This window comes from Phaenicophaeus curvirostris, chromosome 11, assembly GCF_032191515.1.
Source record: "Phaenicophaeus curvirostris isolate KB17595 chromosome 11, BPBGC_Pcur_1.0, whole genome shotgun sequence".
In the NCBI taxonomy this organism is placed as follows: Eukaryota; Metazoa; Chordata; class Aves; order Cuculiformes; family Cuculidae; genus Phaenicophaeus; species Phaenicophaeus curvirostris.
In genome coordinates, this window is record NC_091402.1 from 11,395,973 (window position 1) to 11,684,330 (window position 288,358).

The window sequence follows — 288,358 nt, forward strand, 5'->3', positions numbered from 1 at the left end:
AAAATATTTAAAACAGTAGCAGGCTTGGCCTATGAGGCAAGTTGTTATAGAGAAAAACAGCCAAGCAATCTTTTAATAGAAGTTACTAGTATTTTTGATAGAGATCTCCTAGGCTGGCTTGCTCTTATAAAGCTACGTGTGATAGCTTCACATAAGTTCACCAAAGCAGGAGAGTAAAGTCAGAAACTGAGAGAATAATGCAGGTCAAGTGTTCATGCCTTCGACTGAAAAACAGTACTTTAATGAGAGAGAACTTTACCAAAGCTCTAGTTTTCTCTATCTGACACTGAAAACAACAGCAGCCTGGCAGTCTGAAAAGGCTTTGAGAGCCAAAGGGAAAAAGCTTAAGGGTCATTTCAAGTTTTCTCTGCGGGGAGTGTCAAGGGAATGATTGAATCTCATAACTGGCTGAGCTGCAATGAAAGATAGTCCTTTTGATGAAGAGTGCTTTCTGTTGGTTCCCCTATGGGTGGCTTGCCCTGCAAAAATAAGTTGTGTATCCCCCATTCTCCCCTGCAAGTCACTGATACAAAAATTCTACTTTATGTCACTGATATTCACAACCAAATCTTTTTTCACAAGTTGGTGAAAATGTTAAGGGATATTGCAATATAAAGAGCCACTTGTGTTTCTGGGTTTTTTTGTTTGTTTGCTTTCTCCAAAAGGCTAATAAATGTGGAGCACAAATAAGCTGTATGAATGATCCATTTCTTCTAGTTTGAAGCAATCTACAAGTGAGCTAATCTAAAAGTCTCCTTATGGCAAGAATCTGTTTGCAAAATGGAAATCCTTGTATTCAGCTTGACCTGTTTACCATGTCTTGGAGTCTGCACTGTCCTACGTTTCAAGCAGCCTAATTAAAAAAGGGGTGTAGAGGTAAAGCAGCAACTTTCCCCTACAGCAGTGGATGTACAGTGAGTCTAATGTAAAATAGTTTAAATCACTGTCAAAGAGAGATGGCCTGGAATTGACCAAATCCAAAGATTTTAGAAATACATAGCCACAACGGCTACAGACAAACCCTAAATCCTTGTCAAGACAAACCAGAGTATTCTGAGAAAGCAATGACAATAAGAATATGGTCTTTACTCCATGAATTTGAAGAGATTGCATATTGGTTATGAGTCACCAAAAACCTTAGACTAGATATAGCACTACCCAGGTAGTATGGAATAAGCCTCAAGTATTTACTAACGTACATTTTCTGCATTGAGGATAACAGTGTTAAAAAAGAGATAGCTTGGCAAATGTAATACTGAAATCAAGAACCAAAATAACAGAACAAGGCACATAATTCAAGCTTCCTACATAGCACGAACAAACTAAAATATAATGCTAGCAGGCTGATGACTTCAAATTTAGTATCTGAAATCTAAGCGTTTAAAAACCAGTTCTAGCCACTTAGCCCTCTTTTGCACTTATCCAATAAAGATTTCTTCTAAAAGTTAATGTTTCTGCTCAAACTTACCTTTCAATATGTGAAGTAACTGAAATGCTCCAGTGATAGACTCCAGGCACAAGACAGTAAAGAGAAAAGAATAGCTGAGGCATAGGAAGAAAAATAGAGCAAATATCTGGGTTTGCACACCGTCTTTTTTCACCTTCCTTGTTTCCTAAACACCTGAGAGTTCACATTACACACACAAAGGCTAGACATAGTGTTATTAAAAGGATAACACAAATAAGGCTTCAATTCAACAACCACAGAAGATAGAAAAGACAGATTTGGGGCTGTCAGTTCAGCTATGCAGCACACAAGCCAGTACCATCTCTAACAGAATTCTCTTACCTTTCTTTTCCTCCAAGTCTTCAAAGCACATACAGAAAGAAACTACAGAAAACATCTCAAGTCGCCCAGTGAAGTCCTAGAGCACTTCACTGATTTTTCAATGAAGTTAGCAGAAACAGAGGATGAGGCAGAGGATTTTGGAAGGAAGACTGCTTTTGTGAGGAAGGCAACTGTAGGAACGCAGAGTAACAAACTGTGTGGTGACAAGTAAACCACTGAAACTAAGTTTTGAAAGATGGACTCTGATTACATATTCTATAACATATGGGTTCCCAGCTTGATCTCTGAGGTCTTGTTTGAGAATAACTGAGCAACTGAAGCAGACTAAAATTACTCCAATAGCCCTGAGAAATGCTAAGTACTCTGAAAAATTCACACTGTAGACCTTCTATACTGGCAACCTGAATTATAGTACACTTTTGCCATTGACATCAAAATACTGTGCCTCGGTTTCTGAACATCAAAAGGGAATAATACGGCACCCCCTCCACCCACCACATCAGCTATGTGAGGATTTGTAATACCCCAAATCATAGCAAAGCAGTCAGAAACATGGAGAAAACCAACTAATTTTGCAGCTGGAGTTAGATTACAACAAACACAAGGCCTGCAGCCACAGATTAGAGTGAGTAGCTGTTAATTTTATAGGCTCTGTCCCTTGTGTTCACAGAGTGAAACAGAAGCCCAGCATGAAATGGGCTATGAAATACAGCATATGCACGAGGTACCATGTATGTGCTGCTGACAGTAATGCTGACAGTAAAAAGTTCCGAAACTGCAGGTTCCAAGTGCTTCTCTGAAACCTTAAATTATTTTAATACAAGTAATATATAATATACCACAAGAAATTTATCATGGCAGAATGCTGGTGACTTCAAACGCTTGTTTCACCGAGGAAGTTAGTTTAAGTCAATGTAACTAGTCATGTTGGTTTTAGTTTTTTTTTTTATGTAAGAGCCCATTGTTAAACCTTGCTTAATATGGAGTGACTAAACTGATGTGAGGGAAGAACTATAACTCAGGAAGCAGATATGTTTTATTTTGATTCATCAAAATAAAGGTGCAGGTCTATCATAAGTTGGGTATTTGTAGACTGGAATAGCTCAGGGGTTCAGCACTGGTGAGACCGCTCCTCGAATCCTGTGTTCAGTTCTGGGCCCCTCACCACAAGAAGGATGTTGAGGCTCTGGAGAGAGTCCAGAGAAGAGCAACCAAGCTGGTGAAGGGGCTGGGGCACAGGTTTTACGAGGAACGGCTGAGAGAGCTGGGGGTGTTTAGCCTGGAGAAGAGGAGGCTGAGGGGAGACCTCATTGCTCTCTACAACTACCTGAAAGGAGGTTGTGGAGAGGAGGGTGCTGGCCTCTTCTCCCAAGTGACAGGGGACAGGACAAGAGGGAATGGCCTCAAGCTCCACCAGGGGAGGTTCAGGCTGGACATTAGGAAACAATTTTTCACAGAAAGGGTCATTGGGCACTGGCAGAGGCTGCCCAGGGAGGTGGTTGAGTCACCTTCCCTGGAGGTGTTTAAGGCACGGGTGGACGAGGTGCTGAGGGACATGGTTTAGTGTTTGATAGGAATGGTTGGACTCGATGATCCGGTGGGTCTCTTCCAACCTGGTTATTCTATGATTCTATGAAATTAACCTCGTGATTGACCCTATTTTTCTGAGCTCAGAATAAAAAAATAAAAAAGGAAGACTACGCTTCTGGGAAGCTATGTTCTTCACCTGACTTATTTCCCAGCTCGCTGCAAGTTTTAGCATTTTCTAGGTTAGTTTTTCAGGCCTCGATCTCTGTGGGCGCCGGGCAGCCCCCCCCGATGGCGGCGCTGAGGCAGCGTGACCGCCAGAGGGCGCCGCCGCTCCGGGAAGCGGCCGAGGCCTCGCGAGGCCGGGGCTCAGAAAAAAGAAGAAAAATAAATAGTTCTTTTTAGATCCACAGCCTTCAGGCCCTCCTGTGATTAATCTTACGTTTCCTGTGGCCCTCTGCCGAGGCTACATAATATACTACACTTTCCCCTTTCCTACCAGAAAGCACCGAAAGCTGGTGTTGATAATCCTATTAGCAGCCGCCGTGTTTATTACCTGTAATTAAATGTTGCCGCTTGCACTATAAAGAGCCAGTAAAAGAGCTAGAAACCGGTTAAATCCTGTCTTAAACCTACAGCATTTGACAAGAAGGAAAACATTTGTTTTTTTTCCTCATCCTCATACATTTCAGACTCATGAACATAAGACTCTTAAATGGATTTAACAAAGCATAACATAAAAATATTCAGAAAAGTGCTTGCGCTCCTGGCCAGACAGCTATTGAAGATTATTTTGTTTCTTACTTCCTTTGACTTCACAAGGGATATCAAGATGGATCCAAACAACACAGGCAGACGCCACATCTATCAGAAAGTTCTCAATATTCATGAGCATTTGCTTACACGGTTCCAGTTTGCAGATTGCTTATTAGCTTTGCTGACATAAACACAGTGGTGGTGGGTTTTGTTGTCGTTGTTTTTTTAAGTGAATAGCCTGGGTGGAAAAACAACGATATAATTAAAACAAAACAGGACATGTATGTGTTGTAAACAAAAGGACTGGTGATCTTCTTCATACAAATCTTCACTGAGCTGCCATCTGTTCATTATAACAAGCTTATATTTCTTGAGTATTCACCGTCATTTTAATTTCTGCGTAACGCTGAATAAAGTGAAGGGAAATTAATTTATGAGCGTTCATGAAATTGTTTCCTCATCAGAAAAATACTCCTCTAAGCCTATTCTGCCTATCTCAGCCCCTTAGGAGGATGGAATCTAAGACTCCAGGCCAGAGCTGTTCCCACCCCTTCTAAACTCACTATAGTACTGCCCAGCATCAGCACTGGGCAAAATTCTAAGCTTCATCATCTTCTGTGCCAAATATCAAGACATCTTGCCCCTATCACATCTCCAGCCCAGTTGCAGAGAAGCTTTCACTGATATGCAATTCCAAACCACCCTGAATCTTCAATCCTAAACAGAGCAGAAAGAAGTTGCCTTCTGGCTCTGGAGCACTAGTCTCCAGCTTTTAGTCTAGCCACAGTAATCATCTGCTTGCAGATGAGTTGTGACCTGCCTGATGACAACCTCATTATAAACCTGAGAGTATTTTTTTTTTCTTAATTGCTGCTAAGACCCCATCTCTCTAAGTCCAAACCATATGAAAGAATCAGGTTAAATCAAGCCTGCAGGCAAAATTCAGTCTTGGCTGAGTAGCCAAACTAGTTCCAGTGGTATTTTGATTCTACATCTAGATGCCATCCTAATCCTGTCTTGCAGTCCCCATCACTAGCTATGGCTCTGTCCAACTATAGGACTGTAGCCAAAGACCATCTTGATCATGCTTCCAATCCAGGACCACTGTCTGCTTCCAAACAAATACAGAGTCTCAGTCCAGTTTCAGACATCATCTTCCTTAACTCTGTCCAAATGTAATCACCTAGAAACCTCATCCAGCCCAAATCTTGATTCTCATCTGCATTACCAATTTCACCTTCTAACTTCAGCCAAATCAACCATCCATGCAAATGAAACCTTTTTAATCATCCCATTTACTTGTGTATTACCAAAGCTTTTGCGTCATAGCCAAACGCTATAATTTTATGCTTTAATTTAATACTTTAATTCCAGCATTACTCTGGTAAAATATTATGTAATCTCTGTATTTCTCTGACCTCAGCTACTTTCAAGCATATAAAATGTGATAGGATTTTTTTTTGGCTGATGATTTCTGGCTAGAGCAGGTGGGAGGTCACGGTCTGGATCTTTTTTTCATATGGTTTACTATTGATACCACTGGATGCTTTTTGAATCAGAATAAGCTGTTAATAGACATAGACACAGCATTATATTTGTAGTACTGTGCCTATATGCCTGTATTCTCTCTAGGTAACAAAAAGGCAAGTATTGGAGAGCTGTTCTATAGCCATGAGATCTCTCTTCTATATAAAAATGGGATGCAGGCTGAATTGGATCCTTTTATCTTTTAAGACAAGGTTGAGATATAATTTAAACAATATATAATCAAACTTTTATCAGTACAAGCAGTGCACAACAGGCTTGGCTGCAAATTGAAAATTTAGTAATAAAAGCATAATGAAAATCAAAATTCCTTGAAGATCAGGTTAAAGCTAACTTTGGCAGTAAATGCTCCTAATTAAACTGAAGAAGTCTACTGTATTTTACAATGATATAAGGAAAAATAATAATAATAAAATACATCATACAGGAACCTGTGTTAGGCTGAGTACAACTTCAGAGAAAAAGAGGGCTCCTGGTTTAGGTATGGGTCATTTTTTCTACTACTATAGAAACAAGAACAATTACATAGAGAGATCCTCCTGGGCAGTATGTCACGACTGCAGGCCTGTCTTTGCTCTCAGCTACCCAGAAGAAAGATTTGTTTGATGTTTCGAAGCCAAGGATTGAGAAAAACCTGTTGCCCAAGGTCTTCTTTCTTCCACAGGCATGGAATAACCTTTTGGATATCTTCAACTGAATGAATCTTCCTTGAAGAAACAATTAAATTATGCAGTTGCTGTCCCTTTGGAGGCTTATTTTATATCTGTGTCCCTTGTGCAGATATGCAGTGAATATCTTACCATGGATGTTTTTACCTGGCTGATAAGAAGAGTTTAGAGGGAACCAACCTCCTGTGACCCAGCCTCAGAGGCCTCATGTTTTCACAATGTTTTCAAAGTGCTTTGGAGTAGAGCATCTCATGGAAACCTTTAGCTTCCCATTCGACTTCCAGTTCCTCCCTGAGGATCTCAGTGGAAGGCTGGAAATTCTCCTCTGCAAGTCAGAATAAATGAAAACTAAAAGACAGGAGGAATAATAAGTTGCTTTCCGTGAACTAAAACTTCTTTGAAAGTTTTGGGAAGTGAAGGTAAACCTGGCTCAGACAGCTTTTCTCTTTGGAGAACAAGAAGTTCAGCAGTTTGCCAAAGTGAAAACTTGGGCTTCTGACATCTGGTTGAAGAGGCCCGAGGAGAATCGACCCCAAAGTGAACCTGGTGTTCTCCTGGCTGCTTTGTTTCTACAAAATGAGCTCACAATTCAATTCCTAAGGCTCACACTTTAAATAACAGACATTACACCCTGTTGCTACTGCAGATTTCAGGGGGAGGGATACCTGTCTGACCAGGACATTGCTCCTGACTCGCCCTCCCCATCAGCACAGCTCTCTGGCAGGATTCCAGCCATGCCCACAAAACAGGTATGCACACTAACAGTTTCTTCAGCAGCATGAATCTCACTCTAAAAAATTATCTTTGCATGCACAATTACAGTATTGGGAGACATTCTTGTTTAAGTTTTTTAAATGAGACAGACTTCTTCACAAAAAAAGTGACCGTGGGAAAAATAAAAGAGCTGACACATGGCAAAATGAAAACGGTGACCGACTTTTCCAGAAACAAGGTGCACCACCTCTGATAACGTGCCCTGTCAGAGAAATGGGTTACATATTGAACACATCACGCAGCTGGTACAGATGTGGTAAAGGGCACAATCTACACTGCCAGTTAAACATATGTTTACAGTTCTATCGGCAAACCCTTGGTTACCATGGATCAGGCCTTAATTGGCACAGATACCTATACCAAGTGATATAGTATTTTCCTGCCCAGTAATATTATTCTAAAAGTTTCACACATCAGTGAGAAAGTGGGGAAGAAAATGCTAAGTGTTTGAACCTCTGCTTCGGTTAAGGGCATGTCCTTATTTCCCTGAAAGCCCCAATTTCAAACAATCTGTAGAGCTGCACCCGCTAATTTCTTGGCATAAAATGGAGGTATTATTTGTGCTTCTGGGGGTAACTCCTGCTTCAAATTAGCCAAAAGAGTACCAGCATGGTATCCACAAATCAAAACCACGTGCAAGTTACATAATAAACATATCAACAGCAAAAATCATTCTGCAAATGCTGTTTGTCACTTCACGCTGAATTTAATTACAGTTATGGATTTAATTAGAATTTTTCTCTTATTCTACTATTCCCACTTTTTGGGGTGTTGGGGTTTTTTTTGGTTTGTTTTTTTTTTTTTTTTTACTTGACTGATCGTTTTGTTGTTTCACTGATGTTCTCTTTATACTCTGGACTTCAAACAGCTTCGTGCCCTAGGGATGATAAATACTTTCAGGCTTGATTACATGTAATGATGAATGCCTGTGTTGCAGGTAAAGGGGGTGGAGGGAGTGATCTCTTCCTGTCCCTGTTCGCCTCCTCTGCCAAGCAGAATTCTTAGAGGCAGCTGCCTGACTGGCACTCTCACCTACCTGATCCTTAAGCAGTGAAATGTTATTAATTAATGACTTGCTTTCTGATAGTGACTTATACCATATATTTTGCACACCACAAAGATCTGGCACGAGTAGAATAACTATCATTTCTGAAGAGACCTGAGTGCCATCTGTTTTTCTTGGCACCAGCATTTCTTGGGAGGTTAGAAAGGTTGAGTACCAAATATTTTCTCGTCCACTTTTCTCTAAATCATTGTGAAAGAAAAAATGGCAAGTTTTGAAACACTCTGCTGCCTTTTTTCTCAGAGTACACACACACAGAGGTTACATGTACTTCTCCAAAACATGATCTTATATTTTTTTTCTGTTGCCTGACAAAATCCATATGTTTCAAGCTCAGACCATCTGTCACTCTTGATTCTTTTGCACAAAAGTTTTTGATGCATTTCTCTCCTGATTGATTTCTTTCTATAATTTCAAAGAGGGGCATTTGACAGAAGGAATTTTCATACCTCACCACCCCAAGGTAATCTACATACACAGGTCTCCTCAGCAACAGAAGACTGGATGAATAAAGAGCTTTCAGTTGCTAAGCAAAGCAGGGTTCAGGTTGGTTTGGTTTGTTTTTTTTTCCCCCTCAACAGCAAAGTACCCATGGAAAACACTACAGTAGTAAGAGTTGTTTGCTACAATTCAGGATTAGTAGTTCCTTGCAAAAGTCAAATCCCAGAGAACTAAGCAACTTTAGTTATAACTATAATGTTCATCTTTACAGGGCTTTTAAAGGATGAGATTCAAGTGGACTAGCTCACAAATACTGTAAATGTTAAAAGATCTTTAACAACAGAGCTGTGGGATGCACGTTGTCATAAGCCTTAAGTACCCAAGCAGTAGCTCTGTTGTTTGTTCTTACTACTGGAACATGGATTTATAAATTACTTTCTCCTTTTTGGCCATCCAGCAGTAGAAATGAAGATCAGAGTGCATTTCAAAATGGGAAGTAAATCATACAGTTTTATTTTGGTTTGTAGTCATTATTACGGTAGTTTTCAAATAACAATTTCATATTCCATGGGTTGGTAAAAGCATAAATGGGTTCCAGCACTGCAAAAAAGTTGCCTGTGTTAAAATCAATGATTTTCTGGTTGCTACTCTTTCTCCCAGCCACTTAGAATGTCCAGTCTTTCACCAAAGTAATCTTCTGCAACAGAAGACTCTAAGGTCAAAAGTAAGGTTACACAGTTTGTATTACCTCCTACCCCCATGTAGGACATGACAATGAGAAAAATAAAATCCAAGATGACATTTTCGAGTGAAAAATGTTATTGGGCAAAAAAATATAAACAAAGTGTCCCACAAAGAAAGGCACTGAAGAAGGATATTAAGTCCAAATGATTCTCTATAGAGCCTTTTTTGCTAGACTGTTTCTCCTATGCACCATCATACAGAGAAGAGAGTATGGGATTCAAGTCTTATGGGTGAAGTGAATCACAGGAGGTGCAGCCGTATGCTACACTGGAAATGGAGGCATAGGAAAGCATGACCAGGATTTCCAAAGGAGACGGCAGCTTCATATCCAAACTATTTTTTTCAGCTCTGTCTTGAAATACTCAGTCATAGAGGGAAAAGAGCAACTTATCTTCTTTTTCAAATACTATTTTTACCATCACCACAATTCGTCTGAAGTCTGATTTGGAAGAAAGACATTTTAAAAGCCCTTGCTCTGGGTTTTATCATAAAAACCACACAGGTATAAACACTCAACGGCATCCATCCTCTTCTGCAGGCTACCAGTAAAGGTAAAACCCTGCCCCAAATGCTGTAAAAATATATGCTGAGACCATTTTTTTGAATGGTTCTAAGTATTAGGACGAAACAGAAGAATGCTGCTGCTAGAAAAAATCTTGACCAATCCCATCAGAGCCTAACCCATAAAATGAAAGCCCTTTTCCATTCTAAGTATTTTCAAAAGAGGAAATTAAAATCATATCATGATCCAAATCCAAACTTTCCCCAAGTCAGAAGTTAATGTTTACCTTTATGTCCATTACAGAGCACTAGTGTGTGAAGCAAAGATCTGGAAATCAGTCTGAAACTCACTGAAATAGAAGCCATAAATATGGACAAAGTGGATCTGATGTTTCCATGCAAGCCTACCTCTAGTCTCCATAGGTACCAATTTTGCAAACCTATGTAATGGAGAGCTTGAGTGTACCTCTCCAGAGCAATTGTTCCTAAAAGTAATTGACTGAAACACACCATCTCCACATTGTCATATTTTGCTCTGATTTTCTGAGGCTGCTCTCTACAAGGGTGTTTTAGTGTCAGGCACCTCTGAGAAGACTGGGCTTTGTGCTGTGCTTGTGAATTCTGTCTGACAGCTCCTGTTCACAGGACTTCAAATAAACAATGCTCCGTATCTGTAATTCTTGACAGGCTACTCTACTGTCTTGTACAAAAAGTCTTTTTTTCTGTTGACTGTAAAAATAAAAAATATAGCATAAACAAATAATTCCCCTACATATTCTGCTTCACATTATTCAACGTTGCTAGTCACATTAACAGATAAAATGTTTTAAGGTAATCCAATTCTGTAGCATAGTATTTGTTTTCTTGCAGTGTAACTTTCTCAGCACGTCTAACTAAAAGGAATTTCGGAGTATCTCTGGGAAGCTTCAGCATCAGCATTGCTGAATACATAGTTTAGATAAGGTAAGAGTAATATTTTTTTTCCATATCCTTTTTAGGATGTTTAAATAGTGGGGGGGTGGGAGGTGGTGGTGTCCTCTTTTGGACATTCATTCCATTACAATCATAATTCCACTATAAACAGATATTTGGAGGAACTTGTTACCTGGTATCAGGTCAAGCAGCACGGAAGAGATTGATTTATACAAGTCTGAAAATCATAATGACTTTGTGCTTTCCTATCACCAAGGCTTGTTTTCTTGCCTAATCCATTTTCAGTTGCTTGCAGCATTTAGCATGCACAACTTGTAGAGTTTGTCAAGCACAACAAGAACACCAGGTCATAACTAGCGTCCTGGGTGGCTGCAATTACTGTTTCATCATTAATTCAGCAAATCTTTTTCTTTCCAACTTTACTATTAATAAATGTGCTCAGCTTTTTTTTCAAGGTCAATTATGATCAAATATTTGGCTTCAGTGTGGGCTTACCCTTGACTTTTGCTGTGCTAGCTTAGGTGGCTTGGTGTGATGTACACTCAGGACTCCTGATGGTGCAACAGAAAGGCACGACAAAGTATACCTCATCGACACCTGGAAGACCATTGACAAGAGGAAGTCTATGGGAAACAACTATGAGGACAATCTTAGGAAACAAAGAATGTAAGAAGCTTCTCGTCTTTTCTTCTTCTTTCAATTATGATACTCTTAAAAAAGTACTATTCCAACCACCATGCTTGCTTTCAGACCCATTTCCATAGGTTCTGAAAGTTGCATTTTTCAACTTAAAAAAGCTAAACAAAACCAAAATGTCCATAACTTATCATGATGGTTCTGAACCGTTGAAGAAATATCCCAGATCTTATAGATGTTGTTTTATAAGGAGACAGGAAAGCTTTTCTTAGATTTAGTTACTGATAATGCTAGAGACAATCTGTTTCTTTGGTCAAAGCACTTTAGAAGAAATTTCATGAGTTATTATGCATGTTAAGATGCTCATGAGTACTTAACAGGATCCCTGAATGAATCCAAGTGAGGCAAAAATATATCCTGCCATGATGTAATTTATTTTACTTTTTTCAATGTAGGGGGGAAAAAAATAAAAACATAAGGGTAGACGTTGTATTCCTACCACACTTAATACTGGTAACTGAGAATTGCTGCTTCAGTGCATCGCTTGCATTGATCTTAACCTAGCCTTATACATCAGCTGCACCTGGTTTTTTTAAGTAAATCTGCATGAGTCTTTCCATGCAACAACAATAATCAAATTATAGCTTTTTAAAAAAATAAGTTAAATTATAATGCCTTTGTTCCTTAGTCATGTTAGCTTCAGTCTCTGTAGAATTAAAATAAATTTTTGACTTTGAAAGATGTTCTCCAGAAAATAATTAATTCTGTCCTTAAATCTTTCAATTTGACCTTCTACCTCTAATTTCTGGCAATAAAGAATGTGTAATATGAACACAGCATAAGCTTTTCCAGACAAAAAAGAAATAACACATGACTAATTAAGAAACACTAAAAATGGTGTTAGAAACCCTTCAAAATTACAGTCCATTAATTTCAGTTATACTGTAGAACTACATATTTCCACATTAATAATAAATGAAATCCTCATAATTAACATTATTTCAGTACAAAAGAACTTATAATACATCATGCATGATTTATGTCTGATTAGTTCTGTGTGACATTAACAGTCCAGTGGATAATTTATAATTTTCCCTATCAAAAGCAAAGCAGAACTAGTATATGCTGTGAATTGTTGAAAGTAAACTCACAACTTGAATTTGAAACAATCTAAATTATTTATTGTGAATAATGAAAGCAGGAATGAAGATTTTGACTGTTTCTATACTAGCAGTTGAATTTCCTCTGGTTCGCCTCCACGCTCTTAAACTAAAGCTGTCTGGATCTCTCTCTGAACGTATTTATTACTCCTAAATTCCTCCAATTCCATGCCAGTGATACTGTGTTCATTTTATAAAAATAATGCAGGAAAATGGCAAATCCTTTCTCTTCCTCTCTTTTTTTTTGTTTTAGGAATGTTTCTGTACTGCTATCACCCACAAGATATCCAAGTTCTTCAGTAGTCCCAGAACTATTAAAATAAAATTTTAAAGGGTACTTCACCCAGATAAGACACATGCTGCCCCCTCTTGCCTCAATTACTCAGTACTTTCAACTCTCTCCTCTGACTGTCTAACTAATTTTCTCATGTGGACATATCCTTTCTAAGTTGCTAGCACTGGTTCATTTTCTTTTATGTTCATCTGCATTAAAATTAAGAAAAAAGATGTTAAAATATCATCTCCACTTTAGATTTGGGCTTTAGCCTTGCAGGTCTTATTAGAGTTAATAGGATTTTAGCCTCACTGTCATGGAGGGTCAAATAGCAGCATTTACCCGGCATTTAAACACATTAATTAACAAAAAGAGAGTTATTTCTTTTGGAAAGGTCTTGTGAACCTGCACTGTTTACCCTCCTAAAATAGGCAACCTGTACGTTTCAAAGGGTAACACAAGCATTTGTCTCAGAAGTTTATAAACTGCATCTGCCAAAAAAGTCTGTGAAAAGCACTGCATAATTTTCTCCCACATCGTTTTAAAAACAGGACCTGAGAGATGATATTGATTTTGTTGCAGACCAAATAAAATGTTTTCACATTTTAGTAAACAGCATATTCTCCTGTTCTGTTTCATTCTGCCATGTGACTCATCAGCCAGACCACAACAGAAAAAAAAACCCAAAACCTAAACCAAAAAAAAGATAAGAGTTAGTACTTCCATCTAATGTTTGTCCAAAAGACTGGATGGATATCTTATGGTTCAATGAGAACTAGCTGAAGAAAAAGCCAGTTTGTGTTTAAAGTCCCACACACCATTCTTCTGCTCTCTAGAGACAAGTTCACTGTCTTAAGGAACAGACCCAAGTTCAAGTTTAATTGGAAGTATTTACTTCAAGTTTAGTTAACTAAATTTAGGTGCTACCAACTTTGTGACACACTATAGTCATTGCTGCAGCTCCAGAAGTTGAATTTATGGGGTAGGTGTGGGCTACAGAGTCACATAAATACAGTCTAGAGAGACTTAAGGTGCTACAGTGAATTATTAGAGCCAAGATACTATGTATTGTAATATTTAAACCAGCTTTTATTAAATTCCTAAAGGAGGGTGAAATACTTTCTCCTACCGGCATTTGTTGAAGTCTTTTTGACATGAATTCTTGCCACGGCTTAAGCATTTGTTGTATTTCTAGCAGCCTGTAAGCAACAAAATAATGAGTCAGGAGCACCTTTAAATCCCTCCTACACCCAAAAAAAGACCTAATAGCAAAATTGGTTTAAAAGTTGCAACAAAAAAGGAGATGACTTCATCTTTTAAGACTGAATAACAAAAAATACAACACAGTGAAACACACCTGGAGCCTGCTCATGAGTATCTAGAGAGGGACCACACAGTCATGGAAAAAAAAAAGATGGTCCCTTATCTGATCCCCAGAGCTTTCTCTCCAAGTATAGAGATAGAAACACCAGGTGAGGAGAGCACAAGACAGCAGTTTATAATAAAGATTATAACACTAAGCAGGGTGCAGTGCACACTGGCTGTCGAACCATTCGCATGCACTTCCTGGATCACAGCTGCTGATCAGCTCATTCTTATTTAACTTCTCCATTTCCCTTTCAATAAAAAAAAAAAAATAAAAACTTCCATCTCAGTTCTTCTTTAAAACCATTCTCCTTTGTTCATCTACATTTTTTACAAGCTTTTTTATGTTTGGAAATAATAATTGTTGCTAACTATTCATTTAAAGAAATCCTGAAAACCCAGACAGATGTCATCATCACAATGTGGAATGAGTGACTTCTGAACCTTCAGCAAAATTGTTTTCTATGAAATCAAATTCTGCTGTCAATCCCTTTGGACTAACTTTTTAGTGTGTTCACCACATGTGGAGTCATACTCAAGCCACAGAAGCAAGCTACATCAGAGGAAATACTTGAAACTGCCCAAAGACAACGTTTGATTTTCCTATTACATATACATACGTAGTTATTATTAGCATTTCACACATTCCTTCTGTACATTGCTGGCAGAAGAGGTATAAAAACCTTTAAGGGGGTTTTGTAATGTTCCTTGAGTCTAATTGTGACATACTTCAGATTTCTATGTAACTAGTACTATGCAAATAAAAGGAACTGCACTTTAGTATTAAATCTTTGAATATGACTAGGATGCTGTTAATGTGTTAAAAACTTCCTTCCTTACAGGTGCAGGCATTTCTATTCAGATTTCTCTCTGCAGCTTTAAAGTTTCAGACCAAAGTCTAACCAGACTATCCAGTGTATATTAAATGGAATCATTCAGCTTTACAGCTTATACCTAATTAGACTGTGGATACTCAGGGAACATTCACATCGTGTTCTCTCTCTCTCACAAACAGAACTCTAGAGAAGCTTAAGACCTAACAAGTCCAAAGTTTCATTCAGATAATATAAAAACTGCATGGTGAAACAATACACTTTAGTTGTATGTTGTCCTTAAGCCCAAGGTCACACCTGAAGAAAATGTATCGGAAATCGTTGTTAAGGTTACCTTGAAATGTTGTTCTCCCAGAGGAAGGAGAAAGTAACACGAGCAGAATTTTGCCATAAGATGACATCTCAGGAACGTGGAGAACAAAGGAATACAGTAAAAACTTAAAAATCAGTATACATGCAGAAAGTCTGTGCTTCAAGTAACATTCAAGCAATAACCATTACATAATGGTTCTAGCAGACCAGCAAAGCATCTACAAGGTTCAAAACTGCAAACTCATGAGAAAGATTTTAACCTAAAAGTGTACACATTTCTTCATTTTCAAGTCAGCAGGAAGAACAAGAACTAATTTATGTTTACAATCACTCAGTTTGATTAAAAAGTCATACTTCAACAACTCTAAAGATGCATTTTCTGAACATCCTCCTTTCCATTCAATTAATTCCAAATGATATTTGCCCAGAAAATGTAGAGCATGTTTAACGGCAATAGAGATAATGCTAAAGCAAGCAATCCCTGGTTAAAACTTGGACTCACTTCTGTCAGCATTCTTGCAAGAACATTACACCTTGGTTTCCTCATTAATATAGTTTTACATTAGGCTAATGTAGAACAAAGTAATGCATCAAGCAGCAGAAACAAGTATGCAAACATAAAGCATTTTACATATGGTGGATTTCAAATGACCTCCATTTTACTTACCATGAAATCATTGATTTTCAAGGCTGCAACTAAGATGTTGCTATGCTCTTAAATGGTGAGCATCACTTGGAAAAAACGACTGCTACTAGAGTTACGATGCATTAGGGATAGGGACTAGGACTGAAATTTAGGACACTGGATCTATTTTGACTTTTAACAGTGATTTAGTTCATGGGTAAGTTACATAAAGTTGGACTCAACTGACATAATTTGAAATATTGCTGCTAATGCTAAGAGAACAGGTATGTATTTAGTGTTTGATGGGAACGGTTGGACTCGATGATCCGGTGGGTCTCTTCCAACCTGGTTGTTCTGTGATTCTGTGATTCTATGATTCTGTATCTCTCTCCTGTTTCAGTTTCTTAAGCGGCCAAAATAGAGAAAGTGATACTCACACTTCATCTTCAAAAAATTATGAAATTCTAGATGAAGTTATTGAAACCTGGCCATTTGCAGCAAATACAAGCCAGCATGTGCTTGCATCAGACAGTCTTACACTTGAAAAGTGTATTCTGTGCCTGCGCCTCTTTGACACAGAGACAAATGAGGCTAGAAGGGACCTGAAGGGGTGATTTTGATCTATTTTTCCATGTTTTTCTCCAGGATACTCTACTGATCATGAGACAATCTTTGGCCTGCACTGATCTCTTGAGAACTGCTAGCAGAGAGGTACATAGATCTAGGGAGCAACTTCCATGAGAACTTCCCAGGTCAGCATTCATGACTAGGGAGCTCTCAGGGTAAGGGCAGCCGCTGGCAAGGGAGAATCTGTGACAGCACTTCAGAAAAAAAATGCAGAGAAGAGGGTGTCTGTAGCTGTTGAGAGTAGCTCTACCGTCTCTCAATAAGGCAAGAGATAAGCAGATAGCTTAGGCTATGGAGTGGCTCTTAACATCTATTATTTCCAGTGCTTCACCATTCTTCCCCTCAGAAAGGATTTCTTGACGTCCTGCAGACTATCAATCACCTTTCCAGGATTTCCAGAGCTTAGCTGAAAATAGAGCACTATAAAAAAATACCCATTATTTTAATTTAAAATGTTTGCACCTTGGTGCCTTTTTTCCTGGGTAAGGTCTTGGCAGGGTTTTTACTGCCCACATGTGCCATTTCCAAGTCTCCTACAGGGATCCTAAAAATCATGTGAATAATTAACCACTGCAATTGAGCATTTAACACCACACTTGCAAAGTTTGTTAGCCATGAAAAGTTATAGTTTAATAATGTAATATGGGTTCAGTTTAATGTGCAAAATACAGCACTGCAATGGAAACAACTGTAAATTTTCACGGCTAACAAACTTTGCAGGTGTGGTGTTTCATGCTCAGTCACCCCAGCTAATTACTTCTATGTTTGTTCAGATTCCAATGGAAGATCATGAAACAGCCCATCTTTGAAAATTGAATTATTTTACTTAAAATCATGGCTGTGTAATCTTAAGTTGTCCTCTTAGAGCTATAACTGCATTTTAGATGTATGACAGAGAAATCCCATTAGAAACAAAATAAATTGCATTCAGATTTTGGTGTGAACAGAAAATAAGAATTCATGTTTGGAAGAAAGATTATGAAAGAGGGACAAGGATACTCAAATTTCACATTCAGCCCAACTTATACGATACCAAACTGAAAAGGTTGATTGAATCAAAGGCCATAAAAGTCTTTCCATTGGTTTGATTCATTTTCAGGTCAGGCTTTACTAATTTCAAAAGCAGAAGCTTGTTTCTTGCACAGTGAAAACATTTATCAGAGAGCAATTTTTCATCTCTGTGTTCAAGTGGTGACTCGCCTAGAGTCTGAACTTTGATACCTGCTCCGACAGAAGAGCAAGCTGTGCCAACACCTTTGGTTTACAAATCACTGTCAAGCTGTCAAACCAATCAGGAATTCAAAGCACCTAAGACCTTTTAAATGGTGCCAGTGTTCTGTCATGAAATATATTTGAATATTATAAGCTTTCAGATTCAATGTCATTTCTCATAGCAAAGTTTTACAAGGTTTTCTAATCAGTGTATTCTTTTGTATTTCATTTACTGAAACTACAAAACCCACCTTGTTTTTAGTCAATTTCTGTATTGTTCAGATAGACAAGAAACACTTTTACCATGGTAAGCATGACAGTTTGCAGACCTTTAGATAACACTTGATACCGAGGTTGTCCCTCTATAGACTAAAAGGCTACCTACTATTCTCAAATGGGTCTTTAAGTAGAATACAAGAATATTAGTACATTAGAAAAAATTCTCCGATGGTATATATAAGGATAAAGAGAGTTGAGAGGAAATCCATACAGCTCAGGATCAAGGATGCTGGTAAAGCAACTTTTGGACTGATCCAACCAGAGACTACATAAAGCTGCTGAATCCCTAAAGCTCTTGGAAGAATTCACAAAAGAGCAGCAGTGACTAAAACCACCTAATGATAGGCGAATCTCCTCTTCTTCCCTGTACATTTCCTCTTTTACTTGCCAGAAGATCACTGGCTGCTACTAGAGTTACTCTATCTCAATGTCCACTACTGAAGCATCTCCTTAAGCAGAAACTTTCCCAACCCACCCAGTTCATCTCATCACAACAGAGGATATAGGCACAGCTATTCAAGCAAATTTCTCATGCCTTATAGAATCATGAAATAATTTAGGTTGGAAAAGACCTTTAAGATCAGTAAGTCCAGCTATAAATGCCTTGCTTGAACCTACAGCTTCAGAACAGATACCAAAGGCTTCACACATTCTTCAAAGCTCATAGAAACAAAAACACTAAAAAAAGATTTCTAACAAAGGAGGAGGTTTCTATGCACTGAAACATTGTCATTATTGAATCTTCATAAAGCAGCTGAAGAAGAGAACTATATGTCGATGTTGTGACCCCACTCTCCCATGGGTGTGAAGGACACATGCTGAACCCAGGATGGCAAGATGCTGCAAGGGCACTCAAGCATGCACAAGAGAGAAATTTAGGAAAAGGGAGTTCAGATGATGTGATACTGGTAACATCAGTCTGCAGAGGAATGACATGGAGGGATATGTCTGTTAAATGACATGTAAAATCTACTGTTTCCAACACACTGATTTTTTAGAAAAATAGAATTAATACTGAATTCTGCTACAAGTAGATATGGTCAGCTACTAGAACATATTGTTCTATTTGTACAGTGAGCACTTGGATAATCTAAGCAAATTTGATTTTTAACACAGTATCTCATGGAAAAAAAAATGAAGTCCTAACTTGAATTTTACTTCTAGCTAGTGTGCTCCCATCAGCTGCAACATTTGAACAGATATTTGTCGAGTAACAACTAAGCAAAATCTAGCTGGACCTAAGGAAACAGAAAATAAAACAAATTGCCACAGAAAAAGTGAATGTTTCCTACTTCCAGCTGTCCACTCTAGTCCCCACATCTAAAATACTGTATAGTGGTAGCCATTATATTTGCTGCCACATTCAGTTCCAATGGTAATTGCATTTCAGGTTTTGGTGATATAGTGTGATACCATGATGAACAGCATTATAAATGAAACACCTTGTAGCAAAGCACTTTGGTAAGTGCCTAACTTTTAAACATAGAAGTTGTTTCATCAGGATACTGGGCTGGAGTTTGCAGCTGTATATAACACTTGGACATGCAATTAGATATAGCTCTTCAGAAAGCTTGCAAAAACCTGGAGATAAATAACAAGTCTAATACTTCAGGGATGAAATATTAGTACCGTTGAAGTCACTAGGAATCCTGCAATTGGTTATACTTGGACCAAGATTCCACCCTAACTCTTCTGCAGCTTTTGAAGTTACCATAAATAAGAGTATTATTGGGTATCATGAAAAGAGATTACGAGAGTCGCAAAATAATCATCCATGTCAATGAAATCTTTTCCCCTAGAAATTTTTCTACCAATTCCACAACAATAAATCTTGTATTCATAGGAAAGTGCCACTTCCTCCAGCAGAACTGTTCTAGTGTATCACTGCAAGTTTGAAGAAACAAAAGACATGTAAAATACCTGCCCAGTGATCCATGCTGATGTCATTTTTCTAGGTTATGTCATAGGTCAGCACTTCACAGGCACAGTTAACTTTCACTAAAGACATTTCTGAGGATTTAACTTTTTTAAAAAAGAAAATAGGAAAAGCTATTTCTCGGTTCTTCCCTTTCCTTCTCACCCTGAACTTTTGAAGTTTTAGTAGTTATAAATTGCGTGTAGATACTATCAAGTTAATACGTGTTGATTTCTAAAAAGTTATAACAAGTTGACAACAGGAAAGCACATATCTAGTGGTTCACAACGGAATTAAATTGAGCACCCATTCTGCTGTGATTGGATCAGGTATCAAGCCTGCTAGTGTTTTTACTATTCTAGCCTGAGAAAGATAAGCAAGTCTCATTATCACAGCTATTTTATTTAAGGCCAGGGCTGTGAAGAACTGTTTTTCTTTCTGGTTTGTTTAAGACTTCTCTTGCTATCCCAAAGAACATTTCCAGGGAGCCAAGCTAGAGTAAAGGAATTGCTCTGTTCACTCTTATTCAGGGATTAGAGTAAAGATAGATGTTTAGGGTTTTTTTAAGCCCATCAAAACATTCAGTTCTCCAAAAGTGCAAGAGATAAAATAAGTCATCCTATTCAATTTTATTTCTTGAATCACAAGCTGAAAGTTTTCATTTTCTTAAAACGTCCATTATCTCCTCCTGGCTGGACCTCCCACTGTCTGTGTTGCTCCATACTGACTATGGATTTTCTCCAGAATAAAAATAATAGCATTATTTACAAAAATGCAAACTTTTTTTTGAAAATATAATATTATTAAAGGAGATTTTTGTCTCTGCAACCAAAGTAGCAGCAGAGAGAGCTCACCTGAGCTATTCATAATAGTATTTCTACTTGACAGAAACATTGTTTGAAAACATTTTTTCATGAGCATTCGTGGGGGCAGTTTCATTTAAAAACAAACAAACAAACAAAAAAAAACCCACGAAGGAGCAGTTCCTGCTTTTTGGAAATATGTCTCTTTCCCAGTTTGCACTTCTCAGGTGTATCACAGTGAAATAGTATGACAATTTGAAGTGGAAAAGAAAAGAAAAGGTAGGCATTCAATTCAGTAGTTAGAGAAGCAAGTGTTCCAAATATCTTTGCATTAGCTCATTGCCTCTTCTCTGTGGCTGAGCTTTAGCTGATCCCCCTAATGCAGACACATGCTGCACATCTTACTTCAAGACACATCTTCCAAAATGACAAGCTGCTTCATGGTAATAAATAACAAAGCCCATCAGAGCTTTTCCAGTATCATTTGGTATATGACAAATAAAGGTAGGATACCTTTACGATGAACATGGTTGCCAAGACCTAAACTGGATCTTGTAATCATTAAGTTATTCACTTAGCTCCAACAAAGATCTAGTTCTGAACATAATTTCAGGATCGCCAAAATATTTCTGAAGACAAGCTTCCACTACTGCACCATGATGTTTTTTCCTCCTTTAATAAACTACTGTTTTCCATGAAAAATATCAAAATAGAGTATATTTCAGAAAAAAGTCAGTGACTGATTTTATCAGCTGTGCCTAAAGTAGTGAAATTTACTCAGTGATTTTATTAGTGGAGATACGGGGGAAATCATTTTTTATATGACGTGATCATGTCTACAACCTTTCTGCATTATTTTAGTATCAAACATATCCTGAGAAACAAGGCCCTGGAGAGTCTAATTATAAACGAATTCACTTTCTACAAGAGATTCTCTATGCCCTGTATAGATAAATAGGGAGCTGCCTTTCTGCAGTGGCAGAGTTCACAACCTGAGGATGACACTTTCTGCTAATGAAAGTGAATATGCTGGCTGTAAGCCTTCCCCCCATTATGCCAAAGAACAAAGGCATAATAAGGCACAAGGAAAGCCTGCACTCATTTGCAATATGCCACAGGCATTTCTAGCTAGGCTAAGGAGTGTATTGTAAATAAAAATGCCCGGTGGGACCACCTAGTTCCAATTTTGTGTGGATGGCACTTGTGTGTATCCTTCATGCCTCTTCTTATGGTTTGCAAACAAAATTGCCAACTAAGCTGAGGATACTGGAGAGCTGACCTTAATTTGGCTAGAGATTAAAGGTTAAATTTTACTCCCCTTCTCATACTTGTAACTGTATTTCAGAGCAGCTGAGTTAGAAGAAAATGTAAGTATGAGGTAATTGTAATTATTTCTGGTAATTATAAAGAGAGCACAAATGAAACTACATAGCATCCTTTATTTAATATCTTTGAAGACAAAGATTGTACTTTTGGCCTCTTTCTAGTACTGTGGCATCTGTGCTTCTGAGATGAGGATCTCATCTGATGCTTTTTTTTTTTTTAAATTCAAAGTGGTGAAGGGAACAATTTTACTGTATGCTTTCAGCAAAACTATGTATTTCAAATATACCTCCCATTCCATTACATACATCCCTCTCTGCCATCATAAAACTGGTTTGCAGTAACAGCAAGGCCGATTTCTGGGGTTCAGCTCACTTAGCCATCCCCTCTAGAACAGGTCTATCAGGCCGCTGGAATCAGTCCTTCCTCGGTTACCTTTCTAAATAGAGAGATGAAACATTGATTAAAATACTGCAACATTCTCTCATATTATGAGAGGATTAGACAGATGTCTGTAGTTCTGAACATATTAAAATTTTTATCATCTATATTAATTCCAATGAAAGAACATAACAAATTGCAGATGCAAAAGCTATAAATTAAAAATGGGTGTGATGGATTGTCCCAAACCTTTGAATTTCTTCCTTGGTTTTGGCAAACACTGTTTAGCAACAGTCACATTAAAGCTAGGAAGAAGGTGCAGATTTCCTTTTACCTAGACTAAAAAGGGAGGTTATTTATTTTAGATTAATAGGATGAGTCATTGTCCTTAGTTACTCAGGTTTGACTCACTACACAGAGTAGAGGTCACCTGAGGCAACCATGGAGAAATAAACAATCCTTCCCAACCTCCCTTGTTTATGTAATAATTAATCTGAAAAGTGACAGAGCAGGATAACAGGCTTACAAAATGATGACGTTTTAATTTGCTAAAATATTTTTAAGTGGGATTTATTCACCAAGCATCTAAAGAGACATCTAAAAATAAATCAGGCAAGCGAGTACTGCTGGCAGTTGCACTCCACAGATGGGATTTTGCACAGCTCTGTATTCGGCAAATTTGTGGACATGTGCCATCAAAGGAGCCGTGCAGCAGGTTTTGGGACTTTCAGTGAGGACAGGAATGCTCTTCCCTTCTTCTTACAGAACAGACCTTCTGCACAAGTGAGAAACCTACCACACCTGACACTTGCACAGCCATTCACCCTGGAACTTAATGACAGCCATTTAGATGTTTGCATTGCCTTAATTCTTTCCTAGATGATGCATTAAAGGACTTATTTTGTTGTCTCACCAGTAATTGGCATGTGCCAAAGACAGTAAGGTACCTGGGTACAAGCAGCAGTTGCTTACGCAAAGATAACAGGGATCAACTTGTCCTTTAGCACAGAAGTGCTATTAGTACCAACATTGTCCAAAAAGTTGGATTGGTCAGCCAGCATGCAAATAGTTCATCTCACACACGAAGTCGAAACATTGATTTTATTTCAAAGTTCTGCAAGCCTTAGTGCTTGGTGGCTTTCCACAAATCAAGCACACCTGACCAGAGCCTCCGCGCCCAATTATTAAAACAGTTACAAAGTGAATACATGCCAATTACTTCCCTCTATAAAGGACTGATGAATGATTTCCATACCATTGTATTAAAGTTACATGTGATTGCATTGTACAAGTTTTCTACTGCACGTATCCAGTGAGTAGGGTTCTGCTCCTGGAGACAGGAGACTTTCTCCTTGGAGGTATGTATTTGTATGTGTATGACTGTAGAACAAGATAGTTCATCTAAGGACACTTACCCCCTACGTTTCTCAGCTGAATTGCCAATCCTGATGACAAGGCCAAATTTAATATGTTCTCCTTTGCTCCAGATGTCCAAGTGTTCCTTAAATCAGATTATGAGTCTTTTGATCTTTTACTTGGTACAAATTCTACTATTCTATGTAATATAAACAAATGTTAGTCCTTTAGTGATTACAATTAAGGTGTCAGAGCAGTGCACACTCTTTTGCAACAGCAACAAATTTTCTCTAATAAAAACTTTTAGAGCATCCATTTCTGCAAAGAAGCCGTGCACCCAACACCTAAGGTGCAATTCATCAGTGTTGCAAAACTTATCAAAAGAATGCAGTGTAAGTAATTAAAAAAAGAAAAAATAGAAAGACACGTGTCACATGGTGCTACTTATTCTCATCTTTTCTAATTAAACACCTCAATTGTCAAAACTATTGAACTCGCCTCTGCAGAATGCACTCCGGGAGACCCAGATTTATGATGCCTTTCACACAGCATTTAACTTTGTTGTAATGCCGAGTACAGGTGGCTTTGGCTGTAAACCACCTTCCATCCTGAAAGATTCGCACTTAATCAGCTCCTTAAGTATCACCGCATCTCAGATGAAATGAAGTCTGTGCTCAACAAGCATAAAGCAACACAACAATTTACAGTTGTAGAACTCATTTATACATAAATAAAATAAATGGGATCTGCAGAAGTGTAACCCAAGCTTCTCAAGATGATTTGGAAGCCTCACAATGTCTTTAAGTACATTTTAATATATTTTGGTTTTTTGGTGAAACAAAACACATTGTTTTTAACCTCTGTGTAGCTAAACAGGAGAGATGGAGGTCAGATACATTACTGGTTGAACCGCATATATGAAAGTGAAAGTTGCACACATCTCACTCCATTAGGATTTTACATTGCAATAGCTATTTCGAGTTAGCTATCTTGGTAGGAAAACACATATTGCATAGTTTTCAGCCAAATAAAGGTCACTTCCATTGAACCTGGCAAAGAAATTATAGCCCTCAGAATACCAAAAGTTTCTTAGAGATGTTTCACTTAAGATAAAAACTCCAGCCTAATCAGCTTCAGGAACAAAAGCAGCAGAGAGAAGCGGGTGCAGGAACCCCCAGCTGGGGCAGCCCCTGAGCTGGGCTGTGGGGGAGGAGGGCAGGGAAGAGCAGCAGCCAGCTCGAAAATTTCCTTTAAACTAAATTAAAAGTTCGGACCTCAGAGGGATCAGACGACTTTTTTTTTTTTTTTTTCCTTTTCTTCCCGTGTTACCTTTTTCACGCCCCATTGCTCCTAAAGTCCCAGGATGCTCTTTCTTGTGTAGTTTTTCTTTAAACAAAGTTCTCCAGCATCCCCCGCCTGACTCAGGCGCTGCGGCTTTTCCGAGGAAGGAGAAAAAAAAATAAAAAACAAAGAAAGAAAAGATAATAAAATCAAGAAACATTTAAGCAAAGACATTACCCAGCTGTAGAAGAGCGGGGGCAGCAGCTCCAGTGAAAAAAAACACCCTTCTTAAAATGCCCCCACGGGCTGAAGGTCTTTGTGGGTTGATGGGATGCGCAGCTCTGTGGAAGCTGCCCCCACTGTGCGCAGAACAGCCTGGGGGCTCCCTGCTTCCAAACTGCAGGAAAGAACCAAGAATCATGGGGAAAATAAGTAAAAACGTGTGTTTTGTTACACCTCCGCCCCAATATATATATATATAATATTTCAAAATATATTAATTATTAACACATATGTTTTAATATTTATAGTAAAAATCAAAAAAAAGTGCAAGAAATGAGGTGCTGGGGGACAGAAGCAGCTCTGGGCCAGTCCTTGCACTTAATTGTGGGAGTATCAACAAGAGAGTATTTACAATACCTAATGGTCTTAATTAATGTTTGCAACAGTTTTATCGATATCTGAAACAAAAGCGATAATGAAGGCAAAAGTCTTATTTACCAGGATTTTATTATTACTGAACATTAAAGATGGGGTTGCATTAGAGAACAAATTGGTTGTTAGCGGTTGATAGGGCCTGTGTGAGGACATCCAGCGCTCGTATAATCGAGTCTTAAATTGGTAACATTTTTTTTCCCACCGGGATGTAAGCAATTAAGTAGAAGAATTAGAGCTCTCTTTGCGATTGCTAAGAAAATTGCCTTCAGACTGATGGAATTCCATCTCCTGCCGCCACTGTGAGAACCAGGAGAACTTGCAAAGTGAAGGGTTGATTCCTCATCAAACTTGTTAACGACTGTTTACAGTAGCTGTTCATTAAACACCTCGGAAGAACCTGACCTTCAGAGAGGAATCAGAGAGCAATCTGTACAGATACAACCAGCTGAGGCTCTAATCCTGCAAGACCTGTGGCTTATGACGTAAAAACTATCTCCATGAGCTATAGCTACTCTGCTATAGCAGAGTACTGTTTTATTCACAAGCTCTGTATAACTTGTTGCCCATGGTAAATACTGACCTGTTTACACTGTGTACTATGCCTATTTTCTTGGAACAGATGAGAAAAATAGATATTCCCTGTTGTCACTGTGTGCTTCTTAATACTGATGCACCTGACAGAAATTGTTCGGTCACCAAGCCTCTGTTCTGACCCTTTCTGAAACACACACTTTATTTATGTTTTTTACTTTATTGTTTAATTTTTATTATTGTGCTTGTTATTTGAAATATAAAGTATTTTAGTTGTTTACTTATTTCATTTAGTTATAATAGGTGTAAAGTTACACTGTTCCTACACAGCAGCCTTTTGCTTTTCCTACATGAGACAAACTCCCATTAGAGCCCATGGCAGGGGCAAGTGATAACTTGCTACAGAGACTGTGAGGGTCAGGCTAGTGGATACAACTTCACAGAATCACAGAATGACCTGAGTTGGAAGGGACCCATGAGGATCATCGAGTCCAACTCCTGTCCCTGCACAGGACAACCCCAAAATTTACACCATGTGTCAGAGTGCATTGTCCAAACGCTTCTTGGATATTTTTAGGCTTGGGCCATGAGTACTACCCTGGGGAGCTGTTCCAGTGCTCCACCACCCTCAGAGTGAAGAACCCTTTCCTAATGTCTAACCTAAACCTCTCCTGGCACATCTTCCTGCCATTCCTTCAGGTCCTATTACTGGTCATCAGAGAGAAGAGATCAGCTCCTCATCCTTCCCTTCCGAGGAAGCAGTAACTGCTGTGAGGTCCCCCGTCTCCTCCAGGCAGAGAACTTACATCGTAATTAAAAAAAAAAGACAAACAAACCTTCAACTTATTTCATGTGTCAAGTACAGCAAAGCAAGCCAACAACTTCCAGTGGTCCCTATTACTCAGATGATGATGACGAGATTGCTGCCATCCTCTCGGACAGGCTCTTATGCAGACTCCCCAGCTAATGGCAAACGGAAGTCAGGGTGTCCTTCCATCTGCAAACAGAGTGTGATCTCAGCCTTGAACAAGATGATGACAAACAATGCAAAATCATAGCTGTTTGTCCTTGCCTACACCTCCAGGGGCTGGATTACCATCTAGTAAATCCCTGTGGCTTCGCTGATGCCAGCTCTACTTCTTCATGGCCAGCCAGAAGACCTGCAGGAACATGCCTCACCTGGAAGGTGCCAGTCCTTCCTGAGTGTGGAATTTATCTCTCCAAAACAGGTGCTTCTTTTTATCTCTGTTTGCGCAGCATTCAGCACAACAGGGACCCATTCCTGATCAGGACCTTGAAATACAACACTGATATTCCAGATATAGGATGGAGTGGAAAGAAGGAGAATACACACAACCAGTGGTAGTTTTGGAGATTTAAGCCAAGGGATATGCATAAAGATTATTTGATGTCAAGGAAAAGTGTAATTGTGGGGCATATAAATCCTTTCGATAAATAAATATCAGGAATTTTGATAGACAAGACAGTGAGAGATGACAGGCTTTTCTTTGTGGTAGCACCAAAGACATCGGGACTCGTTCCCACAAATTGTTTTGCACATAGTAAGGTTTGGTGATGTATCATCCTACCAGCAGCCAGCAAATTGCTAAATAACACCAACCTGCTGCCACTGATGCCTGTGCAGGCCTTTGAAAAGGAAGAGTCTGGCTTTCCCTTCCAAGGGATTACTGCTGTTTAAGTAGCTGTTAAATTATGTGATTAGGTTCAGACAATATCCTAAAATGCTTAGTTTAGCTGTTATCTCACGGCATATTAATTAAGGTCTTTGGTCAGTTTTTCTCCCTTTAGGAGCCTGAGTTGTAACACAGGTAAATTAAGTCCCTTGTGAAATTCAAATTTCACTGACCTTTTCTTTCTAGTCTCCCAGCTGATAGAGCTCCTGATGTCCCACCAGGTCCTCAGTGACAGCAAATACACAGCAACAGCTCCTGACCTTCTCCACTGAATGATCAAAATCTTGGTGTGGCCAAAATCCATGAGTGGTATATTACAAATCTTGGCACGCTGAGACTCTTTTCTGAGTGGTTCAGAGGCCAGTGAGAAGGGCAGCTTCCAGCAGCTGTCTGCTGTCTGATGGGACTGGGCAGGACTGGGCAGCCTTTGCCCATCATGAGAGCAGGGTAATTGCATCCTTGGCCAGACCACTTGCTCCTGTAGCCAGAAATTCAGATTATCCAACTGCTCTTGAGCATCAGTTACACTAGAAATATGCGGGAGGCAGATATGGGATCAGAGCTGGGAGGTGGCTCCTTCTGCTCTGGTCATAAAGTCCCTTGTTTTTCCTTTTTCTTTGTTTTAGAGTTTGGAAAGTTCAGATCTGTGTGTGTTCTCCGCGTAGCAACCCCTTGTACCATGGCACCAGAGGACAGGGTCTGGCAAAACACAAAAAAACAACATTACAAAGCTAGTTTTAGGGGTAATTTGAGACCTTTTTTTTTTTTTTTCATTTTCTTTCCTGTAAAATCTCACTTGTCTGACTGTATGACATGAATCATTTATGAGCACAGTCTTGAAGCACTGCAAAATAGACAGGCAATATTAAAATCTCTCTTAGCCTGCTGCAGATTTGGAAATAAGAGCAGGGCTGGGCAAGGGCCCAGTGAGGGTTACTGGCTGTGAGCACAGCTTGCAGCTATAGCTTCTGTTTGAATCTTTGAGTCTCCTTTAAATACTTCATTGGAGAATGCAAAGCAGGGATAAGAGCACAGATTTCAGGTTCATTAAGGGTTCTTAGGGTGTTGTTGGGATGCAGGGAAGATTTACAGACATCCTCCTGCTTTTTCCAACTCCTCTAGGAGAAAAAAGTTTGGTGGAGGCTTTCTTTTGGGGGTTGTGTTTTTTATTTTCAAAAATGAACTATGTAAAGACACCTAGACCCTTACAATGTTTTTAGCGTGCCTCACTTTCCCCCTTGGTGCTGCTGTGGTCTTGCAGTGGGGCTGGAGGAGGCTGGGGTCCCAGGTGGCCCTGTGGGCAGGGGATACATACCCTCCTCAGCAGCACTGGGCTGCATGGGTGAAGAGTTGCAGATGCCAGCACCCTGTACATGAAGCTTTGAAATGGTTGTCGTGACTTTTTCTCCCCATCTCCTTTTTTAAAAAATTAATGGTAATATTTTTAGTAGGATCTCCTCAGCTCCCAGGTGTGCCCCAGGCTTGCGACCCCTCCATTTACAGTCCCGCAAGGAGGTGGGGAAATGAGGTCTGTTAATTGCTGCCATTTATATCTTTCTGCTCATGGCCCCGTGGCTAGGATCACTGTACAGTGTCTTCTGTCTTAGGCTGAAGGCACGAAGTTGAAGGGAGCCGAGGTTAATGCACCCGAGCTGAAGCTGAGACATCCCCCATCTGCCCCGCAGCACATTGCTGTTATCTCAGCTCAGGAGCATGATGCATCCAGAGCCCTTTGCTAGCTTTCAAGTTCACTTATGCATGTAGCTACTATATCCAGTTTAGCATTGACACTCTTGACTCAGTGATTGTTAAGCAAATGCTTTTGGAGAGTTTATAAGAGGTGGTTGCTACTGTGGGTATACAAATTCGTATTTACTTTGTGGGGTGTCATACTGGTCTCTTATAGATCATATCAACAGCATGTTTTTCTGCAACTTATTTCTTGCATAAAACAATTGGAGTCTTTCCGCATATGTTTGAGTCTGTGATTAAATTTTTCAGTTTAGCTGTCACCGGAGTGGAGGCTGTCTAAGAGGACAGAAGCAGCTAATCCGCCTTGATGTGTTCAGCTGTGTCTGAAGCTGCTTATCCATAAAGGGAAGGGCAGACCAGGGAGCCCAGTTTCACAGAGATAGATCAGAAGTTGAAAACATCACAAAATAAGAATTTGGAATTGAAGGAGTAGGCAGAATTCCTGAATAAATAGGAATTCTGGATTCTGTAGGTTAACCATGATAGATTTTTGCATATGGAGCTGTGATTTCTGTAACAAGAAATATGCCAGTGATTTTTCCAGCATAGCAGAGTTTGTCCCTGGCTCATTTATACTTCTGTTTGGAAATCTTCTGCTCACCATAAGAGGATCCCTGGGTCTCCACCAAAGCTGATTAATTACCCCACACCAGGGAGAGGGCAGCGATAAACTTTTTTGAAGATGACTGTTAATACATATTCTTGGTTTCAGCCACTTTCATTCAGCCTGGGACATTAAATTAGTCTGCATAAAGCATTGACTCTTGTGGTCACAATTTCATCATCCATGTGAAGAAAGAGAATCCTATAACAAAGCAGTTAATCCTACAGTATTTTACCTCCCGAGGCTTCTCCCAGACAATTCCAGCAGTATCTTTATTAGTGCTATATTCCTCTGCTGGGAGATGTCTTAATTTACATACATGCATTGCCACATGGAGTGATATAACTACAAGTTTTCTCTCCCTCACCAGGAAGATCCTCTATGGGAGAAAGCTATAAATAATAGTGCAGTAAAGAATTCCCTTCTCTTGTTTTCCTCTTGTCTGCTTTATGGCGTCAATGTGAACTGCTGCCTGTTATATGGAAAAATGAAATATTTTATTACAAAAGCCAGACTCTTCCCTTTATGTAGTCATTCTTTACAATATGTTTCCCTGGAATAACTAGTTGTGAAAACTGGGGTTTGAGCCTAGAGTAATAATATGAGTATCTCTCTGTGGTAGACTGAGCGCTAGACATAGTACAATAAAGGAACAGGTAAAATGAGATCTTTGGCCATAATGACAAATACTTTTTTGCCTCTAGAGTTGCAAATGAAAAATATTTGAATTTTGAAATGGTGCTCTATGGGACAGTAACATTTGCAAAGTCAGTTGTGCTATGACTCAGGAGGACGGAAAGTCTTCAGCCTTGAAGACTTACCTAATAAACTTGCAAGTCTTCTGTCATTTCACAAAAATTGGGGGAAAAATGGGTGTAAAAAAGTGTCAAAAGATGGAGTAGTAGAGAGCAGGTTGTGTTTTCTGTTAACAGAACTTTCTTACCTGAGTGCTTCTGCAATTTTATACATTCAGAAAGGGTTGGATTCAGCAATAGTGGAAGGAAAATAAAGTTAAATATTATATTTGGTTTCCAAACTGTGTTTTAGTATAAATCTGGGACTAAGATTTTTCAAAGACTGAAAAAAAAATATAGTTCAGCTTTCATTATCAGCTATGAATGCAAATGGTAGAGAATGAATGGAAGAAGCCTCTTAAGGCAATGTTAAAATCCTGTACTTCACCCCTGGAGTTGGAGGAGATGCTGCAAGAGGTACTTGACCCTTCTGGCAGGGACTTTTTTCCATTTCTTACATACAAATTGACACTGAGTCCTTTCTTCTGTCAATGCAAGCACATGTGGGGAACAGAATTTTTTTCCATGCTATTAGTTATTCACCAGGTTATTTTGGCAACGTAAGTGATACCTCTCTGATTTTCACTAAGTAGCTATTCCTCTTACTAAAACTAACAGTGGTGTTAGTTCTGTGTCCATACTCTGGGTTGTTTGCCTGAGCCTTTCCTGTTACAGACATCTGCAGCATTAATTTAGTTCAGTAAATTGTCCCAATGGGTGCAAACCTGAGTCAGGTCTTATGTCTGCCTTCTGCTCTCAAGCACTGTCTATTAAAATTACTCATGCTATCCACACAAGATAGCTGTATGTTAGGAATACAGAGCTATCTGGTTGGTCTTCCTCAGGAGCATGGGGTGAAAGACTAACTGGTTTGAATATACTCGTCTGCACTGTGATTTTAATAAAAATACTCGAGAAAAATACAGCTTCACAAGTGGCAAAAATACCTACTATAATCAATAATTTATATCAACAGATTTGTACTGTCAGTGTTAGATAACATCTGACACATTATCCATGCGTGATGCATGGGGCTGTTGGACACTCAGCCTGCTGAGAAATAATGTCTGGACCTGGGACTGAAGAGGATGGTACTTTTTAGATCTGTAAGACAAAACCTGACCCATGGGACTTGTATTTCTTCACAGAGGCAAATTGCTTCAGGCCTTTATAGCTGGTGCTACAGGACCAGAGTTTTGGAGTATCCTCTCCTCAAGGGTTTTGCCCAGTGCCACGTGTTGGTGTGGGCGCTGTATGGCTTTCCTCCTCCAGTCCCTGTAAGATGGCAAAAAGTATAACCTGTGTCAGAGTGGCTGCAGTGAGCTGGTAATAGACATTACTTCTCAGGGGGCTGGGAGAGATTAATTCTTGTTTCCGCTATTGCCCTCTCATCTAGCACAAGTGCTCGTTGCAGGCACACAGCATGGGCAAGCTCAGCTGATGCTCCTCCGCAGGCAGCAACGTATGCAAAACTGTGCGATGCGATGCTGCTGCTGACAGCTGGCCCTGGGCCAAACTGAAGTGTAGACTTAAATTGATTTGAGGTCTGGATAATACATCAGCTAGTCTGCATGCATCCTGCAAGATTGACATCTGAGATACAGCACCTACAAACTGCAATCAAGATCACTTCATCTCATAAGGCACCACCTTTGTGGTGGGTAACAGAGATTTAACACCCACTTTTTCCCTGTCATGCAGTTGTCCTACTCACAAAAGTGACAGGACCTGTGTGTTTTCCTCTCCTGGTTCTCTGTTCAAATTTTATATGGATAGCACTATTTTTGTTTAATTTGTCACCAAAGTATTACAGCTTTTGGGGAGGAACAGTGGCAATGCAAAGTGTGTAACATGGTGCAACAATTTAGAAAAAGAATTTGATACAGCCAGATCTGTCAATAGCTTAAATTTCATGCCGACTAGGCTAATGGGGAGGTTTGGGACAACACCAGATCTGGAAACAGTATTTTTGATGCATAAATCTCCAAGGATTGGGCTTTTCCTGTGGATTATATAAACCAGAAGCTCTGATGGCTGTTTCTTTGCCCTAGGAGCAGCAGTGGTGCAGCTCTGTGTCTTGGAGGTACAGTTTCTGCCATGAGAATATGCTGTAGTGCAAATGCCATTGAGGTATCTCAAGGTATCTCTGATATTAACAGAGAGCAGAACTTAAGCTTTTAGCTCTAGCTTTTCTCTCTTAGCTGACAAAGTTGGGCTCAAATAGACGTTATGACCTTTTAAGACGCAGCTATTACCTGATGTATGGAAGGGAAGGAAAGAGACAAGCTTTATTTCCTCAGTGAAGAATCAAAGAACTCAATTTCTCATGTATTTGATTTTTTCTCCAGCTTTCTCTAACTTATTTCCTGTGAAAGGACAACACTCTAGGCAAACAAGAATAAAAAAATACCTCATGCTGTATTCAACTTCCACGGGGACAAGGAAGGAGAGGAACCTGAAGCCAACAGCCTGATCAGCCAGAGCCTTTTGCTTGTCCCTGAAAGATAAATATGTAATGTGATAGAAAGAATAAGTAAAAAATGTATGCTTTCATATAATTTTGAAGGACTCGGGTATGTAGCGGGGGAACATCTGAAATTAGCTATAGCTTCCTCACAGAATGTCTAACAGCTCCCTTGCAGTGTCACTCCTCTTTCACTGAAGGCGTGAAATGAAATCTAGTCCCTGATTCAGTGTTTTCTTTGATCCCTGGCTACACAGTGATTGTTCATAGCAATTTCTCTCACATGAAGAGAACCCTCCACAAAAACTCATTTCAGGCACTGAGGGCTCTAAATGTACAACAGACCAAACACTCATGTTTTGCTTCTAGTGTGTAAATTCATATTCAGCAGGGTTCAAAACGACCTTTATAAAAGCAAGCAAACCGTTTAAAGACACCTGATTTAATGGATTTCTCAGAAAGACTTCTGTCTACATACGTTATAATTGCAAGAGTAACTATAAATTTACTTACTTCACAACACAATACATCAGAAATCTCCTACAAGTAGGACAGGAAGAAAGAGTAAAAACATTAAAAATGCCAATAAGTCTATATATACAAGTGTGTTTGCATCCTCATATGGGCATCCAACAAATGTCTAGGTCATACAGCAATCCCGATGTTGTGATCTGGAGTTATGGGAAGTTATTCATCTCCCCTCTTGTATTGTAATTAATACTTGTTTGGTTTCATTGCAAAGATTTCTTTCATAAGAAGATAATTGAGCCAAACTTTGAATGGAAAGAGTTGCTGGAAAGCTGTGTTCACTTGTTAGTGCAAAGACAGTGGAGGCGGCTTCTCAATTCTGAGCTAGGTTTCGGCCAGAAGTTTCCCATCTGCCTTTCCTAACCTTAACTTACCTATTAGCATATTCATTAAATGCATTGTGGCGGGCATGCTGACTGCAGTGTTCTCATGCTGGGCATGAAATCATGAAGCTGCAGTTTATCTGAGTTTGGATTAGATTATAAATTAAAACCTCAGGCCACTCTGAAAAATTCATGGATGTTCAAATATCTCTGGGGTACACCTGTGTTAATTTACTATTATTTTGTGTAGCAGGTGTACAAAATATACTATTGTTCAACAGTTTATGTGCATAACAAGGGACCTCTCTTTTTCTAATAAAATTGCAACCAGTATTACATACACTGAAATTCTGCTGATCTCCTCAATAGCAGATCAGTGAGTGGAAGGTAATTTCTGGTGGATCAGGTAGGAAAATATTATTCACAAGTCATGGAGTACCACAGCTGCCAAGCTTCAGGCAACTCTGCTGTTCTGTGTGATTTTGCTTTCTAAGATCAGAGCACAATACTGTTCATTGATACTTGCATTCCATTTATTAATTCTTTTGGCACCATTAAGGGTTTCTGACACATATGATGCTGATAGTAAACATTGGAGAAGGAGCTAGAATAATGGAGCAAAGTAGGCAAAGTTTCCTAAATCTCATGAATCCCTTAACTTTGGGAGAGCATGAAGGGCATGCCAGCTGCAACTCTGAGTGTGTTGGCAAGTAGGATTATGTCTTTCCTCTATTTCTTCAACTCAACATGCTAAAAGATAGATGTAATGCTCACTCAGAGTTAGAATAACTTTTTTCCTGGGGATATAGAATGGGGTGTAGTGTAGGAGCAAATCTACACCTGCTGTCCATCAACATTTCTCTCCTGGGTGCAGGAGTGCAGTGCCAACAAAGATGCTGCTCTGTGAGGTGCTATCCCATCTGAGGGCCACCAGGACATGCTGGCAAGGTCTCTAGGCTTTGTCTTCCCCTTTGAGGTGAAAGCATCAGCCTGTCTGCAGGAGGTGCCACAGCTCATGAACTGGCAAAGTTGGCTTATGCGTTTGATGAGATTGTTCATTTTCTGGTGTGGTTGTCTCTGGAGAGCCAACACATGTGCTTGACAAAATGTAGTTGCTTTGTGAAGGAACATAAACTAATTCAATTTTAAAATAGAACAGAACAATTTGAAATCATGCTCATTTACTGTGTAAACACTGACCACAATTAAATAAGCATTCTTCACTTTGGGGAAATACAAAGTTATGGATAGATGGGGAGATATTCTGCTCGGTTCAACAGTTCCAGGCAAGCATCATGGTAGTAAGTAACTTTCATTTTTACAGTGATACTGAATTACTGCCCTTTAGAGGACGGCTGGAGAAATTCAAATTAGAAAATAATCAAGAGTCTTGGTAATGTGTACATATGGTAATATATAATGTGTTACACAATCAAGTCAATGTTAGTTCAAGGAAAATCTTTGAAAATCATTCACTGCTAATGCAGTGCCAGACTGTGGTACCACATAGCCCCCAGTTCAACCTTGGACCTTCATGGAACAATATTAATTTGAACTTGCACAGTTTTGTCTTTGATATGAATGGGAAAAACATTTATTTTTACACCCTAATAAATGTTATTTTTGTATTTTCTTAACCCAAGTTATAAATCCCCCAGCCCACAGGTGAATATCTAAATAAAAGCTGGATGCAACCCCAGTAGCATGCAGAGAGGAACCCACGCTGGCCAGGAGCAGCCACTGTGGGTTCAGGTCCTCCCAAGAGGGGAGAAGCAGCAGAGGGAGACCAGGAGTGGACTGTGCAGTGTCTCCGGTTCAGATCTCCCTTCCTGACTGTCCACTGTGGATTGATAGTCTGAGAGCAGGAAATAACAGGTTTTGAGGCAGAAAGAACAGGTTTCAACCAAGGATGAAAACAGACCCTCTGAGGCAGGACGGTGCAATACAGCAGTGATCTTCCCCTGGGCCAAAGGCAGATATTCAATCATATCTTAATAGTCATCCTGACTGATTTGAAATAGAAGTTCAGTTCCAGAACTGTGCTCTTTTTCTTTCTTGCAGCTGCAGAGGGTTTTGTGATTTGTATTAACCTTGAAGATACAAAACAAAATATGTGCTAATGATATTCTTCTCTCTCAGCTGGTGTTGGCAACTCTTTTACTGCGCTGCAGGACAAGTGCAAGTACAAATGCAAGTACCAGAACCTTGTTGAGAGCAGTGTCCCACATTTCAGTCTAACCATTCAAACTACAAGACATGTAATAAAACAGTTTCTGCTCTGAATGAATAATTGAGCTGTTTCTGTGGGGAGGCCTCTGAAGAGCCATGCAGTAGAATGTTTTTTAAGGCACTTATGAAAGCTATCCCACCTGGAAACCATCCCACACACAGAGCCCACGTTGCTCTTCCTCTCAGCTTGGTTTAATTGCTCGTTCCACGTCTGTACCTAATCTGAATGGTGAAGAAATACAGCAGGCTACATAAAATGCTGTAATTATTTTTAAGGTAGAGCAAGACTTCCAAAATCATGAAACTGTGTTAAAACTGGGCAATTTTTTGTTGGAGAATTCCCTGCATATGTCAAAATTCCTTCCAAGGATATAAAAAAGAATTTAAGAACACTTTATGCTTGGTTCTTGAAGCAGTTGTGTAGCACATAAAATTTCATTGCTACATCCTCCACCATACAGCAGGTGCTGAGACACACACCCCAGAAACTTCCTCCTTAGGGAGGTATCTTGTTCAAGCCACAGAGCCAGATTGTAACAGAGAATAATTTCTACACCCTGAAAAATCTTTTGAGAAAAAAAAAAATCCCTCTTTCTCCTTGGGATGTAATACAGAACAACAACAACGATAATAACGTGACAGTATTTGTGACAGATAAGCATTTCCCAGTGTAGGATGTTTTGTCAGAAAAATCCAGTCAACTGGATGCTTACCACCAATATCGTGACAGTGGTTGCATGTCTGTTAGTGGTGAATTCAGCAGCTTGAATAACATATATCCTCCTATTCCTACTTCAGCAAATAAGCTGGGAGTAAGGTACAGTCTACATATCTATGAATATTATTTATGCCAAAGTTAGAGTCAGAGGAGAGAGGTAAGTCACTTTGAAAGCCTCCTAAGATTTTCTTTTCTGAAATACAGACATTTAGGTAGACAGGGATCTTTCACTATACCCTTGAAGAACATTGGTTTGCTTTCAAGGACTACGTGGGAAACTGAAGTAATCAAGTCAGGGAGACAAATTCCATGATTTTGAAATGCCCATATAATAAATCCTGCCTGATACATGCAGTGTTGGTTTTTCATTCTAGTGATATACTTATATGTTTTGCTAGATGAAATGTTCTGTATCTGGAGTGAAGGGGGGAGTTTAGCAGTGACTTGAAGCTCTTGCAGGGACTGTGCTCACAGCTTCTGTCTAATTCTTGAAAAAGACTTTTTCTCTTGCTCACTTGATTTGAACCCTTGTGGCTACCTTGTGCCTGAGGAGCAGATTTTTCAACAATGTTCTTTGTCTCAAAGCTTTAGGTTATCTTTGTTTTATTCTGTTCCAGAATGCAGGAACAGAGACCTTGATTCTTGAATCTGGGAAGCTGGTAGTCATGTTAAACACCAATTCAGGAAAAAGAGGTTCTTCTGAAAAAGAAGACACACCTAGAGTACAAGTAAACTTTTTTTTTCCTAATGAGTTTGCATATTTCTGTTTAGTATGCAGTTTTGATACCTGAGCTGTCCAAACTATTTAGATTGCAAGGTTCTCCTATGTGGCACACCATGCTCTCCTCTGTGTTATAAATTAATAATTGTAATATTTAAGTCGCACGAAAAGGGAAATGAAGTCAAAATATGGCTTTATTATTCATGTTATATGCCATTACTTTGTCTTTTGGGCTTTTAAAAGTATTTTTTTAATGGTTATTTGGGGAGAGGAGGGGGAAATTCATGAACAAGAGAAAGCTGAACTAAACAACAAATGCTGGAGATGGAACAAATAGCCTCTACTAAGATTCAGTTGTTTTATGCTTTAGGAAGATACTGTCTTATCACATCCCTACCTTTCTGATGGACATAATACCATGTTTTTGACATAATTTGTGCAGAGGACACCTCCAGAGAAGAGAGCTTTGAAAGGAGCATTACTCTGATGTAGCAGAAAAGCTGATTTGTTGGAACTCTGCACCATACATCAGGACCATGGCTTCTGGGAGTGGTGTTAACTCACAGCAGGATGGAGAGATGCTTGAGTTACTGTCATGCTTGTGCTTATTTGAGAATGCAATAACTATCCATCATGTAAGTATGAGCTACTTTTGAACTAGAAAGGAAACCAAACATTCTGAGGAACAACACATGAATCGAATATGCTCTTCCTCATTCTAAATGCTGTCATTTGATTTAGATGAGACAGTTACTTTCTTTATGACCCACAAGATATTATATAATTTTTCCCCAACAAAATTCCTCTTGAACTTTTTCTTATTTCAGTTTGATCCAAAGTTCCAGGGACTCAGTAGAGAATCCCTCTATTAGCTTCAATAGCCTTGTATCAAGGTCCTAGTTCTTTACTTGGTCTTTAAGCATCTTCTGTTCTAGACAAGCTTCCTGCTAATTTTTAAATTCTAACTCACCAGCAGACAGTGGTGCTACATGCTAACTTTTTGCCATTTCTGTAATTGAAGTTACTCACTTTAGAGGCTGTAGAATTTTAGAACAATTCATCAATGCTGTACAAACTGTCAAATTTCTTTTCTTGACGGTAACCCACTATTTAACAGTCTTAGACATGTTGTAATTAGCATTTCCTCCAATACACACTATTATTACTCTACTTGCAGTGCAAGATGGAGGGTTTCATTACATCATATTACACAGAGAAATATTGGAGGTGTTTATAAATCTACCACAGCTTCTAGATTGTGCAGGATTAGAAAACAGATCAGGTTCACTCCAGTGACCTTACAAAAGATCTCTTCGTTGCTACAGGCAAAGAAATGGGAAATGAGAGAAAGGTTCAAGAGAGTGGAAAAAGTTGGAAGATAAATTTATAGTACTGTATTTATTTTTTTTAATTTATCACTTTTTTTGTTAAAAAATTGCCCATGAACACATCGTGACTTTTCTTGATCAATGTATTAATTTTAGTGAGTAATTTATCATCTACAGCTTATTGATGAATATTATTTGAATAGAAATTAGAAGTTTGACCATGTGGAGTGGTTAAGGATGTCAAAGAGTGCAAACCGACCAAAGGGATATCCCATACCATGTGATGTGTTGTTTAGCAATAAAAGCTAAGAGAAAGGAGGAAGAGGGAGCATTTGTTATTAAGGCCTTTGTCCTTCAAAGCAACCACCACATGTACTGATGCCTTGCTTCCTAGGCAGTGGCTAAACATCACCTGCTAATGGGAAGTAGAGAATAAATCTTTCTGTTTTCCCTTGCTTCCATATGTGGCCTTAGTTTTTCTTTATTGACTTGTTTATATCCTGACTAGTGATTATTTCATCTTATTTTCTCCTCTTATTGTGCTGAGGAGGGGGAGTGAGAGAGTGGCTCAGTGGGCAAGTGAGCACTTTGTCGCCTGCCAAGGTCGACCCAATACATAAGCATTTCAAATATTTCTTTCAACGGGACAAAAATATGTCAACAACTGATTTCTGTTCTTAGGAAGCTTCAGATGAATGCACAAAATGTGGGTTTGATTTCCGTATTTTCTTCAGTTTATTCATTGCTTTGTTACTGAAAATGCCCCATTAGCAATACTTGCACTTGATTACTCTAAAGCTCATATGACTTGTAAACTCTGGTTAGCACTACGTTTCTCATCTCAAAGTAATACTGTGACATGATCTGACATCTGTTATTTACTTCAGCATTATTTCTTTTTTATTTATAGAGAAAAGGCTGCAGACACTAGACTGTAAATTTTCATTCCTTGCTAAGGAGTACAGTGGAGAACAGGGCATAAAGATGACCCAGAATATATAAAGAATCAGGATATAACATTGTGCCCAATGAAAAATTGTGCAGAGGAGGATATGTTACAGAGAATCCTTTTCTATTAAAGCACACACAAAGGTTCAATAGATTTCAATGCTGAGGACTGAAATATTCAGTTTTAGGAACTGAACAATTTAATTCTGGGTTGCAAAAGATTTGTAGCAGGTATTTGAAACAGAAAAGGGATTCTATTAACTGCACGGAAATGCAGTCCTGCAGTCTGTGCAAGGATGATTAGACGTGTTCCAAATGTTCTTTGGTGATTTGGGGGTTTTTTGGTTTGGTTTTTTTTTAGGTTTTCTTTGCATCCCACTGCATCTGGATTTTTTACTTCCATCCAAACTTGTATTACCACTCCTGATATTCTGGACCCTGTACTGTGGTTGCATTGATAAGGGACTACCAATTTCCAGCAGTAGCACACTTTGCAGGTAGGTCCTTCAGTGAACCTTCTTGCTGAGTAAGGCACTTCTCAATGTGAGTAATGATGCTAGGATTTGACCTGTACCATTATAGAAACAAGTGATTCTGCTGACCCTGTAGCAGGTTAATAATTCAATTACACAAGAGGAAAGTAGATCTGTAACTGCAGAAACATGCTCCACAGTGTCTATGTTAAAAAAAAAACAAAACACACACACACAAAAAAAAACCCCAAACACTCAACAAAAAAATGACAAAAAATCCCAAACAAAACCCCTAAAATCCCACATAGCAGCATGTGGAAAGCCTGCCTCTTAATAAGCGTATTGTGTAGGATCCTCTCCTCCAGCACTGACACAAAACTAGCAAAGATTTCAAGTCTCTCTAATAGTTCTTCCTTTAGGGGAGTGGAAAGAAAATTACCTGGAGAAGAACAAGCCTTGTGGCAAGTTTCTTTCAGGTTTATGGACTCCAGAGATTGAAGAATTTTTGCCTTCAAGTATTTTCTTAAGTATTTACATAAAAGGTTGTCAGAACAGCATTGTACACCATCTTTTAAAGGCAAATAGAATCTATCAACAATGCCATGAGCAATAAAGCTGTTCACTGCTGGAGCACGGATGCTCAGGGCCCCTTAGCTTTCGTTATTGCATCCATCTCCTATATCTTTATTTACCCATCTCCTCAGCACTTTTAGCTGGACCAATATAACATATCTGTTTATTACCACTCCTACTCCATATGTCTGAAACTATATACAAGGATATGTGTTCTCATAAGAGAAGAATAAATGTATTACACTAACATTAGTTAGCTCCCAAGTTGTCTGGAGACAACACAAACAGCTTTTACTAATCTCACACACAACAATGCTCACAGCTTTCTTCTGCAGATCACTGACAAAATGTCATATTATGAAGCTGGAATACAGGCAGGGCTTTGTTTAATAGTGGATATTTATAACACCTCTGGAAATGATTCCTTTGTTTTACTAATGAACGCAGGGATATTGCCAAGACTGGCTGGAGATGTGTTTCAAAAGCCTTGTGCTTACACTGCTGAGGCTGACAGTCCTCCCTGGGGCATCACAGAAAAGCTGCCTTTGCTGACCGGTGCCTCCACTATTTCCTTACACAAAGAGCATCATAGAGATCACATCTTCTGACAAAAAATGTCTATTTCTACTCTACGTCCCATAAAGGCTCAAACCATCAACACTAATGTGTGGTGTAAGGGCGTTATCATTTTATTCCAAGAGGTATATTGTCACTCTGAGGGCTACAGAGGCATTTATGAATTGTCGTATTTCCTAGGGTTTTTTTTAATGAATCCATAAAGTACTTCTGGGTAACAGTGTGATAAATTAAAGCAAAGCAAAATAATTTGTTTTCATGTCACAGGTTACACAACAAAAGAATCACATAAGCTTGCCCCTGTACAGCAAATAAACTTGAAAATTGTAAAGCTAATGGATAAATTGTGAACTTTTCAGAGAAAACATTTGGAAGAAATTGAAGCATATGTGGTTTTGCAAAAGTTGAGCTGATCTTGGGAGAAGGATGAAAACACAGTTGAAAGTGTTTTCAGATAGTCAGGAGGTGAAGAAAATGAGGGACCAATTCCCTGCTCCATGGACTCCAGACCTCCCGTGTAGATTTGTTTGTGTTATTCAGCCCTTTGGTACATCTAAAGCCTATAATATCAATTTAATATGGTATTGTGAAAGAAATGACAGATTTAGGAGGTGCTGAGACGCTGAGGTAACAGGGACCACAGAAGCATCTATCTTACATAAAAGAGAAATACAACTTATCCCTGCTGGCATTTTGCTTCTGTGTGGGCGTGTATGAACAGCAAAGATATATCTTTAAAAAAATGTACCTCCGCACTTGCTGCTTTGAGCTGTTTGCTAGCTGTGCATAGCTCATTGCCCAATGTAACAGTGGGCTGTATCCATCGCCATTCCTAAAAGCTGAGAGTTTGCTTTAGTCCCAAATCCTACAGCTTATGCTGTTTTCCTCAGTCCAGCCCTGGATATCAGTTTGGAACATGCCCAACCTTTTGCTATGCTGGAGCCTGATTTCACTAAGAAAATGTTAGCATAGGTGGGTACGGCACAAACACACCTGAGCTTTGGGAGTTACAAGGCTGCCCTAGGAGCCCTGAGCACGGCTTCATATATGGCAGCAGGAAAAAACCCTGAGAGAAATGTTTTAAAATTATTTTTTAATTTCCAATGACAGGAAGACAGCTGATGACCTTATAGCCACAAACAGCTGCCAAAAAGAAGTCCATTGAATGTCCATGCCCAGCAGCAGGAGCCCAGGATGAGGGTCCTATACCCATAAAGACAGACCCTGTTTCAAAAGAGGTGTTTTACTGCAGCCCTGAGTAAGCTGTCAAAGGGCCTGGAGTTTAATATGTGCTTGTGCTCTCAGATTTCTCAACGGATCTGCTGAGCCTGTTTGTTTTACGAATTTTCCTTCTCAGCAGTTAGATGCAGGATCCTCTGTCTATGTAGCGAACAGCTCCATGTGTACTATTTCTGCTAAAAGATGCAGGTTACACCAGGTGCCTAATTTTCTTGATGTATAATAGTAAGAGTCACCGTGGTGGCTTCTTCTGCCTTTTCTACAGTAGAGATAGTACGAGTAACAAAAGCTGCCACCTAACTGCTTACATCTTGTACCTGATCTAGTTCAATTTACAATTTAGTCCACTATACGTCCATTAGTCAACTACCTCCCACTAAGGGTAATCAAATTACTTTCCTTTTCCCCATTTTATTTCCTTAGTAAAAATACACACACTTCTGCCTGTCAAATGCTAAAAAGAGCTTGTTAGGATCGGTCATAAAAAATCCATATACTACCTACAAATAATTGAAATCCTATTTTCAGCTTTCTAGATGCATAAATCACTTTTCTGCTCAGCAATCCGTATCACAGCCACTCAAACCTTTGATCCTGAAGGACAACAAAGGAGAAAGTACACTTTCTTATCTCTTGCCTTGGTCCAGTGGGAAATATGAGGAGATGACACCAGAGGTCTTTACAGCCTCAGATAGATAGGCATAAAGCACTCTGACCCACATAAAGAGTGGGAATGAAATTGAACTTGTTGGAGAACAGCCATTCTTTCATGTCAAATGCTTTCTCAGCACCTAACAATCATATTGCCATAACCCGAGGAGCCTCTGCAAGAAAAACACGCGCAGATATTACCTAGTGAGATTATTCCTTAAGCATCCTACCTAAGGTAGAATTATTACCGTTTTTTAAAAATACATATATGTAGCTGCAGTTACGGAATTAAAAGACTGATCTCTAGTTGGATCATACTTCTTGCAAGTTCATGGAACTTGCATCTTATTACACTGGAAAATAATAGTTTCATTCATTTTTTCCAGGAAGTGAAGTGAGAGTGAGTTACAAACATAGATTTAAATTTTGATTGAGTTTCAGTGCAATGTCTGTTTACAAAGCCAGTGGGTCCCTGCTGAAAATCAAGCTTCCCAATATTTATTTATTTATTTACTTACTTACTTACTAACTTACTTATTCCAAGGTTAACTTGCTAGAGGCTCTAGTAAGATGTTGCAGCAAATATTGTTCTACTCCTTACCTACCCTAATACAAAAAGAAATACTTGAAAGCAAATGCATTATTTATTGTAGAAAGGATAGTCTAACCCAATTTTACAATGAGAAAAAAATATTTACTTTTGCTGATCTGGTGTCTGAAGCTGAGTTTAAAATCACTGAGGTTCTAAAATAGCTGAAGCACTTACTTTTGTATTTCTATAAACTTGTCACTGACAGTCCCTGATTCCTCTGTCTTCATAGTGATCTCTCAGAATGATTTGTCAGAGCCGGATTAGACCCTGAGAGCAGGGAGGTAGCTCCAGTTAGGCCTGAAGGATGACTAGAGACAACAGACACAAATCAACAGCACAGTTTGGGCTGAAGACCTCAGTAATTCAGAATAAAGTTTAGGGGTCTCTGTATGAACTACCAAGGTCTCTTTGTGGACTGGGAAAGATGTGAAACCATGGGCCTGGCTGTTATTCAAATGTTTTTAATATTGAATAATAAAGCTTTTTCAAGGCATTTTTCTAGACAGGGGAGAGAATAGTACATACTTGGTCCTACCTAAACTATTTAGTATAAATAAATTACCTAAAATATTAGGACTGTTCTTGCCTTTTCTCCAATCATTTATACACATATTGCAGTCTGTGCATGGATTTATCTTGACTAAGCCCAGCATATTTCCACCAAGTTTTTCTTTATCTGAAAACCTATTTTTTACCTCGCTATAGCTCAGCTGAGTTATGATTTGTTTTCTTAACCAATGCTTTTTTCTCCAACTCTTTAGAGCACTTCTGCATGTTCTTCCTGAAAATTTTAAATATTTCTACACGTGCTGAAGCCATGAGCTGGCCCAAATTCTGACACAGTAAACCATCTCCCGTGGTGACCTTAGGAAAGAGGAGCACAAAAGGTTTGGTTCTACCCAACTAAGGGCACTCGCCACTGTGATGCTGCCCCAACCCGCTCTGTGCCTGATACATGCAATGCTCCACACTGGGGTGGAAGGAGGGTGGTAAGGAGAGGGTTCAGCTCTGCCTCCCCACAGCAAGCCTTCTCCTTTTACCTGAAAGGCCTGGAAAACAGTTTTTGCCTGACTTCCACTAGACTGGAGGAATTCCCCATGGCCTACATAGTCTCTGATGAGTGTTTAAGCTTTTGGGTATTTATTTAAGTTAGAGCAGTAACTCATCATTTCCTGCTTGTCATAGTAAATGAAAGTTAAAAGAGATATAAACTCCCATGGAGAAAATCATCATCTAAGGAAATACGTCAAAAATGCTTAATAAAGTGCCCTAAATATTGCTGATGGACCCTTGGGCTTTGGAGAAGACTCAATTAGGGAATGGTGACCAGTCAATCTGTACCGCAGGTCTGGCTGAAACCTCCTTTCCTCAGGGGACACTGCTGGACTCATTTTTTAAAATTAAATTAAAATCAGATCTGTTTTACAAATCATCTGAGAAGTCTATCAAACTTCCAGGCTACATCAAAGGCAAGGAAAACCTTTATCTTTGGTGCTGTTGAACATCATCTGAAGAAGCTTCAATTAGGGATTGTGGAAAGACATTGCTTTATACTCTGAGATTATTTTTAATAGTTCTAAGGAAATTATAACACTTTCTAATAGCAAGCAAATTTCTCCTTGCTGCTGTAAGTGCATTGGCTTTCAATTCTGGGTTAACTTTTCCACGAAGTAATTTCATATTAGGAGCTCTTGAACGCTTTTTCCCACACATGTGCAGAGCAGTCAGAGGCAGTGCACTCACCCTGGGTCTGCCCAGGAGCTTTCAATCTGCTCATTTCCTCTGCAAGCAACAGCAAAAGCTGCCTATGCCTTCATTTCATAGGGTTTACTTTTTTAGGAACAAAATGCTGAGCATATGTTCACAGCGAGCAACACTTTATTTTGCGAACAGGTTCTGCTCAGACCGGCGGATCTGTTCTCAATCTGTGATACCATACGATGATGGGAAAGGGATGAGAATTAACCTCCCTCTGCCCCAGCCATCCACCTATCCACATTTACACTGCATCTTATTTGTAACTGAAAAAAATACTTGTAGGTACATGTTTGGAGAAGATTCTGTTTTCAATTTTTTAAAAAAGTTTCAGTCAACATGACATGAAAATTTGTCTAAGCTTTTAGCAGACTTAAAAATAATAATTAAGCTTTCTTTCCAGGTTGAGCAAAATGTTCCTTTCAAATCCAAAATTAAATACACTTTCCTCCCTGAAAGCTTGCTTGAACATCTTTACAAACAAGATGGGAACACAGTTAGAAAGTAAACATTAAAGCTAACAATTAAAAAATCATGTATGGACAAGTTATAGACAAATCTGGTGTTTTACTCTTTTTATTTTTCTAGTTTCTTTTCACTGAATCAATCTGGCAAAATTTAATACTTTAATAAAAGCTTCAGATTTTTAAATAGCCTGCAAGATTTTTGAAATGGTCCATAAGAAAGGTTATAGTGCTCTTTGATGCTTAGGGTAGAGAAGCTAAAAGACTGATTTTGGAGGATGCTATTAAGAATATAAGATGGTAGATAAAGCCTTGTAATCGTGAAGAACCTATGCTGGGTCCTCATCAGTCATGTCCAAAGTTTCCAGCAGGAAAGGGGGGTCCATTTTTTTTGTTCTACTACTTGTCTGGCTCTTGGAGCCATAAAGCATGAGCCCCCTGATCTCCTCAATTCACTTGTGCATCACTGAGTTGTTATGGGGTGTCAGGAGCGAGTAAAACCCTGGCAGAAAAAGAAGCCACCTGAATCCCTCAGCCAGGAGCTGAACGTGGCCTGGGACTGGAAAGGAAGATTATAGCACTTGTGTTTTTCATTGGAAGTGAACAGTTCTGAAGAGATATTGAAGACAGAGAAATCCTCTGTTTGTTCCAAGTGACAGGTTTAGAGGGGTTAGAAATAGGCAGTACATTACAGTGGGATTATGAAGAAAAGTGCAAACTGCAAGACAAAATAATTCTAAAATTTAAAGACAAAATACCAAACATGTACTTCTTCTAGGAGCTTGAAAAATCTGCTTTTCTTTGCAAAAAAACATCTGCCAAGTGAGAGTGCTGATCATGTTGATGCAAAGCCATAATACAGCTAAATTGTGTGAATTTGAACAGTTAAAAGCTGGACTAATCAGAGAGTACAATATTATTGGTATAACTGATAACCAGGACTAAGCAAGGTTATTTTACAAGTAATAGATTTGACTTTGCAAAGAACAGTGGATATTTGCAGAGCTAATGAAAACTGCGCTTCCCAAATTAAAGTGTGAGCAAGCAGGGAAAGAACCAGAGTGCACCTAATTAAAAATGCATACGGAGGAAGGAAGACAGAATACAAGGGTAAACAAAAGACAGAGACTAGATTTGTTTGCAATAAACATGGAAGGAGGCACAATGCAACTCAGAAGTGCCCAGCCTGAGGGGTGCAGTGGTGCCTGTGCCACCTGAGGAAGCATTTTGCACTGTTGCTGCTGCTGCCACATCTCCTCTTTGACTAAACAGCCCTTCAGGCTTCAGGTCTGGCAGCCCAACATCTTTCACTGAAACCAAACACGTTACTAGAGGTGACTGTACAGTAACTGTATCTCCAAGAGGTTACTGTATAGGTTACAAAGCTAATACTTAAAGAGTTTGCATTTTTGCATGCAAATAAGCTTTGATTTAAGCTCATTAGCATTTCCCTTTCTGACTCTAGGTTGAGTTATTCTTAGAGTCCTTTCTCTTGGAGGAATTATGACTTATTTATCTGACAGAGTAACTACTATTCTGCATCTCATTTTTGTAATCTAACATAACCGTCACAATTCTCAGTGGCTTTGTTTCACAGATATCTACAAAAAGAAATATGTCACAGGCACAGCTGTGTGGTGTCTGCCTTTCACAGCCAGGAGTTTGCTTAAATCTTCCCCTTTGCTTTGGTCCTTTGGGTTTGCACAGTAAGAGCCTAGATCTGGCACCAGCTCTGGCAGAAAAGACAAAGGGTTTGACTGCTCCCAGCTCTGCATGGCTGGGGTAAGGGTGGTAGTTTTTCTTGAGTCTGTCTGTGCTTAATATTATTTTGCTAGGAGATGATCCCTCCTCACGTCTTTGATAGGGTGGATATTTGCTGGAACCACCAGCAAGAATCGTATACAAGAAGGATATATTGGATATAACAAATGTTCATTATAGACATAACTTTCTGGAAAAAGGTACAAACTAATATAGCATGTACACGGTATAAAGGTTCACTCACCGCTTGCTGAATTTCATCTTTAGTTATGGAAACAACTTCTGCATCATCATAGGCATTAGGAATTAGCAAGGCATTTGAAAAAGTAAGTTGTTCACTGGACACAGAAAAAGAGGGAGCATTATATAAAATAATGAATGGCAGAGAAAATGTTCTTACCATCTCAGATTGTACAAATGAGTGATCACAGAATAGTGACATGACCTCAGTGGGTAAAAAGGAATAGTTTTCAAATAGTTTGTGATTAGTTAGTGAAATTAACTGTCATGAATGTGATTGGTGCAAAAAATGTAGCTGGATTCTAAAATCTGGTCACTGATAGGTTTAACAAAAACATTCAACATCTAACAACGTTAACTTTTTACAATTTAAATGTGCATATATCTAGAGCATATTTAGCTAGAAAATTTCACAAGAGACGTGAAGCTTCATGTATCTGGGTTTAGAGCCTCCTGTTTAATGAATAAAGATGGAGTGGCTAGCATCCCAAATTGGCATGTTGCAGACATCTACGCCTTTCCAAAGCGTACGGGTGCCACTTCCTCGTCAAAGAGCAAATGCAGAAATAAAAGACTATGGGTCTGAAGCAATTGAATTCCTATACCTAAACAAGAAAATAGTTGGCAGTATCCCTGTAGCAAACTCATACCCCATAATACATCCCATTTGTCAGGTATGGAAAATACTAGTGTAACCTGCCTGTTAATATCTTGACGTTAATGCACTGGTTTCTGGTTATAAAAACTTTCCACATTTCAAGAAAAACTCAGATCCATTACTTTTTGCCCATCTTTATGCTATAAACATAGGGAAAAATTAATTTTTTTAAGGGACTTCACCCAAGCTTGCTGGAGAAGTTGAGCTGAAGGTCAAGGGCTGTCACAGAGAGGTTGCCTACAGCCCTGAGTGCCACCTACAGACCCTCATCACCTGAGAGTTAGCTTAACGTGCTTATTGATCATTAGCTGAGCACATTGCCTGTTTGTTGGGGGACTGATGGATAATGCTAATGTTGCTATACTGAAACGGCTGTAAAATCATTAAGCATATCTTGTTTTACTTAACCCAAAGTACGTTAAATCGTAAGGCTTCTGGAGAGTGTTAGTGAGACTAGAATTCCCTGATGTGGTAGGGGAGACTTTAATGCAAAATGAAGTCTTATCATATTAAGCATAATTTTTATCGTATCAGTGACTTAACAGATTAGTAAATGTTGTTTTTCTGAAATTATAAGACAACTCTTGATATGAAATTGGATTATGTCAGTTCATTTTCTCCATCAGATTTGCAATACTGCAAAAAGCAGTTGTTAACATTGGAAATCACTCAAATTTCTCCCATAGTTAGACTTCACCAGCCTTTGCTATTGACACATAAATATTGGCTTGTGTCTTAGAAAAAAACTGTTTCCTTTTAGATATATGTAGTACAAGACTTATTCAAAGTCAGGAAAGCTAAAAAGTGAAGAATTTCTAAAATTTAAATGAAGAGTTCACAGTTCCTTGAATATTTGTCAGGGGTGTTTTAAAATGATATCCAGGATTATCTTTTCAGCTAGTGGAACTGGAATTATTACGGTCTTTGGGACTATCACCTTTTTTTTTTAACTAAACTCAGTTAAATCTCATCAGATTTTGATGTTTGGTGACTTCAGCCCAATTTCTGCTGCTTTCCCTTAGCCGTCCAAATCCACTGGGCTGTGAGTTTGTGGACCACTGGAAAGGTAACTGCCATTCATTGTAAGTGAAAACAAGTGCTGAAGATTATGCACACACTCAAAATCAAGTTCAAAATAGCAGAAAGGCATCTCCATAGAGCTGTCTTCAAGTTACATTAAAGTCAAAGCTGCTTCTCATAGTGAGAAAGATTTTCCGTAACTTGTCTGAAGTTTTTAGGGTCACCCTTGTAAGGAGCTTTGACAGTACTTAGAGACTGATCCAGACCCATAAAGATCAAGATGAAGACTTTTTCCCTGTCCCTCTCCTATAGCACAGCTTATAAAATATACCCCTTATTTACCATGCAGTTGTTACGTGTGACATCTGACCACCTGAAATACTTATTTTATTGTTCCCCTGCTATTAGCAATGCAAATATTATTACTGCAAAATCATCACTATTCAATGACAGTATATACAGCAATAGTGAGTGCTATACATCTGTATTCATGTATAAAATTTAAATATCTGATCCACATTTTAATTTTCATATAATTCACTCTCAACTACTAGTAGTAGTATTTTGAATAATTAGTTACAATTCAGCCTCAAGGTCTCAATTTGCGTTTAACTAGCAAACTTTTCCAAGCAGCACACACTAACAGTTTCAAATGTCACAGCAATGATGAGTCAGGCAAGACAACATATAAAAATACTTAAATTTAGTTCTAATTGGCAACACAGTTATTTAACTTATTGTCTAAACATAGTTGCCATATACTTTGTCCAAGACTTTGAATGCAGACTTTCCAACATGAAAACAGAAAATCAGCAAGGCAATATCCTGCAGGCAACTCCTTTTACTGCTGAGCAATGTCTTATGCCAGAACTAGACCCACTAATATGGCACAGGTGGTGAGGAATGAAGGGCTGAAAATGCTTTATAAGGGGTGTTGCATGTTTTGGAACACAATTTAAATACACACAGGTCTTGCCTTGGTTAAGTAGGTACACTCTGAGCAGAGCAAAGTGCTTCATGAAACACAAGCGCACTTTTTTTGTGGAGCACAGGCACCTGAGAATTCCCACACTAGCCTAACCATAGCTCATCTTCCTGAAAAACATCAATACTGGTGTAACAACTTCTAAAACATGTTTTATCAAAATGCATTCCTCATTCTGCAGTAAACACCAGGCAACGCTTGCTTACACCATCAGGGCTATTTGCTTCATTTCAGACCCAACTTCCCCCAGCCTCAGCTTGTAAACACTAAATCTTGCCAGTTTTCGCTGCTGAACCAAAGAATTTCCACTGTCAGGAATTTTCTATTCATTTAGGTAGTCATATGCCATCTAGATAAAGAGGTAAATTATGAAGCCGGGAAGTTTCTGATGAACCATATATGTATATTTTTTTAAAGACATATCCACAGCAAACAACAGATGCCATCTGTGTCCCTCTCTCCTTGCACTAGAGTGTAGGAGTCTTGCCAGCAGCGGAGGAAACCAGTCCTTGAAGTGAGAAGCATAATTATGTGAAATAATCTTTCTTTACTGTGTCTTTCAATTCTCCACTCACTGTTCTGGCTTTATTCTTCCCCGGGGAGCTGCTTTTTTTCATGTTAACACTGCTTTGCCCCAAAGGCTGCATAAATCACCTTCTGAAGAACCAAGGTATCACCTGTTGCTGTTTCCATTAGTACCCCATACAACAGTTCCTCCTTAGCAGTAGTGCAACTCTCCACAATTATATCTCAGATACAAATTAGAAAGCAGAATTCAAATAATTAAAGCAGTTTATAGTCTCATCATATTGTCCATTTGAAAGACAGGGTTAAAAATTAATAACAGTTTGAACAGAAGAGAAATGTCTTGTTTCTGATGTTGTCAGTCTTAAGCAACATTAAGAAAATAAGAATTGCTACAGCTGGTCATGCTAGGGGTATATCTAGCAAGCTTCTGCTCTGTGGCAGTGATGATTATGGAAGAATTTAATAATATGACCAGTAAAGTATAATCCTTCCTGCTCTTGGAAATCATGACCAGCAGATTTTATACATCTTGAACTGTCATAACAAAAGCATCAAGACTATGACTCAAGAGACTTGAAGCTGCTACCACTGTTTTCTCTATTCTCTCAGCACTTATTTCCATGCCTTTGCCTGTAGAAAGGTGATAACTACACTTCTCATATTCCACATGTTTTTTTCTATTTCCAAACCGTATTCTCAGGATGCAAAAGGTGCAGGTAAATGGAGAGTACCTCACTCAGTTGCTGTAGGGTTACAGCAGTATACTGGTCTTACTACAACACAATAATAGCAACAACAATAATAATAATACCTCTTTAAAAAGGTAAAATAATTAGTAGAATATTGAAAGAAACTGGTTTTTTTTTCTTTTCATCACTGTTGCATTTCCCTTTGCTTGTACCTTCTCACTGCCTCCATCCTTGCCAGCCCTGCAGAACATGAAATAGATTTTCCCATTGCAGACGTGAGCCCTCGCCAGCAGATATTGTCACTGTGTAATGCTCTTATTTCAAGGTGTTGGCAGGTATTGTAAAGCAAAGCTGAGAAAGTGAGTGAATTCCAGACTTAAGAAATTACATGCCTAGAGCACATCATATGGTTAATAAAATGTAAAAATTGAAACATGAGTCCCATAAGTTTTCTCTTCTAAAGTGCAGACACCTTTAGTTTATGAATTAGTAAGACTTTTTCATTTCATAGTCCAGAAAGAATTGCTGTTTCCTGCCCTCATGGTCTTGCTACACTTTCTTGTAACTTTTATTTTAAACTTCTATTTATTTTCATTGCATTCAAAGAAAAATTCTGCTTAGGGAAGTGCTGTCTTCCTCCCTAACTGACAGTACTTGGCTTTGGAAGAGAAAGAAACATCATTAAAAATTAGAATTATTTCCAGTTCACATATTGCTCACTTGCAATATTCCAACCTTCCTGTTTAGAACCCGAAATGAGTAAACAAAGTGTAGGCCTGTGCTTCTCCCAAATGTCCTAAACTGAATATCTAAAACACAGCTATACCTGGGGTTAGTCTGCATGCATTAAACCTAAAATTATTGACTCAAAACCTGCCATCCAATGTATCGACCAATTTAACGTAATAGTAAAGGTTTTACTGAGTATAGCAGCACTAATTCTGTTTGATCACGCATTTTCATTCCTGAGTAAGTGGATGGATGAATAATATATCTAATCGCTCTAATAAGAGGCTCTATCAATACTTTCAAAATGACTAAAAGCATTTAACTCAGATTATATTTATAAATGGTTGCCACTTAACGGATTGTATAGTTGACTTTAATAAGCGCTTATTGAAGGCTTGTGTAGTACAAATATGTTGCTTAGGCTGTGATAAAATGGTACTCCTAGGAATACTTGCAACAATGAGTGGTTTGGCTAATCATAGAAAACATACATTTGTGAATGCTGTATTTACACAGCTCTGATTTATGTTTCTCTTTGTTTCTGGAGTTGGGTAAAAGAGTGCTACCAAAACAGGCAGAACATGCAGGGAAAGTGTATCAAATCTTTCTTTTTTTGGTGCATTATTGAAATGCCTTTTTGACTTTGAGTATTTTATATACAAACCACATCCACAGTCTTTCGCTAAGCAAAAGAGGCTTAATCTCTCTGTTCTGATCTCATTTGTGCTAAGGAGCATCTCAGCTGCTAATGCAGGTAAGGTGTTTAACATGTTCTGCATGTTAGGCTCTTGACAGAGCTCTGAATTCACCTCCTTTCTTGACATTTGTTTCTTATCTCTGACAATTAGTTGTGCTGAAATCACCTTGCTTGTTTTATTATTGTGGAAAGAAGACAGCTTTACACTCAGAGCACTGTCTGCAATCTTGTTTTCTTCTACAGAGAAACGTGTTTTATTAATCCTTTGGTCATGCAGATTTTTATGTTCAGAATTTTTTTCTAGAAGACTTTCTAATGTAAAGGCAGGGATTTATTTTTTTTTGTTTTAGAATGTCATTAAGGACAGTAATGATAGCTCAGACAGATGTAATTTGTATGTTATTTATTTATATACAGCTTGTAAAGTTGATGAATCTCTTGTGAGTCCTTCACAGTTAGAGACTGTATGGATGAAAGGCATATATCTGTTATTACCAGGGGCTAGGTTGTTCAGTATTTCCTCAGAAAATTTAGATAAATAAAGGGGGATGTAAGAAAAAAATCTAAAAAGAGAATAAAAATATAATGTTCTGATTAAGTTAGTAATAATAATTTTGCTAACAAACTCTGGTCATTTTTCATTCTGATTATAGTTTTGTCTGCCTTTCACAGCTGCTTTTCATGATGAATCATGGCTGTTGCTGTCCCTGCATAAGCTCTGCTGTGGTGACGTGCATTTGGGATTTACAGAGGTTCTTTTTTAAAGAAAAATGAAAACTATCTTTACATGTTTGGATTCAGAAGTGCCTTTGAAAAGGAAAAGCAAAACAACACGAACTACATAAATCTGATAAATTGTTTTTGTTTTAATTGTCCAGGTTTGGTAGGTGGAAAGTAAATAACTTGATTCACCGACAACTTCAGCAGGATTGTGGTGTTCAGCATCCTGGATACCTGCAGGTTTCTGCATTATATGAATCTGTTAAGCTTTCAGCAGTGGACTGTTCTCTGGGTTTATTCTTCCCCAGATAGGCTGCAGTTCTACATTCAGTCAAGGTTCAAGCTTTTTCACTCGGTTTAGGTTAAAAGGTTTTGTTTCTGAAGCAGCCATTATCTTGAGAGAATAGATTAGACTTCAAGACCTTTCTCATTAACACCTGCCTATTAAAGTGTACATTATATAGCAGACATTAATGTAGAGGCACCACAGAGCTCACTGAATATTTGCTCTTTCTTTAAGAAGGCTTTTTTTGTGAATTGTAAGTGATGCTTAGCTTTATGCTTTGAACTCTATACTGCTGGTCCCTGTAATAAATGCAGCCCTGGAGGACTCCTCTGAAGAATAACTTCATTCCTTAATATTTGAGAAGAATATCATGAGCCCAGCACTGAGCCATGGTTATGCTTCATGACTTTTTAAACATATTTTTATATATATATATATATGTGTGTGTGCGTGTATATATTCATTTATATTATTCATAACTGCTAAACTTTGTAGTCCTGATCTTGACTCCTTTTACTTATCATATGGTAAAACTTTCATAAAGCAGATATGAAGATTCATCTAGGACACACAAGCTTATGTACCACAGACACAAGTGGAGCAAATCCTCTACTTACTTCCACTCTTTCAGCTCCTGACTTTAAATTAATCTATTATAATGTGGCTTTATTAGTACAGAAGCTGCAGTATGTTTCTTTTTGTTTTTATTTCAGAGTTAACTTGACAATGAGTAGATAGGGTTTTTTTACTTGATGCAATTAGACAAGTGAAACATCATGAATCTAAAAGACAGAAAGCACCATTTTGAGGACAGAAATTACAAAATAGAGACCTCTCCTAAAGAAGAGGGGAGCTCAGAGAAGAGGAGGAAGCATAATTCGGCATGGATCAATCTGTCAGGCTGCTGCCAGGCAGCACAAAGCTGGCAAGGTGGTGGCTAATGGAGCAGGACATGAGTCCCAGGAACCTGACGGCCACCAGCACCAACAGGACGGATTCTTTCATGCCTTTTGCTTCATATGGGAACAGGCTCCCCTGAAATCAGTAGAATTCTTTCTGTTGATTAAAATAAGCTCTGGATCAGGCCTGGAGTACAAAGGGGAAATCCAAAGGAAAATTATGTGTGAAAACAAATTCGTTGTGAAGTGACATTAGATGAGAAGAATACAGAGACAATATCTCTGATCTTTCCTTTTACAGAGCTCTTCAAAAACAGAGTTCCTTCATTTGCACAAAAGTTTCATCTTGGGAAAGTTTCTAAGACAACCACCACACAGCAACAAAGTGCTTGCCACAGCCAAGACATTTCTCTCTGACATTGCTTTGAAAACGATTAGCCCAATTCTCTCAAAATTTGACAATTGGAATTTGGATACTTTCAATCACTGGAATGAAAGCAAAAAGGGTATAATGAGGTAAAGCTGCTAACAAATTACATAACCTCTGTTCTGATTGCTTCAGAGCTGATAAAACCTTTCTGTACTACCCATGTGTCAAACATCCCAGGAATACAAATGCCAAAATGGAGTCAAATCCTCAGAAACGGTGATTCCAACTGGTTTAGGTCATAGGGGACCATCCACATGACCTGGATAATGCTACACATCACTCCCAACACCTCATAAAGCACCATACATTGACTGATCTCTCTTCAACAACAGCAAAGATTAAAAAAAAAAAGATTTTTTATGGTGATAATTGCTGGATGTATTTTTTCATCCCAGGTTTTAATCCCAGAACCAGAGGGATGGAATATTGCTGTGCGCTGCCTATGCCTCGGGGATCACTGACTTCACACCTGGAGGGTACAGAAGACGGGAGAATTTTTGAAATGTACAGAAGAAAAAAGAGTAGGCAAATATATCTAGGAAGTTAAGGATTTGAAAATGACTTCTAGGGCTGAAGTTTTTCTGACAGACTCAAAAGGCCCCTGCACTTGCCTTGTAGAAGGATGGCAGAAATTTTAATTGCTGTATAGGAAAAAGGGAATTGTGGGAAAATAATTACTTTACTCCTTTAGCTAAATCAAAGCAAATTCTGGAGAGCTTTGTATGAATGCAGCCATGGAATTTTCAAATTAGGAAACAAAAGGAAGACTAAAGCTCCAAAACAAATCTGAAAGTGAAAGGAAATTGTGTTGTCTTTCACCCTTGAGGCATACTGCAGTGTACAGGGAACAGTCTAGCAGGCATTTTTTGGGTTTACCTCTGTACTCTCAGCTCACTCCCAGATTCAGAATGGCCTACAGACAGACCTGATCTAAAATCCTTAGGGCCATCTAAAAATTAAATATTAGTTTTTTGTAAAAATTCCCGGCTCCACTCCATGCCTCTGTGACAGAGGAGCTGGAAGACCCCAGTTCAGTCTACTTATCAGGCTCTCACAAGAGAATTCAAACTATTAGAGGAAAAAAAACATGCCAAAGGAAAACATTACTCTGAATAAAGCAAACACACGCTGATTAATGTACTGTCTAATTTGACAGCAGAGGTCGGTGAGGAAGACAACAAAAAGTCAGATTTTCTCAGCTTGGTTTCAGATTGTTTAGGGAGTACACTCTAAGTAACACCAAAGTAATCACGCACCTGGGCAATGAAAGGTTATGTCCAATTACTTGCAAGTTCTGGTCACTCTTTATACCTGTTGTTCATTGTCACATACGGAAACCATCTGCACGTTTCCACCTTTGCAAATATTTGTCCTGAGACACTGGATTTTATACATTTCTTTTTCCTCCATGGCTTTTCATTCCATTATAGTTGTATTTCCTCCAATACAAATTGTCTTCTTTTAAGTGCTTTGCCCTCTTTCTCCCTTTCTTTTCAGTTATTATTGGATAGTGAAAAAAATAGAAGTGGGAAAAATGCCAGAGCTGCCATTTATTTTAAACATCATGTCTAATTCATGCCTTTTTTTTTCCTCCTTTACATTTACATCCAATAAAACCTTGTTGTTTAAATATTGTATCCTTTGAGAAGCTCATCCCTAAAACATTCTTACAGTAGCAATTAATGTGAAGTACTAGCTATCTCAGTGGTTCTTAAGCTTGCTATTCAACCTTAATCTTCTATCCCTTTCTTTAAACACACCTGTTCTCCAGGCTCCATAAACCTGAAGACTGGTATTAAAGCCATACATACATTTTTACATAAAAAGGAAGTTGGATAGGTATGGGATCATGTCATTAAGGTTTTAATAGGGGGAATGAAGTCAACAAGTTGGAAAAACACAAGAAAAAATCAAAATCACAATGAATTTTATATAATATATGTATACATAAAAAGACTTACAAAGAATACAATTGTTGCAGGTTAGATATTCATTTTCTAACTAGGATTTACTCAGTGAAGAATTGTTTTACTTAGACAAACTTGGAAAATTTGAGTTTGTAACCATCAATAAAAAATACAAGGGAAAAATATTTGTTTCATCATTGGAAGTCATGGAGCTGGGTAGATTTTCTTTTTGTCACTTCTGCAGTGCAGTAGTGAGGTCTCTTTGTGGAGAACCAGAACACTTCTTTGATGTAGGTGCTTTTAAATGACTTAATTGCAAGGCAGATGGTAAGAAACAAACAAACAAACAAAAGAAACCAAAAAACAAACCCTGATGAAACATAACAAAAGCCCCTGCATAAAGGTGGAAAATAGCTTGAGCAATGCTGTGGTCTCACAGGGAGAAATCTTTCTATTTGTAGCTGGTAACTGCAGACTCCAAGTCTGTGATTAGCCTTTAACGTAGAAAAAGTAACATGATGTAGCTGATGAAAACATGTCAACACAGCATGAGGAAAAGAACAAGAAGGCAACTTTTCCCTCAAATGAAAAGTTTCAGATCTTCAAACATGCTCTGTCTTCAGTAGCAACAATTGGGAAAAAAAATGCTTTAGGATTTGTACAAAGCATCCAAAATATTTTATCAAATTTCTTCTGGCTTATTAACAGAATGGACTGCACAAAATCTAGTTTTCATTAGGTTTTTTAATTTTGTATGTTATATGATATCATGGTAGGATGCAGCTAAAATGTGTGTTCATCTTAAAGATGATGTTGATGCATCCTTCCTGGTAGAGCACAGCCACAGAGGTGAATTATTTGGTGGTTTTATGGGGAACCTGGCAGCTGGAGGGGTCTGCTGAAATATGTGAAAGTTGGCAAAAAAGACCTCAACTCTAGCCCTGCTACCTACTTTAACCACGCTGACAGTGGTTGTATTATACATGGATGCAGAGACAGATGCTTCAGGCCAAATGGTGCAATACAGAAGAAAACAAAATATCACAGGAAAGCAGTATTATTCATTACCTATGCAATATTTACCTCTCTTCAACATACCGAAGACAGAGCTGAAATTCTAGTTGAAATGACATCTATGTATAGGCAATATAAATGTTGGAGCAGGGGGAAATCAGATTGTGCTAGATTGCAGCCAAGAACCACAACCCTGAGGGATTTCACCTCAGCCCAGTAAGGGCACAAGGAGCATATTACCCAGAACACATGAAATGGATTGAATCAGTAATCAATAGAACAGACAAGGTAGTGTATTTAGTTGACTGATCGTGGTAATGAGCACTCCAAGTTTTCTGTGCAATGATCATAAGATAAAAAAAATTCTGACCTGAAACTATAAATTCACATGTAGGCTCACAAATCTTTCTGGTGACTTCAGAGTTACTACACTATCTAAACTGTGTGTGTATAAGCCAGATATTTGTTTCTTAGGAGCTGCAATTGTCATTTTAAACAATGTTGACTTCCGACCATGGCTAGGTTTAAGTAACTGGGAAAAAAATTAATGCTGGGAATAAAACATCAGATAGGGGCTTTGTGATTTACACATTGTTGTTTAAGCAAAGGATAATAATTTTGCGTTTTTTAGGGGGGGAGGAAGAAGGATATGGATACTCTGAAGTGTAAAACCTGGACTTAGATGTGAAAAGGTTTACAGTTCCTTAAATAGGTATATTTAAAGAACTATAGAGATTAATATAGGGGAGACTATGATCAATAGCAGTGAAATTAATAAGACCTCTCTGCAAGGTTTTCCCTCTAAATTTCACGCCCGCCAGATCCTAATCTCAGGTACGTGTTGTGCATAGTTTGTTACATGGAAAATGCTGCTGCATTGCTGCCTGCATACTCATTAGCAGCAATTTTTTTTTCTTCAGAGATTCTGAGATACGTTGCCCTTCTGAGATTAAAATCTAGACCTAAATCTTCAGAGCAATTACACAGAAAAAAAGCAGCAATCTCCTCCTGCCATACAACATTCAGGGAGTAGAAATCACTAGATCAGAAAGCGATTGTAGATATCAGCCCTGAAAAAAGGCATGATAGGATATCATGCAGAAGTGATCAATAGAAGATGAAATATTTCTACCTTGATCTTGCTTCTCTGTAGGGCTTTGTTGCAGATTTTAATGGAAAGACAGTTGGACAATACAAATTCCCACCCTCCCTACACCGACAGAAAGGGTGCATTCAAAGAGCTAAAGCAAAACAAATGGAGAATAGAAACAGAAGGAAATCCATGCTTTCAGCCTCATTTTGTTTTCTTCCTTTGTTTGAAATAAAATGCTACGGATTTTTTTCTCTCTTTGAATGTGTTTGTGGGAAGATTTATTGAAAAGAAATGAGTAAGCAGGGAGAAAAAAAACTGCCTTTGAGGTCCTCAAAAACTGCACTTTTGAATGTAATGTACCTGTTTATATTCTAATTACTAGGAATAATATAAAAATGAATCAAACATTTTTACAAAGAAAAGCTTATAATGCATCAACCCCAAGTCCCATTATTCTGCCTTTGTTCCCACATGCACTTAAACTAGTAATGGCATCTGTGATTGCTACATTGGTATTTATTACTTATCTTAAAAGGCAGTAGGCAAGATTTTTAAAATGATTGGTGTCATTGTGATTCCACAATTATCAATAAGTGAGGAGGTTTTTTTGCCACTTCAAAGAGACGATTTCATACATGGGGAGACATTTGCCTACAGTGTCAACAGAGCTGGGATTTCACTAAAATAAGTCAATGAACTCTCTCATTTTCTAAGGTCAGCATTTGGTTATGACAGCAGAAATCAGCATATTTTCATGCTTCTAATTCATGCATAAATTGATGAATTTGGATATTTTGAAATTATAATTGCACATAGTAAGTGATGGGTAAACTATGGTCTGCGTAACATATTGACTGTAATCTAGCATAAACCAGGCTGAATCTTCTAATATTTAAATATTTTTGTTACTACTGAAATGAATGGCAATCAGAAACATGAATATCTAGGAGGATATGGATCAAAATTACTGTAATCTGTCAAGAAAGTATTTTTTTAGCGTATTACAGAAGAAGAAACTCAGGAAACATTTTTTTTCAACAGTTTACTAAAGATTACAGAAGACAAGCAGGTCATAAAAGGATTACAATCAAAGAATTTTTGAGTCTGATCATGACCCACTGTTCTTTTAGTCTATTAAAAGTAAATATACCAAGATTAATAAAAAAAATTTTATGAAGTGTGCTTATTTTTAAGTGATAATAATTAAATAATGCTGTAGCTGACTCAAGAAAAAAAGTACTCCTAAAGATCCAACATCTCCTTTAAGATATGGAGGGGATTAAATGGTATTGCAGAAATTTTCAGTAACGGTATTTGAAACCATGAGTTATATATGTAGAGAAATATCTGTAGCAGAAATAAAACAAAAAAACCCTACCCAATTATAGGTGGCATTTATAATTTCAGGTACAGAAGAAAACATCTCCTGTTGTATACCACAGCACTTAGTTGTAAGTGACAAAGTTATATAATGTTGCACCAATAAAAAGGGAAATTTGGATCCTCAATGGAAGAACTGAAAAGGGTTTTTCATCTAACAGGGTCCTCAAAAATCAGCACTGCGCTGATTTACACTAACAAGATGGTAATTACACTTTGCAATAGATACTTTGTTGTGCATATACATTATTTAACATTATTGAGAGGGAAATGATGCTTAGCTAGAGTAAAACCAAGATTATACCTAAATCAACTTTTGAATGCCTATAGGAATTTGTTTACTGGTAACCCCTTATGATATTCATTCCGTATTTTGTTCAATATTTGTAATATATTTCAAGCATCTCCTAGTCTTTATGTAGGAGGAAATAATCACCTGGGCTCACAGCATGTATATGAATTACATATTACAACTTCAGCTCTCCCAAACCACTATGGGAAAACATCAAACAAGTGTTTGAACGGTGATGATTCATTGTCCATTTAACCTTTGCCCTTGTCATTTAAAAAAAACCCCCAAACCTCCTAAAGCACTAACCTAGGGTCCTGTCGCAGACAATACTGCCCCTGACTTTGTAAGTGGTCTTCTTTAAGGCAGTGGTTCTGGTTAGTAATGCTTGAGTTTAAAGCATGCTTCAGGTTTGATTGGAAAGGAAAGACAGCTCAGGGACTAAGGATCAAGCCATTTTGTGGAATATTCAAAGTCATGTTTCCCTCCTCCAACAGATCCCTTTTACAAGCTTGGTCAATGTTTAAACTTGTGCTGGTCTACTTTTACCCAGGATTTTCAGATGCCTACCTAGTGTTAAGATGCACTGGTTTCAAGGTTTGTATGAAAAGGAACATGGCTTAGTTTCCCTGGACATTATATAAAAGCAGCTTTAATTGCTCCAATTGCTCCCTTTTGTTTAGTGCAGTTTATTTAGCCATGCAGGCAGGACAGGCAGGTGAACATCTAATACCTGCACCTTGATTAAGTTTTGGAAAACTCTGAAGTACTGCTGTAGGTGTAAGAAAATTTTAATACTAAATTCTGAGCTACCCATGGAATTCAGGTGATTTCAGGATCTGGCGATGGTGGCACGTGTGACAATTCTGGGTAAAGGACAAGAGGAATGTCAGAGTCTTACTATGAAAACAGCCCCTGGTTACACTGTTGGCCAAGTTTCTGCTGTAAAATTGAGACTGCAGCAGATCTCTATTTCTTAGGCATGTTATGAAGATAAATGCACTTACAAGGTGTTTTGATATGCTCTTGTGTAAAGTCTGTGGAATACTCTCAGTAATTTTAGTGGAATTAAAACTAGAGCTTAATTTCCTTTCCTAAGATTTATATTTCTTACAGTTCTTTTTAAGGGTTCCAGAGGGAAAAAGAATTGAAGATTATAAACCAAAAAGAAAGAGTCTTTAATCCTTTGATTAAACTTTTGTTATAATGGTGAAGACTATCACCTGAAAGGAAGGTTTTATTACTGAAATATCATTAGATACAATGACTGAGATATTTAGTATGTGCTATAAATTTCTCTTAACTACTGTTGATACTTAGATGTAATCCACATCTAAACCTCACATCTAATCAGCCAACTAATCAACTTATTAATCAATGTCTCACAAGTGGTCTTGACCTCTCTAAGACCACGGCGTTGTCAATGGTCCCGAAAGGCACTGTGCTGAGATTTGAAAAAACTAGGCAGTATATGAGAGTCATACAGCTAGAATTTTTATTCCATATTTTGACCTCGGAACCTCTTGACTCATCAGACTTGTCAGTGACATAAGTGAGGTCATGTCCTGTGCATCTGGGGACCCTCTGGCAGTCTTGTTCATTTTCACATGAAGTTACTGGCATGCAAATCATAGAATCATAGAATAGTTAGGGTTTGAAGGGACCTTAAAGATCACCTAGTTCCAACCCCCCTCCTATGGGCAGGGACATCCCACTAGATCAGGCTGCCCAAGGCCCCATCCAACCTGGCCTTAAACACCTCCAGGGATGGGGCAGCCACAGCTTCCCTTGGCAACCCGTACCTGTGTCTCACTGCTTTCGTGGTGAAGAAGTTATGTGTATTCTATGTGAAATTATGTGTATTCTGCCCCTCTCCAGTTTACACCCATGGCACAGCTGGCAGCCCTGCATCAGCAGAACTATCCCCAAGGCCAGCAGTCCTGGTCACTGAGGAGTGTTCCATCACAGCTGACACACATCAACAACAATCGTTGTTCACTTAGCTTCACTCTGGTGCTTACGGCAGAGGAGAACAAGCGCTGCTAGGCCCCAATTGCATTTGATGTCCTGCAGTCAGATTAACGCACTAAACCTGCAGACAGCTCGACCTAAAGCAAACTACCTCAAGAGTGGTCTATTTTATTCTGGGGACTAGGTCAACCCCTGACAACCTCAGATCTAGAGCCCATAAAGGGGGAAAATTCATCCTTGTGAAGTTCTGTGGCAGACATAACTCAGCTCCTTGGAAATAAAGCCAGATGCATTTGATTTCAAACAACAAATGTTTGAGATGTTTGCTTTTTCAATACAGTTTATGCACCAAGATGAGAAAAAATGGTGCAACAGTTGCCATAAGCAAGTTGAAACAAATGGCATTAAGGGGACAGGTACAAATAAACATAACATATAGATCTTTATGGGGAAAATGATCTTGATAAATTATTCTTTTCTTGTAGACTCTGAAGCTGGATTTTGTCAAGGATTAGTTGCATTTGTATAAGCTAAATCAACATTGGGTTTACGAGTGGATGATACATCTTTGTGTCATTTCATGCTGAAGTTGCAACATTTTTTTCAGTAAAGCAGGTGCAAGGCTGACCCATTTGAAATTTAAAATTCCATGAAATCATGTAGAAACCTGGGAAACAACTTTTTAGAATAACAGTGACACAGGCTGAAAGCAAACCATTCAAGGATGTAAACCTCTGGATTTCAGTGCTTAAGGTTGAAACCAAAAGGAAAGGTCTAGAAACAAGCTCGGGAATAGAAAATATTCTATAAAAAGATGAAATACTGCTCATTTCCTCACACATTTTACCTAACAATTATAACTGCAGTTTTATGGAAGAAGCACCACAATCTGAGTGATTGTTTCACCTAACTGTTTTACTCATAGCAGTTCTGTACTTGGAAATGCATAGCTGCCCACAAGACACATTTTATTTCATGCAGGTAACACAGCTAGGCTATAACCTTTCTGACATTTAGGGGGTCTGATCACTGCCTCTAAATGCTTAACAAGCAGAGATTTGATTGTATGGCATGAAGCCTGCATAATTTATTTTTAATAGTCTGATAAAATCCATTGCGCAGTTGAAAGATGCATAAAGATTTGGATAGTGGAAAGGACTATCCATACAGAGATTTACACAAATGGCTATATTATGGGAAAAGTGATGGGGTGTTAAACTGCTGGGAACCATTTGAATAAGAGAATATTTTGAAAATGGGCTAAATACTGTCATTTTAAGGAGTCCATGAAAATCAGATGATTCAATATCCTTCTGAAAATGACAGTATCTGACTCCATTAAAGGAAAGACTATCTCATATGTAACGTTAGTTATCTCTTTATATCAGGCCAGCCGAGTCTGTAAGCATCTCTAAACAGCAGAGTAAACATGGCATTGGTTGTCATGCATTTCAACTTTCCTATAGGTTTCCCCTACCATTTTGGGAAGACTGAGCAAATAAAACCCTTCCCGAGCTGAGATTTGTCTTTCACTAAGCTGTCGCCTTTGGAAGATTTATCCTTGTAGGCTTATATGCACCCCTGAAATGTATTAGGAGTTTAAAATGGAAAGCCAGACTGATCCTTGATTACAGTACCTCTTATTACAATTCTGCAAGGCAACAGCAATAAGAAATTGTCATGTATGATACAAGAACTAACCTGCACAACTTCATTATAATCATAAGCGATGGTCTGTTTTAAGAGAGTGTAGTTTTAATTAAGCTAATCTTTGAGAGGGAAGTTGATGGGATTACATAAAGAGATCTCTTTTTCCTCTTAATGAAGGTTGGTATAACTTTACAAAATTCAATTATTTCTATCCAATGCCGCATAAGAAATATTTGGGAAATGATTGAAACAATTCTTAAAGCAAATTATGCCACTGTCAGAAAACCAGAAATCACTGTGTCAAAACATGAGGATATTTCTATACAAAGCATCTGGCAAGAGACTTTATATAGACAATCCCTGCCTGAATACTATATTCCTCTCATTGATTTTACCTAAAACTAGAAAGAGGAATATTTTCTATTTGCCATTTGAAATTAAAAAATAATAATCCAAGTGAAGAATGTCTTCAAATGTAATTCAAAGAAGGATGCAGAAAAATGCTACATTTTTGTTCATCTAAGCTTACTCAGTACTGAAAAATCTATGTACAGGTTTACAGCTTTTGAGATCTCCAAATAACTACACTTTCTGCAGTAAACCCAGATCTATAAAATCCCACCTACTATTCTCTTTAATAAGTGGATTTTATATACTAGTTACCTAAAGGAAGACCTAATATAACAGCAAGTGTTAGACATGTACACTCTGCTGTTTTTACTTTCAATTAGATGAAATGGTGTTAAAGCTAAAGATGCTCAAACATTGGCCTGATGAGCCCTGTGGTAGCTGGCAGGCTGGCTAAACACAAAGCTGGTTAAATTATTCTTTTACAGTGATCTAATTCAATCAGCATCAATGCCAAGCACTAAAATGAAGGAACCGGAATATTAAGGTGCTATCACAAGGAACAATACCACCTGAAGGATGTTGGTATATTTTTCAAAAAGTAAACTCAGTGCAGTCTAATCTGGCTGTAATTTATATGAACTGCAACAATATATGTCTTTTCTTCTTTTAGACAAAGACAGAAACATTTTGAAGCTTACACCCTGCACTTTCTTCCAGTGCTGAAATGTGCTAGGAAGGGAGACTAAAGTTTGAAAGGATCCAAAAATGATGCAGCAAAAGCTAATACATTTTCTGGTTTTAATCCACTTTTTATCTGTCTCTGTAGAAACTGTAATTATGATGCAGCATATGTAGATTTTATTTCGTAATACCTTAGTATTAACTATAATACTACGTTATTTACTGGTCAAATGAATCGCATTATTGTCCCCATTTCTTTCATTTTTAACATTTTCCAGCCTATGTTTCTGTAATCGACTTGTGCTCCAGATGGAGAGAAGGTAAGCAGATGCTTGGATGACTATCTTATTGGTGATGGATCCTTCCTTGCTGTAATTCATGCATACCATTACAGATCATTTTAACTTCTTCAGCAAACTTTAGCCTGTACAAAAAAGCGTCATTACCATTCTTTGGATTCCTAATGCAAATTAATAACGTTGCCATTGGTGAGGTTTGGGGGTTTTTGTCATGGAGGTTTTGGGGGGTGGTAGCTTGGGTTTTAGCCTATAGAAAAACAAATAACAGAAACACACAGGGTGTATCTGGCCAGCTGAATTGGGTTCATCAACAAATAGGACGCGCTAGCATCAAAAGTAACACAGAAGACTTCTATGCATTTTTGTTTTGTATCTCATAAGGGCTGAATTGCCAGGACATGTGAGGGTTAGTCAAAGCATGGCTTGTGTTCAATCAAGTCAGCAAATGACAGGTCCTCTCAAGATTCAAGATTGGCACCAACTGAAAGTTTTCTCTGAAACCAGCTCTAGACAGTGCCACTCCAGACATGTGTCTGTACATCCAAGCCAACAAACTGTCTTTTCACCTACTGCCAACCTTGTTACACTCAAGATATTTGGGCACATTAGAGAATTACAAAAATAGCAACACCATAATTCTACTGGCTAGCAAAAGTGTGTAGTAGATGTTGTAGACTGATGCAAGAAATGCCCTTGCATTCCAAGGCCGAATTGGAGTAGAAATGCAGAACAACTGATGAGGAAGAAATGGAGCATTGTGTGCTAATGCAGGATGGCAGGATTTGTACATCCTTGCCTTTATTAATTCAAGGAAAAGAGGTCAATTGTAGAAACAAAAATTTCTTTAAAAAATTGTGATAATGACGTGTACTATAGGAAATGCAAAGTGTGTGATGAAGAAAAGATTTACTAGAAGTATCAGAAGTGATTTTTATAAGACTCTACTGAAAAACATGGAATGTTACCTGCTGACATTTTGTTTTCCCAGAGATATGAGAAAAACTAAGTTTTCATTACAAAAATAAAGCAATGATGCCAAAGTCCTGGGAGACTTGTAGAAGCATGCAAACACAAGGGGAAATAAATGCTCTGAAAACAATTGGTATTAGCTAGTGTCCTAGAAGCTGCAGCAAATTCATGAAAATGATGGAGAACACGGATCACAAAGAGTGGCAGAGCAAGCAGGAGATTGTGTTCTGCTTGCACAAGAGTGTCCAAAGAGATGCGTCTACAGAGGGAACAGGAAGCACCTGCAAGCACTTCTGCAAAATGTGACCTCTGAATAACATTTCAAGTGACAGATATAAGAAAGCCATGCTTGAAAGGAGCAACTTAGTGTGTGGCTACACAAAGTTCTGTAAATTGAGAGGTTCTGTGACTTATTCTATTTTAGTCTAGTTTTCTGAGCTCTCTTCCACACTGCTGAATGAATACTTCCAGCTGATACCCATTACGTGACATTTACTATCCTATACTTATAGCCAGTGATGTGTTTGTAGTCTTCTCCTCTACATAGCACAAATGGTGGACATTGATCCACTGACCATTTAGTGGAATTGTGAGGTGCGGTAATGAAAGTTCATTGCAATTCCCAGACTCTATTCTTCTAGTTTTCTCCTTTAAGGAAAATCAATGTGAAAACTGACCCACTTATCTGATGCTTCAATCCAGGAAGATACAAACACAAATACAGCCCTAAAAATCAGGAAACACACGACTGATGTTTAGTTAGATGGCTAGAAACACACACACACAAAATAAACAATAAAACAAAACAGAAAAAAACTCCAGTCAAAACTCTGAGGGACACAAGAAAATAAATAAGCCCATCAAGTTGCTATGAATAGGAAATCATAGCAGAATTAGTCACAAAGCCGTTCTGAGGGCATTTAAAAGTGTCACTAAGAATATTGTAATTGTCTTGATAGCCAAGGCTGTTCAAAAGTGTTTGCACTTGGCTACGGTTTCAAAACAGAAGCCGGATTCAATAATACTAACATAACTGAATAACTTTAGTAAAAGCCGTAGTCTTTATTTTTGCTTATAACTTTTAAAATTTCCTTGTCCAGTTATCTTCAATTGGGCCTGACATTTCAGTCCTGGGGTTAGAGAGCTTCCAGTTCCATTATAGATAAGCTTACAGGTATTGATTTGAGCATTTCCCACCCCTACTCATGACCAAGTATCTGTAGAGGACAGAAAGTTTTCAAATCCATTGCCATGTAGCAAAAGTGAAATGGCATCAGAAACTAATGCAGATCAAATGAAAGCATAGAACCACTTAGGCTCTACTCAGAGTATTATTTATGGCTCCAGAGGTCACCTTTGCTGGAGCGATCATTAATAAACAACACATTTTGCAAGAATTAACACCCACTAAACGTTTGCATTTGTTCTAGAGATGAAGATCAATGCCATACTTTAACACATGGACTAACAACATCGCTGAACAGTTTCTTTCCCTCTCTCATCCTCCTTGAGGGGGGTACTGTCTCAAGAGGGCTTCAGAAGGCTTGTATTCCAGGTTTTGGGTTTTTTTTTGTCTGTGCACATATAAGTGCTTGTGTACATGTGTAACTGGAAACTAATTTCTCCCTGTGTTACCAAAGCATTACCAAGTACAGAACCTATGGATGGGATTGCCCATAAATCTGTTCAGTCTTTGTAAAATGGACAACTAACCAAACTAGAGGCAGGAAACAAAGATTTAAGTTCAGACAGAGGAAAAAGTTTTGTGGAACACAAGCAATGGCTGAAGTAGTTGATTTTGACTCTACAATGGACCTAATTTGGAAAGACCAACAAGAGCAATATTTGTAGTTGTGTCTTTACTGTCAGCAGAAAGACAGCTAAACGTAAACTCTGTTTAAATGGATTATGTTAACCCTGCAGATCCTTTTTCTTTTAGTTCCTCCACCCTCCCCATCCCCTCAAGTAAAATAAAATCTATAAAGACTACAGAAGAAAGAACTATTCTATATAAAGGTGAATTTTCTGTGTTATATTAGATTTTTTGCATTAACATTCTTCTGCAGGATAATTCATAGTGCTAAAACATAGAGAAGACATGCTGTTGAGACTTTGTGCTCTCTGCAGTTGCATGACGAGAGCAGAACAAAGATTTAAAAATAACTTTATAAACTCTTTTAACAAAAAAAAAAAAAGGAAAAAAAAAAAGTGAACATTGCTTCCAGAGCAAATTCCTTTCCTCTTCCTGGAAGATGGCAGAAATAACTCTGTAAGATCACATAGTATTTGTTTGAGACACGGGGCTGCTTTTCAGTCCAAGTCTATGCACTGATCAGCCATCTAAAGATGTTGTCCATTGAATAAATAGCAATAGACTGTAAAAGTTTGGGGGAGCTCCGGCTACAATAATACATTTTTCTGTATGATTTCAAAGCCTCTTTTATGCAAGATCAGACCACTCACCAGTGCTTGCACAGTTCACAGTTCAACTGTCCAGCTTGTCTAGTAGCTCAATTAACTTCATAGAACATTTTGATTTTTACTATAATGCAAGGGAATTATTATGAATTTTTGCTGTCAAGTTTCCATTGTCCCTGTTTTACAGTATCTGTCTCTGGTGAGACTTTCAGGAATATTACAAGAAAAAGGTCTTATAACTGCATGAATTTGAAATTTCATAGCTTACTTCTGTATTAAAAAATATTACAAAGTTGCATTCATCTAGCGTTTAGCTTGCAATTACTGTGTGTTGCAATTTATTTTAGAATATGTCTAATAGGACTGGGGGGAAACTAAGCCAATAATTTGAAAATTAATTACCTGCCAGCAGTACACAGGAATGCTGTGAAGTTTTACGAAAGCAGTGAGCAGTAGCTTTAGATAGGGACTAGCTCCAACACCACACAGTATGCCTGCAGCAGAGACACTTGTTATATCCCAGCCTATTTGGTTAGTAACTCAGGCCCAGGAGTTCTGCCTCTGGAATGATTACTGGATAAACACTTCAAAATTCACTTTCAGTCTTACTTGAGCATTACCTATGGATTCAGAAAGATGATCGAAGATTTTTGAGTAACCAAAGTCCTATGTACAGCACAAATGCCAAACAGCAATTTAGCTTGCTTAATGGATGAGTTTTGAAGCAGTAGGTGGCACTGCCTGAATAAAGCACCTCACAGGATACGATCACATTCCTTTGTTCAAAGGAGTTTCATCTCAGGCCTTAAATTTTGCCTTTGCGATCGTAGGGACTAGCTCAAGGACAAGATGTTGTTTGAGCACCGTGGAAAGAGCCTAGATTATATTAATCCTTGACCTAATTCACTTTAAAACGTTCCTAAAGACATCTTGGATTTATATACTCTGTCTAAAGGAGAAAGAGAAAAACTGACACAGCCACAAGAAGTCAGCAGTAAGCTGGAGAGCTCTATCTCCTTTTGAAGGCATAGTGACAGCTCTTACAAAACAGTGCATGTATCATTTGTAGGCATCTCCAATTTTTACAGAGGAAACAGAGGAAGAAGTGTCTTTCAGATCTTTCTTCAGCAGAGTTTTTTGCAAGAAACAGCTCAGTACAACTCCTACTAATTCACTTCTGTCTTCCAGTTTATGTTCCAGATTCTATCTGCCATCTACTTTATAGGCCAGATCCTATCTCTGAGTTATTTTTAGCCTACAACAGTGTCCTCAAAGGTACACAAGGACTTTGTGCAGTTTGTTCTGAGCTGTGGAAACTTTTTCCACTTTGTCAGCCAGGGCCAAATTCTGGGGTGACAAGACCCCCATTCTAGATTAGTGAGGGTGCTCGAGTCTCATCTCAGATTGCTTTGCAATTGCATGTGCACTGATGTTGCCAAAACTCAAAAAGGAAGAGCAAAAAGGCTTAATGGCTGAAAAGGTTTGTGTAAGGGGCTTCTGACTTAAGTTACATGTATGGGGGTTAAGTTACACCTGTGGGTTGTTTTTTTTAGAAAAAAAAACAAGCTATGGCTAGACAGCTTTTTCTGCGAGAATACGGCACCTTTTCAAAAGTGAAACAATCAACAAAGAAACATCAGTGTCAATGACATGTACTTTTGAAAGAAAATTGGGCAAACCCATAACATTTTGTTAACATTTAAATACTCTGTCTTGACCTTTAGGAAGATACTGGTTTAATAATAAATTTTGTCATCACTTTTTATGTAATTTCTACAAGATATAGGCATAATCTTTAATAGATTACAGTATAGTTATGAAAATCTAAATCAGAACTTAACAACTGTTAATAAAAACACAATTCAGTGGTTCAGAAGTTCAAAATTCACACATCTAAGAGTTACAGTTTTCCCTGAATGAAAATATTATACCTTAAAAATAATAATCTACCTCTAGAAGGGACATTTCTAAAATGTTACTTTCCATTCCCAGTTGGAAATGGTTCTTACTGCATTAGTTTCCTCAGAGACAGAAATTCTCTTCCCATACAGTCTTGTTAGACAACTAACACATAAGCAAAATGATTTGTTTTGACATAGAAAGGCTTAGATTTTGAATAAACCTCTAAAATTGGCAAAGAGAGACTTGGGTTAATCTGTTGTAAGCAAATCTTTGTCTATTCACCCTTGATGTAACTTAGAAATTTTCCTTTAAATATTGTCAGTCCTTTTCTTTCTATGAGGAAATATCTAAAATTCCATTCCAAATTTTATTCCTAATTAAAAATAGAACTGCTAATGATAATGCCTGTCTACTTCAGAAGGTGCTGCAAGGCTTAATTAATTGCCGGTAAAGCTCATTTGAGATTCTCACGTGATGGAAGTGTAAAATTGTTTATGTTAATCAGGAGGATGGCTATAAGAGCTCCGAAATGGGAGGGGAGCTCTCACCATACTAGCCCGACAGTGCTTCCATAGCATGCCTGGCACTTCTATGCCCATCCCATGACTTTCCACAGACCTGTTGTCCCCATTTTACAAAGAAAGAGTGGACAAAAACGGCTGAGGTGCTTCCAATTTCACAAGAGAAGTCCTGCAAGGAAGTTAGATTGAACTCAGATCACTTAAATCAGGTCCCAAGAACCATCATTCTCTGCAGATGAATGATGGAAACCTCCTTCTCTCCTCTACTTTTAGAAGGGAGATCATCTTCACCTTATCCGGTGCTACTGTTACTTCATGTTCTTCCAAGATACCTTAACACAACAATCACCTCAAGCAAGAGCAACCTCATCATTGCCACTCAGCAATGTGTTTGCATGGGCTGATGATGAACACTGAGGCTCAGTCACAGAGCAGTGAGTCACTGCACCTCAACACATCCAGTCTGCACTGGGGTGGATGGAGGAAGCAGCTCAAAATGATGGGTACTGTGGCAGCGACATTGAGTAGATGCTATCAGAGTCCTGGTGTAAGTTCCCTACAGTCAGCAGCTGTGCTGGAACACAAATATACTCCTAGTTTAAAGGTGGTGAAAATCAAAAATAAAAAAAGCTCTTTTGTTGATTGAATTATTGTTCTAGTCTCTCAAGTACTCTGTGTTCCACTGTGTGTTATTGCCACCAAACTTCCGTGTCCTCTGCACTTGCCATTGCTCAGACAGGCATGGAATTAATCATATTACCAACTAATGGATTTACACTGAGATTACATTAAATCGTCATGAAGCAATGCCTACGACACAATTACACTTTTCTTGGCAGAAACCTTCTGAAAACTGCTACTTCCGCTTCCATCCCTTGTGAATGCCAATAAGTTTTGCTTACTAATGTAAAGGTATTCCCCTGCCTGAGCTTTGTATTTGATCTGTGCTGAAGCAATCCCAAGAGAAAAAATGGAAATCTAAGAAGGTTTGAAGTTTATGTTTAATCAAGATTTAGGTCTGTGCTACTTTAGACAAACAAATTTCCTTTTTTTTTTTAAAAAAAAAAAGAAGTAAAATATGGAGAGGTAGTTAAATGTTTCAGGAAGACAGTCAGGGCTGGTATGTAATCTGAGCGTTGGTTCGCATCATATGAGCTTAATTTTATGGAGCTCAGGAAACGATTGTAGGACCTGGGACTAAACAAAATTATTTCTATTCCCATTCTAAACCTAATACTGAGTCCTGACCCAGTTTTCAAGAAGAGAGGTTTCTGATTTCCTGACAGGAGCTCATATTTGTACGAAAAGTATAGCAAGAGCAAATTTAATCTCTTATGCTACTAGTATGACAGCTGCACTTTCGCACTCTCAGCTTGCTTGAAGGATGATCAACGCAGAGCTAATTTTTATACGTTCAAGATTTCCAGATAGGAATATGCGTAAAATGTAGTAGCTGTTTGTCTGATTCAAGCACTAATTGTATGGGTCCTAGCACGAGTACGATGGGAAAGCAGTGTATTTCACGGTTAATGCCAGTGAAGAGACACGCAATGCTCAGTGGATAAAAGGCTTGTAGTCCCAGCTGGGAAAATAGTTCCATTATCTCCCAGCTGCATAGACCTTCCATACGGCTCCGTTCTGCCTCGATGAACACTGTGGCTTGCTGAGAGCTTGAAACAGTTCTGCAGAAAATTGTAAAGATCCTGAGACATTTCACTGTTAAGACCTGTAAGTACAGAATTGTGCTGCCTGCTGCAATGTGAATAATGCTGGGGGAACTGCGTTTTTCTGTGGGCTTTTTTCCCCCCTCCTTCCTCAGTAATTTTCATTAGCGCAGGGGGTAGACAATGAAGAAAATTCAATGCTTTGTATATGCTGTGTCTCTGTAAATGACTGATGCTCTAAATATATGTATTCTTGCAAGAGAAAAATATATATAATGAATTTGTATGCATGTGAGGTCCAAGTCAAACAGAACAGGAGATTGCTAGTAACAGACACCACAGGTATATTATTTGAGTATATCACGGCTCTGTGCTGCAGTAAAACAAACAACAGAGGATGACAGTGCTAATTTTGGTACTTTCATATGACTTTCTACAGCATACTTAAAGATGACGTGGATAATGACAGCCTAATCTAATTTCTACCAGCTGACAGTATAAAAGCAATAAACATAAATCTTCAGAAAAATTTATGTAGTCCTAAGAAAGAAGTTTTTCCCATAGCTAATTTTGATAATTTGAAAAAAAAAATAAAGATCACAACCTATAGTGAACTTTGATTTTAGATCCAGAGATTTGCAAGAGTTTTAGTTTTGATGTTGCCATTTATTTACACTGTATAATACAGCTTTAAAAGAAATGTGATACTTTACAAATAAAGTTTTGGAAGTCTGAGGTTCCAGAAGCAGGCAACTTCTTGACTAGCACCTTAGTTAAATCATATATTCCCATAGGGCTTTTTGGGTGAAAAATTTAATTCATACAATTGTTGCATGTGTAAAAGGCTTCCTCCAACAACTTTTGCACGATCAGGCTCAATGCTAGCAATTTCCTGCAGTACTTATGTATCTGAATGATTAAACACGATGCAAATATTCTGCATCTATATAAATAACAGTTACTTCTCCTTTTGTTAACACTGTAGCTGTTTTCAGATCAATATTACAAGTCAAAATCAGACCCTTTACTTCTCTGAAGTAGCATTTGCACCTCCTCTCCTCCTATTTCCGCCCCTCAAAGAGAGGGGAATTATCAGACTACTTCTTCAACATCCAGTGTTTGCAAAGTTCTGTTAGTTCAAGGCAACTTTGCGTGTGTGCATCTAACCCCTGCAGTATTTATAATTCCAGGCACCATATCACCACAAATAACCTATCTTCATCAGCCAGCTTTTGCTTTGGTGCTCCAGAGGCACCATGTCAGTGTTTCACATTCCAGGAGTCTCTGCTTCAGAGGTTTTATGACACTAAAAAGTCCCAAATCAGTACCTATATGAAGTTAGCAACTACCATATATCACATTTTATTGTGTAAAAAGGAAAATAAAGCGTGCTAATATATGCAGCTATAGTTTTCAAATGCTGGTGAGGTACTGATCGCCATATATTAGAAATGTTACCTTCCATGCTGAGGACAAAATTATAGATAATATATTACAACTTAAGTGCTTTAATCAAGTAGGAGACATGTCTCTCTTCCTTTTCTTCTGACTTTATGATCGGTATTAAAATGCTTTGTGGTGCATAATAATCTACCCTAAAATTAATTTCTTGAAGTTGAAGCAAATATTTCCATCACAGAACAAGGTGTCAGCATCCCCAAGGGGACTTGAAACACAAAGTTGTATGTTTGCATTATATAGGCATAAAGCACTATTTGTATTTGAACAGAAAGTTTTCATTAGGAGCATGTTTGTCTCTGTCTTATGAATATATGAAAATATATCAGCTCTTCAAAATGGGATTTGAATTTTTATTTTCTCCCAGAAATTGCATTACCTGCATGTTACTAGAAGACAGTATTCCTTTTGTTTAAAATCACAACTGAGTTTATTCCAGAGGATTGCCACAGATTGCCTTCTGCTAACCCCTGCCCACAGGTCAGCTAGATGCTGTTCAGCTTCTTGGTGCAGGGCTTGCTCACAGAGACTGAGACACAGAAAATATATTGATTCTGCCCTGCTTCCCCACTCTCTTACCCTAGGTGCATCCAAGCCCTTCTGACCTACTGCAGAGGAGCAGAGTTACAGGGAATGCTCCTGTAGAGGATCAACACCAGAAACTCTGGCTCAAAAATTCCTTTATTCCTTCTTATCAAAGGCTGCACTGAGAGTTGATTAGAACTATGTACATGGGCAAATTTATAACCTAGGTAAGAGGAAATCTTTTTGAGAAGTGAAGACACAGTGAACTTCAGACACAGTTTTACAACCACCTGCACTGGCAGTTATAACCTCTGGGGCACTAAAATCCTATTCTGTAGTACCATACAAGTAGTTAGATGATTAGGTAACCTTATACCCATCCATGATCCAGCAGACTTCTGCCAGTTTCTCTTATTTACACAAAGTCTTTCAACAGGTAGAGAAAATGCAAGAAAAACACCACATCATTAAAAAGAGAACCAAGTTCCTTTGAGTAGCTTAATTATGGAAAATAAAAATAACCCCTAGCAAAACAGATCAGGACATTGTACTTACAGTTCTCCATCTTGCTGAGAAAACAATCACATTCAACTAGTGTGAAACAAAGCACAAAGAGATACACAAGACCCTGTCTTAATGCTAGGAGGCTGCTGAACAGACCAGGTCAGCACAGAGTAAAGCTTTAGCAAGAGTTTTTTTCCATGAAAACAAGCATGAGGACTCACACACATCAGTTTCAGAGATTTTAGGATCTCCAGACCAAGGTAGAGAGGAAAAGCCTAAGCCTTGCCATACCTTTCTGCTCACAGCTCCATCTCCTTTCCCCGGAGAAGCTCCTGCTGGTTCCTAGCCCAGCTGCAGTACCTTCACCACCTCCAGCCATTAACCTGCCTGGTGCATCAGGTGCAGCTGATCAGCAGTTCCTTCCACTTTTACTCTTGAGGACAAAAGGTGTTTCCATCCATTTATTTAGGGAGTGTAAAATTAATTGTCCTATCATATTTGAAGAGATGATTAAAGATTCAACAATTCGCTCAATTTTAATAAATTGCCTTACAAAACTGCTTTTATTTGATGCTTTTTTTTTCACTAGAAAATGTTTTACTATGGTCTCATTAGCCCTGTAGCATCATTGCTGACTTAGGTCAGGCAAATTACCTTCGCTGCAGCTTGAAGTGAGAGCCCCTGTACCAAATTCTTGCCTGTAGTTACTATTGTCTCTGTATACTGATACTAGCCAACACAAGTTTTCTAGAGCAACTCGTTACTGAAATCTTCTTGGTGTTCCCAGATGATTCAATCAGCTTCAGAAAGTGTGAGAAGGGCACAGTAGGAGAAACATCAGAGACATCTCATTTGAGTTCTCCCTATTGAGTAGCCAGCTTCCAGCATGAGTTGCTCCACAGCCTTTTTTGCATGCCAAGATGCAAAGGCCTTCACTCAGAACACCTCTAAAGCCAGATGGATGTGTGCAAGATCCAAAAGGTAGTGGGAGAGGACCTGCCTTAAGTCACCCAAAGAGGGAAAAGGACAAAACAATGTATCACTGGCATGTACAGAAAGGAAAAGTTCTCCTACTTATACAAGATTGGATTTTTTGTGAGTACAGCAGTCTCCATGCTCTGTTTGAGGGAAAGAGGCAGATGATGATTCTTCTGTATTGCTAGCAGCAGCTGTGCAACATTTAATCAGGTTACATATTATTGGCATATTTCCTGGTGCATCCTGTATTATTTCCCTGGATGATGCTGTGATTTGGTCAACCAGTTTTCAGGACATTGTGGCTCCTGTGGCTCAGGAATGTGGCTCTATCCACACTACGGATGTTCCTTAGCTGGACCGCCTTGCTTACTGTGCTCTTTTGGGGTCTGAGGATGAGCTCTGCCCTTCTCTCAGGCCCTTTTGGAGCTCAGTGCGGGAGGCAGGGATGGGGATTGACTGGCAGTTCGACTATCCACACTATCCATGCAGTGTGACTATGTATCCAAGTATACATATATATTCTGTGGGTCTTTATTGGGGGAGGTCTTTGTGTTTTGGTTTCCTGCAAGAGGAAAAACTCCACAGCATGCAGTGCTCAGGAAATTGACTGAGATGGATGGGGAGGAGGGAGTGGGGGAGAAGAGTAATTTGCCTCACTTAGGCCCTCTAATATATTTCTAGCCTATAAAGTCAAGAAGAAATGGATAAAGATGGTCAGGAAGGCAGTTTGTTTTATTAAAATTCTTGACAACATCTGCTCTAATGCGCTTGGTAAAAGAGATAGAAAACAGAAGAAAGATGAGAGAAACAGTGTTACGTCCTTGCTCTTCACATAACATAGTAATATGGGAACTAATAATTGGTTTCCAGGTTACTGCTTCTATTAGCCATATACAAACACAAGTGACCCAGCTGCCCAGGTACACAATAACCCTCTCTGGGCTCTGATCACAGCTCCCACCAGAGACATCTCAAACAACTAAAAATGTTGCTACATAATTTTTCTAAACTGACTTTTCTTCAGGACATCCATACCAGTAGGATCAGTTTCATACATAAGATTCCTCGGAAAAAGTATATAAGTGTTTCATATTTGGTAAAGAATTAAACGCTTCTGTGGCTGTAACCAATTTACAAGGATTTCAATTAATCTCTTATTAAATTCATGCTGTGTGGGAAGGGTGGGTGGAGAACAAGATCCTGAGCTGTCAAAAGTAGTGTAATTTTATTCATTCTTATTCCAGTGTGGAAGGGGGTGAAGTAGCCTGTCTCAGAGAAGCTGGTGGTCTGGGAGTTAGGGCTATCATCTCATGTCTGCAATATTTTGATGCACAAAAAGTAGTGATCAGTGGTTAATTTGCTACTCTGGATCAGGTAATTACCAACTGCTGTTCTTGCTGAACCTTTCTCATGAGGGTTTTTCCAGGGTCAAAATGATCAAAGCATGGCATAGGTCTGCCCACAGCAGCCAGCAGTCTGGGATCAGGGCACTCTCCAGGGGTACAGGACACCACAATTTACGTACAGCAGAAATGTACATGCTTCTCATGTCCTTGTGCCTAAACTCTGGGCTATTCTGGAAACTCGCTCCAGCAGTTTTTCCATATATTTGAGAAATCTTCCCACAGAAAATTTTGTCAGAGCTGGTGTACTTCTAAAAGAGGTCACGCTTTGATGAAATAGCATCTTGCTGAGTACTGAGTGTGAGCGCTGTTGCTATCACACTGCACTATGAACTGTGCATGTTCATCTTCACAGTGCTCAAACTCCACTGCTAATAGACCTGGGGAGAGGGAGATTTTTAAAAATTCTGCTAATGAGGAAAACGTTCTCTATTCTGGGCAAAGGACGTGCTAGGCTGGGTTGTCTGCAGGTGTGAGAAGACACCTACCTTTCACCAGCACCTTGTTTTTATTCACATCCTTGTAATTAACATTGGGAATAATTAGAGAAGCTGTTTGGGCTGAAGCACTGAGTTTCTTACTGTCAAATGAATTAATTTTCAGATATTTAGTGCTTATTTCCCCTTTAAACACATCTTTTGTGCATTTTAGGCTTCATCCTGTCCCACTGCCTTGTCCATTGGGAAGTCACTCCACCAAAAATAGGTCTGGATGAACCACAAAATATTTGCCACTCTTTCTGAAGCCCTGGTGCACCACGTACTTTACCAATTCAAATCCATTTCTCTCAGACTGTCGAGCAGTGTATATGCTGAGTCTGGTGTACACAGCAAACATGTGGTACCTTTGGTGAGAGAAATGGGAATTGAAAGCACTGAAGTTACTGCAACTTCATCTCCTGAAGCAGATTCTGATAATCCTACCATGAAATTACTAAAACAGTGGGACCAGAGCAAACCTCACTATAAATTGCGGTTCTTCCATTTGTAAGGGAATCCAGATAAAATGTAGATTTTTATCACCTAAATTAGATAACTTTCCCACTTGGGCGATCCAGCATCCTGCATGGACTCAGTTGTCCATCCCTCAGATGAAAACTCTTGGTCTTGCTAAACTGAATCCAGGCTTGGCTGCAGTGACCTATGCTCCATCCCTGCCCTTCCCCTTGTTTTATAACTTCCAAGGAGTCTGTCCTTGAGCCAAGTAAAGAAACATCTTAGTTGTACTGTGGGTTTTCTGCAGAGAAAGCAGGTTCAGTCTTTAGAGAGCCGTGTATTCCAGCACTTCTCTGGTATGTCTGATAACAGGCACTATTAGAACAACTATTTGTGATGCTCGTTTTAGAGTTGGATAAGCCCTAGATGGTGACTGCTGTATACTGTGCTGTTTTGCATATCGAATTGTAGCTGGTCTCTGGTTCTGCAGCATTTAAGCTCTCCTCAAACTGATGACATCTGCTAATTTCCTTAATTCAGGTACTTAGTCCAAAATGGTTTTGTTTTTCTTAAGTTGATAATAGCAGGGAAGCTCTGCAATTGCTGGCAGATCTAGATGCTGAGAAAATTTCTCTCCCAGAAATTGTTTTGTCTGCTGGTTTAACAAGAGCACTTAGGCTGCACAGCAGGTTAGAGGTTTTACCCCTATTATACTCACTTGAACTGCTACCTTTCTCAGCACTGACATCATTAGTTATGACATATTGCTGAAGCCTCTTCACAGAGGTGACCCAATCCCTTCTGGAGCTATCATACAAAGCTAAAAGCCATATATGTTTTTAACCCTCTCCTTTCCAATATTGCTCACTTCAAAGCCACTGGAGCTGCAGGTCTAATTTCACTGCCCTAAACTCCCTCTGGTCCCTCTGTTCCACTGTATATATGATTTAGAACGGTATTTTCAGTCCTGGTTCACATTTCCTACCCAAAGAACCATCATAAGCAATAATATTTACTAACTATATAACTGTGTAATGCCCAGCCAGCTATTTGGTGAGGGCAGACCGCAGTGGAAAGGCTTTTCAGAGAGATCCTCTTCTACTTAGAAGGAAAATCTTCATTTCCTACACAGCTAAAATAGGAACAGCTATTCATTCATTTCTTTGCAAAGGTACCAGGCAGCTCTGACCAGGATAAGGTCAGGCTGTTACATACCCCATGAAACACCCCTGTCCCAGGCAGGAGGTATGGTATGGTGAGAAACAGAGGTATGGTGAGAAATGCACCTCGCTCAGGTGTGGCTGCCTGAAAAGCAGGTAACAGACCTGTGACTGAGTTCATAGCATATCCTCAGCATACCCTTGCTTTCCTTGCAGCCTCAGCTGTCACCTAAGCCTTTCCATGTTTGCTGGTGGGCAGCTGAGCAGAGGGCTATAAGTTTATTGCACTGTTTGGCCACTTTTCTGTATGTGTTTCTGTCTGTTAACAGGATCAGTCACCCCCTGTGCTGGTGCCTTGCCCCAAACACCAGGTTGTGCTGCAGGGATTGTCCTTGCCACAGCAGCAGGGAGGCTTCATCCCCCGCTACTGCACCTCTCTGTTTTTGTCTCTATCTGAGACATCATGTTGGCTTTCAATAGCTGCCTGAAGCAAAGGAGAATCCTGGCTTATCAACCTGTGCACAATTGCTGCAGTTCCAGCCAAGAATAAACTGCTCTTAACCTAAATACTCCTCTGAGGACACTGAGCTTGGGGGAAGAAACATAACGGTGCTACATCTAGTGCAAGTGGGATTAAGTGTGCCTAGCATATACTGGATAACTCTAGGAAGACATTGGGAAAGCAGTTGGAAGGAGGGAGAAGGGAAGGAAGAACAGCTGTGAATGCAGCTAAACAATAATGGGCTCTTTAAATTGTAGTAAATGCAATGGTTTCAAATAAAACATGTATTACTGCAGCTATGAAGACTGTTAAGACATACAAAGCAAAAGCTTTGTCCAAAGACAGGCTGTAGTGTAATACCTCAAGAAAAATAAAAACTCCAGCATGTTATAGCCCTCTTCCATAGCAGTGACTAATGAGATATCGGTGGGGCCTGTGGTTGGTGCTGGGGCCACCACGGTGGGTGCTCCGCATCACCCCTCCTGCTGGGTCAGGCTGGGGGTTCTGGGGCAGGAGCACCTACAGAAAACACTGGATAATTTATGTGACATTAAAGAGTGATAAAAATGATAGAACAAAATGAAGTAGCTCATCAGTGCAATAAGCAGCATTGGGGGTACCTTTTTACCACTCAAATCTGTCATAAAATGAGTATGCTGTGAGCTGATGTAAAGTTCACTGTTAAATTTGCAAGAAAAATATTTTACATTTTAATGCAAAATGTTTGCTAGGTGAGCCAGGATCTACCACCATATCTTAAAGAACATTTGATGACTAGAGGCTTCAGGGGAGGTTATTGGTATTTTAGGATGCTCTGAGAGAGGCTATGGGGAGTGCTGTTTGGAATTATTCTGTACTTGAGGTATTTCTACATTAATTGCACAGATTTACTGAGAGATTACTAGTTTTAAAGTCAGTCTTATTTGAGGTGTTGAATAATGGATGATATTAAACTTCGGGTTAGGGATTCAGAGGATTGATTTGGAAGACATAGGTGAGAGATACCCCAAATCAGTCAAAAAAATGGTAGAATAAAAGTTATGTATGAAGTGTAAGAACTGACAAAGAGTACTTCACTCACTGGTTCAGGTAAAATATAAATGACTAACCAAGTCACGATTTCACTTCTTTGTCTGGCTGATTTTCTCAGCAAGATTGATTCAAGATCCATCTAAGCCCTGAAAGGAATTAGCAGGAAACCGTTTTGTTTGATAATGCTGACTGGGTCATTCAAGCAGCCAGAGGAATCAGCAGCAATACCCCAAAATAAAGCCCAAGCCCTGACTAACCAGAGGTCCCTGCTAAGTGCAGTGAAGTGTAAGTCATACAAACTGCTCCTTCAAACCCACAGATGCAAAAGAAGTATTTTGAAAGGAAAAAAGAAACAAGTTAGAAATTGATCATGAGATATCTCTAAAGCTGAATCACAAGTATATCAGTCACTGGTGATTTTCTAGACTGTCCTGCAGAAGGTTATATCATAAAATATTTGAAACTTTTTTGTTTGTTGGTGGAGCAAAATCAAACATGAGACAGTGATATATACCGTGAATGCCTGGGTGATGACTATGACCATTGATTGAGTTAAAAGTAGTAAGGAAATGCAAGTACAAGTGCCACTGAAACAAAACCAGGGGAGATCCTTATTAATTTTCTTGCTGTGAGCTTATATATCAAATCCATATTGGATAAATTAAGAGGTTGAAAATAGAAAATTTGGTAAAAACTCCTCTGCATGTACTGGAACTATATGGCTTGTTTTTACTGCAAGAAGAGACAAGTTTTCTTCTAGACCCTCTCAAATGCACTGTATGGGATTTCTTTCCTAACTGAGTGGTTAAAGCTTGTATTTCAACTGAATGTGGGATGAGGTGTTAAGGACACAGTTATAAAAGGTGTTTAGAGAACAGCAGGAGTTTAACTTAAATTTCTGCGGGCTGATGAGGGGAGCAGCATCATATGAGACCATCCTGAGGCCATCTCTTGCAACTTTTTGTTGACTGTCCGTTGCCAGCATGGGCAGTGTTAGCATTGTTTGGCATAGAAGCCAAGGTAGTAGCCAAAATTTACACCATCTTGGGAAAAACAGCCACCTCACTCACTTCAAATGACCCAGAAACGTGAATGTGCCAGACTACAAGTGATCTGTGAGCCACATACTGTGTCCTGCCAGAAATCCTCACTTATGAATGAAGGTATTTTTTCAGTCTCTCATGCCTGGTCAACAACAATAAATACATTTTAAACTTTATTTCTGATTATTTTTATACATATTTTAGTGGCTGCTTTTTTGCATTAAACTTAATGGCCGTATACACTATTACAAATACATTATTAGCTGTCATATAATTTATGCCATCTCATTTATTCTGAACAATACAGCAGCCCATGCTGTAATTCATCAGAATCAAACACTGATTATTGAAGTGGGTAATTGCACAGGCTGTGGCCCGGTGATCAACTCTGGGCAAAGCACAGTCCAAAGACAGGATCAAATACAATGAATGTGATTGCAGTGAAGGTGTTTGCTGTTGATAGGTTACATTCTACAATGCAATGTAAATCACTGCAATATAGCTTGTGAAATACTAGCACCTTAGCTTCATCTGCCAAGAGATGTGTAAAATAACACCAGACCAAATGCACAGCCGCTATTGCCCATTTCTGGATAGAGTAATACTAATTAATACCAGTAACAACACTCTTGTTTATGCCTCACCCTGCTGCTTTAAGGATTGGTAGTTTTTATTGCATATCTCTGTAAAGAATATATACATCTGCAGTCCTTCTACTTCATATGTATAAAGTCCTACTTTGATATATATACACACACAAAAATTGAGCCAAATATTAAGCATTACTATTAATCCAATCAATAGCCTTTCTCTGGAGAAAGCCCTCCTGCCATATAGTCTTTTACTCATATTCTCCCAATTAGAAAAAGAAAAAACAAAATGAAAAAACCTGTAATACCACTACCTAGTCTTGTAAATATCTCTAGATCAGGGAAAGCATGGAAAAAGGCCAGACTTTGAAAGATCTTTTTGAAAGATACATCGTAAAATTAGTATAGCTTCTGAAAAATTGATAAAATTTCAGTAACATTGGGTTTCATACAAAAGCAGGAAACATCTCCAGGTAAGATTTCAGCAACACTGCCAGTTTTATTTCTGGTGTTTCAATGATATACCTTGCATTTTTTTGTCTGTAGCTTTTACTTTGCAATTGCACATGTATGTCTGATTACTGTCCAAGTTTAGAATATCAGTTGTTGGCCACCACTGGAATTATTATATTGGCTTTGGTGAAATACAGTCTGCACCCGTAAGAAAAATGTCTGTGTTTCTACATGTCCATGAGGTAAAAACTGTAGCCTTTTTGTTCATTTTTGGTTCTCACGAAGCACTGAAAGTTACTTGGTTTAAAGTGTTGTCTCTTTGATATCTCCCTGTGGATTCTGAAGTGAAAATGGTCAAGTGAAGATAGCTTTGCAGCCTCTCCATTATTTGCATTGACATTCTCTCCCACAAATCTCTGCAAACTCTGCAATTCAGAAAGCAGATGATTGTGCAAAATGAACAGTGCAAACTCTTGATTTTTCACCCACAGTTCCAGGCAGTGCTATCATTGATAGAAACACTAAACCACTAATATCTCTCAGCAGGGATGTGGCAACAGAGGAGCTTTACAGAATTGTCTTTCAATTACAGCCCGGTGTCAGAAGCTGTTTCTTGGCTTTGGGGTGAACCTCAGTGCTAATCTTGCTGGAGCTGATCTGCAAGGTTTTCTCAATCACGTGCAGAGAAGAGACAAGGTGAACTCTAGGCTATTTCCAGGAACTTGATTGCATTGTTCAGGACATTTCTGATGGCTACACTTTTTAAAAAAAAACCACTGTAATAGAGATTTATGCTTTCCTTTTATTTCAGTATTTTGGAGAAACAATAATGCTTTGCTGTTGGGTAAAATTCAAATCAATGCAAACCTCATAAGCCACTAAAATTTTATAGATTGTTATCCAATCTGTAATTTGTTACACAATATCTATGTGGCTTCTGTTTATTGAGACATAAAGACTTTACTTTTTTTAAGGTAGATTTTATGTGAGAAGTGTATAAGAAGGAATAACCTTTCACACCTATGGTGCCATAAACTAAATTATCCTTAACCTAAATCATTTATCATGTACTGGCAGCCTAATGAGACCAAAATAAACAGAAACAAACTATCTGAAATTTTCTTCATGGGACAACTTTTATTTATATCAGCATAGTGTTTTGCTTGGAGCTTCACTGGTTGGCCACATGGATTTTACACTGGATAACATCAGATGCTATGAGCAATAACTGAAGAAAACTTATGAGGCTATAAAGCTTGTGAAAGGGACTTCTTCACCCTGGAATCACATATCACAGGTTCTGAGAGCAGAAGAGATGTTATAGGACAGTTGCATACTTTATGTTTATTTCCTGGTAGTATCTTTCTGCTGGATATAATTAATATAAGGAAGGGAAGGAAGCCTTTGTTATGACAACACATCTGAACAGCAGCCTGAGGGGTAATCAAATACAGATCATCATGGCTTTTGTGATTTGGATCAAGAGGCGTGGAAAATTTTTCAGAAAGAATGGTAGCTACCATACTTGTGAAACAGAGAGTAATGCACTGTGCTTACTACTGAGATGTTCTTTTTCTAATACAACATTTCTCTTTGCAATATACATTGGCCTGTACATAACATTTTTGCTGGTGTAGTCTCAAAAAAACAAAAAAGGAATAAATCTTTGGTTTTTAATAGTGAGACACAGAGGTATAAAAGAAGCTTTTACTCAGTAGGTCCTGCTTGAAGTATAAGTGCAATGACCTACAGATACAAACAGAGTATAAGCTAATTTACTGCAACATCTGATTAGATCATAAGTGAAGATCCAAATCTTTAGAAAGTTGATCCAATCTTCCTGAAGTCAGTGAGATATATTTCCTCAGCATTCGTAAGACTGAATCTGACCTTGTATGCTGCTTATGAGCTATGTTAATTACTGTGTGATTTACCCTCCACTTAATGTAATTGTGGTTGATATATTCTGGTGTGTACAGAAATTGAAATACGTATTGATGATCTTGCACATTGATGAGGACTGATTTGCTTATTAAAGAAGTAGTAGAACCCTTCAGACCTAATACTTGTTATTTCCTCTAAGAGATGAGATATTTTTCTAAGAGGAGCAGACCAAGAGAGGAATGTAATCTCTATGTTTGTTGCTCTTGGCCTAGAAGCAATAAAAAAAATTAATTTTTGTGACTATGTAATAACAACAACATTGTTTTAAATGTCAAGAAAAAGGAATAGTCCATTATTGAGATCATCACTGGTAAATGTATGTTTTCAAGAATGAAATGCAGGTCCATCATCTTCTTCTAATCACCTCTGTTCTACCTCCTAAACTCTTGCTGAACCTATAACATGTGCTGTTAGAGAAAATCCTGGACTGCGAGAGAGGCTGAGTCAATGATCAGAGTGACATGCAATGTAACATCAGCAGAAGTTATTAGTGCCTACATGCAATTTATGAGTGCAATCAAACATGCAGATAGCATGAAGCTGGGGAAGAACTGCAGTATCCCAGGAAACAATCTACATTACTAAGAGCATTACTGTGGTGAAAGTACAATTGGCATACAAAGCTGCAGACATTTGACTTCAAGATCCTCCTCAATGTCTCTTTTTCAAATCAGGAAGGACATTTAAGCCTATTTAGAAACTGAATTCTGTTTTGAGGATTTACAAATGCAATTCCAAGGAAAACTACAGAAACTTATTGATAGAGAGCTTTGTAAGTATACAAAACTGAAAATTACATACAAAAATTTTTCTGCCATCATTGGGATGGGTTTTATAGTCCTAGAGAAGCATCATATTTGGGTTCTTCTGGCTCACTTATAGTACACTGTTCTATACATTCATCCATAGCTCCGAATACGAAACATACAACTAGCTTCAAGGGTTGGACCTTACTGGTATCGATGTTGGCAAGCCAATTGAACTGGTGAGAACCTATCTTAAATGTGCCATAATCAGCACAGTCTCCTCAACCTTAGGAAAAAAGATACAGAAAGACTTCAAAAGAAAACTTTGTTGTTTGTATGTTTTAAATGCCTGTCCCAAGGAAACACTCACCAGATGTGAAAGAGGGGGTATAAACATGGGGGTTTGACTGCTCAGATTTACTAATGAAACTACTTTTTCAAATGAAAGCCCCAGTGTAGCTAAACACCTAAGCACATGCTTTGTGTTTAATATGAGAGTGATCCAACAACTACAGCAAAGAATACACAGGAGCACCTGAAAATATCCTAATTCATAACTTTACTGCCAAGGACCAACTGTTCTACAAAATTGGCATTAGACAGACCCTGAAGCAGAGAGTTTACAGTATAAAGTCCCTCTAAATTCAGCATTTTCCTTAAACAAGTCCTTATGTTCCTCTTGATGTCCTCTGGCTACAATTATTAGCAGCAGTGAAGAGGAGCTGTAAGAAGAGCTAAGCAATGGCCCTGCAATCTATGATCCTGAAATTGAACCAAGACAAAGACAGAGGGATCATGCAGTCACCTAAGAGCAGTAGAGCAGTTAAACATGAGAAACTGTTTCCTTAGATCCTTATGAATTAATTAATAATAAACTGAATTTTTACTCTGTTCTTTAGCACTTAAAAAAAAAAGTCAAGTCTTAGACCTTCATGGAGGATTTTGACTGCAGTACTCCACACTCCTTCCATGACTGTAATCCTTCTGAGTAACAAACATGCACAATCCCAGTGCTATTACCTCGGTCTCAGGAATCACATCAGCAGCAATACCCCTGCACTGAAAGCAAACTGAGAACCTGAGATCAGCCACATAAATCTTGGAGAAAATTTATCCTTGAACATCTCACTTATTCTATCACTACAAAAATACAACCATGTATGGATTAAGAATGCAGCAATTGTTTAAGTACACAGAAATGTAGAATAGAATAAACAGAACAGGGGAAATAGAAAATATAGAACAGGAAAATGAAAAGGGAATGAATAACAGCTAATCTGGCAGGTGGGTATTCACCATCTACCATTAACTGATAAAATGGTAATATTCAAAACTTTAGCACTTTTCATTATGGTAATTTCTTTAATTAATCTGTAAGTCCTGTGCAGTTTCCTTAGATGCTCAAGACCGTATTTTGTTGAGGGATGTGCATAGTTCCCCAGCACCTAGTTAGATTTGGGGGTACTTAATCAGCCGAATTATTTGCATAAGTGCTTCGCAAAATAAGTGCTCCTCAAAATGGCCTTGAGTAAGATAGCAGTGTGTTTAATTCACTACTATTTCTTTTTTGTATTATAACAGATCATTTGGCATTGTGCAATTTCCTCTTGATTACTCTCCGTGATTCCAACAACATATTTTGGTGCATAAAGAGAGTCTAAATGAAAATGCTGAATAACAGAGTATAAAAGAGGCTTCTCAGAGCATTGATGTTACAAGAAAACAGGTTAAAGTCCTATTAGCTTTCAATGCACAGTCTAATAGAGGAGAAAACAAAGCAGAAATGAAAAGTCTTGGCTCTAGAAAAAAAATGCAGTACTAGTAAAAATCTCTTGCTAAATATTTATATCCAGTCATGGCCAGGTTTGATGAAAATAGTTTTCATGGACCTTCGCGTTTTAGAATTTTAGAATAGATATATTTTAAATAAGTGCATACATAAATAAGTGCATCCTAAATATCTGCCTTCTTATAAGGAAATCCCAAGAGAAATCATTATTCTTATCTTACAACAGATAAATTTAGAGTTTCATTTTCGCAAGTATCTCTATTCGTGATTCCTAGCTGCGGCGAATTAACATTTCTCCATAAAGCTCAAAGCTATTCCTACTTTCTCCACTGGAGTATCCAACCCTGTTTACCTGTCAAAAACCGAGAACACCTCCAGAATAGTAAGTTCACATTCAAATCTCGTTAGTGTATCCAGGAAGAGAAAACATTCATAAATAGTGATTACTATTCAAGCTACCATTTTTCTTTTCTAACACATTCTGAATCTGTATAAATTGTTTGCTGCATATCCAGCAGATGCAAATGTATTGATGCTTGCATGCATGACTCATTTGGAGTGCAGTATAATTATCAAGAAATAGAATCAATTTCTAACAAATCACCTGCAATGTGCAAAACAGGAGTCCAGTAGCAATTAATGTAATAAAATTTATTAATGTTTCTCTCAATCTCTCTTTTACTTGCTTGGTGACACTTGATAAGGTCTGCTTTCTGAGTGAGCAAACAGCTCATACATGGCTTCTAGGAAATAGGATGAATAGCTGAAGAAAATCATTAATAAGCAGAAAAAAAATCAATTAATCTTAGGCCTAGAACTACATCACCATTTTCAAGCAACATGATACAATTGATACACGTTATGTGAACTGACTTTGAAGTGACTTTGAAGTAACTTTGATGGATCTATGGAATTCTTAGCAAAAACAAAGATACCTTTAATTGTAGGAAAAAGGAAAACAGACTTGTTCAAAATGTAAGAATGATTCTCTGAAATAAAAGGAACCTCTAGCCTCATGCATATATTTAGATTGCTATAACACGTGCTTCTCTGTATATATTCAAACACACAGCTCATAATCAAGTTTTCTTGTCCAATTACAAATTTAAATAGAAAAAAGAAGTCTATAAATTGCACTACGCTTTGAAACATGATCATCTTCTAAAAATAAAAACAGTGCTTCATGATTGATGTGTTGCAAGTTTCTAAACAAAGACAGTGCTGTTTACATTTATTAAACACTAATAAATCATTTCTCTTCAGAGCCTTGAGACTAGCAGACCCAGACTCTCCTGGACAGGAAAGGATCATCCAATTTCTAGTCCCTTGCCCTTCCTCCTCTCTGGCTTAGCCAGTGTGTAGATTACAACCCTGAGGCAGGCATCACCCTTTACGTGCTCATCTTTGTCTCACAGATGTGAAAACAAAATTGTTTCAAGTAGCTCTCTCTGGCACTGCTGTTCAGACTAGGCCATGCGTGAGTGCTGCAGGTGAGGACAGGGCTGTGGGCTCTTTTTCTCTCTGCCTTGTACTGGAAGAGGAAAACACTCACTGGTTGTTTGCCAATAGCTTTCCTATCAGCCTTTGCAAAGACTACATACAGTGTGCATGGCACAGATCACTTTCTTCAAAACTGAACATACGAACAAGGACAAATCAGCCTGTTATTTGATATTCAAACCATGAGCATAGCTGAAATACAAGACCTGTATCATCATTTCTCTGGGCTTAGATTTAGGGTGCTAAACTCTTCTTGCCGTTTGCAGGTAACTCAGAATTTAGGTCTTCTAGCATGTGGTGAGACAGTTCGTGTGATACACTGGCCATGTCACTGGATATCCAATGTCACTCCCATTGTCACTATAGTCTGCAGCTATCTCTTTAGTTTTTTCCATTCACAACAGCAGTGACAAACCACCAAAGCCAAGAAACTCCCCTGTTCTACTGAATGTACAAAGACACCAAAATATTAGGGATATATAAATACAAGGGAATAGCATAGGAAGATAGCCAATATCAGTGAACTAGTAGGATAGAAAATGATGTTTTAATGACAGACCTTCATATGAGCTGGCTTTGCCTTGGTTATTAATTTCATTATTGTTGAGTCAGCCTGAGACCCCTTTGCTCCTCTCTCTTGTTGAAGGACCAAGAAACCTTCTGTAGAAAGGATACGTGCTATGAGGAAGCAGTTAGAAACTCCAGCACTTTTCTTCTTGTCTTTTGTTTAAAGGACTTTATCTTTTTTTTTTTATTTTCAAGTTTCCACTAGCGTCAAGATCTATTGTTTGAGCAGAAGAGATAAATAATTCGTATGTCTGTTCCCATCTCCAGATCATCATGAACCCCGTCTAGACATCAATACAATCTGTTTGCTGCACTGATTATTCTGCTTTGATATATTTCCTACCATATAATATATAGATTATGTTGAATTAAGACCAATTTCATCTAGAAACCAGCTGATTATTTTCTTCTTTTCCTTATTATCAAAGAGATTCTAAATGATAGTACTAAACAGAAATAGCATCACTGAGGAGGAAGGAATGGTGAAGATCATCATTTCACGCTGAATCATTTACTTGTTAAACAATAAGCCCTGAATTTAGCCTTCTCTTCTGACGCACATGCATGCACATATGCATGTAAATAAAATTATTAAAAACTCCATCTCAGGCAAAAATAATGGCCATGTATGGTTCAGCTAATCTTAAAGTCACCCTGGCATTACAGTCCTGTCTTGTTCCTATTTGTATTATTTAGTATTCAACTTAGTCTCATTGATGGCTGGTTTCAATTCATCTAACCTGTAAGCATTTGTGTCTGCCTGGGTCAGCACAGAACTAGCCCTAGCCTTCTTATTTATTGCTGCACAGCAATGCATGGCTATTAAAAAATCTAAATATTTCCTGACAGCTCTCTGGGGAAATCTAAAGTTAATAATCTACATTCATGGTACTGCTAATACTTTCTGCCAGGCTGAAGACCACTCATTAATAACTTGGCAGATTTCCAGATTCTTGTTTAAAATTAACTTTGGTTTCACTTTTTTGTTTTGTTTACAAATATTAACTCCGAGTCATGAATTCCCAAGTCAGGAGTACTGGGCAGACTCCCTGGTCCCCTTCTGATGGCATTTCTCCAAGCCCGTGGTTCAAAAGAATGTTTCTGTAGCTCTTCAAAACTAAACTCCGCAGATGTTTTTGTCAATTGTACATTCATTTTGGGAAGAGAGTCTGGTGGACTGGTGGGTGTCTCTGTGGCAAGGCCACACTGCATTGGCCACTGAGAACTCCCATGGATGCCTATCCAAAGACTGGGATCTACCACCCCCAGTATATCGTAGTTCTTTAGTTCCATCATAGAAGGCCACCAACTTTGTCAGGCACGATTTGCCCTTAGTGAAGCCTTGTTGGTTGTCATCAATTACTTCCTTATGTTCCATGTGCCTCAGCAGAGTTTTCAGGAGGATCTACTCCATGATCTTGCCAGGCACAGAGGTGAGACCAACCAGACTGTGGTGCCTCGGGTCTTGCTTTTTTTCCTTTTTTAAAATGGGAGCAATCTATCCCCTTTTCCAGTCAGTGGGAACTTCACCAGACTGTCATAACATCTCAAATATTACGGATAGTGGCCTAGCAACTTCACTAGTTCCCTCATGACCTGCAAATGCATCTCCTCAGGTCTCATGGACTTTCAGGTGAGTTTAGATGCCATTTGAAACCTAAAAGGAGTAAGTGTGGAAATCTTTTCCCACTACAGTTCTTCAGAAAAGGCTGTTGAAAGCTCTGATAAACTCCCTGCCCTTATATTACTGGAGTATCTTTAAGCTTATTCTTCCTGGGAGAAGGAGAGTGCCCAAGTCAAGAGAAGATTAGAAGCGATTCATTAGCATCTTTTAAATAAAAGAGAAATAAGGACTTGGACACATTTCCCCATAGTCTAGAAAGTCTTTCCATTCCCTAGATCTTCACTGCAGTACACTGTCGTTCAGCTGAGAAAATCTACATGCTGATTTTTTTTTTTATTTCTAAAGTAGAATCCGAAGATGACATGCTGCCCTGTAAATAAGTCTAGAAAACAGACAGGGGACTTCTGATGCACCATGTAGTTCAAGTGTTGTGTTTAATGCCCATTCAAAACTGCTCACAGCACAGGCTATGGTATAGTTGAAGAACATGTTATTCCTTCCATTTCTCCTCCAGAACAGAGTATATGAAAATTACTAATTTCTTAATGAATGGGCCATAACAGTATTTTTTTTAAGTAGGAGAAGCTGGTAGCCAGGTGTTGATGAATGAGTGGTGCCTGTGTTGGGTTTGGAAGCCCAGCATCTGAAGCTCACTGACTGTAATTGGGAGGAATAACAGTGAGCGATAGCAAAATGAGAAAGAGAGATAATTTCAGATGTTAGAGCAGTAAACGCCAAATGAGATTCAATGCTGGTAAATATATAATACATCAACAAGCCAAGAACAATAAAAAGGGCTCTCTCAGTAAATGTTAAATTCCTGTTGCATACTGATCGAATGAGATTTGTGAGCTATTGCAGGGAAATCTCCTCGGCTATTAGCTCAATGAATGGATGCCACGTAAAGTCATCTGTTGGGTTTCTCTTGCAGAGAAGGACAATCTTGTTATTACACTTCTGAGAAACAGCAGTTCAACCCTGGCTGGAGTGAGAGGTAGCAAGTGAGGTGAACTGAGACTGCATCAGTCCCTCTGTGCACTGTGATTCCTTCCATGACCACCAGCTGGAGATATAGATGTGTAAGAAATGCAGAAGAAAGAGCTTTGTTACTAAGGATATTATTTTGTTTGAAAGGACAGCACTATAAAGATATCACAATAACTTTAATATGGATTTTAATAAAAAAATCTGGGATACTGAATATGAAGCAAGCAAAAGATTAAAATGAAAACACTGAATAGCGGACATTACAGTGGCACAAATTAAAGTGTTCCTGTGATATAAGACTCATACAGAAACAACCGCTGCATGAAATCTTGAAAGAGGTGAAGTCTTCAAAATACTGTGGTAAAGGTTTATCAGCAGTCCCTTTATTAACATCCTTATCCTTGAAGAAACCTGCACAGTATCTTTTGATGACATTCTAATTTTCATCTTATTTTACTGAAGAAATGGGAATTTTGCTACTAACTTCAGTTGGAATAGAATCAATTTTTTTATCATTATTAAACTGATAATATTTGGAAGGCTCCTTTTTAGAGTTCTTAAGCTTTTACTCATAGATATGAAATAGATATTGAACTTTTCATCTGTGAAGAATAATGTATGCTCTTCAGTTTCAGTATTAGGGTACCATCTAGACACTTAGCTTCAGTATTTGGCAACATGTTAAAAGAAATTTGATAATTAGTTTACAGATGATATTGTCGGGTTTGGTAAATTATACAATTTTAGGTGTCTTCAGAAAATGTATTTCATAATGTATGGAATTGAAAGTTGATCCACACCTGCACTTCTGCCAAACCTTTCAAGCATTTGTATCAGACATTTTTATCTCAATGTTTGCCCACTAAATACTGCAGACTATTCAGTGATTAATAGAGAATCCTCTGTTTATTGGAAACCATCTCTGTGATGAGAACAGCACTCTTTTAGCTGAAGGATGTGTAGAGTTCTTGCACTTGGTCCTTGTAATCCTGTCAGTTACTTGACAAAGAGCTGGAAAATCTTGCCTACAAGGATGACTAACTGAAATAGCTCAGGAGTATAGAAGTCATAAGCCAAGCCCTTATATGAAGCTAGTGTATGGGTGAATGTATGTTGCCATGTTGTAGCACATGTTAACATATTTCTGCTGTGTCTTTAAATAAGTATTTGTATTAGCAGATTCTAGATGACAATTTCTACTTTAGACAGTTCTGTTAAAGTATACTGCTTTGACATATACAAACTTATTTAAATGTATAATAACTATGATTGTTTCTAATTTTCTTCTATAAACATTTTAAGAGCAAGTGATACTCCTAGTGCTGGCGCAATGGCTTGAAAAGGGATGAAACTAAAAGAGCAAGAGGTCTGTCACCTCTGACCTGATAAGAAGGAAAGGCTTAGGTGACCAAAGCTTTGTATAGTCACAAAGGTAGCATTTGATCTTGTCCTGCCATAGTGAGGAAGTTCACGTTCAGATGGGACAATGGCTGGAGCACGAGTAGGTCAGCCCAAGCTCTTGGATCTCCTTTCAGTGAAACCCTGATATGAAAACTTGGGGAATACCTGGATCTTGACTGCATCTGGAGTTAGGCTGTGACTGGGTTACACATCTGGGCTAAGAACTCAACACATTCCCAAGTTCAGTAATATACATAATAAATTTTGCTTTTTCCCTCTTCATGCATACCACATATTATAGAAGAAAAGACTTAAACTGGAAAACAAAAAGGGAAGTGAAATGGAAAATTGCATATGAGGTTAATTCTTCCAGCATGCCTCCAAGACCTGTTTATCTTCAAATGCTAAAAGATGGCAGGTCAACAGCACATAATCTTTGATGAACCGCTGTACGCATTGCCTACTGAAACTTATAAGCTCAAATTAGTTTTGCATTCCCTCAGTAGCTGGAAACATGGCAGTCATTGCTAAATGCTACTATCACTGCTACAAATCTTTGTTTAAGGCTATCCATTTTGCCCAAGAAAGCTTTTGTGGCTGACGTTTTTCTTTCTATCAAACAACATAAGATAAATAATTACTCTACTTTGCCTCAATCAACTTCCACCTCACTTCTCTTTAGTCTATGAAAAGAGTTGCAGGCTAGAAATCTACTGTCATAATCACCTATGCTTATCCCAGTTACAAATTTAATGTAGGAGACACATTTTCCTGAAATCAGAAGCAATAATTTCTGCTAGAAACAGAGAACACAGCACTGAGACACATATAGCTGAAACTAAAGCACAATTGTAGGATATAAGACCCTATGTTTCTTGATTTCACGTTTCAGTACCTAAATGAAGAGGAGCTTACTCAGTGTAAAAGGATGCTGATCTTTGCTGCTGCCTCCAGGAATATCAGTAATGAATACTAATGTTCATGACATATTTCTAAACTACTTAAACTGATATAATTGCTTTCTACATTACATAAGGTGAAATGAGGTGACTAACAAAAAACAATAATTCACTGAACATTGTAGCAGACACATGCAATGATGTGCCTGACTTAATTAAGCGGCAAATACTAGCCTGAATTTGGACAGTCTTACACATAAATAACATTCAAAAAACATAATCCTCCATGTGATAGAGACTGTAGAACTACAGAGCAAAAATTACTAGAAACTAATATATTGTCTTTGTAACAATATGTTGTCTTGAGTCATAACCTGTTTACATGCAAAGCAAGGCATGATAAGTGACCATAGAATCCAAGGAAAAATGTTATAAAAAGGAATGCAATTATTAGGATTTTATTTATAACAAATTCAGGTCCCGTGGTTCTGGTAATGGGATAGCAGTTTACTTGAATGCCATTTACCATTCTGGGCAATGTCCAACAGAACTGGTAGTATATTTTAGTTATATCATTTCCCTGAAAGGGATTAGTCAATGGGTCTGGACTGAAAGCAGTCCTTGGTGCAGTCCAGTGATGTTCTTGAAAAGCTGCAGGTGTGAAGACATACCCTGAAGCACAGTGTATCAACTATGCAAGGGCACCCTAGCATTTTCTAATGTTTAATATTGTTGTTCCATTTGTCCCACAGTAAGGGATGAATAGACCACCCTGGGTTTATAATGAATAGAAAAGACTTCACCGCTCTTCAAACTAAACCAAATTCTGTACCAGTTTTATCCCACTACACCACAGTGAGATATTTCTGTCTTTATTTATTGTACATGCCACTGCAAAGAGTAGAAATAGCACCATAAGTTTATACGTAACAAAAAAACCCACCACTTAAGATGATTGGATCAATTATACCTTTGTTTGTGATATAGAGATATATATATATATACACACAAACTCGCATACATAAAGACACATATGTATATAAAAAGCTAATATGTCTACATCTTCTGAGTTACAAGACAACACTACCAGCAATGTTGGTACACAAGCAATGTGAGTATGTGAAGCAAAATTTTGCATTTCCCATGAGAAAGCCCTTTCAAAATGATTGCTGGCATTGCATACTGTGTATAAATTGAAAAAAAAAAAGAATATCAAAGTACTAGTAAATAAGCTCCAAACGACATGGTTCATATGAGATAACTGCACCTTTACTGTGCTTTCCTAAGGCTTGGTTAAGCACAAGGGCTGTGATTGTGTTACAGCAGTTATATTCATTATGACTTAAGCCGTTTACTGTTGAAAGACATTTTTATGCTGATTTGTCAACAACGGAACACACTGGGGTTTATATCTTTCAGTTTTATGTTTGGGTTAAATACAGCAAATTCTCTCATTGCCTTTTTCCTACTGAGACACAGTTATTTACAGTTGTGAATGCCCACACAAATGTTTGTGCTATTGCTTTAAACCAGTCATATATTCATAATGTTCCTGGGAACAGTGTGTCACTCACTCACACCTTCTCAGGGCACTGCAACAGCAATGCTAGCAGGGTGCTAACTGCACATAAAACACACAGATGTATTCTGCAGTGCCTTGATGGGATAGGAGTGTTTCTAGCTCAGCTTTCTAATTTAAGTGCTCTCATTGTTGCTGTCAATGAAAATAATATGTAATACCATGTTAAAAATCAAAATTCTTTTTAAGATGTGGAAATCATGTTGTGTCTTGTACTTAACTGTCAGAAGAAACAGAGAATCCTCAGAAGGATTCTTCATCATGGGAAGATGAGTAAATTCATTTGTTCAGCAGCTTGCTCAGCCCTTGTCCCTAGATGTCATGGGAGCACTAGAGTGCCCTTATTATTTAGTAACCCAGCTGTAGTCTTCATAACTGCTTATTTCAATACTGGTAAACCCATCTGGTGACTTAAGCAAGGCCTTGTCTGACACCGAAGCAGAGTCTAGCCCACTATTGATCAGATGCCAGTAAGGCACCCTAATGTTGGGCTTTAAGAACCAAAAACATCTGTAGTTTCACACCCCATATAAATCCCAATGTCAACAGAAATGCAATGAGCTATTAGGATTTAGGAAAATGTTTTGAAAACACAAGACTTAAACCCTCCCTGAAGGGTTTATGTGCAGAATTTGAATTGCAAATAAGCTAAAATATTTTCTGTTTCCCTAGGAAAAGTAAGCACTCAGGAGTGAAAACCAAATGAATATCCAAGTCCTTTAATGGAAAGGGAAAAATAGGAGTGATCAGTATTGGAAACTTTAGTTAAATAACACATGGTATTTTCCCCCTTCAGAATATGGTTCAATAATTTTAAATAAGCAGTAAGTACTACAACAGCATAAGTAAATCTTGCTGGAGACTGTAAAACTGGTGGCTTCTGCTTCTACTCTGGTAGTTACAATTATTTGCTATTCAGTCTGTTATGGATATCTGGAAAATAGTTTGAGTGCAGAAAACGCCTCAGGGATAAAAAAGTTTGAAAAGAAAAATGTAGCTGTATATCATTGGCATTCATGAGAAAAATCCACGTTAGATGCCTTCAAATCAGGTACTCAGGAGACAATATAGAGATCAGGAGCCATGGTGTGCCAAGAATGCAAGCCTAGCTGGGACAGACTCAGTTTATTTCCTGGCAGATGAAGAATACAAAAGTATGCAAGCCCAAATTCAAAAGATAATATAGATGTGTGGAAAATGGTGGGAGGGAAAGCTGAGGCTGCAGAATAAAAAGGCTATGCATACACTCCCTGGATTAGTGTCTTATCTTCACATTGTTATTCCTTTCCTCCTCCATGCATTCAACTGATCTCTTTGTATAGGCAGTTACACCAATATACCAGACCTAGAGTGAAGCTCCTCTGCCAGCATCACTATGGAATTTAGCCTCAAATAGCTGTAGTTAATCATTGTTTCTTTCACCAGGTCAAGAAGTTACTATTTCTGCAAACACAGCTACATTTTGCCATGGGTAAAAATGTCAATTTGCTTGAATTTAGCTAAGAGCAAAATCTCATCATTCCTACTGCCTGACAACTTTTACCTCAGAAAGATGTCAGTTTGCCACCTGAACTGACTTTCTTTTTTTTACAAAACTAACAGACGTTAGTGGCAGAAATGTGAAATGTTGTATATTTTCATGAAAATTCAAACGACACCAGAAGTGCATTTTCTTATTTGTCACCAACTTGATCTTGTGTTTTATTACTCAAAAAAATAAGCAGTTAAACAAAATATAAGTCTTGAAAACTAAAGCTTAGGCACCGATTTGAGCCTCAGCTCAATAAAGACAAAATATTGGCTTACTTTGAAGCACTATATATTAGTCAGATTATTTTAATTAATTAATGAATCTATAACATACCTCCTTCTAAATTCCATTCCAAGGGAAAACATCAATACAGCTGCAAGCTTCAGACACAAAACAAATTGCCTTTCCCTCTATATGCTAAGTACAGTGTCTCTAAGTCAATGCATCTACTGATATCCTGCATTTAGACTGAAATTTTCAATATTCCAGATATCCAGAAAAAAAATGTTGGATGAAAGCAGCACTTCTGTGCACTTTCTTTCCAACAACATTACCTATATTATTAGAAATAAAAAGCAGATTCACTTCTAGGCAGCAGTTTGGCACCCTGCCGCATGCAGAGCTACAGCTGACCAGTGTATTTTCCCCAGACGTAGTTCTGACACCTTTTTTTCCACCACAGTATTTCCATCTATTCATGGAATCATAAAATCATAGTATGGTTTGTGTTGGAAGGGACCTTAAAGAATTTCCACTGGATCAGGTTACTCAAAGCCCACCTCCAGGGACAACAACTACCCCAGACAATGTGTTCCAGTGTCTCACCACCCTCATAGTAAAAAATTTCTTTCTAATATCTAATTTAAATCTACCCTCTTTCAGCTTAAAACCATTACCCCTCATCCTATTGCTGCACTCCCTGATCAAGAGCCTCTCCAAGCTTTCCTGTAGCCCCTAGTAAGTACTGGAAGACTTCTATTAGGTCTTCCCAGAGCTTTCTCTTCCTTCTCTAGGCTGAACAACCCCAACGCTCTCAGCCTGTCATCGTATGTGAGCTGCTACAGGCCTTTGATAATCTTATGGCTCTCCTGAAAAATTCTCTACTTTCTATTCCCCTCTTACTGAGTTACAGATGAGTCTTTTGAAACCAAGAAGCAAGAACCTGCTGCTGCCAATATACAGAATATATACTCAAAACTCTTTGTATTCATATTAGGTATTGATCAGTCCCAAGACCTGTAATTCTCCTGCTCCTAAGAGTGCAAGCTATAGGTCGTTATTTTGTATATATACATACACACACACACATTTCCTTTAAGTAATCCAACGTCTTTACTTATTTCACTCTGACAAACACAAGGGCCTAACTGGCAAGCAGGCACTTAATAATTTTTACAACGTCTTTCCTACAGCAGCTTCCATGGGATTATTTACTGTCAAACTAAATCAAGAATAAATGAAAAAACTGAAATATTTATAGCATAAGAAAAATCTGGTTCAGACTAGGAATCCCAAATGGGCATTAAATCAAGAAATGTAACAAGATAAATTGTGCCATCATAGTCTTTGTTTTCTGGATGTAACGCTGTCACTTATTCTAATTGTTATGCCACAGTTTGAACAGTTGTTCTAGATAGATAGATGGAAAACAAAGTATGTTAAATACAATCATGGGGGAAACATTACCTTTTCCCCTAAAAATACTTATTGCATGTTCATTTGTCAACAGTATGTAATTTATACAAATGTGTTTGTTACAGAAGTAGTCAGCATAATTTTTTGTTTTCCCGCTAGAGAAAACAAGTCTGTGGGAAGGGACTCAATACTCAGATATTTTTAGTTGGTTTTCTTCTCATTTGTGGGGCAAGTAAAGCTACCTATTCCTGAGATATCCAAAGGTGATGTGTTGTACATACAGGAGTAAATACAAGATGCCTAATATCTTTGTTGTAGACATAGACAGTGGGATTGAGGGTACCCTCATCAAGTTTGCCGATGGCACCAAGTTGTGTGGTGCAGTTGACACAATGAAGAGAAGGGATGCCATACAGAGGGACCTTGACAGACTTCAGAAATGGGCCTGGGTGAACCTGGTGAAGTTCAAGAAGGCCAGGTGCAACATCCTGCACCTGCACTGGGGCAACCCTAAGCACAAACACAGGCTGGGTGGAGAATGGATTGAGAGTAGTCCTGAAGGGAAGGATTTGCGGTGTTGGTGGATTAGAAACTCAACATGAGCTGGCAATGTGTGTATGCTGACCAGAAAGACAAGTATATCCTGGACTGCATCAAAAAAAGTATGAAGAGCAGGTCAAGGAACATGATTCTCCGCTCTACTCTTGCGAGACCTCACCTAGAGCCCTACATTCAATTCTGGCATCCTTAGCAGTAACTTCACCAAAAGAGGACCAACCATAGACAAATACTTGTTGTTATCTACTTACACTAACAGAGAACATTTGCATCCAGCAAACTGCTTCATCAGAAAATGGGCAAACTGAGCCTCCTCACCCAGTTGTGTTGCTGGATGCACATGTGGGTCAGGGTTATTTGAGGAATCCTCCTGCATGCAACCAATCCCTCCTACTAATCTATAGTTAAAAAGAAGGTAAAGCTGGGACACAGGGGAAAGCATTGATTTAAAGTCACAAAATTAATATAGGAGGAATTAACATGAAATATTAGTAAATAACTAAATTTCTAACTTTTTGATCTGCAAGGATCTGTTTAGGAAGGACAAGACAAAAAGGTAAAGTTTTATTTTTGTCTTAAATATCACAGATGTGTACACCAGCTTCAAGACAAATATTGACAAGCAGGAGAAAGGGTGTGAAATAAATATGCTGCAGTTCAATAAGAAAAGGCACAATGTTTCACTCTTAAGTAGAAATAACAAAGGCATACCTTCAGTATAGCGTGGCAGTTTAAAGAAGTGAGTGGAACCAAAACAAATGCAAATTTATATATAGCCATTCTCTTTTCATAGAATCATAGAATAACCAGGTTGGAAGAGACCCACCGGATCATCGAGTCCAACCATTCCTATCAAACACTAAACCATGTCCCTCAGCACCTCGTCCACCCGTGCCTTAAACACCTCCAGGGAAGGTGAATCAACCACCTCCCTGGGCAGCCTCTGCCAGTGCCCAATGACCCTTTCTGTGAAGAATTTTTTCCTAATGTTCAGCCTAAACCTCCCCTGGCAGAGCTTGAGGCCATTCCCTCTTGTCCTGTCCCCTGTCACTTGGGAGAAGAGGCCAGCTCCCTCCTCTCTACAGTCTCCTTTCAGGTAGTTGTAGAGAGCAATGAGGTCTCCCCTCAGCCTCCTCTTCTCCAGGCTAAACAACCCCAGCTCTCTCAGCTGCTCTTCGTAAGACCTGTTGTCCAGACCCCTCACCAGGTTTGTTGCTCTTCTCTGGACTCGCTCCAGAGCCTCAACATCCTTCTTGTGGTGAGGGGCCCAGAACTGAACACAGGATTCGAGGAGCGGTCTCACCAGTGCCGAGTACAGAGGGAGAATAACCTCCCTGGACCTGCTGATCACACCGTTTCTGATCCAAGCCAAGATGCCATTGGCCTTCTTGGCCACCTGGGCCACTGCTGGCTCATGTTCAGTCGCTGTCAACCAACACCCCCAGGTCCCTCTCCTCCAGGCAGCTTTCTAGACAGACTTCTCCTAGTCTGTAGCACTGCACAGGGTTGTTGTGCCCCAAGTGCAGGACCCGGCATTTGGCCTTGTTAAACCTCATGCCATTGGACTCAGCCCAGCGGTCCAGCCTGTTCAGATCCCTCTGCAGAGCTTCTCTACCCTCCAGCAGATCCACACTTCCACCCAGCTTAGTGTCATCTGCAAACTTGCTAAGGGTGCACTCGATGCCTTCATCCAGGTCATTGATAAAGACATTGAACAGGGCTGGACCCAGCCCTGAGCCCTGGGGAACCCCACTTGTCACTGGCCTCCAGCTGGATTTCACACCATTTCCCACCACTCTCTGGGCCCGGCCATCCAACCAGTTTTCCACCCAGGAGAGTGTGCGCCTGTCCAGCCCAGAGGTGACAGTTTCTGAAGCAGAATGCTGTGAGAAACTGTGTCAAAGGCTTTACTGAAGTCCAGGAAGATACATCCACAGCCTTTCCCTCATCCAGCAGCCGAGTCACTTTGTCATAGAAGGCGATCAGGTTAGTTTGGCAAGACCTGCCTTTTGTGAACCCGTGTTGTCTGGGCCTGATCACCCGGTTCTCTGTCTCTCTCAATGACAAATGGCCATTTGTCATTGCTCTGCCTAAGCTAAAGGACTGTGCCCAGCTCTGGCTTGCAGAAAAACGGCAGCTATGCTGAAATAATCCAGAAGAGACAAAAATGAGAAGAGATAAAATAATTACTTAGGAAAACTGGCATAGGTATCCTCTAATATAAAACATAATAATATTCTTCAAACCTGCTAGAGATATAGAGAGAAATGTCCATGTCCATTGACAGTAGACAAATAAAGGCACTTATAGCCAATATCAGGAATAAGTTTTAAGCCAACAACATTGTCAATGTTTCCTGAGGAAGTTATGGAAAGACTTGTATCACCACAAGTCTTTGAAGCATGATAGTCAAATATTTATTGAGGATATTTTAGGCGCAGTTACTGTCTCTTGGGGTAGGATTGATGTATAAAGTTACCATCAGGCTCCTTTCTCTACTTTGACAGAATTATCCAAACTTCAATTTCCTTTTTCAAACAGCTCAAGCCATTTATGCTTTTAAATGATGCAGAATTGCTTCAGTAGGCCCCAGATGTGTGTGAAGTAAGACCTCACAAAAGATTAAAAGAAACTCTGCCTTTTCCATCCCTTTTTTCTTCAAAAACTTAGAAGCTTGTCAAGGTTTGATCATTTGTCACCTGAAATGGCAACTAGCAATGGTGCACAAGGCTTCTATGTGTCTCCCCTGAGACCACCTAGGTGAAGTTAGTAAAAACCTCTGAACAGAATTAGGTCCCTTATGGAAGTGGAATGACTTCCAAAAGAGTTGAATTTCTTAATTTTCAAAAAAAACCCATCTCTTTTACTTGTAACAGCAATAAGTTTCATAGCAACCCTGTATTATCACAAGTCTTTTCACACTGGTATGAAAAATGAGGCAAGCGAAAAGAGACTACAGATCTGTAAATGTGGATCGTATATGTAAGTTCTCATTGAAAAATTTTCAGCACTTAAAAGGTTTAAAATGATTTTATGATTTTGTAAACCCATTTTATTAAGTGGCTTCAGCTGTTTTATGAACTAATTCTCAGCAGTAAATTGTTAGTTTGCCCTTTGGGATTATAGGCCAAACAGGTACTTTTTTCCTGGTTTAATTCAATCACATGTTGACTGAAATGTCAAAGGAAATTAAAGCAATTGTTACGTAAAATCTTACAGATGAATTTTTCATTGCTGAAGAATAAACCTTGAATAAAAAACTTTGTTTGCTTGTTTCACTTGGTGGATTGACGTTGGTTTGACATTGTATTGCCCTTATTGCCCTCTCCTCCCATATAAGATTTACCACTTTGCACAAATAACTGCTTATGCTACAATACATTCACCAAAGGATCCTTTCTGGGATCAGAAGCCAGACTGCTATACAGCAAGGAACATCATAAAGAGGATCATCATTTAGCAGTCAAGAAGAGTACATTTTTTAAACCCCCTCTCTTCCAACCCAGCAATGATAGGCAAATGGAGCACAGGCAGATCTTGCCCTCTTACTTGGGGAAACTCACTCCTCTGCCAAGTGATCTCTGTGCCACATGGATTAGATGGATGAATCCGAAATATTATGTAAGCTTTTCATTGATCTTGTTACCAGCTCTGTGTCACTTAGGAATTACTTTCATGCTGGGATGATCCTATCTAGAATGTTGATTGCGTTTTTAGTGTCTGAGTCTTCAAATGGTGCAGTAGAACATAATTTTGCAAGGAGAAAATTGGGTATTTATTTCAAATCTGTACTTTAATTACCCAATATCTCTTCCTGTTTTTACAGGATATCAAGGTAGTCACAGGAGGACATACTTTACTTTCCACTGATTGGATGGGAGGAATTTTTGACCTTGGAAAGTGGAGATGGTGTTGCTATGGAAACTAATAAGTCTGCTGCCATTCATGAGCTGCAGCACAGGTAAAATGTTCTGCTATTAGTGTTTGTCATTGATAAATCTATATCAGTATCATAATTCTTCCAGAAAGGAGAAGCAATTACCAAAACTAACAGTACTTATTCACTTGAACAAGTGACTAAGAAGTTTTTCATTCGGACATGCTTAAATTTTAAGCAACAGAAGGTGCTGCCTTTGAACCAGGAAAACACGTTTCAAGATCATAAGAAAGCTGTACTTCAGGTAATAGCCTTAAAAATATTCTAAACTGTAACGTTGAGAAAATAGTACAATTGTTACTTGGCTAGCAACATGCACATGCAAGACGTTTCTTAACCACAGCACATCTAACTCCAAAGCCAGCAAATGGAGCTGGATTGAAAACCAGAACAGTTTAGTGAGTTGTCTGGGAGTGTTGCATGGATGGTTTAGATTCTACATATGCTATCATACCCTTCAAATGTGTCTGTACTAGTAAAGGGTCTTTAAATCACATTCAACTTAAAGACAACAAAAAGCAGTTATTTATGAAGCCCAAATAGGTAAGAATCTGAAGAATTACCAAAATATAAATACCAAAAATGAAAGAAAATCCTGCTTAACGTCCAAAGCAAATGCAAATATTCCTTCTTTCAGTTGGCATGATGCATGCAACCTTCATGCAACACACCCTGTCACTGAACTGAGTGCCAGGCACCCTATGAGTCCTCAGATTCTATTCAAAGGAGGAAGCGTGGTTGGAAGAATCAGGACTACCTTCCCCCATTCTCCTTCTTGAGTATCCTTTGTGCTTAATTGAAATATCAACAGGTTGCTAACATATTTCAAGGTAAAATATTCTTTTCTTCCTGGCTGGGCATTGTTTGTGGTGAGGGTTTGATATTTTAATTCATTCCTTTTTTTGAACCTTTCTTCTAATTCAAAGCACATAATTTGACAATCCTGCTTCATAAAACCATAATGATGGGATTAATTCATGTGACTTATTAAAGGCTTGTCTAAAACTAGACACAAAATGGTAACAGAACCTTTTGAGGTTATAATGAATTTAGGGATGAACTGACCCTTCACATTTGTCTGTGATAAAACTCATGACAACTGACTTTTGCCTACAATTAATATATTGAACTCTAAATAGCTGGGATGTTACTCATGCACATACAGGGAAATTATATTAAAGCAGCCTCAAATGATACTTAAATTAATCATGTAGTGCATGAGTCAGCAGCTGTTTGAAATGAAGAATCAGAATCAGAGTGCAGACTTCAGTAGTGTTTTAAAATATGATTTAAATTAAAATAACTAATACTTTATCTAATAGATTCCAAGTAATGTAAATCTCAGGATCAGAGTATCTGTTAAATCAATACTAATTGCCTATTTCAGTAACAAACAGCCAACATGTTAAGTGCTTCATATTAAAATGTTGTAGAGATTTCAAGCAAGCAGTTATTTATTTAGGCCCACATATGCTGAACTAAATACAATGACAACCTGTTAAGGATCCTAGTCTTGCCTTTCATTAACCACTACACTGCCACAGCATCTATCAACTCTCTTGGGTACTTCTTATAGATCATTTCCTTCTCTACTAGTTTAAGTGAATGACTTGTACCAATTTTTAGAGTATAGTATTTTCCTATAATGTCTTGTATGTTTCTAGGAGTTTTGAAATGGATGGTGATCCTGAAATATGAATCACTCGAGAAGCTGTACTGCTTAGTGATGGACAAGATATTTTTACAACCATGTTTTATATTTCCAAATATATGTAACCTTTTCCTTCACTTCATTTTTCAAGCCTTCATTTTTCAAACTATTTTGTCGTCTTCATCTTTTTTTTTTCCTAGAGGATCATCTTTTAATGAGACCAGTGTCCTGGGCTAACTGAGTTACAAGATACTAGGAGCTCACTTTTACATTAACATGATCAGGTTTTTGAAGACTTAAGATAAAAATTTAAATGATCCATATTCCCAAGCACCAAGAGTAGTTCACAATGGCACCTTTGTCCTGGTCCTGCCATCAATTAAAGGAACAGCAAAAGTTCCCACTGACTTCACAGAGATAAGCTAGTTTATACCTGGGTGTAAATTAACTTCATTGATTTCAGTGAAACCGTGCTGATTTTCACTACATGGCATTCTTAAATATCCTTGACGGTAATAGTCAAACCTGCAGTTATGAGAAAAACTTCCTTGATTTATTATATGGATGGTTTGCAACAATTTAGCAGTAATAGAACTGAGTGGGAAAATTAGGAACTAGTCATGATGCTGAGCAGAGCAGTCTTGTGGGCTGGGGCTTAAAAGGTAGTTCAGGTTCTTAAATGACACTGGTCTTTCTTCCTTATTTCCACCTCAGCTCTACAAGACATGTAAAATGAAAATTATATTGACCTATACATGAATTTTAAATCTAAAGATTAAATGTGCTGTACAGCAGAGCTAGATATTATTAGCCCCTCCTCCACTCTTTCCAAAATGGTAATTCAATTACTCAAAAATCAAACTACCCTCTATATTCTCTGTATATGGAAAGATCATGGAAAGACTAATATTACCCCCAGCTCCTATTTTCCAACAGAGCTTTTTTATGTAACTCAGAATGGTCTTTGGGGTTTTCTTGCAAGTGCCCTGGGGGATAAAATAAAATAATGTATGCATGCATAGTGACACAGTGAGAGAACAGATTAGGATGTTTTTTTTATAACCCATTGCTATTTAAATGAGATAATCTGATCCTAGCGGAGCACCAGAGGCAAGAAGGGTGATGAAGATAAACCCAGAGATCATTACATTAAATTCTGTGTACTTGTTATGAGGATGCAGGACAACCATCTCCCTACGCTTTTGTTGAAATTTAAGCATTGCTTGATATTAGCATGTCAGGAAAGAACACTCATTCCTGGATTAAAGATCTAGACAAAAATTTCAGCTCGTTTGAACAGTAAAGAGTCCAAAGTATTCAAGAAAGAAAAAATTTCTTCACACTAAAACTGTCTCAAGTTTTCCTCCTATGGCTGCTCCTACCTCAAACTCCTTCCTCTGCAGCTATTGTGTCAGACTGGTTGCCAAAATATCATACTAAGAGAGAGGAAGCCATCTGAAACTTCCATCAGATGCACTTTAGACTGCTATCTGGAAGTGGGTGCTAGGTCTGCTTCTACAGCAGGCTGCCCACGCAACAGGCATCCCATCTATCTGTCTCTCTGGTCTCTCCATTCTCTCCACTGTCAATAAGGATTTATGGATTCTATCCAATGCTGTAATGAATAATCTGACCATAAATACATGACAAAATCCATTCTCCCACTCTTTTCTATTAACTAGTTAAGGAATACAGGATGAAAACAAGTTGCAGATCATAGACAAGAAGAGAAACAAGTGCAGCTTGATTTTTCCAATGGTTGACCTAAATATATAATACTGGGGGAACAAACAAGTATGTTTGTAGTTCCCTATCCAGTAGGTTATATGTCCCACTTTGTCATCAGGTTTGCTGCAAATATCTGAGCTCCTCTGCTTGCTTCTTCAAGTTCTCCAAGGCTCTTTGCAGTTTGGGAAGAGAAGAAGTTATTATTTCTGTATTTTCTGTCTTCCTCCTGGACAGCTTATCCAAATTTTCACTGTCCCTCCCTTTCCTAAAGGCTGTCATGACATCTCTCTTATCTGATTACCAGTGGCTTCTGACCTTCAAATAAATACATAAAGTCTTCCACTAAAAGATAGGCTTTGCAACTGTCCCATGCTCTGCTCATGGTTTTGACTCCACTGAGGAAGCAAATGGACTTTACAGGGTTAAAGATGTGGGTAAAGAAAAATGGCAGTAAAAGCTATCAGGCACTTAACATTAGCTATAGCCAACATAAATATTAAAAGCCAAACCAGCAAGTCTGATCCTTCATTTCAGAAATGAGATGTAACTGTATTTGTACACAGACTTTTGCCTTATTGGCTTAAATTCAATTGAAGATGCAACTGCGACCTCCCGGGCTATATCTTGGCCCATCATTTTGAAACTGCTAAATTAGAGAGAGAAATTTCATGATGTAAAGTGTCCTGATACTCCTTGGGGTCACAGCATGATGAATATTGAATACATCACATCCCACAATCTGCCTGCAGACTCTTGCAGATTTATTGTTAGCATAACAACACCTTTAGGAATGGAACAGCAGACCATATATTTTAAGACAAGCGACATCTTTGCTATTTCTAACAGCGAACTGTGGAGATTAACTAGTCCAGCCTGGAAATGTTAAGGCTTCTCTGAACAACTAGAGGCATTTGGAGACCAACAGATGAATCAGAGAATGATAATAATTAGGTCTCCCTTGGATGACATGAAAGTTTTCATGACTTTGGGAAAAAGTTACCCTGAAAGCTGTATTTCTGTAAATGACTTCTAAGCATCTGGCAGGAGAGGATGGCTGGTAACAAAATGACCTTCTCAGGAGAGTGAAGAATGACATTTAAAGAAAAATTTTTGTTTCTATTTTATGGAGAGCCGTGCAGTTCAGCTCTTTCCTCAACATCAGTGAATTACAAACATACTCTAGTATAACAAAACCAGTTGAAGAGATTATTAGTTATTTAGCTAATTTGATTTGATGTTAACATGCTTTACTTGATTTCTGGTTGTAGAAGGTCTTCATAAAGATCTTACTCATTGCACCACAGCCTCACTCTCCATTGTAGCCAACAGAGGTGCTCTAGCAGATACTGCTTTGACTGCCTCCAATTCTGAAAGAAGACCCTGTCTGTGGGAGGTAATTTCCTAACGGTACAAGCTGCTTCTCCAGCACCTAGAGGCCCTGGCACAAGCTAATGTGAGCAGCGAGAGATGAGAGAGGTCTCTCAGGTGTGACCTTCACTCTCATGTTCCTCTTGTACCTTGTTTGCTTTTACCTTACACACAATGGACCGATTGTCTAAGTCTGAGATGGGCCAGAAACATCACAGCTAAAAGCTAGTACTCCAGAAACTACTCCAAATATGCTCAAAGACAAAACCAGGACCTAATACTATTTGTATTAGCAGGAAAAATACTACCATCAAAAAAGACATGAGAAATGTGCAACATGAATGGAAAAGACATCATAGACAGGAAGGGAAAATAATTTTTCTAATCTATCACACAGTTTTGCAGACATCACATCTGGAAAACATTAACCCAAATATTGGGTGAGTCACAGAGAGTGAGCTGCTTGCCCTAGTTCTTTTCTGGAAGGGCTTACACAGCACTCATCCCTCTATGTTTAATTTTAAGAATAAGAATGAGCAATTTCACTACTTCTATTTCCCATCTCTTATCAGAAGCACAAACTGTTTCTAACTCAAGGGCAAAAACCAGACAAAATAAGCCAGTATGCAAAATTATGAATGTCTGTCCACAGTGCAAGACAACATAAAGGATGAATCCTCTCGTGATGAAGAGGACTGGTGCTTAGGAAGCCTGTGAGCAATTTCTGGCTGTACCACTTGCTGGCTGCTTGAACAGGAGAATGTTACAGGGCACCACGGAGTTTAAGATAACTATTTCTTTACTGCTCAATTCAAAGAGGGATATATTCACACCAATTTGTGGCTTTTGCTGGCATGATAATGAAGCACATGTAGAAAGAAATAGCAATGCAGTAATGATAATAACTTCAATAAAGAAGTGACAACCTACATTACTAGCAATTAGCTGATGTGATGGTAAGGACTCAGCATTGCAATATGAGTCTTATCACTTGATTTGAAAAAGGAAGAATTAGGGCAAGGCTTAGCATTTCTGAAAGCCTCACCTATTATATTTAGTGAATATAAGGGATTTTGCAGCTTTTCACTAAACAGACACATACTCATCTCAAAGCAGTGATTATTCTGAGTGGGCAATGGAGGGTATCACTGTGATGTTTCTGAAGTATACCAAACCACATCAAACTGACCTGCTGGATGCAGGAAGTGACAATCATTTAATTTTATGTAACATGAGCTGGACTCATATTATAGAAGATTCTGACTTGTTATACTTAATTTCCAAGAAAAATATCTTTTTTGAATTCTCTTGGGTGCATACACATATGATGAAAAGGGGGTAAGAGCTCAGATGCTTCTCTGAGGGTGCACTTTCAAATTTTAGGTTGCATTGATTTAACTGTCAAAAAGATGTTATTTACAGTTCCTGAAGTTAAGTGGAGCATGCTAGAATTCATGGCAGTCATTACTAGAGTTTTATGTTTCTTATATGGCTCCAGTGTATAAGTCTCTTCTATAGTCTGAAAGACCTAACCCATTTTTATAGTAGTTTAAATAATTATCACTTCCTAATCTTTTCAATTAGTTACTTTTAAAAAAGGAGCGCTTTTTTTTTTTTAATATACTGTGAATTTTACATGGTTTCTTTCTGTGTTGTATCAAGTCATTTCATCTCCCTGTATGAAAGGCTTATTAACTTTATAAAATAAGATCCTGGTACTTCAGAAGTAATTTTTTTTCACTTTTTGTTTGCAACAGCTTCAAAGAAAATTCAATTGCACCTTATTACCACTGCCAAGAAGCTGAAATCAGCAGGTGATTAAAAACATAAAACATTTTGAGCATTTTCTATTGCCAGCTACGGAAAAATTAAGTATAAAAAATTTAAACTTATATCACTGAAGTAGTTAACTGAAGGACACTGGTTTTAAGTAAAATGCAATTGAATATAACTCTTCCATTTAATATAAATTTTGGGTGGAGACCCTACTTTCAGTACTCCAGATCATTTACTTATGAGCATTAAACAAGCTGAAACTGTACATCAGCTGTAGCCTCCCACATTCAATGAGATGGTTCCCTGACTCTAGTGTCACTCATTGATTTCATTCACAGCTAGACACCTTCAGAAAGAAGTCCACAGCTTATGTTTGATCTCTCACTTCTGTAACAAGCTCACCTTTTTACTAACTTTTGAACTGCGTTGTTTTGCAGAGGTCACTATTACAGCAGGGTACTTTGTTTATACTGGTCTGGATTTTGGAATCCAGAGCTGAGGCTGCTGCATCTTAGTCCAACATTTTGTCACAGTAATCAAATAGTTACCAACATGGATTCCATTTGAGTTTAATAGCCCAATCCATTTTCTTTTTTCTTCACAAGCGATGCCTCAATTAAAGCATTGGCATATGAAACCTTACATTTTATTTTGATGAGAATGATGGACATGTCCTACATGACATGGAGAGAAACTCATGCATAGTCTTAACTTTCCCCTAAAAGAAAAGTGATATGAATAGATAGTAAAGAATGAGGAGGATTGAATTTGTTTTCAGAAAACAGACTTCGAAATACAAAAAACAGTTAAGTCTGCTTTACTTACAAACGGAAACCCAGGACAAATTTCCAGTCAGTTTAATATTCCCATGCAGCAGACCTGCACACATTGACGTGGATGAAGACCTTGCCCATTGCCTTTTAAGACCTGAAACAATATCTGCTACTTCCACGTAATCACAGACTGATCATCCTTTCCATTGTTTGCAGAAGCTTGAAAACAAAATGTCTCTAGTTATCGATTTGGCACTTCTTTTTCATTTAGCGACTATTGATTGCTGTTTGTGTGTGTGTGTTTCTTGTTGAACAGAAATTAACATTGAAAACTTCTTGGAATTCACTGCATTCATATCTACGTGACATCCCTTGGAGAAGCTTGCTACTACAATCACTGTAACTGGGGTTTTCAAAAATCGGTTTTGTTTTCTCTTCCAATTTCTTAGCATCAAAATAAGATTTATATACAAAATCTTTTTATTATTATTATTATCATTGGCACTTGCTTGGGACATAAAATGTCATTGTCACAGAGTCTGAGCTCACAGAGTCATTTCAAACCGCACAGTATTATTTAGGATGTGGTTATTGCACCTACATTATAAAAATAAACCTCTCAGGAATGTGAGGAATTTTTTTTGTGACTATCTTGAAGAGAAGCTCTTGTGATTACCACTAAAATTGTTTGTTGATGTGTGCATGGGAAGCCAGCTCTGAGACACATGCTGATATGTAATTTGAGAAAAATATGGATGGATTACGCTAGTGTGGCCATATGTGGGGGCTGGATGAACGAAAATATCTGAGATAAAGATGAACCATTGTTCAACTTAGAGCTGTTGCATCTGTAAAATAGTCCTCTCATTGGTCTCTACAGTTTTCTCAGTTTGGGTTTGTCAGCTCCAAATACAGTCAAAATCACAGGCCTAGTACACATTTTCCATGAGATTAGACTGTACTCCTGAATCATCAAATTATAATATAAATAGATTATTTTATTTACCTCGTGTTTGTTTTCATCCTCCAGAACTCCCCTTTTCTATATCCTTTCACTAAACTTCAGGATTAGACTCTAAAAAATCAAAAAAAAAATTAAAAGTAATGTTTCATTCTCATGGAATTACACAGTTCCAGGAATCAGATAAAATACTCACACCTACCATTCCACAATTTATGATAGTAACTACTCAAGTTGATGGCATAGTTATTACAATTAGCACCCACGCAGAGACAAGGCTGCCTACAGCTTCTTCTGTAGAAGTTAAGAGGTAGCAAGTAAGAGAACAAATTTTGCATGTGACTTCAGATACACAAGAGATCTGCAGCCCCCACTTCTCTCGGTTCCTCTGCTTCCTTCTTTCTGTGCAACGTCCATCTGGATATGACAATCCTTGTCCTAGCAGAGTCACTTAAGAAAGCTATCTAAAGTCCTACCAGCTTTGCAGCTACAGGTAAATTTATAGACTTTAATCCTGACCTTTATGCCTTTACTTTTATGCCTTTGATTTTTAGACCCTCTTAAAATTTTGGCGATAGGATTTTTTTTTCGCTCCTGTATGCCATAGTACCATGGTATTTTATCCTTTGTTCAATATTAATATATGCTTTATTGTTCTATTCTAATTACAATCGCATTATTAAAAGGGCACTATGTTTTCCTCTGACAGATATTGCATCTAGTTGTTAGTGGATCTTGGTTATTCTGTGCTTATTGTTATTAATAATTTGTAGCAATTGAATTGGTATTAGAATATTACTCTGCTAAATCACTTTTGCTGCTAATTAAGGCACTATCTGTGACATTGTTTAGCTTCAAACATCATGCTCCTGCTTTTCAGCCTAGTATAATTACCTGTAAGTCATTCATTTCTACTTCTATAAGTCAGGTCTTTTAATCAAGACTCCTGTGAGCTTTGCCATGGTGTGAGCTGCTATTTGTAAGAATTAAAAGTTCTCATGGACAAATACATTACTGTAACAACAAGTGCACCTTTCACGGGAGTGCTGGAAGCCCTTAGAAATAGAATAATTATATTTGATGGTTCCAAAATCGGGGGAAAAAAAAAAAAAGAAGGAGGGTTTTGAGGAAACAGTGAAAGATTACTGAAGTAATCCTACTACTTATCAGCAAGAAAAGTAACCATAGCTTTAAAATCTCTTCCTCACAAAATACTGTCTATAGGATCAGGTCTGTCATATTAGTTCTTGGGATAATATCTTCTCTGAAAAAGCAACGTCTCTTCATTATTTGCCTGGGAATATTATTCATTTTGCTCCCAAAAAAACAGAAGACACAATGCTCGTTCTTGACTCATTAATGAAAATTCTTGTTAGTGGCTAGGGGGCTTATTGATCTGCTTCACATAGCTTCTGATTCTCTTTTAGTGATAGGATATCTGATGTATTTGGTATACTGCAAATATTTTACACAGATGCAGTAAAATCAGAAACTGTTTATTTCTGTGCAATTCATTCCACAGACATTTTACTGGATTGCAAAAAGGTATTAAAACGTAGTAGAAATTTGCACTGAAATTGTCATACTGGAGCTGTTCTGCACATACACATGCACACACAGATAAATTACATGGGCACATCAGTCCCACAGTTACATAAAATTTTATTTCTATATCTACATTAGTTCATTTGTAATTCTAATTTAAGCGGACAATACCAAGAAAGCTGCAGTAACCAACGGTGTTACAAGCATACTTGAACGGGACCGAAGTCACATTTCACCTGCCAGAAATTTTACCCCAAGTCCTTTGTTTTACTGCCAATATCTGCCCACCAAGAGGGTTATTTGTATGCCTCGATCTGGTGTATGCGTGTATTGTTTGCCATTGGGTTTCCTTAAAAGCAGATGAAAAGCTCATTTTCTTTTGGGATAATTATCTCAGGTAGTAGAAGCATGTTATAAGATCACAGAACAAATACTGTTCTCCAGGACCTTCTTCCCCCTGAACTGCTGCGTGCTCTTGGACAGATTTTTGTTTATTTTGTTTCATTGGCCCAGCAGACATCTGAGCTGCCATTCCTCCCAAACCACAGTATATTCTCCAGCTCATAGACGGTGCCCTGAACTCACCTTGGAAAACGGCTTTGTAGTTCAGAGTAAAATCTATCCAAACTTTGATTCACGTGCTTAGATGGCCTTTCTACCAACAGGAAAGTGATTTATGGAATGCAATTTCTTCATCCTCTAATATTGTCTCACTTCATACACTTATGCCAAATAGTTTTTTATGATTGATTACTTTTCCTTCAGCTTATAAAAAAAAATATACCAGCACAGGCAATGTGAAAAAAACCTGCAGGGGTTAACCTCTAGTAACATCCTGTTGAACATTAATCAGATACATATTTGAGTAATATTAATCTAAAGCTACTGAAATCACTGACAATATAAAACAATTTAAACCATAATATAACATTATGCTTCCAACTTCTCTTTCTAATTAGATTTGTTCTGCTTTACACTGAATGTAGTAGAAATAAGTTTTCTATACGCCTTTCTTGTAAACATTTGTAGTTTGCAAAACAGAAATAGTTTTCTCTAGTCCAGAGAAAATGTAGTAATTTATACAATAAATATTGAATTCATATTTGTCTAACAAGTAACCTTATCAGCTATAAACTGTCATCTTCTAATTAGTCTATATTTATTTTTTTTCACTAAATTAACCTCCAGCCTCTCCTCAAGATAGGTTGTTGATATACAAAATTATGTGCACGTATACTCCACAAATTTTCCTTAAAGGAAAGAATATCTCCTTAATGTTATATCAATCCAATTACAAATTGAAGTAGTTTTTATTCTTAGTGATGCCACTATCTTGCAAGGATTACTGACTGGTAACTATGTCTTCTCTTTAGAGAATCTAGGAAAAATCACATAAAAATAAAAGCACACAGTGAGATCTAGGGACCAGGAGTAACTCCATATTATTAAAACACATTTCAAAGTACAGAAAGCAAACCACAAACCCAGTTTTATTATTGCATTTGGAAGTTTCATTTTATAAAAAATCATAAATAAGCTACTCTTATAAAATCTGAGGCCACTTGAAGTTTATCTGGATTCCAGGTTCATTTTTGTTTCCATATCTATTTTCAAGACTTTCGATGATATATTGTTTAAATTGAGAATATCTGGAGATGTACAGAAGTACAGGTTTAGGAGGTTGGTAAGCTTTCATATAAATGACCTGTATGTCTACAGTTTTTTAACACCTCCAGGGGCTGATAGCTGCAGATCAAAAGCTCTGAGGATTTGGATTTAATTCCTTCACAAGTTAAAGGCTCAGACACTTTAATTTTTAAAATGTTACTGTGCTTTACAGTAACAGACTGACCTGAAAGATAAGCAACTAATATTTGTATGGGCAGTGTCCCATGAATAGAGTCCAGCCTGATTTGTATTTTATGCCTTAAAATAACTTGGTTACAGTTTTGGATAAAAATCTAAGCCACGTGATTTGAAATATCAACTGAAATTCATATATACTTAAAGGAAACCTTATCTAATTCAAGATATTATGTCACAATCTCATGTGCGTAAAGTACTGCACGATGCATGTATATAACTAATTTATGGGGAGAAGATGAGAAAAGAGCACTTCTGTCAGCCCAGAGCTGGCCGTTTACTATACATCAAAATAACGAAACAACAGTATCTTATATAGCCCTGACACATTACTGAAACATCCATGTACTTTTCAAAATGACAGAGACATAAAAATACTAGCATGCAGAAAATAAATGTGTTAAAAGAATATGTATTGTGGATACAATTATTGAGGAGAGGAGCATGTACTTTCCTTTAAAATCCTGCACTCTAAACCTACCCAAATTAGAGCAGCATCTATCATAGGTTATGTCATTCCACAGAAATAGGGTCTTCAGATGGTTTGTCATAACCCTACTGGTGATACCACACAGCAGACACATTGAGTATCAGTCAATATGGTACCATTTTCCAACAACTACAAGTCAAGCAGATATTTTCTCAGCCTTCTGGCACAACGTTTCCTGCAGATGGATGACACAAGACTGTGATTTATGGACTGAAAAAAAGCAGCTCATCAAGGCCTTTATTTTGTCTTTACCCTGGTTTTGATCAGGGACCTAGGACCTATGGAAGGACAGGTACTTAAATACCTAAAGTCCATCAAGATCCTGAATTCAAGTAACACCTGGTCTCCTGTGTTTATAGCCCAAAATTCACCACCACCTCCATCTCTTTTGGTTTTCTTTTTAATAGTATCAGCTTTACGTTATTGAATGTTGTTGGTGATTTGCCTTTACATTTTATTTTATTTTGTCTTTACATTTACTACATTTCATTGCTCATGTTATCCCAATAATTGAAATACTCCCTGGTCCTGCTCAAGCTGTCTGTGATAAGAAGTAGCTCCCTGCACCAAGTGCACTTTTTTTCTTTGGTATATCAAAGAATCAAACCACTTTCCCATCTTTCAAATCTGCCTCAGCTTGAATTTCACCACTGACATGGACAAGATGACTAATCCAATTTCCCTCTATACAGAGAGTACTCTTGTAGTTCTTTCTGCACTTTTTCTATGAATAGTCATCATTTAATGCCCCGTTATCTTAGATGGCACTAATTTAGTGGTTTACTAAGCAGTAATTTAGCAGCCTGCTATCAGTTCCCGCTATAGCTAGGAAAAATATGCAATCCAAGTATGCAAGATTTCTGCAGAATTACAGCATTTTTGTGATTTTTGGATTAGAGAAAAATTACAGAAAAGTAATACATATGAAATGTTTTCCCTGCATTTCATTATTGTCCTTGTGCTAAAACTCCCATCAAAGTATTCAGAATACAGACTGTCTGATCTCTATTTCCGTTTCCAGCCCAAGCAGTGAAATTGTACAAAATTACAGACAACCCGATGGACTGAGATAAGCATAAAGAGGTCCTAAGCCTGGACTCTGTTCTCCTGCATGCACTCATAGTGTCCTTGCTGTAATGTTTCCAGAAGGCAAGAAGACAGAAGTCATAGATTAGTTTTCGTGAGTTCTTTAAAAACAGGGAGTTTAAATGAAATAATGGGCAAGGGTGGAAACCAAATTGCGCCCTAAGCATTAAATACATTATCACAGAAGCATCAGTGTAAATCCCAGCTGGAAAAATGGTTTTACAAAATAATTTTGATTAATACAAAGGCAAAGACTTGATTTGAAATTACAACTTTTAAGAACTGAGTGAAAATAAAATATTTATTATTAACAAATAATTCCCATTTCTTAAAATTTCCAAATTTCAACAAATAACAAAGGATAAAAGGAAGGAGCTAAGAGGGTAAAATAAGATGCTAGCCAGCTAAACCGGTAATGGCAACCGAGCAGGTACCAGAGATGGGGGATTTTTCATATTTACCTATGAAATGCATTTCTGGTTCTGGTTTCCCTCCAGAAATGTATGTATAAGAGAAAGACACAAAAGAACAAATTTTACAGAAACTCCACAAATGGCACATCATCCCATGCTCTACAGACTCTTTTCTGGAATAAGTGCATCAAGAAAAATTAAGAGGGACACCTAAAAAAACCTGTAGCTTGGACTACTGCCATTTATATCAGTACAGCATTTAAATTATGTCAAATATCAATATTAGAAGGTGAACAAAGGGCTGTCTTAAAGGCACATTTCCAATTTTCCCCAGGTTTTTCACCCTCTTAACATGGCCAGCAATGTTTCCACTTCACTTACACTTGGCTCCAAGCTCTGCCATAGTCACATTAACCCTCCCTTCTGAACCCTCCCCATTCTCTCTCTGCTCCAAAGTAGAATTTCAGTGAAGCCCTTTCAGCTTGTGATTTTTTTCAGTCTTTGAGTTTGGTTTTGTTTTGCTATTTATGCTGTCATTTTTTTGAGAAGAGATCAGATAAAGGTCATTTTTTACTTGAATGGAAGAGAACAGTAATTTGACAGTGAGATATTCCCAGCTTGCCATACATCATAAATGTTGATATTAGCTCCTTCAAAACAGAGACTGGAAAAAAAAATTGCCCAAGCAACTCAATTGCTTGCAGTTATTTTCTGAAAAGTGAGCATTTGTGGCTTTTGCTAAATTTTAGGATCCCATGACTGAAAAGAGTTAACTTCATTTGTGTTTGCTCAGAAAAAGATCATTGTGAAGATATTAAATAGTTACAAATGAAGATGGTTTCAAATAGTGTCTTTTAGCTGATCTATAATCATTTGCTTTGGCAATTTTATTCAAGAACATTAGCACTGATCGCTTACGCTGTGTTGCTAATTATTTCTGAAACATTGTGCTGTTGCTCATGCTGAAATGCATAACGAGCAAAGCGGCAGGATAGTTTGAAAAGCAATGTTCTAACTGGTTTTTAATCAATGAGTGATAATGATAGCTCGTGTTTTGACTTTCACTGTTTAATTGCCAGTAATAAAGCAGATCTTAGTTGATGATATTTAACAGAGTTCAGTTTCATTTGTCTCTGTTTATTCTATTTATTTTAGAAGTGCCTGGGAGCTTTCACTTCTTGACACAATAACAAAATATACAATGCTAATTATATTTTGGTTGCCTAATATTTTCCACACTAGAACAGTATGATGCCCTTTCTTGGTGAGGTATTTCACCTCACTGTTTTCAGCAGGTTTTTGAAATGCAATAGGTGTCTAATTGAAAAGCTACGTTCCATGACATCCCAACCAGATTTTTCTGAGATACAGACTGTTTAAATCACTAATTCCATTCTGCTGTTTATGACAGTCATAATATTTTTTGCCAAGATGCTAAAATAATAATTAAACATAAATGTTCTAAAAATGAGACAGATCTGCAGGTGATGTTACACAAGGAAGCACAGCTTATCAAAACAGCCATATTTGCTTAAAATAAAGGTGCATCCAACTGATTACATGACACTCGGACAAAAGCAGACTATAAGAGCATATATCTTGAATACTATATTGCATATTTCTCTGCTTTAGACTACATGCAATGCCCAAAGCAAAGCTGAACTGGGATGATTTTTCTGCTGAGGATAGTAGACAATTAAGAAAAATCCCCTGGGAGCAGAGAGGTGTGCCATACACCAGACAGCAGTTCTCTATTTGCATGACAATAGAATGAAAATAGAGAAACCTTTCTGCTTGACCCTCGAGTTTCTTCATTGGCTGATAGACAATTTTACAATGGACTGCACCTGATTTTTGGTCAAGAAAGACCGTTTTCCAAAATTAGTTTTCAATCTACTAAAAAGTGATGTCAATACAGTAATGATAAGCATATGTAAATCAGTCAGACAATACAATAAATATTCCAATAATATCCTGTCTGATTAATTTAATTTCAATCAAGATCTACCTTAGGTTTAAGATGTTACTAATATCTCTTGCATTCCTCTTCAATTATATGTAAGAAAATAAAGATCTTTTTAATCTTGCCCAGTTTGACATTACCTTAATTGCTTAAAATGATTTATTTTCCAAGATTTTATTCCTAAGTTACCAATTATCTGAAAGCAAGAAGTAGGTGGCAGCCTTAAATTTCTTTATTAGATCTTCCTGTGCCCTGAGGATTCTTGCTCTGGTAGTAATCTGGACAACAAAAAAAATAAAAGAAAATCCTATGGAGAGATTTTATCTTCATGATCTCTATTGTTTCTGAGCAATATTCCAGAATATTCAACCTTTTTAACTACATATGAAACCATTTCTGATCATAGAATAACCAGGTTGGAAGAGACCCACCAGATCATCGAGTCCAACCATTCCTATCAAACATTAAACCATGTCCCTTAGCACCTCATCCACCCGTGCCTTAAACACCTCCAGGGACGGTGAATCAACCACCTCCCTGGGCAGCCTCTGCCAGTGCCCAATGACCCTTTCTGTGAAGAATTTTTTCCTAAATCTCCCCTGGTGGAGCTTGAGGCCATTCCCTCTTGTCCTGTCCCCTGTCACTTGGGAGAAGAGGCCAGCACCCTCCTCTCTGCAACCTCCTTTCAGGTAGTTATAGAGAGCAATGAGATCTCCCCTCAGCCTCTTCTTCACCAGGCTAAACAACCCCAGCTCTCTCAGCCATTCGTATAGCTAGTTCCTTATAGCTAATTCCTCACTAAATTAATTCATGCCTGTTATTTAAACTCTAGTGGGAAAAGCAAGCGTCCATGAAGCAGCCATTTCATTCCAGCTATTCAAAGTAAATATGCAAAATTTAAATAACCTCTACATAAAGTTTAAACATCCACCTGTAATTTAAGTCCCCTATAATGGAGATTGCATCTAGCTTTCTACAAGGACTGGGACACATAATACTGCAAAAACCAAAATACTACTTCACATTACAACATGTTTCCTATTCAACACAAATGGGATTTACAAAGTGTGCTGTCTGGAAAGAAAGAAGGAATCATTGTTTGCTTTATTATATTCAAAATATATTGCAAACTAGCATTTTTCACCATTTCTTTTTCATACCAATGTAGCTGGATTTTTCCTGCTAAGTATCCACCAGAAAATAACGCAGATGTTATCAATATCCAGTAGCTATTTTACAGTGAATTAGTACAGTTTTCAAACACCAAAATATTTAGTAAACCAATTATCATTTATTAGATATTATGGAATCAATATAAATAGGAAAGTAAAGAGACATTTTTAGATCTCTTCCCTCTTTCCCTACAGAGTGTGCATATGTGTGTATGCAATAGCTTGAAAGGATGTATATTCAGTACACATTTACATACTCACATAATTATAGAATAAACGTATGTTACATAATAGAGCATTTCACATACAGAGAAGACTATGAAAAAAATGCAGTACCAGTTGCTTATACTTTATTCAGCAGAGGCTGAGCTAATGCTCGTTGGAGTTTATGAAAGACTTGCACTGAACTCAAAGCACTTTGGGTTATACTCTTTACATAGAAAAAAACAATTGACGAAGGATGAAATAGTTGCCTACTACTAACTAAAAAAAAAAAACAAAAAAAAAAACCTCCCACAAACAAAACACAGATATCCAGTATTTTCTGACATGGGGCAAGAAGAAATATACAATGAAAGATGGTAAGGATTTTTGTAAATGAACTTGGAATTAAAAGGCTGAATTGTCTTAGATGCCTTAGGCTGGACAAGAACAGTGGGCAAGGGAATAAGACATTTCAGTCTAAATCCTTGAAACCACCCAGATGGTTTATCCTAACATAGAAAAAGAGAGACAGAGCTATCCCCCCACCCCCCAGGCTTGCTCAGGTTCTAGAAGAAAGAAGCAATGGAGCAATTCCCTTTTGTCTCCAGAGTCACTGGATGGGATTGTAGGACTGTAAAGAAAGATACTTCATGTGAAAGGACTGAAATGGGTCTGAAATGGAGCTTAAAGGCTGGAAGAAATTTTCAAAATTCTCTTTTTTTCAATTTTTTTTCAAAATTCTTTTTTTTCCTCTGTTTTGCATACAAGTAAAACTGTAGCTTGCTAAGTTGTTATATGCTTATTCAAGTTAGTGTTTCACACTCTCCCCTTTTCTGTATAACAACAATAGTTGCAAGGGAGTTTTGGAGTCAGGGCACCAGAACATAGATCCGGAGACTAGCAGTGGCAAAAAATAATCTGAGCTTAATAAATAAAGACAGCAAAGCACCGTTATATTTTGCACAAAAATAAGTTACTGAGGAACAAACTGCTGGATTTATTTAACTGGCAGGATATTAAATGATATAGCTATTATCTTTTCTTGTAATGTAAATTATTGAATTAGGCCTTCAGTCAGTTTGGCAACAGTGCCAAATGAATATTATAATAGTACAATGCAACAAACAGTATCTGTCATGAAATCTAGGTTCACTTATAACTGAAATTACAGTGAACAAAATGCTTGTGCAGTAGATTGGAAAAGGTTCATTATTATTTATTCATCTTGCCAAGTAACACAAAAACTAATGAAATTTCATTGAGAAGAGTGCACGTCGGGATTACCATACATCATAAAGACACATCCCTCTAACTTCATTGTAGATATTTGTCTCCGTAATTAGATGTCTGTTCCACAATAATTCTGTATCTGAAGGACACGATCAACTTCATAACATTAAACAAATCACCTGCACAAATAAAAGACTTCCTTTATCTTGTCAACATCTTGCACAAAGGTATTCAGAAAGTCTTTCCATAATGTCAATGAAGCCTTGCACATTCAGTAATTCTAGCATCATTATTCGTGCTTTTTAAAAAAATAAAGTATTACATTATTCACTTAGTTCACACACTGGTATATTTACAATCCCTATGCCTCCTCAGGCTATCGTACCTTTACACATATCTCCACAATGATTTGTTCATAAATCTGTGTTCACATGTAGTCAGAAGTGTAAATTAGTGAAGCTCCATTGAATGCTATCCAGAATACATCAATCTTGTGCAATTTTCCTTCACTTTCCAATCCTTGAACTTCTGGATTGGAATCTTTGAGGAATGTTTTGGTTTTGTGTTGTATGCAGTTAGTGTCACGTAAATCTGAAGCAAGAGTTTGACAACCATACTCAGTATAATATTGAGAAACATCACACTTTGACTTAGAGAGCTATCATTAATTATTTTGGAATTAGAACACATGTATCTATCCGACCAAAACACAGGTGAGATAAATTCACTGATACCCAATTATATTCACAGAAATTTAACTCCATGTGTTGAAGCAATACTGGTTATCATAGCAGAGCTGTTAAAAAAAATATAAATGTTTGAAGCATCAACTTTTTACACGATCTTTCGTCTATATGTATATTTACTTGGAAAAGGCTCACATTTCAAGAATATGATCTGTTTTGCGTGATATTTTCCTCAATTAGTACCTGCCATATATTACACTCTAATTTTATATGCTAGATTCTGGCAATCCTCACAGCTGGGTATGGAATTAACTAAAGTCATACTTTATACTTCTGTTTCCACACTCAGTACTTCAGGAAAATGTGCAATTCATATGTAACCTGAGTGTGTCGCTTGCCACATCAGCCTCTGATCATCCCACCTACACTGCCATACAAGTTATGTTTAAATATCAGAAAAATATGGAAATATTTGAACAATGTTTTCCAAGGAATAAAATTTAGGGGATACAGGATTATTGTCACTGAATATATTTAAAATTTCAATGCCATTTACCAGGTTTGAAGGTGTCTTAACTTAAATCTAGTCCATGGTTCTCTGGGTGAGCTGCAGGCAACCTTCATGCCCCAGGCACAGGAAGAGGGGACAAAGTAAGGCAGGTGCTTGGTGTGATGCTCCAACCCTGCTGCTAGAAAATGGCATGTTCACAGCTATACCTCCTTTCACTGGCTTACACTCACTGTTTTTCAGATCTGCAAGGAAGGGTGATCACTAGCTTACCTTTTCCTAGATGAAAGCGATGCGTTGCACTGTTGACTGTCATTTTATAGACAGCTTTGTATATAAAATCTGGGCTTGAGCACCAAGTTTCAATTCACTACTGAGAGTTACTCTGACTTCAGTAGGGCCAGGACTTCACCCTGCATGCCTCCTCGATGCCTGCCTTTCTCCCTGCATCAGAGGTAGCTAAGTGTCTTTCTGGTTTTGGTGTCTGATAACAGAGACAATGTGGAATTTCATCACTGCTCACAATTTGACTTTTTTCAATAGAAGCTGAACCTTGAAACAAGACCCACGTCTCTGAAGCTCCATACATCAATGTCTGAAGGGAGAAAACACATAAAGGTTGAATGCCCTTAGGGAAAATGCTACAGGTTTTAGGTTGCTTCTGCCTGCTCAAACCTATAACATTTTTTCTAATCTCCCTTTCTCTGGATGTAGGCCTCTTTCTTCACTCTCTGATTGAGAACTGAACATCATTGAGAAGGAGAGGAGGGAAGCCTGTAGTACTGACAAGTTGTTTTTCTTTTTCCAGAATGCTTTCATGGCCCTTTTCTGCTGCCTTTTTTCTCACTGTCTCTTTCAGCATTAATATCTCATTCATAGAGCTGATGTGTTACTTTACACTTTCCTGTTAGCAAACAGTGTCTCATCTATTACCTCTCATTTTGCATCTGTCATGCTCATTAGAGTCCTTGAGCTACCTGGTCCAGGCTTTTGATGAAGAAAATAATCATTCCATTCTTCTTCTGACAAGATTCAATCAAAAGTCCCGATGTTATTTGCAGGGAAAGGCTCAATCCCATTTAAAAACCTGTGGGCTGCACAAATTCCCCCTCTTCCAATTAAAACTTACTAATGACTTCAGCTGCGAGGAAAATTAAACAGATTTTGAAGTCATTCGGATTTTTCATATTTTTTCTACCCATGGTGTCATTACAAGGAAGAAGTCTCTAACTCACTTCTATCTTTTTTGCTAGAACTGACAGGTGTTTTACTATCAAGCTGATTTAAAAGAGGCCTCTTAATCAGGTGTCAGCTTTGGCCCATAAAGTCATATTAATGTTTTGGATCAGATATGAAGCTCTATCTAAGACACATTAAGAAAGATTCATTAGGAACTCACTACCCCTGGAATTTACAGCCTTCCTGGAACTTAATAGCCTGGATAAATTCCTCCTTATCTGGTTTGCTTATATGAATTACAGCAGGTTTGTATTCAGAAGCTTCTCAGAGTACAGGTTTTACCATTATTCTGGCCTCTTTATTCTTATGATCTTCAGCAAGGATACACTAATGTGCTACATATATACCTGCCTAGGCAGCAGTGCACACACCACACCCCTCATCCCCCTGCCTACTGTGTGAGTCCAAGAGAAGACAGAACAGCCTTAGTCCATCACTTCATTGGGATTCCTCAGTGCAAGCCAAGACTTCAGCTGTGTATTCTTCAGCACAGAGTACAAAGAACTCTTAGTCTCTATGCACCTCCACATAACATCACGGCAACAGAAATAATCACAGGAGCTGTGAATATTTAACCTTTCTGGTCCTTGAGCAAGGAATCCCCTTGAATTTGTCCACTTGGAACAGATTCACAACAAGCAAACTAAAAGCCTTCTGTGGTGTTTCTCTGCAAATGGAACATGATGTTCTCTAGGACATTTCGAGTTTCACCAAATAGAATTTATCTGATACTAGCGATCATTTTGGAAAGGCAAAAGAGTAAAATCAGCTGTTTTGCAGTATTTGTCTACTCATCTATGCATACATTACAAACTGGGTTTTGGTCAGCCTAAATTGCTTTCAGCATTCCTAGTTGAACAGGTACCTCATAAAGAGTTAAATATGAAGCCAGCCAGAGTCAGATAACAGGAAAGAACAGGGAGCAGGATTTGGCTGGAAATTCAGTTGATTAAGTGCAGGCTCCAGACTTGTATTTCATTCTTCTTGTCTGGATGAGACAATGCAAAAACATTCAAATATTTATTGTGAGTAACCAAAACCTCTTTGACTACATTTGACATGACTGTCACAGCCCAATATAACTAACTGTTGCCCACAAAACAATTAGAGTAAAGCACTGTGGTATCCTCTGCTGATACATAATTATGAAAAAATAGGGTACCTCCTCTTCCACTGGCGCTGTTTTAATCTCTGTATTGGCTGAAGACAATATCATATAATGAATAAAGGAACGTTGATTCATTTCCATATTTTAGATTTGAATTTAGACTAGCATAATTATGGTCTTTATGTAGATCAAAATGATTGGGTATCATAAAAAAGTACATCTTAACATCTTGTAAAATGTTTCATAACACAAGTTCATATTCGCTTTCAAGCACCATGCTGAGTATTCGTACAAAAGTTTTATGTATAAAAATGATACATTTAATCAAATATTCATGTTCTAATAGATTAGAGAATTATGAATTATTTAAATCTTAACAAAAGTAAACTGTCCTACAAAGATTCATTTGTCATATGCATCTCTGGAGAAATCATGGTGACTGCTATTGAATCTGGAGAACAGGGGAGAAACATACAGCAATTCTCTATACGAAACAAAAGGATGCATCAGGAAATTAGAAATGACCAGTCTGACCTTTTCTATAAATAAGAGATGGACTCATAGTTCACCACTGATTCTGAAAGTCCACATCATTTCTCACAAATTTGATGTTATTCTCTGTTGTAGATCAGGCAGCAAGAAAAGGATATTAAAGAGAAAACAAAATGATAGCATGAAGCCCCTTTTACTAAAATTCATGGACAATAGCGTTATGATAGGGATTGTGACAGGCCTACTGTATACGTACCCTAACAGCTCCTTCAAATGATTAAGCCCTTATTTTACAGTGGTGCATTAAAGCCAGTGATAAGGGATACAAGTCCATGATGTTCAGATGTCTGCAAATTACAAACAAGTCTATGTTCCATTAGAACTCATCATGGGAATACTTACATTTTTATCAGCTAAACCAAGGAATTTTATGTACATCAGGTAGCTCACCACTTTTATTTTCAGTGATGTTGAAAATAGGATGACAATTCCCCAGGTCATTTTGATGCTTTACAAAAGATCTTTCACTGGTGGTGCTGGGAAGGTAATGAGAATGACTAACTGGTTAAGTACATTAACCCAGAAGTGAACCATTAAACATTCTGATCAAAGAAAAGACAAGTAAAAAGATCAATCGTAGAAACAGTAAAAAGAAAAAAAAAAGTCTTAAGGTTATTAAAAGGTTAAAAAGAGAAGAGTAACAGGAAAAGAAAAGGATAATTTAACTATATCCAGCCACCAGCTTTGAAAGCCTCTTTGCCTTGCCCTGCATGGTTTGCTGAACAAATTGTCTTCTCCCCAACTACCCACAACAACAAAGACTACCATGAGAAATAGACATAGATCTGGTTTACTTCATAAACCTTTGATTCTGAAAGTATGAAATAAAGGAAAAATTTGGGGTCTTAGGTCAATATTGGGAGATGTATAATCCTTCCAATAAGAAAGCTAGCACTAAGATACAAGTTATTTTTCTTACAGTATCTTGCTCTATGAGTAAAGACCCCTGGGAGAAACACAATATAAGAAGTAGAAAAAATATATTGATTTAAGCTCTGGACAGAGGTAAAGGCTGAAACACATGCTTATTTTTAGGTATTTTCTTTCATTGCGCCTGCTTCATATTTTCTGAGATTTTCACCTGTATCCAGTAGTTATGAATAAGTCATGAAATATTTGGAGTCTACTCTAAGTTCACATATAGTCTGCAAAGTTTAGCAGAATGAAAAAGTTATTAAAAGTGATACTTTTTGTGATTTATTGCATTTTATGGTCTGTTATGTCACTTATAATATCACATATAACTTTCCGCCAAGTTTAATATTTTATCTTCAAACCACAAGCACATCTCAGCTTTTTACTAGCCTGACTTACTTTATATCCTAAAGTGAGAGGATATATTTTTCTTTCTAGTATGCCCACGCTATCTCCTTTATAACGTGAGATATTCTTAAAATAAGATGTGTCTACTCAAACAGTTATTGTGGTATAATACAAATCAATCTTTTTTGACTGCTACTTAGAATTGCACTCCAATTCTTTTGCAGGCTATTTCTCACAGGTATTGCTGATGAAAACAGGCTCACCGGGAGGCTGAATTTCTGAGTTCAGTGCATACAGTGCAAATCAGGCTAACAGACACATAGGAATGGACACCTTGATTAAGATATAGGGAAAACATTAAGATTGTCAGATGACACCCTTAAAAAGGCTTCTGGTCAAAAAAGATTAAGTATAAAACATTTTCATTTGTTCATCACTTTCTAGAGTTTTACCAGATATTCTTTACTTTAGGTCCACTGAAGTAGAAAAGTGACTACGTTAATCAGTATTAAAAAAACCCCAAAACTTATGACTAGGAAGATGGCATTGATAACTTTTCTGGTTTAGTTAAAAATATTTCAGATATTAAAAACAAACTATATTGTAAAAAATTAAATATTACATTCACATTACGCCAGATAAATCAATTTATTCATACAATTCCAGGATTACAAATTAGAAAAACAAAGTCTAACAAAAAGATGAAAGATGACAACCAGGCTGATCTGGCTTTTTTTTTAAATTTAGAGGAAATATAATAGACTGAAGTAGTTGAAAAGGAAGGGAGATGAACACATATACAGCTGATAGATACAGAGGATTTGGGTTTTGACAGGTACTCTCTACAGCTGCCTCTGGCTCTGCAGAAAGAACTTAAGTTGACAGGATGCCAGCAGTCAGAGCTGACCTGGCTGGGGTGATGGAGCTTGGGGAACTGCCTGGGGGTGCACGTTGAGTTAATGCATTGGGACAACTGATCATCTTTGTGGATGGAGCAGGAGGCTCTGCTGGTGTCATTAGAGCAAGACTTACTTGCAGCAGCTGAGAAAAGCGCAGGACCACAGCCTCACCACAACAGACTTCCTGATACAGAATTTATTTGCTGGTTTGCTAGCAGGGCTAGCTCTCCCTCTCCCATGCTGTATGTGCTCATGGACAATATGGAAACATCTCTGTTGTTAGAGTTTGGCTGCAGTCAGTGAGCTGCCTGTATTTCATAGGGTGACATGAGGCTGATGCTTCCACTTCACAAGGTGAGCAGGGAAGTAGAAGCACCAGAAAAAGCCTTCACCCTTTCCTGCTTTTAGTCACCATCGAAAGCACAAGCAACAGGTGGATGGGGAAAGATGTAATAGATATATAGCTTCCATAGGAAATAAGCAAAGTAAGTAGTCTTCACTGTCACTTGCAAAATAAATCACCAGCACCTAGGATATGTGATTTTATTATCAAACTTGAAATATTTCCTCCTTAATAACCAAATGTCTGGAGCTGGATTCTCTGCTGAATATAGTAACAGACCTTAACATTTGACAAAAAGCAAAGAACAGCAAAGGATATTTTCATGTGTAAGGACACACTAAAGATGACTAATTTTAAATTATTGTTTTTCTTTCTCAGGAGAAGAAACCTTTCATGGTCCTATTTTTATCCAAGAGCCACATGACATCACTTATTCTATGGGCTCAGCAAATCCAGAAATCCTGCTAAACTGTACAGCTGAAGGATACCCACTCCCATACTACAGGTGAAGTCAACTTTGAAAAATATTTTTTCACTACAAAACATTTAATTGTCTTTTAATAAACAGTGCACTGTCATGCATACCTCAAAATGTAGTGAGTGCTCACAACAAGACTGGCTACAGCCAGAAAACACAGCCCCACAACTGGGCTTTAGGACTGTTTCTTGCTTTTCTGTGTTTGGGAGTACAACCAATAAAAATACCCCAAATTTGTTTACTGCCACAAGAGAGGATTTTTTGTTGGCAGAGTTGATGCTGATGTAGTACAAGGAAGGTCCTGGGGCTAAGGCTGCTTCAAGAACTAGTCAATTACACAATCACCAATTTTATTTAAAGAAAAAAAAGGATATATTAATGTTTAAGGTACTTAATTTACATTGTGATGGTATCAGATCATTAGCAGCCCCCTTGTCAGAAATCTGAAGGGAAAAAGGATGAAACTAGTGAAGTGTTAAGCCATGCAGACACAGTAAATTTGAGGAATGAAGGAAAAATATTTTTACTAGTCTGCTGTTGAGTAAAATTAACACAGGAAAATAAAGCACATCATTGAAAATTGTCCCCAAAGTATTTTAAAACATACAAAATTACTGCTGAATCCACAGAACAGCTGTGAAAACTGAAAAAAACAGAGATGCTGTGCATCTGTATTTGATATAACTTTATATACATCAATAAATGCTTGGAAAGCAAAAAAAAAAACCCAAAACAACAAAACATCCTTGCCAATTTCTTATTCTAACATTCATGTATATATTTATTTATAGTGTTTATTTAGAGAACAAGCAAGTCATGGCTCTGATATCTACCTTATAATACTCTGTATACTCAATAAGACTTCAGTACATAGAATTGTTTGTTTATTCAATAACAATGGACGCATCACTTAAAATGGCTTGTTGCACAAAGGATTTGGAAACATAGGTCCAATAACAGGAAAAGCAGGAAATCTGAGGAAAAATGACTGTCTTTTTCAGAACAGAATGGGGAAAATAATTGTCTTTGAAAAGGAAATTTTTTTAGAAAAAAAATATTTGTGCAAGATATGGAAGAAAATTATGTCCTACCAAACACTTAGACAGCAATTGTTCAATAGTTTTTAACTGCTCACACAAGAGTTTCCTCTGTAAAGAACCACTACAACTTATCAACTTGGCTTCTATATTCCATGTATTAATTTGTTTCCAGATATTGTGCTAGCAAGGGAATACTTTCTTCTTTCCACAGTGTAGCTTCTCTTCTTACGAGTAGAATTTCCTCACTCATGTCCCATCCTATTTGATCATCCTGATTTTAACGTACATATCTTACTGGTTCATGTCATGAATTTCCAGTCTTTCCAGTTCACCCATTCATTTCCTTCACATTCATTTATACAGGCAGCTTCCTCAAGAGTCCTATAAAAATTGACTCATATTCCCATCGTGGACCCCTCACATGCACAAACAGTAGAGAGAGCAGGTTTAACTAGGCAGGATATCTATGAAGTTTTCTCCTGTCTTATATCTGATATTCATATTTTCTCTTTCACTTTTTTCTACTTATCAATTAATTAGATTATTTTCTTTGTACTATAAGGACATTTTGTAAAGTCTCAGTTACTCTAGGAAGACATCTGGGAGTGAACCATCTAGGTCAATTAGAAGTTATCAGACTATCACTGCTGCTATCACAGTCTGGGAGCTTTTCACTGTGACCTGAAAGGAATGGGAAGTCTTCAGCACTTTTCTTTGATTTTACTAGAGCTAGTGCCAGTTTTATCAAGATAAGGATTGAGCCCACATATTTAAAGTTCTAACAACTTTAGATAATTAAAGCACAGTATGAAATTCAAATCATAGCTTTTGCTGGTGACGGAAAAGAACTATGAGGACTTCTGCAAGTTATTCCTTTGATTCAGAAATACAGAACTGCAAGAGGAATATAGTTATAGCCATGTTAACTTGCCACTTAGCACACTTTACATAAATAGTTATGCTGATTAATGCCTTTTCTTTAAAGAAAAAAGGCTTCGCATTTTCTAAACATCCTATTTTATTATGCATTGTATTATATTAATCTTATAAGCATATTGAATATAATAGTAAATTTTTGCAACTTCATTTCAAAATCCTGTGTCTAACAGCCATGATGCAAAAATTGCACAGAACTGAAGTAGGCATAAGAGCTAAGTAATAAATATAAGACACTAATTTCCTGTTGGACACTGTCGAAAGTAACAGAACATGGATCTTGTTACAATGGAAATTAAAATATGAATAGAAATATCACTAGATCAGCACACGTGTTAGGAAAACTATATAAATGTCCTGATAAACACCATTTTACCTATCATACTCCCGGTCTAGACAGTCAAAATTGTTTATAATACCAGGTACATTATTTCAGTTGTTTCCCTGTGTGATGGTGGTGGTAAATAAAGAAACATTCAAGTTAGATTTATAATTCTTGGCACTTGAGTTTTTCTGTTGTAGTTGATTGAGGGATTATCAGCAATGAATTTTACTTTTTTCTGCTTACAGCATATCTACAAACATATCACTGTTCCACAGTTTTATTCCATTAAGTTATTCAGTTCAGTACAGCTAGCTATCCTCCACATCAGGGGAAAAAAAAAAAGAAAAAAATCAACTAGAGCCCACCAAGCAAGTGTTTTCTGCAGTAGTTTGAATTTTCCTGTTTGGTCTCAGGTGCCTGATTCTCTTTTTCTGAACTTACATTCAATACCCAGAGGATTCACATAAACTAGCATCTCCATACAAGTTTGAAACAGAGTTTTTTTCCTCAATCTTCACAGAAAGCACTCAATAGAACAAATAAGAAATCCAAAACTGGCATAAGCATTATCCATTATAACACTGTGATATGTCAGCATAACTTAAAATGATGCAGTAAAATGAGATAGGGATTCAAATTTGATCCAAAACAAAGTACCACAGAAGGTAACTAGCAGACAAGTAAAAATGAGAACAGAAGCATGAAAACTACAATAATGATAACCGTATTTTATGTGATTTGCAATTATTGCAATAAATTTTAGAATGATTCCTAGTAAACCCCAAAATACATTTATCTCATTTATTCCACTGAAAAATGAATTACAACCCTATTGTATCATACTTGTTCTTTAAAATGTTGTCCCTTGACGCACTGAAGCTTCTACTTCAAAGGCAGAGTAGAATTAGAAACGCCTTCGAACTCCATTCTCCTGTTCACAGCCAACAGTTTTTAAACTTTCTATTATCTTCCTGTATGGAAATATTGTATACTAGGGGGTTTTGTAAGGTTTTTTTCCAGTTACAAGAAAGCGTCAAGTGACTTAACAGGATATTTCCCTTTGAGTGTAAATAGTCTAAGAAACATAGAATGCAGTGAAGACTTAAAAAAACCAAACCCAACATTTTCATTATAACAGTACACCAAAAAGATAATCCATTAAATTATGTATACATATATCCACACAGAAATTAAGGTGATGACTCCAGGCTGTCTCATCAGCTAAACTGGATTTACTGCAACACAGGTCAGAGCATGGGGAGGGGTGCTGGGATCATAGCATCAATAGATACATCACTCAGAAGAAGCTCTAATCAGACACGATAAGGGAAGTCTAAACACCACAGAAGCCTGTGGGTATGCAGCTTAACAGTTAACCTGTGTATAATGAAACACTGACATTTCTCAAACAAGCCCTAAGAATAACTGTATTCTCCAAAGATCTCTAATACCTCACCGTCTTTATAAGTTTTATGTATTGCTGTCATCTTTGAAGATTTTTAGCTAGATCAATATTTTTTCAGTGTGAAAAGATGATAGAAAGTCATTACATTATTTTCTACAATTCTTTTATAAGTTATTACCCTAAAGACAGATTGTATAATTTGCAGCTGCATTGTAAATACACATTATTCACATATTCGTGTTCATTAATAAATTCTACTCCTCCTCATTTTTATTTGATTTGAGATAAAGACTATTTGAATAGCAAATCACAAGTATTGATTAAGTACTATAAATTTGAGTAAGTCATCACATACTACAAGTTTATCCTTATATAAATGGAACTGAAATTATTCTGCTGCAGTGTACTTTAGAAGGAAGTTCACAATAAGTCCAGCATCAAAGATTTAACAAAACCACTGGCTTTGAAGAATACTGATATATTGGTATATTCAAATGTTATCATAAATTGGTAACAACTTAAAAAGAAAAGAACAAGAGAAGATAGATTACCTTTCGCTTGAGATCTTTAAATCAAGATGGAAATTAGGTAAAGTCCCACTTATTTATGTTCCCAAAGCCTTTAACTCAATGAAGAATTTATTTGAAACATTTTATAACTGGTATTCTATAAAAGGTTAAATTCTGAGGCAAATGGAATTTAATCATTTGTTCTCTCAATTCATAACACACAGGTTGGATTTTTTAAGTTATACATATCACTATGATTTGTAAAGTCTTACATTCGTAGGGAACTACTGAATTCAACATCAGAATATAAAACAATTTTAAAAGTTTAGGTTCTGAAAAAAAATGGCCCAGGATTCATTTCCTATAACTGCTAAAAGTATTTTTCAATGGTTGCATGAAGTCCATTAAAATATGTAGGTAATCCCTGCCTCAACAAACCTATATTAAAATTTTCTTAATATGTCTTCAAATATTTCTGAGTATAAGACAGGATACTGGAGAAAACACAAAGTCATTAAATCATCATCTAACACATGAATTCATTAATTCACTTGCTTCAGTGATGTAAGCATATTAATTAGGAAAAAGCCCACACCAGGAGATGAACCACTGATCTATATGCAAAGTTTAATAATCATTGTACTACGGTGATTAGAATGATTATGAGGATACTGTGAAGAATTCATTTGCAGCAACTAAGCCAACAACTTTGCATTTGTTTTGAAAAACAATTACAGAGCTTAATTGGTAGCCATGTAATGATGACAGCAGTTATTTCAGTGATTGATTCTTAAATTAAAGAGAACTGGCAAACTAAATACTAGAATATTCTACATTAGAAAATGGAAAGATTTAGACAGCATATAGCATATGCAAATCTTGAAATATGGCAAAATCCTAGCACTGCTAGGCTACTGCCTCCAAAAACAGGCTCTGGGTGAGCACCAGCTAAGATTTTCCTTATCTTGGGATGGGGGAGAAGCCCAAACTCCCTCAAAACAACAGCAAAAACCTAGACCAACTACAGCAAAACAAAAAAAGAATATAGTAGAGGTACAGAAGTGTCAAGAATCAGATGTAACTTGAAGGAAGAAGTAGCGATAGTCCACTGTCATGTCTAAATTTTTTAATGTTGATGTATTCATGAAAGAGGAGGCAGTGATTGTCCGAACCAGATAAGTTTACTACTCAAATTTATTCACAGAATTGATTTAATATTTTAATTGGTCATCATTAATCTTGATAAACAAGTGCCCACGTAAAAGGTCAGGATCCTCACTTCTTCTGTACATATTTGTCAAGATTTCCCTTGGAACACAGGATTGCAATCCACAGCATAGTTTGAGCATCTCCACAAAAAGAACAACTACCTATCCAGTCTGATTGCATAGAGGAAAGTTTGATGTGTGATGGAAGTTAAGTATTGTGCTGTATACTCAGGTCAGATCTTCAAGGAATATAATCATGGCACAAGTCTGCTTCAATTTAGCTGTGGAAAATACCATCACAGTCACTAAGTCCATCTCTGCAAATAACAAGTAGTAGAAATGTTTTACACTGTAAACCTTCAAACAATTAACAAGGACAAAACTGCCTTTATTTCAGAGACTGCCATAAAACCTTCCGCAAACCCAAAGTGTGCCATTAGTAGCTCTTGTTTGGTCTTTGCATAGTATGAAGATGTAGGCATCACACCCACATGTGTCAACAGAAAAGTTAAAAGCTGAAGAGATGGTTGTGATGTACAATTAGGAGATGCAAATATGTGATTATGTAGGTTTTAGAATTGCTGACAATGTCAAGTTTGGCATTAAGAAGCCCAAGGTTTGCAAACACTTGTAACTGATGTCCTTTATATATTTTTCCTTTGGAACTCATGCAGACCAACCCTTATACGACTAATGGTAAAACCACCAAAATTCTCCTCTTACAACATACAATATATTTTTGTCATTTGTAAATAGCTGCATAATATTGCAGACACAATCAATTTTCTATTTAGTGGACTAACAGGGACAAATGATGTTTTAAAATAACATTCTCATTATGTCTCAAACTTGCTTTATAAGAACTTCTCTCTCTGCTTTTGTCTGTCCTCTGAAATGTAATCCTTCCTAATCTATATTTCTAAATCATTTCTGTAACCAAATTTATGGCATCATTTGCAAAGACTGTGAAGCACATTCAGATGCCTTTTGTATTATAAATAGTAAGGTAACTGTAGTCAAGACATGTACTATACTCCCAATTGGGTGAATAACTTAGTTTGGACAAATAAGTTGTAATTACTTTTTGTAGACATTTGGATGAACACTGGTGACTAGCATAAAAGCAGTAAAGATTTTTCAAAGAACATAATTATTGATATCATTAAGATTGATATAAGAAGCAGTCTGGTGTAAAAAATGATGTAATTTGGTGATATTTAACTACATTTTTATCATTATAGGTGTGCTACAGCACACAATTTAAGATAAATATGAATAGGCTCTGTAAATTATAAGCATAATTTGATTTTTTTCCCCTCAAAGGTGGAAGCAAAATGGCACAGATATTGATCTTACCATGAGTTATCACTACAGGTTGGTTGGAGGCAGTCTGGCAATCAATAACCCACATAAAAAACAGGATATTGGAACATACCAGTGTTTGGCCACAAATTCATTTGGAACAATACTGAGCAGGAAGGCAAAGCTTCAGTTTGCATGTAAGTTGGGAAGATCATCTTTATTAGAACATTATTTTCCGATTAATTCTGTACATGAACTGTAATTTATTGGGTAATTAAAGTGTCAGTGATTCTGTTCAAAAGGTTTGGCTTGCTTAAGCAGTGCTTATTCTTAAAAAAGACATTCTTTCTAAATATTAATAACAAAACCAAACATGATGGCTGCTAGCCCACAGGAACAAGAATAACTTTCAGAGAATTGAAAGGTCAAGGAATACGAATGCAATTATTTTCACTTAATAAAGGTGTTTCCACTTTAAGACTGGGCTTTCTTTGCTATATTGCAGGTCATTGCAATTAGGAGGGAGATGCTGCAAAAAGTTAGGCTTTCCACTTTGTTACATAATGAGTTCTAAGTTATAAAAACATTGTATGCCTAATTGACACAGATATTTTGTTACATTAACAGGATAAGAAACACTCTTTCCTTACACAATGTGCAAAATGGTGAGCTACATTCTGAAATGTTGCATATTTCATCTCAATTGGGTAAAGCTGTCTTCAGAAGATTTAAAATTTATTTTAGGTTTGTTGCCCATTTCACTTCACAACCTATTTCACTTTTATATGTGGTGACCGACTTCTGTTAATGCCCTGAACAGGTGAGGAAACAGCAGCAACAGCACAACACCCCCCAGATATTAGCACCATTCCTTTTTCTTCAATATAAGGGTCTGAGATGTCTGTTGCTGGGAAAAAGCAATTGTTTTCAAACTTCATTAATAAAACATGTGTCTAAAGCCAACCTTGTGTCGCTATTTCAGACACCAGCAAACGTATTAATTATTAATCTTGTTCCATTTCTCACAGCAAATCTCATGTCGCAGGGGTTATACAAAGGAGACATTAGAGGTCAGGATAACTCACAGACCCTTCTCTTAGCAGAGCTGATCAAATGGTACATCACTAGTATCTCATTTAATAATGTTTTACCCTGAATATTTCCAAGAGCTTTTGACTCCCAAGAGCCCGTTAAACGGAAATAAAAATTTTGATTATTTTTCCTACTTTTTCTGAAATATCTTAGCAACCCAGTCTTCCTGTATGGGAAACTATTTCAAGATCTAGAGATGAAAATTTTTTAGCGGCAAAACAAATTCCATTTTAGAAAGAGTGAACAGTAGATGGCTACCTCAAAACTGTCTATGGAATCAGTAATCCACAATGAACCAGCATAGGCCAGGAGTGAAACTGGGAAAAGATCTGAAGAAAAGGAATACTTTCAAATGAAGTCATAAAGGAGGTATAAAAAAATAAAAAAGGAGGGGAAACGAAAGAAAAACAGGAATATCTATAAAAGAAAGCAAGCTGTACTGATTAGTCCATATATCACATTACTCAATGATCTAATCTTTTCCAGGAAAATTCTGTCCATGATTCAAATTCCCAGAAGCCCTTTGATTTCCCAGTGAGTGCTCTCCCAGCCCACTGGGAATCGTAATATCTTGGTGCACCAGCTCTTAAGATATACAAACGCTTCTGGCCAGTGTTTCTTTGCATAATATTTAATTACACTTCCTTCCTAAAGCTTTCTATGTTTACTTTTACCTATTACCATTTGATTACAATGCATAGGACCAAAAGAAACTCCAGAAAATGTCTAATTTTAACTCTTTGCTAGGAGAAAGGTTTGGAGAAAGCTGAAAGTGAAAGAAAGAAAAGAAAGTTAATGAGAAAAGCCTCACTAGTAAGGGGGAGAGAGAGAGGAGAAAGGCCCTTTCTCAGGATGTCAGTCTATGTTTGACCCTCATTCACAAATGCATCCCTGATAGTCCTGAAGAGAACAAAAGATGCTGGTTGGCACAGAAGCGTATAACCCTCAAGCTTGTGTTAGAAATGTGATCCTTTTTCAGTTTTCCCTAGTAGAAAAAGGAAACTGTACACCACAATGCACACTTTTCTTTATGAGACCAAGTTTACATGGATGTGCACCTTCCCACAGAGAGCAAGGCAGCTCTGAAGAGCCCTCTGGCAATTGCCCCATCCCAGATACGTCTGCAGGCCAGGGGTCTGCACTCAGACATGCAAACTTGAAAAAATTCTGTGTGATTTCCGGTCTGAGGCAAAGCGCATCTCAGTGCAATGCAGCCAATAATGTTACTTTGCAGCTAGAGGACCTGTTTGCCAGAAAACAGACTGTCATGACTTTAAGTATTTTCAGCTGTTAAACACCAGTTCTTTAATGCTCCATGCTGAGAAAGCATTGCCATCAAAACACTTAAATCACTAATAGTTTGAAGTTTCATGCCAATATAAGACAATCAAAATCAGCTAGATATCGAGCAGTTGCTTTCCTTAGGCTCCATACTCCCATAAAAACACTTCTGAAAGTTACTGTGGAGAGAAGGTCACAACAAAGTTGAGTCTTGCTTGTCCACATCAGCAGACAAACCCACGGCTACCATCCTGCTTTAAACCTCCAGTTCTTAACAGCAACCATATAATAATAAATACATTGCATATTCAAGCAGCCCATTACCTTTTCATTAGTGGTGACAGGCGTTTGCATCCTTTCCCATATAAAAGAGGGCAGACAAATTGAAGGTTGTCATTTAAATCAGCAAACAAAAACATACAGGAAAATGGTTTAATTTAGCAGCAACACTGTGAAATGAAACTGAGTTTTAACTTGTCTTCCAACAGAAAAACACAGTACACGGAAAAATGTTATAATGACCTGAAGAGAATAGTGGAACAAATTACCTTGAAACAGTTATTTCACAGTTAACATTTCTTATATCTTATTTTCATGTTGCCATCTAACTTACTTCTTTGTTTCAACCAATACATCAGGCTATATCATAAAGCCCAGGAAGTCGTGGATGTTGATATTATGACACTTTCATACAATACTTAAAAAAGTGGGACTCTTCCCTGAATCAGGCTGCTTGGCATATCATTGCAATCACTATGATAAATACTTGTAGTTGAATAAAGCCTATTATCCAAGTGACAATTTATGCATATTTGCCTTTTTACTACAAGGTAACCACGTTTGAATTAGCAAAGCCTCTGGAAACCTATTGTACATCTCAACTTAAAATGTGAAAAATCCTTTTTTTTTTCCCCCTCTGTTCAAGATAGTGAGGTCTATGAGCCGCAAAATAAATGCGGTATGAGATAAGAAATATGTCTCCAGCTTCAGCTGGAGTTTCATGCTTATCCTCTATTAAAAACAGAGCTGTCAAATGAAAGCTGCAGGAGGAATATTGTACAGAAGGAAGTGGCATAGATTATTAAAGTTACAAGCTGAAAATGAGAGACAGCATCAGTGAGAGCAAAAGCACATAAATGCATTAGCAGGATGCATAGGGTGGCAGTCCTGTGTTATGTGCACTTCCTGGTGAAGGTTTGGTTTGTCATAAATAAAATTGAAGCCTCCCTGTAAATCCTGTGTCTCTCTTGCTACCCAGAAAGCAGTACAATTTGAAAAGCTAATGTATTTCGCAAGAGCTGGTGATCTGGATCTTCAATCTGGTTTAAAAGCATTGGTGTCAGACCCCAGCTTGCGTAGCCACAGCAGACACTGTAGCAGACACTGGGGTCCTCATGCAGACTGGAGTTTTGAGCTTTGCTCTCAAGTCATAACCTGCCACCCACATGGTACTTTCCTCCCTTCAAGCTCAGTTTTGACACCCAACACAAGGTCACCAATAATGCTTCAGCTCTACACGAAGCGAAGATCAAAGTGGGGAGTTCATCTTTGTGAACTATGCAAGAGAGTCAGCTTGAAGGAAGAGATGAGCACATGGAATGGTTTTTCTTCAGATTTTAAACTTAGTTTCCAAACTGAAATGAAGATATTTGTGCACAAGCTTCCCAGATGTCACAGGCTTTGCTTCTCCTGCATGCACATCAGAAGAGATACCTCTGATGAAGCAGCTGCCCTGAGCCTCACCACCAGCAAAGCCACCTCCTAAAGACACTACAGAACCTGACCAGACACAAACACAGCTATCACTTCTGAGCCAGAGATAATGGGATCACAGTCACAATCAAAACTCAAAAAAACCCAAAAAAAGGCATCTTGGTTTAAAGTAGTATTTTGATCAGTAAACCCAGAATTTTCTTCTGCATGGTGACAAGAGGCATTCACATGAGTATTAATGAGGTGTTTTGCAAAACTGTTTTCATCAATGAAGAGCATCTAAATTGCATTTCATGCCTTAAAAAGACAAACAAAAAACCTGCTGTAGAGAACTGTTTAAGTATGGCTTCAATGAGAGTTCTATCCCAAGCACACAGGGGATTTGTTTTAATTATTTCATCAGTTTTAAGTAAAAGTAACCGTGTGTAAACAACTGATCTTGAGGGAAATCCCTATAAGTAGCTGCAGTAAAGCAGCCTGTCCAGGCTTATTACTAATTTTCTTGCTTCTCATACATGTTTATAACAGACATATTAACAGACGTGTAGGAGAAACAAGAAGTGCAATTAAAAAAAACTAAGAAAAAAAAGTACTCTACCATGAAAACAAATCATTTGTGAACCTAATTTATAACTATTCAGGACATAAGCCCAGGAAATTCAGTATTAATTGAAAACATTAGTCGCCTAGGGATCTTAAATGATATTCTCAATCAAATTGTTCTACCATCAAAAGATAGACAGTTGCGATGATTGCAGCTTTCTCAGACCTTTGGCCCCAATTATTAACCATGAATTCTGGGAAACAATGACAATATAATTTTGTGGATAGGATTAGTCATTTTATCCTGAACCAAATGGAAGGGCACACAGTAGAGACATACATTAGACCATGTATTTAAAAGTTCCCCCAGTGGTACAGAATAACTATCCTCCTAAGGAAGGATTTGTCCATGGCATTTTGGGGCTGCAGCTACATCCCTGTCTTTTTCAAAGGGACATTTAGGGGTTTTGCTTAGTGCTTATTCTCAATAGCTTTTTTCTAAATACACACCTCCTCCCTCCTCTTGGCCAGTGCTGAGGTGCTCATAGCAGTGTGAATGAGTGTGGTAGTGTTGGAGCACCTCAGAATAAATTCAGAGCTCCCAAGTGCTCTTGCATACCTTTTGTCAGATAGACATAAAATGACAGTTTTGCTCAGATAACAAATTAAAGTTGCAATGATTCTTTCTGGACAGTTTTTCCATTCTGAAACAAAATAATAGTCTAGCATTATCATTTAACCGTTTCATGGGAAATACATTATAAGCAACAAAGTCCTTTTAGTCTTCACTAGATCGTGACAGTTGGAGCATTTGCAAAACCCTTTTAGAATGACTGTCTGTGAGATGCTCAGCTAGCATGAAAGCCCACTTTTCATCTGATTAATTCATCATGTTATTTACCTCTGACTGCGCACAAATTACACAAACATCACAAAGCAATACAGCATGCCTAAAAATGTCATATGTACTATATGCTCTGAAATGGAAAAATCAATACATTTAGATCAGATTTTCTGAATTTGCAAAGTCAAAACATGCATGAGTTTTAACTTAAATAGCACAGACTTCTAGATCAGTTGTACTGTGGTACTGCATGTCTTCAGAAATCCCCCTGTAACAAATACATTTGATTAAAATGTGTACTAGATGTTGTACCTTCCACCTTGCTTAGAGTGCTCTGGGTCTTTAAATTGATTGTTAATTCACCACTGCGTGCAAGGGCTGGCATACTGATCAGGCTATCTAGCAGCTTATATTGAAAGAATGAATGCTGCAATTTCTTTTTCAAAAGGAGGTACGTGCTTCTCAATTTAGCATTCAGTAGGCACTCAGGGATGGCCAACTGATAACTGAAGAGTAAAAAGGAGGAGAAAAGAGCTCAGCTTTCTAGTGGCAGAAGTACATCACCAAAGATACATCTCCTGAAATTTTACTTCATTTACTGCATTCCCTTATCCTCTATAGGGACACTTCAGGTGAAGTCAGAGACTTGCCTCCATTCACATCATTTTATAACCTACATATGCAAAGTAGTGCATTAAGCCTAGCTTCCTGTTTTTTTTCCAAAAAGTACTTCCTTGTGCATAATCATAAAATCATATCTCAACTTGAAAATATGTGGAGAATCAGACATAAAACCCTGTCCTTTCCAGGCTCTACACATCCCCCTCAATGATTCTGAAAATCTCAAAATCTGCATCATTTCATCAGCAGCCGAGAAAAGATTGCAGGGAGCCTTGCTATTGCAGGTTGCAAATAGATCCTATCTGGAGGATGGAAATACTACTGTCATCTCTCCTTATGTCACTAAATAGGCTTAGAGCTCAAAATTACCTTTTAGACTTTTAACCACAGGTAAAGAATCCAATATAACTACTGCAGCAGTACGTACATCCCCCTGTGTATGGGTAGGTGGGGTGCAGGCTTCTGAATAGAATAAGCTACAGTAAACACACCAAAACCACATTATTATTTGGATGTAAAGCCCATATTTTGTCAAAACTCTGCCTGGAGTAAAAAGAAACTGAACTTTCATTTATCAGATCTTATTGCTATGGACACTTTGTACCAGAGCTCGAACACTCTCTGCAGCAGTTCCCCATGGTGGGAGTCAACATCAAGGTCTTTACTTAATGGATGCTCTCCATGGAGCAGACAGCAGCCTCAGGCATATTTTCTTTTTTTCCTCTTCTTCAAAATATTTCCCCACAAAATTAAGAAAAACATGGTGAGAACCTGATATGCATTGCTATGAGGGGCCTGTACACTGCTCCAGCCACTGCATTTCCTTCAAGGCTACTTTAAGCAGAACATTTGCAGAGAACAGACTATAAGCAATACAGCTTATTTGCTCAGAGACAAAAAATGCTGCAAGACCTCACTACATTCAGTTTGACTGTGTATCTTGTTGAGCTTTCAAGTATTTATCTCTTTGCAGAAGTCTGTGCACACAGAGGCTCTTATGGGCTTATGAAAAACCAGGAGCCATCAACAACCATTCAACAGTGATGAAACAGGGCGCCTGCTAGGGTTTCACCTGCTTGCTGACAGGGCAAGGCAGGGTGATAATAGCATTTCTATTTTAAAGCTCAGATGCTACAATAATAGGATTATGCAAATTTCCAGGCATTCCTGAAGACAGAAAGAACAGCCTAGAGTCTTAAAACCAGAATACATGGGTACACCTACGTAATCAAGGGGGTTTACTTCCTCCACTTCTCCCTAGAGATTTGGGTTTACTTTGTGCCCTCAAAGCCCACCTAATATCCATCCACACCAAAGGCAGTCATCACCTCCTCTCTCTTGTTAAACATACCAGCTGGAGCAGATAGTAGCCACATTTCCCTTTTATTTAATATCAGAGCAGACCAAGTAGCATCAGAAACCCAACCTGCATTTATTTCCTCTCTCAAATAGTTTTAAAGATCTCAGAGTATGTTCAAGGCTGTGCTGTATCAAAACACTGTTAAAGCCATTTTGTTCTATTTGACTAATTGCTTAAACTTTTGTTATAAAAGGAGGCGCTTATGCCTCTTACACAGAAATTCTTTATCTATGAAGACATACATTACAGAGATGTTGCAATGAGTGTTATAGGCAGGGTGCTAGTCAGATAAAGTAGTAATAGGGGATGTATAAGTATTTGAAGATTATCTAACTATTACTTACTATTCTGTAGACGCTATGAAAGTGTTTATCCTAAATCAGGCCATTGCAAGCTATATTGGAAAAGCACTATATGTGATTGAGGTATGGTAAGTAACAAAGCACCTACAGGTCCCAGAGCTGCTAGATTTCAATTGATAAAATTTAATATTTTTGAAGGATAAAACCAGTCTATATTTGCAGTTTAGGTGATTTTCTCTTTATCCGTTCTACTTTCACTACAGACAATATGAATTAGATTCCACTAAATTGAGTGAAATATCCATAATATCTACATGAGCTTCTTCATTCTTTGGTATGACAAAAAAGTAAAAAGAAAAGTTACAGGGAGAGGCTTGCAAGGAAAAAAAAAAGAATGAATTGAATTCTGCAGAGTAAATGACTGGCTTTTTTGAACAAAAATAGTGAAATTACTCAGTTGTTTTTGCAGTGATGGTTGATCCCAATAGAAAGGTTTTAAGGTACAAGATAAACTTCTCTATCCTGTAGCTTATGTGGAAGAAGGAAAGAGTATATCTTTAATACTTCTCATGGTGCCAAGGACTAAGCCATAGGCATACTTTTTCCCAATAGGCAAACCATATCCTGTACAGAGAATGCACTGAGCTATAAATACTCTTTTTTAAATGGTACTTGAAGAGGTATAAATAACATCTAGTACACCTGAAATCCCACCTGAAGATTCTCATTAAAAATTCCTTTACATCAGTCATTCAGGTAAATCTTGACATTCCTTTTGGAAGGAATCCTGCCAACTCCCTGGAAATGTTCTAGGCCAGGTTGGATGGGTCTTGAGCAGCCTAGTCTGGCAGGAGGTGTCCCTGCCCACAGCAGGGGTTTTTGATCTTTAAGGTCCTTTACAACCCAAGCCATTCTATGATTCTATGAAGGAAGCCTTTGATGACTTTGCAGCTGGACTGAGCAAGGTGAAGCGGTGGTGTCTAGTAATTAGACACCACCAAGTAACGCAAAGTAATTCTGCAAGAAGTAATTCTGTGCTGGATGAAGATCTCCAAAGGTCTGGGCAGGTATTTGGGAAGGGATAAGGTATGCATAGATGTCCTTGTTAGAGACTTTCAGCAGCGCACGAGAGCCTTCTCTTGTCATTTTTTATTACATGTGTTATGAGCATAGATTATCTTGTTGATAAAAGCTTTATAAAAAGAAAAAAACAGCCTGAAGTGGGGCAGTAGGGTGTTTAACAGGAGGTATCCAGCAGGACCCTGGACACAAAATTAAAATGGGCTCTTTACAGGACAAGGGGTATGGCTGCTCACTGCCAACAAGAAGGTCAAGGTCCAAGGGAAGGGACGAGTTCATGAACCATCTCCACACACCCTGGGAAACCAAATCTCTGCAGGAGGATGGGGAAATATAAACTAAATAACTCAGTTTTATCTAAGAGTTAACATCCCTGCCAAGAGGTAGTTTGATACATGGGGCCAGGGCCATGTCTGGTGTAAGTTAGTCAAACCACCACAGTTCTGGCAGGGATAAATCATGCTCAAAAGATTTAGACTAGGAAGAGAAATCTGTTTTTAAGAGCACTTCAATCTGGAGAAAACTCATGCAGATGGCAAAGTGACTCTGATGACATGTGACAAATGAACTCTGCTGTGACAGGTGAGAAAACTGTTCAGGAATATAAAATATTAAAAATATATTTCTTGCGTCCCTCTCCCTTTGAGACGGTCAGATCCTTGAACATGCCTCTGGCCTACAGATGGAGTTTAGAGCAACAGCCCTAAGGCTGCATCAACACTTACTGCTTGGTGCAAGTCTCGTGTTTGGTTCAGAAGAGAGCTTTAATATTTAATGTCACTAACTCTGTAAAAGGGGAAAAAAATAGCAAAAAACAGATGTAGACCAACAGTACAGCCTCACTGCATGTTTCTTTGCATTTGGTTTCTTGCTGTATAAATAAAAATAAAAAACCCAAACAAAATCAAGGCAGCTAAGGATTTCCCCCCACACACACTCTCCCTGTTTAATTTAATTGTGACCTTCCACTTTTTTCCTCTAGAGAAGCTTGATATTACTTTGTAAAGGGCATTTTCACTCTTTAATTGAAAAAGACAATCAGGCCATGGCAAAAATTATCGCTCCCCACCTTGAAAATTAGTGCCTGGATTGGTTATTCATACCATTTAAACTGAATTGAAGACCTGGGGCCTCTGTGCATCCTAATGTTTAAATTACAGTTCCTTTCCCCTTACAAGCTCCAAGGCAATTTAAATAAAGAAAGGAGCACTGATGAAGGTCCTTGTTTGATTATAAGGCTTTAGAGAAGGGCAAGACCAAGCAATTGTGCTTTTTCCCCCCTTGGTTTTGCAGACTGCACTGTAGGGGCAGAGAGGAGTATGGCTTTGGGGCAAGACCAGCAGCAGGGCTTTCCTGGTGGCCTTTTCCAGGGGGAATAAGGCAGCAATTTTCTCTTTTAACCAGAATGGGATGCAGTATTCACCTCAGATGCAAAACTAGAACAAAAAGTGAGAACTACAGTTGATTTTTAGCCTGTCCTTGAGAAAAGGGACACACAGGTGTTGCCCAGGCTTGTCTTGGTTGGATAAGCTTCAAGTCCTCTAGGCCCCATGATCTTAAAACACTGACAAAGTGGAGGCTCAAGTGTACTTCAAACAAAGGAAGAGGAGAACTCAGTAGATATTTAGTGGAAAATGAAAGTATTTAAAAGAAAAAAAAAACAAACCAGGAAATAGGAAATGCTAAGCAGCTTTAAGACACCTTAATTAGAGATAACACCACTCTTAATCTCAGAATTGAATTCATAGAAAATCAATCAGAACATTTAAAAAAAATTGAGATTAGATGGTAAAGGGAAAAAGATTAATGTATTGACATCATTATCAAGACAAAGAAACTGTCAGAGGGTTTAACAAGTTTGCTACAGCTCTGAAAGCTTAAAGAAGTTTGCTTCCCAGTGAAAGTCGTAGGAAATAAGATTAGCCATTCCTTTGGGAGATATTTAGGGAAAGAAGGATATTTGCATAACACTCTATTGGTAACCAAACTACAAGAAGTTGGTACTGCTGTCCTGCAAGATCTTGCAGTAGAACAATACTGAAGAGAAGCAAGAGACTGCTAGATGCACAAGAGATCTTCTGCAGTGGTCTAAACAGATGACCACAACCTTCCAGCAATAGGCACAGTCTTTATCTACACAGGTTTTATCCCAATGAAAGTTTGAGGCTTTCTGTGTGAAAGAGGGGAAAAAACAAACCCAAAATCTGGCCAAGTATGGGACAGATTGAGATAATTTAAAAGATCCAGTAAACTCTAGCTTTCCGATTTGCAGCTGTAACAGACTTGATTCTTCTGGATTAGGCATTGAATCCAAATCCACACTTACCAATGGGCCCTCTAATTCATTACAGTCACAGCCAAGTGAAGGCAACTAATTGTCAACACATAACAGGTGTTAGAAATGCTTATTCCAAATCATAACCATGAGCTTCTTTTAAAAAAATGCTGAGGCAGTAATTTTATCCCATTTCTCTGCACAAGAATTTCTGTTGTGATACATCACATACAGTAACACTGATCATATTGCAATATATCATAACCAATAAGAAAAACACAAGAATCTGGAACAGACATGACCTATCATTATTTGACACAGCCACATGGAAATGTGAAAAAAAATTGATTTGTCCTCAGGAGCATGGCTAATCTGTAAAGTGCTCTTACTACTAATGTCTTAACATTCATTGCACATTTCAATAACAAGTAATTACAAGTATAATATTTGGGATTATGTAATGACAAAACATTTATAAAAAAATCAAAAGTTCAAGAAAGCATGAAATTACATTAATTCAGATGAACTGTTAGTAATTATACAAGGTGATAAATTGGACTTCCTCTAATTGTCTGTAACAATTTCATATACTAAAACACCCCAGTTTCCTTGTTCGCTATTTAGTAATACAGATTTGCCCTGTGCTTGTTCTTAAAATAATCTGATTTGAAAGTGCTACGCCCATCCTTGAGGAGTTTCAGGAATTTCAAACACATGGTTGGGAGGTTTAAACAAATAAGTTGATACTTGTGATTAAGATTTTGCTCCTATCAGACATATTTAAGAAGCATTTCCCTAGTCTCAGAAATGCTGACCCATGTCTTGACACATTCCATTGTGCAAGTTAAACCTACCACTCCAATATTTGTAAGGGTTTTTTTTATATTAAAAACGTTCCACCTAGATGTGATGCGAGAATAATAGTGGTGGTGATGGTGAGGGAAAGTTAGAAGAGCTATATTCATGATACAATTGGCAATTGGCAATTATATCAATGTTTAGCCTTAAAATGCTAAATGCTGTGTGCCTGTATTTATTAACACAGGTACCTTGGCACAAAGTATTTGGGTATATCAGTTCTAATTAGTTTCTAGCTCCATAGACCATCACTTCAGGTAAACACATCACTCCATTGTGGGTTTACTCTCTTTCACTGAATAGCTGACTTATACCAGCTGAAAAAAGCTCTGGCCTATCCCTTCTCCACATTCCTCCCTTCAAACCTGGTAAGGAGCTGAAAGCCTCATTCACCTCAAGTACTCCCACTTACATCAGAGAAAGCCCTGTCATTCTCTAATTCAGTTTCCACAAAATGCCATATGTTTTGCTTGTTCTGAGCACATAACTATCTTGCTTAGGTCTGCAAATGTTCCCAGCTGAAAATGACAACTTCTTGCCACACACAGCTGAGTCCAAATATTACCACTCTTCACTGTGAAGAATCACTTCACCTGAGCGTTTTGCTTAGCCAACATGACCTCATTATCACATCCAACTGATTAACTGTGCTATACCAGTAGTAATCTGCCAACATACACAGTACTGGAAAAAAGCTGTTTTTTGATAAAACTCACAGCTGAGAGAGCAATGCAGTGTGAGGAAACTCTTTGTTCATGAAGTGAAATAAATACAGACAAAGAACGGAAGGAATTGTGTAGGAACTAGGTGATAATTTATTTATAGGTCTCTGCAGAATCACTGAAGTTCGCAAATATGCCATCTGTTAAATAGTCATACCATTCCTAAGTGCATATTAGCAATCTAAATGTGTTCCTAACACCTGATCTTAGCAATCTTATTTGATACACTTTTTGACAAGCAACATTACGTTCTATCAGATTATGTCATGTTATCTTATAAAGCTGTGCTAGGTAGCAGTAACTTGGAGAACAATATTTGGTTGCTGTAAATATTTACTCAGGGCAAAGATGGGTGGTTTTGAGAAGTGGCCATATCTTCTGAATAACAAAGGAGAATATCTACATTTATATTCATCTTCAGGGTTGGTTTATATATATAATTTAACACATTTTAGGTTGCAAGCGATTGCTGAAAATATGCACAATTCCCTCCCATCCCCAGGGAAAAAAAGTATGCAAAAACACTTTTGGGCAAAAATATTGCATTCAGTAAGAAGAAACATTATTCCTGGTGGCCCACCTCATTCCTCCATTTATCATCCTGGCTAACAAAAAGACAATTTCATAACTTGTTTCTGAATCCCATCTGAATGAGATCTCATAATATTTCAGAAGGAGGTGGTGCCTGCTTGAAAGAGGGTCCAATAAACATGACAATAGAAGTAAGATTGGCTCCCCTAATGAGTTATTTTTACTCATTTCACTTTCTTTTGCTCTTTCAGGGTGAATCATAAGAGATCTGAATGTTTTGTACCTTTCAATTTTATTTTTTTTTTAATTTGACATACTAAGCAGGAAAATTCTAGGGCCTTTCTCCTCCACTCCACCTCCCTTCTCCTGGGCCACAAAGCCTCAGAGAAGCCAACACAAGCAAATCCCCCTGTGATGTCTAGAGAACTGGCCTAAAGGACAGTTTTCCCACAGAAATATATTGTGCTGGCCTTTTCCTTTACAGAAAGGTCTTAACCAGAAAAAGAAAAAAAAAAAGAAAAAAAAAAAAGAAAAAATAGAAAGCTGATTAATTTTCTTAGACTGAGTTTTCAGAAAAGGTAAATAAATAAATCCCCACATTCAGAGATTTGACCCGTAAAGCTCATCTTTATGAATTCAATCTCTGGTTAGTCATATTACACCCATCCACTGTTTTCCTCTCCAGTAAGCATCACACGATGGAATAAAACTAAACAAACAAACTTTCTTTTTGGCCTTTCTTGTCTTTCTTTTGTCCCCCTGGACTAACCAGACTGCAAGGCAGAGATCTAGCCAGCAGGCAATTAAAAGAACATCAGAGTTTAAAAGGCTTTTGCAGCATATTGACAGGTACCATCTATTGTGGCTATGACAGTGCAAGGAGGTGCTACAGCTAACTAATTCAATTCAGTCACCTCTGAGTAGACAATGTCTTCATAGGATACCAATATACAGGAGATGAAGAGGAGGAAAAGAAAAATTAACTGTGTAAAGTTCAACTAAGGGGGAGAAAATTGATATATTGACATAAATAGCTGAGCCTGTACAGATAGTAATCGTTATTGCTTTGACCAACAAGAACTGTTTCTGTCTATTGAGCCCTGAAACAATTATTTGAAGCAAGATTCTGTAGCAAGGTAAATTAAGTAAGCTTAAAGCAAGCAGTATATGACACTATGGTATAAACAGTTTTAAGCAGAAGCTGATATTTTTTATTAATTTTTTGTTATTATGTATTAAACACATTTCAAAGGTATTTCAAGCAATCATCTCCCAAAGCACACTGGCAAAAGCAGTAAGTCTTCTCAATAGAATGAGATCTGGATCAAAAAGTAAATAATCAGTTTAAAGTACATCTCATGTAATGTTTAATAATTGAATTATTAAAAAAAGAATAAGACTGATATTTCAACATCTTAGTGAAATGTGAGAAGGCAGTTAAGATCAAGTACATTATTATTCAGTAAAAAAAATTAATAGCCACATATGGGCAATAAGCATAGACATATTTAAAAAGGAGATTTCTGAAAACCTTCAGATGATTTCCTACTGAAAGCATTCTCTTTCTTTCCCCCTTTTAAAACTAGTCTTAAATTTTGTTCCAGTCAATTAAAGCCTGTCCACTTACTGCAGCCAGCTTTAGGACAGAGTAGACTCATTAAGAATATAACTTTGTCATCATTTAAACACACACTCTGTGGGAGTCCTGATGATGTTTAATTATCACTTGTATATATAGAGGAGCACACCTGCTTTCTATTTCTATAAAAAAGGGAAACAATGCAAAATAGCACCTTTTCCTACTTATATAGATAAAAAGTCTCATAAGTTCCAAAAAGAATGATGCTAAAAATGTCATGGAATAATTACACTAGCTTTGCAATTTGGAATCATGAATGCAAACTCATGGGGTTAGGATATAAGTGCTTTATGAATAGGTATTTCATGACTGCCAAAGGACTAGATACTAGGTTAGATAAGATTTTTCCATACCATGTGGCAATTCTCATAGAGATTGTATTATGCTATTGAATATGTGAATGTGTTCTTGAGTTATACAAGCATTGCGGAGCTTGGGGTACAGTTTGGAGTAAAACCGACAGAAAATAACTGGGTCATGTTTTCTCATTCTCTCTCAAGATCTCGAAAATTTTGAAATGAAAACAAGAAACACAGTGTCAGTCAGAGAAGGACAAGGAGTGGTTCTGCTCTGTGGTCCTCCACCGCATTTTGGAGGTATGATGAGTAGCTCTACATTTTGTACAACCTGAACATCAACAACTATAACTCAGGAGAAGTGGTCTATGCAGTACCCTGCCTGATTAGCACTGGTCTTAATTTGTGCATGAAGCGTATGAGTCTATAATAAATTTTTATTCCATTTCCTTAAAGGACACAGAAGTCCGCATTTCCTAAGGGGCCCTTTTTTATTATTCTATAGTTACTTGGGGGACTAGAATGTCATCACTCATTGGGTGATACACAGCAAAGAAAGCATAAAGTTCTAAAAAGACTGTCTCCTGACACAATTGGTTATCTCAGCTCCTTCACACATAGGGAGCTGCAGAAGGGCAAACAGCAGCAATTTTTTCTACATTAAAAACACTTCAGTTGTCAGCGGAATGATTATTTTGCCTTTTGGTGCTTGCTACATCAAAGTCATAATTTGAAAACTGCATTTTACACATTAGATTTGTCACAAAAATAGGCATATATTTTCAAATGCCCAATACTCACCTTTCCTGATAATCGCAAGTATCAGAAAAAATTAGATTGGAAGGGACTTCTGAAGAGGTGAACTCCTGGATCAAAGGAATTCTCATTAAAGCAGGTTGCTTGAAAAATTCCAATGCTTCAGGTAAAGAATGAAAAGGATTTTTCCTGGGAATTAATCTGGGGATGCTTTATATCTGTTGTCATTGCCTGCTGCTGCTTCTTAACTGTAAGACTCTTTTTGAGGTCTTCTTTTCCATACAAGGTAAAGTCCAAGTGACATGAAACGAACCAGTAATACATTTAACTCTGTGTTTCAGACTTTCATCTAAGATCCTCCTAAGTGTGAGGCATAGTTTTCCTTCCTCCTCTTTGTGGATGTATTACCCCTTCCAGTATTAGGATGTACAGAGCAATACAAAGGCTTGAACAAGTACGTACACGGGTGTCATTTTCCCTTGACACTTTTCATACCTAGTAGAATTGAGAAACTCTTGAGCTGTCTTTTGAGACTTACCACCCCCTCCCCAGCATAGTTTCTAGCAAGTTTTGGGCTCTATACACTCACAAACTTCCTCCAGAGGTGTTAGAATCCAGATCAAAACTGCTTTCAGATCTTCTGAAGTCTGGAGTAAGAACCGTAGTTTCCTAACACATAGCAGAAGATGATTGGAAGTTTTACTTTGGAAAAGCAAATGTATTAATAAGGGGAAATATGAATAGCATAGTTACCAAATTGTCTTGTTCTGGACTGAAAATCAGCATTTTTTAGATGACTCATGTCCTGCTTTCAGCAGGAGTGACCACACATCCACAGGAGCTATGGTTGTACTTGTGTTAGTGCCAAATTCCTGCTCTCAGCAATGTTTCCTCAATTTTTCTTAAAGAAACAGAGTTATAGCACAAATTCCCATGAGAAGGTGAATAGTGATATATACAGGGGATGCTGTATATCAGATGTAGAGAAACCCATCAATCAATTTAAAGCCCGCAAGTCTTGAACAGAGAGGAAATGTCAGTTCACTTAGTGTTTACAGACATATGAAAGTAGTATATATTCAAGGAGATGAAGTGAAATCTGGTCCTTAAGGGCAGAAAAGGCTTGAAAGAGTTCCTGAAATGTATCAGTGGGACAGACAGAAAGACAACACATCCATCCTTGAGTCAGTAAGCTATGTATTTTCCTCTTGCTGTAAGGTAAAATTCGGATTTGACAAATAGGAATGAGTAGAAGAAAACATTCAAAACACATAAATAGTTAACAAGTGAATTCACCCCAGATTAATTGAACTGACAAAATGGTATCAATGAATAAAGCCTTTGACACACTGTTTCTTAACCTAAAGATGTGTGCTGCTGACCAATAGGGCTGGAAAATACCTTATCTGAGATAATAAGTCTCTAGATAACAGAAACTGAGTTCTTTTGTCATCCATAAACACTATTCGTGACCAAAAATTATATGCCATGGGGATGACCTACATGGTATTAACTATGGTAAGTTATATACTATCTCAAGATGCTTAGGAAGTTATATTTATTGAAAAGGATTGCATTTTTAGTTCTTAAATTGAAACCCTTGCCTCTGACTCACAATATATACAGGAGAAAGGATTACTAGCCTTGCATACAGCTTCCAATTATCACATACAGTATTCTAAATATAAGAGGAATTAGTTAGATATGAGGGAATTTGGAAGATATACCATGCCAGCAGGAAAGAGTTGCCTTTCCTATAATGTTAAGATGAGTAAGACAATGCAAGCTGTATAAGATATCCTACACACCAAGAAAAATTACTCTTAGAATTTCCCATCCAACTTACTAGATATAGCCTATAATCAATGCAGACCTTTTGATAGTATGAACATTTACATGGAGACTGAATTTCAGGGAGAAAACATTAACTATGCACTTGGAAAGAAGTTACAAGTGTTATTGAAGACACATAAGGGAGCCAGAGCAGATTAACACAGCTCTGGCCGTAGCCACACATTACATTGGGAAGAGAGGCATGGTTCTAGTGGTTCCTGGCCTTGTTTTCTTTTAACTTAAAGGAAAAGAGTTCTGTGTAGCAGTTATTTGAAACAACTACAATTATTAGATGCTATTTTATAATAAAAAGATTTAGATAGTCCATTCTACTTTCCTACTAACCTAGGAGGGTTATATCTCCTTCCTGCAACAAAAGAAGTAACAGAAGGGCAAGAACCTAAGAATGCAAGGAGGTTTTATTAATTGAAGTGTCTTCCCATATAACTTTGAGAAATTGGAATACATAGATAGAATGAGAACTTAAGAAAAATTTCTACCATCTATGGTGTCTAGAGAAATATTTCAGCTCTGCTTCTCACAGAGACCAACATATTGTCAAGTGTATCTACCCCTATACCACAAAGGATCTCAAGTTAAAAACTTTCCATTAGGTTCACAGGAAAGCAAGTACTACAAATATCATTCAAATGGTTGTGCTGTAAACACATTTCCACATTCAAAATACTTAAAACATTCACATTTTAACAATATTTAGTTTTCAGATATTGTCAATAAGAACAGCTGTGCTACTGCCTTTTGCACATATAATTCTTAAATGAGATTGTGCCAATAACATTTTTGTTTATAGAAGAGAAATAGTTCTACCCCAACAGCAGAAAATACATTAAGTAGTTAAGTGATAAGAAACAAGAAAAAACCTCTGACTTCTCCAACAACTTTCACATCAGTTTTAAAACTTAACTAGTTCCAAAAGAACAGAAACCTTGCAGCTACTGTTGAAGTTTTACTAAAACCTTTAACACCAGAAAAGAACCTACTCTATGTAACCATGGGTAAACATCAGCACTTTTACACAAAAAACAAACACAAGAAAGAAAGACCTAGTTTTTAAAGCTGGAATTTATATTTCAGGCCAAGCAAAACATTAAAAATTTACTATAGTTAATGAACTGTCCCCCCAGCCTGTAATTAAACAAACAAAACAACAAGGAAAAAAAAAAACAAAACCAAACCAAATCACCAAAGTTCCCAACCTTACCTGACCCAAGCAGAAAGAAACCTTCCTTTTCTCCTCCTTGCTATTTAGGCAAAGGCAGCACTCCAGCCTCAGCTGTTGTTATTTATGAGGCTCATTAACACACCTGATAGAGTTCAGCTTTGTGAATTGCCTCTTGCTTGTTAGTGAGGCTCTGGAGCGCAGGTGTGGGAAGGTTAGTTCTATTTCTTTCTCTGGGAAGTGTCTCTTCTCTATCTTAAGTTCTTTAGGTCAGCTGGTTTTTTTTCCCGGTGTAAGCAGCATATAGTGTTATTTTGTTATTAAAAATAGTGTTTTATGTAGAGCTAGGAAGTAAAGAAAGGCATGTAGGGAGGGGGAAGTGTGTCTGAAGATCCTTTAGTTTCTGCAGTTATATATAAGCTTGACCTGACTATGATTAAGAAGCTGGTGCCTAAATGGTTACACTTGACACAAGACTGTGGGGTGGATTGTTATTCCTTTATTTTCTTAGAAGTGAAGTCTGATATAAGGCCTGTTTCCTTCAAGCTGGTTCCCTACAGAGCTTTAAGGAAGTTGCTAATCTTGTTAGGAGCAGCAGGATAACTTATGCATTTGCATTTACTTGTGCGTAAGAGCTGCTAGGGCTGGAAGCTGGGATGCTGAGTGTGTAGGCTTTTCTCCATGCTGACATTACTGTATGAAGGCTATATTTAAACAAACAAACAAACAAACCCCAGACCACTCATAAGGAAGTAGGAGCTCTGTGAAGCTGCTTAGTGGGACAATATGCCAGATTCTTAGCTAGCAAAGAGTGGAGAAGAAGATGTTTGTGGAAGCAGGCAATAAGAAACTGTATGTGGAGAGGACTGGATGAGATGAACGATGCTGCCTTATGTAAAAGGGTCTTTAACTTCTGCTTCAGGTTGTTTTTGCATTTTATATTGAACAATCTACTTGATAAAATGCATAATCTTAAACTGAAGGTTTGAAGCATATCTCCGCTTATAAAGCAAAGTGCCTTAGTCATAGCTTTACAGCCCCTTTTTCTCTGCTTCTATTTCTCAATGCTTCTATGAATCTTTAATCTTTTCCTAGCAGCTCTGACGGGGGGGAGAATCTCTTCCCTGAGACCAGCCTGTAGCTGTTCTCCTGCAGAACAAGCAATATTGATTTGAATTTGCTTGGGTTGAGGAAAGCACTGAAATGTTATATTCCCTAGTCTAGTATATCAGGAGTAATTATCAGCTGCTCCTCTTTCCCAGCTGTGTCTGGAAGAAAGCGTTCACTGCTGAGAAGCCCAGGCAGTGCTGTCCCCCTGCTTGGCTAAGCTCAGGACTTGCCTGTGAAGCATCCCTTGGCTGGAAGTTGAGGTGGAGTTGGCCTGCTTTGGGGACCCTCTTGGATAAAAAAGGAGACCGATACCACATAGACACCTGCTTTAGATTTAAAAAAAAAAAAAAAGCCCAAATTCCTTAGGAGTGCAGCACTAATAAAACTGGCATGTGCATAATGAAGTCTACAGTGCTGTAATTATCCCTCTTCTGACTTGTGATCCTTTTGAAGTAAAGGTAGTTCTATGCTCTCCGAGCTGTCTTCTCACAGACTCGATAACAATGTTGGGATCAGTGTCTTTAGAGAGCAACTATCATTTACCAGTGTTTAACACTCAAATATGTTAATTTGAACCGAGACCAATCAGCTGTACCTGTGAAAAGGAGCTATACTGTGATATTTATGCCATAGCTAGACAGATTTTAAAAAATTAATTATCTGAAAGTGATTAATGTTTTTGAAGCTTCTCTTGGAAAACACCTTGACACATAGGTGTTAAATTAAAAAAGCGAGCATAAAAATTATATGAATAATATTTTATTATTAGCTTTTGTGAACTAAATTCTGAAATGTGCCTAGTGCCCTGAGTTTTATATTGTCAATATTTGTAGGTCCAGATATATGATGGGTTCATATTGGGTATAAAGCTCCTTAAAGCTAATAGAATATTTTTCTGACCTAGGGGTAAATCATGTTTTCTCGCTCTCTGTCTTTGGAACAAGCTCAACTTTTCCTGTAAGCAATTTCCTTCAAAGATTTGTGGAAAAAAAAACAAAAATATCAATCTGGAACAAAATTCTGCTTGTTTGGTCCATATCTAAAGCACCACTGAGCAAGGGCTCACTCAAAATCAGCCCAATTTTCTTCTGACCGCACATGGTGGAACCCTATGATCAGTGAACTGAGCCTGCAAGGGCTGCCTTCCCCAGCTGCTTCTCTCCCTTATGCCACAATCGGTAGTTTTAGCCTGTGTTTATTCTTCTAAAACATCACGCATTAACTACAGTGAGAAGACCAATAAGAAAATTGGACTACTTCAAATGATATAGAAAAACCTCTATTCCTTTATGTCCTCAGGTGTTCTTGTGAAATCTGAGATTTCAGATGTAAGGTATTTCTTCCACAGAAATTTAAATTTAAAACATACTGTTTAATTCTCATTGAACATAGATTACAGTATGTACCCTGCAAGCCTTCAGCATTTTCTTTACAGTCCCTGATTTGCAGATGAGGGAAATCAAAAGAAAAAAAGAAAAACAAACCAAAAATAACCCCACAGTGTTGCCCACACTAGTCACTTGGATCTGTTTGTCCAGCCACACTACAAGCACCAAACTTTGCACCTAGGACAGGAACATAGCTTGTGTATAATATGTCTCTGGAAGTCACATTGGGTCGTGGCTACATCAGTTATATACAGCCGTATGCTGAATTCTCCCTGTGCAAAACTCCACCCTCCACCAGATCGTCTTCTGTCAAATAAATGTTGTAATTAGGTACCTAAAACTACATGGGCATGCAGATGTAAAAGCTTAGTGCTTTTATCTTGTGTGTATGCACAAGTACAGGTACACACAAGTGTTGTATTGTACTGTTTTAGTAATTGTTGCATCTTCTGGGTTTACTCTGCATAAGAAAATAGTTTAGCGTTAAGCCGTAATAAAACAGAGCCTATTGTAGGATTTAGCCAAGTATAGAAAGTGTCATTGATTGCTCCCTGGAGATGCATCATTTCTAATGAGAGTCCTAAAATGTTAGAAGATGATAATATAAAACTCCACAAAACTACTGGAGTCTGCAGGCTTATTACCATACTGTAGCCATGTTGTAAGTGAGGAGAGGAAAGAAACGTAAATAATCTTTTTCAAATGGGAATGTTGATGGGGAAAATGTGTGAAAATGAAGCTGTTGGCAGAACGCTGTTAGCTTATGAATTATACATTTAATTAAGGAAAGCTAAACTGGTGGATTTTGAAACTTCTGATTTACTATGCCTTATTAAAGACAGAATTTCAGTCCTGCTCCCACGGTTGAATGTCAGCAGTGATGCAGAGCAGCCAGAGAGTGGGGTTTGCAGGACACCTCGGGTGTACTCATGCTGCAGCAGAGTGTTACAAGCACTGAACTTGCTGACTTCGGTACTGACGGCAGAATAAAGCAGCTTGGCCAGAAAGGCCTTCCAAAAAGCAGGGTCCTTGGATGGTAAACTCACATGGAGATGTGCCCTTCCAGGGTGGGCTAGTCAAATAAATTAGTTTAAAGTCACCTAGACTATAGACATGCATTCTTAAGGTATGCATAATGAAACAAAGTATGGAAAAAAGATGATAGAAAAGGGTGAGGAAGTCAGACAAGAAGCTGATGTAAGTATGGAAGATAAGGAGAAGGGCCAAATATACAATAGGATCATATGTTAAATCATCTCCAAAATATTTGTGCACAGCTGACCTCTCCTTTCACGAGAAACTTATGATAAATCTTCATGTTACCAGTTTCTTTTTTCTTTATTCAGGGTGAAGAAACGAGCAATTTGCTCTCTGGATGTTTAGAAGGAAAGTATTATAAATAGAAATTATTAACTAAAACAGCTTTCTCATGATGTTGTATCCCTGCCATTCCTACTTAAAGTAGTCTGAGCAGGAAAATGAAAAGTAGCAGGGGACAAAAACTTTTGTGACCTTCTGAAGTGGTTCGAAATGAGTTTAAAACTAAAGCAATTCTTACCTCACCTTTGCTAATTTGTGCATCCCTAGTTGTTTGCTCTTGTTTGACTTGTTCTTTAAACTAGCAGTATTGCACTTAAGCACTGCTAGGAAGAAGATTATACTGGAAAGGATGCATGTTATGTATCTGGTGTTTTCTAGGCTTGTCCTACACATGGATTTTCAACAACAACACCTTATACGTTCAGGAAGATAGTCGTCGCTTTGTTTCACAAGAAACGGGAAATCTGTACATTGCCAAAGTAGAGCCAACAGATGTGGGCAATTACACCTGTGTTGTAACTAACTCTAAAGCAGAGCGAAGAGTGCAGGGACCACCCACTCCTCTCACTCTCCGCAGTGATGGTAAGTTATCTGGGCAAGCCTGGCTAAAAACTTGCAGCACAATGCTAACTGGGCCTTCTCCCGTTGTTGGCAATTGGTACTGCTATGCATCCTCACAGAGTTAAAAAACTCCTAGTAAAAAGTTGTGCTGATGGGACATGATCTGACAGTTTCTGCTGCATTGACATGAGATTGAACTGTCAGGACAGGGACTACGAGATAAACATATGTAAAGAAAGAAGTGCTCAATATAATTGAAAAATAGCAAGAGAATGTCAAACGGTATGTTAATATTTTTCTTCTTATGGATGCCTACATTGCGGTTTAAATCTGACAAAGCTTTCTAAATTTATAATCTAGGAATAGCTGAAATATCAGATCTAGTAAGCTGTTTTAAAGTGAGTTATTGAGGTGAGAAACTTGCTTGCACATATACAAATACCTTTCTGGCAACACTCCTAATTAAATGTTCACGGTGAGAAATATACACCTGGCAAATCTTTACACAAAGTTGGCCTTGTAGGTTTGCTCACCTAAACTTCAATATACTCATACTGTTTGCAAAGCATTGGCAGAAATCAGTAACAAAAGTCTGCATAGAGTTATGTTTCTGGGATAAATAAAATTCAACTGTGCGTTGTAGAAAAATACTTCCACTACAAGACTATGCTGCTTTATAGCATATTCAGTAGTTCACCCAAAACACAGCTCAGAAATTAACAGTGTGGTACAAAGTGTTTGTGTAAGTGCTTAAGATAATTCTGATTATTTTTTCCTTTTCATAACTCTACTTTATTCCTTTTCTCAGACTCATTCTGTCAGTCTCTCTTTATCTTCTCCCATTGACTTTGGTGGCCTCTGGCTTGGATCCTAAACAGGCAGCCTCCAAGGCAGCAGTGCATAATATTAGCCAGATCCCTGTTAAATTTAAAATAAGAATCAGTTCATTTTCAGTGTGGGATCTGCCCTAACCTGGTAATGGATTATCTGTGGTTTTTCAGATGTTCACCCAGATTTTCTAATGTGATTTTTACATCTAATTACATCAGCCTTTCTTGAGTTTGTAGCTGATGTTAACATATTTCAAAGAAGTTTTAAGTGTTTTACAAATATTTTGGAAACAGAGAATTCCATAGTTCTTTCCTGAATCCAGAATCTACCCAATATCCTAAGAAGTGGCCAATGTTATAAGCATTGCTTGTTAACATTTGTTAATGAGTCGTCTAAACCCTAAATTATGTCTAAAACTTTAACACAATTATAATATACTTGTACAGGAAGAATGTGTATAAAATCGTGCTCTTTAACTCTCAAATGCATAGAGCTTACAAACTTCACATAAGCTTTCAGCATAAGGTTGAATTTCACCTAATAGGCTAAGCCTGCTCCTAGGCATCACATGTTGATTGCCATGGGTGGAACATGGGGCTCTAACATCAATGCCATCCTTTCTTTTACACCAAAATTCTGTTGTACTAGACAGGTCTGAGGCTCAACTGGAGTGCTAGCTGTTTTGATGTTCAACAGGTGTGATGGGGGAGTATGAACCAAAGATTGAAGTACGTTTTCCAGAAACAACATATGCGGCGAAGGGCTCATCTGTTAAACTGGAATGTTTTGCTCTTGGAAAGTAAGATTTTTTAATTTTTATTACAATAGGGGTTCTAACAGTGTTTTACAGTGAGAAACAATGGTTGTTTTTAATTTGCACAGCAACATTTTTGTTCAGAATGTGAATTTGTCTTGTCTTGGTTTGATTGTTTCTGCACAACGTGTTTCCAAGGAAACAAGAAAGAAAACTATACCATAACTGAAGCTCACTAGGTTGCCACTTGAAGCTGGGGAGGAAAGGGAAAACCACAGCAAAGACTATGTTCCTTGACAGCAGTTTTAACTCTGGGATGAGATCTAACTTCAGGTTGCAACATACAGTCTAGGTGCACATTCACATCTGATCTGCATCGAAACAGGAAATATTTTCCTTTGTGGCAACACTGTTAAGAACAAAACTTGGGCAATCCAGCTGTGTTTCAAGAGCATTTAGACTGTCTACAATGGATCTAACAGATTCACATGGCTTTCAGCATCACCTTCTCCAAAGCAATTCTCAGGACTCCTGAGAAGCCCCTACCAATAACCTTTCTTGATAAAACAGGTCTGTTAGTCTTGTGGTAACCTATGTTTTTCCTAGGTTGCTTACACTGTTGTATTCATTTACAGTTGCAGTGCATTTAAACAGTAAGGCGTGCTCTGTATTCAAAGAACAGATGGTTAACTAAGGGTAACCAGCCTACAAAAACTAGTCTTTCCAATGAGCATCTATTTCCCTGGAAAAGCTAAAATAACCTTAGATTGTTGACCTCTATTTAGTTTAAGTTTGCTTTGACAATCTGTTTTAAGCCTGCAAGCTTTTAAAGTGTTTAGAGCTTTCCCAGAGGTTAAAAGCCTGACTTCCAGGCAGCACAAATTAATCAAATGTTCCTATAGAACCTATGCTGAGAACTAGAAAAATAAAGCAAATAAAATGTTAATAAGACGGGAAATGGCCTTCCATTTCAAATGAGTTTTTTATATAAACTAATATTAGGGCTAATTTTTATTTGCAGATTAAGAATATTTCTATATAGCCATATACAGAGGCATGTGCTTTTTTTTTTGGACCAAAATAAGTACCAGACTGGAACACTCCTACTGAAGCTGATTTTCCTTTCCAAATACTGTCAAGCTACTTCTCTTTAAATACCTCCTTAATTGGTGTGAGTCAGTACAGGCTTTACATTTCAAGTTGTCATTTCATATTTCCATCTGTTGCATGGAAAGCACTTAAAAATGATACATTTACTGCAGAAAAACATTTTAAAAACAGAGTAAATGATATGTACAAACTAGTGCTGCTTTACTAAAGGGGTGATGATGGGTCCTGCCAATGTAGCACACAGGTTTTACCATTTTAAGAAGGAAAACATAAAGGTGGACTGAAAGGATGTAATGGATAATGAAATCCCCCTGCAAGCCTGCCTACAAAATGGAATGTCTGAGAGGGTTAATGCAGTTTTAATATACATCATCTCCTTCATCTATAGGACTACAGCTGAAACCAGCACTGCTATGCTTTCCTGGAGTTACACTGAGTTAATACCAGGGACCCATGGGCACAAATCTTCTTCACAACTCTTTTTTATCATATTGCTAATATGCGTGTGTTTGAGAGGTGCTGTTTGATTAAAGGCTCTTTAGTGGTGATGCTGGAGAATTCTTCTCTCTAGATTTATTTACTTTTTTGATGGGTTAGATGTTTCAGGCCGAACAGTACTATCTTTGGTCTGCTTTTTTTCACTCTGAACAGAGCCTTAAATCACATTTTCACTAACACATTAGTCAGTGATAAAGCTTTATTTCAGAGCTGGCATTAATGTGTGAATAAAGCAAGAGAAACCGATTGCAGGTGAAATACTCGCTAGGTGAAAACTTGCTAGATAAGGCCAGATTTTTGAAGGTATGTAGGTGATTAGTGGCATTGTTAAAAGCTTGAAGTTTCCTACCTCCAGCTGTTTACAACTGTAGTTGGGCACATATAAATGCAGCAGTGTGACCATCTGCACCTTTAGATGCCAGAATTCCACTAAAACTCTAGCTTCTACTATTGTCTGTTTACATTAAAATCAATTCAGCTCAACATTTGTTGAACTATACCTCTGATCTGCCACAAGCACTAACAGTTATTATCTCTCTTGGATTTCAAAACTGCTTTCCCATTATCCATAATTTTCTGTATTCATACTGTTAGTCCACTGGTTCAGACAATGCTGTCAGCTGCTACTACCTCTGTGTTATGAATAAGAGAAATCTTTCACATCTAAGGCAGATTATAGGCAACCTGCTGTGGTTTTGGTCTCCAAAACTCTTAAATGAAAGTACTTTTGTGGTATTTAGAGAAATAGCATCTCTTTTCTGGATGGAACAGCAAATCATACCCATCGGACCTTGCTCAAAAAGCAATTCCACATTTAAAATGCAAGTATGAGAGGCCAGACTTACTGGCTGAGTTTTAAAATGCCTTTTTACCTGAGGGGATCTTGAAGCTACTTAACTAAGAAGTATTCAGTTAGCCAGGCTGTGGGCCATTCAAAGGTCCATCTACATACCTTTGTTTCAAAGCTCACTTTTTGCATTTCACACGAAAATATCATGACTAGCTTTCACAAATTGTCTTCTAGCCCAGTTATAAAACTGTGTTTGTTTTGAAGAAAACAAATACAAGGGAGGCAAAGGGTCAATATTTATTGCTGGGAGGAGGGTTTGGAAAGACAAAAGCCTCTGGGCCAGCTCTTGACTCAGAATCCTGTTTTGCAGAAGGGATACCATGAATACTAAGATGCTTTTAAAAAGTGAATTGGTCCTCACTGTGGTGGAAGTACAGTTGGGCAAAAAGAAACATAAGTAGCTTACAGGTATCTGATGTCTGGGATGAGGACTCTAAACAGGCAAGAAATGCACCTCAGACTTAGTTTTTTACTAGGGAAAACTGAAATATGAAATAGTAGATTGAGTATTTCAAATGCTGCAGGCTGTCACAATTTAATAGAAGAGATGAGACTTTGTGTTCTGCACTAATATCCATTATGTTGACAGTGTTTAATACTATGCCAGTATTAAAAGTGTTGTTATGGATCAAGCTATATTAATCATGCCATATATCTAAATTATTGTTCACTACATCTTTGAGCTGACTGAGTACTATGGAAAGAGTTATGTTCAGTTGGAGTTATTGTGCTTTTTTTCTAGGTTTCTTCCAAAAAACTTTTTTTCTGTTGCACAAATAATAGTTTCTGGAATGAAAACAAGCAAAACAGTTTCTGTGTCTGGTGCACAAATTTATTAAACTGTGTGGTCTATATTTTTCTTCATTCTCTTCTATAAGATAGTGAAATAATTTCTTCAGAATCCCTGCAGATGGGCCATTGCTGACTGAGATTGTATAAAGGGTATATGAATAATATAAGCCAGGATTTCTTTCAACCCAGAATATTTGTTTTTCATGGAAGACCCCACATATTCTTGTAAATATATTAAGAAGGGTTTTTCTAGAGGTTTTAAGTATAAGTAGATAATCACACAGCTACAAGTGGGTTCAAAATAACCATCTTTACTAAACTTACATAAAAATGCCAAGCTTCATTTCCTCATTAGATGACTGTTCTAGTCTATTCTCAAGGAGTTTATGTAGGAGGTTATAAAAAGATCAATTACAGGATTCTAAAATCATATATATAAATCAGTTATGCCACCAAAAGTGAAGTTTGCTCTTTTCAACCCACGCTCCTGATAGAGCCACTTCCTTAAGATTCATACCTTACGGGATGAGTAAGCAGCACTAGAAGACCCTCTCCCACATTAGTTAAGGTGATTTAAGGTGGTTTGTGACCACAGGAGAATGAAACACAATATCAGGTCTCAGAAAACTTTGCTGCTTTGCTGTTTGCCGAGTAATACATCAGAATGATTAGAAGCTTGAGTGTTTTAATTACTATACCACCTGGATCCTAATTCTTCCTTGTGTCAGCAGTTGTTGCAGAGATGATAGCAGCTTTCAAACCTCAGCTTTGTCTTATCTGTTTAACTAGACATAGTCTTCATTATTGAAGATTGTAGGTTTAATTTTATTGTGAAGTGGCCTCAGATGCATAGAACCAAAGATGAGGCATAGATGCAATGTATCATCTATCTGCTGAGTCTTTGCTGTAAAAAGGTGGAAACTTCATCTTTGTGTGGGCTGTAATGCTGCAAACAAATTAATTTCATGTTCAGTGTGACAACACTTGTCACCAATGAAAAAATACTTTCCATCACCTTTTCTTTCTGAGTTAGTAACTTATGGTTTTGTGATTCTGCTGCCTGGATGGTACGGTATAAATTAAATTATATTCCTAGATGCTATGAGGGTTTCAAACAAACTGCAGATTTATGTACAAAGGCTCTCATATTTGTGCACTCTTTTCTTATTTACTCAGGTGAATGCAAGACTTTGTCTATGACGTGTAATAAATTTGAAAAGTGTTCTTGGTGTTTTTTCATATATTCCAAAACTTTTTAGTTATGTATTTTAATCTGGTTATTGGTAGTGACTAAATGGAAAAGATGACCCACCAGTTGCAGGATGACCCCAAATCGTAGTCCGTGTAAGAGTGTCAGATACTGGCCTTCAGTAGAATGAATTTATGCAACATAATCCTATGAAAATTTGCAAGGCTTTATTTAGATTTTGTATACAGTTACCTATAACTGAAGGACAAGTTTCTTAATGCATCCACTTGTAAAATAGATAAGTTGTTGCAAAAAGAAATTTCTTTAAAGTAAATTTTCAAATAAAATTCAGAGCCTTTTTTACCTTGAAAAGATTCATATGGCCTGTATTAATTATTGCTGTTGAGATTTGGTTATAAAAATGTAAACTAACATCAAAAGAAGGTGAAACCATCTAAAAAACCTACTTTCTGCAAAATACAGTGACTGAAGATGCTGGAAAGCTTATGATAATGAGGTGTCAGCAAAAGCAATGAAGAAATGCACAGCTTCTCAAGCTGCTGTGATAATGAAGGTCCTTTCTATGGATGATGGCACACAGCTGAGCTATGGATTCTCCTGCAGTCTGCTCATTTAACCTATAGCTCAGGCTGAGGAGGAACTGCTGTCCTGACAAATGAATGCTCTCTGCTGATAAAACTAGGCCACTTGTCGCAAGATTCCCTGACAGGAGAACAAAATGCTGTTAACTATTTGTTGCAATTACCCATTTAAACACAGCAGAGGTGATGAAAAAAAATCTGAGATTTTTATATCACCCTGCTATGATTATCATTAAAGGGAGTGCGTATTAAACACCCATTTGTTTAGCCAAAACTGAGTAGAGTTTGCCTTGAAACATCCCCAAGGATGTCATTAGTATGTTGTGTGTATAACAAAAACAGGACAGCGTCTTCAGCTCAAACCTTAGTAAACTTGACTTGACAAGTTGACAGAAGGGGTCTTTTCCCATAGAGCCCTGCCTCTGGCCTTGGTGTCAGTGTAGGCTTTCCTTATTCATAAATGGTTGGTACTAAGAGAAAATGTTGCTAATAGAATAGGAAATATTTCTATGAAACTCTTTCAGGTAGCGGAGCATGAATGAATGCATCTAATTGTTGTTTTTCTTCTCCCATATGGCTGTTAGTTTTCTTTAACTTTAATTTTCTGTTACAAAAAAAAAATAAAAATAAAAAAAAAAAAATCCAGAAGAGCTGCCTTTAAAGTAAGTAGTTAAATGCTTCTGGCATTCAGTGCACTGCATGCTTCTGTTATACAGGAGCTATTCGCACACTGTTTAATATGCAATAGTATTTTAAAAGCCAACCACGCTCTCCTTCATGTTGTCAACTGTCTGTATCAGTCTACCACAAGACTGCAAAACAACTCCGGCTGTTTCCTGACTAGAACACGGCAATTGTGGGACAGTCTTATTCCACACAGAAGCTTTATTTCTTTTAAATAACTAAAAAGTAGCTTGGTTTACAGAAATTCTGCATGAATAATGTCACGCAAGGTTTGTGGAGGAGGTAGCACCTTTTAACAGACCAACCAGTGCATTTGATAAAAACAGACAAGTTCTTTGAAAGTTCCTAGTAAGGAATAATATTAAACAAATTTGCATCTGAAGTAGGTTTTAGTCTCATAGTGAAGAACAGTTAATAAAGGTAGTGATGACACCTACTCCAGTCCAAAATGATCTGGAATTTAAACAGCTATATAGGTCTTGAACCAAAATGAGAAATAGAAGAATAAAATTGCAGTTGTTCTTTACAGTTTTTTCACTGGTTGATGACATCTGACATCCCAGTATCTCTCATTCATAGTAAGTTGTTTAGTTGTACTGGAGGGATCACGTGAGACTCAAAACTTGTGCGTGTATTTATATTATTTTTATGTATTAAATTGTGTGTGTTATCCATATATATACATCTCAGTGCTAAGCTACCTCTAAAATCTGGAGCAAATTGCATATAATTCCAAACCATTTTCACAGGCAGTTCAGTTGTGATGGATAACGTAAGGCAGTTAGCGAAATTATTATGCTGCATAGACAGCATTTAGAGATCCCTTAGTTAAATTTGTAATCTTGGGACTGTGATTTTCTCTCTTTTATGGAGCAGGAGAAAGGGCAACTTGAAAGTTCCATTGCCCAGCTGAACTCCCACCATCATGAGGAAAAGTTTTAAAGACTTCCAGTGGACTCCTCCTATCTCTCAGGCTTAAATGCAGAACTAAGCAAATTTATGGGGTTGTTATTCGTTGTGTGTTAGAGTGGTCTTGCAGTAAATTGTCCCTTACATGATCTATTTCTGTTAATTTTATGTTTGCAGTTACTCTTTTAACACCTGCCCTGTGGTTCAATCCATGTAATGTGTGATGTACCAAGTACTCATGCTTCTCCCATATCCTGATACTTCTGGCTCTGCGAGAACCTGCGAAAATCGTAGCCACACAAACTCAAAATGCAGACGCTATGAACTTTCCCATTCTGTATCTGTGACCCATTCTGTATTCGTGACCTGATTTCTTTAGTCAATACACAAAGATTAAAACCAGGAACCTAAATAATTCAAGTTGTGAGCAGTTATACGCTCTGCTAAATAGGAAGAAATACTTTGTAAGTCAACACTGGAGGCCAGAGACCTTGGGAGCTGACAGGCAAGGACAACGTGCACTTCTAATTTCCATGAATGTTCTGTTTTCAAGCTTGGTATTAAATGTTTGTTGTTGATGTTAGTTCCAATGGAAAAGAAGTCAGTGTTTAGCCAAAGCCTCTGTAAAAAGCTGTTCAAAATGCAACTGTTTGTCTGCTTAGAAAAAGCAACTTACTTTATTTTGCAGAAACAGAGAGGAACCGTGAAATCCAAGTCTATTAATATTTCAAAGTGTTTCACTGACATGCTATATCATAAAAGTGGTGTTTGCATGGTTTGTGGAATTGCCAGAAATCCAAGAAGTATTTATGCCACCTTCGCACCTATTTTTTTATTCTATGGAATATATTGATCCAAATATAAATGAAAATTATAGAAAGCTACAAAAACATGAAATGAGAAATACTCTCCCTTGTCTTTTTCTCCTCAGTGTCTCTCACCTTCCACTTCCTCACCGAGCTGTCTATCTGCCCTCCTCTACCCTGTCTTCCACTTTTTATACCTAGATGTATTGTTATTTTTAGATCCTTTGAGCTTTGTCCAATATATCCTATTTTTGGGTGTGAAAATACCTCTAATGCTACAGGAGATTTGTTTAATCTGAAAAACAGTCAATAATTCATACTTCTACAGTATTTATTCTAAAGGCACTCCTTCAGTGTCATACTGTCTAAAAGCAGGACTACGCCCTAACTGAGAGTTATTGTGAGGAAAATTCAAATTGGCCTATGAAGCAATTGTAGACCTGAATGAGGGCTTCATCCCACTCTTGAACTTGTGTCCCTACATAAGTTAGGTTATAAAATTTCAGTTTTATGAACTCTATATGTTGGGCTTAGAAACGAAAGGGATTTCTTTTCCAAAGTATTATTAATCCTTTGAAAGGTTTTCACATTATCTTTTCTCTGGTGTAATAAATGCATTTTCTTTTTCTCTAATAAAATATCATTATTTAGTCCTGTCCCTAGTATTAGCTGGAGGAGGTCTGATGGAAACTCATTGACAAAGAAAATTGAACACAACAAAATCAAAGGAATTCTTGAAATCCTAGATGTTCAACAAGAAGATGAAGGCTCTTATGAGTGCATTGCAGGAAATATTAGAGGAAGAAACATTGCAAGAGGTCAATTATTTGTCTATGGTAAGCAAATTGATTAATTTTTTCATTTATGGGTTTTCTTTTACAGGGCATGATGATGTTCAAATATATTTCATAGATGAAGTCTATTAGCCCTTTACTGGAGGTACAAAATGTAGTTCAGGTTAAGCTGATTAAAAAAATGATTGGAGGTTTGCAGTGACCTTCACTGAATTACATCCTCAGCAAATAAAGATATTTTGCATTAAAACTCAGATTGAAAATGTGGGTTGTGCCATGATGAAGTTGTAAAGGTTAATACGAGGCAGAAAGAAATCCCTGGTACATTTACATAAAACATTAAGGGCAGGCACAAAGATTTACCCTCAATAGCTCAAAGCAGCATAAAGCTGTGCTGCCCTAGATGCAGATCAGGGAAGGATTCATGAGGTTTTGGTTCATGTAAGTAAAAGATTATTTTACCTCCTATTCTAGCTGAACTATATTGCTCCATAAACAGACGAAGGCAAAGCAGCAGAAACTTATTCCACTGCCTCCCTCTCCCTCCTCCTTGTCTAAAAGTGGGGAATGATATTTCTGCAGAAGTGTTCAACCTTTACTCTTCCCTTCCCTTCCCACTTTCCTGTGATCCAAGTCACGCATGATGGGCCCTCATAGCCAAGGTGAATTATATGCTTTTTAGTCTCATCGTGAATACTTAAGGGAAAAGCAACATATTTTGACATGAAAAAGAAGAAGGGAGACCTTTTCTTTACCTTGTAAATCTTTCAAAACAAAAGGAAAAAAATTAAAGTGTACAAGGACAGAAAGCTAGACTGAGCCCACAATTAACATCTGTTGAGAAGACCGTCACAAGTATTTTTATTGCCTTTTTTTTTAAGTAAATTTCTTCTAATTAAAAGTTACAGACTTTGCTGATAAGCTACCAGTTTCCTGCAGGCATGGCTGGTATCAAGATTTATGCCAGGAATAGAGCAGGCTGCTGCTGTTTTGAATATTTAATTATTTCTTTCCTTTTAGGGGGGGGTCTTTTTGTTCTCATTGCTCACTAATTTTTGTAGAACATCAGTCAAGGAGTTCCATTGAAATTAAGTTCAGTAGATTACCTGGACATGATTGATAACAGCACAGGCAATTACAAAATTAGGATCAGTTAATGCAATCTAAAACAATGTGCTTATTAAATGCGCCTTGTAAATTAATTAATAGCTGTTCATAGTGAAATTTATAAACAGTATTTGTGAAGCTTTTGCACAAGACGTTTTTTATCATATTAGCAATGGGCTGGTGTGCTGTTTACCTAATTGACTTTCTCTTGCTTAATTTCAGTGCTGTTGTGTTTTTACTCTATAGGCAGGTTGTTTGTAGGAAATAGGGCTTCTTTCCCAGACGTTGTCTGCTGCTGTGTGTGTGATACCTAGATCTCATTTCTTAGGCTCTAAGAACAATAAAAATGACATGTAACTAGAATAGTCCTCGAGTATTTAGTTGGATGTTTACAGAGTTCACGTGATTCTTGCAAGTTCTGCTTTTATGCAGCAATGAATTCAATGTGCCAGAAGTATCCAGAAGGTCTTATTCTGATCTGAGTAGCCATAACTTCTTTGAGCTGTATTTGTGTTGTAAATTACAACCAAAGAACCCATAGTATGAACCCATGATCTCAGGTATGTGGGTAGGGCAGAGGGGTAATAGTTACAATCCTTCGTTTTTATTACCTATTGACTAATGTTTTTGATGTTTCTGGTTTCTGCACACAGATCCACATACCTTGAGAGAAGGACTATTTTTTAGAAAGTAGGGGTCCAGTACTCTCAGAAAGCATGTCCAGAATTTCAAGCATCTAAAATCACTGCTACTGGAAATTTTGGTGAAAAACATTAATAATATCTAAGTGTACCTCCTGTCCACGAGCCACTTGATGTCTAACATTTTCCCAAGTTAGTCCTGAACTTTAATGCCATGGAATTTGTGCACAACTCACTTGCAATATGATAAGAATGTGTTGGACAAATACTAATTAACCTTGCTCAGTTAATTAAGTAATGACAGCATACCTCTAGTGAATTTTTTTTTCTCCTGCTTAAAATGGTTTGCATATCCTTTTCAGCACTCCCTGAATGGGACAAAAAAATCCAAAATGCCTTTCTGTCTCTCTACGACAGTTTATTTTGGGAATGTAAGGCAAAAGGAAAACCAAGCCCTTCCTACAGTTGGCTAAAAAATGGCCAGCCACTCGCATCAGAGGTAAGGTTCCTGGTAACTGGTTTGCTTTCTTGCTCTTTTTTTGTTGTTTTTGCATGATTTGGTCACAGTATTCATCTTACAGTGCATTACCCTTTTTTTCCCAGAAATATTATTAAAGGTTAGTGTATCAAAATAAACATAAGAGTATTAGCACAAATTCTTTGCAACAAGAAACCTCATTTCTTGGAGTTCATCTTTACTGAAAATGTGTGGTATTGCCATTTTATGTATATATGTATGTACACGCACATCCTGGTTTCTTCATGTTAGTTATCTTACAGAGCATCTAATTCCTACAAGATATGGCAGTAGGTATGGACAGATTTAAAATAACAAGTATATTTAGGGAAAGAAGGTGCTGTCCAGAAACACTGAATACATATATAGACATAATCTGTAATCTGGGAAAGTAGTTGGATGCAAATTGAGTATTTGTGGAAGAGTGTTTCAGAGCTGACATTTCAAACTTATCAGCCTGTTAACTTGCACTTTTCTTCTGTTTCTGTTCATTATCTGTAGGCTGGATGGATCTTTGGTCTCATGCAGTATGGCCATTCTTGTGCTATGTTAATCTTTTTACTGCATTAATCAGTCATCTATAAAATTCAACTAGTTTTGAGGTTAATACTTTTCTGGCACTAAGTAGAGGAATAATAGACTTAAAAAAAACCCTTATGAAGTTATAAGGAAGAGGTGTAGATGAGAAAAAAACTCTCTTAAAGACAGAAGAAGGACCAAGTAGAAAGGAAAGTAGTGAGGAGGGAAGAGTGCAGGAGGAGAGGGGAGGGGAAATCAATTGGAGATCAAACATTTAAGAAACTTGGTCAGATACTTATGTAGACATGTCTTTGAGAGCCCAGCTTTGTTTCTTTCTAGCCAGTATAATTATACTTCTGTGGTGGTCAAGGTTTGGCACATCTGTCTTCCAGTCTTCAGTGTTTGGCAACCTCATTGAGAACAACTTCTGTGGCAAGAGACCCTTTGTTGCATTTGCTTTCTGCCGAGGCCAAGTTTTCCCTTATTATTAAGCATCTATTTAGCATCTCTCAGGCATAAAATGGCACGGCTCATCTGTAATGCATTTTTACTTGGAAAAAAATAATACTGTGATTAATTTCTGTCTAGCTAGAACAATACAGAGTAATTTCCAAAACATATGGGGCAAATTAGCACCTACTGGGTTGCAGAACCAGAACTTGCTTGACTTATTGTACTTACATGTTTGTACCTATTTGAAGCAATCTGGGAAGCGGGGATGTGTAATCTTCCATACGATTTTCTTAAACCTAAAGAGAGCCCCACTAGCATCTGAGAAGGCTAACCAGAATCTACTTGCCTGAACCGGATCGTTCCACTCATTGTCACCACTTCCTAAGTGAGACTATTTATTTTCTCTCTCTTTTAAGACAGCAATATTTAGAATCTGTCACTTTTCAATTGCATCGTTTCAAAGAAGAATAAAACACTCTACAGACACATTTTCAACAAACGTTTTCACAGTACTTATAGTGTACTGTAAATGGAATACTTCAGGCAACAAAATGCTGAATTTTATTGCTCAATGGACAAAATGGGTAGTTTGGAGGTGAGGGTACAAGGGAGGTGTAATAAAATATTCAGTCTGTCACAGCATCCTGCTTGTTGGAATTATTACAGGAAGAATACCTTCCAGATACTTTCCACCTTGGGTCTGATTCTAACGATATTGTCTATTCTCTGTCAAATCTTTCTCCCTGACCGCCTAGTTGGTCATCCCTGCATTATTCCTTCTTGTGTACATTGTGTGCTTTATTCTTTTGTTTGAATAGCTCAAAAGCACCAGCAGAGAACGGTGAGGAATTCAGTGTGTGTATGAAACACAAGTTTGCTACAGAAGGGGCTTTTATATTCAAAGGATATTTGTAAAAATAGAACACATCAAGAGGATAGCAAACAGCCTGAAGGTAAAACTAAGTATGCAAAAAAGATATCTGTAGCAAAAGCCTCAAAGAATTCCAGAACAGTAGATAAGTAATGTAATGTTGTTAATTAGTTTGCAGTATACCAGCAATACAACCACAGGCTGTGCTCTCATCAAATTTCCAAGCTAAACAAGATTGGGCTGGGTCGCTTCTTGATTGGGACACCCTCAAGGAAAAGCCAGAGTATTGGAAAATAGAGCTCCATGCCTCAATAGGTGGCACTCTCCTCTCTGCAAGCACCTCAAGAGAGGTGCCCCCAACAGACAGTGCAACTGGCTTATCTGTGGCAACTCAGCAGGTTAACTCATGTATGTTCTGCAGTTCACAGATATATTTTAGATGCTTATAGCTGCTTAGCAAAGACTGTACCATATAGTCCGACAATCTATGCTCCCATTACTCCTTCAGAGGCGTCAGAGCCAGACTAAAGGGGCAACATAATAAAACCAGCAGTATCTGATGTTTCAGTGTTACATTTGGTGATGGAATTTGTATTCCTTGTTGTGGGTTTCTTCCACACTGATCTGTTTTGAGGAACGTATTCTCTCCTTCCCAACATTATGCTTTGCAGTGGAGCTATTATTGTCTCGGCAGACTAGTAGTTGTAAAACCACAAAATATTTAGCTTTAATTTATGCTTGTAGCACAAAACAGGGTTTTTTACTTGCCAAAATAGAGCAAATAAGACTCCCTTTAATATTCCAAAAACCAAGCTCTGGTCCAAATTTACCTACTGTGCAGTTTCCTGTATTTCAGCAGAATTGCACTGAAGAAACTTAGCATGTATAGAAATTCAGGCCATGGGAAGCATGCTCTCCCTCTGATCTGAACACCTGCCTGGGGGGGTTCTGATAGGAATTTAAAAGCGTTGGCTTTCAGTAGAGTTTGTTTTGCTGGATCATTTTTATGTGACTTGTGATCTGATGACATTTGAAATTTTTCCATTATTTGAGTACCTCTTCCTCCTGCGGAGCTTTTGTGATCATCTTAGATTATCATCATCAGATTCATCTAGTCATATGAGAGGAGCAGACCATGATTAACCGTACCCTCAGACAGGGCTGCAGGTGCAGCTTCTCAGGAGCCATATAGAAGATGCTCCAGGCTCCCAGTATGGAGCAGCCATACCTGCCCTATGGTAGCTGCTTCTGCATCTGCTTCATGGTGAAGCAAATCTACAGATTCACAGTTCAGCAATGCAGAGAAACACATGCCACAGCTGGAACATCTGTGCTGGAACAAACCTGCCCAAGGCAATGACTCTCTGCTACCCATGCTGGAGTTCTTGAAAAGTTTGAAGACCTAAGAGGTCTGAAAACTTAACCATCATCATATAGCTGAGTTGTATATCATATTTCTGATGTAGTCACTCACATTTCTTCCAAGAAAATAATATTTCTGCTTCTGAATTATGATCAGATGCATCAATGTGATAGTAAAAATGCTTTTCGATCGTACACTCATTGGTTTGTCAAAGTTTTTGGTTTGATTTTCTTTAATCAGGAAAGAATTCAAATAGAAAATGGAACTCTTACCATACCTATGCTGAATATGTCGGACTCTGGCATCTACCAATGTGTGGCAGAAAACAAGTATGATACTATTTATGCCAATGCTGAGTTGCGGGTAATAGGTGAGTAAATGCCATTAAAATAAGCAGGTGATGAGTGTAACAGGACAAAAAACAAAAAAGAAATTAAATTTTTAGATTAAATTCCTCCTAGCAGTTCAAGTCTGTTGATATTTCTTTGCTGTTTGCTCTTCAACACCCTTGTGTGATTTTTTTTTTTGCTATTATTATTCCATAGCTGGTTTGGAGGAAAATTATAATCCCATATGTGGTATTTTTTATCACATGCACACAATTTTAATGAATACTGTTTCTCTTTTAGTGTTATGAGTTATTAATAGCTACTCTGCAGTTTTAAAAAGTTAATTTCAGAAAGTGGGAAAAATAGTTTTAACTATCAACAAAGAGCATATGGCAAATATATATATATATATATATAAAACCTACAGCAAGTAATCTTATTAACAATTACCAGACATGCACATTAAATGGAATTTGTTCATATATTATTAAAAGAATTCTTGTATAGATATCCAAACACAAAGTTTGTTCAACAGCCAAATACTGGTGAAACCAGAAAAACACAGACTTTAAGGCCACTTAACTATTGTACAGGATCTGAGTTTCCTCCTTCTCCAAGAATAAATTTGCACATAAATTACTGGATAAATAAACACATTTTTGGAAAAGAGTCCTGGTTTATGAACAGAAAGCCATTGAAAAAAACCATATTTGTAATTGAATATTGTAAACTCTGCAGACAATTACAGGTAGCTGGGATCAGGAATCTGATGTTTATCCTGCTGACATCACTCTGCTTTGGAACCTCGTTCTTCATTGCAGATAAATCCATTCTCCCTGCCTGCAGATAACCCTAAGGAAAGATTGTCAGAGCAGACAGTTTCTAGGTAAACAGTTTAGAAACAGCCTAAATAAGATACAATTAATTCCATTCTTTGGTACTTAAATATATTTTTTATGTTTGATATATCTACTTTTGCAGAAACCTCAAAAGCAAAGCAATTATTTGATTCACCTACTATGTAACTTGAAGAGAAGAATTTAGCAAGTTCATTTAGTAACTTCTCAGCTGTCTACTATTCTGCTCTTCTTTCTTCTTCTCTATTTCTAGCTGCGGCACCTGATTTTTCAAAAAATCCTGTGAAAAAAACATCTGTTGTTCAAGTTGGAGGTGAAGTTACAATTGGTTGTAAACCAAGTGCTTCTCCCCGAGCAGTTATTAACTGGAAAAAGGGCTCTGAGGTTCTGCGCCAGATCAAAAGGTACCACTATAATGCACTTCCTGGATTATTGGGTGTTCTCTGTTTTAATGTCATTTAAACATCACTGGAACACAGCTGACTTAGTATTACTTTTGACAGCTCATTGACAAAAAACTTTGATGCCAGAGGCCCATTTGTCTTTAGCAGTGGCCATACGTTTCTCCTGATATAAAGCTGATTGAGAGCAAATACACATGGGTAATCGTATGATACGTACGTTTGTGTTCATCGGCAGTTAATTCACTGCAATGGTATCAGAGCTGACTGTTTACTGCACACAAAGCCTAAGTGAATCATCTTCATGTAGAAGACATCAGTGGAGGCTTCAGGGAAGCGGAATATACCCCCAGGCTGCAGCATAATTGCTTAGCAGCTGTACAGGTTGTACAATAAGCCATAGCTAAATCAGCCTCCATGTTCTGTCTCTTCTGTTTAGGCAGGATTTAGCCACTGAACCAGCATAGTGGTACCCTCCCTTGCCAACTGATATGGATCTGCGTGGTCTTCGGCAGGGCTTTGATGATTTTTGGCCTGTTATGGCTGATAACTTACTTGTGAGTTGCCATAGTCTCCATTATTACAAGCTAACATTAGTTAAATCGTAAAGCATTAAAATCAAAAGCAATTTATTGACTTGAGTAGGTTGTAAATAGTATACACAATATACAACTGTGATGAAATTTCCATATATAAATGTACACAGATGGATTAAATGCATGACAGTGCCTAAGAATTGTAATCTTTCTCAGCATCTCTTTCAGTTCACAAGTATAACAGAAACACTGGTTTATCACATTATTGTTTTCAAAGACTGAAAATCAAAACTGTGATTCATAAAGCTCTGGAAATTGAGCACCAGACTGTGCACAGGACCAGTTGCTCAAGAAGGTTAGTTTGGGTGACATAAGAATTAAAATAATTACAGTTCCATAAAGAAATATTATCCCAAATTGTGACACAGAAATATTTCCCTATCTTGTACTTCAGTAATGTACAATGCAGATAAAAGTAAATCAGAGAAGTATTTGTGAAATAAAGTGTGAATCTGAGATGACATAGTTCACTCAGGTATTTACAAAGAATCAGAATAATTTGGGAAGCAATCCATGCCACAGGATGTAGAGAACTTTCCAACAATTTTTCCATCCTTTCAGTAATGACAATTTTATTTTCTGTTTAACTGCTCAGTGATTAATAAAAAATAATTATCTAACTAGTGTTCAGTCAAATCTTTTCTGTATTTTGATTGTATTCAACAAAAATGCCTGTTTATTCCTGTTAGATGCAGCCTATCCCTACAGTAACAGTCTCAGTTTACATCTTGCCACTGGTAATCTCTGAATTTTCTGACATTGATTTGAACAGGAGCAAGGAGAGTACTGTTTAAAATTTATAATTTAAACTGTTGAATTAAGCCTAGATCTTGAGGTTCTAGTACAATGATATTCCCCATCTGATTTACTTATAAAAAATATTTACATACTGCATACAGTATTTACTTGTGCTTCTGTATTAATTACTAACAATAATTATAAGCACATTGTAATTTTTGAGCATCCCAGAAGGCCTTCTGCTGCTTAGCAGGAGTAAACAAAAGGAGCAGGATTTACACTGAGGCAAAGAGAGAGATTGTTTAAACTCTCCATGTGCAAAACATTATTACCACTGTTTCCACTGTTGCAAACTAGAATTTATGAGGCTTTTTGATGATTAAATGACAAAATAGCTAATACCATTGTTTCAAGATGAGAAAATAACTCATCTGTACAGCATTTTTCCAGAGATCTTAGTGACAGAAAATAGAAAATTAAGTAATGATTTGTATGGCTGCAATTAAAGCACACAGCTAATTAAAGTACTAATATTACATGTGTCTTTTCTCATAAAAAAGAGAAGGAATCTTCTCTGCTTTTCTCTCTATATATGATTGAACCCTGACATGTCACATACAGATTAACTACTTTAGTTAAAGCTTTCCTTATTTCTGCCCCCATGGTATTGTGCAGCATTTATAATCTCTATGGACTTCCTTATTAGCTTGCTTTTAAAAAAAAAATCTTGTATTCTAAATGCTTTTAAAAAAATAAATACCAGCTCCTTATGGTTCTGACAGCAAAACTGTAGCAGACATTTGCTAAATAAGTCAGATCACATAACTTCTTCAGAATCATTTAGACAAATTCAATCTTTTGTTCCAGAAATAGTGCAACTAGACCGATTGCACCCTAAGGGGAAAAAGATATGCTTTTTTTCCCACCTTCTTTCTTTCATTCATGATAGTAGTTTATTCCTGGCAATCATGCATAACCATTGCTCTCTGATGATCTGAGCTCTTACTATGAAAAGACAACACTGCTTTATATTAGTGTTAGTTTGTAAGTATGTAAACAGAAGTGTGCTAACTAGGAAGAGCTAATCAATAGACTATCCATATTAGTAAAAGCACAACAAAATATTTTTATTTTATTTGCTCTGAGGATTTTTTATCAAGCCTTTTCAAGTTTATGAAGCTGAAGTATTTGGGCCCCTGATATTTGAAAAATAACATTTCCTGAAGTGCAATCTTTCAAATGTCTTGCCGCTTCCCTGCAGGGAAGGTCCTCAGCCCTCAGTCCTCTTTTCAGGGTACAGACAGTGTCCTCCAGACCTGCTTGTCTCTCCCATCTTCTCTGTAGTTCAAACACATCGTTTCCCAGACCAACCCTTTGTATGTTCTTATTTATTTAGAACACTGTATTGCATTCAAAGCAATATACATTTGCAATATACATTGTGTACCCTCATTCATAAAGCTCATATCCCTGAGTGTTGGAGTTTATCTTTCCTTCATGCAGCTGGCTACATGAGCACATTCAGTGTTATCAGCTGCCAGAATCAAAGAGAAATTCCACAGTTGGCTGATCCTAGCTGTTTATACCTGCTTGCTCTTCAAGTGAAACCCCCAGTCAGCTTCTCTGGATCATCTAGCAGTACAGCTTCAGGTTTTAATTTGGGCAATTAACCTCCCACTTTGCATCGAAGTCTTGAGAAATGGGCTTTCGGGAGCAATTCCACTTGTCTAATGGGCAATTGTTTGAAAAGATTTTGTTTGCCCTTTGCCAAATGCTCAACTTTTTCCTGGCACGTGCTGTGGATTTTAGCTCAATGTAGAAATGAAACGTAACAAAGAAAAAGAACAAGCTTAATGCTTTGAACTCCCACCCTATGGAGCCTGACACAGATACGGGCTATTTTCATGTATGTCCTATATTCTTAGTAAGTGCCTTGGGTGTATTCCTCTTCTCATTTCTATAATTCCATGTGCCCACTGAGGAAGAGAAAGAGTAGAAAGGAACAATTTGTGTATTAAATAAAGCACATTCGCAAATCTAGACACTGATCTCATCACAAATGCCATGTGTCTTGTTATTGCCTTCACTGGATTCAGGATCAGCACCCTCATGGAAGACTTATTTCATAAAAATTAGTTTTGATTGAAGCATTTTAATAAATGGGAATTGGAACCCCCTTTGCTTTACCAGTGAGAGGTGCTATTCCCTCACCATGAGTTGAGGATCCACAAACAGCCATGAACGCGTATAAACATGTGATTCACTCCACTCAGAATTCAAATGAGGATAGCCGAGGGAAAACTGAAAATGAGGTAGGCTGAAAGAACGCATTAGTCATATAGAGCACTTCCCATGTATTAATAATCATTAATAAACAAATATTCATAATTTAAATAGTTTTCTGAGGACTGGACAAGAAGTATGTTTAGGGGTCAATAAAATATATTTAATATTTGTTGGCTTTTAGACTTGCTTTTAGGACACAGTTCAGTCCCATCTCTGTGAAGGATGATAATTGATTCTCTGCCAGAAACAAAGATGCTATAAGTGGTAAATTCTCTCTCCCCTGCTGCACTTGGTTTTGGTGTTTTGCATTCAAGTTATTGCCATGGGAGAAAGATTGAGCACTAAAATGAAAAGCTGTCTTTCATCACTCTTATGCAAAGAAAACTGCGCAGATATTGTGACTGGAAACTTCTAGCACAATGGACGGAGGGTATTACCTGGGAACCTCAGTCTTAAGAGGATTCTCCTGCTCTCAGGTGAAACAGAAGGACCCAGTGGGTTTCATTAACTAAAGGGTTGGCTCCACTCACAGCCACGTGCTGCACCTGAATTGCTGCATCGATCTCCTGGGCAGGACCTTTCTCCAACAGCCTTCTGAGCACTCACAGCCACCATCTGCTTCTGCCTTTCTTCTGCTGCTCTACCAAAACCATGAACACTTAAACACATTTTAAAATGTTTGTTTTTTGGGAAAAGAATTCTGTCTTCTGACTGGAATTAGAGAAATAGGAGCCTAAACATATAAAGGCAATTAATTGGTAAACAGGAGAAGTGCTCAATCCACTGATCAAATACAACATACAAAACACATTGTACTTTAAAACAGCATTTCAGCTTAAACCAATTTTAGAAGAAATGTGTCAGGGCAGTTCAACAAACTTCAACAAAACATTTCAATTACCAGAATGTCAGCACTGTTTGTTTAGCTTTCACTGAAACCTTCAGAATATCCATTATCCTTTTTTTCTTTTCTTCTTTTTCTTTTTTCTTTTTTTTTATTTTATTTTAAATCTGCTTGGGGAGGAATCAAGACAAAATGGATTGAAAATTCCAAAATTTGCACTACTCTGCTAACAAAGGAGGAAATTGATGTCACTTAACTTTTATTTAGCTGAAGTCAATATGCAGTCTAAGCTAGTTATTTACATTCTCTTGGCAGGCATTTCTATCTCAAATGAGATGCCTAACTTTTAGATGAGCAAAACTAGGGGAATAAAACCTATCCAGTGTCTGGACACCCTACCCCCCACCATGCTGATGTCAGACCAGCTGAGTAGCACAGGCAAATAGAAGCTCTGCTTGTCTGCTGCTTAGTGACACAAACCACCCTGCTTTATGCACCTGCTATTTGCAGATGAAGGTAGTATAGACATTTGTATGCTGGTAGGAATTTTCATATAAAACATTTTCTTATGCTCTTCCAGTGCTTACCGTTCTATTCCCAGCTTTCTACAGCAATGTAGTTGGGTGGATAGCAATGAAATATTAATATTACTATTATTTTATTTTTAAGTCTGATTTTTGAAGCCTGGATTAAGTGTATCTCCATTTTTATCCTTCTTGCTTTTCTACCACAAGAAGCTTTGCATAGCTTTGATGATATGTATTAACCCTTCTATCTAACCAGTGTCTGAGTGCTTATAAAGAATTTCATTTCCTATATTAGTTTTTAAATAGAGCACTTGAAGTGTGGACATCAGCAATCAGAGCAGTTCCAGATATCTTAGCCACCATCATTATAAGTCAACATGAATACAAATTAAACTTTGCTTTTGATGAAATTCTGATTTTGCATAGGGAACCAATGGAATTGATTCTACATCTCCTAAATTTGCTTAATCACTTAATTTCCATTCCTTGCTAACAAATAGACTGACAGAAATCAAAGGCATGGATTTACCTGCCTGCTTTCTGTACTTGGCCTTACATATTAAGACATGAAACCTCCTACAAAAACTGAGATTGTTATATAAAATTGCTTTGTGTTTTCTTCTCTTGGGCCACACTACAACTACATATTCAGTGCTAACAGACAAAACCTGTCATTACACCTTTTCCAAGGGAATGCTGAGAGCTGCAAGAAGAATTATTCATTCTAGCTAAAAATATCTTGTGTTCAGACAACAATGGTCTCAGTTTCTGTATGAAAGGTAGAAAAGAGGCTGTTGCAAAAGACTATTGGACACAGCTATAATATATTTCTTGAATATTTAGTTGCTAACAGCAATGGTATTTTAGTGGTTTCAGTGTTGGTTGCAGGCAAAAATGTGCAAGAATTTGTCCTTGCTTCCTTCTGAATAATGTCACGATATACAGGAGAAACATAAATTGTCGTAATACTCACTGCGGAGTGAGTACACATGAGCAGAAATCTTTGGTGATCCAGGAAAATTGATATTGGCACAAGAAAGGTTTTACAACCAAAGACATGACAGAAAATGCCTCAGACTTACCTGAAATACCTTCAGTCTTTGTGTTCTCCGAGTTTACAACTATTTCTGTCTTCTCCCCAAACCTGAGGGTGGATGCAGGGGAGTGGAAAGCATATGAGTGAAAGACAAGGAAGAGAGATACAAGGAGAAGGAAGAATGAGCACAGATGAGGGGAAGAAAAAGACGGAGTTTTATTTTTCTTCTTAATCTTATTTTGCTTTGTATTTTCCCTTTATTCTTCCCCTGTTATCTTTCCATTTGAAGTCAAACCACTGCAGAGTAATGAGAAGGCAGAAGGGGACCCCCATTGCTACTTGACCCAAAGAAACGCTGTCAAGCAGGAAACAGAGAATATTAGTGCAGTGGTACACATAAGAAAAGGGCTTTTCCTTTCTTTTCTCTCTCCTTAGAGAGTTTATAATGGAACATGCCAATAAAACTAATTTCATCGTGTATTTCTGACTACTTAATGCAATAGTATTTAGCACATCAGATAGCATAAGCATCAAGTAAGCAAATGAGCCATATGTTCTCATGTATAAGGAAGAATGACAACCTGCGTGATGCTGTATTTATTACAATTTCCCTTCTGTATGACACCTCTAATACAATTTTAAATTGTTCCTTCTCAACTCCTGGGAGCCTTGTTACTGTGAACCTTTCTGAGTGACTGTCCTACATACTGAGTTGTCTCAAGCAATCTGTCACTCTTCCATGTCATATGGAGTTGCAATAAACTAAACCCCAGTGAATGTCAGTGTTGTACCCTCTCTCCCTTTCAGTTCGTGTTCTATCCCTGCTTCATGCACATACTCTTATTGATGTTCAGGATTTGATCCAAAGCCAGCTAATCGCATTGGAGTTTTTCCATTGACTTAAGCAGGCTTTGAATCAAGGTAGCTAATTAGGAGTTTGCACAAAATATAATGAGAGAATGCAACCTTCTGTGCTTCTCTTCTGGTCCAAGTTGTACTGCCATGTGCATCATTACCATTGCACTCTGGTGTGTATTGTCATAGCGTGCAGAAGTACTAGTATCGGATGAAAACCATGCTGTACAAACACCAAATAAAAGAGAGCTCCTGATCCCAAAAGTTTTCAACCTGCAAGTAACTTTAAAGATAACAGAAATATCAAGATCTGTTGGGGAGGTTATGTAAAAAGGAGCAATATGACATTGATTAACTTGACAGGCAAATGAACTGTTACAAGTCGTACTGTAGGCACAATGAACAGTCTTCTAGAGAGGAGTTTCTGTGTTTATTTTGAATGTGAAGGCTTATATGGGCAAAGGCACAGAAACAGCATCTTGAGAATGTGGCTAGTGCGTGGACAGCATGAAGGGTTTGTAGGAGAATCCTAATACCTCCAGTTTAGCCATAGGTTTTTATTAAAAAGAAATACTGCTATTTCATTGCTTCTTTTCTATGAGAACTAAAAATTTTTTTCAGTGAAAGGAAGATTCTGCTTAAAGGAGACACACAAAGAGTAGAGTATTACTCACACATTAAAAGGACATAAAATGTCTATGCTCTGTTTTATTTTGAGTGAGGATGTGGGTCAAAGGCTTCAGTGAACCACATGCAGTCCTATCACACAAATTAAGCATAAATTCCATAGCCCCGTTAGGGTTGCTCCAGGCTTTCCTTTAAGCCAACGAGAAAAACAAACAGCTCCTCAGTAGAAGAAAATAATGACTTTTGTCCTTAATTTTTTGCTGTCCTAGAAATTATTTACCTGAGTTAAGAATTTTGAACTATTTATTCCAAAATTCGTTTCCTGATTTGACTGTTAAAAATTAATCAGTCCAACATCAGAACATACCTACTGCAAGAGCACCTCCAATACTTTATATTTGTTATGTTTGTGTGTGTGTAGACAGAAATATCCTGTCCAGAGTTTCTGAAAGCAAGTCAGTACCATGCTGTGTACCTGATGTTGGTTACTTGTTTTATATACAAAATAATTTAAAGTTAACAGCAGGCTTTATTGTACTTTTAGTTTTGAAATGTATACTGATAAGTAGATAGGGAAGAAGATTCCTGTAAGTGAATTAAACTCCCATGCAGAGGGTAATTCAGGGCCTTACGTACTGTTTAAATTCTACTTAAGTCCCAAATTAAGGGTTTTGTTTTGCAGCTGGAGTGATTTTGGTTGTATGAATGGCTGTGTCTGAACTCCTAATAATGTCTGAATCATAAAAATAATGATTAATGCTCAGATTTGATTGAATAGTAGTAGTGTAAGCATACCATCCTGTGCTGAAGAAACTTTTGCCTGATGTATCAGAGTTATAAGGTTTTCATAAAAACAGCAGAACTTGTTGGCAAATTTAAAAAAATGGCAACCTTTTTCTTTGGCAATTTGGTTCATTTTCCTCCTGGACTCTCAACACAGAATTTTTCAAAGTCTATTTGCTGATCCTTTCCTTCTCATTGCTGTTCTCTATAACTATATACATTCAGATTAGCAACCTACGAAAATAAAAGAACAGGGTTATAGTGTCATCTTCTATCATTGGTAAGAGTATTATTTTCTAAAGTATTTTAGTAAGAATATTCAACTAGATTTTACACTTTTGTTTTGATCCAAATAGCAAATGCAGATTTTAAATGTTTATTTTATTTCCACTTAATTGTCAGTCAACACTGAAGCTCATTTATATCAGTATAGAGATAAGGAAAATCTTCTTTTAAGCATAGTTTATTAAATGGCAATACTATTAGCATACAAATTACATTTAGAATAAGATAAACAGGTACAAAGATCATTAACATATAATACAGACAGTCAGATCTCAGATGGGACTCAGTGGGACCTTTTGAAAAATATCAGAAATGTCATCAGCAGGTACAATTCATCCACTCAGTCAAACTTCACCCACATTTACATCTGCATAAATCCCTGGTAAATCTGAGTCACTTGAGAGCTGTGCTCATGTTTCTGACCGTCACTTACTGCCCCTTGCACTTTTTAATTCAGCCTCTCTCATGCTTCTCAGTCTTTGTAAAATTAGAAGTGTCAGTTATTGTCTCAATGTCTGCTACCATATCTGAAGACATTTATAAACAATATATCTTTTCATAGCCTATGAAAGCAAGAGTGTTTTTGCTCTTGAGCAGTAAAGTGAGACTGAGAAGCATGGTTTCAAATAGGATTTCTCAGATAATAAAAAATTACTTTGCCTCTGATTTCATCAGATCCAGCATACTCCCTTTTTATCTGCACAGTGCTGTGATGATGACTTCAATAATGTTATGAAGTGTCAGACACTTGATATTAGAGGCAGACAGGAGAAAAGAAGAAAGAATCTTTACATTAAGTATCAGAGTTACTTTATTTTGAAAGGCATTATTTTATGCCCTTGAAGAGATAGCTACCCTACTGGCAGTGCTGAATTCTGCAGAAGTAGGCTTGATTCACTCCCAGCCTTACACTGTTGCAGCTCAACAAATTTTGATGGGGATTTCAAAGACATGCTGTATTGAATTAATGCAGTTCACATCCATGAATTAAAATCACACCTCTCTCTAAAACAGATTGGCTGAGCAGTATGACAGTACACAAAAATTACCTCTGCTGCACTTTAAAATCTAATGAGTTGACACCTCTTTCTTTTCTCTTATTTTATTTTTCTATCAGCCTTGTTAAATACATATTATTCTTTCATGGTCTTAAGATCAAAGCAAATAGCCATCAACAATCTTTTGTTCACATGAGACAACACTTTCAGAGATGGTTTGTTTGGCCTGGTTAATTAAAAGCTGTATCTATCATCCCTGCTTGATTTCTCAAGTTCTTTACTTAAAAAGTATGTGTGACAATTTTAATGAGCTTTTATTTCTTCCCAGTCTCATGTCTTCTGCAGAACTCTTCTTTTTGAACATTATGCAGTTTTGACTCCAGCAGATCTTCGTTAGGCTGTTTGTTTTCCCCTTCTGTGTGTAATTCTTATCTTGTATACTAATGGAGTCGCTCAGAGAGGACAAGGACGTGGATCAATCAAATTGAATAAGTAGATTAGAAACAAACAAAAGGACATCACTTGCACTGTACTTAAGTAAACTGGGAAAAAAAAAAATCCCAAACTGTTGTGGGACTAAAGGTTTGCAGAGGCCCAAAGGGCTTTGTATTCGTTCATGCAGACAGATTTTTATCCTATTTAGGAAAGCATTATCTCTAGATCTAGGCCCTGGGTTACTGGGCACTTAATGCTGCAAAGGGACTGTGGTACGTGCTGCTGCATCCTTACTCTGCCCTTGCCCTCTACCATGGGCATCCTGCAGATAGAAAGTTGGTTAGACATCTCCCTGAACTGTGTTTTAAGTCTTGTGGTCCCACAATCCACACCAAATGAACTGCATCCAAAATATTCATCTTTTTTGCAGGGTTGTTACTTACGGAACGATATTTCTGGCTATTTCTAATTAGCCCTCGTGTGCAGTATCAGTATGAGTTTATATAACTAGATTTTCATCTCTTCTTTTCCTCATAGCAACTTTGTTTAATGGAGCTGTTTACATAGAAGTAGCACATATGTAGTTCAGACAGGAACATAGGTGTTAGCACTAGTCTGATAAGAATTAAAGCATTTGTAAGTCAGATATCTGAGTTTAGATTTAGGCTTATGCTTAAGCAATCCCTTGCTGCAACACAGCTTTACGAACAGCTGTATGCCAAGTAGCAAATTTCATTCTTCTTTCTCTGTTTTCCTGGCAGGCAAAATATTCTACTTGCACTACATTGAACAAGCTAAACTTTTGTCTTGTTGCAGTACATGGAATTACCTTGTCTTCTGATGCAAAAGCTAAGAATTATTATCTATAGCCTTCACACAGTCTAAAATGTTGTGAACAGTAACGGTTTTCAGCAGGCCTTTCAGCAGGTGAGACATGCATTTCACAGATTCTTTTTAAATCATGTTAGAACTTGATCCAAAGCCCATTGAAAGAAATATTCCCATTGCCTTCAGAATCACAGTTCCATTATTTGAAAGACAAATGGAAGAGGATAAAGTACAGCCACTGTGAACCCACTCATGGTGTAAAGTGGCTCTGAGGAAGTTTATGGTAACTTTTTTGTTCATGCAGCTGGGTTTGTACTTTGCATTACTTTTTTGTCTTGCATTTCAAATGCATCATCTTGATTTTCTGCTGTGTTCTGCTTTCTCATCACTCTGCTGACACAGACCTCAATACAGCGGGAAATCACTCACTTTTTTTCTTTAATTCTTTAATTCCCTTCCCTGCTAACTAATTGCTCTGAAGTCTGTTGTACTTTTAGATGAATTCTGCCTAAGTATTTTATTTACTGCTGGCTCCCTAATTGTCTTTAGGTAGCATGACCTCTGTTTCAAACAACTCTGAAGCTTTTATTATCTCATACTTTCTCTTTGCTAAGCTCCGTTTTGATCCATTCAAAGAGTCATTTCATCCTCAGTCTTCCCAGCTGCAGAAATGTTCTTTCAGAACAGTATTTTTTTCAGAACAAATTTTACCTTATCAGCTTTTGAGTGTGTACAAACCCCTCTTAGTGGAAGAACCAGGAATCTGGGAATTATTCAGGTCTCAGTTCTTAAAAAAGAACACAGGGAAAAAATAATCTGAGGTAGATATGACTAAACTTCAGTGAAAAAGCCCTAGCAAGAAATCCATAGAAAGCTTGTGTATTCAAGGATTCTCCATGCTCATGCCCACTTCTGTATTCCTTTTGTACATAGAGCTTTTAGGTACAACTGTAGTAAGTATAGCAGGGCATCAATATTTGATGGTGACACTACAATAACTTGTTATAACTCATTATTCAGGTATCCAATTTATGAACATTTGCTGATTCACACTTGAGTCTCTTTTGATACTTTTTGATGAAGCCACCATATGTTAGCTAAGTAGTCAATTGAATCAACTGTTTTATTATCAGCGGTTTCTAATGAGGGTGTTTTTGTGTGGCTGTTGAAAACTGATCTGCAGAAATGCATCGTTAATGCATAGAAAATTGCAGAGGCAGAAATGAAATATTTGAAAATGTTTCTTATTTAAACCTGCCTATGAAACACTGTAATAAGATGGGTCCCCATACTGAAAAGGAGAGGCAATTATGGTCTCATTTTGATGCACAGCATTGTTAAGCCAGCAGAAAGGCTCAGTTCTTTCATGCTTATTCATCCTTCCTTATCAAAAAAAGTCACTTAGTTGATCCATCTTTACATTGAAGAGCATAGTTTGTTGCTTCATAGTTTGCTCCTCTCCAATTTAATATGGATAAATGATGGATTATTAAGCCTGAACTTATTTTCTCATTGTACAACAAATTTCATGCAAAAAACTGCTGCAGTACCTGGTGATTATTGCCAAGGTAACAAGGATTTCTCATTCAAGCCCAAATCCCCTCCCTTGTCAGCTGCACATGCCACTGAGAGAGTGCCCAACCCTGCAGGGACACCTCAGCTTTTCTCAGCTGCTCAAGGGCAAATCTTTTGGTAGGGCAAGGTCAGACAAGGGGAGGAGCCATGAAACTGGAGGTAAGTAAGTGAAAAAAAGCAACAGAAATCCAAGTCTAGTGCTTCTCTCCATCAACTGAGAGGCTGGGAGCGTGTAACAGGAAGCAGAACAAGGTCTAACATGTGTTACACATATAGCTACAAGGTATGAATACGAGAGTGGAATGCAGCAAGACACTATGAAGTTTTTGTGTGTTTAATGGCTATGATACTGCTGCCAGCTTCAACTTCTGCTCTTGTTATTGTTCGTTTCCTTTAATAATTCATTACATCATCCAATCTTATGTTAGTAATAAATATTAAATACTCAAGCTGTGATGCATGAATTAGATATTTGCTTTTTATGAAAGGATTCTTCTATGAGATTTAAATGTCAATTAAGAGAGGAATACAAAAGAATAATGCAGTGCTTCTGTGAGTGTTGGAATGAATGAAGCCTGGTTTCTTGTGGATTTGTGACATACAGCTGGATCTTGTCAGATGTAGGAAAGCGTGGAGTTTGAGTGCAGCTCTTCCCTGGTTAGGTACAGATTCTCTGATGCCAGCTAAGGAATGTGCTCATGCAGTGACCCGAGCAGCAAGAAGAGTTGTACATAGAGACCCTGAGCCCATTTTCATGAAATTTCCAGGAACTTCATGTCTTTCAGCCCACTGTCTTCCAAAATTGGAAAAAAAATGGCCAAGAACTTCAACAAGCAAATGGAAGAACGGGCACAAAATTAATGAAAAATCATAATATTATTTTCTATCCTCAAATTAATTGTTTACCTAATTAAGTTTTCATTTTGAAACTCTCTACCCATGACAGATATGTATTCTATATATTTCTGAAGAAAATCCCAAAATTCTGAGGTGCTCTCCTTGTCTGTAAAAGCAAAAAAGTGCCAGTCATACAGTGAAAGTTTACGTGAGGAAAACAGTTCAAGCTCTGTACTGACTTAGTTCCCAAAGTATCTCATTGACATGAAGAAGCATATGAACAAGCTTAGAAATTAATTTTGTCCGTAAAACCCAGGAGTGGTCCTGAAATTACTATTAAATGCAATTTACCCAACACTCTGCAAACTGGTGTAAACAACATAGTGAATAATAAAATGATTTGAGGGCCCTATGAGGCAGCAATGTATTTCATTTGGCTCCTTGGTTTGTGAGATGGCATTTCAGCATCTCAGCTAGTCCGCTAATATCTTTTAATAATCCTGACAAAATTGAACAGGCAGCTGGGCTCAGACATAGCATTAGTATGGCAGAGGAGCCTAGGATCCAAAAAAGAAGCTTCTGGTTGTAAAATATAGCACAATTAGGTAACGTGTTGAATCTTCCTTCTTTCTGTTGAGACTTCAGATTTTACAGCAAGAAAATCAGCTTGTTAAGCTAATGGTCAACTCCAGTGTGTCAGTATAATATTTCTAATATAGAAATCAATAACAAACAGAGGTAGAAATTGGTTGATACATATTTAGCTTGCTGTAGAAGACAAAAAGTATAACGGAAACATTTAAATATGAAAAGTAGCACTGCATTTCTGTTACAGTTCCAATAACATAAGTCTTTTTTTCATCTTCTCTGTTTGTTAATTTTTTTTCCCAGGGTCATCTTACTAGAGGATGGCAGTCTTAGGCTCTATAACATCACCAGATCAGATGCCGGGGTTTACACTTGCATAGCAACAAATCAGTTTGGAGTTGCCAGAAGTTCAGGGAACCTGATTGTGAAAGGTACTTTACTATATTCTTTTGTGCTTTATGAATACTAGAAAGTGCATGCTTTTTTTCATTGGGAAGCCCAAGACTGTGCCAATCAGTGATAGTATTGTCAGGTTTTCACTTGCAGTTTAAAGCTAAAGCAGAGCCTTCCACTGCCTGCAGCAAAGAAAACCTCATGACCACACCACTCCGATGATCAATTTGTTTATCAGGGTAATCTCCCAAGATATCCATAGAAACAGGGAGTAACATTAATAATGATATTTGCACTGCTGTACTGTTTAGACATCGCGGGTATGGGCTGAACTGCTGCAGGCACTGGACAGCCAGAGCTGGAGATGACACCGTGGCCGTGGGGAGGTGTGGTGTACCACCTGTGCAGTTTATACATGTGAAACAGCAGAAGAGACTTTAAAGCTGGAGTGCCTAAAAGAATTAAGGTGTTATGTAGTAAGCTGAAAATAAGGTTGGTTTATTTTCTTCAGCATGGGCCAGATATGTGTAGTGTATGTTGCGTTCCTGCAGAACTTGAAACCTCCTCTTTCTCTGCTCCCCAGGTTGGTAAATAACTCCAAACCAAATCGAAGCCAGGCAAAACCTCTTCTTTGGCTTTTCACATGACTTTTATTCTGAATAATGAAATTACCGTGATCCACAGCCCTCCCGCAGCCTAATTGTTCCATTAATAATAAAACAAGGGATCCGTTAGGATATCTTTTATGCTTTTGGAGTGTTTTGTTTCCCTGCATGTTAATACTAAGGGACCTCATTTCACAGGATGCCTCATCAGCTGAATGCATTTGATTTTTTTGCTTATGTTTTCTTATGTTTGATTTTTCCTTCAATTAAACCACTTCAACAGTTAGCTATAGGTTAATGTAACTAAACAGATCTTTTTCTAAAAAGAGTATGAGGAACATCCTCCTCTCACATTGCCATTATTTTCTTCTCCATAATACCTATGAGCTAAAATTTTAATTCTCCCCTTAAAAAGAAAGTAACACATCTCTTTGGTAGTCATCACTATGAAATTTTCCCACCAGGATCATTATTAGAAGCCACATCCTAAGTCCTCTAAGCCAAAATGACTGATAGGACATGATTAAATCTGCCATACTGCCAGTACCAATTTATGCATTATGCCTGTGCATGGATGTCAGCAAGGACTGGCCTGACTGCATACTGCAAATTATTCTTTCTTCTTCTTTATTTCCTTTACTTTCCCACCTTGATTTCGATTAAGGCACTAAATGCAGGTAATTGTCTAGCAGTAACATTTTAGCACTTGAATACAGAACAGAAATAACCTTTGAGACTGGAAAGACTGGAAAGACAATTCTTAGGTCCTTTCCCTTCCTCTGTCTTCACTGTACACCCTCACTCTAGGGGGAACCAAATTTCCCCCAGGCTGCTGCTTTCATTGTTTTCAGCTCTTCTCCAGCTGGAGTGGAGTCATGGCTGAGATAATCCAGAGACACCGCATTCACTACCCTTAGCTAGGGATGATTTGACTCTGGGCTTCCTGCTTTCTGGATGGGCACTGTAACAGTGAGTCTCCAATCATTAATGCAAAAGGTGGACAGCCCCCAGGTCACTGTTGCTTTGAGGAGTAAGCTACTTGCTCGAGAAGGTGTGTACTCACAGAAAAAGACCTTCAGTGCAAGATCCTGCATGGGTGACAGTCCTTTCTGTCAGCTGAAGCTGTCACAGGCACAGCCGACAACCAGGCACATGGCTCTGCTTAGCTTCTCCCGTTGGTCTAGGCAATTTATTGAGCAGTTCATGCAATTTATTGAGCAGTCCATGCTGCTTCTGAATGGAGGTGTAAGTCCTTCCACCGAAAACACTGGCAAGTTCAACACCTAATTCAGCTTTTTAGACAACCTTGGTGAGGCCAGGGGGTTTACTTGTAGATGTTGTGATTATTTAGTTGTTACAGAAGTGTATAAGTAACTTCCCTAACCACCATCCTGTGATTATCGATTTAAACATCGAGAAAATCATGTTATTAGGTAGGAGACACATCATATCAAATGGTCACATCTGCTGTAATTCTCCTTCCCTCCAAAGCTGTAGCTTTGCACTAGGGCTCAGCTTCTGGTGTAGCTACATACTCTGGCTCTGGTCTTAATCCAGTGATGCTCTGCAGGGGAGTCTCTCCCCTGCATTATTTTTCACCCTTCTTTGAAACACAGTTAAATACAGTGTAGAACAGATCAAAGCACATAATGTCCAAAGCAGTCTTCTGCTTCAGGTTATGCTGTGCTGAAGGATGATCTATCTCCATTAGTGAAAAGAATTTGTACACACTTATCACTAAAGTGGACTAGTCCAGATCTGGAGGACATGAAAAGAGGTATTGTTTATATAGATTATATAGATTCCTATAGGCAGCGTCTAATATGACTATGCTCTGATCTTTGATCACTGACTGAAAAAAAAGAAGAAAAATGAAGCAAGCTTAGTATTTTTTTTCTCTTTGCTGCTACATGTTCTGTTCAATACAGACATATACAAGCATTTGTATTTGTTGATTTTAAATGAGGAACACAAATTAAGAAGTGGAATTTCTTAGATTATAGAAAGCATATTTATCAGTTTTGCAAAACAGCTAGCAATAATATCTGTAGTTTCGAGAAGCACACATTATTAAATATAATTTGTAACTCTTCCTTCTTAATATTCTTGTTTTCAATGACTCCAGAATGGTCACCCTAGACTGCAGGGGTGACATCCTCCCTAACCTATTACAGCTGGGAAAATCTTTATCATACCCATATTATGAAAGAGCAATTAGCATTGATGCAGTGCAATGTGTAATCTGAGATGATGTTACAGCATAGCTAGCAATGAATAAACCAAGGAGTTTACGTTTTAGGCAGCTCTGGCTTCATCAACGTTATATACAATTTCACATATCATATACATACGTCCTAATGGAGCAATATGAAAAAAACACGTTGAAACATGAAAAAAAATATTTTGTTTGGCATTTATGAAGTTTATTAAAACACTGAGTAACAACATGGTATAAAAATGATCTTGTTTGCAGGAACATTTGTTTTTGTTTCCCCTCTGGAGAAGTTTTGGCTGTTCAATTATAGGCCTCATTGCTTCAGCATTATTTTCAACTGAAATGTCAGAACTTGGAAAAGCATATCTAATGTGCAAATTAAGTTTATTGCTGCTCATTGAGTTGTTTATTCTTTGTCTGAGAAGTCTTTATTATACCTCCAGCATTCACAACATCTTATCTATTTTCTCCTCTGGAATGGGATTTGCCATATAATGCATGTCTGCTGTTACTAAGCAAGATAGATAGATAATGTGAAACCAAGAGCTTTGAAGAAGCTTTTAGAAGTATTTGAGGTAGAAGTCTTTAAGACAACCCTGTAAAAGAAGCAGAAAAAAATCACACAAGTAAGCCCTTCTACGTCAGTGGGTGAGCAGGCTAAAACAGAAGTTACAAGAGGATAATAATATGATAGTAAAATGGATTTTTTTGCTAACACTGCTATAAAGACACAGCTCACACACAAACTCTGTATAACTCACAAAAAGGAAGCGTTCAACATCTATTTGATGGAGGCAAATAGGTTCATGCCAATAAGAAAATAGACTTCTTTTAATACTAACAGCATATAACATTTTGAATTTGCTGTGTTGTAACAAGAAACCTTTATGTTCTGATACTCCAAAATACTGGTTCACTAAGGAGTTCCATAGAATATGTTTTTTTCAAGTTAGATAAGTGATCTCTGGAATTTCTATTCCATCTACTAACTTCCTCTAATAGGATTACTGAGTGTCTTATTTTTGATTTTTCTGAATGTGTGATCAAATAATAACACAAGGAAATACATGACAGACTTAATGAGGCAACCATAATGTTATTGGAATCTTCTGAGGAAGAAAAGTTTCAAAATATTCCCAGACAGCTTCATTACAAATGCCCCCTTCCTGTACAACAGAACACTGACATTGATGGAGGCTTAAAGATTTTAATAAATAAATAAATAAATAAATAAATTTCTATATTCTCTGGGTACTAGAATGTAACTATTGAATCTTATTACAAATTCTATGCAATTCTTTTTCTATCAGTCTTGCTTAATCTTACTTTGACCTTTCCACAGAAATAGAATTATTTTATTATACTATTTTATTTATTTATAGAATGCTGTAGCTGTAGACAGAGCATTTCAGGAGAGCCAAAATGCACCGATGCTGGTGACCAACAATCCAACACAGAAAAGCAGGAGTTACAAAACAAGGTGTCATTAAGTTCTGTGGCAGCAGAGGTGATGTGGGTCTTGTAAAGGTGTGATGGGTTGATGCTGGCTGGATATCAGTTCCCTTGAAAGCTGGTCTGTCACTTTTTCTCCTCAGGTGTAGTCTTTTGCATCACTTATGAGAGACTATGAATGGAGACATCTCTCCTGAAGAGCTAAAGGCAGAGCAGACAAAACTCAAGTGGAATCTAGCAGAAAGCATGCCATAAATGTTCAGAGCATTGTAGAATTTCAACTTTGAAGTTGATCATGGTATTCTGGGGAAGACTTTGTTTCTTCAATGCCATTATTACCAGCTTTAAAAGCTCAGTGTAGAGATGTGCATGGTTGATAGGCTGCAGGAGAGAGAAAGTCTTACAGGATGGGTTTGAAGAAGAGATTACAAGTTTGGATAACCATATTAAACCAGCAGATCTCTGCCACCTGCAAGTGGAAGAGAGAATAATGGCTGTCATGAAAGCAACTTTCCAATTTCTAACGTATATCAGGGTATTATTTCTTTTTTCTTCTTTTAACATATACAGCAATGTTGCATGTAATAATTTTTTTCTCCTCAAAGTGTTATTAATGCAGTTTTAGTTCAGCTGTGAAAATAAGAAATACAGAAGAAAAAGCAAGGAAAGAAACTTTGTGGACATTCTCTGTAGTTCCCAGATTCTTTTTAGCATTATTCTATAAAAGTTGCCTGTACTTCACAATGGAATTACTTCATCTGAGATTTATGGAGCCAAGTTCCTAGCCAGCATGTGCTGAAATCAGTGGAGTTGTGCCAACAATGGATATGGCCCTTGAATCATCTGGAATTTATTGCATCTGACACACTGCTTCCAGAGAAAAGAGGTTTTCCTAACCTAATGATTGAGTATCTTCAAGACAGTCATCTGAGGCCTTCACAGTTCTGCAGTCCTTGACTTCAGACAAACTGATGACGCTGCCATAATTATAGTTTTACATGGCTGTGAAGAGAACCAGAGTACACAGAGAAATCTGAGAAAGCGTGTCCTAAGTCCGAGCTCTAACTCATGACAAAAACCTCTTTTAATGATACTAGAAGAACTCACCTAATTTATCTATAACAATAAAAATCAGACAAATTCATTCTTTGTTTTCCTTGGAAAATGGTACCTGCCCACAGCAGGTATATCACTGAAACTAGAGAGAATCAGTTTTACTTTTAAAGGTTGGCAGAAAATGGAACATTCTACCTTGTTCTTACTTTGAACGCTGCTGTAACAGTCACTCATCCAGCACATTTTAGATGCTGGGAAGAAGCCCTTCAATTTTCAGCCCACATTACCTATCTGTACTTACGTATTAATCAGTTACTGCAATGATGGCGACAGTCTGAATTATGAAGTGCTTGAAGGTAAGGGGTTGAATCCCCTATAATAGAACAACCCCTTGGAACCGAAGTCCTAGTAAAACAAAAATCCTGAATTTTCAAGTGTCTTTCTAACACACAGGGTTATGCTACAATGAATGCTGAACTAATACAGCTCATGTGAATTTTCTTCTCCTCTCACATTATTTTCAGAACAAATTAATATTGCTGAATTCTGCTCTCATTTTATTCATGTGCATCTAAGTTCTCACCATTTCATAACACTTAAATGCATAAAGGAAACTGCTTACAACAAAGTGATTTTTGTCTCTAGCTGCCATTCATATCAACAAAATTGAAGCCATATAAATGTATTTCTTTCCTCTTTAGTGAGCTACTACTTCCCTTCATAAGAGATACAAGTTTGTTTCTCAGCGTAAAGGGTTAAAAAAGGTTAAATAAATAGATTTCCTGTCTGTGAAGATAGCATTTTTGAAGATGTAATATAAGCAACACTGTGCAATAAATTGCCACCAACACTAAAATAGATTAAGGATCTCAATGTATAAAGTAAGAGGAGACGAACGCGAATTTTGCTTTTGTCACGGTTTTTCTATAACGAGAGTTTTCCAAGTCTGAAGAACCGTGGGCATGTTTTTAACAGTCTTAATAATGAATTCTGCACTTTTTGAGCTGAAATCATTTCTATTGACTATAGGCTCTACAAAGTAGCATAGAACTAATTTAGCATGTTGCCTCTGATATCTGCTCGCTCTGAGAGGCACACAGCTTGCTCATTGTATTGATACTGCAAAAGTAATAGGCTAAGCAAGAGTAAGAGTGTTCCAAAATCATCACTATTAGAGATAATTTTCTGTATTATGGAACATTTGGACCAATTTTAAATCATTTCACAAATGGTACAAAACTTACTCAAGATCTACTATTTTTATAAGCATGTTAATAAAAAGGAACTTTTTTTATCTCCGTAGAAAGGACTGTAATTACTATTCCACCATCTGATATGGATGTAACAGTTGGAGAAAGCATAGTCCTTCCATGCCAGGTGTCTCATGACCCCTCGGTTGATGTGGTGTTCACATGGTCATTCAACAACAATGCAATTGATTTTAATAGAGGAATACATCATTTTGAAAGAATTGGAAGTGTAAGTTTTTTAAATTCCTTAGTACTTAATGAAAATATTTCCACAGTGTTTAGACAACAAAAATATTTATCACAATTCCTCCATCGCTATTTATATGCATGGCAAATCACTTTTTCTTCACAAGGGCTGTAGCCATTTATTTTTCTTTCTTAAATTTCATAAAGCCGCTTGAGTTATTTGTGAAGCCATAATAAAAATGTCCACATGAAAGGAACTGATGATAGCTATGAATATTTTAATTTAAAAGTTGATTTTTTTATTAATATTGAGCAATTTATAAAAATGCCCAGTATGGAAAGCATGTTGTAAGTGATTAGTTTACTTTCTTTGTAACTCCAGGAATCTGTTGGGGATTTGATGATAAGAAATATCCAGCTACATCATTCTGGGAAATATGTGTGCATGGTACAAACAACTTTAGACAATCAATCTGCAACAGTGGACATAATTGTAAGAGGTATGTCTGTTAAATGTAGACACATACATCTTCTTTACGTAATACCTTAAACTTAAAATGCTAATGCTATTAGGCCCTCCAGGTCCACCAGAAGAAGTTAAAGTTGAAAATATTTCTAGCACTACTGCTGTTTTATCCTGGAAGTCTGGAATAGATAATAATAGTCCAGTCCAGATCTACAACATTCAGACAAGGACTCCTTTCTCAGTTGGATGGCAGGCAGTTTCAACAGGTGAGCAATTTGAAAGCTACTTTCCATTTTTTGCATATACCATTAATTTGCATACACCATTAATTTGCATACACCATCAATTACTCCAAAAATACATTGTTATTGACAACTTTATTTTGCCTTTAGTTCCTGAAGTCGTTAATGGTAAGACACACAAGGCAACAGTGGTTGACTTAAGTCCTTGGGTTGAGTATGAGTTTCGTGTGGTTGCCAGCAATAGTGTTGGGATTGGGGAGCCAAGCAGACCATCAGCCTTACTGAAAACTAAAGCAGCAGGTAAGACCCTAGTTTCTGCCAGTTTCCACACAGACATGTTGCCAGCTCCTGAGTGTGATAATTCCACTGCAGCAGAGCCATTCACTCGCACAGGGTTACTTATATACCTGTCTGGCATTTTAGTCTGTGGCAGCAATGGATTCACGACAAACAGACCTGCACTACGGGTGCAAGGGATGCTTGAGCATGGTTGAGGTACCAGACACTTTGCTCTCTGTTTTGGAGATCACTTGGGCCATTAATAAAGGCTGAGGCTGGCTCGTGCTTCCTGTCTTTCGTATGTCCCAAAATATATCTAATTCCCATGCCTGAACACAAGCTTTCACTCAAGCAATTGGAGAACAGCATTTGTTTTCTTCCAATTATAACCGCATTTGTACCCTGCTCAGAGACTTCCCTAGAAAATTATAAAGCCAGCTATCTGGCATATCTTAGCACAAGCATGTAATGCCTTTGCTGCAGAGCATGCTTGATATCTGAGCATCAGTGAGGACAGGATATTGGCTTTAACTGGAGGAAATAAATTACAACATCCAAAGCCCAGTGAAACTAATAGTTTCCACTGACTCCAGGGCAGGATCCTTACTCTGTCTAACCTTTACACATTTATCTTCTGGGACTTGGAACCTTATAGGAAGAAAACTCATTCTTGGATGACCGACACTGTCATTCCTTTGACCTACTCAGTTTGATGCAATTTATTTGAAGCCCAAGCTGTTGGTTCGTTCTGTGTTTCTCCCATCCTCTTGCTTATCAGCTCTTCCCCACCTATAGAATCAGTATTTATAGGATGGAAAGTAGTAAAATGGAAGCAGCTCTTACAATCCACTTTCTCTTCTCTGTTTGTCTCATTTGCCAGACTCTGAGGTTCGGCAAACTGCATTTCAAGATTGAACTCAAAATACAGTATTGTACATTTTACAGAAAATATGCATATCCTTACAAAGAAAGATCCATTTGTTTCTCAGATTACTTTCAATATTTGTTCCAAGGCAAAATTACTTCAAAATTTATTAAATCAGTTGATTTAAATTTAATAAGTTGCTCCCAAATAAAGGGAAGAGCCTGAGAACTTTCATCCTGGAAAGATGCACAGATTCTGCCTGGACTCAGGTGTCTGGAGGATGCATACCTGAGTGATACATGAGCCCTTCCTTCAGCAGAACCACAGGAAGATTTCAGACACAAGAAGTGAGGGACAATGTGAAATGGGAAGGCTAAAGAAAAGCTGGAGGCAGGAAGAGGCCAGATTTTCTAAATTTCCCAGCAGAGTATCACAAATACATGTTCTCCATTATATATTTGATCATGAAGTCAGAATTGTCTTGAGAAGGTCTTTCTTGCTGTCGCTACCTTGGGGCTTGTAAAGTGTGATGTTCAAAACAACCTATATGGTCAGTAAAAGGTTTCATCTTTTAAAGCTTTTTTTATTAGACAGATTCACCAGGCTAATGGTGGAAAGAGGAAGAAACAATAAAATTAGTATTATTTATCATGGCAATAACACAAGGAACATTATTTCCTTATAGTGTAGCCCCATCTGAAGCTTACCAAAAGGAATAGAAAGATTTACCTCAGGTTTTAGTTGCTTAACCTCTTCACTGTTGCATATCATTGTCTCTCAAAACATTGTTGTGCAAAGGGAGAAATAACCACTTATCTTTTTATCAGCATAGAAAGCTAAAAACAGTATCAGTGTGGACAGGAGACTACTGGCCATGAAAGGGTGAATTTGATCTTCACTGCTATAATAGCTATTTTGCCAGCTGAAATCTAAGCATTAGTAGATTCGTGGTTGCAAATGAGCCACTCTTCATTTCATTAAAATGAGCTAAGAATTAATTGAGCCTCTGTTGGTGCACTCAGCTGTAAATTTTTATCTGTTTCTCAACTATGACCCAGTTGAGGCTCTGCTGAGCAGTAGTACAAATTTTTTCCCCATGCAAATGTAGTAAGTACTGAGCACATTTAACACATGAACTAATTAAGCATCAACCGGTTCATGAAACAGGGAAACATGAAGCTTGAAAGTCTGTTTTATTTCTCTTTTTTTCCTTTAATGTTCTTTTTTTTTGGTCTTAGATTGCTTGCCTCTGATGTGCACAGAGACATTTATTGTGAGTGATAAAACTTAATACCTATGCCAAACTCTCCAAAACAAACTGGTCAATTAGCATTTGCACTCACTTTTATAACTATGCAACAAAACCATGACGAAATTTCTACATTTCTAGAGAGGATTAAATCAGATACAGTTTTATATGTGGACTGGAATCTAGAAATGATAGGGGGTTGACATAAATTTCTGTGATTCAAAAGAGTATTTCACTTATTGCCACTCCTGCACCTGGGCTAACACTGGGTGGAAGGATGGAGAAGGACAGGCAGATATGGCCAAACTTGCCAAAATCTCTGAAAAAGCTTCTTGGATGTAACTGTCTTGCCTATTTCTGATCTTGTATTCAGCCTTGTGTCAACACATCCAGTTTTCAGATAGCAAGCACTGAATGAGGGAAACAACAAAATTATCCTGAAATTTCTAAAAATAGTACCAAGAATTTGGAGATGGCAAACCGTACAAATGCCGTCTTATAGGAAGTTACTTTCTCAGTCAGTTCCAGGGTTGTGCTCTGTTTTTATACTCTTCAGCAGCTGAAAAGGAACATGATAGCATCCTTGCAAGCAGAATTATAGCAAACTACACAATAAGATCAAGGCTAGACTGTCTAAATCCCTCTGATTACATCACAATCCAGTTCCTCCAAACTGTCAATATTTATAGGCTAATGGGGTGGGCATGTTTATAGAAATATAGAGCAAAAGGCAAGAAATACTGATATGTTCCTTGTCTCTCCATCGAGATACATTTGAGTTAAAAGAAGCCCTTTCAGCCTGGAACATCAGCAAATTGCTTGACCTCAACCCTGTACCTATGGTCCCATACACCAGGAGCAACACTGGGGAAATCAAGCTCTAATCAATGAACTTTTGGACACTTACATTGTTGGGAGAAGGAGAAAAACAAATTAAGAGTTTTGCATTTCTCAAGAAAAGCATACAGGCAATTAAAAAAAATTAATATATTGCTCCAACAACATGTTTACTGAACAAATGGATAATTAGTAAATCAGCAGTGTTGCAGCTACAGTCTGAAAGGAACACCGTTTTGCCAATTAGTTGATGAGGCATAATAATGTCAGATACTTGATGCTACTAGCTTCTTTAATTAATTTTTTGAACCAGGGTACTCATGTATCAAATACATCTGTGGCTTCAGCCTTAGAAACTTGAAATGTGTAAACAATTTCAGTTCATTTAAAAGGTACTGTTGCTTAATATAGTCCCCGGTCTAGGTGTCGAACAGCAAAATAGCTGCATGTGAGCCAGAAACACCTCTAATCATGCAGCTGACAAGACTCTAAGCAGCAGTGGTGAGTAGTTGCAAGCACCAATGTCTTTTCTTCTCCAGTTCCTGTTGTGTCACCCACAAACATCAGTGGAGGAGGAGGCAGCCGTTATGAGCTGGTCGTCACATGGGAGGTAATTATTAGCTTATTTAACCTAAGCTGTGTAATGAGGAAGAGTCCATGGGTAAAATCACAAGCCTGCTGACATCCAAAGGCTTTTGGTCATTGGCTTTGGTTAAGCCTGGATTTCACCCTGCATCTGCAGAGAAAACAGCCTGTAAGATATACAGCAAGTTTTCTGTGTTATAGCGAACAATTTATAAAAATAAACACTTTAAGAGGCATGTTATAAAGATGTTTAGAAGTCTGTATAACCCTCTTATCTCCATTGTACAGGAGGTGCTTAACACACTAATCTGCTTGGCCGTTTTCTGCATTAACGTTTTTCATACTTTTGTTTACGTGTTTTTCATTCTGGAACACTGTGCTGACAAGACATATCCTATTATGCGTTAAAGGAGATGAGCCCTTTAATTCTCCAACACTCCAGTGAGAGGAAAGAATATACATTTTCAGAACAGTTAATGCTATACTACAAGTTGCGATGGGTGAGCACAGGTCATTTCAGAGAGCAGAAAATAAGCATTGTGGGAAGGAGCCCTCCTTCTCCAGTCACCCAGCAGCCTTCCCATGGGAACTGTGATGAAGGCAGGCAGCCTTTTGTAAAGCCCATGCAGTAATGGGGCAGGTGCTTGGTCAGGTCTCCAGCCCCAATGGAAAATACCCCCAAAACACAGCTCTTACCCACTTCTTTTTCATTGCCACTGAAAAAAACCATATGAAGTTAATGTGTTTGACCTAGTTAAATCTCTCCCCTGGCTTTAAGGACATTTGACTAAAGTGAAGTACTACTTCATGCCACCAGTAGCACCCATACTCGAGGGCAGGGGCTGGCAGGCTTGCCATGTGTCTTACTATCAGGTGTGACTGTCTCAGAGGCTTTGCAAAACGGCCTCTGTTTAGTTCCTAAACTGGGATGAGGCCTCCAAAAGCACCATGACTCCCTTTGGAAGACATTTCTTCATGGCATAAAAAAAGGTTTTTAGTTCACCTTAAGTAATGAAAGAAATTTGCTCTCTCCCTTGACTCTACTCCCTTTCCAAATGAAATAGCCAAGCTCATGAATACGGTTTGAGGGAAAGAAAAGGAAATTACATTAAATTCAAGGTGATGTTATCCAAATGTTGAGTGTGTTACTTGTGTTCTCCTCTATGCTAAAACCTGTGGCATTTAACCAGCCTTTTAGGGGAAGAAGGGGAGTAATAGCCAAAAAATGAGGTCAAAACTAAAAAATCCCCACTAGATAAATAGTTTTGTCAATGCTTCCCCCTCTCCATGCTCCAAACAGAGTGAAACTTCACTTTTACCAAACTTTACTAACTTTACTTCCGTATGCATCTTTCACTGTTTTATTTCATTTTCTCCTCTACTGATCTACTCTTTGGGAGCAGAAGAACATGAAAATTGAAAACAGCCTGAGAGATCTCAATCAAATTATCCTGTCGGACTCCATAGTGTGTCCTGAAAAACAGTCAGAAGAAATACTAATTATGCCAAGCTAACAACACTGAACATGACTCTCCAGCTTTCTGTGACGAGCTCACTAAACATCTTGATTAAATCTGAGGTCAAAGAAGCCGCAAAAACAAATTAAATGCTCTAGAAAGTAGCTTGAACTCTTATAAATCCCCAGTGCACCATCATCACTCACACTTAACTCTATCAGAACTGGATAAGAGCTAGAAATGGGAATGCTGGGGAATTAACATTTGTAAAACACTTAAGGAAAGACACACTCGTTATATCATCCAAGACAAGGTTCTAATTAGAATTAGAAAGAAATTATGAACACAAGAATAAAATAATGTTGTACTTACTGATTTTTTTCTCCCACTTTCTCACACTGTTCGTGCTTCCAGGAGTTTCTCTGCAGGAGAGGATCTTGAAGCCTGGAACAATCACAGGGGCTGCAGTTATGTCCCTATATTTTTCTCTTTCTTTTTGCATCATTTTTCACTGCTGCTTTTCCAACCACTTTACTTAGGTGCAAGTATCTACAATAGATGAAGTTTTGCTGAGAGACACTTCCTTCATGTACCACAGAGATTTTCTTGTTTCATAAATGTTCTCTTGCTTTGAGAAGCCAATGTAGAAGTATTTTTCTCCCAAGAAAACAAAAAAAGTTCATGCTGGATACAGTGTTGATGTAATTGCCTGTTCAATATGAGTCATTAATGCATATCTTGTCATGAGATTTTATTAATAGAAACACTATTTTTTTCCATGTTGACTTACAATAACATTTCTTTTCTAAGCAAACTTAAATAAGAATATGTTTATTCACTTGAGACTTTAAATTATTCTAAATGTAAGTGTTGTGCACATATGCTGACAATTATATAGGTGACACACATTTCTGTGTACAGATTAGCTCCTTTCCTGAATCTTTTTTTTCTTTAAAAGTTATTTCTTTAACATTAGCACGCCCCTTGGGGAAAAATATCAACTACAACCTGTGCTGAGTGAAATGCTTTTAATTTTGAAAACTTCTTACCTGAAAGATAATAATTTTAATGGAGCTGATCAGATCTTTTGTTTCTAAATTGATTGCCTCAATAGATTTATTATTTTGATTTTTATTTCAATATTACATTGACTGATGGAGCAAACATTATTATCTTCACTAAGGCACAGTCAGCTAAATCAATACTACTAAAATATACTCAGACAAGGAAGATTCAATTAAAAGAGTATATAGTTGCAAATGCTTATTGACTGACTGCCTTGTCACTACAGCCAGTTCCAGAAGAACTACAAAATGGAGAAGGTTTTGGCTACATCGTTATGTTTTGTCCTCTTGGCTCAACAACCTGGACAAAAGCAGTGGTAGCTTCAGTGGAAGCAAGCAAATACGTTTACAGGAACGAAAGCATTAGACCTCTCTCTCCTTTCGAAGTGAAAGTTGGTGTCTACAACAATGAAGGAGAAGGGACCCTGAGTTCCATATCCATTGTCTACTCAGGAGAAGATGGTAACTTCTTACTCTTACTAGTAATCAATGTGTAGCATCAATGGGTCACAGACATGATCAGACAGATCTCCACAGGTATATTAAGGAGACTGTTCAAAGCTGCTCATTGAAGATTGACAAGAGACACAGGACAGAAGTTAAAAAAAAACAAGGGGCCAGTTTTCAGAATTGCTTTAAGTAGAGAGCGTGTTTATTTGTCCCCAACAGCTTTGACTGAGTGGGCTGAGAAAAGTCAGGAGATATTCAAAACAGTTTAGCTCTCAGAAGTTCTAGCTTTTCAAGTCACTCAATGTCCTCTGAAAATCTGTGCCAACTTATGGGCAATAACCAATCATGAAAAACTACAGTTTTGCTGATTTTCTGCAATAAATTGGCAGCAAATCTAGGGATTCCCACTAGGTTTCATGTATCTCTGCAGACTGCTTCTTCCCATAATCTCTTCCTCTTTTCTTGACTCTCCCTCAATTGCTAACATAACACACTTTTGATAACACAAATGTTCCACCAGCTGTGTTTTTTTTCTTCACACAGAGCCACAGATAGCACCAGCAGGAGCTTCAGCACTGAGCATTTCAGCGACGGAGGTGGAAGTCTCCTGGCAGCCCATCGCATGGAACAGGCACACGGGCAGGGTGCTAGGCTATGAGGTGAGGCAGCTGGTGTCGGTGTCCGACAAACTGTAGATGTCCCTTTCCCAACCACATTTGTATTCTAGTTTCTCCTCACTTGCTTCCAAGTCAACAGACAATGGAGCTCTTCACTCAACTCTCATTAGCAACACTTCACCTGAGATAATCAGGAGCATTTACCGACCAGACTCTGTCCCAGACTTTTTGTAATGTAAATTAAAATCTCAAGATTAATCACTTGTGATGTCTACTCTGAAAGGCTTTGTGCACAAAGCAAATCTGATCCTCCTCTTCTTACACAGCTGTAACTCTGCCTGAGCTAGATGGGGTACTTGATAGTTTGAGGGCAAGCACATGACCCATATCATTGCTTACAGAAGAAACCAAGATAAATGCACTTCACTACTATCCAAAGCTTGTGCTGCAGTGTATTTGAAAGGTTTTTGGCTTTTAACTCCTTTTATAATCACAGAATCATAGAATCATTTAGATTGGAAGAGATCTTAAAGATCATTGAGTCCAACCATAAAGGTAAGACTGCCAAGTCCATCAGTAAATTATGTCTCTAGCCACTGCATCCACACTTCTTTTAAATATCTCCAGGGATGGTGGCTCAAGCATTTCCCTGGGCAGCTTGTTCCAGTGCTTGATTACCCTTTCAGTGACAGACATTTTCTTAATGTCCAATCTAAACCATCCCTGGCACAACTTTATGCTCTTCATAGTTATTTACTAATAACTAATATGTTTTTTGCCCTATGCTCTGGTGTGCATTACTGGTCTTACAGCATCAGCTCCAGGGCTGGATCCCAGGCAAATATTTCATGGTCTGAGCAGGGAGAGCTGCAAGAATGCATGGATGCTGCCAGACCCTCGTGGCACTCAGCCAGCTGTGCTGCTTCTGGCTTCATCTTGGTCTCCAGCACCCAGTGGGAGCAGAAACCCTGTCAGCTGCATCTGACAGAGCAGAGGTGCCTACAACAGAGCTGGGGGGAGGAGCAGATATTTGTATTAGTAACTAGACTATTTCAAAGTAACCTCAGATATGATTCCTGGGTGTTTTACTTGCACAGTGAAACAATTATAATCTTTTTTTTTTTTGTCATTAAGATAAATCAATTATAAGCCAAGTCAGAAATACTTTAAATTCTGTTCTATCATTACAAATGTATAGGAATCATATACAGTACACAAAACCTCCTAAATCAATTACTAAAAAAAAAAATAAATCCAGTCTAAATAATCGTCAAATGAGTCAAAACTTGAGGCAGGATACAAAATAATTGAAAGAACCTTTTAGATGACTGAGATAAATGGTTCTTTGTTTCTTTTAAAATATTCTTTGAATGTCTTCAAACCATAAAACCAAACAAGCTTTTAAAATTTCTCACCTTGTCAAAGGTATTCTTTTGGTCATCTATAAAGCTAAGGATTTAATTTGCTACCTTAATTTGTATTTGGTCTCTGAAATTTTATTTGTTCTCTATAAATATCCATGCTTGCTTTTATTTCCTGCTCATTTTGAATATGAAATATCCTGTATTCCTTGAAATCTTCACTGTCAGCATGTCTGTTCCCAGCCAAATACGTAATTGAGGGAAAAAAATGAATTGCCTGTTCTTCATTCTCATTTTTCAGGTTTTATATTGGACTGATGATCCCAGGGAAAGCACGACTGGTAAAGTCAGAGTCACTGGGAATGTAACAGCCAAAAATATCACAGGGCTAAAAGCTAATACAGCGTATTTTGCAACAGTTCGGGCTTACAACACTGCAGGAACAGGGCCCTCTAGCACCCCAGTAAATGTCACCACTAAAAAATCACGTGAGTATTTAATTTCACACAACAAATGTTGCAAACTCCCAAGTGTGATAATGACATTTCATCTTACCATGACCCATCCCTGCTAAATGTTACAATATCAAAGAAAACTGGTTCACAAATTTCTTCAGAAAATTAAGCAAAAAGTCTGTGACCAAGAAACTTCTCTCTCTCTTCCTTGACAGTATTTTACTGGTCACCATCAAGATTGCTCAGACTCTGGTATTTAAGACTTCCATGTAATACTTAGCTTGGACTTCAGTTCCGCTCCAATGGAAGCCAAAATTCTCATCAACTTAAATCAGACCTGGGAAAGTTTCTTTCATTTACCCTGTTATATATATATGTAAAGTGGTTTTTTTGAAACCTCTAAACATTGCATTATAGAGGGTAGCATATGGAATACATTCATATAAATACTATTTAGTCATTATTTTTTAAAAACTTTCTGTAACTATAGAAGAAAAACCATGTGCTATTCTGTTTGTGAAAAGCAGCTTGAAACCAGTGCTTTCATGGACCTATCCTCCAAGGTAACAAAGAAGCACTGAATACAGTTCTACAGGATTAAAAGCATGAAGTAAATGGTCACTAAGTACAACATAGTTGTAAAGCTGGAAATCTTGGTAACCTGCTTAGTACCTAGGTGCCTCAAATTCCTTACTAATTAAGAGTTCCATATTTTATTCTTTCCTTGGACTGTGTTTTCCCAGTAAACAATTGATCAGCCCTTTTGCACAAAAAGGGAAATATTTCTTCTGTCTTTCACCAATTGTCCTCTTGTCTATGTGCTGTTCCATGCTACTAATTAAGTGCAAGAGAGGAACCAACTTTCGAAATGAGTTCATGATAAAAGTTACAACTTAATGTGAATAACATAAACCAAAATGATGCCAGGGAAGGTATTTCTTAGTGACTCAAACAAGACTCTTCTAACAGGACATTTCTTAATGAACTTATCTCTGGAAATGATTCTCTATAATCCTATGCGCATATGTAAAAAAGACAAGTTAAAGACTCCAGTGACAAGACATATAAGGAATAAATTTTCCTTTTTTTAACTTTGACATTATTTTTTGTCAAATTTGGGATTGTACTAATGGTTCATTTAGAAATTAAACTCAAAATAACCCTTTTAATATTTAAAAACATATTAAAATTTTAAGCTCTTGTCTCTGAAATATGTAAGTACTTTCAATATAAGTAGAGATACTATGTCAAGTGAATATAAACAATATACATCTACAGCAGCAGCTTTATCTTCAAGGTAATAGCTCTGTCTTCCTGCTCATTGTCCAGGATTCCTGCACATTGTCCAGGATTCCTGCAATGTTCTGTGCATGTCATTATTGTAGCGACTAAGTAAAACTGAAATGATTCTTCTGCCAAATAGGTGCTGTTCAGATTGAAACGTACTTATCTAAGATCAATTTAAGTTCTAAGTGAATATCCCAGTTTAAGCTTAATCTGCTTGGGAAAGTGGAAATGGCTGTCCTCCTTCCATGAACATACTCCTCCATTAGGATCTATATTCACCTGGGTGATCTGCTTCCATTCCCTACTGGCTGGATGAATTAGAATTCTCCACAGTCATGAAGCAGGTAGATGTGAAACAACAGGCATCAACCACTTTGTTCTATCACCATGAGAAATGAAACAAATTGTGCGATATTACCAAATCAACAGTACCTTCCAAGTTGCGTAACATCAATATATAGGAACTGTAGAGAGAAAAGAAGGATTCCAGAAGTTAAATATTTTAAAGTCAAGTCTGGGACACAGAATCTATTGCTCCAGATCTCTTCTTCTTTTCTTAATTCTGTTTACAATCTCACTTTCTCTAACACCCCCAGCATGGTCCTCCCAGTCAGAGTTTGGGAGGATGCACCATGGAGGAGATAATGTGTTGTTTTAAATCTGAAATATAGTTCAAAGGCTTTTAAGTTTCAATTTCACATGTTCACAAATGATTCGATTTCAGTCACTTGTAGTCAAATTTTCAAAGTCCTGGCATTAAAAAGCCTTTGAAATGCTACTTTCTGCCTATTGTGCTGAGAATTTTTAAAATCCTACAATGTTTCATGATAGATCACATGGAGACTTCAATGTGTTGCTCTTTGTAACCTGTCCTCATGCCCCATGAAAATCTTGTCTTTTATATTCTACTCTTAAATTTAGGTTTTTCTAAAATCCATACAGCAAGATCATTCTCTAGTATGCTAACCTACATATAGGAGCATCTTAGTACTTAAATAAAATCTATCAAATATAACTTGAACTGTCAGAAACTGACAGACTTTTCCTAATTTTGAAAATGAACTCTCACAGTAAGTGGTTTAGTGCTATAAATGGATCTTTATTCTGACTAACACGAGAGCAATGATGAACTGGAAAGTATTTTTTACTCTTAGGTTTAAATCACCCATGCATCTGCTACTCCCATGTCAGCAGGTCATTCAGTTACACTAGGCAAATTAATATTCAATTGTATCTTGTGATTATCTTCATCTTTGTTTCAAAGCACCAAGTCAACCCCCAGCAAATATTGCCTGGAAGCTGACAGATTCCAAAATCTGCTTGAACTGGGAACACGTGAAAACAATGGAGAATGAATCCGAGGTGCTAGGCTACAAAGTAAGTAATTTCTGTACCTCATTGATGAGACATATTGTTTATAATAGAGGTACAAACAGTGGCTTGTTGAAAGGCAACTGCTCATTACCTGGAAAACACTGACTTTTCTGGAGTTATTGGGGTGATTGGCTGACATTAATACAAATGAAAGAACATCTGTGCTCATTCAGAGTATTTCTGCCAACACAGGGATTTTCTGTCCCCAATGCTGGATTTCTCTTGTCCCATTTCCCTTGTAATCATGTAAGATTCTCACAGTTGCACCTTCTTTGGAAAGGAGTTTCACACATATATATATAAGAAGTGGAGAACAGTCTCCTAAGCATTAAAGATAGGTATAAAGCAAATTTAAAAGTTCTGACTCAATGGCAATTCATAAATGTACCTTTGAAAACAGAAAGGAAGGTATGTAAAGATCAGTGTGAGTGAAGTAAAAAAGTACTTCTACAAATTTATTTTTTAAGGAAAGGAAAACTTAATTTCAGTTTGTTTGCAGTAGCTCTGACCCCAAAAGGCTTATAGAAAGACCTTTTTACTCCTGAAGGACTGTAAAAATGGAAGTGGAGAGTACTTGTATGAAAAAAGTTTATCAGGACCGAGATCCTCATGTTGCTAGGCATTTTAGTCTCTAGGCAGTTATTTATGCCTACAGAGGAAAAGGACACATACACCCCCCCCACACACACACCTTGTGATCTTTCTTGAGATCGTATTCTTGTCCACCCTGCCGGGTGTGTTTGAGTAGCTCCACACACTGGGGAAAAAGGTAAAACTAGGCTGCTAAGCTTTTTTCCTTTGTGACTAACCTACCTGTTTCTAGTCTACAATTGCATATTACATTTTGATGTGGAAAGAGTGCTTTAAGTACTTGTGGTATTTATTGTATGATCCTTGTTCCTTCTTCTGCTTTGCTCTTCAGTTGCACATTTTAGCATAAATATGTCAAAACATTGTCAAGAGAAAGGAGTCAAACACTGTCATTGTTGTACTAGCAAGGAAGGAAGGCTTCTTGGAGGAAAAAAGCTGATCGAAGTCTGTAGGATTCCTGTCTACACTCCCCAAGCTGCTTTGCACCTTGGTCCAATGTTTCATTAGCAAAAAGACCTAAATGCAAGCAAGGCACTTAATTCATCATATTCAGTTGTAGAAATGTGCTTCCTAGGTAGAAACACAGAAATTACTATCCAAACTTCTGTCCTTTCTTGAAGTCTTCAAAAACATACCACTATGCAATGTCCTTTTTTCATTAGCAGTGGTAATTTTACACTGAAGTCAATGTGAATATTTCTATTTGACTATAAATGCTCACCGCAAACAGGTAATTTTTTTTTTAAAAACTCAAAACCAAAACCCTAAAACCTCCATTCCTGAACTGCCAGATGAGTTCTGGATATAAAAGGTGTTACAGATTGAAATCTTCTGTAAAGACATGTCTAATTTCCATATTTACAGAAGAGCGCAAATGTATTGGATAAACATTTCATAACCCTGCTTTCAAGCTGAGCCTCAGTTCTAGCAGACAAAGGCTGTCCTACAAAATGGAGGGGGACCATATGCTTACTGTGGGCTCTATCACAAAATTCTGCAGAATACATTTCTATGTCCCGAGTTAAACTTTGTACTCTGCAGGATGCTGATAGTGCCTTGAAATGTTTAGGACATGATAGAAGATATTCTTAGCCAAAAAAAACCCCAAACCCTCCATTGAAACTTAAAAAAAACACTAAATAGTGCTTGTTTTCTAATCTCTTTTTACTTAGATTTTGTATAGACAAAACAGACATAGCAAAGCACATATACTGGAGACAAACAACACATCAGCTGAACTTCTGGTACCATTTGAAGAAGATTATCTAATAGAAATAAGAACAGTCAGTGATGGCGGTGATGGCAGTAGCAGTGAAGAAATTAGGATTCCAAAAATATCAAGTACGTGAGATTTTATTTTCTCTGAATGTTATGACGTAATAAGAAATCTGTGTGTTTTTAAGAAACACAATGGATTAACTGTCTTTCCATTACTGTAGTTGGCCTCCCTTTAAATACTTTGTGATGCTGGACACATGTAGTTTAGTCTCATAATATCACATTCATTAGCAGAGAAAGTATTTTGCACAACACCTAGATGCAACCTAACTTTTAGCATCAATTTCCATCTGCCATGGCCTATAATACTTCAGGAAGGACAGAGAAATAAGCTTCCCTACTAAAGTCAAAACTGGAGCTCTCACACGTAATAGGGTTCTTAATCTGCTCTGGCACTGCTGCTGCTGAGACAGAAACCCTTAGTCCTTCTCCATAGCTGGAGTGGGGTTGCCCAGAGATCAGCCTCTGCCCTCATAAATACCTTATTATTAATGCAACAATAGACCATAATTCTACAACAAACTAGCCATAACCCTCCTAAAAGTAGATATTCACAGAGAGAGTGAGAAGCTGATTCAAAACCATACTCCCTGTAATTGCTGCTACAACTTAGAAATTAAATAGAAATACCACTTGTGGACAGTGTTACACTTTGAAAATAAAACAAAGATTGTTATTATGCTAGAAGACATAGATTTTTTATTGTTTTTCCTACACAAATTTACTTTTGTCAGAAAATTTTGTATGCTTGTATTTCTACAGGTTTAAGCTCTGGAAGAATAAAATTACCCCAAATGGTAAACCATATATTGACAGCTGGGATCCTGCTATTGAGTTCTGTTCTTATATACTTTTTTCCTTGATGATTAAAGTAATGTTCAGCCATGTACTTTTAAAAATAAACTATGTGTAGATTTCATGTTAACACTGTACCATAGCTAACATTCCTGTTAAAGAAAAATAGTGGGGAAGGATGAAGGAGGTGGAAGTGGTATTGTAGTAAGAAAGTGTTAAGTATCTATATTACATTAATTTTTTAAAATAAACTATGAAATTACTGGATAAATGTAAATGCATTAATTAAATGGAGTGGTGCCAAATATAACTTGAGACTGTAAGGTGAGTGATCTCAAATTTTTTACATGTAGTAGTTCTTTTTGAAACTCCAGTGTAATGGCATGTCAAACATGAAAGGCTCATACCAGACGCCTACAACTGAGAGAAGAAATTTGCAGTTGTTTTTCATGTGGATATTGTTCACCTCACGTTCTTCAATGCCTGTAAAAAACAAACAAACAAACAACATTTTCAATTAAATAAAACCTATTTGTTTACTTTTTGCACTCGTTTGAATTACAGTATCATGCAATGCATTGTGTGAAATGTACTACACTATATTCTTCTGAAAATGGAAACCAAAAGAACTGTATGTACCAATCCAAGGCCCACTGAATTCAATAGAAAGACTTTCAGTGGCATCATCAAACCTTGAACCAGACCTGAACAAGACAATGCCTTATATGATATAAGATACCTGACATATTCTCAAATATATTTTAAAGGACTTTCTCATGCAAAGACTATCCTGATCAATAAAACTTGCAGAGATGCTGAATACCTTTTTAGAAAGGAGACTGAAATATATCTGTCTTCAAGGAGGTTCATTTACACTTTCACCTTGATATTGTTATTCTTTGCTGTAGACTGAAAGTGTAGTTTTATATTTGGGCTGGGTATGAAGGGAAATGAGAAGAACATTGATTTCCATCATCGTGAAATATAAGTAAAAGCTTCTAATTAAGCCCTTCAATCTATTGAGTTATTAGAATGATAAATTAAACAGCAGAGTGAGCATGGCTTTCAAGTCAGTAGAGAGAGCTCAAAATGTGAAGTCACACTTGTGTCAACTTTAACAGCACCCAATAAAAAGTATTTTTTGTCTCATATCATTACTGGGGAACCTTTTCTCCCTTACCACTTTATCCTGAAGTATATTTTCATACAACATTGACAAATATGTGTTGTGTCATTTCTATAACCATTTATAACCACAAACTAGTCAAATCCCCACCCCCATGATTTTCAAAAGAAAAAGGTCTAAATGGGGGCGGTGATGTACAAGCACAGGAATAATCAAAAGGATAGTTTATCTGTGCTTGATAATCCTTCAAACAGCATATTAATCTGGTTTCTTGTCCATAGGTATCGCAGGTCAAATTGGCAGCAAGAGTCTAAGTTCATATAAGAAGGTACGAAAACTTTCATACCTGAGATTACTCGCAGAACTCATGTGCTGGATTCTCAAGGGAGAACTCCACACACACTGACAGAAAATAAAACTGTAAATGATAAAAATATTGCAAAAGTATGCGTTACAGATGGATGTCCAATTTTGATTTAAGGACTCGGAGGATGAAAAAAGTATTACAACTCTAGGCAAGGCGTTTCACTTGGAGTTACATTCAACATTAAACATTTGCATCCTATGTTAACCCTATCAAAGACAAAAGAGCCTGTGTTCCCTGTTCTTATGGCTGTGAGACCTTTTCAGCTTCACTAATAAAGTGACTGTAGAAACTTGGGCTTTTTCTTTACTGTGGATGAGCAAATATCGCATCTGTTGATATTTAGTAATCCCCCTACTGAATTCAACAAGTTGTTTCACAGAGTTGACCACCATTTAGTGGAGCTCTGAAAAAGCTTTTTACATCATCACTTCTAAATACATCTCCAGCAGAAATTTCCTTCTGCCATGGCACCTCACTTGCAGACCTTATTGTGTCCATTAAGCAATGGGTACATTTTTTTCCCAGTTAAATTGAATCTAAAATTCATATATTTTATAACATAAATGCAGTCCTTCTGCTAACTTTAAACTAAACAGCTCTTTTTTATTCAAGTGAAGAGAGATTTTCTGCACAGCACTTATTTACAACTGAATAGAAGGCCTGATAGATTCTTAATTACAGGGAGGCTCTAGAAATATAATGTCAGTTTTAGAAGCTTGCCCTCAGGGATTTCTACAAAGTTGCTAATAGCAGAAGTTAATAGAAAGAGGTTTAACATAGCTTTCAAAAGAAGAGTTTAGAAAGAAGTGGATATGGTATTAAAAATCTTGATAACAGCCTAACGAAGTAAAACCATTTTTCTTTGTGGTGAAACTAAATAATGACTCATTTCTTCAGATTTGTTTTCACTTCTGTATGCTTTACTGATGTTCTTTGCAAGGTGCTCCTCTCACTGCAGACAATACGTTTCAAAATGAGACTCTTTGTATCTCCAGTGTTTAACTTCATAATCTCTCCATTAGTCCTGTTTTGTCCTTCCCATGGGATCAGGCCTTTATAAAGTAAGGCACAACCTCACTAACATGACTGCTAACATGAATAAAGCTGTTCCTTTGCTGATCTCCCTTAGGGCTGGAACACAAGTGGATTTCCAAGTGACTACTCTGCAGAATTTCTAAGCAGTCTTAAGAAGAATATCTATAAATATAGACATAATGACAGCCTCCCTATGCTCCCTAAATAGTATTCCTCTAACTTGTGCAGGTTTCATATTCTCCTCTTTGGTTCACCAATTCCTTTTTGGTGTTTCACCAGGATGAACTGATGTGTGAGCTGCCCAAAGCAGTGAAAATCCAGCTCTCCTTTTTTATGTGAAAATTATATTAAAGCACTAGATGGTGAAATAGAAAAGGTTCAGATGACTGGCAGCTTTCATTAAAGAAAAAAGGGTCAAAAAAAATAGTTTTGTCACTCACAGTTGCAGGGTAAAGTTTGAAAATAAGAACAGTATAAATCTCTGAAACTAGAAGTCAAAAAGAAAACAATGGAAAAAGGAAAACAAAAATCTCTTCAATGCTTCTGATTTTTAGCAGCTAAGGAAGCTGAATTTAAAACTCCACTTAAATACGTACAATAGAGGGTACTTTAGGTCCAGATTTACCAGATTTTAGAGGCACCAGATCAAATTACAAACCACACTAAGTTTTCATATGACTAGAAGTGTAATACCTATTTTATTTTTATAAGCAAATCAAAGTACCAAAAAAAAAGAAAAATATTCAATCAGATATTTTCTTTTTAAATTTAACACATCAACAAAATATTTCTCTATGAAAAAAGCAATTTTGAGTCTATGCAAATGTTTCTATTCATTCTAAACACAATGTTTCTTTGTGATTTAAGAGCATTCAAACTTTCTTTAAAGCATTATCCCATCTTTATAGGGCAATTTTTGAATACAAATGTCAAGAAACTAAATAAAATAGCCCATGTGTGCTATTGTACCAGCTCCTAAATCAACACTATCCTTAAATGCAGAAACACCCTGTGTTTTCTGCAGATCATTGGAATGCAGTCCTGGTGATGACTTGACACAGAGCTCCAAATCACGCTTACTTATAAATATGTTGCAAAAGCAGAAAAAGATTTTATTAATATCTGACTGTACTGCAGTCACAGAGAATTTCCCTCAATGATTTGCAGAGTCGGTGTGGCAGAGAGAATTAATCTGCTTTGAAACGTTTGGGGATGCACTGGGCTTCCATGAGCTGGTATCTGGGGATCCTCCGTCTCTCCCTAAGCCCCTCCACAGGCTTTTGTCATTTCAAGGTGCATATGTCCAACTGCTCAGTGCCTTTCCTTGAATAAAAGATAGGGAAGAACTTGTTTTTTGAATAAGCCAATACCTTTCGTGCCCTCTGTCTCTGGTATTTCCAAGACACCATCCCCTACAAATTCTGTCAAAGTACCAGAGAATTGTTGCACCTCAGTTCTCCAGAATATTAGGTGCAGCCATAATATGGCCTTTGGGTGAACATGGACCGAGGTAGGATGATACTAGCAGCAGAGTACAGAACTGTTGCTACAAGGATGATGAGCTCTTCAATGCACGGGTAGTGTGGGAATGTGCCTTGCCTTGCAGTCGTCGCATTATTTATGCCAAGGAATGATCCAGGCTACTTCAGCCGTTGAGCTGAGCTAAGATCTATAGGTTGTTCTGCTTCTGAGTGTGAAGGGCCATCACTAACAGGCTTTTTATGGACTCTAAGTGTAAAAGAATGACAAATGATGCTTTCAGAAATATCTGTCCATCTAAAAATTTAAGCAGGATTGCAGGAACTTAGTATATATCTAATCATATTCAAAATTTATGTAAGGATCTGACATTTCTCTTGCTTTGACCATTATCTAATCCAAAAACTATGGAGGGGTGGGAATCAGTACTATTAAAATAGCTTACATAAAACATTTCTTGGTGAAATTTACTGTGTAGAAAAGGTCAGTTGGACATTTTGACAGTGTGGTACAGTAAAGGCCTCTAAATAGCTTCAATTATTCAGGCTTTCTTTAATATGAACTTCTTTTTATCAATTCCTAGCACTTAGTACTTGAAAATATTTCTCGTAGCAATTAAAATGTCATATCAAAAATACTGTTACATATAATTTCTTTACTTAACATATTCCATATATGCCAACATATTTCAGTACTGAAAAACTGCTACAAATATTTCCCATCCTTTGAGAGTTAATTGGAATAATTCTGAAACACAATAGGATACCAGAATACCCCTCATAATATGCAAGTTTTTCATAAGATGCATTCAAATCTTTAGAATTTTTGCACTTGAGTAAATACAGCTTCCTACAAATGGTGTAGGAGATGGGCCAAGTTAATTAAGGTGCTGGATTGGACACTGTCGTTCATGGCTCTGGTTTCTGCTCTGCCAGAAAAGGCTGGTATGACATGAAGCTGCTCAGCGTAACTCTATTAACTATTACGCTAAAACATAAGATCTCTATTCAGCCCATGCCCACCACCTGTGCACATCCCTTCTGCATTCCTACTAATGCCATGTACAACTTCATGGCTATCTTCACATCCTAATAATTTCCTTTTCACACACATTCAGACTCACAGTGAAAAGCCAAATACAAATTTTCACAAATTATATTCATGTTTGTCTCCTTTTTCTTAATTGCCAGCCATGCACACAGAGTAGTGCAGCTGGAGCAGAAAGACAACCTGCTGCAGCCACGCTGCTGTCATGAGCCCAGTTTCCTTAGGCATAGCTCAGTTTTTCCCTTACAAGCAATGTGTCTGTAGTGTCTGCCTGTAGTCTTGCATGGGACTGCTATTATGGTAATACTAAAATGAAAAATGAGATGCTTATGTTCAGGGTTTTGTAGAAAATGGAGGTGCCTAGAGGAGCAAAACCTCCTACAGCTGTTGGGGCTGTAAAATAACCAGACTGCAGCTCAGCCTCCCCTTCTCTGTTCACCCTTTCCTATTCAGTCTGGCCTTTACTCCTAAGATATCACACGATGCCAGAAATCCCCTGGTGCTGGCATATTTGAGTTAAGGGATATTTTCTGGGGCTATCATTGAAGTAGACTTTGTGTGTGAAACAGAGCAAGCACTGTTAACATGATTTAATTACATTATTCTGCAGCCCTGCTATCCCAGAGATTTTAAAGAGAAACAGCACAAATCTTTCACATGTCCCGCTGCCCTTAGTAGATTTAAAGCCTATGCAGCTTGAGTGGGTTTAGAATTTATTTGAAAGCCTTCTTATACTGGTACAATTTATCCACAGAGATCAGCAGTTTGCATTGTATTGATTAATGTGGCTATTGATTTATTCTGCGATTGTACTGGCCAGGTATATACAATACAGGAAAGTGCTGTTTTCCAGGAGTGATTGACTTATTTCTTTATTGACTAAAATGAGCTGATAAAAACCATCCACTGGCTGAGCTGGAAATACTTTGTATTCCTGCTCCTAGCAGAGAAAAATAGGAGACAAACCCTAATGTAGAGCAGAGGAAAGAAGTTAGAAGGATTAACCTTTACGATATTATCCTGGTTGGGTTAAATCCAACCCACAATCTTAGCGAAGTAACAAGCTGAAAGGCTTGGATGGTAAAAAGACAGGCAGGTATTTGAATTTTGAAGAAGAGGTTTACTTCTGTTTATTCTTCAGAATAAACACCCAGAATTCCACCCCACCACCCATTCAGAGATTCGTGTGTTCCTGTAATTTCTCTATTTCATTAGGAGCTTGGAAAATTGAATTAAATTCAAAGACAGATATTCTCATGGGTAAATTTTCTCTGTTTTTCGGCTCTCTATCAACCCATGCTTAAATCTATCCTGCAGAATTTCTAAAAAAAAATAAATAAAAAAAAATTGAAAAGAAAACCAAAACAAAGGAAACAAACAAACTCATACATCTAATACTGCAGCCTTCCCCTCACCCTACTGGGGATTCAATGCTACTTCTATTATAATAAATTTTAAATGGAATTAACGCTCCTGGAGAATCTTGCACAGTTCGCAGGAGCCATGACATAGAAGGGAGGAAAATAGTCCACAAAAGGCCAGATGAAGAAATAAGGAGACAAATAAGAAAAGAGAAAACTTTGTCTCAAACTCTGCAGTAAAGGACACAGTAGGATGTTTGCCAGCCCTTCTTCTCCCACATCAGTCACCAAGGAGTGCCAAAGCCAGTCCCTCTTCAATTTTAAATCAGCCCTCAAAGCCAGAAGATAGTTCAGAAAAAAGTATGTCGATACAGCTGAATTACAGCAAGCATACAGAAACATCAGTGGGACAGATCAATTGTCAAAGCCCTGGAAAAAGAGAAAAAGAGTAAGGTGGTCAGTTGCAGAAAAGTTCTACTCTAGCTGGCAGTTTTTCCTCCTTGCTTTAAAAAATAAAGAAATAAATAAAAAAGAATAAAATAAAATGGGAAAGCAGTCATCAGCTCTGAGCATCCAGAAATCTGGCAGTTCAATCATTATTTGAGTTTATGAGCTTGTCTGAAGTAACACCATTTTACTGAGTGGGGTTTCATAACAACGCTTTTGCTTACTCAGGGTCAGGAGAGGGGCAGAGGAACATGAGGGCTATTGTCCCATTAGTGGCAATGTCTCTCACCTCCACTTGTCTGACTCAAAGACTTCTATTAAAGAGACCACTTTCCTGCACACTGCTTGAACTGAAGCTAAAATAAAATATATTCTTCACTTTCCCACACTATGACAATTGGCAGTATGGCAGCTGAAGCTGGTTGGAAAACATCTCAGGAAATGGTTTTCCATCACAAAACACTGTTTCTCAGAGTAAAACATTAATTAGAACATGCTGATTCTTGATGTTTTCTGGAGGTATATTTTCCAGCTAGTCAGAATTAAACTATTTATTTACACGTCTCTGATTCTCTGACTTTGTTTTGGGGGTTTGGGAGGGTTTTATTGTGTGGGTTCTTTTTTTTATGATACATGCAATTCTTTGCTTTATATAAACAATTTACTTCATAAATTTGCTAAGTTTTTAATGTGTGATTTATCTGGTTTACTACACCCTCTCTCACTCCAACTTGTACAGATGTGCACAAGTACAGACACAATCAAGTTTTGATTACATTAGAAAATAATAACATTTCTCCAACATTACTGAAAGTAAAGAGGACTTTCTAATCTTTTCAAAAAGAATATCTCAGAATAAATTTTTGAGCCATTCCATATTTTATTTCCATTTACAGTGGTAAGAAATTTCAGAGTTGTCTAGAGAATGGAACATTTTTACTCTTATTTCATGCAATCTGTTCTGCTCACATTTTACAAGTCACTATTACTGTATTTTTAATATGTATATTTATTTATGTATTTGTATATATGCATTATCTAGTGAGACATATAAAGTAAAATCATTATAGATTGAGAAATAGATTCCATAGGGAACATCTGCGAACACCCACACTGTTGCAGTTCAGAGATGCTCCCTAACAGAGAAATTCTGCCAGGTGACTAAGTCATATAAAGCTTTTGAAAATTTTTCCTAAAATCTAAACCATAAATCAATTCTTTTGCTTCTGTTTAATATAAACACACCTTTTTCCCCATATCTATCATAATTATCACTTACAACAGAGTTACTGTATTCTGTGCCTATTGTACTGGTTGGCAAAAGATGTTTATTCCATTAAGTGAAGGATTTAATACAGAGAATAGTTTGTTATTATGGATTTACATTAAGTTTCACTCTTTTCCTCAGAATGAATTTCTGTGCAGCTATGCACACACACCCTTGGCATGCACAGAGGGGTTGAGTGTACTTAGTAAAAAAAAAATTAGAAATAAAAGTTAGTAACTAAGTGAGCTTTCATATATCTGTATAAACACATATGCATAAGGAGTAGAAAATAGAGAGCTGTGTAATGTAAAGAGTAATTCATTTTTTATTTTCCCTCTTTCCCAGAGTGACTCTGCAGTAGTAGGCAATGTATAGCAGCAGACATTGGTATCTAGGGCCTATAATAATAAGTCTAATTTAGCTATGACACTGCATTCATAAGTATGAGGTCCTGATCATTTCTCTGCATTAGGACGTGTATGTGCCTCCTCCATTACCCTCCCTCCTCAGTCTCTGGAAGTTACCTCCTATAAATACATCCTGCTATAAATACAACACTGGCTCTCTCGCTTGTTAGTTGTTGTGAGGAAATAAATTATAACACGCTTTGCACTTTAAAACTTTGTTTATAAAACATCTCCATAAAAACACTAAAAGGCATATATGAAATAAAATCCTGGCCATTGCTTGCCATCATGCGAGCTCTACAAATTGATTCTTTTTTTTTAAATTAAAGACATCAACTATAGTACAGCCACTTTATGGCAGCTCACGACTTTGAGTAAAATAAGCCTGCCAGCACTTATTCATTCATAAGCACTCCAGGCTATGCTGGTACATACCTTGGCATTTAACAAAATTAAATAGCCCAGGCCAAATGATGCCGTTGGTTTTTAATCAATACAATAGCCACAGTTTAATAAGCCTTTCATCATCATTCTTGGTGACCAGGATGCTCTCTACTTATCTGTGAGCCTCTCTCAGCCAAGCAGACACTGCCAGAAAGACATCTCCCCTCTGAGGATGGGCAATTTCAGCTTGGGAAACAAGTCATGTACTGCTTTATCAGAGACACTAGATTTTTGTGACTTTTCTTTTGAGGTCTAAATAGAGAAAAACACCTACATATTTTCCCAGCAAATTCTTCATTAAAGCAATTTACTCGTAACCAAAAAACTGCAAGCAGTTAACTGAGGCTCTCAAACAGAAACATAGATGCCTTCATGTTTTTAAAAAGCTGCCAAAAATCTAGTTTCTTGTTGGGGCTGCAAAGAAACAGGGTTTTATTGCTTTTTTAGTGCTTTCTAGTTTCCCTTTTTTTTTCCTTTTCTTTTTTTTCTGCTTGGGAAAAAACCTAAACATTTCCAATTTTTTAGCAAATATTATTTTCATGTTTTATCATTTGCTTAATGCAAAATACGAGTTTGAAAACAAAATTGGGAATATTTCTTTGGTTGAATACTAAAATATGGGGAATTTTTTCAGTCAGTAACACATTTTCTTCTGCTTTATTCTTACGATACAACTCTATTTTTGTAGGCAGCAGGCACTGCCAAATCCTCCTAACCAGATTTTCCTCGATCTGTGTTCACTAGAGCAGTTAAAGCCAAAAGAGGCAACAAAATGCTCTCAGTGTTTTTCTGCAGTTGTTCTTGGCCCCTGCGGGAGTTTCATGGGTTGGATTCATCCTCTCAAGGGGGTCGGGAGAAGACAGCAGCCAGCCCCACTCCAACACAACATTTGTTCTTTGAGCCACACTTTGGCTTCTTACCCTGAGTTTTTGTTTCTACCCTCTACATGACAACTGTTGAGTGGAAATAATTTTAAACTGGAGAATGAAATTACCAAAACAGAGTTAGAAAAATATCCACAAATATCTCCTCTACATATTTTTCTTTTGCAAAGATTAGTGTATGAGAAGAAGTGATTAATTCAAGCTTTATTTTGTAGATGATCTCTCAGGCCTAACAGAATACGTGCACAGTCAATATTTTGAAAATGTTTTAATTAATAAATCTTTACACAGCCCATTGCAATTTTGTAGATTTAAATTGATGCTTGCAGTATTTGGAAAGCATACTGATTTTCCCTGTGTGGTTTCCTGACTCAGGCTAGTTAACCCAAAGAAAAGAAAACAAATTAAATGCTGTTGCACACAAAACCTTTTACTTTCACCACAGAAACACCTTGAGTTATAAAAACCTTTGGAGTTGGCTGTATTCTCAACAGAAGAAGCTACCTTTGCCACTCCAGGCTGCCACCTTCCCCTCCAGCCCACTCTTCCCCACATTGTCCCTGGCTCTGTGGGGCATCAGCTTCTCAGACCAAACTGATCAGCAAGTTCACAGCATTGCTTCCACCCCCTCTCACTGTATTTACAAAATACAAACCAAGAACCAACAAGCCTCTGACATCAGCCTCTGTTAAGGGTCTGGCTCCAGAGAGGAAGACAACCCTTGAGCTCCCACAGGGATGCGACAGATTTCTATGCAAGGTTGCACAACAAAGTCGTTCATTTTAATGCTGGGGAATAAATTCATTCTTTCTTTGCTATTTGCTTTGAATTTTGTTTAATGCCATGAGTACCGTGATTCATCTCTGGTTTGTAAGGGTTTTAAAATAACCTTTGAGCACAAAGGGCGCGGCTGAGGCACAGAAGGGCTGAGCTCGCTGGGTAAGGACATGGGCTACCAACCCCACATCCTCCACCCGTTTTGCCCTGGGCCAACACCACACCCAGACACCTTTGTTGAATATAGCCATCAGAGCTACATTTAGATGAACACCCTTACAGTCTGGCTATTGCAGGAAAATTCTGTTGTTAATAAACTTGGTCTGAATGACTCAAGGGACAGTGAAAGTCTTGTGGGATGCCTCTGTTGGGGAGAGAAATCAAGCAATATATCTGTTTAGCAATACCCTATCGCTTATGGGGGGGAAACCACCCCAGTATAAAAAGCAGCGCTGGTCCTGACACAAAAGGGTCAAACACCAGAAGCCACTTTATCTCACAGCTTCTTCCATAGCCTGTAATTTTTTTCAGTTTCTTTCCTGAACATTTTTTCTGTCCTATCATGCACTCCTCTGGGCTGCTTCTTGTTCTTTAGGATTTCTGCAAACATATATACAGACGCATACAAACTAAATGAATCCTGCTCCAGGACAAGTCAGTGCCAAGGGCTCTTCAACAGCAGGATATTTACATTGACCTGCCATGGAGTTTCATTGTTGATCCCTACTATTTCCATTTTTTATAGAGGACTTCCATTTTAAGAAAGACTTTAACAACTTAAAACCACCTATCCAAATTGAAGTTTAAATATCACATCCAATGACTTTTCTGAGATCTTACCTTATTCTGCCTCTTGGTTATACTAGTACAACAGGCACCATAATTCTATGTTTGATGCATTGCCAAAAGTATGAAGTACGCTTAGACTAAAGCGATACTGCAAAGTATGTTTTTTTAATAAACAAGTCACCAGAAAAACACTCAAGTATCAGACAGATAACTGAATATAATTTTTAATAGGAATGGAGTATATTAATGAGAAAAATTTGGACCCCAGTATTCTAACTCTTCCAGCAGATATTATCATTGCTTGCATTTCACATTTTTACTAATCTTGTATTCAGCATACGATAGCCATTAATTCAGATGTAGTCTGCAGTTGAATAAGCCAGATTGCTTAAGAAAATAAACGTCTCTATTATTTTTTATAGTGTTAAAATTAATTTACAGTTCCAGATTGTGATAACTAAAATTGAGAATTAAAACTATATTTGCTACCTGAGATTTCCCAGAGATTAGCATGCACGAGGCTGTAAAAATATTAACTACTTTAAATAATGCTTGCAATATTTCTAGGGTTGTAAAGCGTCTTCCCTTAGCTCATTTTAATTTATTTAGCATCTATCTCTTTAAGCCTTCCTTTAGCATACTCACACTAGTGGAATATCAGATGGAGATTACTGCATTAAGAGAAATGTTATTTACAGCTATGGCATATAACACAATATGTATTTCCAGAAAAGCATGGAAATAAAAATTTTAAGGGCTCTTAGGTTGCCTTTGTGCTACAAGAAAAGTTGAAGTTGAGTACAATTTCTGAAGCAGAATAACATCAAGTCAGCGGTAGAGTAGATAAAAACTTTATAGGAAAAGGGGAACTCTATAAAAACACACAAAAAAGCAACATTATTTCTGGATTAATCTCTAAGAATCATAAGAAGCACAGAAGAGAGAGAAGGGGGAATCAGAGCTGGATTCTTCAAACTAAGCCAGCTGACACTGTAAAATCCTTCATGATTCTCTAACAGTTGTTTCAGTCTCCTCTGATAATCACTCCATACCTTCAGCTGTCAGTGGGGTAAGGTGTGCTACCCTTCCTCATCTCTGCTACCTTCCTCTGCAGCTCCGTGCAAGAATCATTGGCATCTTCACTGAATGCACCTGCTTATATCTGGGTGAATGCATTAAAAAAATTACAAGTGTTACCCAAAATGGGCAGTAATTTTAGCATTTATATATGTAGGGCTTTTTGTACCCATTAATGTGTAACCAAGCCCACAATGGGTACACTGCCTGTCAGAAATAGACTCCTTGATATGAATTAAAGGCTGAGCTCCTTACACAGGTGGTTAATAGAAGCAGATGAAGCTTGGAGAAAAACATCAAGATTCATAAGAAATTTGGGTGACCTGGACATCCTTTCCCTGGATTTTTTAAACCTTAATTTTGATTTGAGTGGCATAGAGGCAGTAATTGGAAGGTTATTGTGTTGAGAGAGCTGCTACAAAAAAGCTCTGAAGTACTGTTAGAACTATTCGTGATGGTGAATCATTTTGAATATCTACTGCAATAGCAATTTTTTTAAAGCAGTTCACTGCTTGACCATCCTTCCACATAGACAACATTTCCTTTGGGTACAACTGGAAAAGGAATCATGTTTCCGAAGACTTTTACTTTGCTTACATTAATACTAATTTTTATTATCTCAAATTGCAAGGCTTTCTATAAGGGATTTTAGGATGATAGCATCTCAAGCTGAGATTTCAACAGCCGAGTTCATACTCTGAAACCACAGAAATAGCACTGCCTCCAGTTTTCATTATTTTAAAAGAAGAAAATATACTGTTCTTAATTCTGAAGACTAGAATCTAAATGCCTGACTGTCATTTTATGAAAGTTGCTCTTACATCATGAGTGAGTCTCCAGTGTTCCATGGCTGTGCCTTTGCAATAATGGTTTAAAATGGAAACATTTATTTTTCCCCAGTTTTTAGTAGCTACAGAAGAAGCAGGGGGTTAATTACCAGTACTGAGCTGCAAGGGTCAGATCGAGAAGAAAAAATGAAACTAAATGTTTCAGAAAATAGGTGAAGGATCCTGCTGTGGCAAATTTAGATGATTTAGCCTAGTGTTGTGGGATTTTTTTCCCTGTAACACATAAGCTACAGTGGAGTTGGTGTTTTTAGATTATTGAGCTGAAATTAACAACTCTACACAAAAAGAAACGTAATCAGAACAGGACAAAACAAGTTATTAAAAGATTGAAGGGTTATTTTCCCATTAAAAACAATATTTATTTCAATTTAAATATACATAAAGTCAGAATCTGAGAATAAAAATATATATTCACAATAGAAATACACTTCAGTTTTTCAGCAGCAGTAATGTGTCTATGATTCCTATTGCTCTTTTGATGCAGGTAGAATGTCAGCTTAAAGAGAAATATCCTAAACAGATGATTGATAAAGGAAAGGACAGAGTTTCAAATTATTTTCCTAGAAAGTTATGCTTCCATGTCATCCTAAGATCCTGGCAGGAGAAAATGTGTGAGACTTTTACATGACTTTTGAAGATGACCCCATTATCACGTTACTGTCTGGTACACGAGGGCAAAACAAACAAAAAAAAATGTGAGAGTCTTTGTGTGAGTGACCCTTTGGGCCTTCAAAACATAAGTATAAACATAGGCACCATGGGGCTGGTCAACCTGCCTTATGAGTTTGAGAACTCTTGGTGCTGCTCAATCCTGGGCTGCTCTCCCAACACCTCTTGTACTGCAGCCAGTGGGACAATGCCTCCTGTGGACCTGAACCAAATATCCTGGATTGCCTGATTAGATCAATTTTGCCAGAGCCTAGAGCTGTAGGAGAAGACCAGCACAGACACTGCAGGGCACCCGAAGGTCTGGTTACCTTCCTCGTGCTAGGCAGCCCTGTAGGACTCTGGGAGCAGATGGTATTTGGCTACAACTCTCAACTAGAAGCCCTTAGCCTGCCAAGGTACGCTTAAGACTCTGGCATACAGAAAGCTTGCCAGAAATGTGTGGATATTGCTTTAGTTATGCCATCTAGCAGACAGCCTTAGGACCCTTCCAGACTCAAAATTGAATAGTTAAGACCATGTGGGACCACCTTCCTTCCTCCTTGTTAAGGAATTATGCTTTGTCATGGATGTCAGATTTGTTTAATCAGACACCAGAAAGCAATGGGCAATTACATAAACAAGATTAAACACCCACTCATATCAACAAACTTAAGGCAAATGGAAATGTGGGGGGAATCAGTCCTCAGGGCACACTGGAATCTGGTTTATTTTTGGTTTTCTTTTTTCCTTTCCAGAAAACACTGAGTAAAAGGTCCCCTTCATTATGATCAGTTTGAATGTAGCATCTCACTGCAGTCATAGAAAGGCAGGCACTAAGAAGTTCTCAGAAGAAATAAAGAAGTTGAGAAAATCATTTTATTGCCTGACAGAAGGGGAGGCTGCCTTAATTTCGTTGTCACTGGGAGTCTAAATGTATAAGGACAGCTGCTGTGCTCAAGCAACAATGCAATCAGTTAATGCTTTCAGCAGGGAGACATTAGCCGTTTCTCCCTCCTGCCAAGCAGGGAGAAACAAAGTTTACCAAAAGAAAAGGAAAAAAAGGAAACTTTTAGATAATTTTTTCTTTTTTTTTTCCCCTGTGCTCCTTTGAGCAGAGGGACGACAAGCAGCACACCAGAACATGGAATGTCTTCCACAGTGTTCTTATTACCACATTTTGGTGGTAGTATTCTGATGCACGCATTGGTCATGGCACATCTTCCGAGACAAACTGCAGTAAAGCCACATAATGATAACGATTAAATAGTATGCAGTAAATAAAAGATAGATTGTCATCAAAGCTACTTTAATTATTGACCAAAAAGATCAAACAGTAAAATGTTGAATAAGATATGAAATGAAGCCATGAAACCAGGAAGAATTTTGCCCTACATAGTGATGAAATTAGCATAAACAAAATGAAGACATTTGCTATTTTTACATTCCCAATTTGAAATGAAGGTAAAGCAGAACAAACAAGCAACTAAAACTGCATGTAAACTCTACAATGTGTTTTTTCCTCGGAGCTGTAATAATGAAGGCTTCTAAAGAAACAACCTTCGGTATATACATATGTTTTATCTTTAAAAAGTTTTGAAGTGATAAAAAGGAGACTCAGAGGAGCTTTACCTTGGCATAATTATTTATTTTCAGGCATTTCTTGAAGAACTAGAACAAACACACTAGGACAACAGGAGAAAGGAAGACTGAAAAGAGAAGAGAGCAAAAAGATGAAATGCATTCATGTTAGACACAATTATTAGTCCATTTCAAATTAGGGTCATAGCATCATAGCATCATTTAGGTTGGAAAAGACCCTTAGGATTATCAAGTCCAACTGTCAACCTAACACTACCATGTCTGTGGACTGGTTTAAGAGAGGGTTTTGGGGACCTCAGTTCTATTTTCACAATCCACTTCGAACTGAGTTTTCCGAAATGCAAGTTTCAGCCTGCCATCTACGTTGGTCCAGGGACTATCAGCACCATAAGGTAAGGGTACCATCAGTATCATCAGAGATGTCACTTTTTTCCAGCTCCTGCACTAGTTTCCCTCCCTGATGGGCAGGAGGAACAACTGCTGACTATTCACTGCATGAACAGTATGAAAGGGAGGGGGATTCCATCACTAAAATGTCTTCATTCCCCAAAGGATGAGAGAAGACCAGGGTAACATGTGAATTAGGAATCGGCATGTGTGGTAGGTAGGGAAAGAGGAGATCATCTTCCTTAAATCACTCCACTCTTTTGTTCCGTTTTTGCTCATGTAGGCATTTTAATGATGATGTGCTTATTAATGACAAAAAAACGAGAATAATTAACTCCAGATAAATTCCTGACATAGCTGATGAGTGAACCAACCAGGGAAAGTAGCACTGCTGGACCTGCTTTTATGAACAGAGAAGGACTTGTTGGTGATGTGATGATTGGAAACCATCTTTAGAATAGCAGTCACAAAGTGATCAAGTTTCTGATCCTTAGAAAAGCGAGGAGGGGGATCAGCCCAACTGCCACCTTGGACTTCCAGAGCAAGGTGGATGCTGGCGACTTCTCCAAAGTAACAAAAAATAGGATAAGAGGAAATGTCCTTAAGCTGTGTCAGAGGAAACTCAGACTGGATATTAGGAAATATTGCTTAACTGAAAGGGTTGTCAAGAACTGGAACAGGCTGCTAAGGGAAGTGGTGGAGTCACTATCCCTGGAATTATTTCAAAAACTTATAGATGTGGTGCTTAGGGACATGATTTAGTGGTGGACTTGGCAGCATCCCACTTACAGTTGGACTCAATGATCTTAAAGGTTTTTTGCAACATAAACAATTCTGTGATTTGATGAATGAACATCCCAGAACTACAATATGTATTAACATCCCCTACAACATATCTGAATTCAAGAATCACGAGGAGAGAATTACTACTTCTTATAGATACAGCCAGTTATATCCAGTCTTAAGGAAGCTAAAAAATATCACAAAAAGGGGAGAAACTAAAAAGGAATTACAATGACAGTAGAAAGTTTTTTATTTTGTTACATTAAAATATGTTTAAAAGATTAGGATTTGAGAAGCACTTATGATAAATACTTCAGTTCTTCATCTGAACACTGTTGTTCAACCCTTCCTCACATTCAGTAAATAGCCTTTTTAATAATTTTGTGAGGGAAGCCTGTGTGGGGCTTGCAGATAGGTCACAGCTTCTAGCTTCTGTTCAACTAAGGAGCCAAAAGGCCTGAGGTTACTCCTAAACCCAGATCTCATAGAAAAGAGCCTAAAGAACAATGTTTCATAGGCAAAATGACTGTAGAAAATTTAGATCTTTTAGTCAGCAAGTATGAAACATGCTAAGAACATTTTAAAAAGACAGATTTCAATATAAAGGGGCACCACCAATATCACCTCAAAGGAACAGATGAATGTTGATTTTGTAGCTTTAATGTTTTCAGGTCATCACCAGCTGAAATGAAAGAATTTTCCTTAAGTTGCTGTAAGCTCCAATCTTAATCTTATTCATCATTATTAAATGTTGAAAGTTTAAATATTTCATATAGATGAGATGAAAAGATTGCAAGAGAAACTGAATAATCTCCACAGGCTTTAGAAAGCATAGAGACCTAACATAAATGAACACTAAAACTCCACTGTTGATTAAATCCTTTATTTAGGACATTTGTCTTAATTTCAAAGATTTCTTGAAAAGGAATTTAAAGAAAATGAATTAGTCTTAAGAAATGGCGGACTAATCCTTTCTTTGGAACAAGAGATTATATGAAGGTGCATTGAAAACAGAGGAGAGAATGCTAGGTATTCTTGCTGGACAGATACCACAGTTCAGTTTAGACATTAATCTCCAAAAGTGGATTAGGAAAGTCTGATGGTTAGACATTTTCACAAGGGGTTTATTCAGTCTGGGCAACAGCGCAAGAGTACATGAGAGTTGTATAACTCAGAGAGACCACCAGGAAAGGGAGATTGAAAACAGATCATGATTCATTTGAAACGATTACATGCTGCCATAAAGTGATCTAATTAGTCAGATTCTTTGTTGTTCTTGCGATATCTTCAGACATGGCCATTTGATTCTTCTACTGCTTTGTTCCCTTTGTCCCTATGGAAAGAGCTGCCCTCTGCACTGGCAAGGCTCCCAAACATGACCGTGAGTGCACCAGAAAAGGTCACTACACAGATCAAACGAAGCCAGATATAATAAGACTCATCTTTAAAAGCTCTTGCTAATTAAAGACAAAAAGCAGAGCCTGGTCAAGTTTCTGGTCAAAACAAAGAAGGCTTTACAGTCATTTCAGTGGCAGCCAGATCAGGTTTCTGATAATATTGATCAAACATCAAATGCAAGGGGGCAAGATGGTAAATATGAAAGTCAGAAGGACAGTATGCAGTGAGGACACGAAGCAAAAACATATTCTTTGGATATTGGTATGCTAATAAGATTCAGTATATTAATTAAGGATGATCTTTGGACCTTTCTCATTCTTAAATTGCTCTTACAATCATAATAATAAATTATTGCATGTTTGTTAAGGGCATTTTATATTACTGTTGCCTTTCAAAGACTTAAATCCAGAGAGGGCCTGGCTTGACCTAGGCTGTTAGACAAGAGGTACGGAGGAGCACAGATCTTATGTACAGGTTGGAGAAAATCAGATTAGGGGGGACTAAATGAGCTCTCAAATTCTTTCACTTTAGCATTCTGGAGAGGATGCTTAAGTCACCGAGACCTAAATACATTTGGGTTAGGGGGCAGGATGGAGTTAGATGAAAACACAAGTAAATGAAATTGAGAGACTGTCCTGAAACAGAACTTGAGTTTATAGATGATATAATAACAAGAGATGTTTTTATGAAAATTAGGAAAATATGTCAAAACCAGAAAGAAAATTATCTATGACCAAGCAGAAAATACAGTCACTTGCTGTGGATAGCAGATATTGAATCTGAAGGAAAAATAATCTGTGCAATTCTCTTTTCTTCTGAATAAAGATGGCATGTCATTTTGTGTGATAATCTGCTTTCCCATGATGAAATGATATTGTAAATTAGATAATATAATCACTTCATCCTGTTTGAAAGTTTTGCGTCATGTTGCTGTGAACAGTTAGGAGGTGCCACCAATCAGGGAAGTGTAAATATGTTAATGGCAAATGAAAGGTTATCGATCTATTTAATTGAATTAATTAAAGATTTTGTTATTTTTTTCATTCAATATAATAATTTAAGATTATGTTCTGAGCAGAAATGACCAGAGACACCTCTTTCAGTCTATTTCTAAAGACTCTTGGTGTTGCTTCAGGTTCTATTTTTCAGGGGATAATAAACATTTTTCAATAAGGGTGTAGCCTTTTTTTGCAGTATTTGTTCCTAAACAAAGCCCTGAAGAAAAGCAGTAGAATCCTAGACAAAGTGTCTGTTCTGAGTGATTCCCGGTGAAGGAGACTGCAGAATGCGCTTTCTGACTTCTGTTCCAGAAATGTTATCCATATATAAGAGAGCAAGTTGCAACCAGGATTTATCCTCCAATTCTAGAAAATCTACTAGATGTTATTAAGCATTTCCAGCACCTCCAAAAAAAACCAAATGACATAATGGTACTTTGAACATAGATGGTAACACATAGTTAAAACTGGTGAGAAGATGAACAAAACAACCCAATTTTCAACTATTTTTCACAAAAACTTCAGTCTTGCTGAAGTTTCCCAAACAGATTTTATTCAAATTCCTTGTCTTGAATAGCATTTTTAGTAGACTGTTGATGAGGCTGAAGATGTTTAGCCGTTATATTCTGCCTTTAGCCTGGATTTACTATTCCACTTGCCTTACTGACACCTAGGTCCAGTTCTGAAACAAAGCAAAGGCTCAATTGATTTCAACAGGTGATAGAACAAGTGTTCATTCCTTCAGAGTTGATTAAAATTTTTGGCAATTTCATCTCCGTTCCATACAAAATAACAAGATTTCTTCTTCTTTCAAATAAAAGCTAAAGAATATACAAATGAGAAGATATGCCAACTTTGGTTTCTCTCTTCTGAGGTTCTTTGAAATTATTTCCCTTGAACTTCCATCTTTAAAAAAGCAGATGACTTAAAAAAACCCTTAGAACTCCATAGAGGCATCTGTAAAATGTTTTCTCCTAGGCAATCAAAGGCAGGAGACTTTTGTTTCTCAAATCCTATGATAAATAAAGAACCTTGACTTAAAATGTATCTATATAAACATAGAAATAATGTTAAAATCTTGTCATCTTGCAGAAAGCTGCACTTGACTTACAGTTAGGAAAGACTTTCAGGGCATACTTCAAAGCCAGTTTATTTTCCCAGACTTGCCAGAAAACAAGGCTCTGAGGCAAGTTTTTCTGTATGGGGGAGCAGCATTTTACAGGGGTCATTTGAGTGTTGAAGGCTACATGTTTCTGAGATGTTTATATGGTGCTGGCTGCTGACACCCACAGCCGTAATAACTGCTGTTGGGTAATTGCCCCAAGGAAGTAAAGGGATCATCTACTGCTGATTTAAGATATCAATCAGCCTTAAAGCAGTAGCTAGATCTTGGTCTTGGTTTGAAAATATTTTGGGAACCCTCTGTTAGTGTTCACTGGCATTGCTAAAGAGCTGACCTCAAAATTAATTTAAATAAGAGTTTCTAACAAAGAATTTGTGGGTAAATGCATCACATCACATTTCAGAAAACTAGCAGGTAGAGAACAAGCAATTTAGAACTCCTAAAAGAGCATCAACCAGACTATTAAAAGGGACACTTAGGATAACTGCACTCTGTCTTCATAGAAGAATTAAAATTGCTTGTAGATTTATGTTTTGTTTATCCCTCACCCTTGGTAAGAATCCTTGCCCTGCATTAAAAACTAAATGAATGCTACTTAAAGTTTAGCATTATTGATTTGCATTTTATATGAGACACTAAATTAAATTTATGCTAATATGATACATATATTCTTCCCTGAACCATTAAAGGGGAGGTGGGGCTACACAGTGCTGTAGTTTAAATAATTGTGGCTGCCACTCATAATAATTCAAACAGTTGTGCTGATAAGAGACCTTAAAATCTTAGATTTAAGACCCTGAAAGTACCCCAGAAGTAGCTTGGAAAATCAGAAGAATCTAAAAGTAGAATCTTTTAGTTTTAAATGGCTTTGACAGATTTGCTTTCTTTTCATACTTTTAAAAAATATGCAGCATGGAACTAGAAATGACAGAATATCACTTTCATTTTGTGCTCTTGTAATCAAGATCACATAAAATCATACATTAATATCCAGGAAAATTTTGTGAAATAATGACATTTTCTCTGAGTACAAAGACCTATGAGTAAACCTAAGGAAAGTCCTGAATACTCAGAGAAACAAATGCCCTGGAAAGTGGTTAGCAAAGGAAATCTATCGGATACCTCATCCCAAGAAACCCTTCTGATGAGAAAGCTGCTCCAGCTGCCTTGGGGCCTGCAATGAAGATCTCCACTTGTGTGTTTCCAGGAGGGAGCCCAGATTCATATCTTTCCTACAAGTCATTCGAACTAGAGGAACATCTGCCAGAAGCAAAAGGTTCCAGCATATCTTCTCCTCGACCTGCGAGCCTCTCTGCTGAAATGCTGTCAGTTCATGACACTGGTAATGACAGTTCTATGATGGGAACAGGTCTCTATCAAGCACAGAGTAAAGCCACCAGCTCATTTCACAGTGGGCACCGAGCATCCAATTAACAATGCTTCTCTGTCATTTCCAGGCTTGCCTGAATGTGTTTTATGTACATATATGCATAAATATATACAAGCAAACATATGTATTAAATCAAGTGACCTATAACTGAAGGATTCTACAGCACATTACTAAACTGGGTAGTATCTAGTTCACTTGTATTTTCACTCAAATTCAGTTAAAAAGTCAATATTTTTTTGTATTAATAAAATAGTGTCTCTGGCATAGGTGTCATTATATTTAAAACCATGTGGCTCCTAGAATGATGTGACAGACCCTTTGAAATGCAAAGCTAAGACCAAGTTATTAAATCTCTTTTTTTTTTTTTTGTATCACAGTATTTTTAGCCTGTGCTTGCCTTCAGTTGCCAGCACTGAAGTAAAAATATGGGCACAACAATAGAGGTCACAAGAAAGAACAGACAAAAATCAGGTCTTAAACTGTACACAGGCAGATACCCTGTTTCACAATTCATCAATCCAAAATAGTGACCTCTAGAGAGTGACAGGGAGAGATATCTGCATTCTAATTCCTCCATACCATTCACTGCAGGGAGGATAGGTCTGTGATGAAAATCACTTGTATGAATAAGGAGTATTTCAGCTCTGTTCTCAGACTAAACTTCTAGTGTGTTAAAGGAAAGTGCAGTATAGGTTTTTGTAGTACTTTGCACCGTTACAGTAGTGCATGAATTTTAAAAAATAGCAAGGGACAGGGAAAAGAAATGGGACTGCTGCCAGCATAGAATTCCCAGCTCTGAAGCACTTCCAGTCAGGGCCTCTGCTTTTTTTTTGGCTGCTCTAATGACAGTCTAGGTAGTCAAAAGCAGCTTTAAGCCAAACTTTCAGTCTGAATCCATTCAAGGATAATGGGCTAATGTAAAAGGAGAGAATATTGTAACATGGACATGAGTAGATATACTTCCAATTGATGGAGAAGGCTGAACAATGGTTTGCAAAACACTAGTTTTGCACTAGATGATGCAGACCTACAATATTGCTAAAAGAGATCTCAGTGCCTTAAAAGATATATTGGAGCTTTGGAGGAGAATAAGGAAGTAATAAGGTATCTGGGTATAATATCACAGACTTTGTTACATTTTAACCAAGACTCTGAACTCCACAGCGTACGCATTTTGCATGTCAGCTCTCTAAATTGCATCTAAATCTTTGTTATGTGACATTTAGCATCATTCCGCTTTAGCAAAGGTTGTTGATTTTTTTCCCAATGCCTTTCTGACCTGTCTTTAAAGTCAGCACTCCCATCAGTCTCAGATGACACACAGAAAATAGTGACATATTGACTTTTACAAGAGGTGACACAACATGAATAGATGAAAACTTGGCACTGGGTTTTCCATATGAAAGGAAGTGTCAACCAAATAACGAATGTCCCCACACTTCATCCAGTTAATGAATTGCCATTGTCAGTGTACATGCATATATTCAGAGCTCCACAGAACACATCTCCTGAGGAAAAAAATGCAAAACTTTAATAAATGTAAAACTTTTAAACCAAAACCTGAACTTTATAAGCATAAAAGTTCATTTCTTAGAAATATGAAGGATTAAGTTAGTTGATTTGTGTTGCATGCTGCTCTGGAAGGGGAGAGTTGAGCTGAAGTGACACAACTACTTGCATTTTGTTTAAGATTCAACACAGTATTTTTTCTTAAAGTCTCAAAAAGTCATAAATTATCTTTCTCCTTCCACCTTCTTAGGATCATAGGATAACTGAGGCTGGATGGAAGGTCAGGATGTCTTTAGTCTATCCTTGGGCTCAAACAGCTAAAAGCTCAGCTAAGAGCTTAGATGAAGTTACCCCACACTTCCTTGCACAGCATTTTGTTCTCACAAAAACGAGGCCTTTGTTGTTGTTATTGCCCATTATCCATACATAGAACTTCTGTCATGTAACTCATTTGCACCCAGGATTAGTTTGTGCCCATTGACAGTAGATGACCAGACCAAAAGCTTGGTAAGGCAAAGGTGGTTTGAGAGCACTGCAGTGATGTCCCACTTTCGTCTACTGTGTGATCCCTTACCCAGCAGGTTACCCATGACTGAAAAACTAGAGGTGGCCATTATGAGGATAAAGCAACTGCCCTGTGCTTTTGGCAAGTAGTTTTGGAAGGTTAAATAAAATGGTTGATTTGAACTCACTAAAAATGTAAGTTTACAAATTGTAGTGAAAACTTGCAAAATTGTCCTGAATTTGAAGCACAGAACCAAGGCATTTATTTTCCATTTTTCAGCTACTTTCTGGTCCAGAGAGACATCCAGTGCTATCATATGCTGAACAAATCCATAGCAAGAACTGACTTCAGCTGATTAACAACTGAAAACTGCTCAGTGGTGCACTGAACAGAAAGTCTTAGTTGGCTCCAGAACTGCAAATGCTAAAACCTACCAGAGCTGTCCTTAAGTAGATTTTTTTCACTGGCAGTCCCAGTGCAGAGGTCAAAAAGCCTGCTTCTCTGCAGGTGAGGGAAATAGTAAACTATTATGAGGAACAGCTCAGTTTTACTGCACAATTGATATCTGACCTCTAGGAACTGAAGTTTCTTGTGGTTCTCATAGACAAATTTTCATAACAGCACACTTACTTTCAATAATCAATACCAGCTATACCATACGCATGTTATTGCCTTGCAAGAGTTTTCATGCACAGAAATATTTATTATTGTATAGAAATGTTGTTATGAAATAATGGTTACCTCAATGCCCTAAAGCTGTAGGGTCATTTAAATACAACTGTCAGATTGAATGAAAAGCAACATGCTGCTTATAAAACTGCAGGACTTGTTAGATTAACATTTCAGTCTTCTGAACTGAGTAAGTAGATTTGAGAAATTAATCCAATACAGAAAATTGGATGTTGAGAATAGCACAGCTGAGTATTTATGAAATATCATTTTCCTCTAAGAATATAGACACTTAGAGCTGGATGTTTACTTTTTATCCCATTTCAGAGGATGGGTTTGACACCAAGTACAGCAGAACTGCTGCAGCTTAGAGTCCTGGTGGCAGCTGGAAAGCAAAACTTTGAGGCATTTCCGTACTGTAGCACCATTGCACTGCAGCAACAGAAAATGAGACCTGCAGACAGGCTCAAACAACTTCGTTTTTATGACTAGGTTTGCAAACACTCATCAAACTTTTTCATCATTGCTTCCTGGAAGGATGGTGACCAGTTGCTCCTGCAGTTCACTGGTGATAATGATTGCAGTTGCACACCCACATGGGTAATGCCAAGGAAACAGAGGGAGAGTGAGGACACCTCACCTCTAAACACCATTAGCTCTTTTTAGCTCTCACTTCACAATGTTCTTTTATTTGCTCATTTGTTGTCAGCACACAGAATGAACAGAGATAACATTTGGCCCCCAGAAGTTATCACTGAAACTGGATTTTGTCATTTATCTACCTTCCAATTGTAATGAATCACTGTAGTTAAAATTGCAACAGAAAGGGAAAAAAAAGAAGCCCTCAACATCAACCTTTCTGTTGTTCTTTTGATTAGCCTGGCCCTTTAGGCTCATTGACATGGATTTGTTTCCTACAAGATCAATAGCAAAGTCACATCTTCTGAAAAAACCCTCTCCCCTTTGTGCAGAGCAGGAGGCTGGGGAGGCAAGGGGTGGGGAGGCCCACTCTGCCTTTAAGTGTATATCACAGAGCAAAGCCGTCTCCGCTGGCTCCAACACGAATCTAACAACTAAAAGAAGAATGTTAACTGTTTAATATTTCAAGACTTGTTTAAAATTTTAGACAGTAAAATTCTTCCTGTTGCTAAAACCAATATTGAAGTAAGATGGAAACCACCTGGCCCCATATCACTGCCAGGATTCTCCATCAAAGAAACTGATGGGGAAAAAAAATCATGTAAATGGCCTATGCAGCTATACTATAGGCCATCAAGGGCAGCAGGGATAATATACCCCCGCGAAGATGCTGTGCATCACTGAAGTTTTCCATCAGAGGCCTTTTACATCTTCCAGTTATTAGTGAGCATTATCCTGTGAGCACAGCCAGCTACAAACAGTAGATGTCTTCTATTGTACTTCTCCTCCATCTCAGGATATTTAAACATACTTAGTGTTGAAAGATTCCTGTGATACCAAATATGGAGATGAAAATAATTCATAGAATCATAGAATTATTAGGGTTGGAAGAGACTTTAAAGCTCATCTAGTTCCAACCCCCTGCCATGGGCAGGGACATCCCATTAGCTCAAGTTACGCAAGGCCCCATCCAGCCTGGCCTTGAACATCTCTGGCTTTTTCCAGTTAAATAATATCTGTGGATGTTTTCATGAAGAGGAATCAAGGTTAGTGTTAAAGACTCTATGTTTAAACTGATTTGTGTCTTGGAAATAAGCACAGCTGCATTCAGGTAGGAACTAAGGACAGGGAAGCTTCTTTTACATCCTATATCAGCAACACATTCTGTTGCTGCTAATCCTCTTCAATGTTCTATCATCTTTCAATATTTAAACTGCTCAAACAGAGTCTTTCTAACCTCTCTTTCAGATTTTTCTGCAATTTCCTTTCCTGTTGAACAGTGTTTTATGCTGCATGATACCTTGGCAGCCAACATATACTCACTGTGAATGCGTTTGAGAACCTGGCCTCTTCTAGTTACAAACCAGCCCAATTGAGCAGGGGCTACAGTATTTCACATCAACCCAGGACACAGTTCTTCATGCTTTCCTCTCATTAGACTCTTCTCTGGGCTTATTACAGACCTGGCATTGGAGTCCCTTTCACTTTTCCATTTACAATCTTCAGAAGAAATATGAATTTGAAAGCAAGTACATACAGCATGTTCTTCACAAACTGCTTGCTTATCATTAGTCCAGTTAGCTTTTAAGTCTCTGGACTTATTAATTGATGAGAAAAGTAAAAAAATTCATGAAAGAGTTGATCTCAACTTCTTTTCTGGTGCCAATGTGTGTCTAAATGTACTGAAATTAATTCTGTTTCTGCACTTAAATGCAATTGCTTAATTCTGCTTCTTGATCTCCACATAGGATTAGATTTATCTCTGAAAACCACAGTTTTAATTTTGCTTTTCTATTGTGGATATTTTTTAGTGATTTCACACACTGGGAAAGATACTGCATGTTGTGAAGGTTTAAATCCTGTCTGATTGCAGATGTCCCACGATGAAAGGCAATTATCTTTCCTGAAGAATTTGGTTCCCTTAAGTCATAACCTGGAACTACCCAGAAAACAAAACAAAGGACACGGTTCTGGAAACTTTGAAGTATATCAGGCATTTGAAAGGAGGAACCAAAAGAGGGAGAAGAGAGAGAGAGTATTGTTATGCTTCCTTTTTATTCCATGAGCTTTTGTTTGCTTGTGTCTTGATTTTAGAACTGGATAACGAATTCCTTATGCTACATTTGTTCATTTTTCCTCTTTAAGAGAGAAAAGGGGGAAAGGTTCAAAATGATGGTTTGGTACTTATTACTCTTCTTACAACCTCTTGGTTAAGACCTTGTGGTGCTTGTCAAATACAAGATTGTCCTGCCAAACAGCATGACAGGAAAGAGTACGTCCATTTTTTTCCAGCTTAACATATTTTCCTCTCAGCTATCTTTTCTTGATAAAATATACTTATCCACTATTCAGGTCCAGATTAGTTTCTAGATCAAGACAAAAAACAGAATCACCCTTGCTAACATCGGGCACCTACCTGGCAGATGCAGCTTTCCTAAGTTGCATAGAAGAGAGCTGGGCATCCCTAGAGGCAACTCAATCCACAGTTGGGCTGAGTCACCCCTGGACTGCCCCACTGTCCCTCTGCATCTATGGTTCCTACAGTGGGTGCAGTACACCATGTTCCGGAACAACAGCCTGTGCCTCATCTCTACAGCCTGAAAAGCATGTATGGCCCAGAAGCCGGTGAGGAAGATGCAGTTAGACATCCATGTGGACAGTGGAGATCCACCAGTTTTAACTCAGGAAAAAAGTGGTTCCCAGGTGTCAGAAGTTATAGAAATACTGTTACAAGTTGAAAAAGGAGCTTATAACAACCAGCTCACAAGTTACTTGTGGTGCTGTAATTACATGCCTGAAGGTAGTGTCATTAAGCCTAGTTCAAAATCTTGGAAATACTAACATATCCACAGCCTACTTTCTCTAGTAACATCAAGCAGTGATCGTTAGGAATAAGTCAAAATTTAGCTTTCTTTGAAAGAAAAAAAAATAAAAAGTTTTGCTGGTTTTGTTTCATTAGCAAAATAACACTTGAAAATGCCTTGTTACCCCCTACCATTATAGTTCAAAGGAAATCTAACTCTTAACTACTTGTATCCTTTATTTCTGTATTAATGCAAAATGGAAACAGCAGTAAATGGTTTTATGTTAATAAACAAATACACAAGACAAGATCAATTAGTCAAAATGAGGTGACTCATTTGTCATTTACACAGCACTGCAGAGAAACTCACCCACACTAGGATTCTGTTCATAATTCAAAGATTTGGCCTTGTTCTGCTCACAGGTCTTCAAAAGATATGTTTAAAATCAAACAACTCAATGATCTATGCATCCACTAAGCCCTGTTAGAAAGAATCAAGGGTAAGGTTGCTTGCTCTCTACTGGATGTATTTTCTTACATCTGAAATAACTGTATTAGTCATCTTCACATTGTCCAGATCACTGTGAGTGAAATACTAACTTGTCCTTCAGTGAATCTACTCTGTCTCATCCCTCTGGTACCTTTAGAAGAAGGAAAGTGATGAAAATAAAAACCTTGAAGCAAAGAGTGAATGGCAATGGATATTCAGGTATCTAACTATACTGCATCCTCAATGTTATGAGCCAGTACAGTTTGATCTAATTAATCTATGCCAATCAGCAAAATCTCTTTCTGGGTTGTCTTCCTAATACCTGCAAGGAAAGCAGGTTCCATAATGCCATACTTTTCTCAGTTGCTCAGATATGCTGTTTGTTTGTCTTAGAGTAACAAACCTGGAAGCCAGTCTGTTTCAGTCTTGCTGCACCATGTATGTTCTTTTCCAGCAGTGGCTTTAAAAACTTAAATAAATGCGACCATTTTCAAAAGTACAAAAATATCCAAATTCTTTCTGAACCTTTCCTGTTCATTCAAAAAAAAGAGAAGCTTGCTGCTCCTGTAACCACACTGCAGTTATCTGATTCACCTCCAGACTAGCTCTTTGGTGTTATCCCACCATGCTCTTCAGTAGATTCAGCTAGTTCCTTTAGCTTCATTTCTATATAAACATAAAGCAGGACCAGAAGTAAACTATTTAGCTTAATAAACAGATACATAAGCAATGTTCAATTAGACTAAATGGTATGATTCACTTGGCATTACTACAATCCTGCAGAGATGTTCATCCACACAAGGGTTTTGTTCATCATCTTGATATTTATTTAATCACAAAAGATTTGCTCAGTATTAGACCTGTGACCCCCAAGCAGTGGTCTACATCAGGGACTCGAGGTGCTTCAGCCAGCAGCATCCACAGCATCCATTTCTGCTGAAAGTTGTTTAAATTTATACTAATGAAGCCGAGAAAGAGCAAAACCAGGATCAGGAGGCTGTTGCAGTGGATGTAAAAGCTCTGAAATGAGAACAAATTCATTTCTCGAGGTGCATGGCAGCATAGCCACAGATTTCACAAAGAACCTTGGCGAAACCTTGGTAATTTTCCTCTGCATCTTCTTGGTGATTTTACCTGGAATAGTAAGTGGAAACTGCAGGTGTGCCTGTTTGACTGCTTGTTTGGGGTTTTTTTATTCCTGAGGTATTAACCTGTTTTTTCAATCCTGCCAAGTTGTAGAGTTCAAACACATCCATTTTCACTTTCTAGTCTGTCTCCCAAGACTAGAGGGAGAACAGAAATTTCATTTCCAAAAATTGAGAACTTTATATGCTGGAAAATATGACACATTTTTCCGGAAATCTTTGTGAATACCCTAAATCCTGCAGAAAACCTTAAATTCACAGAACCCCCCTGTGCATGGATTTCTCTTGCCCAAGGCTATTGCTCTGAAATGTCATTAAAACACAGAATCACAACATGCCTTGCAAAGGAGACTCAGCATCTAGCAAACAAGTCCCTTAAAGCCTAGAAACTAAATGCCATTCACCTGGAGGCCCACTGCTAATTGAGAGAATGGAATTGCAAATATTGTGCAGGTCAACAGAAAGGGAATTTTCTTGGAGACTGATTCCTCTGAAGTTTCCAGAGCTTTCCTGGAAACCCAAGCAGAAAAACATCTTTTCATGGGAGCACAGATCTGTTTTCATCCTCTTGTCAATAGCATTAAATGATGCTAAATAAACCCAGCATTACAGTGGGTTTATTTTATGAGGCTGCATGCTGTGAAGCATGGTGTGCTAATTGGGGTGGGGCGTAAGAGACATTACTCACTGTTTGTAGGATATCTGTTACCTTTTCTTACATCCACACGGACCAACTATTTTTATTATAACAGCAGTCAGAAGACAAAGGCATGCAAATTGCAAGCTTACACTTTAAAATGTGTAATGATATCTCACCCTTTATATATATCTCAAACAAAAAGATTGGATAATGTTGTAGGAATGGGTTTTAAGTTGCCTTTAAGTACAGTATCACCTATGTTCCCTTATACACATCTACAGACCTTTTTGCCTACCTCCTTTCAGTCATAACCTGAACTTGTTCAGTTTAAACCACACATTCTGCTGTTTGAGTAGCTCAGTGGAGCCTTTGTCTGAAGCACAGGTGTTTGGACATGGCTGAGGTGCAGAGATCTGGGAGCATGTCCATCTGCCTTTCTAGCACAAAGATATGGTATCCCCAGAGGTAATGACCAGCAAAGCTGTCCTGGGTATTGGTAGTTTTACCAGGCATTGTTGCATGAGCCACCACAAGTGTCTAAACCTCTCCTAGGCCAGGCATAGTAAAAGTCAGCAGCTCCTAAGGATGAGCTTCCCAACAGTCATGACAGTTACATGCTATCTCATGCTGGGTAGGAGTGTTTAAATCTGTCCAGCTGATACCTCTTGGAAACAAAATTACAGTCGTGTTACTGGGGAGTTAAGAGAAAAATCTTATGCTGGTGTTTATGGACAAAAGTGGGAGCAGAAAATAATTATAAACTACAGCCTGACTAAGGGCATTGTATAATAAGGGAAAGACATTTATATAGAACATCTTATTACTATTCTGACAATAAGAAAAAGAACATGATTGATAGAGAAAATTTAAAAGGCCAGAAAATGTTTTAGGAAGATGGGAAAAACAAGTGAAAAATCAATACACTAAAATATCCTCTGTTCCACTTCCTTTATGCTCTCAAAACACCACAAACAAGGTTCTCTGGCTTTGACATCTAGAGTAGAGATGACAGCAAACAAGGTAAAAAACTACAATACTCTTTGGGACCTACCTTGAATTACAGTATTAATAAAAAAAAGTCATTCTGACAATCTCCCTAGCAACACACTTGCCAACTGCATTGAGCCATTAATTGCATAATTGTTCAACAACCACAGTCTATTTTACTGGCTTTGAGACTATCAAAGGCAGAATGAGAAACCCTGCTAACAGCATCATATAGTGTTAGTGTAATTAAAAATAAATGTAAGGAGAAAAACATAGCTGAAACCAGACAGAGTAAGCTGTTGGGATATTACATTTGTTGTGATTATTTCTATTCCCCTTTTAGTCACTGATGTGTCTGGATTAATATTCCAGGTACATGTACGTGTCAGAGAAATTCCTGACCTTATCTAGCAAAGTTTTAACCTCTTTCCTGATAACACAGAGTCATTTTCTAGGGTCAGACAATTTGCTAATAAAGAGGAAATGATCAATCAGCAATTAGGACAGGATTATACATTCTGGTTATTCTATATAGTAGATAACAGCCTAGAGGAAAATGAAAAAAAACCAACACACAGTGGTACAAAAAAGATAATTAGGTTGTTATCCATTATATTAATATTTTTGCATCTTTTTAATACAATCAAATTAATTTAGCAAGGTTTGGAAGAGCTCTGCTCTCTGTTGGAAGTGATGACTTTGCAACTATGTCAACAGATACAGAAATGGGTTGTGTGCTTGGTCTTATTGGAGACTCACCTTGTGGCCTTTGACTAACCTCTGCAGGCTAGATCCCATCATCAGTGCCTCCTTTCCCACTGCCTTCAGAAGCACGGGGAACCACCAAAAGAGCTTTCCTGCTGTTACTCCCCAGTTTTCTACTACAAAAAACAGATGAGAGCAGAAGAGCTACAGCTTAGTGTTGCTCTTCCATTAATTTATTTGAATGCTGTGTCTGGCTTTCTGTCTCTTTGAAAATGTTCTGTTACTACTAATGTTTGGGGGTTTTTTTTTATCAGTAAAAGTATTATTTTACCCTTATAACCCTTTTACCTTATAACCTTATTTTACCCTTATAACAGAAGGTATCCCATCTAGTCTCCATAGTCTGATAAATCACCAGGCAATCCAGCTCTGTGAGTAAGGCAAGCTCCAAAACCCAGAGACTACTTTTAGTAGTAATGGTGTACTACTTTTAGGGCCCAGCATTTCTCCTCCTCTAATGTACTCCCATGTTCATAGACACATCTCTGCTAAGCTTCAACAATTTAGGGGTTCATCATGCAGAAAGCCTATAAAAAGCTTGTCACATGGCATTACCTGGAAAAGTAACTTGTCATACTCCAGAATTGTAAGAAAACTAACCGAACCTCAAGAGTTTTCAGGGAAATGTCATTTGTAGTGCACTGCAAAGCATTTAGTCTGTCAATTTAAAATTCTGTCAAATATTCTCCCATGGGACAGCAGTGGTCTAATTATCAGTTAACTAAAACTGGCAACCTGTTGCACTCACGTTAGAGAATCTAACTTCTTCTCTGTGCTTTTATCCCCTGTGTAAAAGTGAGTAAACAATGCTTCCTTCTAACTCTTTAATATTTGTTTGAGTTGCACACACTTCATGCCACACAACTCATTATGCTGTGTGCTCATACATGGCACAGAGCTAAGGGCTAGGTCTCTGCCAGACCCTGCAGATTCTGCGGTGAGTAATGGCAAGCTCTTCACATGGAGACAAGCATGGAAGGGACCACCTCCACTGCAGCCAAAGTGTCATTACCACATCCCCACATACTCCTGTCAGTTTGTGAGTGAAATCTATGCTCATATCCCTGGCACATCTGCCAGAGCTGTGAGGCTGATCCCCAGCCCAATAGAAGTGGATGTGGCTTCAGCAAAGCATGAAAATGGAAGAAGAACAGCAAAGACTAGACTGGTTTTACCACCCAAAGATGAGTTCAGAAACCCCTTGTGCCGGTCTGAGAAGTTGTGCACTCTTATTGGGGTTTCCCCGTAGGTTCTGGACTATATTCTTGTGATGATGAGAGGGATGCATCATTTCACCTGTGTAGCACCTTAGCTTGTCCCCCTTTTGGACAATTTGTCCTATAGGGAGATAAGTTTTTCCAGGACAGGATTTATTCCGTCTCTGTTTGTATAGCACCTGCTGCAATAGAGCTATGATTGCTGTCGGGTTTCTTACAGTATCGCAACACCACCATAGAAGTAGTAATAGCAAAGTGAATTAAAAGACCATCTGTCCAAGTGTAATTCATTCCCCTGCCCACTCAGTTCCACAGTCTGTCAAAATCATCCAGGTTGAAAAAGGAAACCAAAATCCTCTACTATTAAAAGTGTCCAAATTAACCAGATCTTTCTGACAGAATTGGGTTGAGGAACGACTACAACTACAGCTGCAGTGTGGAAGATCTGGAGGGACAAAAACTTCTGACAAAGTGGCAGTGATGGGCACCCAGGATGATGGGGAGCAAGGCCAGGTTCTTCACTGTTTAAGCTGGTGTTACAACACAGTCCTAGTACCAGTGCTGGGGAGGCTCCCAACACCACTGAGATCTGGGAAGAGACAACCACTGTGGTTAAGAATTGAGGCAGTGAAAATTCTTTTGTATTTGCCCAACCTCTCCATCTTCTTGTTGTTCTGTAGCAGGAAAAAAAGCATGTTATACAGCTGTAGATTCAAAACTGTACGGGTATTCTTCTTACTTTAAGATTTCAATTTTTAAAAATTTCTCTTCCTCCCCCAATATTTAAATAGATAATAAATCTTAAAAGGAAAACAAAGCAATGAAACAGGCAGATCCATCAACAGGGAGCCCAGATCAAACAGGTCTTCAAGCCAGCTCAACATTGCTATTTTTAAGAACAAATATTCTGGACTTTTTAGACTTTTTACCATGATGGATATTCTCCTCGTGCCTTTTTCCCTTGTTAGGGACATACAGGGTTTTTTTTAGGTTTTTTTTCCAACGCTATTAAAAAAAATTTTTCCTCTTTTCTGTTTAAAAATGTCAATAGATTTTGCAGTGCACAGGCCAGTTCAGCTGCCTTGCTTTCCTACACAGCAATGGGATTTCCAGGAGTGTCTAAGCCCCGCTGAGAGTTCCCAGTAGTAAAGTTTGAACTGCAGACTGCAAACTCATTTGTCATCAAAAAAAAAAAAAGAGTTATCTGGAATGGTAACTTATTCAGAGCTATTTGAAACAAGCCTCTAGTGGTTTTGAATAAACTGGAAACAGAAGAATCCAAGACATCTAAAGCTGCTTTTCATCTTCTGTGTGCCACGTGACAGGATTCCCTGAAAAGGATACTTTCATAAATTCTGGTTAAATACAGGCTATGGTGCTCTGTGCTGATGGCCACAGCTCCACATTGCGAATCCTTCAGCTGATGCAGCACTGGGAAAGGTCCTCCATCCTTCCATGGGTTGCTGCTTCCACAGGGGTAGAAGTTTGAGTCTAAGAATCATTGTATTCCAAGGGATTGAAAGGCTTAGCTAAAAGAAAAAAAATCCATGTTGCATTTAAAAGCCATATTCGGTCTAAAGACATATGGATATTTGAGGACTTTTCTCCTTTCAAGATTATATAAACCCACATGAACAAAAGACTATTATTCCTAATATCTATGTCATAGTTGAAGAAAGGTTTTGAGTGACACCTAGCAAGGCAATACAAAGCCACAGAAAACAGAAGAACATTTTCTCAGGCTGAAGCATCAGAGGTCTTGGCCCTTTCTCCTCCTCTGTTTTGCTTGGTTCTGCACTCTCATCATAATGCAAGGTCTGTGCTGTAAATTGGATCAGCAGATGATCTGAGTTAAAAAAATATAACCTGAAGGTTTGTTGTGCTTTGAGTTTCTTAATCCGGATAATTACATCTGTCCTGCTTTACAGCACAGCCCACAAAACAAGTGTGATCTGCACCATGGAGACTGCAAGCTGCAACAGAAGGGTAGGCAGGGAAGACGCCAACGGGAAAGGCTTAAAGCAGATTTGCTAATGGAGAGAAGTGTTTGTGCAACTTTACTCTGAATTTTGAAGCTAGGTTAAAGCCTTATGATCAGCGCAGTTCTTAATTATTTGCTCTTCAGTGCACTATGCATACAAACTCATCAGCACTTGAGACACTTCTGTCATCTGCTCACTTGTAAATTTCAGATTTTTGAAGGTGAAGTGGTATCTCACACTGAACTCAGTGACTTGTTAAGGGGGGAAGATTTAGTCTCCTCCTAAGGAAACCAAATGCTATTGTAGTCTTGAACATTTCTGCAAGTTAGCTGTTTGTTAGTTGCAAGCTACTTTAAAGCTGCTCAATTCAAGTACCCCTTTGCACATAGGGAGCTTTTCTTTATTTTTTAAAAAAACTATATAGTCACCAATGAAAAATAATAATCCTTAGCACTCTGTGCCATTTCATCAGTAAAATAAGCTCCTGCTTAAGACTTCTGGGAAAGGCAAAAGACTCCCGTGATCCTGAAGTCCAGTTTTTATCAATATATTCATTTCAGCTGCCATACAGACTGTTCAAGTACACTTTCCTCACTAAATACTGTCCCACAACAACAATAGTTGATTAAATATGCTTTCCACCATGGTATCTCTTGTTGCAAATAGCCTTGCCCCTTTTCCACTTAAAATAAGGACAAAGGCATCACTAAGAGGATCCTCTGGCCCCTTCTGCAAAGTCTAACACCATAGGGGAGGCATGGAGCCTGCTGAAGAGGCAATTCCATCTCACAGGGTAAAGTGTGATTATGAACCACATGAAAGTGAGATCTTTTAGGGTTTCTGCTAATAGTAGTGCCTAGAATCTTGCAAGACTTCCACCTACACTGTAGGTTTTTTTAAAGCCTCTTTTGAATACACATATTGAGGGAGAAATGAGCAAACGTTGTTTTAAATCTGTGATCATAAAGATCACTTTTTATCCCAATTCAAGCAATTGCCGCCAAATAAAAGCTTTCCCAATAGCATACAGGAAGATTCTTGTTCAGGAAAGGTCACTTAAATTTACCTAGGTAGAAAACAAAATCTGTCTTAATAGTGATCCACCAGTACTGATCTGTTGTTTGACACATAGGGTAAGTTGTTTTGTATGAGGACAATTATTTGCAATTAAAAATTTAAAAAATAAAAAAAAAAAGCAAATCCCATCCTGTACTGTGCTTCCCTCTCTCATTTAACTTGTAATTGCTTTTATTGACAATTCTTTCTTACTTCCCTGGAGTAGAGAGGTTATTAAGCAAATCTGTCTTTTTTTGTACAAAATGATAATTTAAATGATTCGAACAGTTTCACTGTCAATAGACATTCATATGAGATTCTAATCCCACATACCACGCTGGGATTTTTTTTCATCTGAAGACATCTTAAACTGTCTAATGACAAATCGGACACCGCTGCCTTTTTTGCTTTCTCAGGTTTTGCAGGCATCTCTTTAGATAATTACAGCTGTTGTCATTAAAAATGCAATACATCTCCCTACAATAACTGCTGTCACAATATTAATTTTTCCAAGCAGGTATTACCAGTTTTACAGCATTGCTTGCAGATTACTCAAACACTTAGTGGCATATACAGATGGTTTAAGATCTACCTCAAGCCTTGTATTTAGGGTTTTCCACCAGCTGTCTAGGAGCACTCAGAGGCACCACTCCAACAAGATAACACTTCATGCAGGGACTTCAGCCTTCTGATTTCAACTTACCCAAGAGACTTATACCAAAGGGTTATAATAGAGTGAAGAAACGTGATGATTTTCCTAAAGCCATGCAACAGCAGAGGAGCAAGCAGTCATAGCAGGCTCCACACTGTGTAACAGCCCTAATGTTGGATAGCAGGGAATAAAACACGGCTTATAGAACACTTTTCACCTTTTTTCTTAATTTTATCATGCCTCAACAGCTGTCAACATTTCACCCTACCAAATGAGGTTGTTCCCCAAGATCTAGTGTGTCACTCAAGGTTTGCAATGTTAATTGCCAATGTGATTAAATAGGGCAATGTCAATTCCAAAGCCCTGTTCAGTGCCTAACAGAAGTGCTCCTGTCTGCTTGGATTTTGTTCGCACCAAGATGAATACTCATACCACTTCATTACTGTTGAAGTTTCAAGCTGACACTCCAGGAAGCAACGCAACCTGACCAGCCAAGGGCTGCTTGGTCTTTGATGAACCCCAGCGTTTAGAAAAAATACCAGGAGAGCTTTACATATCCCCCTAGAATAACCAACCACCTTAATGTTTTCTTCTGTATAGCACAGGTTGCTATAGCATTCTCCAAACAGAGGTTAAGCTGGAAGCACTAGTCCTATTTGGAACTTTCAGTATTTTCATGATGTCTTTCCAAATGCTGGAAAGTTTTCGAGAGTTTACATTTCATTATTGTAGAAATGGTTTCTCCCTTGAAGCTGCTGGGGACACAGCTGGAAGCTAGTTATTGCAGGCACAAAACTCAGTTTCCTTTACATTTTCTGATTTACACAAGACAGTAAAAGAGCACCAAGTCTCTGATGGTCTTTTTAACACAGGCTAAAGAAAAGGAGAGTTTTCGAGCAATACTGTTGTCAGCTTGCAATAGCAAGTCCTACATATTCTGAAGATACCTAAAGAGACGCAGCTTCACACTCAATTCTAACCTGCAATTGCTTTTTCTCCTTTTGTGCTGCACTTACAACTAATACTTAAGCTCAGATTGAAAGATTTTGGGGTCAGCTAGAAGAAAATCTTACCTATACAATGATAATATGAGGTTCCCTGAGCAGCAGCCACCACAGAGCCACCCTTCACACTGTGCCTGTGTTGGCAGCACCGTGTTTTTTGGAACACCATTTGCTTCTTATATTTGACCATCAGTACTTAGAGCCCTGCACAGACATCTCTCAACCCTCTTTTTTCTGTAGATGTGAAGTACTTCTCAGCTTTGCTACCTTTTCTACCCTCAAATTTTTCTTTCTGTATTTCTAAAAGAAAGTAGTTTGTTATTACTCAATTTTCTTTTTTTTTCTCCTCTGTTTATAGTCTAATAAAAAAAGAAATTAGTCTTCTGCTTTTTCACAAAGTAGTTAATGAAGGGAGGGAGTGAGGTTCATGTTCAGTTACTCCAAAAGTTCTAGCAAAGCTCTCAAACAAGCAGAAGGCTTATTAGGTATGCCAAAAGAGTTTCATTTCAAATTGAAAACATTTTATGTCTTGTTGTTTTAACTCAAGTAATTAGCTTAATATGAAGTACCTGAATCTAAATTAGTTACATTTTCCTGAACTTCTGAAGTATTTTTAAACACACTTTCAAACTCCTCTTTCTCTGTCTAAGTGTATCTCATGTTCCATTTGTAGTGGTCCAGTGTATTCATGTGATACTGGGAACCATCTGTTAAAAATTTGCCCAGAACAAATGCAGTTTGAAAAAGATAAGGAGGCATAACTGTGAATTTCTCTGAGCTAATAGCTATTTTTTGTGAAAGGGTATGGATCAGATACACTTGAGATTTTCACCTTATTTTGAGAAGACAGAAACATTGGTTAATTAAAATAAGAAGATATTTCCTTAGTCTCCAAAGAATATTTATAAATCACATATGAAATTGGAAGTAGTTTACCACTGATGCTCTACGAAATTTAGCTGTATATCCATCTGGTCGTGGTGCTTTGGTAGGTAATATTGCTTGCAGGGCACTTTTTATTGCTTATCTCTCATGGGGATTATCTAAGTATTGCCTCGATAATGCTGGCAGCTCTATTTCATCCATAAAATAATAAATGGATCACCTCTGTTTCTGCTGTATGTAGTTCAGGATGAGGAAAAAAGAACCTTTATTCATTTGTTTCGTTTAACTTTGTGCATGTAACCTCTTACAAGCTGAAATCTACTGATTTTGTTATCCTTTACAGGAGCACGTGGCTGTGGAGGGATGCTGGTGAGATGTGGGCTCTGGGATGTACATCTGTATTTTTTGCAGAGCCAAAACAGAATAACAACATGTTAGGGCTGTTCTAAGAAAGGAGCCAGACAAATTTTTTGGTCTAATACAACCTTGAACTTCATATCTTAAGCTCAACTTTGAATTAAAGTATTGATTTGAGATATATTGATTATAGTATATTCAAATGTATTCAAGAATAGAGGTCATGGTTAGTGCTGTCAATGAACACGAGTCTATGACCCAGAAATATTTAGGCCTGTATTTAAAAAAAAAAAAAGGCATCTAATCAGATAAGTTTGAAGCCCAATTAGTGGTTGTACAGAGGTGATGGTTTAGATAAATATCAGTTTTTAAATTAAGCATCATATTGCTGTCAGAGAAGTCTGAAACCAATTAAGCTAAAGGGTATGGGCATGCAGCTTTGCTATCAGTAGCTCAGTTTTACCCATTATTCTGCCCCTCCATTTTAGTCCCATTTTACCTGGGGCATGCATTGCAGAAAATGTAATAAAGGCAGAATTGGATAGTAATAGACCATCTTGATAAGAGATAACAATAGAAAAACACTGTTGTGGTATGTGCTCAGATTTATTGAAGTGTATATTGCATCCACAGTATCACACTCTTTCGGGTCTGGCCCTACAATACACCCCAGCGCCAGGTGCTGTATGGATCTGGGCTCAGCGATTCGGAAAGATGCAGTCATGGTATTTGCCTGAACGTATCAGTTTCTGTAGAAAACTTGCTTTGATCAGTAGCTCAGGTAAAGATTTTTCCCCTGTCTGGTGTTCAAGGGAAGGAATTGTTCCCAGAGGTCTTGAATGCTGTTTACTGTTTTTCCTGCTTTTCGATTAGATGTGTGTGACAACTTCAGTTGCTAGCATTTTATCCCATATGAGCCAGATACCATAGTTATTCACTGGCGGTATAAAACATATTTTCCAGAACCAACCTCTGACCCACTGTTGTCAATGTGAACTTCTGGAAAACCTTAGAAAAATCCAGACTCTCAGTTTTGAGGGAAGATACTTGATTTTTTTATTTCCAGCAACTGTCAAATATTACTGTAATAGTCACTCACTTGCTTCCCTACCACTCCCAAAAGAGGAATACAAATCCCAGTCAAATCTGCTTTTTCAAGTACTAATGCAGTGTAACTGTACTGAATTTCAAAAAAAATCATAGGAGAAAATATTGGCAGAGCTGAGGTCCATTCACTTCCACCTCAGTGCTGTAGTATCAGATAAAAATAGATTTGCTATTTTTGAGTTCAACTTAAAATAAATACAGGAATGTGATGGAACCTGAAATTCTAAGGGCCAGATGCAGTGACAGTGATTTGCACCAGCATATCAAAGGAGTGATGAAGAGCTCAGGAATGAGCTTGATGGTGAGGTGGGAAGTGGTGGGGTTGTTGTTGGGAATTGCTCTGTTCATACTGGAATGTGGCTTGGATAAAGTGAAAAAAGTCACAGACCAGTAAATCAGAGAATTAGGGGTATTCACTTAGGACTCAGTCTTTCCTTTGAATGCACATGAGCACACATAGGCAGTGCAATTTTACAAGAGACTTTACACACTGAAGAAACCTAAAATAATTTCTTAATGTAGCTCTTCAATTGCTGCAAATTCTGAATACATCCCTTTGGATTCCTTTAATCACTTGATATTTGTAAACATTTTTATGAATAATTTTTTGTACATATCTGAGGCATGGGTGTTCTTCCTTCGTGTATCTCTATTCCCATGTAAACAAGTTACCATTTAGTTATTTTTTTTAATTATATAAATTAGGTGAACAGTTAGACACTGTAGATAATGAATATTTGATAACTAATGGCTCTAAATAGTCGTATGCGGAGAGCTGTCTATCCCTATCTCTTCATTGAACTGCTGTCAATAATAAATACATCTGCAATGCATAAGCATACATTGCATCAGCAAACCTGATCAAATCACAACAATTCAGGATCATAAAAATAGCTTAGTTACCCAAGTAATTTATTTCCATAGATGTAATCAGAAGAGTTTATAATTTAGATAAGAGAAGAAAAAGGACATTTGGGCTTTGAATGGATCCAGTGGGTCCAAATATTATTTTATCAGAAGATTTCTGTGGACCAGGAAACAGTATCCACTACTGTAATGTTACCATAGCTTTAATGATTTCCAGTGATTTTTTCTTTAAAGTTGAAATGTTATTTTTTCATGTAAAGAAAAGAAAAGTTGCAATGTAAAGTGGGAGAAATCTAATCTAGAAAACCAGAAAGCAAATCAAAAGAATCAAGAATGTATTGCTTTTTAAAAATGAGGTTTATTAGCCAAGATTTATTTATCTCAAGATCATGTAATGCTGGATGCAAAGAAGCAGGACTATTATGTTTTGAAGTACTGTACAGGAATGCTTGAAATCTACAGCTATGCAGAAATGGAAAAGCACATGGAGGAATAGTAACTTGAAATAATTCAGTGGAATGGGGAAGAACTTGATCACACAGGAGTTTCACGTTATCAGCAGTTCTGGGAATTCATTGGTTTTCCTGCAGAACACAAAAAAGACCAAGGAAAGGCTTGAATTTTATGTTCACTTTCTGTTTATTACGGTTTACAGATGTCTCTCCACATTTCATGTACTGTGTGGTTTGCTGAATGAAGGTGAAAGCAGACAACAAAGCATCCACTGATTCCTGGGTCAGAGTGGATATGGACTGTGTTCCTCAAACAGCGCATGGTACTTGTTGAGATAAATCTACAGCAACAGGAGAGTCAGCTAACAAGACTGTAAAGAAATCCTTCAACAGAAATAATTTGAGATGAGATAGTTTCTCATGCAAACTGTCTGTGTGCTGACAGATCCCACTAAATTTATTAATACAGTCTTGGCATGATGTGAGTATCAAAACACACTCATTGCTGTACAAGCAGATTTCTATTCAGATCTGCTCTAGCTGCATGTTCTAAAAAGAAAATTAAAAATGCATCTGGGTAAATGTTCCTGTATTACAGTTCCTACAGGTTTTTGGAAAACTGAAATAAAACCTCCTGAGCACTGCCTTTTCAGTCAATGCTGTGTTAACTTAAGAGTATGACTAAATACTAATGACCCTGTTGATCACTTAGCATGTTCTTTGGGCTATTTCACTTTTTTCAATACCATTTAACATCCTAGACTATTGCTTTTGCATGTGACACATTCACCTACTGTAAACAGATTTACCTACCTACAATGTTGATGAAGATAAAATTGACAGGCATGCCAGAGCTCAGTTCTCCAAGAAACAGATAAGATCTATGCTGTATAAATGTGTTTAGTTTCCTAGAATGAGAATCTGGACAATTGGAAAGAATGGTTCATCAAATAAAATTGCACTTCAAAGGACTCTCAGGTCAAGGAATAGCCAAAAAAGCAACTGAACTGGAGACGAACACGGTGTTGTGTGTGATGTAAAGTCCTCAGAGTGCACTATTGCCTAAGTTGAACGTGAAAATGTGGAATTACTACAAAACAGCCTCCACAGAGATCAGAGGTATCAAAAAGGCTTTGAGCAGAGTCACAGATGGGTTACAACTGGAATATTCTTCTTGATAAAAAATGCTAAGAAGGCATCCTGGAGAGCAATGCTGTCTGGCCAAGTGAGCCAACAGCAGACCCTGAGGTGATGTGAAAGATGCCAATGTGATTATGCAGATGTCTGCCAGAGAAGCAGAGCTGCTGAAGCAGGATCTCATGCCGAAGCTGGGCATCTGTATCCAGCAGGCACTGCTGAAAGGAACGAGTGGGGTTCGGTGAGCAAAATTGCACTGTGGCAAGAGAATACTCGAAGGCTCTTCAATCTCTAGTGGATACTTTAGTGATAAGCAAAAGAAATACCTTTTTACCCTAAGGCTATTAAGACATTAACAAAACTTCTCTCCAGTTTTCCTTATATTGGTTTTGGCACCAAGTCTCCACTTTAGACCCAGAAAACACAGAACACAGTAGCTTGGTTTCCTTCCCTTCACTTGGTCCAGGGGACACATTTTCCTGTGGGTAGACCAGAAGACATGCACCCTGGAGCTATCAAGAAATCCATTCAGAAATATCAGGTATTGCAACTGTAGTAAGAGAAGAAGAAAAATAATTGTGCTTTGGGCTCCATGCCAGGGCAGAGGTACCTGTCCACTGAGAAGGATGATAATGGGTAGAAACAGTCTACCTCTAATTCCAGTTTTCTCAGTCGACCATATAATTCAGGCCTTGAAGTAAGGTAGAAAATCCTAATGAAGCTCCAGGCAGGCATTAGTGAACCAGTTTCTTCTACCCCTTGCCACAAGTGACCCTTTTCTTCATTAACAGTGAACAAGGCAAATTATGTGCATGAAACTTGCAAGCAGTGTGATATGCATGCCTCTTACAGATATATTTCATTTCATTCCAAATGATTGTTCACGCAAAACTGGAGTATTAAATATACAAATGGAAGATATAATTAAAATGTTACTTTTTCTAAGATCAATAATCCTGGCAAACTAGTTTTACTTTCCATTGATGTATCTGGTTTTCCCCTCATTTAAAGCAAACCGTGAACTGCACTTTCTAATATATTTTTTCCAAATGCAAAAGCAAATTGCACCTTCAGGCAGCCTTTGATTCATCTTACATGTTACATGGAATAATTTAATAGATGTATTAGAATACAGCCCAAAATAGCATAATTAGGCACAGTTCCATGTCCTAAATTTTGAAAGGACAGAAGAAACTTCTTTTTATCATTTAACTAATTTAGTAAAATTCAAGTGCCATCAAAAAAATTGTATCTTGATCTATGTAAAATCTGTCCTTCTCAGTAGAGTTTACTTTTTATAAAGTAACTTGTAATTTATGTTTTGTGCTAATGTTAAGAAATTAAATCATAAATACAGAAACAATTCTACATAATAAGGTGGAAAAAAACGCAGTGAACTCTGTCAAATAGTTTTAATCATGAGACTTGTGTGACTTGGGCACTATATTCTCTGCACATAAACTTGCAGTATTGAAGCATTTTATTTACTTAAAATCTAATATTATATCATATGAGATTTTTTTTCAAACCTCAGATTATTAAAAAGATCTTCAAATTAATTTTGTAGTGGTTATGAATCTTAACTAGGAATGTTTTTATTTCTCTAGCATTGTGCAAGTTTAGAGCTGAACTATGACCTCTCTGGCACTTAATGTCCATGAATAAGATTCTAGCTTTCTGGAAGTTCATAGTGAAAGTCTGTCAATTTATATAAGAAAGATTTCATCTACAAAATCTGCCAAATACTTACATTTTTCAATATTTGGGATACTTCATTATGAAAAGTAAGTATTGCATACTTAATGTATGAGAGTATTTCTCATTCCGAGAGTAAAGAAAAGGGCTAGAAATAATGTTTATCATACATAACTGTTTCAGTCAGTGTTCCTGCAGTGATTACTCTTTGTATTTGCCTTTGAGAAGCGTGGAGGTAGGGCTTGGGCATCTGTTCAAGGTAGGAGAAAGTGTTGCTGTTCTCATCAGAATTGTGAATACATGAAGCATGAGGAGTGTTTGGGCTTCACTGCATTTGAATTGGGCTCCATAAATTTGAAACTTGCAACTCAGTTTTACACTGTGCCACACTATGAAAGTTTACACTTCAGGTTACAACTTGGGCCCATCATTCTTCATGTGGTTTGCAAACCTGTGTTGTTATTCTGATTTATGCACCTAACAAATCATAATTTTCGAAAGGTAGCACGCATTCTGAAGTGCTGGAGTTATTCAAAAGGCATTACAAAAATCTACCATCAAAATGTTTCTGTTAACTACAAAGCTGATGCAGTTTGCTTCCTTCTCTTCTTTAAAACTCTGATGCATAAAACAGAAAATAAAGGTGAGTAGCACAACAATCTACTGTTGCAAGTCTCCACACTGTTACTTTAATGATGCACAATCTGTTAGCTATCTGAAGACCGTAAACAGACTAATATTTCGAGAAGTATGGGATAAATCACCCATTTAGAAGCAGTGAAGAGAAAATGATGAAGCTCCAAGTGAGTTGTGAAGCAGTGAATAAGGATGTATTACACCACAGGAAACCATCAATATTTGTTTATTATGTCAGTATGACAAATAAATCTGTTACCTAATTTGTATTCTCTTCAGTTAATTCCACTATTTCAGCCTGAGTTTTTGTGTTTCGGTTTGAGTGCTACACAGCTGCTTAATGGTCCCATCAAGTATTCTGAAGTCATGGTCTCCTGGAGACAGACACTGCAATGCATCATATGATTCCAGAGATTATGAAATAGCATGTCTTTAGGTGTCACTCCAACACTTTGTTCCTCTTTGTCTTCCTATAGATGTTTTTTATCTGTTACAGTCAAGATTCTAGACTCATTATGGGCCAACCTCTTTACAAACCAATCCCAATATTTAGTTATGCTGCAGTTAACAGAATGGTTTAATACATGTCTAACAGCACTTGTTTGCAGCACATTCTTTCATTGAGCTGTTGCTTTGACTCATGATGGCTGACACTTTCAAAACAGTACAGCAATTAAAGCTAAATTAACTTGATCTACAGACATACAAAATTACCACAAATCATTTGGCTGATGGAGATTCAGTTACTCAGTACCAGTAAAACTGATCACTCTGGTACTAAGACAATGGTTTGTTGTTGCTTTTTGGTTCTTTTATTTTTCCTTCTGTATCCATTTTTTTTTCTTGGTGAGATTTCCATTTCCATTTTTGATCTACTAAGCTGATCTGCATAAAAGCTGTTGGCTCAAGTTCTGTTGGCTACTAGAAGTCAAAATCTGGATGCCTATGTGTTTGTAATAAAACAAAGGGGAAGAGAAAAGGCAGCATTTTAATCTTTAGAAGGCACATAGCTCTTACTGTTGAAAGAGCTGAAAATTAAATGCTGTTATAAGTTTTCATGCACCTAACCTGAGTTCAGTTTGATTTGTTACCTGAAAGTTGTCTTGGAGAACAGAGTTAATTTTTCTGCTGGTTGTTCGGGCCAACTGACCATTTTATGAAAACTGGATCAGGAATCAGATAGCTCATTTAGTTTTCTGCTTCTCTCAAATTCTTCTGCCAACAAATATTATCGGACTTGTTTGTTCGTGAAAGATTTTATAAAGGTCTTTTTAAAAAACTCATTTCAAAATCCTGCTGTAAAGGGCTGTAAATGTTATGAGGATTTGCTTTCACTCTCACTACCATTTCTTCATTGATCACCTAATTTTTGCTATTTAATAAATCTCTCTATAACTGCAAGACAAAAGTTGGATTGATTCTAATCACCTAGGACTGAAGGCAAATAAAACAAACATTGGTATGACATGAAATAAACATGGAAGGAATATTAATCCACATAAAAACATGTTCTAGGAGTCCATGGAATAAATAGGGGGAAAAAAGCATTTTCCTGGGTAAATAAAAGGATTTTGTTGTGTTAAGAATTTTTTAAATGGAAAATTTCTTGGTTAATAACATTCAGCTGTGGAAAAGGCTTCCAAATTCATATTCAAAATCCTCTCAGATAGAAGCTGCAAAACACTCCTCCTTGAGTTTACATGCAAATAATTAAGTAAGGTGTGGAAAATGAAGAATTATGAGTAAATTTAATTAATTAGTGGATAGATATTTCTACACTTCAGTCAAAAATTCAACGCAGGATGAAGTTACTCCATTCATATGGACAATTGATAGACACTGAGATTTGGTTTGAATTTTAACTGATGTCTATTTCAGAGAAGGGAGCGAACAAGAAATTTTTAAACATGAAGCTGACTATTGGAAGCCATCAAGTATAAAAAGCTAACCCAAATAAACAATTTGCAATGAATAACATGCTATTTAGTTTTTTTCTCTCTGTAACCTGTGCATCAAAGAAATAGTTTTTCCAATTCTTTCTGTAGTTGTAATTGTTTAACAAGTAAGTCTTACAAAAAACCACTCACATAGTCTTTGCATTGTAGACTATTTTCTGCTAATATTTCTTTGCCTAATATACAAGCTTCACTATTTGAACTTAGTGATCATACTGTCATAATTTCATAAATATTTCTGACTCCCTTGAAGAAGTATATTTTAAAGCCATGATTTTTTTCCTAATAAAAAGAACTGTGGCATTTGTTTTTCATTAATACTGTATTTGTACAATTGTGAAATCAAATCTATTAGAAGCCAAATATTTTCAAATCTAAGTTCACCTCTTAAAAGACTATAAGTCTCTCTGAAAATATCTCCCAACAAGGTCTGCCTTCTAGTTTAATTTTCTCTTGGTGGAGAATGCCCAGCCTCTTTTGTAAAGAACAGATAGTTACATATACAGTTTTGGTCCAAAACCTGTTCCTAGTGACCTACAGCACAAGTGCAGTGGCTTGTTCCTGCATTTTAGAAATTTAAATGTTCCTTCAATTTAGAAATGTCAAGTAAAGTGCTGAGTAAAATGAAATATCTAAAGACATTTGTCTTTTCCAAGACATTCAGAGGGGATACTGGTGACCTTACCAGGCGGTGTAGCCGACACAGCATTGCATGGTCTGAATCGCACACGCTTTGCACAGAAAACTGACAACAGCTCCTCTTATTCTCCGACCTCCTGCACTCCAAAGACACACCAAGGATGCTTCCTTTGCAGTTTTGCCCTGAGACCATAAGAAACAGTATATGAACCACTCTCCAGATTTCTTGGCTACCAGCTTTTTATTTCCATCTCAGCAGGGAAGAGCAGTGCTGTCACAAGGATTGCACATTCTTCAAGGAGATTTGTATTGTGCTGAACTGAGCTTGTTCATACCACTGGGGCTACACAATGTAACATGAACAGACATCTCTGCTCTAATTTCCATATTGCACTGAGAGTCAGTGTATTGAATCATAACAGTTAAAATGGCAAAGATGTCTTTTTTTTTAATTTTATTGCAGCATGAAAGAAAAAATATTAAACCCCGCACTCAGCCCTTCAGAACTCAGAATATGCTTGACCTCTAGATGTCTTTCCAAATAAAATCATTTCAAATTTCATTACTTGTTTTCAGATTATCAGGTGCATTATGCCTTCATTGGTTCATTTAAACCTCTGCACATATCACAGAGTCATTTTAATGTCAGTTGATTTACTAGCAGTTAAATCTTAAATAAAGAGAGGAAGATAAAGGCAGCTATGTTTGCTAAACATGCAATATAAAAGTATAAAAGCTTAAAGATGTTAAAAAGTAATTCAAAATTATGTCTAAACAGACAAAAGCAAATTCTCAAGCTCTTATCCTCAATTCACGAAAATCTCTAAAGTGCTTAGTAAGAAATACGAAGCAGGAGTATACAAGAGGTGAACAATGAAACAAAAGACACATAACAATAGTTTAAGGAGGAAACAGTCATCATAGCATAGCCTGCAAACAAAAGGATTAGAACACTGACAAGACAATATGCGATTTTTATCAAATATCTTTCAGTGACATCTGTTGGGAAGAAAACCCTGTATACAGTAAAAGCAAATAATTCCATTCCAAATTCAACTAGTTCAAATGAAAATACTCAGATGACTCTGCCTCATAATCTATTAATCACATTCCACAGTTAACAAATTATGAGGAAGAATGGCTACAAATACTCTTTATCCCCAGTTTCCCTTGGGATATATTAATGTAATCCTTTTATGATGGATAGGATACAAGGAAATAAATCCTGCTCCCTTTTCCGCAAGTGCAGGAAAGGCCATGGTAAAAAAGCAGGCAGTTCTTCACAATTGCTAATACATGGACTAGGATATTCCCAACTGAAAATGAAATGGATCTCAACAGATATTTGTAGACCTAGCATGCCCCTGAGAGAACCATTTGGTATGAGAGGCATTGATTGGAAGCCTGTCTGTAAACTTATACTGGTGAAAATAAAAGTTCAGTTAAAAGTAATCAGTTATCTTGATTCTTTCCCAATACCACATCATCAGGAAAACTTCCAGTACCTTGAAGAAATATTAACATTATTTGCAAAAGAAACTTGTATGGAAATCTATAGCTGCACTTCTATAATATTATATTTCCTTTTAATCTGATTTCATTGATGTAACCAAAACATTAACTCTATATTTTCATGTTTTCTGGCAAGTATCTATTTCATTTGGCATCCACTGAAACTGTATGTAGATCATTCATATTTATGGTGCAGGAATAGTCCCAAAGAGTCTAACACAGACAGTTATTAGTGAAAGAAGAGGAGACCAGGTTCTTAGCCATAGACGCCCAAGCCAGAAAACGTGGGCATTAGGTCTTTAGGTTCTGCATCAGAGAACCAAGACAGAATCCTGAGGAGACAACTACATTATGGATCTGAGGAACTGCTCAGTGGGTTCACTCACTGAGGCATATCTGACTGCTGGCTGAAAGTAAACCTTGAGTAAAGAAAGATTTGGAAGGAAGGTGAGCAAATATCAAAGAACTATATGCAGCATTGCCATGATCTTTTAACATTGATCTTTGAGGCATACCTTATACAAAGAAGCTGCCTTCTAGTTAAAATTCAGTCCCAACATGTTATTTTAAAAGCTTCTATTGATGAGCTACTTAGACCATTCTCTTCAAATTGGTAGAAAAATTGTACACCTGTAGTGTGACACACAACATGGATACTTTTTCTGCCCTCAGCCATCTTTAATCAATATTAACAAATCATTCATTCCTTTACTGAGTGTGCATTGAAACCTATCTTGAGTGTGGTAATCCTAGTTTGCATAACATAGTGAACAAAGCACCCCACTGGAGTTTGATGGGCATTTAGGAGAGAGTTCAGAAAAATTATTAGTAGTATATCTCTAAGGGAATCATCTCTGAGATAGGTGGCTTTGTGATTTCTCTTTATGTAAGGACAATGGTTTTTTAAAGATTGGACAGCCAAACATTATTTCCACATGCTTCAATATTGTGCGTATCAAAGCTCTATTTGTAGAGAATGTTTTTTATCTGATCTTATGTAAAAACCAGCCTTGAAGAGCATGCAGCCGCGGTATTTCAACAAGAATCTTTGCACCTAAATTCTGCAAAGCTGCTGTGTGCTCCCATCTATTTTTATGTATTGTATTAAATATGTCCTTAAGTGTTGCTCAGTAATGATGGGATCCTCACACCATCTCATGAAGATGCCTTTTCAGAATCAACAGAAGAGAAAAATAATGTGAGAACAATATATTTGCCTAAGTATATGTAATTATGTTTCTTCATAGTTGCTCAATATGGTGACTGTTACAATTTACCACTTAACTAGAGAGTATTCTTTAAGACCAAAAATATAAAGGCTTATCTACTTATAACTGATGTTCAGTGTTGTTTAAATGCATCCATTCTCCTCCTGTCTTTGTGTAACAAAAGCCTTCCTCCTTTCCTTAATAACAGTGACAATTATGTGGATTTTAGTCTCAGGATAACCTTGTACACAGAGGATAACTGTTGGACTGAGTGTAACAGCTTCCTTATTGCAGCTAAAGAAGTTGCTGTAAGCATATTTTACCACCACTGCTTTCTCTCTTGATGTTGATTGTAGGTTTGTTTGCAGTACATACCTCTGGTGTTCACGCATGCAAAATGAAATATTTCTTATATGTGTGTAGTGAGCCGCTTTTCTAAAAATACTGACCATATCTCTAAGCTCACTGAAGGTTCAATCTTGCTGCCGTTGGGTTTTGGGGAGGTGAGTTTTGTTTTGGTTTTTTTAGGAGTCTGCAGAAAAGATAAGGCAGTGGACAGAATAATCTTTGTGGGTGTTCTGGTCTGAACTAAGGCAAAACCAATTCTCCAACTTTACAACTAAGCCTCTTCTAAGTAACTTCAGTTTCTGATGATTAACAACGCTTTTCAGACAGCGTCTGCTTCTAGAAGAGATATCATGGTGTTTATCACCAGGGTAACAGGGTATTGGTATGCAAAGAGGCCATTGCTTATACTTCTTCCTATGTAAATGAAGGCCATCCTAGAGCTGGTAGAATGCTCTGAGTCAAAGGACAGAAAAGGGAGTCACACCTGTAGGGACCAGCCGACAGAACAGGTGACCCAAAACTGACCAAGGAAGTATTCCATTCCATGTAAGCAATACTGGATATAAAGCTTAGGGATCACGAGGGTCGAGTGCTCTTCTGCTGGCCAACACTCAATGAGGACCTTGTCTGTCTCTCTGTTCCTGATCTCAGTCCTGGTCTTCCTGAATCCAGTTCCTGAGTCCACCTCCCACCTGCCACTGGATCTAGAGTCACCTGTGCCTGCCCTGCAGTGTCAGCAAGTGAGCTATAGTCATAGGGGAAGTTTGATTTGTGTTTATATATTTGAATATATTATTATTATCCTGTTTATTATTATTGTTTCATTAGAGATGTTCTAGTTTCCACCCCACAAATCTCTCTCTCTCATTTCTCTTTATGGGGGGAACTGGGATACATCTGCCCAGTTTGGCTGCTGACCTGGCTAGGGGAGACTAAACTGGGACAGTGGGCCAAATTGCAGACTCTTTTTCATTGGTATGAATTGTGAGCAACTCCAAAAGGCATTGTCATTTTAATGTTTTTTTATCCATCTTGTTTCAACCACACTGAATCTTGAACCTGTCTTGCTTTCATTCTCTGTTTTGTTCAGGGTAGAAACATTGCTTACTCCCACTCTGAGTAGGTCATGTTGCACTGAGACAAATATCTTGTCTTCCCTGTAGTGGAGCTGAGAATATCTTAAGCTTCTTTATTTTTTATGAAACAGAAGTTCAAAAGTTCACCTTGCATAGACTTCAGCTGTGGTGAGAACGAAAGAGGAAAGTCCTCAAAAGATAAACAGTAAAACAATGAGAAGCTCAAAGAGAGCCTCATCTGAAGAATGGCTTCTTTAATTAGGCCAAGATTAAAGTTTTCTTCTCTCTGTCTTTGGAGTGTGAGCATGCAAAGGTTTTTTGAGTAATGTTCTTAAAAATCCTCTGATAATGGATGAGACAGGTCTGAAGTCTGTACATTTTGTAGGAAGAGGAATTTGGGAGGTTTATTTCAGCCCAAAGAGTCACAAAATTTGTGTTGTAAAATTGCATTTTTCATTGCTGATAGAGACTTTGAACACTATCTCAGAAAATATTATTTGGAATCAACAGAGAAGAAAACCTTTGCATTCAGTTCAACTACACTCCTAAATCTTTATTCTTTTATACTAATTTTTTGTTTGGAGTCATCTTTGAATCTAGGCATCTGTTATGAGGTGCAGCACTTGATCTTTTCTGAAGAACTTAGAGCTCTAATTGCAAGAAAAGCTCTAGGGCTCCAATTGATTATGTCAAGAAGTTTGTATTGTTAAGGTAAAAACAAGTTCCATCACGTCTTGACCTCACCTGTATCCCAAATGCCATTATCCTTCATTCACAGTGTTCCTCCCATGAAAGAAGCTTTATGGCTCCTCTTCATTACTTTCCAGCTTCCGTTCTCTGAACTTTTTTCCTACCACGAACACCGATCACTTAAAACCGGAATGAAACACAATGATGATGATCTAAACCAGCAAAACAATGTTCTTTTCTCAGGAGGAAGTGTTTGCCCTTGTTCAATGAAAGGTCAGATTAGGTGATGATGATAAACTCTTCTGTCCCAAAAATCTCTCAATTAAGCCATGTACTTACTGTTAGGGCAGCTTGCTGTGCTTTGAGACCTTGTAATTGAGAACTCCTTAAATAACAGATGAAATAAATCACCATGCCACTCATTTAGACAGCCAATGAGAACCCTCACATATTTTATATGATATTTATAGTCCTCTTTTTGGTTGTTACACTTAAGAAAGGTGCAATATATGGCAGATTATTATATATAATTGAACCATTTCCTGTAATAACCTTGTATTGTTCTGACACTGGCACAGCAGATAATTCTGCTTGCCCACACACAATTAATACAACTATTTCTGGTTTAATTTTAACCCTGTCTGCACAGTAGTACTGTGTGTTCTGTCTAATTTACCTGGACTGTTTAACCTAGGTTCATTCAGACTAAGTTCTAAAGACTAAAATCTGGGACCTAGTAATTATTGTTGACTGCAAACTCAATAGAAATGTTATACATTTTGGACAGATGAGTCTTTATATGTCAGCTCTTCAGTGTTGGTAGAATATAATGATTATATATGTATCATCAGATTACAAATAAATTAATATTTTTTACTTACTACTAACTATAGAAAGTTGGTCAGCAAATGATCCCACTCTATAAGCTTGTGCCCACAGCTGACACACAAAGTAACAGGTTTTGTACACATATCAAAAGTAGATATTTTACCTTGGTTGTATTAAGAAGTACACAGCAAGAAAGTTCATATTTCTTCTGTACATGTTTCACTAAGTTACATATCTTTAAAAGAGTAGTTCACAAAGCAGTATATATTTTTTTGCATACAATGGTTTTATTATCTCAATCATCTCCTTATTCTGTAGCTCATAAAGCTCTAATGATAAAATTATTGTTCACTAGTTACAGTGCAGAAATATAGTTTGAACCATGTTCTGATCACACAGACACATCACATACAAATCTTCATGTTAAGCAATTAGTTACGTTGGAAACCTAAGATTATCATTGAAACTACCCTCATGTTATGGAAAGAGGGAGACAGCAGTAATACAGTTCATTAGAAAGAATGCTTCTGTATTGAGAAAACACTACAAGTAAGACATTCATTTACTCTTTACTTAATTTTTAAACAGAGGTGCAATCTATTTGTCATTACCCACTTGGCTGTTTATAGTGTAATTCACATCAACTGATGCCTAATTCCTTTTTTCTTGAGAATGTCAGATTTCCTTTTTCCACTGAAACCCCACAATTTTCACACAAGTAAATCAGTAATCAGAAGGGACCGGTGAATCCAGTCTCAGTGATGGGCCATGTAATTCCAGTATGTTATTTTGGCGTCTTCTGTAATTATAGTAGTTAGCTTCTCTCGTTTTCCTCTCAGCAGGTGCCATTGTTTGGCACTTCTTGATCATCTGTTGTCTATTACTCCTATCCAAAGTGAGTTGTGGCAAATTTCATCCTCGGTCACATCTGAATGGTTTTCTTCCATCATGATTTTAAAAGTGATGCTGCTGTAGGGGGAAAAGAATCTAGCTGTAAACTACAAGTCTTTTGCTGGTCAATATTTATAATGTGTAAATATCTGAGGTCAATGGAACAAGTGAAAAGGAATATTATTAAAACTAGAAGGTTTAGGCATGAAGTGGAAATCTGTGCAGAAACTAAGGGTGAGAAAAGAACAATCTGTTTGTAGAGAGAGGGCTAGTGGTTCTTTTCTTTACCCAATTTTAAAGCAGTCCTTAGTAGGCATTGTTTGTGCTGGATATCTTATCTCATTATATTCAGCTTTGTTTGTCTAATATCTGCTCAGCAACTGACTGACTTTATTTATCTTTATTCCCCTCTATAGTCTCTGTAATAATCCTTTGGTATTATTTATCTTTGTTTGACTTATATTTCCTTAGCAGTTTTCCTCTGACATTGTTCATCTTCATTCCCTAAATATCTGCTAAGCAGTACTTGTCTGACGTTGCTCAGCCTGGATCTCTTCACTCGAAGTCAGCAATAGTTGCCTGAAGACATTCTTCTTCATTTGCCTACCACCCAACCAGCCATCTCATAGCATCGTTTATGTACATTAGAAACGATCATCTAGTGAAGTTCTATTTCTTTTCACTTCCTAGTTCATCTAACAGTCATCATCTGGCACAATTTGCTTCAGTCTACTGGAGTACTCCAGGATTATTTGTCTTTATCCTGGATCCTTCAGTAGGCAATCATGTACAGCCTTGCCTCAGGCTGCCCTGCCAGATGGGAGATATTCCTGCTCTAGATTTGCCTCCTTGGGTTTCCACCTCTCCTGAATCACCTGCTGTGAAACCTACAGGCCTGATTCTCTTAGTTGGGCTCTTTGAAATGTGTATTATCCTTACAAAAAGACTATACATGTGGAGTAAAACATCAAGCTCCTACAAAACAAAATTACTAAAAATGTATCATTCACAAATGCCTGTATGAAACAACTGAAGGGTTTGCAGTAAAAGTGTATGACAAATTGAGGAGACCATGGATCTTTGTACATTTCTCACATAGCTTGAACATGATGAAAAGGAAAATAGATGTAAATCTTCCCAGTCCCAAAAGAGATCTGACCAAATGGTTGCAAAATATTGTGAGATCTTTTGAGGGAAATTTCTACCATGGAGCTGAGCACCAGGCCTTGGCCAAAACCTCACAGAAATTTAAGCATACTATCTAATTGGCTTCACCGTGTTATGAGACTATCTCTGACTGTTTCTTCCCAGAGCCGTTTCTACTCACAGAGGATTTGCAAGTTCTTCCAAAATATTTCAAGCTGAGTTTTTTATTAGGTCCAAGGTGTCATAGATTTACAAAATAAAATAGAAAAACTGTCTTTAAAACAGATAGCCTGTAATTATGAGCATAAAATTTTAATGTTTGGTTCCACTTATCATGAGAAACATGAAAAATTAATCTACAGAAAGAGTTTTTAATAATAAGAAATTGTGAATTCTCAGATTTTAAAACTCAAGGTAAGGATGAAGAATTATTTTCAAATACTATTTTTCTGATAAACAAAAACATTTTGGAGAGGTGTCATCCCACATCATGAGTTTTAAATATTTACTTTGCTGGGTATTTTTAATATTTGTTGCTCTTCTTGAACTCAGACTAAGAATCAAACTCTACTACATACGGCTTTATAGACTTAAAACTGGAATTGCTCTTGAAGTTTACCTTAAATCTTCTGCAAACCTACCACGAGAATGTACTTTATGACAAAAGTCTACATTTTTATAATTCATAATTTTAAAAGCAGATTAATGTTTTTAATAGGGGAAAAGGAGCCGTTCTGAAAAACAGATGCTATCCTTTCTTCTTTACACAGCAGAGAGTAATACTTTCTGTCTGAGTCTCTGGTAGTTCCATTTGGACTAATGTGATGAAAAACCTATAAATCTTTTTGAAAATTTTAAATTTTATGTCCTATTTTAGCTGAGAACACAATTTCACGTACTGAAGTTTTCTAAGTCAAAACCTATTTTCCCTTCTTCTTTTGTTTCTAAATTAAACGTAAGCTTGGGAAAAGAGAAGTTTTATCAAATGCTAATAAAAGGTGACTGTGAGTTGGAGAATGTGTAGAGACATGCCAATGCTCTTCGCAGAATCACACAGGGCATCTGTGAAACTTCTGAAATGATGGAGGTGACAAATCAGCCAGAGGTCACCCTGGGCAAAGGAGGGCGAACGTCCCACTGGCCATAGTTTGTGGATACCTGCACTGCATGCTGTATTTGTTACCTCTTCCCAGCTCAGGGAAGCAGTTTACCTAGCTGTAGTTTTGTAGCAGGAAGGATTTAGTAATAAATACGCGTGTCAGGGACACGAAAGAAATCATGGTCTTTATTAAATGATGGGAAAAGTGCTAAAACGAAAACCTGCAAATAGCCACTTCAATCTGTGCATGTAACACCGTGTGTTTTCATGATAAGAGAGATCAAGGTAAAGTGTTGGGTTTTTTCTTTTTCTTTCCTTTTTTTTTTTTTATTTCTTAATGAGAATGGTGGTGCTTAAAAGGATCTAAGCTGAACTCACTCTTGAAGTCTGTTAAATCAACAAGGAGATAGCAGGCTGAAATTGTTTTCATATTCAGAGAAATAGCACAAAGAAATTAATAGAAAATAACAACTCCACTTGAAAACAGATCTTGAACCTAAAATTCATGAAAAAAAATGAGTCTTGAGGAGGATGCTAAAGTTCAAATCAAATTAAAATCAAATTTTTAATTCAGACTTCATAAATGTTCTGCTTTTTACATGACACAAACTGCATTGTCTATGTTGAACAATTATTACAATGCAAAATGAAGCAGAGTAGCATGCAATCTTCTCTACTCTCATGAAAGCAGAATAAGGTTTCAGTCTTGCTCATACAGTTCTTTGAAGAACTGTGTCTCTTAAGTAGTTGTATAGAAATACTATACAAGTGCCACATGTCAAACACCATGTTAATCAAAATTTAAAAGGTGGGATTTTAAGCCTATTACTAGTTACAGATAATCAATGAAGATAGTAACACAGGTCGTGAGACTGGGGAAGCCTTTGCAGGACTGTGCCTCCTACAACAGTCAATTATATCACACAGTCTTGTGCATAAACATCTCAACATTTGCAAGTAGGGCTTTTTGTTGTTACTGAGGTCATTTCAGGAGGTCTTTACATATTTAATGACTACGAGGCTGCTTTTTTTTAACTCACTTATGAGGTCCTGAATTGTAAATGACTTTATAATTAAGTATCGCTGGGACTGCTCCTGAAGGAATGCCACTCCCGCCAAAGTGTTACTGTTATGTTCTTTGTTCTCATGGTCTGTGTTTCCACTGGCCCATGAAAAACTAGAAGCATGTACATGGTTATCCCTATTTGCCCTTAATAAGGATTAGTCCTCGGCTAGCACAAACCAGCAGAAATATATTAAATTCATTTTCCAAATAAGTTTATATATGAGTAAATAAGTTATAAAAGAATAAATAAGAAGTTTGCATATGTGTTCATTGAGACTCTGCTCAAATGGATGCACTCCCACTTGCATAAATGTATTATTGAGTTACAACAGTAAAATTACACCAGACATTTCAAGACCACCATCTTTTACTAAATGCTGGCTGTATGTCCCACCGTGTTACTATAATCTTTTTACTTGATGGGAATATTTGTAAATATTTAACCAGAAATACTTACGTATAAAATGGCTGAGCTCTCTTCTTATGGGGTATTGTAACACAGCAAGTCTGCATTTATGGCAGACAAAAAAGTGGTTTTTTGCAAGAACCTCCTTTGAGAATATTTTGGGTTTTGATGCCTTATATTGTGCCACAATTACATGTATTCAAATACATTTTATTAAAGCTACCAAAAATTCCTATAACTTTTTATGTGCTGCATAGATACAGCATGTATGATGGTCTTCAATATATCACCTGCTTTTATTTTAACATAAAAATATCCATAGAAGGTCTCAAAAGTTTTTCAGTTGCGCAGCATGCAGTACATGATGCAATGCGGCATCAGGGACAGCATCTGAGGGTACGGCTTCACAAGAGCAGACAGTGCTAGCCAGGAGACTTAAAACCCTTCTAAGGAGTTGTGGAGCTAAAAGTAGATGGTGCCAGATGGAAAATGAGGGCAACTCCATGCCCCCCTCCATCTGCTTCTAGTCATCTCTAGGACAATGTGGCAAAACTGCCTACTGCTGGCTGAATCTAAGAGGCGTAGATTGGTAAAAAAAAAATCTGTAGTTCTTCTGTAGAGAACTAAACTACATGCCTGTGGGAACTTTTGAAGGTAGAAATGTGATATATGGATTATTGCTGTCTCTGGTTCATGCCAGGTATGAAGCACTGTGAGAGCACAACTGCAGGTGGTGGTTCTATGCAGCCAACTCAGAGCCAGAGCTGACTGCAGACCTTGGTAAGAGTGGCTGCCCCATTGCTACTTCATACTCTGGAGCTAGATGTGCCATCAAGAGAAAGCTAACAGCTGCCTGTCCATCCAGGCATGAAAAGGGGTGAGCTGTGGGGTCCAAGTGCTCACAGGCAAGGAAAGTTCCACGGGAGTCAGGTTTAAGCCATGAGCTGTTTCTCATGAGTGGTGGGTGGTTTGGCTTTGCTTCTAGTAGCTTTTACAGAAAGGCAGCTTTTAGATGTAAACAAAACAGATAAAAATTACAGAAAACCAAACAAACCAACCAAAAGGAGCTTGATGTAGCCCTAAAGGCCTACATGTAAATAGCTGCTCTGTGGCCAATGTCATCATGAAATCCTGCCATGTCTGTGCTCTGATATGAGTTTGACAGCCTGGGATAAAACTGCCAGGGCTGCTTTTATTGTGCAGGTTGATTAGTACCTTATGGGCATTCATAAACCAAGGACTGTGGGCATCCACATTCATCCTACTGTTTAGACATATTCATGCGTTGCCCATGTACTCGTGCAGTGGATGACACAAAGAAAGAGCTCAGCATCCGTCAGGAGAAGCCGCCACCTTTTCACCTGCACCATCTGCCAGTGAATTCCAGTTCTCCTTAAAGCAGATGGGACATGATATGCCCATTTACATGCAAGGCTTGAATTTTAGTTCCAAAAATAGATTTCCCTTTCCTTTCTCACGTTTGTGTATCCATCAAAGAGGCAAAGGCTCTGGGCCTGCGCTGATCAGAGTGGGCACAAAGGAGCTCAGGTCAAGAAGGAGCAAGCAAAGTTCTTGGACTGCTCCATTGCATTTATCTATGTGTTTCTTACCCATTCCTGTTTCCCAGGGACTTTTCTGGCAAGTTTTATTTTGCAGGCTTTACTTTATTTTATTTCTCTTAAGAAAAAGCCAAAGTAAGAGGTCACCTGCTGAGATCTTTTGAAAAGATGCTCCCCGAACTGTGAGTGCCTTGACAATGATTCTCAGATTTTTTTTCTGCAGTTCTTTATACTAAGAAAAATATTTAGTGCTGGAAATATTTGAAATATAAATATGAGTGCCTTTTAAATACAGACAAGAGTTTGCTTTTTTCAGTGGTCTGTTGTATTATGATAAATACTCTTTAGTTGAAGGAGCACATCATTATCCAAAATTTTCTTTTTTAGTGTTTCCATCTGTGAATTTCAACATTTTAAAACACTATTTAGTATTCAGAAGACATGTTTCTATTCCTATCATTCTGTTGACCTCCACTGAGTGATGATTTAGCAGGTGGAAGACCATACTCCCCTAGAAATCCTTACCTTTCCTGCCTGCCTCCCACTGCTCACTGCACACACACTGAAGGTATCTCCCTGTGGTACGACAAATATCATACCACGTCTTCTGCAAAATCTTTAATGAATGCATAGTGATCCTGCAAGTAAAAGCACGTAGCAGCTAGAGGTTTGAGAACCAGCTGAACCACCTCTGTGCTGGTTCATGGGCTCTTATCCTGTGGGTTTCCATGGATCAGGCAGTTAAACCCCTCGGCAGCTCACCCAAGTGCCAGGCAAAATGAGGGATATTATCATTCCCCAGATTTCTATATTTTTCTTGGTGAGGGACCTGTTTTCATCCTGGAGTCCAGCATTCATTCTTCTGCTTTCTACTGTGTTCTTTCTTTCTGCAGTTGATCAAACATTCTCCTCTCAATTAAGTATTTTTGCATATGTCTAGAAATCTCATCGAAGTCTGGGATCTTATGATGGGTACCATGACTGCCAGCCATTCTGTAAGGTTTTCGTGATTTTTCTTATAGAACAGATTGAGAATTCGCCAACACTGTTGTTTTTAAATAGAAATGCCAGTTCATCAAAAATCTCTGTAGGGTAAAAAAGACATGAGAACATCTCTCTGTTCTGAAAAAAAATGATTTTGAAGTTGTTGAAACATCCAAGTCTACAATGTAAGTAAAATGTTCCATTTTTCTATTTGAAATTGCATTTTTTTTTGAAATTTGAAATTATCAGGTGAGCAAAGAAAACTTAAAATTAAAGATGGCCATGTGTTTGACATGATCCAATTTTGTTCTGGGCCATTAATTGTGTAAAAGTTCATTTTGCCACAATCTAGTACAGAAAAAAAACCAAACAAACAAACAAAAAAAAACCTAAATCACAGTTCTTTCCATACAGCTCTGAGTTCACATATGATAAATATTGATCACTGTGCTCATTTGATCTGGGCTCATATGAACCCACAGGTATTCAAAAGCTAAGCCCAATGTCACAGCCTGTCAAATTCAATGAAGATCAGAATTCACTGATTTTTAAAAGTCTAGAGGAACACAACATGTATCGGTTATTTGTTTGCTACTATATTTCGTTTGATTTTGTAAAGTTTACCTTCCTATTTCTATGTCTCTTGCCATTTGTCGCCCTGCTGAAGGCAGTAACTGCTTCTTCCTCCAGTTTAGAGAAAAGCACTGTAAAATGGCATCTGCTTAAAATTTTTCTGACTCTATGGTTTCACACTTTAGACACATACTCCCAGGATATGCCTTTGGTAATGTCTTTATGAAAACCTGAACATTTGGTCCTTGCAAACCCCAGGGCAATTCATGCTTTTGAAGAATTTGCAAAACTCACTGAAGCCTGACCTTTCTTTTCTGAAATCGTGTTGACTGTGTTTAATTCTGTAGAATTCCCTCTTCTTTTTTTTCTATTTGATCTTCAAAAAACTTTTTGTAACTTTATCTGCGAAATGATGCTTAGTTTCCTGGCTGCTTTCCAGTTCTCAGGGAGTTATTTCTTTAGTGAATTTATATATATTTGACCACCTAACTTTTGTTTTTACTTAATGCTTGATTTTTAGCTTTTAAGTTATTCATTTTTATGAGAGCTACCATATTGCATTAGTTGTTCTCTGCTTTACAGAGACATTGGTGAATGTCCATGTTCTTCATTCAGGATAGTAGGCACAATACATTATTGGACTCCGCATGTGGTTTTGCATAATTTTAAAAAACCCAAACAGAAATTGTTTCTTTAGTTAGAGCTCTAGCAAACAAGTAGCAATACCGCTTATCTTCCTGGGCAGGGGAGAAAGGGCACTTTAAGAGATACTCCATTTCAAATCATGGAAAGCTCTCCAGTACTTCTTTTTTTTGTCTATCTCATGCCAAAACTGCATGTCTAATACACCTCTTCATTCAGATGGTCTAGAAACTCAGCCTTGGTTCCCTTCTACATTGAAAAAAGACCTGTTTCTAGCTTTTTTTTTGACAGTTTGAGTACCGAGACAGCTCTTGACTTTTCCTGGGAACAAACATCTTCTTTGAAACCACTCCATTTCATTTCATAAGTGTCAAAATAATTGATATCCTCACCAGTCAACATTCAAGGTTTTTTTTCCAATCCTGCATCTGCTTTCACAGCCTGTCCCAGAGGTCTGTCAAAGTTCCCACTATAAAATCACTTGTGTGTGTGTGTGTGTCTACATGAATATGCATTTGCCACCACTTCTTCTTTAAGCCACCCACATCATGATAGCTGGCAAATAAAATTGCTTTGCTTTCTCTTAAGTGTAGACTATTTTGCTAGATTGTGGGACATAGACATGATGGTCTCTCCATTGCTTTTTTGAAGGTATTTTTATTAAGTTCTCATCTATGCTGCCTCCTGCACAACTTTCTAAATTTGCATTTTTTTGATTGACAAGAGCAGGGATACATTATAAATTATGCTGCTGGGCACAGATATGCCTATATCACATATTTTACTTCTTATTATTTTTCTCCCTATATACTACTTTTTCATGGAGTTTCTGGAATGGAGGAAATGAATGCTCAAAGGTGCTGATTAACTGCTGCTCAGGGAGGAAAGAGAAAGGAGAAGAAAAGAGGAAGGAATAATTGAAAAGTGAATTCAAAACCACAGTACTTTACTTCAACTCATATTAGCACTGTTTTACTTTGTCATTCCTTTTGACTTGTCCAGTTTACACTTGAACTTGCCAAAGCAGGATCTGCTGCTCATGCATCTTGCAGGACTGGGAACATTTAGAGTAGAGAAAACCTGCTTATAAGAGGCCCAGCAGCACCTATAAAATCTAGGTTAGCACTAATAATGACATATTTAATGAGATTAGAGATCATCAATAAATGTAAATTCAGTGGCGTTCAGTGTAAATTATTAGCGTTCCTGAAACACATTTACACTCATAAACCAGTCTCATCTGGTGTTATGTACAGTCTGAAATGTGATACGATAGGATGGGCTTTTGAGGTAGAAGGTGACCTTTTGCACGTTTGTGTTTTGTGGCTCCTTATTAGCTGAACTACTTGCTGCAGCTTTCCCTGCCAGACTGCTCAGCAAGTGGCAGGTGCCTGGTTCTAGGCACAGAAACAAAATAATAAAAGCATAAGTTCAGGACAGTTTCCTCTGAGGATGTTCACTGGTGTGAGGCATGAAGTGAAATGTCTGCAGAAATGTGTTTGTAGGGAAGCAGCCATAGCAGCAGGAGATGCAGATGGGTAGGAGACAAACAAGTGATTCCTGTGTCACAAAGGCCAGCACCTGGACCTGTCTGTAAGTAGATGTGGCAGTCCTGGCACCGCTCAGGAGCGTAGGTGCACTGGATGTCCAGGAATAAACTGGAACTGAACGAGTGGAGAATGCTGTGATAATGCATCTCCCATGGCAAGATCCCTGCTTCACTTCCCACTGCCTGTTCTGGCACTGGACAACTTCTTCATTAAGGGAGTGCGTTTGAGCTCTAGAAATGCTCTGGATTTGTGATTGATTCTTTTTTTTTTTTCCCTTAATCAGTGTATCTTTAGTTTGCTCCCTGAACTGTGATATTTCTTCCTGAACACGATCCCAGATGTCACAGGGCCTCACTGGATGATATGGAAGGACAAGAGAGTACTGCCACCAGAGTGGCACTGCAATTCATTCTTGTGACTTCCATAGGACTAGAATAATGCCATGAAACTGTGCTGTGGAATCTGATTTTTTCATTTTATAGAAATTTATGTCCAGCCTTTTACTAGGCAAAATCAACCCTAAAACTCAGTACAAGGCATACACAGCCCCACACTTCTTTGGCCCCATAAGTCCTGTTTCATCTGATTTCATCCAGTCTTGGTGAAAGCAAAGATTTTTCATAATTCTTGCAGTGGAATTAATCATTTTGTCACAGTGTACTGACTAGCATTTTCTTTTTTCCTTTCTCCACCACTTGCCTGCTGTTGGGTGCTGCTGTGGTGATCGCTCCATCTGGACACGATGTCACTTTCCAGAAGAGCAAAGGATCTTCACACTCACCTATGGCAGGACAGTCCCTAGGCCATCACACAGAAAAGATGACAAAAGTGGGCCTTGGTCCCTGGGTGGTGTCTGCAAGCTTGGTTGTGATCCCAGGTGATGGTGAACTGCTTTTGCTCAGCAGCTGCTCCACAGGAGGGAGCAGTTCCCATTAATTTCTCAGCAATTTACATGAATTTCAAAAGTGTTGAATCTTTACAGCCCTGAGCCACAGCTGTCTGTGTTTATATGCAGGAAGAGGGTGTTAGGAATTAAAAAGCATTTCATCCCTGAATTTGCCACTGATTTTTTTTTGTCTGTGTTCACTAACGTATTTGGATAATTGGAGAGAAGCCTAAGAGAACAGAAAAGAGACAAACACTCCTTTTCCCAGTATAGTGTTACATAAATTTCTCTGTTTTGTCTGATACCAGCGTTAAAGAAGACGTCTTCTTTATGAAACCAGAACCCAGTTTTCTTTCCTACTTAAGCCTCCTTTTCTTTCTGAGCATCTCTGTTGAATTTTGCAGGCTACATGAATTTAAGGCATGACACTAATCCCTGATTTCTTTGCATGGATATGGTGAAATAACGCACTCTCAGCTCTCAGAACCCCGCAGAGAGCTTAGAGAAAAGAGGCAATATCGGCAATTCCATTATTCTTTTTTTTCTCTCCAAATTAAGTCTATTCCACACAATGTCTTTAACTACTGACTTATTCACAGGCAGGCATGAATGTGCCACTCCCAGGCTGGACTCCAATGTGCAACATGATGTTGAACATGTAAGGATTCAGGTCATTCTAGGATAGATTTCAAAAATCAATCTGGAATTCATAAGTGATATTTGGACTGATTTCTCAAATTGTCGTGTCATTCTGTAGCTCAGACATAATTTAGTTGCTTCTGCAACTTGTGCTTCTCATAAAGCCAGACTAGGTTACCAAAATGCCCCCTTAACACCTCAAAATCAATCAGAGGAGAATTCTGCAGGATTTGGGAAGCCCTGGTCACAGACTCCACATGCTTCATTAGTATTCTGTACCCTTCTTCTGTTTGCTGAAAGGATGAAATTGGAAATTTCGGTGTCAGCAGAAAACCCAGAACATTTCCAGTCTTCATCGTAGATAGGAAAGGCATATGGAAAGCAGCGGTTTTGTGTCACATCTCAGCAGTTTATGCAGTGTTATTTCCTTTTTAAGGCAACGTGTCACCAGTACTAGCCACATCCCCGTACCTGGCAGAAAGGGAGTCTCTGCGTCTAAATACTTGTTAACACTGCATGTTGTTTTCCTCATTAATCATCATCTCTTATATCATGTTTCTTTCCATCTGGTTGGGTGTCAGGTGTGGTACCAAATAGCTACAGTACATTAATTTCCAACTGGTGGCTACTAGTGGTTGGCAAATTAAGTTACTTTGTGACTATTTATTAGCTGCGTTAACTGCTTGACAGGTCCTTATTGACTACTATCCCAGGGATGGCAGATGGCCAATAAAAGTCAAAATGTAGCTTGCTGTCTTTTTGTGGCATCTTGATGGATCTTAGACTTTTTAAAAAATACCTTTGCATTGTATAATGTGTTCTGTCATCAGTTACATGAAAATGGGATAATTATGGAGGAAGGCCTGAGTTATGGCTATGGGTCTGTATAAATGAAAATGTAAACATGTTTGCCTTGATATTCCACTGCAAGGTCCTTCTACAAACGATATCCAAAACCACTGCAAAACTGGCAGATTTATTTTCTTTTTCTGGTTGAAGAGAGAATTTCTTCAATGTGAAATGTGGTTTCTGTAAGAATTATGTTTTCTACTGAAATATTTCTGGATGTCAGCAGTGATCATTTGCCCCTGTTGAAGCCAAAATGAAACATTGCTTTGTGTCATACCAAGCTGGACCACCTGTCACTCCCTGTCCTCAGGTGAAGTCTAAAATGAGTAAAGCTTTCCTCCATTTAGCCCAGGGGTGATCCATGATGAGATTAGCCTTCTTAGTCTAACAGAGACATTCAGAAACCCCTGTTCTGCTGTTGTCTGCAGCTGCCCTTCAGAGGTGCCACTGTGTCTGATTTTTTCAATTTGCTGAGTCACCTGGAGTGGCACTTCACATGCCTACATTCTTTCCCAATTTTTGCCATGGCTTAGCTTCTCAGCAGCTAGATTATGACTAAGCCTGATAAATGTGTGGAAAGTTGGTAATTCTCCACCCACTTCCTCCAACTCTCCTGCTGAGTCATTCTTTGCTGAGCTTTTGACATTTATTTTGAGTTTCTTTGCTGTCACATGGCTCCCATGATACCACATGCTGCTAAGGCACCAAAACCATCAGGGTGCCACAGAAATGCACAAAGGGCATCTCTTTGAGGGGATATGGAAGGCTTAGATTTCAGTCTGAAAAATAATAATTTCTGTGCACTGAAGCACCTGTGCATTGTCCCCACTCAAAGGACCTGGCAGCAGTTTTTGGTGTGGGAACTTCAACGGTCACTGGGTCTGAGTTTCTCACTGAAAGCACGTGCATAGAGGTAGCCAGGAACTGGCCAGAAAAACAGTTATTTTCCTCTCTTACCAGGCAACATAATGTACAGAAGGGAGAAAAATCATATGATTAGCTGCTGCTTTAAACCAGGAGACAACCTCTGCTAGCCCATGTCCCACATCAGGGAGGTGCATCACAATGCATGCTCTGAGTATGGGTCCTTCTTCGCTACCTTCTTGCTGAGAGCTGTGCCAAAAGTCATACTGGATTCCCAAAGGAACTGCAGCTATGAGGATCCATTGCTGGATAAGCAGTTCCTCAGCAGTGGAAAATTAGGTACATTCCCAGTGGAGCTGGCCTCTAAGATGCTATGGCGTGTTCTTGAAAGAGGTTTGCATACTTGGAGATCATGGACAGTAGCCATCTGATCAATGAAATAATTACCCAAGCCATTATCCAGCAGCCAAGATACATAGTGATGCAGTGATAATTGCTGTGCAAGACTATCATTTGGAATGGATGAAGTGAGGTAAATGCTAAACTATTTCAAGCAATGGCTACTTAGCAGACTTATAAGCAATCACTAAATAAGCAGATCTTGCTGCTGAATGGCAGGGGTTCGTTATCCATCTGGTGAAATGTTTCCATCAAATTTAACAGGAATACCACTGAGGTAGTATTTTCTTCTCTCAGTACACACTTGACTCTTGAATTAAGTGGACCTTGTATGCTGTGTCAATGGCACCTTTCCTTTTCATTTATTTCTGTGGGCTCCACACAACCGTACTAGCTTTGGCCTGCATTTTCCTTCATTCAGTGTGTTTTCCATTACATATCAAGTTGCTCAGCTGACAGTGTTTTTTTCCATAGACTTGGTGCCCTGTATCACAGGCTTATATGTTCTTTACTTAGGTTTTTGCTATTGCTAGTTTGACTTCTTTGCACCTCTAAAAATACAGGCACTTAACTCTGTCAGGGCTGTATAAAGACCATTGAATAGCAAGGAATTGTTGAAAATGTGAATGAAGACAATTTGAAATAACAGCAGCACTTTGTAGAACTTGCCCACCTTTTTCCTCTAGATTTAAAATTGAAAGAGAGACGATGGTATTAGCTTACAGTAAACTGCTGAGGAGGGAAGCTGCATAAGGAGGCCGTTGTAGCAGAAATTCATCATACAGAATATTTTCATCTGCACATTTTACATTTATTTTCATGACTGGCACAGTATTGTTTTAAATGTAGTTTGATTAAATTCAGTCATAGGAGAAGCGCTGTTTTAAATCAGAAAACACTTTGCATCACACTGAGTTGTATCAGTCATACATTGCTATGATTGCAACAAAAGTCAAGACTAATATTGTTTAATTCTAGATGCTACATATTTACATACACATTATAATAAGATATCAAATGTTCTCTCTACAACTAGTTGTCTTTGTCATAAAAATCCTTTCAGATTGTACGTAAATCTCTGCTTTTCTTTTTCAGTCTAAGAAGAATAACTTGAAAATACGAATGCACTTATTCATTAATTAGTGACTGGGACAATTCGACCAATGCAATTAAATACATTTGTTCTATTAATAATCAAACGTGCCAAAAGTGCTTCTGCACTCAGGTGTTAATCAAGACACCGTGTAGCTCTATGTACTTCCCTTTAAAGTGCTAAAGGGAATGCAGATTAATGGAGAATCAATGTGAGATATGAAAGTGTGATATGCACTTGTCAATAAAATTCAGCTTTTTTCAGAAGACATCAAGATGACACAGCTGTACAAAAGGCAACTCAATTTTATAGACACCTTTGCAGGCCTGCCTGTTTAATCAACCCAGAAATACTTTAATATCAGGAAATGGAGAAATAATCTTAGCTGCTGCCTGCTCACTGCCTTGTGTTTAGTAGATACTTACAGAAATGCATCTAGGTTATTACCTAACTCCTCCCAACATCTCATTTTTATTTCTCTAAAAGGCCTAGTGCTGAAAAGGCTCAGAGGCAAGGTTAAGTGTCTCCTGGATGTTATGGTCTCTCTGGTGTTAACAATTCTCATACTCAGGGTATCATACAATCCAGCTACTTGCTCCAAGGTCTTGCAGAGCTAGGGAAAGCATGGATGTAGTTTAAAAAATGCTCTGTTCATCAGCAAATTAAGGTCCCACAGACTAACAAGCTTGTGTCTGCTTTACAGATCAATTTTTCCCTAATCTGTGTTGAAAATGGCGCTTTTAGTATCTGCTAAGGAGCCAATAATTTTTATTCTTCTAGTGGCATATGCCAGGACAAGGTGAGGTAATAAGCCTAAGGGAGAAAAATGGCTGAAAAATCTGATGTATATTTGAAAAAATATTTCCCAGTAACATATCAAATGTTTTCCTATTTTCAGTTAAGCACTCCATAGAAATTCTACCAGACCTTTGTTCAGTTTGTATACACATAACAGCAGTGAGGAAGCTGACTCCTGAAACACTATTTGAGGTCCTGCATGGTAAATGTCTTCGTGCTTCAACACAGAGGTGACAAAAGGGGCCTTGGACTTTACATAGTGCCTGGCAGTCTGGCAGATGGGTTGATTTTGGCTTCTCTCAAAAGGATGAAGGGCCTTCAAATGTTTAGGATCAGTCATGATTTAATGGGTTATTTCAGGATTTCATGTCCCTGCCCATGGCAGGGGGGTTGGAAGTGGATGATCTTTAAGGTCCCTTCCAACCCAAACCATTCTATGATTCTATGAAGTTTCTTACAAAGTATATACACCTCTGTTCTATAAATCTATTAATCAGAACTCTCTGCCAAGCACAAACTAACCCACTAATTTCAGTGCTAATAAAACTATCAGTTAAAGCAGTCAACAACTATCTTCCACATAGATAGTTCAACATCTACATACCTATTTATCTCACTGCTTGTGCAGGATAGCAGGCAATGCAGTGGTTACGCTGTGGGCAATGCTGCCTTCAGCCCATCCATGGGTAATGGTGCTCTGGTCAGCTGCCTTGTTAAGAGGAACAAGGAACTCTGAGGTGCTCATCACCCTGTTTCTGTGCACTTAAATATTAACAAATGAACTAATCATGTTTGTAGGGTCATGTAACACATATATACATTTGTTCAAGTGTATTGGTTTCAAGAATTTGTGCCATTTAAAGTGTTATTTTCACAGGAGACTCATCAGGTATAGGAAGCTCATCTTCAGGCATCTTTCAGGCTATAAAAAAGCAGCTGTTTGCAGAGGTGTACTGCATGACAGTATGGCATAGAAAAAGCAACATTATTATACCATTAAAAGTTACAGAAGCGACTTGGCCACTCTTGGATTAGAAAGATTTTGCTTCTGCTAACATTTATGGGATTATACAACCAATGTCCCTGTGCCTGAAGTAGCCATTCACACGAGTTAATGGTTTAGCAAGAAAAGCACAAACTATGATGTGATCTTTACAAAAACACCTCATTCTAAGTTGCACTCATCCTTAGCTGAAAGGATTAAAGGCCAAACTCTATAGCTATATTATCTATTTCTGCTTTTGATGGACTTTGTTGCATATAGTATATTTTCCCTCTTCTGGCATAACCCTTTTACTATCATGGAAATATTTGTCTAGATTAATAGATTAATTTGGCCTTTTATGTGAAATTTAACTAACTTGTATTTTGGCAGACTATTTTAGATGGCTGCATTTACAAAAAAAAAAAAAAAAGAGTGTATTTCCTACTTTATAGCCCATTACGCTCTAATGATTTCAGGGAAACATCAAATTAAAAAACTGACAAAAATATACATAGAACCTGGCAATCCCCTCCAGAGTTTTAGAGCTTTTGATCACATGGAGCTTGCCAGAGAAGTTTTTATCTCTTCCAAATCACTGAACCATCGCTAAGCATCATGTAATTATGTAATTAGGTGATATGTCATCTGTATTAAAAATGCTTGTGAAAGTTTGTGTAATCTGTGAACTGCATATGAACAAAGGCCCATTTAGAACTGTGGGGTCTAGGCTGCTTCAATGATCTATGTACTTGTTTTGTCAGTATCTGTTTATTCTCTGACTTTCACTCCTGTTAGTCATCGACACAGAGGAAAAAAAATATGGTCTATGTAATAAAATGTAAATTTGCTCTGAGGCCAAGCCATGAAGAAAGATTTCAGAGTCCTTGAATCTGTATTTAGACAGTTCGCTAGTCAAATAAAATAAAATTATAGAAAGAAATTGATTCTGGGTTGCTTACTTTCCATCACATTTCATTTACAGGCAAATTTGCAGGGAAGAATTCACACAATCTGTGAATATGAAATTTTGCAGGTGTATGTGGTCCTTGCAGCCATCCTTAGGCCCAGACCTCGTAACCAGGAAGCCTAACGTATATTCACAACTTCCAGTTAGCCCCAGCATTGGAGAGAAGATATATAAAGGGAAAAGGGATGATAGGTGCAGTCACTGAATGGCATATGGGGACACCTTTATCCCTGACAAAATGTAGCTTGTCCAGCCTGACATAAAGTCCTTCATTGAGTGCGGTGCCTGAGGACGTTCTGTGCATGGGACTATGGATTATTCTTCATGGGCACTTATCATAGAATCATAGACTAGTTTGGGCTGGAAGGGACCTTAGAGATCATCCAGTTCCAATCCCCCTGCCGTGGGCAGGGACACCTGCCACCAGACCAGGCTGCCCAAGGCCCCATCCAACCTGGCCTTGAACACCTCCAGGGATGGGGCAGCCACAGCTTCCCTGGGCAACCTGTGCCATTGCCTCATTACCCTCATGGTGAAGAATTTCTTCCTAAATTTACTCCTACACTGCCATCGGGACCCTTCCCTGCCCCACCAGCCCCACTTTCTCCTTGTGATGCGTGCTCATGTCCAATAACCCATTTCCTGCCTACCATTTCAGCCATGTTATCTCAGCTTGATCAAAATAGATTTTTGAAGGGCTTATACAGTTATTTTGGCCAGAACATAAAAAGCCAATAACTTCTGAACAGGAAGTTGAAGAGCAGTGAGGGGCTCTGCAGACAGTAGTATGCATGAGCCAAATCAGCCACCTTCTAGTAGGTGGGTTAGCAAAACTAGCAGAGTTTTCAGGCAAAAAGTAAGAAAGACAGATGTATTTATAAATGTTGTTTTGTTTCCTTGGAGGCAACCTTTGGACTGCATTGATTTTCCTCTTATTTAATACTCAGGCAGCTTCCTGCTTTCCTACACAGCAGTTTCCTCTGGTTATTCCACTGTTCCTTCTCCACAGAGTCACATAACCAGAGATGTGGTAAATGGCACACAAACCTGCACTTGAGTCATAACAGCAAGCTCACTAATTCTGCAGATTTTGCCTTCCTTCCATTTTTCCTTGCTCAGTAGGAAAATGAAAAGATTACTGTATTTGTAATACACTATTTTCTGTCATCCAGTATCAGAGAAAAAAGTAATATCAAGAAAAATACACTCTGATGGGCAATATTGCTGGAAAATAAGAAGGGGGGGGAGTGTAGAGACAATTCAAAGCAAGTGTCCTCCTTTTATCTGATCCCTGCTGTTCTTTTTACAGCCATGCAGCCAGTAATGTTACCTCTGAGCTTTCAAAGAAGCCAAGAAAAGTAACACTGAATCTTAAGGAAATCCAGCTTTTCTTTTGAACCATCTTTGTTCCCTTCTCAGAATAAGGCAGCGCACCAATGAATAGCGCAGAAGCTCCCAGTCAGGTCAAAGGAAGGTGATTCCACAGCAAGGTGTATTGGCTCTTCTCTTCTATGTCATCAAAACTTGTTTCCTAAACAGCAGAGATTTTTATCACTTATAGGATGCTCTCATGCAGACATGTCTATAAAAAATGGAGTCCTTTCTTTGCTCCAAAATAGCTGTCTTTGGGTTCATATTAAGTGCAGAGTATTCTTAGCTGTACAAGCCTACCAGTGTCTGCTAGACCCCTGCAGCCACAACTCAGAACGCAGGATGTTTTTCATTATTGGAATAAAAAAAGAGTGGTCTGTGTCTGCTTTAAGGCCTCCATTTGACCCGGGTGTCAAATCAACCACTTTCAATATTGAATGATGAATAATAAATGCTTAAAGGAATACTCATAGTAGATAGCTAAAAAAAATACTCAAGCTGGAGCTGGCTAGTATGAAATATTCATTGAAGAACAGTCAGTAGAAAGTGTATTAATAATCTGAGCCAAAAAAAAAAAAAAAAGAAAATTCCATTTTATTTTTGGACAGTTTTCAAACAATTAAGAAGGCAAAATTTCACATAGCAAATTGGTTGTTGAAGATTCTTCAGCCAAACTAAGATGCACCTATAGTAACATTTTTTACTGCTTCTCAATACCCTTTATGGCATAGTACTGCAACTGCTCATAGATACTCCTAGCAAGCAAGGATGAAGATCTCATTGTTATTGAGCTATGATACCTCACAGTTTGTAGAAAACGGCTTTTGGCTGTGTGCAGTATAGACTTACACTCTAGTGCCGGCAGGAACGTAATTAGCACAATAATTTTAATTAATAGAACATCACCAGGTTGGATAACTCAGGATCACCTTTCTACTCATGTGATCAGGAGTTAGTAACACAAAACCATAGCCTTTCGCCTGAGATTTTCATCAGGTTTTTTTTCTGTATATTGGCACCTTGACAAATTGTTCAAAACAGTGTGTGGCTCACTCTGCATCTGGTGGTTTCCTGCACAGCACATGTGCGAGGTAGCAGCATATGAGTATCACATCATAGAAAAAGAGAAGGTAATTCTGTCTTCATGAAGGAGCTGTTCCATACCTCCACAGTCCTCTGTTAAACCTTTCAATTTTTGGATACTTTTGCCAGCCCACCCAGGTCCAGGACCTCTGGCTTGTGAAAGTATATTGAGTATCCTTATGGGAAAGAGAAGACGTGTATTTCACATCCAAAAAGAGTCTCCCATGGGGAATAAAGCACTTGTCTGCTTTTCTTTCAGCTATATCAGCTGATCTAATAAAAACTCCTGTCTTTTCTAAACTTGTTCTACTTATATCCTTGGAGTATTGCAGCTACTGATAGTACAATGATTGCACCAATGCACCAATAGAACATGACACTAATGATGAAATAGTCGGCTTAGCAATGCTACAGATGAAAGCAATTGGAGACTAGGCAGGGTTTGATGTGTGTCTACATTACTGTTTTGGTTGGGGTCAAGAATGTGTGTCTGAGGCAAATCCCCTGACGATCCTTGCTCGCCACCCAGCTCACACCTGGCATTGTTGTGCATGCAAGATCATACCCTTTGGGCAGTGCCACATAGGACAACGCACACCAGGAGCACAGTTTGTAACAGCCCAGTCCAGCCACAGGGAGCAGTTCAGCCCTTGGAACCAAACCGGAGAAGGTATGAAGACAAACCTCTAAAGCATGTGCAGAGCAGGCATCACGTTCTCACCTCCACATGTTTTTAGTTTACAGTTCATAGAATCATAGAATGGTTTGGGTTGGAAAGCACGGATGTAGTCATCTGGTTCCACCCCCCTGCCAGGGCCAGGACACCTTCCATTAGATCAGGCTGTTCAAAGCCTCATCCAGCCTGCCCTTGAATACCCCCAGGGATGGGACATCCATGGCTTCTCTGGGCATCTTCTGCCAGTGCCTCACTGCCCTCACAGTAAAAAATTCCTTCCTAATATCTAATCTAAATTTCCCCTCTTTCAGATTAAAACTGTTACTCCTCGTCCTGTCACTGTACTCACTGATAAAGAGCCCCTCTCCAGCTTTTCTGTAGGCTCCCTTTAGGTACTGGAAGGCTGCTATAAGGTTTCCCAGGAGCCTTCACTTCTCTAGGCTGAACAACCCCAACTGTCTCAGCCAGTCCTCGT

The 288,358-nt window shown here is 37.8% G+C and overlaps 1 protein-coding gene across 7 annotated transcripts; it reads left to right on the top strand.

Annotated features, from left to right (window-relative positions):
• Positions 1-74,150: 74,150 nt before the first annotated feature.
• On the top strand, positions 74,151-214,717 carry CNTN6 (contactin 6). 7 transcript variants are annotated; one of them, XM_069865607.1, is made up of 23 exons: positions 74,151-74,552; positions 105,658-105,792; positions 130,968-131,094; positions 137,814-137,989; positions 153,154-153,249; positions 160,915-161,118; positions 162,625-162,727; positions 170,774-170,958; positions 173,027-173,163; positions 176,628-176,757; positions 177,827-177,977; positions 192,116-192,243; positions 198,837-199,012; positions 199,352-199,469; positions 199,543-199,701; positions 199,828-199,977; positions 203,447-203,517; positions 206,241-206,475; positions 207,007-207,122; positions 208,743-208,929; positions 211,448-211,560; positions 213,321-213,489; positions 214,189-214,717. In XM_069865607.1, exons 2-23 carry the CDS (start codon positions 105,738-105,740, stop codon positions 214,287-214,289), a joined length of 3,087 nt encoding a protein of 1,028 aa, XP_069721708.1. In that variant the 5' UTR covers positions 74,151-74,552; positions 105,658-105,737; the 3' UTR covers positions 214,290-214,717. The 7 variants fall into 7 exon arrangements, with proteins under 7 accessions (XP_069721708.1, XP_069721709.1, XP_069721710.1 ...); XM_069865608.1 differs by having other exon boundaries at positions 170,786-170,958; XM_069865609.1 differs by having other exon boundaries at positions 137,865-137,989.
• The last annotated feature ends 73,641 nt before the right edge of the window (positions 214,718-288,358 follow it).

Coding starts and splice junctions, on each gene's coding strand:
- CNTN6 (XM_069865607.1), top strand. CDS start 105,738: ATGGTGTTGCTATGGAAACTAATAAGTCTGCTGCCATTCATGAGCTGC. Junction 153,250..160,914: donor TCCTCCACCGCATTTTGGAG/GTATGATGAGTA, acceptor GGTGTTTTCTAG/GCTTGTCCTACACATGGATT. Junction 199,013..199,351: donor ATTTTGAAAGAATTGGAAGT/GTAAGTTTTTTA, acceptor TTGTAACTCCAG/GAATCTGTTGGGGATTTGAT.